At 40.7% G+C, this 287,562-nt stretch overlaps 15 protein-coding genes and 1 long non-coding RNA gene across 33 annotated transcripts; 7 read left to right on the forward strand and 9 right to left on the reverse strand.

The window, feature by feature from the left end:
* Positions 1-7,436: 7,436 nt before the first annotated feature.
* On the forward strand, positions 7,437-19,437 carry LOC130177429 (collagen alpha-2(VI) chain-like). The gene is made up of 28 exons (XM_056389172.1): positions 7,437-7,697; positions 8,876-9,055; positions 10,299-10,909; positions 11,021-11,041; positions 11,165-11,230; positions 11,336-11,389; positions 11,521-11,565; positions 11,660-11,686; positions 11,781-11,807; positions 11,923-11,967; positions 12,062-12,115; positions 12,411-12,473; positions 14,608-14,670; positions 14,765-14,818; positions 14,913-14,948; positions 15,032-15,094; positions 15,535-15,597; positions 15,898-15,960; positions 16,106-16,168; positions 16,255-16,305; positions 16,385-16,483; positions 17,015-17,077; positions 17,188-17,223; positions 17,311-17,356; positions 17,467-17,619; positions 17,952-18,401; positions 18,495-18,533; positions 18,615-19,437. The coding sequence occupies exons 2-28, from the start codon at positions 8,890-8,892 to the stop codon at positions 19,214-19,216; spliced, it is 3,123 nt and encodes a 1,040-aa protein (XP_056245147.1). The 5' UTR covers positions 7,437-7,697; positions 8,876-8,889; the 3' UTR covers positions 19,217-19,437.
* On the reverse strand, positions 19,245-28,405 carry xrcc5 (X-ray repair complementing defective repair in Chinese hamster cells 5). Its single transcript, XM_056389174.1, has 21 exons — positions 28,195-28,405; positions 27,799-27,912; positions 27,493-27,676; positions 26,385-26,433; positions 26,173-26,295; positions 25,621-25,800; positions 25,359-25,473; positions 24,941-25,079; positions 24,728-24,840; positions 24,571-24,633; positions 24,354-24,491; positions 24,165-24,255; positions 23,214-23,344; positions 22,818-23,014; positions 21,444-21,537; positions 21,258-21,327; positions 20,994-21,103; positions 20,633-20,729; positions 20,349-20,416; positions 20,162-20,236; positions 19,245-19,880 (listed from the first exon to the last, which is right to left on the reverse strand). The coding sequence occupies exons 1-21, from the start codon at positions 28,207-28,209 to the stop codon at positions 19,866-19,868; spliced, it is 2,181 nt and encodes a 726-aa protein (XP_056245149.1). The 5' UTR covers positions 28,210-28,405; the 3' UTR covers positions 19,245-19,865.
* A 2,269-nt stretch (positions 28,406-30,674) lies between these two features.
* On the reverse strand, positions 30,675-35,217 carry tmem169b (transmembrane protein 169b). Of its 2 annotated transcripts, none has more exons than XM_056389324.1 (3): positions 35,047-35,217; positions 34,030-34,416; positions 30,675-33,582 (listed from the first exon to the last, which is right to left on the reverse strand). In XM_056389324.1, exons 2-3 carry the CDS (start codon positions 34,295-34,297, stop codon positions 32,948-32,950), a joined length of 903 nt encoding a protein of 300 aa, XP_056245299.1. In that variant the 5' UTR covers positions 34,298-34,416; positions 35,047-35,217; the 3' UTR covers positions 30,675-32,947. The 2 variants fall into 2 exon arrangements, with proteins under 2 accessions (XP_056245299.1, XP_056245298.1); XM_056389323.1 differs by having other exon boundaries at positions 34,024-34,416; positions 35,047-35,212.
* A 717-nt stretch (positions 35,218-35,934) lies between these two features.
* On the forward strand, positions 35,935-39,864 carry LOC130177503 (protein SIX6OS1). 2 transcript variants are annotated; one of them, XM_056389321.1, is made up of 14 exons: positions 35,935-36,094; positions 36,302-36,358; positions 36,555-36,681; positions 36,808-36,897; positions 36,995-37,182; positions 37,260-37,299; positions 37,396-37,501; positions 37,657-37,789; positions 37,911-37,981; positions 38,527-38,726; positions 38,810-38,945; positions 39,018-39,071; positions 39,160-39,187; positions 39,264-39,864. In XM_056389321.1, exons 1-14 carry the CDS (start codon positions 36,043-36,045, stop codon positions 39,389-39,391), a joined length of 1,410 nt encoding a protein of 469 aa, XP_056245296.1. In that variant the 5' UTR covers positions 35,935-36,042; the 3' UTR covers positions 39,392-39,864. The 2 variants fall into 2 exon arrangements, with proteins under 2 accessions (XP_056245296.1, XP_056245297.1); XM_056389322.1 differs by having other exon boundaries at positions 35,938-36,094; positions 39,030-39,071.
* pfkla (phosphofructokinase, liver a) lies at positions 39,676-49,962 on the reverse strand. The gene is made up of 22 exons (XM_056389320.1): positions 49,706-49,962; positions 48,687-48,760; positions 48,501-48,578; positions 47,285-47,474; positions 46,900-47,065; positions 46,223-46,267; positions 46,033-46,141; positions 45,811-45,906; positions 45,230-45,322; positions 44,417-44,542; positions 44,253-44,317; positions 44,020-44,083; positions 43,738-43,884; positions 43,590-43,660; positions 42,768-42,855; positions 42,531-42,683; positions 41,842-42,006; positions 41,692-41,753; positions 40,993-41,104; positions 40,734-40,833; positions 40,528-40,633; positions 39,676-40,436 (listed from the first exon to the last, which is right to left on the reverse strand). Exons 1-22 carry the CDS (start codon positions 49,788-49,790, stop codon positions 40,289-40,291), a joined length of 2,343 nt encoding a protein of 780 aa, XP_056245295.1. The 5' UTR covers positions 49,791-49,962; the 3' UTR covers positions 39,676-40,288.
* Positions 49,963-51,537: 1,575 nt separating this feature from the next.
* On the reverse strand, positions 51,538-84,541 carry si:ch211-45c16.2 (mitogen-activated protein kinase kinase kinase 13). Of its 2 annotated transcripts, XM_056389738.1 has the most exons (15): positions 84,407-84,541; positions 73,035-73,113; positions 61,595-62,304; positions 60,149-60,332; positions 59,810-60,001; positions 58,850-59,008; positions 58,517-58,675; positions 58,288-58,396; positions 58,000-58,109; positions 57,564-57,680; positions 56,833-56,976; positions 55,798-56,572; positions 55,632-55,702; positions 55,128-55,419; positions 51,538-55,019 (listed from the first exon to the last, which is right to left on the reverse strand). In XM_056389738.1, exons 3-15 carry the CDS (start codon positions 62,235-62,237, stop codon positions 54,918-54,920), a joined length of 3,057 nt encoding a protein of 1,018 aa, XP_056245713.1. In that variant the 5' UTR covers positions 62,238-62,304; positions 73,035-73,113; positions 84,407-84,541; the 3' UTR covers positions 51,538-54,917. The 2 variants fall into 2 exon arrangements, with proteins under 2 accessions (XP_056245713.1, XP_056245714.1); XM_056389739.1 differs by lacking the exons at positions 73,035-73,113; positions 84,407-84,541 and adding an exon at positions 70,864-71,082.
* Positions 84,542-84,951: 410 nt separating this feature from the next.
* On the reverse strand, positions 84,952-104,240 carry trpm2 (transient receptor potential cation channel, subfamily M, member 2). 3 transcript variants are annotated; one of them, XM_056390211.1, is made up of 33 exons: positions 104,164-104,240; positions 103,397-103,500; positions 102,484-102,557; positions 102,066-102,234; positions 101,769-101,949; positions 100,549-100,715; positions 100,245-100,425; positions 100,064-100,125; positions 99,791-99,991; positions 98,831-98,933; positions 97,647-97,768; positions 96,625-96,996; positions 95,774-96,155; positions 95,428-95,573; positions 95,143-95,255; positions 94,298-94,396; positions 93,993-94,218; positions 93,503-93,621; positions 93,276-93,408; positions 92,558-92,729; positions 92,186-92,366; positions 91,849-92,030; positions 90,980-91,112; positions 89,319-89,406; positions 88,984-89,068; positions 88,720-88,865; positions 88,570-88,628; positions 88,303-88,332; positions 88,119-88,205; positions 87,942-88,020; positions 87,266-87,367; positions 86,537-86,653; positions 84,952-86,360 (listed from the first exon to the last, which is right to left on the reverse strand). In XM_056390211.1, exons 2-33 carry the CDS (start codon positions 103,496-103,498, stop codon positions 86,244-86,246), a joined length of 4,530 nt encoding a protein of 1,509 aa, XP_056246186.1. In that variant the 5' UTR covers positions 103,499-103,500; positions 104,164-104,240; the 3' UTR covers positions 84,952-86,243. The 3 variants fall into 3 exon arrangements, with proteins under 3 accessions (XP_056246186.1, XP_056246187.1, XP_056246188.1); XM_056390212.1 differs by lacking the exon at positions 104,164-104,240 and having other exon boundaries at positions 95,774-95,903; positions 96,018-96,155; positions 103,397-103,886; XM_056390213.1 differs by lacking the exon at positions 104,164-104,240 and having other exon boundaries at positions 94,143-94,218; positions 103,397-103,888.
* LOC130178100 (uncharacterized) lies at positions 85,227-87,835 on the forward strand. The gene is made up of 3 exons (XR_008829107.1): positions 85,227-85,366; positions 86,265-86,376; positions 87,308-87,835. It is a non-coding gene; the product is annotated as an uncharacterized LOC130178100 (long non-coding RNA).
* A 2,355-nt stretch (positions 104,241-106,595) lies between the features above and the next one.
* On the reverse strand, positions 106,596-151,738 carry LOC130177156 (hyccin 2-like). Of its 4 annotated transcripts, XM_056388630.1 has the most exons (14): positions 150,965-151,738; positions 135,202-135,286; positions 129,865-129,942; positions 127,197-127,298; positions 125,473-125,652; positions 123,393-123,473; positions 120,320-120,435; positions 118,979-119,074; positions 118,020-118,136; positions 115,498-115,585; positions 115,158-115,314; positions 114,866-114,886; positions 114,180-114,359; positions 106,596-111,220 (listed from the first exon to the last, which is right to left on the reverse strand). In XM_056388630.1, the coding sequence occupies exons 3-14, from the start codon at positions 129,913-129,915 to the stop codon at positions 110,553-110,555; spliced, it is 1,857 nt and encodes a 618-aa protein (XP_056244605.1). In that variant the 5' UTR covers positions 129,916-129,942; positions 135,202-135,286; positions 150,965-151,738; the 3' UTR covers positions 106,596-110,552. The 4 variants fall into 4 exon arrangements, with proteins under 4 accessions (XP_056244605.1, XP_056244606.1, XP_056244607.1 ...); XM_056388631.1 differs by lacking the exon at positions 114,866-114,886 and having other exon boundaries at positions 150,965-151,737; XM_056388632.1 differs by lacking the exon at positions 114,180-114,359 and having other exon boundaries at positions 150,965-151,735.
* A 191-nt stretch (positions 151,739-151,929) lies between these two features.
* On the forward strand, positions 151,930-157,843 carry LOC130177157 (CASP8 and FADD-like apoptosis regulator). The gene is made up of 10 exons (XM_056388634.1): positions 151,930-152,209; positions 152,388-152,686; positions 152,772-152,877; positions 153,053-153,188; positions 154,226-154,275; positions 154,364-154,436; positions 154,649-154,695; positions 154,784-154,862; positions 155,426-155,930; positions 156,047-157,843. Exons 2-10 carry the CDS (start codon positions 152,391-152,393, stop codon positions 156,174-156,176), a joined length of 1,422 nt encoding a protein of 473 aa, XP_056244609.1. The 5' UTR covers positions 151,930-152,209; positions 152,388-152,390; the 3' UTR covers positions 156,177-157,843.
* Positions 157,844-158,701: 858 nt separating this feature from the next.
* dip2a (disco-interacting protein 2 homolog A) lies at positions 158,702-240,429 on the forward strand. Of its 9 annotated transcripts, none has more exons than XM_056388620.1 (40): positions 158,726-159,355; positions 205,895-205,966; positions 210,863-210,976; positions 211,066-211,185; positions 214,995-215,264; positions 217,156-217,293; positions 218,408-218,449; positions 221,421-221,540; positions 222,753-222,950; positions 223,189-223,280; positions 223,684-223,794; positions 224,818-224,941; positions 225,027-225,136; positions 225,271-225,373; positions 226,020-226,084; positions 226,490-226,583; positions 227,244-227,363; positions 227,610-227,724; positions 228,275-228,414; positions 228,669-228,805; positions 228,913-228,993; positions 229,569-229,696; positions 229,846-229,960; positions 230,447-230,648; positions 230,799-230,908; positions 231,305-231,385; positions 231,631-231,748; positions 231,910-232,031; positions 232,259-232,370; positions 232,577-232,686; positions 233,072-233,202; positions 233,354-233,522; positions 233,655-233,825; positions 234,452-234,481; positions 235,869-235,930; positions 236,226-236,283; positions 236,406-236,480; positions 237,464-237,638; positions 237,908-238,031; positions 238,240-240,429. In XM_056388620.1, the coding sequence occupies exons 1-40, from the start codon at positions 159,232-159,234 to the stop codon at positions 238,490-238,492; spliced, it is 4,836 nt and encodes a 1,611-aa protein (XP_056244595.1). In that variant the 5' UTR covers positions 158,726-159,231; the 3' UTR covers positions 238,493-240,429. The 9 variants fall into 9 exon arrangements, with proteins under 9 accessions (XP_056244603.1, XP_056244595.1, XP_056244596.1 ...); XM_056388621.1 differs by having other exon boundaries at positions 230,799-230,899; XM_056388624.1 differs by lacking the exon at positions 218,408-218,449 and having other exon boundaries at positions 158,727-159,355.
* Positions 240,430-241,213: 784 nt separating this feature from the next.
* Positions 241,214-259,301, reverse strand: si:dkeyp-118h9.7 (sacsin). Its single transcript, XM_056388619.1, has 8 exons — positions 259,084-259,301; positions 257,790-257,835; positions 257,126-257,213; positions 256,767-256,878; positions 255,932-256,078; positions 254,387-255,818; positions 253,498-253,586; positions 241,214-253,372 (listed from the first exon to the last, which is right to left on the reverse strand). Exons 2-8 carry the CDS (start codon positions 257,816-257,818, stop codon positions 242,421-242,423), a joined length of 12,849 nt encoding a protein of 4,282 aa, XP_056244594.1. The 5' UTR covers positions 257,819-257,835; positions 259,084-259,301; the 3' UTR covers positions 241,214-242,420.
* A 260-nt stretch (positions 259,302-259,561) lies between these two features.
* Positions 259,562-261,669, forward strand: LOC130177159 (zinc finger protein 436). Its single transcript, XM_056388636.1, has 2 exons — positions 259,562-259,709; positions 260,100-261,669. Exon 2 carries the CDS (start codon positions 260,146-260,148, stop codon positions 261,196-261,198), a length of 1,053 nt encoding a protein of 350 aa, XP_056244611.1. The 5' UTR covers positions 259,562-259,709; positions 260,100-260,145; the 3' UTR covers positions 261,199-261,669.
* Positions 261,670-261,675: 6 nt separating this feature from the next.
* On the reverse strand, positions 261,676-266,820 carry prmt2 (protein arginine methyltransferase 2). Its single transcript, XM_056388635.1, has 9 exons — positions 266,612-266,820; positions 266,285-266,506; positions 264,649-264,810; positions 263,810-263,974; positions 263,523-263,698; positions 263,013-263,142; positions 262,789-262,925; positions 262,343-262,532; positions 261,676-262,154 (listed from the first exon to the last, which is right to left on the reverse strand). The coding sequence occupies exons 1-9, from the start codon at positions 266,696-266,698 to the stop codon at positions 262,122-262,124; spliced, it is 1,302 nt and encodes a 433-aa protein (XP_056244610.1). The 5' UTR covers positions 266,699-266,820; the 3' UTR covers positions 261,676-262,121.
* Positions 266,821-267,644: 824 nt separating this feature from the next.
* Positions 267,645-270,969, reverse strand: ercc1 (excision repair cross-complementation group 1). The gene is made up of 9 exons (XM_056389448.1): positions 270,809-270,969; positions 270,165-270,593; positions 269,852-269,955; positions 269,557-269,656; positions 268,895-268,971; positions 268,550-268,649; positions 268,287-268,358; positions 268,104-268,172; positions 267,645-268,014 (listed from the first exon to the last, which is right to left on the reverse strand). Exons 1-9 carry the CDS (start codon positions 270,866-270,868, stop codon positions 267,952-267,954), a joined length of 1,074 nt encoding a protein of 357 aa, XP_056245423.1. The 5' UTR covers positions 270,869-270,969; the 3' UTR covers positions 267,645-267,951.
* Positions 270,970-272,622: 1,653 nt separating this feature from the next.
* Positions 272,623-286,658, forward strand: sona (SON DNA and RNA binding protein a). Of its 2 annotated transcripts, none has more exons than XM_056389280.1 (10): positions 272,623-272,776; positions 275,078-275,174; positions 275,699-275,906; positions 277,109-277,185; positions 277,317-279,161; positions 279,527-279,926; positions 280,405-280,922; positions 281,114-281,601; positions 281,804-281,897; positions 284,067-286,658. In XM_056389280.1, the coding sequence occupies exons 2-9, from the start codon at positions 275,147-275,149 to the stop codon at positions 281,876-281,878; spliced, it is 3,639 nt and encodes a 1,212-aa protein (XP_056245255.1). In that variant the 5' UTR covers positions 272,623-272,776; positions 275,078-275,146; the 3' UTR covers positions 281,879-281,897; positions 284,067-286,658. The 2 variants fall into 2 exon arrangements, with proteins under 2 accessions (XP_056245255.1, XP_056245257.1); XM_056389282.1 differs by lacking the exon at positions 272,623-272,776 and adding an exon at positions 272,878-273,003.
* The last annotated feature ends 904 nt before the right edge of the window (positions 286,659-287,562 follow it).

Raw genomic sequence — 287,562 nt, forward strand, 5'->3', positions numbered from 1 at the left:
TGGGATTTTGTACATTTAAGTAAGAGCAGTAGTTGATCACAAAACTGTGAAAAAAATGCCCTATCTCTTAATATTAAGGTGATGTACTGCATGTTTTTCTCCACTGTTCAGATGTATGATACAGTGATAACTTCAAATGCATTCACCTAAGTTTTAGGGATTTGTGGTTCTTTTCACACAGTTCTTTTTTACTTGTTGCCCAAATATCACACTGGAATCACAGTTTACTTATGAAGAGAAACCCACTTCTGTGTGAAAACATGCTAATGTACAAAACTTTTGACTCAATAATCAGTTTAAAGTCACGTGTAAAGTGACAGACCAGGTTTGAAACCTACCGTATATCAAAATATAGAAAGAGATGGTAGGAAATGTGACTGTTGTATGTAAAGCAGCGGGGCAACAAGTAGGTTGTTTTCCTATGTACTGTCTTTGATGACCGTGGTTTTTTCTTGCAGCGTTTTCTTTCCAGACACCATTATGTGATTTTGTTGATTGTATGATGAGTTTTGAGCAATTATGAGAATGCATTTGCTCTTTTTGAAACACCTTTTCTCTAAATGAGGCCTTTTACAATGCATCTGAACAATGGAGAAAAACTGTCATTAGGACAGTCATCAGCCAGTTTCCTTAATTGCTTCTGCCAGTATCTCCCCGCATGAAAACACGCCTTTGCTCCAAAGCATTGGGGTGTCACTTGCAGTCCATTAGGCACATATTCATGTTCACATTTGGCTCACAAAGCCAATGATTTCCCCATCTCTTGGCTCTCAGATTCAGATATGCTCTTTGATATTTCTTCCCAGCTCTTGTTTCATGTCCATGAAAGATCAGTTTTATCCCAGGGGACACCAGATCTCTAAAGCATGTTATGGGAGGGAAGAAACAGTGGTAAAATCATTCCCATGGCCGGGTGGGGATGATAATGTATGTGTGTGTGTGTATGCGTGCATGCGTGTGTGTGTGTGTGTTTGTGTGTGTGTGTGTGTGTGTGTGTGGGGGGGGGGGGGGGGGGGTTATTGATGTTACCCATTTTTTCCATAAACTCAAGAAACAAATACTGTGATGCCGTGTTAGGACACTGTGCATTCTTCTACAGTTTCTTATTTGTTTGCAGTCTCCTAAAAAACATTTTGATGCTAATATTATCTTACTGCTAATATTACTACAAGCCAAAGCTGATCATGGTGTGAAACATTTTTCTGAAGCTCTGCCTCAGATGCCTTTGAGCCTTTTCCAACATGCATTACATTAAAACACATCATTAGCTTCAAAATATATCTGATATGACTGATTTGCATTAATATATGTGATGCCGGTGCGATGTCTTTTTCATTACTGTAGGTTTTTGCAGCGCAGCCTTTCTTATCAATATAATACCGTCAATTTCGTCGCAGTATTTAGGGGAGATAATGTATTCCAGATGTATTAATTCAGCTGTCAAAAAGCATACTCATGAAGTACAATTACCTGCTTTCTGATAAGCCTTTAGTATTCTTTCTAATTAATCATCACCTTAACTGGTGGATGCGCTGTTTTGCAACCCTGCTATTCCTCATCATAATCAAATGCCATGAGTACAGTATCTGCAGAGAATCAGGTAGCGCCGTGATTTTCTGCTGAATTATTTAAGCAGTGGAGTGCTGATATCAATGGGTAAGAGCTGCCGTATAGAACCAACTTGCAAAGAGCTGGGAGGTTGCAGAGAGTTCACCGTGAATCTGCTCTCCTCAATTCTCTTCACACCTTGTCTCTTTCATTATACAGGCACACACACACCTCACTTTGATACAACTCAACTCAAAAAATAAACACCAAACAGATAGGAATTTATTACCTGGATGTCCTCTTTCAGGATTGATGTGGGTCACGTGTCTCCAGTAGTTTAAATATTTATTTTCACTCTGTTGCACATGTTCATCTCACATGTATTTCATGCTTAGGAAACATTCTGGATGTTCTCAGTCACCTCCTGTATATGTTGCTGGTGTAGGGAGCATGAGGTCTAACACTACTTTTGATGCGGAGTTATGTTGTCAGAACAATACACCAACTCCTACAGGGTGGGTTTTGGTGCTGTTTTTATTCATTTTTCAAATTTCCAAGGTTTAATTTAGTCAGGTAGTCAAGTTAGATAACCTCAACACTATACTCCCTTCAGAAATAATTATATCTTTAGTATAAAGTGAGTCAACGTTTAAACCAAAGCAGCAACTGCTGTGCCAGATTTTGCAATTTTTAGCTTGAAGGAATCATGACAAAAACAAAGCCTTTCATAAAACTCATGAATATGATTTTCTATCCAATTTTAAAGCTTTTAATATTTCTAACATTTCTGCTAAAGCAAATAATTGAGGCACTTTGCAAAGCATGAATGTGTGAAATTCATATGAACCGGTGATTTCAGAAGGGTTGTCTTTCTCCTGCTTGGTGCTCAGTGTAATAAAACCATTGTACACATTGCTTTCATCTGCAGAAAATTGACCCAAAAAGGATTTTTGCAGACTATATAGAACGCTGAACCTTTGAAACTGAGTGAATTGCATATAGTTAATATGCTTTTCAAGCAGGTCATCTGAAGTCTGAATAACACGGGCAGAACACGCCGCATTCACTCCCTGCAAGTTCTGCGACCACTGAAAATGAAAAGGAGCATTTTGAAGAGCTGCTCTTTTTTTGTTGAAGTGACATGAAATGAGGTATTATAGGTAAAGGTATTATAGAGAAGCTAGCAGCATCAACGGTCTGTCACAATGCTGGGAGAAATTGCAGGAGAGGCAGCCTTAACACTGATGGTCAGATTCTTCTTCTAAGTGAATGCAAAGACGTACATCCATCCTTTCTCTCCTGTTCAAGGTCAGGGGCTGCTGAAGCCTGATGCTGCTTTCATTGGGTAAATCAACACAGAAAAAACTCACATATGAGCAATTTAGAGGTTCCAGTTTAACTGATCTGCATGTTTTTGGGCTGTGGGAGGAACCTTACACACACACACACACGCACACACAGGAAGACACATTAAACAGGAAAATCTAGAGCTGAGATTCACATCCAGGACCTTCTTGCTGTGAACTGACAGGACCAACTGAGCTACCACCATGCCTCCAAGTAGGGACTTTAATTAATAAAAGAAACTCAGATAATTAATTTATCTGGGAATTTTTTTTATGTTTAAATAGACATTTACAAGAGTGGAACCAGATGAAAAGATGAAAGGCTTTCTGTTCCTCGCTTATCAAAAATGACCATTAGTAACAGACATGAACCCCACTGACGTGTTTTGTACAGCTTGTGTTCTCCCCCTGGTGGCTCATTCATGTACTGCTCTGGGCTACACTGAGAACACTGTACTTTCAGTTTAAAAGTGTGAAACCAGGCTGCTCTCTGTATGCACTTTCAAAAGATGTTTTGAGGCAGTTACAACTGTACACCTACTTTCATGTCTTTCTCAAGGTTATTTTCATATGACATATGAGAGTATCACCGGTGGACAGGGGAATGACTGAACAGTTAAGATGACTGCCAGCTGTAATGGAATTAGTCTGTCAAACCATAAAGGTGGAAAGTAACTCATTCACGCAAGCACATTTCATTTAAGTATCATTTGAAGGCACACAAAAGAACAACTTCATACACACAGTATTTCAGAGGAGAAAATTGCACTTATTGCAACCATCCATAGTAATATAATATAATAATAGTTGTTTAGGGCAGTACCAGGATCAGGTCACAAATCAAAACCAACACACCCCTCAAAGGTATCTTTTTTTTTTTTTACCATTTGGATTTGGATATAGAGAAGTTCCACCTCCACCAGCTGCAACATGTCGCCTACATATCATAATAGATATGTTAACAATGTTAATATGTTAATAATAGAGTATGTTAACATATGTATGTTATGTCATGTATGTTATGGTTTGGTTTTGATTCATTTACAATATTGTAATGCATTGTAATAATCCAGAGACAGACAACTGTCAGGGATAGAACGATAAAGTCCTAGTCTAAAGTCTCCCTTTGTATTTAACAATGGACTGGATGTTATCAAATATACCGGTGATGATATCTGTTATCAGCATACATTTTCAAACACTCATCAGTTTCATAAATGACAGTTCATTTCACCTAATCTGGTAAACTTGTTCCTCACTTCATGATGCGCAGCTCCTCTACCTGTGAATGTTCATTTGGATGCAGCAGACGTTTAAAAAGATGTTGCCCAGGGGTAAGACTCTCAGATTGCCTGCCTCTCTCTTAATCGCTCAGTTGCTCACTCAGCATCTCTTCAGAAATGCACCCCCACCCCCCTTCACACACACACACACACACACACACACACACTTAGGTGCTCTATAAACAGCAGCAGCGCTCTGTGATAGGCCAAATGATGTATCACTGCATTTCTTTAATTGAGCCCCTGATGAGGGACATCCTGGGCCTGCTGCCTTTAAACGTTGATAAACAGTGAATAACAAACACTAATGCATTCCTGCTGATAGTCACACAGTACCATACTCTCAAACTAGTAACAAATGCCTCTAAATGTCCAGTCCCAAAATACTGTCACATCTCCCCCTGTTGAACATGACTACCGTGTTATGTTTGAATTGTTAATGACTGTGAGCAGTTCAAAACACTGCAGCTTTACAGTGTCTGGAGAATTTCATTGAGTAAAATCTGGCTCTGGTAAATCATTATATCCTCTCCAGATTTGATGGGATTCTAGCCATTAATCCTGCTTGCTGAAAAATGTCTGTTTTCACACCTTGTTTATGTTTGTCAGCATAGTTTTTTTGTTGTTGATTGTTTTGACAGTGGACAGTTTGCCCTGCACTTGAGGAAGAAAGGATAAGATTTTGGGGGTGATGAAGAGCTGGTGTTTCCAATAGCTGCATCCCAAAAGTAATGTGCACAATCAAAGGACTAGATAACCAACAGATGGTTTATGTGAGGGTCAGGTCTTTTCATCTATTCTTTACTATCCTTACATGCCCTTGTCTGCAGACTTGCAGTGACCCCTCTCCTGATTTCCATTGTATAGATCTGCAGGGTTTTTTTTGTTTTGTTTTTTTGCCTTAATTATATAAATCACTGAGAATAAACTTAAAATATGTTTTTGCTTTATGTAATTCCTCTACGGCATAGACAAGATGAGCATACAACATTTATGGTAGGTGGTGATTACACAAATTATTATTGTAAACCTCTTTAGCAAACTATTATGTAACTAAAGGGAATGGATAATTACAGTAAAAAACTGCAGTGCAGTGTGAAAACACATTCATCTTAATAGTGAGAGACCTTGATCAGTGTAGCTATACACTCCTCAGCCTGTAAGTGCCCCTCACAGTGTTTTCGCCAAAGCATATATCTGCACGTGCTTATAATGCTAAAGTTAAATGAAGCATAAATCCCAGTCATCAGGTCCACTGAGTGACCTCGCCCCAGCTACTGCAGAGAGGACACATCTCTGCCCTTGATTCATTAAAAAATGAATAAAACCATAGAGGCATGAAAAGACAGACAGGTCATCTGTAATAATCTACAGAGTCTGAGAGCAAAGAAGTCCTTCAAGAGACAATGAAAAATTGATTGGCTGTGAAATCTAAGATCGTGCTGCAGCATCCATAGTGCAATCAGATGCAGAGGGCCTGCATGTGCTTTTTTTCTGCAAATATGCAAAGTTAGTAAGAAAGAAAATGAAATTACATTGAGTTAAAATTGGGTGATCTTAACAAGTTAAACACAAAAATGTAAAGATTTAAGTGGTGTCTGAAAATGATAGAGCATTCCGCATCAGTTATAGGTTGAAAAGAGCTGGTCTTCTATCTTGAGCTATCCCATAGAGTTTTTGACCACTTTTAGTACTACACAGCAGTTGCTTTGAGACTGTGCCCCTTGGGAAGGCATGGGGAGGGGGGTATGGGCATGTCACGCTTCATCCCAAAAATAAAATTAATGGGATTTTCAGCATTTTACAATTATCGGTAACAACTGATAAAATAAATGAATTTAAAAATGCCACTTTGGCTCTGATGCAGCATCCTGTCTCTGGTCCGCTCTGTTGTCTGGAGCAATGTCCCGCCCACAGCGCCATCTGATTGGTTACAAGTCACGAGTAATAACCTATCAAAGCTGAAGGCTACTGTGTACAGATCAGGTAAATGTTAGCTCCATGTTGAAGGTAAGACGGCAGACATCACTGAAGTTATAATAAACACTACAATCCTCTACAATGAAGTTAAAACAACACCACACTCTGAAAAACAAGTTCATCTGTCCGTTCCAGACACACCGAGCAAAAGACAGAGAGAGAGAGAGAGAAGCTAGCGCTAACTGCTAAGCTAAGGTAACTAGCATCTGAATAGCATGTAAACAACTGCTGAATTGGTGAAAGTCGCGAAAAGGTGCACAGAGCTCTGCGTGGTGGAGCAGAACTAGTTTAAATGTACAGCAGACAGTTAGACACTGTGATGAAGAAAACAACAAAATTTACTGTTCAGAGATGAGCAATAAACTACCAGTAACAGATACTCCATGAGACTGGAGATGAAACACTACGCTGTCTGCAGCATAGTGTCTCATCTCCATTACTCCACCAAACACAGTGAATGAGAAGACTGCGAGCATGTAAACATGAATATAAACAATGTAGGTTTCAAACTTTTAAGGAAAAAACAACAACTTTGCAGTTGTTTAATGAGCAAGGAAATACCTTTAACACAATTGTTAGACCTCAAAGATGAATGTAAACAATTAATGTAAACTGACTCTTTGTTTACAAGAAAATCCACTGGCAGAATATTCAACTTTAGTAAAAGTACTGCATTCAACATCCTTGTCAGTAAAGTATAGAAGCAATAAGAGCAAAATGTACCTAAAGTATCAAAAGTACAAGTGCTCCAAATGAAAGGAAATGGTCCTGGTGTGTTTTGTTATATCTTATTCATGTGGATTAAATATTGATGCACTGATGTGTTGTAGCCTATCTTACAGTTTTAGTAGGTCAAAGTTGACCTATTTAATTCACTGTAAATCTTGACCTATGAAAAAAAGTACTCAAGATTCAATGTTTGTTTAATTTGACCTGTGGTCAATAAAATGGTTGCAGACTCATTTTCTGTCAATCAGCTAATGGACTAATCGAATAGTGGCTTCGAACTATAAACTTTGGAGAGTTACAGCAGCTAAATTCCAATATGACATCTCTCTTGCTGTATAGTCTTGAAACATAAACAGAGAGTGAGTGCGTGCAGCTTTCTCCATGTAAGGATATGGAACAGTGGAGTTGATGTGTTTGTAAAGCTGCTGTTTGGACAGACTCAGTGACATTTATTCTGTCAGATCGGGCAGATAAATAGATTTTTGTATTTATTTAAAGCCACTTTATTTTCCAGAATTGTTCTTCTTGGTTATGGAGACTGTGCTGTCGCTGTTCTAAGTATCCAGCTGCTTTTTCACGCTCATCTAAACATCAAGCGGTGAAACTCCCTGCACGCGGACGCGCTCGTGCGTCATTTGAGAATAAAAACGGACGGCCCCTCGCGCCGAGCTGACCCTGACTGAGCCTGCTGATACGGAAACTCTGTGATTGAGATGATTATCCGAAGTTTACAGACTGTGGAAATTGCCTGAATTTCCTGACAAGTCTCAAGTCTGAGCTTGGATTTTACCTCCTCAGTCCTTTCGTCGCGGTGAGTAGGCTGCGACTTCATTTGAACTTAAAAGTTAAGTTTGGTGTAGCCTCATGTCTTGCGCACCTACTGATCCGCAGCGTTTAATATCAGATCTTTAGTCGTCTGTTTGTCTTCTCTTGATTTTAAAGCTGTACTTTAGTATGAAGAGTGAAATTATTCAGAGCACATATTGTGTAATAAGGCCAGGCCAGTGGATGTTAATGTAGACTTCTAATGGATGTAGGCTTTACTCCCATGTAACTTATTAGCAGCAAAATGTACTTAAAACGTCCTCATCATCCAGAATGGCCATGTTTAGGGCGTTATATTATTATATATCATAGTACATTGGACCATAGTTATTGATGCACTGTCCATAACCAGTATTTTAAAATTGTGGCTGGTTGAGGTGCGGCTAAATCAGATTATTTTATATTCTGTGTAACAGTGCATCAATTTTTTAAGAGGAGCTAATACTTTGGATGTAAAACTGCAAGTAACCTGTTATCAGTTAAATAAATATAGTGGAGTAAAAGGTTCTATATTTCTCTGTGAAATGCAGTAGAGTAGAAGTATAAACTAACATAAAATGGAAATACTCAAGTAAAGTACTTCAGTCCACCACTGTTTTCTTTGTGTTTTGATGTTCTTGACAGGAAATGGTTTGGAAAGCCCCGCTGTGGATTGCGGTTTCACTAAACCATCAGTTCATCAGATCATTTTTATTTGTTGATGTTGGTTAAAGGGAATTTTATGCGTTTCCAGATCAAGTCTTCCTCACCTATACAGCACACACCACTGTCTTAACAGCTCAAACAAAACAACTCTATTCTTATGGGAGGTTATTTCCCTACACAAAATCTCATCCAGGTCCTAGTTAGTCTTACTTGTGTTTTGGGGTTCTTGAGATTAAATAGATTGGAAACCCACCGCCCTGGATCTCAGCTTCACTAAACAGGTGGGAAGCAACAACCAGAAATTTCATTTCAGCCACAATTCAAATATTTTTTCCACACAGTGTGGTTATTCACTGTCATTGTTTAAAACAACGATAAACATTCCTCAGCTCTGTCGAGCCGCCTTCTGTGAAGTCTCACTTGTCTGACAGCTATTTCCTGCATTTAAAGGGAGCTTTGGAGTTAAAAGTAAGCCTTCAACAACTGTCCTGTCCACTCTTCTCTGTATTTATTTTTTAGGGGTTGCAGGAAAAATGGAGATGATTTCAGGGTTCATTTTTCTGTGTATGCTCCAAGCTGCAATCCCTCAACGTCTGACCCCTCGTGGGCCAAGGCCAATACCTGGGCAAGGTGACATTGGACCACCAACTCCACCTCCAATCCTACCTGAGCCCACACCAGAACCTGGAAGTTGTGAGAGTGAGTTCTACTGACTACTTTTCAGCTCAATAAAACATGATTATAATGTGCAAATTTTTGGGGATTTGCCCCACAAGAATATAGGCTTTTGTGTATTCAGTAGTGGAAGAAGTAGTGGTTGGAGTATTCAGATATTACTCCATTAAAAGTCTTGTATGCAAGATATTAATTAAGTTAAAGTAAACAAGTATTGGCAACAATATTAAGTATCAAAAATAAAAGTACTCATTATATAGAATGGTCCCTGTTAGTGCTACACTATCATATCATTGGATTATTATTACTGATACATTGACATGGTCAGCACCTAGAGTTTATTTTGATTGATTTATATACATTTTAGTTGTTAAATCTACAAGAATACATCAAAATGTATCAGCTTATCATCTGAAAAGTAGCTATTAACAAAAGCTTTTGAAAAAAATATAAATATAGTAAAAAGTACAATATTTCCCTATTAAATGTAGGGAACTTTACTGACTCAAGTAAAGTAAAAGTACCTCAAAGCCATACTTAAGTACCAGTGGTGGAAAAACTGTTTAGATCCGCTGCTAAGTACACAAAGAATGCTACACAGTAAAAATACTCCATTAACAATAAAGGGCTGGCATTGAAAAGTATAATCAGGAAAGTGTACTTAAAGTATCAAATACTCAATGCAGGAAAATTTCCCCTGTGAGTGTGAATTATTATATATTATATCATTAGATCATTATAACTCATTAATGCATTAATGTTTAAGCAGTTTTTTTCTGTTGTGGTAGGTTGAGGTGGAGCTAATTTTTAACTACTTTATGTAGAGCTGTGACATCTTCACATTACTTGTTTTGTCCAACCATTAGTACAAAGCTCAAATTTATTAAAAGTAAAATTGAATTAAACATTATAATTTTTATGAAAATTATTAAATAAGCATTAGATCTTCATAACTGAAAAACTAGTATCATATTTGATAAGCTCTTCTTATGTTTTGTATGCAAAAATCTTATATTTATAAAGTAACTAAAGCTGAATGAAAAGTATAATGTTTCCCTATGAAATGTAGTGGAGTGGAAGTATATAGTGGCATGAAAAGATTATACTCAAGTAAAGTACAAGTACCTCAAATTTGTACTTAAGTACAGTTGTTGAGTAAATGTACTTAATTACGTTCCACCACTGCATATAATACATTGTAATATGTGTCAAAGGCAACAAACTGTGCAGTAAAGGTACTTAAACTTGAGTCACTCTTCTCCTGCAGCTGGGATAATCGATTGTCCCATCAAGCTGTTTTTCACCATCGACACCTCAGAGTCCATCGCCTTACAGGAGTCCCCGATAAGTGTCCTGGTGGACAACATCATAGAGTTCACCAAGATCTTTGTCCAGAGGCTGGCCGATGAGGAGTACAGAGGCCAGATCCAGATCAGCTGGTCTATAGGAGGCCTGTATTTCTCCCAGAAGCAGGTTGTCTTCAGCCAGTTTACGACCAAAGAGAACTTCATCAGGAATCTCGGTGGGATCGTATACCTGGGCAAAGGCACCTATATCGACTGTGCCCTGAAAAACATGACCCACCATCTGACCCAGCACTACACAGGGAAGAGGGCTGCCCTCTTCTCTGTCGTCATTACTGATGGCCATGTGACAGGAAACCCATGTGGAGGGATGAAGGTGATGGCAGAGAGGGCCCGGGAGAAAGGGATCCATATTTTCTCAGTGGCATCGTCCAGACGAGTCGATGAATTAGCGATGAGCGAGATAGCCAGCTCCCCCCAGGGAGTTTACCGTGACGACTACATAGCTGTGGATATTGTTGACGGGCGACCAAAAATAAAGACTGAATCCATCGATCGTATAATACAGGCCATGGTGAGCCGAAATGTTTTTCCCTTGTTGCCTTGAATGATTGTGTTTTGATTCAGCTTTCATTACAGTATCACTATCAGGCACTTTTCACTTACTGCTGTCTTTTCTTTGCAGAAATATCAAGCGTATTTACAGGTAAGAATGATTAGATGTATACTATTAACAAGACTAGTATTTAAAAAAGGGGGTTTTGGATACATTGCTGCTTTTACGTATTACCACATTTAATATTGTTTTATTTTCCTCCTTGCTCTTTAGTGTTACAAACCAAAATGCTTCGAGTCTCCTGGGATGCCTGGACCAAAAGGGTTTCCAGGTCAGAAAGTGAGTAAGGGAAAACAAAATCAATACAATATATGAATGATGTGTGTATATTTCTGCTTGTACCATATATTTTGTTAAAATGTCAATATTTCTTCTTATGTATAGGGTGCAAAAGGAAACACAGGTCAACCTGGGCCAAAAGGTTACAAAGGTAGACAGGTAGGAAGTAGTAGAGAGAACATATGTCTACAGGAATTTAATAAAAAGCAAGTCATTGTTAAACTTTAAAAAATCTATTTAAACAGACTGTATCATCATTTTAATGCTAAATATAATTTACTATATTTCAGGGTGATCCTGGCATTGAAGGTCCAATCGGACAACCTGGTCCAAAGGTTTGTTCAGGCTGATAATTATTTTTGCTCTGTAGTTATCTAAGGTCCCTTTTGTTTAATCTCAGTAACATGTCCTTCTGTGCCTTTTTTACAGGGAGAGGTTGGTTTCAAAGGTGACAAGGTGAGAGCTAAACTTTATATTCCTGCTCTTCTGTTCCATTTGTCAAATTGAGAGAAGTTTTATTTGGATTAATACATCTGCTTTACCTCATCAGGGTGAAATCGGAACAAGTGGAGCCAAGGTAAATAATGTTTTTAATGTTATGCTTCCATACACATTTTCTTTTTATATCCTACTACACCCAACACTGTCAACTGTAGTCAAGTTTCTGTCTTCACTGACGTCCAAATTCTCAGGGTGCGGAAGGACAACCTGGCAGGAATGGAACCGATGGCCAAAAGGTGAGTTTTCATACAACACAGCAAAATGTACAGTTGACCATGACTTGTATATGCTCAGTATATTAATATATGATTGTTTCTCTGAAATCGTCAGGGTAAAATTGGCCGAATTGGAGCTCCTGGTTGCAAAGGTGATCCAGGTGATAACGTGAGTTTACTATTTATACAAGTTTATTTTTCGCATGTTAATGTCAAGGTCCTAGTATTTACTTTCATGTAAAACAGCTGTAGAACAGCTGCTACACATGTTAAATGTGATATATTGTGATTAAGGTGAGAACGTGGTGGTAAGATTATTAATAGGCCCGGTTCTATTCTAATCATCTTATTTAATCGTACTGATTAAAAGATGCATGTGGTTAGTTAAATTTTCAATCCATCAGCCACAGAGCTGTTTACTAGTTTACTTAACTACTGAATCATTTTGTTCTTGTCTCTTAAAGGGACCAAATGGTTACATTGGAGAAGTTGGTGACACTGGACCACCTGGTGACAAAGGAGTAAAGGTCTGTATTAAATCAAAACTAGGATCTTTTCTCTCCCATTAAATGAAGCTATTGAAAAAACAACATTTGGCCAACTTGTATCAGCCATGCAAGGAATTGGTACACTGCTGATTGCTGTGTTTTGTGTTGTTTGTCAGTCCACCACTCTGTCCAAGTGAAAGCAAAATATTTACAGTAACTGGAATTGATTCCCATGAAATTCAGTGGAGACCGTGGTAGGGCTTTAGTTTTTCCAGTGCATCCAAACTATGAGTGGACAGCAACTAGAAAAGGTAATATATTTGGAGGGAAATTTAAGCTTGTTTTAACTGAAAAAATAGCATATCACAGAGCCTTGAACTTGACTCTCATCTGTTAGAGCAGCTGAGCAACATGCTATGCCAGGAAAACTGTTTTTCTGAGGACGGACAGCCTTGTTCGAGACCTCTGAAGTTCTGTCCATCTCTAGTGTTTTTAGCAATTCAAAAAATCTAGTGTTGTGCTCATTCATTTTTGTTTTCATGGTTGGAAAACAACTGACCTATCAAACCTTTTCAAGGCAAATGAGGCAATCATCTCCATGAGTGTGGCTATCAATGCATCTATTCAATGCATTTATTCACAGTCGACTTACAAAAGTAACAATCCGCACAAAAATGTTAATTGCTTATAGCAACCACTAATGTGGCGTCTGCATCAACCAAAAATGATATTGATGAAGCAGATGTGTTACTCAGTGAGGATTGGTTAGGGCAAAATAAAACTACTCCCAAACAGATATCACCTAACGCGAACACTACGTTAGACTGAATGATAAAGTAAAAATAAAATCACAATTCAGTCTCATTAACAAGCTAAATCAAACAAGGGACCTATTCATTGTGAGGCAACAGTGAAAATCATTGACCCAACATGCCTCCAATGCAGAGTGATCTGCAGAAGCACACACCTTCCTGAAGAGAAGTCGAGCTAGCCAACACCACACACCTGTGTGAGCTGGATAGTCAAGGGAAAGCACAAGGTTGTGAGGGAGACACGACAGTTCTCATTCAGACAGTAACTGCCCAAAATTACAGCTCACAGCTGTTAGATTTCAACATTTGTGTGTGGCAGCAGGTTGATGAACATGGATGTTAACACAGAGTTTAAAGACTTTTAAGTTAAAAAGGGGGAAAAGTGAAAGATTCTGTTTCAGTGGCAGTGAATGAGAGGTCTCTCCAAGTAACATATATCAATTACAAACAAATGAACAAAGTTTTCTATGTGGAACTAGTTAGTGAGATTAAGTGAGACTACCATGTTAACGTTAACATTAGTTCAACTGCTGAATTCATGTATTAATAAACAGGAAACCTCCTATTTCAAAATGTTAATGATTGCTAGCTAGGTTTTAAGTGTAACTTTTTATAGTTTTTAAATATAAACAGCATATAATGTACATACTTTTTATTCAACTACATTGTCAATTAGAGTTAATATTGGAGTTTATTAGGATTAATACTGTGAGCAAAATGGGCTTTTTGGCTATTTATGCACTTTGGTTGACCTTTCTGTAGTTCTTTTGACTGAGTTCCCATATCTCTGACTTGGAATTACAAACAGCAGGCTGAATGGTTTTGCACATGATTACAACCTGAATGGGGTTACATGAATGTGGCCAAAGCAGCGGAGGCTTTGAAATACAGCTTGGTCGAATCTTGACTCAAGACTGACAAGCTTAGGCTGAGATATTTTAAAGTGGCCATTGCATTGAGGATAAACCGTGGATGTATTATTGATGCAGTGCTCCACAATAGTACCCTCTTCATGTCAATCAAAGTTTTTCATCCAAGGATTTCAGGCTTTCAAATTCGTGGCCTACACCCACATGTGCATTGAAGCCTGGCTGACTGCCCAAACAGAATAACACAAAGTGTATATTTTGAGATGACGCATCCTGGCTTTTAAGTGTATATTCATCCTTATGGTTCAAATTCAGTTTCTAAAGAGATTATTTTGAAGAGAAACTTTTGATGTTTAATTGTTTTTGTCCACTAATGGCAAAGATACCAGAATAGCAAAGTTTTCTGTCCATCCACTGGGGCTGTAGACTTTAAGACATGTTAAATGTACATTAGCTAATGTCTTCAGTAATGTATTTTTATTTGTTGCTTAGGGTAATGATGGCCACCCTGGGAAGTCTGGGCGCACTGGTCCTCGGGGTGCACAAGGACCAAAGGTAACCTTCAAATTAAAATACCACTGAAATATCATTCAGAAATGAAGGTTTTTATTTAAAGGGAGAAAAACTGGCCTGAATTTTTAATCCATAGGGTGAAAAAGGAAACCCTGGAAATCCAGGGCCAGCGGGAAAAAAGGGTACTCCGGTACAGAGGACATTTATTTCTTCATATAATCACTTCTGTTCTACTGTAAGTTGTTACAAAGCTGACTCTGAAATAAAACTATTAACTCTCGCAGGGGTCTATAGGCTTACCAGGACCTAAAGGCGTAGAGGTATGTCAAAGACTCATTTTTCTACTTTTAATCAAACTTTTTTTGTGAGAATGTAGCAATGATTTTTAAATAAATGTTAACAGGGAAGTAGAGGAGACTCTGGTAAAAAGGGAGCACCAGGACTTGATGGGCCAAAAGGAGAGAAGGTAAGTTCAGTGCTATATATATATATATATATATATATATCACTCTCACTCTCAATTTCATCTAAAATAGGACTCAACTTACAGTAGTGTTTTGAAAAAAAAATTCTAAAGAGAACAAGAGGGAAAGAGAGCTAGTGATCTGAAAGCCAAGTAACAACTTACTCTGACAAATAAGTTTTGTTGACCTTACTTGAGATTTCAACATCATGACAAGTTACATGAGTTTCAAAACTCCCTGAAGTTTTATCCTTCCAGAGAAAGATCATAAACACATGCCTAGAATAATTAGCCTCTGTCCGTACAGAACACTTCCTAATCAGATTCTCAGGAAAATTCTCCTGAATTACCATTAATGTGTCTCAATGCCTGTTGTGTTTTGTATTCACTGGTTGATGATTAATGGTGTGGTGCAAATCCTGACACATTCATTTATTTTCGAGGGAGAACGTGGGCCACAAGGAGGCAGAGGTCGGACCGGGGAAGACGGATTCAAAGGCGCTAAGGTGAGGGAATTGTGCTGTGGGTGGATTTTGGCAGAGCGATGACTCAGCAGCTTCTGAAGAACTCAGCAAGTGTTCTGAGACCTCTGATATGGAAGTTAAGGCTTCATGTACTGGGTATCCTGCCAAAATAGCCTGAGTCTAAGTCTGTTATGATGAACAGTTTTCCAGGGAAATTGTTCTGCAGAAAATGTGTTCAGTGGCCTACTGTTCATTGCTAAATTCCCATCAGCATGAGTACTCTGTGTGGGCTGCAGTGAAGGTGATGTGCGGTAATGTTTTTTGTAACCCTTACTCTTCCAGGGAGACCAAGGACTACCAGGACCGAGGGGTCAGCCAGGAGAAGCAGGGGCAACAGGAGCAAATGTGTGTTGTTTATCATACATTATAGTGATCAACACCAACCGTTTCTGGTTGGAGTTTCTGCTTTAAGGGTATTCTTAACAAAATATGTGTAAAATAAACTGTAGACAGTGCATCTTTCATTGAAAGTGATCGTTTGTGGTTCCAGGGCACCAAGGGAAATCCAGGAGATTTGGGACCAAGGGGAGATTCTGGACCCCCTGGACCAAAGGTGGGGCAAAGAGTTCAACTTTTGTGATCATCAAATTCAGTAAAAAATTGCAGTGTTTGATGATCATTATTTTTTTTCCTCTAAAGGGAGACAAAGGAAGACAAGGATTCAGCTATCCTGGGCCTAGAGGACCCACTGTATGGTTCTATGTTTACCACATCAAACTTTTGCATGCCTTAAATGTTTTTATTTGACTCTAAAGTATTTCTGCCCCAGGGAGACAAAGGTGGTCCAGGCAGGAGAGGATTCGGGGGGGGCAGAGGTGACTGTGGTGCCAAAGGAGATCCTGGAGACAAAGGACCTCCAGGAAAACCTGTAAGATTGATCAATCAACCAAACAAGCAAGTAGATGAACAAAGCCAGGATAGAAATCCATTTAGCTCTGGTGCAACAGAACTACTCTGGACATGCAACCCTTAAAATATTTGCTGTGCATACTGCTCAGCCTCAAAGATTTTAAATGGCAGATTCACCCAAATTATGAAAAACATTATCACTTAACAGTAAAGGTATCTACCCATGCAGATAGGTTTCATTTTACTGCCCAGGTCTTAAGATACTGATTCTTTCTGAATTTTCTCCCACCCTCTAATACGATTGAGTGAAAGGAATTTGATGCTCACAGCACTGAATAAGTCCTTTTGAAAACTCAACAGCAATGTGTCTTTGCAAAAACAATGTCCCATGCAGTTGAACAATCCACAGACCTCACTGTGATCACTTTTCATTGGGACCTTTTCCCCAGTAGAAAGATGTTCCAGAAATCAATTCCAAAACAGAACTTCCAAAGAAACATAATACTATGCAGAAAAACAAGTCACTTGCAGTGAAAAATTTCTTTTTTAGGGGGAACCAGGTGAGCCAGGTGGGCCAGGAGAAAGAGGACCCAGAGGAAAACCTGGAACTGATGTAAGCAACTGAAGAATCACTTAAATAATGACTTGACCATGCATGCAAATTTTGAGATCCAATTGCATTGTTTTCTCTCTCTCTCCCTCTCTCTGCATGTGTGTGTGTAGGGTGGCCCAGGACCAGCGGGTGACCCTGGGCTTAGTGTGAGTAAACATTACAGTTTTGTTAATACTACATTATCTATATCTCTTTGGTTGTATTACATCTAACCCGCATACTTGTAACTGCAGGACTGTGATGTTATGACTTACATCAGGGAGACGTGTGGTTGTTGTGGTAAGCAGATATCCCCACCGTCATAAAGACATGCAGTGTGAGTGCGCTGAGTTAACGTTTTGTTGTCACTATCTTTCCATGCGATGAATAATGTTTGTCTTTTGTCTCAGACTGTGAGAAGCGTTGTGGACCTCTGGACATTGTATTTGTAATTGATAGCTCTGAGAGTGTTGGGCAAACAAACTTCACCCTGGAAAAGAACTTTGTTATCAACACCATCAACAGGCTGGGCAATATGGCCAGCGACCCTGCGTCACCAACCGGTACGGTCAAGCTAAAACACAGCACAGACATCACTGTAAATCCTTTTGCAGACAGAGTTTCAAGTGACAAGAGGTAGAGGTTGCCATAAAAGATTAACCATTTCCAAAGACTGAATCACTTAATCCACCACTGAATATACAGTTAGAGCCAATCATTTTTGGAAAGCCCCCAGCGCTCTTCACTAACTATACAATAGCAACAAAGTACAGATTGTCAGTGTTGCATATTTTTAGCCATCCAAAGTGTTAATAGTTAATATTTCAACTTCATGTTATAAACATTGTAAAACATACAAATTCTTTGTACTTCCATACATGTCTACGTCTTCTAGGCACGAGAGTCGGAGTTGTACAGTTCAGTCACACCTTTGAGGCAATTCATCTCAGTGACTCGAGCATAAACTCCATGTCTGCCTTTAAAACGGCAGTGAAGAACCTAAATTGGATTGCTGGGGGCACCTTCACACCATCAGCTCTCAAGTTTGCTTATGATAACGTCATCAGGAACAGCAAGAGGGCCCAAGCCAAAGTATCCGTGGTGGTGGTCACAGATGGCCGCTATGACCCGAACGACAACGAGACACTGCTTCCTTACCTTTGTGGTCGCAGCAATGTTGTGGTGACTGCCATTGGGGTAGGTGATATGTTTCAAAAGCAACACGATGATAATATCGTGGGGTCTATAGCATGTGGCAGGAGGGAACGTGTCAAAAAGATGAAGAATTTCGTTGACTTGGTGGCTGAGGACTTCATAGGATCAATAGAGACTGTGCTCTGCCCGGGTAAGCCTGTACCAATACACTCAACAGGATGACAAAACTGGTCCATCTTACCATTTGTCTGACCTAGAGTATGTCCATGTGATTCCCTTCCAGACCCAGTGATTGTGTGCCCTGATCTCCCCTGTATAAGTGGTAAGTGTTAGTCATGGCTAGAATCTATATTCAGTGTTTAAATGGAGTGCAGCTAAGTGAGTGATTTTTCTGTCCTTATAGAACCTGATGTAGCTCCATGTGTCGAGCGGCCGGTGGATTTGGTGTTTCTACTAGATGGCTCAGAGCGCCTTGGGACGGTGAACTTCCAGCAAGTCCGTGAATTTTTGAGGAAGGTGGCAGAAAGACTGGGACTGGCCCGGAGCAAGACTGATGGTATGCGTGCCCGCTTAGCACTCCTAGAGTTCGGCAAGGAGAACGAGAACCACTTAGCCTTCCCTCTCACACACGACCCTGCCATCATCGAAGACGGCATAGCACGCTTGCCTTATCTGGATTCTTCCTCTAGCGTGGGGCCTGCCATCTTTCACACCATCAACAACATCTTGGGTAGACAAAATGTTCGCAACACAAGACCCAATGCAGAGCTTTCATTTGTTTTCATCACAGACGGCATCACTGGCAACAGCAACCTGGACGAGGCAGTTAGTGCGATGCGTTCTGCACAGGTTGTCTCCACGGTGATAGCCACTGGAAGTGACGTTGACCAAGAAGTCCTAACAAAGCTGGCCATGGGTGACCAGAACGCAATCTTTAAAGGAAAATTTATGTCTGATCTAACCCGGTCCAGTTTATTTGACCGTTTCATCCAGTGGGTATGTTAAAGAGAGATCATGCTCATGTGGACATGCGTATCATGCTGGTGCTACTGCTCTTTATCTAGCATTTTAAACACAGGATTCTAGTATGCACTGTACAATTTTCAAATGTTACTGCAACTGTATTCATCAGTATTGTGTCATACAAATACATAGTACAACAAGTTGAGCATTCTTCTACCAACAAGCTTTACTGATCAAAGATAATAAACTTGCACTTTGTTGGACACTGAAATCCTGTCTTTTGTAAAGTCCCAAATGTTACTAGTGCACATAACTCCTGACATTAAAAGCAATCACTGTAGCCAACATTAATACTCATTACCATGGAATTATAACAGGACGTTCATAAAATTTACTTTGAGATTAGACATTTCAGACAAAACATATGTAAGCCGTCAACAGTTTTGGTAAATGCTAAACACAAGAGTCGTCTTCTTAAAACAGTACGGGTGTAAACAACAGTTAAGTAAACACTTCTCTGTGCAGTATTGCATGTAGTTACTCAATATCACCAGTTGCAAAGTATCAGGGGTCTCCAAGCTGGAGGCAGAACAATGGATGTCTGAATTGGTTTGGTTTGGTCGGGATGAATTATAGCATTCTTCTCATTTCTCTGCATGTTCACTGCAGACACTCCCATTGCCTCCCCTTCTTACATCATGTCCAGCTGCAGAGGAAGAGGAAAAAAAAGGAAGTAAGACTGGAGAGTTTATATTAGAAGTCTCAACCGCCCAGACTCATTATCAGACGCTCATTGAGTCATATCCTGCAGAAACAGAGGAAATAGTTTTGGTGATGTATCTCTTAACACAGATACAAAGATACTCATACCACAAAAAGCCCTGCAAATAAAATGATCAATTTATAAAAATATATTTGACTTTGGGGCACATCAATTAAATTTTCAAAACCTGAAAAGGGTCACAGAAAACTCACACCAACACTTACCAAGTCATCAACATCTCCTGTGTCTTCTGCTGGTGGAGCAGCCACCTCTTCCTTCTTCTCCTCGGCAATCAGAAACTGAGGAAAAAGTAGGCTTCAGTCAGTAATATGGACTGTCTCAAAATCACCTTAATTTAAAATATTCAGTGGCTCGTTTCTCAACAAAAATTGGAAATATCTTTTAAGTCACCTGATTAGCTTCGTTTTTGGACACGATGCTTCCTTCAACCTCGTCCTTGCTGATCAAAGTTATGGCATCTGTCGAACAGCAATAATTTACTCCACAAACACTGAACTCCTTTAGGAGACTTGTGATTCAGGCTGCGGGGCATTTTTAAGCATCCCTCAGCTCCCATTTTTGTGTTATTTACTACTATTACTATTTACTTTTGCACTAAAGAAACTATGCAAATGTCATCTCATTCCAAGGGAGGAATGATTTGAGAGAGCCCAAAGTAAAGAGTGTTATCATACCTTGAATAAGCAGGTCCCAGAAGACCTCCAGCCCTCTGTTTGGGATGCTCCTTTTCAGGGACTGGAGGTAGCTATTGTACAGATCAGCATTTCCCAGCTGAATTACGAAAGACATGAAACACTCAAAATCCATTTATAAGTCTCCTAAAAGCTCACATCTATATGCAGACATATAAGCGCACACTCTCACAAGAATTGGCCTCGGTTCAAGTCACAAGAAATGAAATAGACTCACTGTAATCTCCTCAAAATGACTCAATCTCCATGCAGTCTGATATTTTAATATAATTTCACACAAACTCTTATATGGAAACCCCCACATCATGCATTTCCCATTGGAAGACAGTGAGTGTTTATTTACCTTAACGGACTGCTCTCTAAAAGCCTGGATACAGGTGATGCTTTTCATGTAGTACTGTGTGTTCTTGTTGCTAAGCAACTGCTCTATCCTGTGAGTCAGTTGCTGACAGGCTGGGAAGGACATAGGGGTCACCACAACCAAACAAAGAGATAAACACAATTACAAGGGCTGAACATGAGTCAGAACAATTTATAAAAGAAGAACTAGAAAAATGTTTATCGGTCCAGCTTGCCAAGGAAAAAGGACAGAAAAAGTGGACCTCACCATCTCCAAATGGAATACTCTTCCTCTTGATCAGAGTGCGGAAGTCTCGGGCTGGATCCACGCTTCCCACCTGGTTAAGTGTTTAATATTAGTCACTATTAAAGTGAAAGGGAAATTTTAAAGAATGCCGTGTGACTTTATTTGAAATAGCTGATTTTTGGTGATAATCTCTCCCCTGATTCTCACCGAAGTAACAGAGCCTTCAGCAATGTCAGCCAGGTTATACTCCTCCTCCTCCTCTTCATCTCCTTTTACCTTCTTGGCATCCGGCTCCTCAGAGCTGTAAATCACAAAAGGGTCAGTTACAATACTGAAAATAGTTTTGTAAACTATTATTTTAGTAATCAGTAAAACTTCAGCCACACACCCCTTCAATGTTACAACAATGACAACCAGACACCTAGAGATGGGATCACACCAGCTGTGACACCCCTCAACATGTTGATGTTCCAAACCACGAGTGCTGAGTTATCATTAGAACATTATTACATGAGTTCTCATGGGTCAGACCACACCCATCTTCATTTTGATCTCAACTACACATCAGTAAGGTTTAGTGACTGCACCTTGTACGGCTGTTATGTTATGTTATCACATTGACAATATCTGTCCACAGACAGACAGACATAAAATCCTGCCAAAAACCGCCTCCGACTACGACTAGCTGTGGAGAAGCCGGCCCAGTGACGTGGGGCTCTCTCAGTTGTCTGACTAATGCTCGTTGGGTTTTTTGATAATAGAGATTTTCAGAGTGAAGTGGCAATTTTTGGTGCGTTTCAATGAAAAATCTAATACATTACAAAAATGCCTTAGTGAGATGAGATGAGAAAAGTAGCATTGGTTGCTGGGTAACAGTTGGTGACTGATGTTGGATGGAGTATTTAGGATTACCTAAAATAAGATAGGAGTTAAGGATTTTAACGTTAGTTAGGATTTGCCTCTGTAATACAAACTGGGAAAAATACTATCTTATACTCTTCCATTCTTAACTTAAGATAGGACATTTCTGTAATATGGCCACAGGACCACATTTGACATGATCTCTCACACACAGACAGACACACACACAGACACACAGACACACAGACACACACACACACACACACACACACACACACACAAACACACACACGAAAACTTGTATGCCTCCACCAACTAGTCAAGTTGCGGGAGATATGGTCATATGGTCATATAGATATTGAATAACGTCCAGTTTGTGTAAAACTTTATGATGTCACTGTGAAGTTTACCTTTGAACTTTTAGATATAAAGTGTTCTAACAGACATTTTATATCCAAACAGTTATGGCCAAACCATAATGGCTAACCTTGGCCATTGACCACCAAATTTTAATCAGGTCCCAGTCAAGGTTTGTGCCAATTTTGAGGAAATTCCCTGAAGGTGTTACCAAGATATCGCGCTCACAAGAATGTGACAGACGGACAGATGGACAAGCCAAAAACGCAATGCCTCTGTGCGGGCAATACCAGCCACGCTGTCACGACAAACAGCCTCGTCCATGACATTTAAAGACCCACCACCATACTCAATCAAACTTACTCTTTGCCAAAAATCTGAGCACTTGTCTTCAATTTCTTTTTCTTCTCCACTTCCGTTAGAGTAAACTTCCTTTTCATCTCCTCTAGTGGAGCTCGGCAACGTTCATTAATGACCTCAGGGCACTCTAGAGCAGCCTTCAGCCACGGCTCCATGGGGGGAAGGGGGGTACCGGGGTTTACTGCTCGATGATGCAGACACTGAAAGAAAGGTTGAGTAAAGAAGGCGAGACAGATGGTGACTGAGAGAGATGCAATTCTGGTTGGGTATCAACAGCCGCTAGCTGATGAAGCTCTATTCAGGCAGATGAAAGCTTTTTGCATCTGTCTCACTTTTGCCATCTGCCCCAACTCAGATTAGGAGTGTTGTATATCTGAAATACAAAATGTACTGCAGTACCTGGAAGTGTCTCTGGAAGGCAGGGTTTGGAATGTGGTGGACCTTGAACATGTCCTTTTGTTCTCCGTTCTCATCTTCCTCCACCAACATCATGGAGTCAATCAGAGAGTCCACAGCAGACAGCTGAGTGTCTGGGGAAATCACATGTTACTCAACACTACATTCAAGTCTATTCCCCCATCGATGCATACCACAAAAAAGCCCTGCAAATAAAATGATCAATTTATGATGAATTTATTATTAAACTACCCAACAGCATATAAAGTCAGTCAATCAGTGCAATTCCAATACATGTATAAATATACCACTCTGAATGAAGCCATTTTACATTTTAGTACTTTAAATTTTGATACTTAAAAGTACATGTTCCTGCCGATACTTCTGTACATTTATGTCAGGAAGACTTAGAATGCAGGGCTTTTATTTGTAATCGAATATTTTGGATATTGGTACTTTTACTTCAATAAAATATCACAATAACTTCTTCCACCAGTGGCAGTCAGTATCAGTCATGGAGGTCTGAATCTGTGCCATATGTATATGTAACAGCAGCTGCATGTAGGCATGCCGACGTGTGCCATCTACAGGCAGCAAAAGTGGAGGTGCAGTGCTAAAACTGCAGCAGCTTTTATTTTCTGCGCCTGTAGGAGGCAAAATGGACATGTTTACATCCGCAGGCCTAAGCAGGAGGATTAGTCCGACACAGAAAAGACTCCTGTGGCAAAGAATCTGCTGCATGTTAAACACGAATGTGCAAGCTTGTGCGTGAATTACGGGCCCCATTCCATGAGGTGCTTCAGATTTAGAAAGAACTTACATAACGTCAGCTGTGAGGATGAACCAGAGCTTGTGCCACACGAGTGAAATCTTTTAACCAAGTTCAATACTGTCAGTGCTTTTGAAGCAACAAGAGTTAATACTTTGAATAAACATGACATGCAGAAACCGTACCTGATGGAGTTAACTTTTTGTTGTTTTCAAGAGAAGGAAATGTGAACTGTCTGAGGTCTTCTGTGAAGGGCAGTTGGACGTACATTAGACACTATGGAGGGCGAGAGATGGGCCGTCACCTCTGTACTATTTCAAAAAGGTTGAGTGAATAAACTTGAAAACAGCATGTTTAGGACTCTATTATCTCACCTCATAGTCCTGCTTGATACAAGGGAAAGCTGCTCCGACTTGAGGGTTGCTGCGTCGGTCATACGCATAACGGACAATGGCCACCATTTTGAGCTCATCCAATGCCCGGATGACAGCGGACAGTGCTACTCCTGCATGCTGCTCAGACACAAGCATGTCAGTATCAATGTATGTATATGTAGACACAAGCAGTGTATCCGGTTCTCTCTATTCTCACCTCATCGTCCCTGGCAGCAAACAACTTGATGACCTGACTTCCCATGAACTGATGACGATGTACCTGTAAGCAGACAGTAAAAAGAAACGCAAAGTTGTTTTACTTGAATGCCTTTTAGATGTCACATTTAATCACACTGTCATAAAAACTACAATACCATGCTCTGTTTGGTAAAGCCCAGAACAGCAAAGCACTTCCCATCGTGCTTGTATTTCATCTGCTCTTGATCCACTTTGGAGAAGGGAACAATGTCACTTCCATAACGAAAACCTGGGAAGGGAGAAAAAGTGGACTTAAATTACAAATTAAGTCAGTGTGTGATTTCACTGGGTGCTGAGGGGTAAACTCTGATTTCAAACCACTTCTTCACCTTGAATGGTATCATCCTTTTGCACCTCTGTCTCGTTGTCATCATCCAGACAGTAGACAGTCTCTCTCTTCACGTCCTCTTTCATGGTGGTTTGAGCCTCAACTGTAATCCACATCTTCTTCAGCTTCTCCTCTGTCACCTGTTGGACATCACGAGTAGTATTTGTGGCAGACGAAAGCTTCTGGTTTCCTTAGCAATGCTATGTGACTATTATTGATGATCTATGCTCTGTGTAAATTTGTCTAGTTGTTTGTAGTGATGGAGCAGCTTAAAAGCTTAAAAACTACAGTGTTATGACTACACATGGATATGCAGTCCACAATTAAGACAGGACAGGATTCAGCGCTTGTTCACCAGCCAATGACAACTGACTTTTCAATAAAGCTGTTGTGGTAAGTGCACTTCACAGTCAACTTACAGCTTTATACCCAACAACACGTATGGACAGAGAGCTGCCAATCGTCAGCTGACAGGGCCAGGCCATGGGTCTCCTCTCAATCCGCTTGAACATGCACAGCTGCTCGATTGCATTCCTACAGCAGGAGCGAAGTGCAAGGAAAGCAAAGTTTATGGCGTTAACTACTTTTGAATGTAGAAAGAAATCCAAAGACAAACAAGAAAAAAAAGTTGAAGTTAGACACACAAACTAATTATCCGGTGTTTAATAAGAGCTCTCCAACCTGAATGTATAAATTTGATCCAGACCGTCCTCCTCATCCAGACTTAGCAACATGTGTTTCATCATGTCCAGGCCCTGCCTCTGTTCCCCGGACAGACCTTTGCCTGTCCCTGGGTGACTGTGGCCCCTTCCGTTCGCATCCCCTCCATCCTCCTCATCCTCCTCCACAGGGAACGGCAAACTGGTCATGTAAACATTCAAGAAGTTGCATAAAGAATCATAAAAGTGACCAAATGTCAGGAAACTAGCCAGATCAGTTTAACATCAAAAAAGCTTTGATAAGAACACATTTTATCCACAGTGACTTCTGACAAGTGCACAATAAGTGTTAAATGACTCAAGACAAAGGTGCCTGAGTTTGAAGATATGCAGAATAAAATAAAATAAAATGTACATTATTTTTTAAAGCAAAAAATGAATCAAATATTGTTAAAATGTCAGCTACCAGCAGAATAAACTATAGCTCTCAAATAGCCTGATTTTGTTGCTGTATCACATATAGCAATAAATATTAGTTTTTAAATTACACATTGTTAAAATGCTTGAACCTTACAAGAACTGCAAGGTGATGCCAGCACGTTTAAGGTTGTCAATAATAACATCCAGCTGGTCTGAACTGGCCTGGGTGCTGAGGTCAGTCAGGAGGGCAATGTTGAGACGATCATACTTCTTCCCACTGAAAAGAAATCCCAAACACAATCTCAGCCACACCAGTAATTTATTCAGCACAGTGAAGCTGATTATGAGATACAGACAACCTCTTACCTGGTTGCTGTCTGAAGGAGATCCATGCAGACAACAAGCGCATCCAGCCCTATTGAACAGTGGTTAGGGAGCTAACATTATATTACATATCATTCAGCTAGTAAATTTACAGGAATTAGATCACACATATTAAGATTCACTGTCAAAAATAGGCACAAATGCACTTAAAATTTGCTGTCCAGTCAAATGTTTATAGGTTGTCCACTTTAGCTTGGAGCTTTTGACTGATGGGACCAAAGAGCTATACTTAGGTCATGTAAAGCATTGACACTTGAGCAAGTTCTACTTGCTGAGTAAGGCCGTGGAATCGCTAGAAAAGTGGACTTTGCATTTAAATTATTTACCACCGATAAGAATAAATTTCCATTCTCATGTTGTTTTTGTTGGAAATATTCCACAGACATCAAAGCCCACACACATCCTTGATCTACCCACACTGGTATTTTCAATTACTGCGCCTATACAGACATCTACTCAGGCCTATTTGGATATGTACGGCTCATTTGGGCATATAAACGGAGATGAGCAATTAGTAAATTGTTAATCACACCTGTGCTTTTCCTGCTATGACAAGTTGCCTGCAGTGAAAAGGTTCAATGAGGGGCTTTCAGGAAGCCCTTTATTATTACAACGGGTTTGAAGAAAAAAGAAAAATCCCTGGAAGTTATGTAGCATAGCATGAAGTGAATGATATCTTTAAAAGCCTCTATCTTAGAACATGTAAATTAATATCACAATGTCAATATTTATTGTAATGTAATACATCTTCTGAAAAAACTAACCCAACTGAACTAACAACCCAACAGGTGTGTTTGTTTTGGCTGATTCAGAAAATTAAATATCTCACAAAATAAGATCACATTGGTGTAAAATCACAAAATCCCCCAAAAAATTCACAAACAATAAGCGACTCATGGTGAGTCTGGTTCAAGTCAGCTCCTAACACCAATCAATGCTACCTGAGAATGAAGATTGTTATTTGTATCTGCATATAACTAATTCTTCCACTGCGACATTCAGTTTGTTAGATTAAATTCAATTTCAAGCCTATATACCTTAAAAAACTGATTTTTTTTAAACATATTCAACATTTCAAGCAAAAGGATACAATCCACCTGCTGACTCTCTGGCTGGATCTGATTCTCAATTTCCTCCAGTAGGTCAAAATCAGGCATCATGATGTTGCGGTGGACGGTGATGTTCTGGTACTGGCCGTCCCGGGCCAGAGGGTTTTTGGTGGAATCGGTGCCAAAAAGAACTAAAGCCAGTTCATCCTTAGTCTCAGCAAAAACCTGTCAGAAGACAAAATACATGTCCAGTGTGCATAAAAGATGACAGACACTTCTCATGATAGTAGTTTTGATGTGTTCATTGTTATGAAAAATGGATAAAATGGATAAATGGATAAATGTACCTGACGCTGGATAAACTTCTGGATGACTTTTTTGGCGAGTTCAAAGGGAGGCTCTTCACCCGGGGCAGAGTTCGACATGGAGAACCCCACATCCATGCACAGCACCAGCGCTGACTACAGAGAGTAAACAACACAACACACACAAGTAGATGTTTTAATTTTTCATGTGTTATTTTAAGGCCAATTGTTCCCATGTTGTCACAGCTACTAGAGACTGAGTTTGTATTCATTCAACACGGGGCTAGTCATTCAGTTTCAACGTGTCTCAACATGTTCACTCGTCTGAAATTTGTGACAACTACTTATTCATCAAAAAAACGTTACTGAACACTAACGCTGTTTGTGGTGATTACTTAATCAATTTCATTTCTAAAAATTTAAAACAAGGTAACTTACTTTAGCCCCTGCCATCTTTCTTTTTCCCTCCTGTGTCACTCTGTTATGGCTCCGGAGAGAAACTGTTATCGGTTCAAAAGAGGTTCGGTAATAATTGTTCCGCAGTTGTCTCAACGAGCTTCGCACAGATCTATAGGGTCGGCTGCCCACCGTAGTTTAGGATATACCTGCTCACAAAAACCATGGATGTGTTAGTGGAGCCGTGGCCAGCTGTGATAATGATATTGTTATTCGTGGTCTTTTTGAGTTTATGAGGTGCCATAAGATATAGTTCAAACGCCCCCTAGCGTTTCACATACCACTGCACAGAGTGAAATTATACATGGTGCAAATCGACTAGCGGCTAATTTCTGGCCTGTTGCCAGGATTTCAGGAATATTGAGGTCAAATAAAAATACTCATAATTAAGTTAATGAATAAAAACATAATATCCATAGAATAAAACTGTTTAATAAATTGGATTTTCCATTTCTATTTATTTATTTTATAAGTTGTCTTTCCCCACATAAAGATAAGAAAATAAGGTCGGTACATACAACCCCAATTCCAAAGAAGTTGGGACATTGTGTAAAATGTAAATAAAAACAGAATACAGTGATTTGCAAATCCTTTTTGACCTACATTCAATTGAATACACTACAAAGACAAGATATTTAAAGTTCAAACTGAAAAACTTTTGTTTTTTTTTTGCAAATATTCACTCATTTTGAATTTGATGCCTGCAACACGTTCCAAAAAAGCTGGGACAGGGGCAACAAAAGATTGGGAAAGTTGAGGAATACTCAAAAATCACCTGTTTGGAACATTCCACAGGTGAACAGGTTAATTGGAAACAGGTGAGTGTCATGATTGGGTATAAAATGAGCAAAGGCTCAGTCATTCACAAGCAAGGATAGGCCGAGGTTCACCACTTTGTGAACAACTGCGTGAGCAAATAGTCCAACAGTTTAATAACAACGTTTCTCAACGTACAATTGCAAGGAGGTTAGGGATTTCATTATCTACAATCCATAATATCGTCAAAAGATTCAGAGAATCTGGACAAATCTCTGCGTGTAAGCGGCAAGGCCGAAAACCAACATTGAATGCCCGTGACCTTCGATCCCTCAGGCGGTACTGCATTAAAAACCGACATCATTTTGTAAAGGATATTACCACCTGGGCTCAGGAACACTTTGGAAAACCATTGTCAGTTAACACAGTTCGACGCTACATCTACAAGTGCAAGTTAAAACTTGCAAAGCGAAAGCCGTATATCAACAACACCCTGAAACGGCGCTGGCTTCTCTGGGCCTGAGCTCATCTGAGATGGACTGACGCAAAGTGGAAAAGTGTGCTGTGGTCTGACGAGTCCACATTTCAAATTGTTTTTGGAAACCATGGACGTCGTGTTCTCCGGGCTAAAGACGAAAAGGACCATCCAGATTGTTATCAGCGCAAAGTTCAAAAGCCAGCATCTGTGATGGTATGGGGTTGTGTTAGTGCCCTTGGCATGGGTAACTTGCAGGCACCATTAATGCAGAAAGGTACATACAGGTTTTGGAGCAACATGTGCTGCCATCCAAGCGACGTCTTTTTCAGGGACATCCCTGCTTATTTCAGCAAGACAATGCCAAGCCACATTCTGCACATACAACAGCGTGGCTTCGTAGTAAAAGAGTGCGGGTACTAGACTGGCCTGTCTGCAGTCCAGACCTGTCTCCCATTGAAAATGTGTGGTGCATTATGAAGCGCAAAATACGGGAGCAGAGACCCCGGACTGTTGAGCAACTGAAGTCGTACATCAAGCAAGAATGGGAGGGAATTCCAGTCAATTCGATGCCCCTGTCCCAGCTTTTTTGGAACGTGTTGCAGGCATCAAATTCAAAATAAGTGAATATTTGCAAAAAAAAAATAGTTTTTCAGTTTGAACTTTAAATATCTTGTCTTTATAGTGTATTCAATTTTACACAATGTCCCAACTTCTTTGGAATTGGGGTTGTAAACATTCTCCATACAAGGAATACAATTCTTGAGGGGAAATACTAAAACCTAAAATTTCCAGAAAAATTACAGAGGTCATGGACCACACCTCACCCTCTTCAGTTGTATTGTAGTCATGGTCTGGTCTCATTTGTGCAGATTTTACACATAGACTAAGTTGTGTGTTTTAACCTTGAATTGTTTTAACATTAGTGTGACAAAATCTGAGGGTAAAACGGGACAGTACAGGTTGGTAAGTATGTATTGGCCCTAACATTTTTAGTACACTACTGAGCTTGCACTGGGACATACTACAGATTTTCTTCAGTAGGCATATTCAGATCTCCAAGTACACATAACTATGGAGCATACAATGCAGGGATATATGCTGACTTTTCCCGTTAATTGTGAGTGTATGTAACCACCGGAAACAGTGACCTGCTGTGCATTGTTCTATGACATGAAACAAAATGTTTTTTTTCCACAATATAAATTTAAAAATTAGCACATAGTTGCAATGTAAATATACAACACTTTATTTAATTTGTCTTTAGTTTGCATACTGTGGATTCACAACATGTAATGTGGAATACAGATTCAACTCATGTCTTTACCTGTGAGAAAGTAAAATGAAGTTACTTTACCCAATCAGGTCTAATCATAAACATTAGAATCAATAAATAACCCCGATCTGCTATGTATTTCAATCAGTTAATGACTGCTGTTTGCAATACATTTATTTCAAAGTGTACTCTACTTAAATATTTAAAATAAATTAAAGCAACATTCAAAATATGACTGTATGGAAATGTAACAGGAATTCTCCAGTACAAAATTACGGAGAACTTCACTCGTGCATGGACCAAAATTGATAAGACAAGATCACAGACTTGTTTTTATGGTGGTGTCTAAAACATACAAAAAAACATGGCAAAACAAACATAAACTGACCAAAGAAATGTCTGTTTCGTCAGCTTGTCCTGACTATGGCTTCTAATCATGGCTAAACTAACTTCCTAGCGGCCCTGTGGAAACATGAGTTGTTGTCCTACCTCCTTTCTTCCCACACTCTTTGCACATTGTTTATGCACTCTGTCAACTCCAAGTACCCATCAAGTACAGAGCACACAACCCACTACAAATGGAATCTTAATTATAATGAGCCAAGAGGTCCAGAAACCAACAAGCACTCACTCACTAGGACACTTCCTGCCCCCATGTTTGATGTGTTTCAGTTTGTTTGGGAAAATTTGATGAAACACAAATCCATAAAGGAATATGCACCGTGTAAGTATAATATGATATTTTATAGGATCACATTCTAGATTTTTTCTTGTTGTCAACAAATCCTATGAAAAGTCAAAAATTAACAATGGAGTGATTGGTTCCTTCATTGCCATGACCCCACACACACACACACACACACACACACACACACACACACACACACACACACACACACACACACACACACACACACACACACACACACACACACACACACACTGCAGATTATTTTGAGGACTATATTCACAGTTCTGCTGCTAAAAAAGAAAACCTCACAAGAGGTCCAAACAAGTATTAATCCGCAACTGAACAAATATACAATTTACTCCTGTTTGAGTAACATTTGCTAAAAATGACAGCAATGTGCCCCTTTTAAAAATAACATTACATATAACTACGTGTCAGCAACCCATTTAGAAGATTTTACATCTTAAGTGGAAACCAATGGACTTGAGGTTGAATGCAACAATAAAGAAGAGGGAAATCATGATTTTATGAAAAACAGACAAACACATTGTTGGTTTCAGTCTTTTCATGGATTTGCTGAACAAAAATTAGAGTGACACCAGCCTTGCCCTTTAAAAACTAGAATCTGAGTCCTTTACCAAGACATTGCCCATCTTCAGATGCTAGTGTTGTGCTCAGTGGTGCATATTCCGAATCAAATTAGTAATTAGTCAAATTTCCAAAGTAACTGACACACATTAAACCTGGATTTGTTGCCCCTGAGGCAGTTGCCCAGTTTTCCTAGTTATTCCATGTTTGCTTCAACTATAACTTGATTGATTATGATAACTTCATATACAAGACGGTGTTGCCTTTGAAATGCATGCTGTTTTTGATGTCAGTGCACAGCACCATGACCACATACATTTAATTACAGATATTTACAGATGAAGTGAAACTTGATTGAACTTACAGGACTAATGTTTGTATCAGTGTCCACAGCCACTTAATGAAAACTGTAGGAATCAAGGTCTATATGTATAAAAAGGTCTTTGAGTCGCAGTGCTGTTCCGTAATTATTGGAGGCCATTTAGTGATCTGAGGGGAGCTGTGATGACCACAACCTGTAAGTAAAAAATGACCCAAAATAACCACTTCCCTGCTCAGAGTTCAATGTTTTACAACTTTGTAAAAACGGTTCCTCCCCTTAAGCCAGTTCAGGCAGCGTTTCATATGCTGTAATTTACAGAAGAGCGTAGTGGAGTTGCTTAAAAATACTTTCCTGTTATTTTGACAAGAAATTCCTATCAAAAGTTCCTTAGAATTTATTTCTTCCAGAGCTTTCAGCAAAATCTCAAGGCCTTCATCAGCAGATGAAGTTTGCTCAATAAGTCAAGTAAGTGGACCTTGAGATAGAGTTTTCATCACACTATACACAAGGTCAGAAATGAACCTTTAAGCTGAATTTTCTGTGAGGAATCTCAATGAAATGATTAAAAACACTTGCAACTTTGACCCCATTATCAATGTGTGCCTTGGAACTCAGCATCACCCTGTTTCACACCGATGATGTCTGTGCAAGTTCACTGGGGGCCTTGCTCTGCAGAGTTCCAGAAACAGTGTCAGAGTCCAGAAGCTCCACTATGCTATAGGGAGAACAATCCTCCAGCCCCAGCTTCCCACAGGCCCAGCCACAGAAGCCTTTCTCCAGGTCTCGCACCGCCTGCCACCACTCGCTGAAAGCCCAGGACACCTGCACCACAGCAGAGTACAGAGCCAGAGACAGCGCCATGGGCATGATGAGCATGGGGTAGAAGATGATGAGGAAGGGGCATATTGTAATCTTGTGCCAGAACGTCCGCTCTTCATTGTACACCAGGAAGACATTGTACCAGGTGAGAGTGCCATAGTAGAAGGAGGTGATGAAAGAGAGGAGGAAAATCACAGGCGCGCAGGAGATGCTCCACAGGACAACATGGGGTCCCTGGCACACACCTAAGCTGCAGGTGCGTTTAGAACCTTCCCGTCCCTCGCACTCGGCATCAAGACGTTCCTTTGACTTGGCCAGATCCCTGAGTTCCTTCTCTGTCAAAGTGACATGTATGTCCACCACCTGACCCTTCTTCTTGCCACGGGTGATGGTGCCTGTCAGGGTCACATAACGGCTGTCTGGAGGAAGGCTCCATCCTCCACCTGTTAAGAGATAACATGATATAAGAATTTACCCATGTGACACATAACAAAGACAAGCTTCCCTTCATTTGTGCATCCTATTTATTGGGAGCTAAACCACAGTAGGACCATAGAGACTATGTGATATTGAGCCTGCAGCACTCCAAAAAGTCTATTTGGCGTACCTTAGTGTAGACATGTGGCTAAGTGAGATTAATTTGTGTGTTATTTTTATTCAAAAGTATTTTATGTCATACCGTCCCATCATTGGCATGGCCCAATTTAAGTCCAAAACATCACATTAATCCTTAGTTTTGCTCACATAAACTTGATTTGCATGGTAAAAATTGCTTGTCATATGTCGAACACATGACTGAGCTGTTAAACTAAGACACCCTTTCCTTCAGGAATAATAGCTGTAATCTGGCCTTGTGATTTTAACAGATATGCCACCCCACTCACCTTCACCTGTGGGCGTGCAGAGGAATTTAGCTCCCTCCTCAGTGTTCCTCTCCGCTCCCTCCTCACTGCCTTGGTCCTCTCCAGGCGCCCTCTCCATTTCAGAGCGGTAGATAATAATGGACTCTGGACGCATGTCTTTCTTCTTCCTCCTCTTCCTCCTTATGGAGGGCCCCACTTCTCCATCGTCCACATGATTCCCTGATGTGTCCGATCGTAAGGAAATCATCTGGGGGCTGCCCTCTCCTTCTGTCTGAGGCTCCTCTACCTGTGCCATGCTCTCACCTGATGCAGTAAACCCTTTGACTCTTAGACGTTTTGATGGGTTATATATGGACACTAGTGAAGTCTGGAGCAGCACAAACTATGTCCACCCATTGTGTTCAAGTTTTCAATCTAATAAAGATGAATGCACAGTGATAAGAGCACACACACAAACAAAGAGAGAGAGAGAGAGAGAGAGAGAGAGAGAGAGAGAGAGAGAGAGAGAGAGAGGATGCCATTAAAAGCAGGTCTGTTTTTTACAGTCACAATAATCCTGTATGTACAGTGGTGCTGGCCTAGATTCTGCACAGTCGCCTAGTCTGTGATGATGACCAATAACATCTACCAAATGTCATAATTATTGATGTAATGGCATTTAAGTACCTGAAAAGACCAAATCACAAAGCATGATATATTTGCTCATAACAGGAGGGGGGAGGGTGTCTCTCTTTTGCATGACAGCGCACCGATACTCTCAGTAGAAACGCTCCGACCTCAGTCCGTGCACATCATCCCATCTCCCTCTTTACAGAAATGACAGAATGACTACACCATTCATAAACGGATTGTGGAGCATTTACCCAAAGAATGTATTATATGATAAGATCAGAGACGAGGGGGTAAAATCGACAAAGCAACCCATTCTTCGCACAGCTGATCCCCTCCCATTTAAATCCCACCCATGTCCGCTCTTTGTTTGCAGACGCCAGCCGGCGAACAACATGTACTGAAACTAGAGCTGAAAATAAAATGAAATCTTACCTTCAACAGACTGGACGAGCCGCGGATAGATAAACGATGCCGTGTGAGGACAGATCACTGAATTAGTATGACACATTGCAGCAGCCCATGCATCACAGCGCTGCTTTTGCTGATACAGATGCGCTACGCAAAATGATTTCCAGAATAGCACTAAACCCGCCCCTCTAACCTCTGTCACACCAGTGCTATGACCAATCCCCACCATCCTTGATCCCACTGCTGTCATGTGAACATGGAAATATGATGGGGGGTGAAAACCCACCATGTCTACTAATGGCACGTTATCATTCCTAGAGAATGGCGACCTATCTAAGCAACACATTTTAACTTAAAAAGAAATCACATAATCATAGACGAAGTTTACATTTTTCTAAATTGAATAGGCTAAAGCATGAGCATCTATTGCCTCAGTTGAATAAATCTTTATAGCCATGATTTTTAATTTAAATGAATTATGTTAAACATTGCACTATTTATATGGGCTAATAGCACCATATGATTTCTATACACTTAATTAAAAAATAAAATACATAAGCATTGTATACAAAAATCATTGTAAGCAAGGTTATAAATGTTCAAGTATAAGTGTTCACTAGCTTTCATGTAAGACAAAATAAACAATAAATTGTTAATCATTCAGTTGTTTGTACAGACAGGGTTGTGTTTGACCATCAATTATTTTGAACAGCTGACAGACGTTTGCCAAATTTAATATACAAGTTAAGACAGTAATACTACTAGCTGATGTCAGAATTACCAAACTGTGGACAGTGCAACTAAATTACATTTAAAAGATCATGGTAACTTACATCTCTTAATTAAAATAACTTACAAATGAATACCGTGTCCTTCCACGCATAACTGAGAAGACTAAAATTCATTAAGTCCTTCTCTGTTGAACGGGCGTTGAACTGTTGCTACCAACGTCTGGACGGTTGACAGCAACAGTAGCTTATTTTACAGTTGAGAGAGGAGTCAGCTAACGTTGGTGTAAAAATGAACGACGAATATGCACTTAATAATATCGACAGCCTCCTCTTTAAGTTAGGTATGTTGTGTTTTTGAGCTTATTTTAGGCTAATAGTTGTATTTTTCTTGAAATTCCATGTTTGTAATGATTTACCGTTTGCTAACTTGGCTGCTTGGCTAAGTGATGTCAGTAGCAAGCTAGCTACTGACAACCTAAGTCAATTCAAGTGAGCAACTCCATAAGATAGCACTTTTAAGATATAGGTAACTGTTTTGTTTTTTATAGCTCTTCAAACTCGGGAACTTTCCCAAAAGAAGAATGATATCAGCCAACGAATTAAAGGTATGCCAAAATAAAAATTAGCCATTTGTATGAAAGACTGGCTTTAATATTGAAACAATATACTAGCCTAAAGGGAGACATTGAACAAGTTAGCTATATGATGGAGACCTTTTCTTTTCTTTTTTTTATTAATGTAATGTAATTAATGGTGTCATGTAAAATCGTGTCCCATAAGTGTTTATATGTTTGTCAACAGTTTATAGTGCTGACATTGCTGAGAAGAGGTCTTGCACTGAAACACTCCACAGAAATATCAAGAAACTTGAGGAAGAAATCAGGGTGAAGCAGAGCACTGTGGCACATAGTAAAGCAAATGCAAAAAGGTATGATGACTAGGCCAAGCCATCATTTACCAAGGTGACACATAATCTAATTGTACACATTAACATAAATAGTGCTGTATAGTATGGATATTCATATATTGCTACTTGTCATCCATGTAACTTCAGCATGAAGGCCACTAACAGCCTGCTCCTTCAGTATGAACAAACACTGAAAGCTGAACTTGAGAGCAGAAAAGCCAACTACAACCATGACATGTGGGTCCGCTTACCTATTGTGTGTAACTATGTTTAATACATATTTTGTGTGTTATAATAAACAAAATTCAATTGTTCTTAATATTAACCCAACAAGGGGAGTCTACGAAGAGAGGATCGCAAGCTACAAAAAGATATTCCAGTCTCATAAAGAATATTATTGCCAAAATCCTCTGGCTCAAAAGCTCATCAGGCTGCAGGCTGAAAAAGAGGAGATTGAGTGCAGGATCAAGGCCTGTGATGGTCAAATTATAATGAAACAGACGGAGCTGGACCATCTCATTGGTAATAAAATTTTTATGCATAACAAGTTGTGATTAAATATTTACAGCTCTTTATGCAGTTGATTTCTGTCTGACTAGGTCCAGCAGTCAATTCTTCTACCAAGAAACTACCAGATAGGTATCTTTCTGTAAATCTTATAGATAACAAAGAATAATGACACATATCCTCTGGCAAAACATAGTTTTTCTCTGATTGATTCTGATTTCTTTCTAGTGTTTCCGGGCCCATCAATGAATCAGAGAAACAATTCGATCCACAGACAGAGGAGGACAGTGATTCTGCTGTCGACATCTCCTCTCTTCATCTCAACCAAGCAAAGGTACTTGGCTGTCCAAATTCTAGATATATAAAATTCAGTTCTATACCAATTGTAAACACCGTTTATGCAAAATGAAAACTAAGTCGAAGCTGTTCGTTCTTAAAGAGCATCATATTATAAGTAGCCAAACAATTAAATGTGAACAAATGTTGCAGAATGGTCAAAAAGTATCTGTAGAGGCAAATGCTAGAGATATTGATGAGGAACAAAAAGTTCAGGAGGCTACCGCCTGTGGTCCTGACCCCGAAGAAGCAAGCAATGAGTTGTGGTCATATGAACAGTTGGATGGTAAGTGGAGAAAAGTCTCATATGCATTTCAGTGAATGCCAACACCTTTACACACAATGTTCCTTATGTTTTGGTGCTTATGTTACATAAAACCTAATCAGTGAAATATTTATTTCTTCAGAGCAAAGTTGGCCAGATGGGATGCATGCAAATGAGCAGGAAAAGGAAACAGAACTACAGGACCAAGCCATGGTAATGCTCATCTACTGTACAAGATAACCTAAAAATGGCTTTTTACTGCTGGTATCTTGCCAGAGTATATCTTTCAGATACTCTCCACTACTGAACCATACAGTATCCACCCTGAAAAAATGGAGATGAAAGTACTTTTATTTAGGGACACTCCACTTATACAAGTTCATAAGATCACTTTACTTATCAAAATGAGTACAACCCAGCTTGTATTTTGTATTGTCTTATGTGGCTCTGGAGGGAGATTTCTATAGTCTATGAAAGTAACCTTGATGACATCTTCAGAGTTACTTTGGCTCAAGTGTCAATGTTATCAGTTTTCATTGACATCTATTTTCCTTCAAATTATGACTCCCACTGTATCCCTGGAATCCTGAGTAACCAATTACATTGTGTATTATGTATTTTTTTCATTCAATTATGTAACTAAAATGTGTTTTATCAGATTGTATCAAATACTGGCATTATATATACATACTGCAAATGCCATTTTATAGGTTTCTGTCTTCCTGTAGGAAACGCTTTTTCACTCATTTTCTGCATAGGAACAACAACCAACTGTGTCACAGGTGGAGGATGCAGTGGAGGACAAGGTGGAGGAAGAAGTAGGTACAAATGAAGATCAAACACCAGGTGAAGAGGACAATGAAGGACTCACTGCTTTTCTTCAGTCATCTCAAGAAACTAATCAGCCCTCCCCAGCAAAAATGACAGCTGCACCTTCAACTCCATCATTCCCATTTAAGTAAGGTTTTGTCTAAGTTGTCCAACACGTTATATCCCTGCAAAGACAGCTACTGAGAGCTATGTTTCATGTGTTCACTTCAGCTTCAGCCCTACCAGCTCCCCACATCAAAGGACCTCTGATACCAAATCTCCAGCTTTCCTGTTCTCTCTGAACTCTGATCCTAGCACCCCAGGCTTTTCTGGATTTGGATTTGACGAGGGCACATCACGGGATGAAGTGAGTGGCTAGCAAAAAGAATAAACGATTTGACAGAAATCAATGTTTCTTAGTTTTTTGAATTACCTCCAGGTTTCTTTGCAGGACACATCTTTTGCTTTCACCAGCCCTTTTTTCAGCCAGAAGGTACTGCCTTTTTTACTGGAAACTCTCCTTTTTTCATACAGTACTTGAACTAGAACAAAAATACAAAACTCTGTTCTACTCTTTTCAGAAAACCACAGAATCAAAGTCTTCCCACTGTAAGTACCAAATCAAATCTATATTTGTGATGTGTGTTACTTGCTTTGAACTACATTTGTGTAAATGAATTTGCAGGTGCTGAGTTTCTGTTTGACCAATCAGAGCAAAGTGAAGAATTTCAGTTTGCCTTCACCACCAAAAGCCCTCAGGCAACTAACAAAGATAAGACCATGGGAGAATTTCCATTTTCATTCAACTTTTGAGAGTTATAAGAAAACATCCAGTTCAGACGAGTTCCTAGCTTATTAACTTCAGTAATGTTCTCATTTAGTGGGCAATGAAAAATTCTCAGGGTAAAAGTTCATTATTTAACACCATTATAAAATTTATAAGACTTAATCAGTTAAGTGAAATTTGCCAGATGTGTGATGTGAATACCATTTTTAATTTTTATTCTGTTCAGTGGTTGCTATTTATTTATCTGTTTAACCTAACTTGGTTTATTTAAAAAGCTATTCACATTACAATGAACATATTTTTCACAGTGTCTTAGTTGGATAACATTTTATTTAAGACAGAGATATGGCATCAGTATCAAAAATAATACACAAGTCCATATTTCTTTACAGTGTAATAAACTGCTTATTCTGTGATTTGCTGTTCAGTTTGCATCAATGAATGACAGGCAGTGATTCAGTTCTACATGGTGTATAAATAAAATGAAATTAATACCTCACTGGTCCCATGAGTCATTTAGTATTTTGTCTGTGAAGTTGGGATTTCTTTTGTATGTGATTTTAATAGCAAACCACAACACATACAATTTGCTTTATATAATACATTTAGTCGTAAATTAATAAAATTTTAGCTTCGTGGCACACCTGGCTGTGATTTGACAATACAAAGACTTGCTTGGAACAAGGGATAGCAAAATGTTCTGTATTTTAAAGCCTCATTCAATAAATGAATACTTGCAGTACACTTTTACATTATTTACAATACTGTAGCTACTATGACACTGACAACGGATTGAAATCAATGCTGGCTTTCTAAAGCTGATTGAAAATGATTCTTAAAATCTGAAGTCTGTTAAGAAACAAAGGATGGACAGATCAGGGTTTTAAAAAAAGTGCAGAGAGTATTCTGTAGTTTCAGAGAGTCTAGAACCCAGAATCGATGCTGATGGAGCGTCGAGTCACGTGTTCAATCTCTCCTGGGACATATTCACAGAAGCTGGTTTGATACTTGGCCAACATTTTTAGCATCGGCCGCAGATCAGACCACCACTGGACCTTGGGCATCCGGTGCCTGAAAATCAGTGGCATACAGTAGTTAATTTATTAGTAAGACTAATTAATACTGAACATTTGTTATTTCACAAAACGCTGAATTTGCTTACTCAAAATCAGTCACAGCCTTCAGTTCAGTGACGGGGTTGAATGAGATGACCTTTCTGTTGAGGCCAAGCACACATGCTGTATCCGGTGAGTTGGCAAACACACGGCCTGGTGGGGAAAATGGTGAAACCATTAGATCACTCAGGTTTGACTCTGGGTTTCTGAGCAATTAATTTATATAAGCTATGACTTTATACAGTAACTCTACCTTGTCTGAAGTTTTCTGTCAATCTCTCGGAAATCCACTGGATAGCCCTCACACCCAACTTTGTGCCAAAATTTCTATCAAAGGGAGAAGGTGCCCCTCCCTAAAGCACAAATACATAAACTGAGAATTAATATGTTGCAAGACTCTTGTCACTTCACAGTATATGGGTGTCACATATATTGTCAGCGTGACTGATATCATTTGTAATGCGCTAAACTGTTTTTCCAGACTGGATGAATCTCATACGGAGGCTTCACACCTGCTGAAGGTGTCCCAACACATTGACTCTGCAGTCAAAGATGCCCTTCCCCTCTGATGAATACAGCCTATGGATGAAATCCGTAGTGTAGTTTTCATGGCATTTTTCATTCCTGTTATGACAGAGAATAGGATCAGCAAAGGAAAAACTACATCCGACAATGTTTCATATACAGTGTGATTTTTTTAAATTTTTATTCCTAATGTCGTTCCATCACTTTGGTCCAGACTGAAATATCCCAACATTTTCATGTATTGCCATGAAAGGATCAGACTCAGGCTTAGACTAAACATAAACTAGCCAAAATGTTGAGTTTGTCCAAAAACTTTGATTTATGACCTGTATGACCTGTATACTTTGTTAAGCAAATGTTAACATGTTAACACGCTAAGATAAGGCGATGACTCTGATAAACATTACCCAATAAGCATCAGCATGTTAGCATGGTCACTGCAAACATATTAACATGCTGATGTTAGCATTTAACTTAAAACAATTTATCTTGAGTACAGCCTAACAGAGCTTGTCTCTTGTTTTAAAAAAAAAAAGTACATACACACTAACACCATTTAGTATGCCTACAATAGATAACTTGAAGGCTGCAAAAAATAAAAGATGGAACATATACAATAAAAGATTTACAGACACTTTTTTCATTAGCTTCATGAGAATCTGTACAGCTGAATTACTGTTGTGTACCTCAGTACTAGACCCCGCTGGATGTCCTTCTTCATCTTTTCAGCCAAATGCTCCACATTGGTCTGTCAAAAAGCCAGATCATTAAAAAGACAGAACGCTGTGAACATTTGTAGATAAAAGAAACAACACAGGTTTTTCTGTTGGTCTTACCTTTAAGTCATGGATGTTGAAGGGGTCTTCAAAGATGTAGGCTGCGTCAGCCCCCACAGCTATACCAGTGGAGGTTGCCAAATAGCCACAGAATCCACCCATTGTCTCCACCACAAACACTCTTCTCTTGGTCCCAGTGGCAGACTGCTTGATCTTGTCACAACCCTGATGAGGAAATTGAAACGGCAGTGTGAAAAAGAGATAATTGATGGCAGGGTCAAAGTATTAGTGTGGAAATCAAGGAAGAGTTAACTACCCATCCCCTATACTGTATGTCAGTTTTGGAGCTCACTGTGCAACTTCTAGAAAAAGCAAAAGACAGACCAAAAAGGAGCAGCTTGAAAAGAAATAAGCTGCTCCTCTAGGGAAAGACTTTTTTTTTTTGGAGAAAGCACTGCTGGTGTCTTATTTATGAGCTTTTACCTGATGTGGTGCTTAATATAGATTTACAGGAGTTAACCAGAGGACTGCCTGTCTCAACCTCCTTCCTCACAAAGTTTAAAATTAAAAACAAAATCTCTTAATACTCGCTGTCTTCTCAGTTTTTATTATGTATGAGGAGTTCAAAGTCTAGCTAAGTAACACAGCAGCTTTTTGATGTGATGTTTTCTGGCGTGGTTCAGTCCCCATTCATCTTAATCCTGAAACATCAAAGTCACACAGTTAATGTGCCATCTGCTCAGCGTTACCTCCATGGCAGCATTGACAGCAGTGTCTGCTCCCAGGCTGAAGTCAGTTCCAGGGACGTTGTTGCTGATGGTGGCAGGGATTAAACACATGGGGATGCATAACTGATCGTAGTGATCCCGGGCTTCAAACAGCTGCAGCACACCTCGGTACCCCTTTGGACATCATCAAGAGGTAGATTCAAAACCACTCTGATGTTAACACTGACACTATGAAGTTATACAGGACCAATACGCTACCTCAAACCCTCCAATTACAAGCAGAGCCGAAATGTTGAACTTGGAAATGGTTTGCGCAATCTTCTCCATGTGTTGGTTTGGAAGAGTCCTGAAGATGCACATTAAACAGACATTAAAAATCACGTAAAGGGGCACTCCAGCAATTTTACATGCCCATGGCAATTTGCTAGTCAGAGAGAGTATTACACAACCTATGAAAACTTTTGTATAATTTCTCCAGTAGCTCTGGAGGACACTTTGACAAGCCTGAGAAAATAAGTCACTCTGGTCACCTATATTTGGCTTGGTGAGAAAATATGTTTACTACAGAATCTGCGATACAAACTGGAGTCGTTGAATTGAAAGACGTGATTGGTAGGGTCTAACATGACATGATATTGAGTTGCCTTATAGAAAGTGTGGGATCCAGTGATTTTGGAGAATGACAGTACAGAAAGTACAAGGGAATAGAAGTCAGGATATTTCAGGCTCTGCTAGGTCTAGGCAATGTGGACGAAATCTCCTATTATAGTATAAGTTATTAGGTATATTAAAAAGGTAATTATGTTAAAATATCAACATATATTGTGAGTACATTTAAATAGCATATGGATGGTTTTTAGCTAACCTAGAAAATTAAATACCTGACAAATGAAGTTACTCCAGAGATATGACAAGGATCCTTACCACAGTAAAAACAGTATTGTTGGTATATGTCATCATATTGCCTCACTGTATGCTCTAACTTTTTTCATCTATATGGAGATACATTACTAAAAAGTTGGAGTTCTGTTAAAATAGTTTTATAGAATTTTATAGAAATCAAAGGGTCCTGCTGCTCACCGTTTTGTCCCCAGCAGTGAGCCCCCTTGACCCGTCCATCCCGCCACAGTGTGCCACTCCATCTCAAAAAGCTGCCGACAGACAACCGTCAGTACAGAAAAATTTCCTCTTCAAGGTGGTTAGAAAAAATAGAGACAGAATGACTTACCGCTCCATTGGCGAGTCCTTGAAATCCATCATTGACAGCGTAGACCTTGTGTCCGTGAGCAAGTGCTACTCTCACAGCTGACCTCACCGCTGCGTTCATCCCCGCAGCTGGAGCTCCCACATTCAGAATAGCCAAAGAGAAATTGCTCTGTGGGAACATGAGTCAGATGTTATTGACAGGCACATTTGAGTTGAAGTTTTGTGATTCCTCTTCATGTGTTACAGCTAGGATCATACAGTTTGTGTGTGTGTACATGTGTGTTTATGTTAGTGAGAGACTTACCTCAGTCTGGGAAGCCTTCTGGAAGGCAAGGAGCTTGTAGATGTTCCAGTTGTTTTCGAAACTCCTAGGAGAACATCTACGGTTTTAGCTTGTTTTTTTATTTGCATGGAAAAAAATCAATCGCTTGTATGATGACATGAATCCGAATGGACTTAGTTGAAATACATCATGGCAGTTTTGCATAATTTTTATATGAACGGTATAACTACTCAATATAAATGAATATATCTCACCCTCCACGCAGTTGAACGGCCTCAGCAAACTTCTTCTCATTCATGGCCTTCTGCACCAACTTAGTCTGCACACAGTGGTAAAAGTTTAAAAATACAGCAAACTTCCCACTGTTTGTGTTTTATGTCCATGAAAATGAATAATAGAAGAGAGGAGAGAGACTCACCATCTCTACACACTCCATTAGAGGAAGGCGAACTGGATGGTTACCTGACAGGCCGATGACACAGGCTGGGGTGCCAGGAGAGGCCTCCAACAGGGCAATCACCGCCTCCACACCCAACTTACTGCTCTGAAAACAAAGAGTGCACATACAGTACATGTCCATTTAAATGTATGAATGTTGGAGATTATCACCTCCTACTCATTAGTAACGTTTGTGCTGCTTATGTGGATAATATGTCTAAATAAAATGCAGATTTAGACATGTTTATGTTTACTCGCACATGAAACTGGGAAGTGTAATCATACAGTATATATATATAAGTATAAATAAATGTGGTTGTCCCCACATGACTTGGATTTGTGACAATTTTGATTTCTAACTGAACACTACAAAGTCAGGTTTATCCCAGATAAACATCCATCGACTTTGTAATGTTATATATCATGACATCTCATTGTGTATTACAGCACCAAATACACAGGCCACTTACAAAAAGCAAAAGGAGAAATTGCACAAAAACTGCTGTGCATTTTTTGTAGTGAGATTTATGTTGCAATGATTACCAACGGTTAAGCTTGCACACTGACTTAGACCAGTGGTTAAACCGTTGACCAGATCTTTGTTTGTGGTGTCTAATAAGAGATCAATTAGAGATTAATGGACAACTGGCAGCCAGTCAGAAAGACATATTTTCCTTGGCCTTTAGGCAGCTCAGCTCTGCAGTTTATAAGCAATTAAACACTAAAACTACAGCTGAAAAGAATAACTACCTCAACAATTTGTTCAAAATATAAAATATGTTGTTCAACTCACCAGTATTCTGTCAAACGCAGAGGGAGTTCCTCCTCGCTGAACATGGCCGAGTACTGTTACTCTGGTGTCATAACCCAGCCGCTTCACCACCAGCTTCAAAAACGACATAAAAGCATTTCAGTGTTGATTTGTCATTCACTAGACGAAACACAACTGAGAGAAAATTCTTTAACAAACATTTGGCAGGAAACTCTTCTAAAACATTTTTAAAAATCATAGTTTCAGTATTTTCGTCCAACAAACAACATCCTGTCCTTAATATGTCCCTTGTAGGGATTAGACAAATAATTGACAAAGCGATATATGATATATATACTGGTTTTATATATATATATATATATATATATATATATATATATATATATATATACTGGTTATCAGTACACTCGCATAAATATCACAATACAGTCTAGGCTGATATGGAGTAGAGGTGTAGCCTTCATTTGAATACTGAACTGATTTCTTTTAGTTTAACCTTTGCCTATTTAAAATCTGAATAATAATTCAACATAAAATTACCTCTTGGTTGGTGAGCAACTGTTACATACAGTATAGTACTGTCCTTAAATTATTAAACTTACATCTTTTATGTAAGTTGAGGAGATAGGCTTGCCATTTCTGTCAATGGCTCCTTCTGCGACGATTATAATGTTGAGTCTTGACCCTGTTATGCGGCTCTGGAGGTAAACAGACAAACACATGCATTAGCCACTAAGTCATTAAGCACAATCCAGCTTTTAAGCCCTGTATTTTATCTCTATTCCTGAAATGCTTGTGGATCTAACTTACATTGTGCTACTTACCCCCTCTAGACGGGCACACATACGATCCTCCCAGCCCTCATGAGGAGGATCCTCTGGAATGAAGAGCCAGTCCGCCCCAGATGCCAGTGCTGACACCAAGGCCAGGTAACTGGAGCAACAACACAATACTTTATGTTTTATTCGGTGGCAGCGCATAAATGATAGCAAAAAAGGTCAAAGTGTTACTCACCCACAGTGTCGCCCCATGACTTCCAAAACAAAAGTGCGCTGGTGGCTGTAGGAGGTGCACAGCAGTTTTACTACAACAGGCTAATAAACTTTTTCAGCAGCTATGTGAGCAGACAAATTGCAGCATTGTAGCAGCATACCACGATGCAAGGGAGCAAGTCTGGACAAGCTTATAGAAATCATGCCTAAGAGACCTGAATTGGGGAATCTGCTATAACAAAACTTGGCTTACATGATTGTATCCCGCCCGACAATAAATCATTACATTATGCAGGTATGAGCCTGACATAGAGCTGCAAATAACATAAACATAAAATAACATTTTCATCATCAGTTTATCTGCAGATTAGTTTTCACAGTTAAACAATAAATCATTTTTTGATAAAACTGTGTAATATGCCCAAGATCATTTCTATGGGCCCAAGGTGACATCTTCAAGAATCTGTTAAGAAAGAGTGTTTAGCATCTTTCCAAAAAAGCCCATTAATTTTCTGTTGATACATATCTATTCACATTTTCCCCATTAAAGCACCGCTGTGTTCTTGTTATATCTTCATCCCCTGTAACTCATTTAATAAGAATTACTGACCAAATAACTTTGTGACCTAAGGATAATCACTTTGATGAAACACCAGCTGCTTCATTGCTGTCACTGTTCAACATCACACAGTGTCTGACCTCTGCGCAGTGGTCATGATGGCATCAATTATCTCCATGATGCGGTGCAGTGCAGAGTCTGCTCCGATGGTCATGTCAGTGCCGCAGAAGTCATTGTCTATGGAGCCAACAAGCCCCACGATGTTCAAGTGATCATGCTGCTTGGCCAGGGTGTCTGTGATCCGTCCTGAAGTAGCACACGCACACACACACACACACACACACACACACACACACACACACACACACACACACACACACACACACACACACACACACAGACATGAATGAAAGAGGATTCCATACTCTTGAAAATGAAATGATGCCTCAAAGGACTATTTCACCATAGAATCCAATTGTATTAAACCCATGTTTCCTCATCGACAGTTTCTTGAGAGCACTTTACCTTTCTGTACGAGCTCCGCCAGCAAATCGCTCCACTCATTGCGGAAGATGTTGGCTCCGGTGAGGCTGCCGTCACCACCACACACACACAGGTTGGTGATGCCTTTCTTCACCAGGTTGAAGGCGGCGGCAAGTCTGCCCTCACGAGTTGGGAAGGTTTTGCATCGGGCACTGCCAATCACAGTCCCACCCTGAAGCAGAGACATCATGTATCAAATCAAATCAAATCAAATCAAGTTTATTTATAAAGCATATTCAAAACAACCAGAGTTTTGTACAATAAAATACAACGGAAAAACACATGACATAGTAACAGCTAAAATGTGATGTCTTAACTATCTGAGACATACAGGGAACAGTTTGAAATAAACAAGTCACAAAGCAGTTCAGTGAAGGCAGACAGGGCATTGTAATCTGTCATTGACAAATTTGTTCACGCTCTGGCTCCCAAAGGGATTTTTCATGGCCAATGGAGATACTTTTGCAATGCCGTCTGATGCCAAACATTAACTGCAGTCACACTCAGCAAGACTGATACAGTAATCTGAATCAATCTGGATACAGGATGTTATGTTTGGACAGGACCAGTCGCAGTAAGATGATGTGATATAAACACAAGACATTAACACACCAATTGCATTGGCTTTAGAAAGCATGTGCCCTCCAACACACATCCAAAACAAGTCATACTATTGGGCAATGCAAAGAGGACAATGGGAGTCCTACTAACTATCATTTGAATAGTGCTGCTTGCTGCATCTTCAGCTGATAAGGCTCAAAGCACATGCAGCAAAACCCCTTACCAGGTTATTACCAGTATAAGACAGGCAGGGAGACAACAGATGAGAGGAGATGGATGAAATAATGAAATTCCTATTAAAACCGTAGAAAGAAGAATAAAGAGAGAGATTTAGGCAGAAACAATATAAACATAACAACAACATGAAGTCACAATACAATTAAGGCACAATAGGACTTGTATTCCAGAGGAGGTTTTGACATGTGACAGTAGGAAACGCATAGGTGTAAATAATAAAATGAATGGCGGGTCTGCTGATGTGCTTAGAGCACAGTTTGTTACTGACACACCTGAATATAACAGAGCCATCACTGCGTGTGCTTTTCCTACTATGACAAGTCGAAACTATGAGAAAGGCCTACCATAGCTACTTTCACCACTGCTGTCAACAGTGACTGAAGATAATATTTTAACCTACCAGTTGGATGATGTTGGTCACACTGTGCCAGTGTGCCAGTTTGATGTTTTCTCCCCCATCCACCAGGCCCTGGTATCCCTGAAAAGTAAAATGTATGTAGGACTGATCCCAGTCAAGCAAGAGCAAAGACCTAACTCAGTGTATGTATTCAATAGGGACACAAACAGGATGAAACAGCTTGTTTACCTCATGAATAAGATAGACCTTGGCCCCAACATAAATGCCCATTCGGGTCACAGCTCGGACAGCGGCATTCATTCCTGGGATGACAGTTGCACAAAAATATTAAGATTCATCTCTGCCTCTTAAGTCATTGCACACAAGCGGTTGCACCATGGCCCTGGATGAAGAAATCAAACACTGTGGTGGATATGACCTCATTATCAGTTATTGGGCAAAGGTGCCATCCGCTCTGCAGAGCCTGTAACCACAGCCCCAGACAGGTATTGCTTGAACAATTCCTGACACGTACGCCACACTGTATGAATTACCAGTGCAAAAAGTACTTATATCTTACTGTACTTAATGAAAAGTAGCCATACTGTCTGAAATACTCAGTCTAAAAATACTCTGTTACAAGCAAAAGTCATGCATTTAAAATTTAACCTAAGTAAGAGCATTAGCATTAATATATAGCAGACTGGTTATTTCAGAATAAAGGAATATAATACTGGATTATAATTATTGGTGCATTAATGTGGGCATCAGTGTATTGTTGCAGTACTTTAAGGTGGGGTTAAGTGTAATTATTCTATACACTGTGGCAGTCTGATCTTAACCCACAATGATACATCATCATTTATTTGTCGATATATTTTGCATTATTAATTTGAATAGTAAGCCAAGCAAGCAAAGTTATTAAAAGCAGAAAGTAGCAGAAAATGGAAATACTCAAGTAATAGCTGAAATTGTTATACTTGAGTAAATGTACTTAGTTACTTTCTACCTTTGTGAGCTACATACTGTACAGTCTGGGTATATATGTATGCAAGCCCATACGTGACCTTTGACCCCGTAGTCATCTGAAGGTTAAACAGACACTGCTGAGATAGTTTGATCATTTTGTATCCACTCAGCTCTCAGTAAATAAAGTACCACGGTTTCTTATGTTAACATGCGTGGCAGACAACAACATTTCGTATCTACACATGTATTTAAAGACTACAAACTGCATTATTATTCCAACTTGAAGTTTTTCAGGTCACCTTGTGCATCTCCACCGCTGGTCAGCACTGCAATGGCCCGACCAGCTCCCGTCATCTTCAGCTTCTCCAAGTCCATCGAGGACATTTTGACGTCTTCAACCGAAAACAACCAAACTGTGTGAAAAGTGAGAAAATGTCCGTTAAAAAGCAAAAAAAGTGGTTGGTTTGTGGGGTATGGGGTTAATTCAGATGTTGCTTCCTCGTTGACGGCGAGTGAACGCTCCCAGTGACATTTCCTCACCGTTTGACTCCGCCCTGTCCAAAGGGAAGCTCCTCGAGTACACTTGGCGCTTGTTTTATAACCCCGAACCGTCCGGCGACATATTTTCCTCTCTATCAGTTAGTCTTTTCTTATTACCCCCGCCCACTCGCTGAACCCTAAGGTGTGTAACAGGAGGTCCACAGCACGTACAACACGAGCTGATTTCAACCAGATTTCATCAGGGAGGCTATAACGGCGCCAGTTGTTTCCAGGAAAAGGCCCCAAATACATACATATATCCCAGCAGTGGTGGAGAGTAAATAAGTATATTCATGTACTGTGCTTGAAGTACAATTTTGAGTTATTTGTTCTGTATTCAAGTGTTACATCTACTTACCATCAAGAGGCAAATATTGTCTTTATCTTCAGTTACTGCTTCAAATTATTAATCCAAAATATGATCAACATGATGCGCTGTTACCACGGAATGGGTAGCTATACACTGGAGTGAGTAGTTAAAATTAGCCACACCAACTGCAACATTAAAATTATCCTCACACGTTAATGTATAATCCAGTGATAAAATAAACATTATTTTGAAATGATCAATTTATTTTGTTTATTCATTAATGTGTTAATTATTATAACTTAATTATTATATAATTATCTGTTGTTTATTTGTGTTCTCATTTACTGTTACTATTATTATTTTTATTATTATTAACACTGCTGTTTTATTTTTATTATTTTATTTTTATGAATGTAAAATTCTAACTCTTATGTCAAAATGTCCTTTAGGATTTTCTTATTTAACAACATGTAAGGCTCAATAAAACAAGGTTCATAATTCTAAAACCAGTCTGCATAATGAGTGCTTTAACTTTTGGTAGTTTATATACATTTTGTTGGTAACACTTCTGTCGTTAGAGTAAAATTTTGAATGCATGATTTTACTTGTAATACAGTAAATCTACCTTGTATAGAAGATCTAAATACGTCTTCACCACTGTGCTTCAGCTATAGAAACTTAGAGCAAAAGCTAAGGATGTCAAAATAAATGTATTAAATTTAAGTTTAATATTTCTATTTAAATATTGACATGCTATTGTCTCAGGGACTTATTTCTTTATTTGTTTTACATTTGTCTTAAGATTTATAATTAGGCCAGTGATGTGACTATAGTTGAGCTTATTTTAAGATAAGATAAAACTTTATTCATCCCGAAGGATAGTTTTGTACCAAAGATTCTCAGTAAACAGGGTAGCCTGAAATAAACACATAAACTGGTAATATTGGTAAGGAAAATGGAACTTGAAATTTAAATTATTCAAAGAAATGTAACTTGTAATTTCATATCATATTCTGATATTGTTTAAAGAGAATATCTTTAAACATTACTGTTGTTGAAATGAGGGATTTAGAGCTTCTCCACCAAATTCTTCACATTAAGACGAGAAAGATGTAGGGTGTGACTGGACAATTCAATGAATAAATATTACTTTTTGTGTCCAAACCCAACTGTGAATCTATGAATTAATTGATTAATCTATGAGTAAATATAAATTATGTGCAAGGATGACATTAAACCAGCAATAATCTTAGCCACAGACGACAGAGACCAGTGTTTTGGGTACAGTACATCAGCATTTATTCCATGCAGTTGTTTGCTCTGATTTTATTCTCCCAGATACCCATTGCACTGTACACTGGATAATACAGGAAACTGACGGGATTGGTTGATCATAATGCCATTCAACAGGAAAGGGAGTTGGAAATGAGTAACAAAGAAACAGACGTTTGATACATGGGATGAGGCGACATGATGTCCACAGTTAGAGACAATTTCACTGAAATTCAGATGTAAGTAACTGGAATTTTGATTAAAAATGAGAGGAAGGAACCACTGCAGAAATTGGCATCACAAATGCCTCCAGGCTTTAAGTCTTATTTACCCTGTTGTGACAGTCACTTGACTGGCTTTTGGTTGGAAACAGAAGAGATTCCTTATAACCTAGGTCGAGATTTAAAAAAGAAAAGAAAGAAAAGAGATTTATGAACACCTGATGTTGCTAATTACTGATGTAAAGTCTGCAAAATCAATACTTCATCTGTAATGATGATTAAACGATGAATGGTCCATTTCAGAGTCAATGATATGACAATGCTTTTGTTCTCACATACAAATACTGTCCTCTTTCCATACCAATGCATTGTGCTTCCTTTCAATAATACTTTTCAGGAGAAATCATAGGTCACAACATTTCTAAAGCTGCCTGAAATAAAAAAACAAACAGAAAAAAAAAACACTGCTCCTCACCAGTCATTCATAATAAATTAATTCAATAATCATGTAGGCCAGCTACAAAGAAAAAAAAGAATCAAAATTAAATTAAACCTTTACAACAATCATACTTCACAGGATATATGCCAGAAAGACAATGTTATTGACAGCTTGATCAGATTACCCAGTCATTACAATACACTAGGTTATTTCATACGAACGTAAACAGAGTGAAGAAAGTTGAAGGAGACTCAAGGAAAGGCAGCAGCTGTTTTCAGAACTAAGTGTAAGCCTTTCCAAAGCTTTCAAGCAAAAAGGTAATTTATCCATCAGTACAGTTTTAGATTCACCTTGTGCTACTCGGTTTGTATGACCCACGCCCTCCTGCAGTGTTCAATACTGATGTGATACAGATTAAAGAATTTCCTGCTCATTTTCAACCAGTCGGCTGGTCGTCAGTGACAGAGGCTCGAGGCCCTGTCAGAGCTGTGCGCTACGTTAAAGAGAGAGGACAGAAACAGGTCACGTTACATTTACAGATGTTTATATACAGGAGTAACTAACACTGAGATGAGGTTGTTGAAAACCAAGAGCGGCTTAATTGCTCTGTGGCCTTGTCTCTGGCTTATATTCCTTATGTAGAACCTCAGCCGTCTGCATACACTAGAGCTGACATCTTGACATCATTAACGTTAAATTCAACCCTGGCTGGCTATTTTTCAACCGTAAAATCATTGGGATGAATGACAAACACTCAAACAGGGATTAAAAATAAAGCTCCCACAGATGCAGTATCCCTTTTCAAAGTCAACCAGACAAAAAAAGTAATATTGCTGGCATTTTGGGATTTGGATGGTGATGGGAAACTTGGGATAAATTACCTCGGGTATAAAAAAAAAAAGAAAAAGGAATTGAGCCATGACATTTACATAACACAAGGCAAAGTAAGTTAAGTGTAAGTGTCACCACCTAGTGGCTTTTGATACATCACTCCTCTCAATCACCAACATAAAACCTGAGCACCGAGCCCTGGAAAAGGCGATTTCACAAAAATGGGACAATTTAAAAATATAGCATCTATAATAAGGTGTTTGACACTTGCTGCTCTCCTCTAGCCACCAGTCACTCTGTTGTGTCTAGCCAGCTAGACGCCCCGCATCCTGAGCAAGCAACTTCTTTCTCACCTGAGTGCCACCCTATGTTATTGCTGTTTTACTCACTACAGCACGGAAAACAAATTTTGGACATTACGTATCAGACAGTATAAATTACCCTGCTAGAAAGTTCGTACATGGGAGACACTGCACCTAGTGATTTCAAGAAATGGGATACTGCACCTGGATTGCGACTAAAACACTCTACATATCTATATAATATTAATGTCCAGCAATGAAGGGTTGAACATCAAGGCTATCCGTAAGACCTTTTTTAATATTCCTGCATGGTCCATAATATGTGCCGCTCAAAGAACATTCCTACATACAATAATTGGTCCAGTCCAGTTTCTCACAGTCCTCGAACAATCCTGAGATGAGACTTGAAACTGTAATGTCTAATGGAGGGGAAAGGGCTTTGTGTTCACACACATGCGCACACACCCGCGCGCACACACGCGCACACACACACACGCACACACACACACACACACATTGATAACTCCCTCCGTAACTCTGGTCATGACATCTGATTGATGATGACGACGACTTAGGCGTGTCTTTGAGAGAAGGATGAGCAGGGTCAGAGAGGAAGAGTCTCTTTTTTTTTTCGTCAGCTGTCAGGTGAGTCTTCATCTCTGTTGCTCTGCTTGCTTGTCCACTTCATGCAGTCTTCTGGCAGCTTTTGCATTTTTGCGAGCTGCACAGACATGCTCGGACAGTTCGTCAGGGGGAGGGGCTTCCGGATGACTACACACGTACGGTGGATTTAGGGAAAGGAGGAAAGTCCGGTTGCGAGGCAGGTTGTTTCATGCTGGTGTTCACACTGTTTCCATGAGCTCCCTGTTCCCTGCTGGGGACGGGATGGAAGTGGAGGAGGCGGGGTACTGGGGCTACTGCGCTGTAAACTCATGATAAAGCAAGTTGATCAAACTGTAGTAAGAGAGAGTGCCTGTTGGCTGGGGTTTTGGATCTATAACAGTAAGATGTTGAGAGCCACTGCAGCCAGATCAAAAGGCTTGTAGTGACACGTGTCTGCATCAGTCACCTGAGAGACCAACACCCCAGTGATGTAACTTTGCCCAGCTGTCAGCCTCAGATAGATCAGCACTTCAACAAGTAATCCTTCTCATCATCATCATCATCATCATCATCATCATCATCATCATCATTATCAGCATCTTCATCCAGTCTCAGTCTCTCCTCAACACACAGTTAGCCCATGCTCAGTTTCAAAATGTCAGTTTTTTTTTCTCTGTTTAGATCAGAGAACAAACAGGTCCTGAATTTTCCTCCAAAACTCAGACAAAAATAAATTATGAATGTTACACTATCTACTGTACATTAAATTCATCATTCAAAAAGGGAATCCCTGCCATGGGTTGCCTGGATGCTGTGCTAGAGATGAAGGGGAGTGGGTCTCATGTAGGGGAGGGTAGGGGGAGGCTCTGGGAGAGATTGCATGGGGCTTTGCTATAGGGAACTATCTTTACAATGTCATCCTCTTATTGCTGTATTTTCTGCAGGGCAGAGTGGGACACAATGGCCTCCAGGCAAAAACAGATCAGAGCCCTTTCACCACGAGGAAGGGGCCCCGACCTTGTTGTTTCTAATGGTGGCATCGGAGCACTCTGCTTCTGACGAATCACAGTCTGAGTCTCCAAACTGTAGCGGATTCTGAGAGAAAAAATTTGACAGAAAAGACAACGAAACATTATCACACATTGGCTTTTAAAAGTTTGCTTTTATTTTTTTGATCAATCCCCACACATCCACGTTACTGACCTCATAGCTGTGTTCATCGGAGCACAGTTTTCCCAAGGAGATTTGGGTCTTGACCCTGCGGACAGCGCACTCCTTGTCAGAGAGGCCGTCTGACTGGGTGGAGATGTCGATGGGGATGTCTGGTGTGTGCGACAGCAGCTCGTCCAGGTGCTCCTCCTGACTGGCGCTCAGCCTCTCCAGAGGTCCGCTGTGGGAGTGGTCGCTGGTGTTTCCCTCCTCTCCGTCGGACACCGACAGGTTCTCTGAGCTGAATGTGGAGTAGGACTGGAAGCTGCTCATGCAGCGATGAGGTCTGTGAGGGAGCAGGGGAAGACAGTTTTGAGTCTGGTTCATACCTTGCTCAGTGTATTTGGAACTTGTCGATATTACAAACTAACAAAGTTATTATTTTTGTTATGATGGTGTAAATGGTCTGTAATTTTCTATTGTTGCACCACACGATGTAAGAGTGTTACAACACAGAGGAGGTTAAGGTTGCAAACTAAATAACCAACTGTATTTTACCTCTGTCTCCGTGGAAACTCCACTTCACTATCCACCTCTCCCTCTTCCTCTTCAGATGACTCATCTCCACCCTGTCAGAGAAGCAATTAACCATCATTTTTCATAGTTTCCTTGAAATAAACGCACGTCACAGATTCCCTGATGTAAGGCTTCAAGCTCTGCTTACCTTCCTGAGTGGTCTGAGAGTGTGGGGCAGTGCAGTGGGCAGGGTGTGTGTGTGTTGGGATGCCTCCTGTTCCTTTGAATCAGCCTTCTTTGTGGCCTCCCCATCCGAAGCTTGATCTTTGCTGGGTGCCCCTAAAGAAGACTGAGTCCCTTCTTGGGTGCTTAGCAGCGAGTAGTGGGGTAGCTCTGGGTGGCTGGATGCAGGCAGGGTCTCCTGACAGTGTAGGCAGCCAGGGAAGGGGTGCGCCTGGCAGCAGGGGCACAAAGTACCAGCTGCAGCACCTGGGACAGGATTGGAGCTGGTGGATGAAGTCCGCTGTCGCGTGTCCGCATCCACAGCAGTGGAAATGAGGTCGGGGCTGGAACCGGAAACATGGCGCTGCAGGTGGTCCGTCTGAGGGCTACGGAGGGCAGCGGCAGGGCCGAAGTAGCGCAGGTTGTTGGCACAGTTGACAACGGCCTCCTCACGGCCCTTCAAGGGGAGGAGGGGCCCCTCATTTGGTAGGTGGTGGTGGTGGTGGTGGTGGTGGTGGTGGAGAAGATGGTGGAGCGGCTGCTCCTGGAGAGACTGGGTTTCTTCCGTCGCCCCAACAACAGGCTTCAGCACACCAGGGAACTCGCTGTGGCTTCCTTTGCTGTTGGCGCGGCGGTGACGAGGCTTGCTTCGGTAGCGGGCTTTACCAGGGGGAGTAGAGACCTTCGGGCTGGCAGACAGTGGTGAGGGGGAGGGGAGAGGGTCAACACTAGGGATGCCATCAGAACGAAGCAAGTCAGGCCTGGAAAAAACCCATTCAGCAGCATTAACATAATGTAAGTGAATCTTATTACCCACAACATATATTCTAACGACACTTCTTATGTCCGTCCTTGTAGTTTTACCAGAACATATAAAAATTTATCTTACTTTACTGAGAACTGACACTTATTTATATATAAATGTTTGAACCTGCAAATGCTAATGTGAGTACAGCAGCTGAAACTGAGAATTATTGTCTTTTCTTTTACAGTTAATGGTTCAATTAGCTAAGGTTCTTGCCTTTTCGTGGGGGGCATCCCAGGTTTGTGGGAAATGCTTCCTTTCTTCTTGATGAGCTTCTCTACAGCGTTGGACCTGACGATGGGTCGGACCAGGTGTCGCTTGTAGGTCCCGGGGTATTTCTTCTCCACTGCCTGCTCTCTCCTGCAGGGATGGCAGAGTTAAGTTGGAGCTGTATGACTGTGAACTGCATCAACATTCACTTCTACACAGAGTTGTACTTTCATTACTATAAACTCTACAAGGCAGAAAATTAAGGTGTACAAATCTACTGTATATAAATTCCTGTAAAAACCAGTGCAGATTATCTCATTCTTTATCCATTGATCACACTTAACTTTACTTTACTTAACTCACAAGAGAACATACACAGCAGTTTATCAGAAGAGGAAGGAAATCCTAATGGCTGAAAACAACAGTTCAAGAAGTTGGAAACAAGTCAAGGCAATCAAGAAACTCCCTGAGACTTTTATTTTTTTGTGTCATTCTCAAAAAACAAAAACTGAGGCTGAAAATTATCATTTTAGTTCTGTTGTTCTGACCAACTGAAAATACTTTCAGATGTCTTGCCAGGTCACTGTAGTCATTTCAAATATTTGTAACAGGAAATGCCTTTGAGGAGGAGGAAATGGTGGCATACTGACAACCAGTAAGGCCCAGTTATGAGGAAAAGAGCAGGACAGTGGTGCAGCTAACTGATTACTACTATGATATAACGTTTATTTGCATACTTCATTAGTTCCTTCTCCCGGACCTCCAGCTGCAGCATGATGGCACTGAGCTCCATGTAGAGATTGTTGGCTCTCTCCAGTTTCCTCTCATAGTGCTCGCGAATGTCCAGTGCATGCCTGCGGGAGTACAGGAAATGCAGCGAAATATTCACTCCCAACAATTTCAAAACTACATCAGTCACACTAAGAAGCAAATCCCTGCAAAATTAATTCAATTTCCATTAAAATACACAACTACTAAAGACTGTCTGGTCTACCATGCAAAGTATTTCAGATGCATTTTAAGGGAATGGTACATCTGTACAGACTAGCCAAATGGAGGCGATAGAGCATTTGTTTACTTGTTACCAACAGGCAGAAAGAATTCATGCTATCGACTGGTGATATGTTTATTATACGCCTTGTTTATCCCTGAATGCGGCCATTTCATACACACCTGAGTTCATCCCTCCTGCGCCGGATCAGCTCCTCGTCCAACCTGTGGATGCAGGTGCCTTCACTTTTGATCTTCTCAAAATGTTTCTTCACTTCCTCCCTCCATTCTGCCTGTAATATAAATTTGAACCAGTCAAAATGCTGTCAATCCACTCAGCTATCACTGCTATGGCAGAAATAATAATGTTATCTTGAGCTAATAAATATATGGGCTTGTATAGTGCTCTTCCTGTGACCAACACAAAGTGAAGGTCATTTTTTTTTTGTGTTTTCCAGCTGTAGTGCAGACCTGGGACTTGAAGTAAGTCTCCTGAGGAGCTCCAAGGACGTCGGCAGATGCAATGTCGAGGTGTAGGAGAATCTGACGAAACGAAGGCCTATTCCTGGGCTTGCCTTGCCTGGAAAGAAAATGTGGAGAAGAGATGTGATTAAATGAGAATGTGTACTTTTTAGCAGTTCTGTGTGACGCATCATTTAAGTGTAAACACAGCCCTCAACTATTGTTATTCCATACTCACCATGTTTGTTTCATGAGGATTTTGAAGCCATCTGGGCATGTGGAGGGCACAGGAAGGTGAAGACTGTTGCTGCCAACACCCCAAATAATGGCTGAGGAGTCTACATCTTTGTAGGGAATCTCTCCAGTCAGCAGTTCCCACAACACAACTCCAAATGACCTGCAGTACACAAGAGAGACAGGTCTCACTACAGCAACATCGACAGATGACTCTTAAAAATACTGACAAATAACAATGTGTGCATTGCTTGCATATATGTCTCTGTGTCTTTATACCTTACTATATTTCTTAAAATAAAATTTAATTCTAAACTTGTGGCATTTCAGTACTTACCAGATGTCTACCTTCTCAGACACAGGCTCATTTCTTATCACTTCTGGGGCCATCCAGGCCACCGTACCGGCAAATGACATCTTTGTACTTTTGTCACTGAGCTCTTTGGACGTTCCAAAGTCAGAGATTTTCACAGTGTCGTTGTGGGTGACCAAAACACTAAAACACACACACAGACAGCACAAACACTTGTTAGCAAACTGACTAAAGAAAGATGTTTGATTAATCCAGATCAGATGACCTGGATCAAACCATTCAGACTGAAGTTTTTTTTCCTGTGAAATTTCACTAGCTTTTAAAGATGTGTGAGTTTCTTTTCACAACATTTAAAACCATCTTCCATCCTAAAAGACCTCACAGTTACAGAAGCACATTTCTGCATCTGAATCACCTCATTTAGCCAAATGAGACTGACCTTTCCAGCACATTCAGCCTGCTATCATTCTGCTGACTAATACAGTGTTTGGCACTGCTGCAGCATGATGATATTGATTAGACAAACAGGGCTACAGTGTGCAGAGGACGAGACAGGAAGAGCAGGATGAGGCACAGCTCTGTGTCTTAGTCTTACATTGAGGCGACTAGCTTTTATTTATTCCAAGAATGGCATTTGAGCTAATGTCAGAGTATTTGGAGCTAAAAGGCTGAATTGCTGTTGTTGCTTTGGGCTAAGAAATCTTAAACAAGACAGCTGAGCTGTTTTCCTGAGCATTACAGATCAGTTTTGAGAACATGACCGCAGCACCCCTGGGCTGCTGCATAAGAGTAAAAAAACAAGAAACATACTGCACTAGATCAGGAACAAACAACAACTTTTCTGCTTCACATATAGAAGCATCTTCATCTGATTTAACCGCATTCCTATTGCAGTTCCTATACTCAATACAGTTGTCACAGGAGTGAGAATTAGAAACTCAGTTATATTCCCGTCTGACAATACCAGCAAAACAAGAGACTCACTTGGGAGACTTCAGATCTCTGTGGATGATCTTGTGAAGGTGTAGGTAGTTCATGCCACTGGCGATGCCTGTGGCCCAGTCCACCAGCAGCCTGGGGGTCACTTTCCTCCCCGCCCTTAGCACCTCGTACAGCTGACCCTGTGCACAGTACTCCATGATGATGCAGTAGCACGGTGCCTGAGTGCACACGCCCCTAGGTTGCAAAAAAAAACAGGAAACACATCTATAGTCCATCGGACAAACCCAGTGTCTGTCCACCATGCACACTAGGACTCAATCAGAGCTGAAAACAACAGAACAGCATCAGTTAACAAACACAGTCAAGTGGCTGTAGACTTACTTAAAGCTGATGATGTTGGGATGCTTGAGTTTTCTCAGGTGTTTAATGTCAGTCTCCTTCTGCTCGCGCACTTTCTTGATGGCCACCTCCTCAGAGCGGAACTTTCCCAAGAAGACAGCCCCCTGCGCACCGCTGCCCAGCCACTGCAGCTCCGAAATCTCCTCAAATGGAACCTCCCACATGTCTGGACACAGATAAATTACATTTTGTCAGTATGACAGCTGCATAAAGTCACATTCTGAAGTGCATATTATCGTCTTTGATTATATAAGATTTTTAGCATTGTGTTTGTCTGTCTATACTCTCTGCTGCCACACTTGCTCTATATAGGAATCGCTCAAATTTTTGGGGAATAAGCTTATTCATTTTCTTGCTGAGTGTAAGATGTTCACCTTCATATCACTCTCAGGTCTGTATGATGATAATAATAATAATAATAATAATAATAATAATGATAATCTTTATTGTCCACAAATGTGGTAATTTGCCTTTGGATTCACAGGCTGGTTAGCAACAAATAATTGAGACTCACAAACAATAAATATATGAAGCTCATTATATGAAACTACAGCCAGGAGCCGTTTAGCTTAGTTTATCCAAAAGACTGGAAAAAAGGGGAAACAGAGTGAAGATAAAAAAATCCACCAACCAACTCCCTTTTTAAAGCTTTTAACAGGTTAGACCTTATTTTTAGTATGAAGTACAAAGTATAAAAAAAACAAGTTGTGACTCTCCCTGAGGTGAACATGAAAATGTGAACATATGAAACTATTCCTTCAAGAAATGACTCATGACTCAAACCATTATATGTTGAAACTTTCAAAATAAATGTCAATCAGTTTAAGTCTCCTATCCCCTCTCTCATTGTAATATAGTAACTCAGGAGTACAGTCCGTCTCAGAGGTACAGATACAGTATGTGGCACACCCAGAAAAGCACAAACATAGTAAGCACTAGTTATTGTATTACTTAGTCATACTGAGCAAAAATAAGCCTAAAGCCCAGTGCAAAGTGCTATAAACGTCTTAGATAGTGAGTCATACACTGTTCCATCCTCGTTATGTGGTTTTGGAAACAGCGTAGAGGAGAAGCTATGCTGCTACATCTGAACTACAGCTGACCAACCACAAGGCCCAGCCTAGTTCTGTCTGACCACGGCTCCTATCCTGTGTGTCCAGCCTGTTCAGGCAGTCCTGCAGCAAGGTGAGTCTACCTTTACCATGACTGCAGTTGAAACCGACAGCTGTACAGCTTCACCGCAACAGCGATATAGTGAAGCTAGGAGTGGCTATTGAATTACAGTTTCAGACTACATGAGGAGAAACAGGAGGGAAGCTGAAGTTTGTTTCTCAGAAGTCTTAAATAGACAGGGACATCTGGATTAAACACAGAGCATTTTGTTTACTTTACTGATGCCATGCAGAAAGACAAAACCCAAGAGCTAACCTTGCTGTTGTAGCTTGTATTCAGTTGAGTATGTTTTCCCTATGATGTTCCAAACAGGCCGAAGACAGCCAAAGAGCCCCTCTAAGAAGCCCCCTGACCCAGGCCCTGCTCTCTGGAAGTGCAGCTTGATGTCGTCAGGGTGATGTGTGTGGCTCTGTCTCCCCTCTCCACTATGGTCCATGGGACAGTCCCCTTCTCCCATCTGCTCCTCCATCCCACTGCCACACCCGCCGTGCTCACAGGATGCCGGGGACCCAGCTTCTTCATGGTCCTGCTCCTGCAGCTGGAGCACACTGTTGTCGAAGTGCCCGCCCTCACTCCGCGTTGAGTCCACGCTCAAGGCCGTGTTTGGGGGGCTTATACCCCCTAGCACTGAGTCCTCGTCCTGTCCAGGCGTCTGCAGCGTCTGGATGGGAACAGGCAAGTGTGTAGGTGGGGCCAGGTCTGTGATGATCTGAGGAGGTAAATTAGAGGGAGGGGCCTGAGGAGGCTGGGGTTGGGAGTTGGGTGAGTTTGATTTCTTCATGGCGTCCCCAACCACGGTGAGTTTGAGCTCCTCTTTCAGCTTGCCCACCAGCAGACTAGGGCAGGAAGTCCATGATAGCACCTCGGGGGAGCTACCCATGGTGTCGTGCATGTGCATGGGCTGCCCAGTGATGATGAGTGGGGCGCGTCCTAACACACGGGTTTGTCTGAATGCTGAAAATCACCTGCAAGGGAAGGATAAAGAATGAAAAAGAGAGAGAGGTTAATTGAATTGTAAAGTACACAGAATTTGGAGTAAAAAGCTAAGCTGATTCCATTTGGATGATTGTAGACACCACTGACACAACATAAACATGATTATAACTGTCATTATGGGACCCTGTTACTTCCACAAAGAGAAATGCAATCCTCTCACTTTCCTCTCATTGATCCGGGATTGAGAGAGCTTACGTTAATGATTATTATTTCAACTATGGAACGCAAACAATGCCAAGTGAAGTAGGGACAGACTCTGCAAAATAGACACAACTAATGCATTTCTGGCAAACTTCTGGGAAACAGTTGGACTGAACAGATCACACTATGATACGATGATCTCTGAGAAGCAGTAACAGTATAGCGGGGATTAAAGGCCTTGTTGTGTATTAGGACTAGGGAGAGCAAAACATCTGGCACACACAGCCTATCCTCACTGCTTAACCAGCAAGTCTGAACATGGCCGCCACAAACCTTTAAACAGCTGCACAGGAAACTCAACAGACGCTCAACCACCAGGAGACAATCTATACCATCTTAATCTGTCTGTGAGTGTTACACAAGACACCGTTGAAACAGGGTCAAGGACGGGATATGTTTCTGAAAGGGATGAGTCCAAACATAGAGGTCATGGAAAAACATGTTGGTGATATGGGTAAAAACCTCTTTCCCGCTATATGTAACACTGTGATATCAATATTGTGATATTAATATATATTGTGATACAGTCAATTTTCTGGAAAATCAATTGAGAAACTGTTTATGGGAAGAGGTGTCTAGGTTTTATCATATAAAATAAGACCACGGCCAAATACTTCTAAAGATATTAAAGGATAGCTTCAGTGGTATGGCAAAATCTCCAACAAATTTAATTAAGTTACATATCGTCACATTATGCAAAGTAGCTGTCATCACTGTCGACTGAAATCTGAGGCAAAAAACACTGATTTCTCAAACTTGGCAAATGAGCTCAGAGCAAATATACATGCACAGATGTAGAAAATCTAACAGCTTAAAAGATAAACCTGTGTGACAAAACACTCTCAACTCATGGTCCTACCTACCAGCTTTTTCTTAGCTTCAATCACTTCTCACCATCTACATCAGTGAACGGAACAGGATCAGGTGTCATCATGTGACCTCAGTGCGTAAGTGTAGTCATGTGATAACAGGGGGTCCAACTACACATGCTGTTGAAGACCATACAATGCGGCTGACAGCTCACAAAAATCTAGTAAATGGACCTTGAGCTGAGATCATGAATTTGCATTGCCATGCATACCGATCCAAAGGTCGGATAGCACTGTCAGTAATGTAGTGACAAGTCTCACTTCGCGTGTAATAACAGTTAAAAATCATCATCACTTTGTAGTGTATGAACAGCAGCTACAAAGAAACATGTGGAAGCTAACAACTGAATAACACAACGCAAAAATGTATCAATGTTTAAAGGTATAAGGTTGGTTTTATTCTGTATCTTCCTTTCAAATCTAACTAAAAGACCAAACAACGCGTTTGTCATAGATGTATTTGTATTCACTGTAGATTTTACCCAACATTATTCAAACAGGAGTAAATGGTGCATGTTCTGGACTATTTTAATACACATTTGGTGCTATAGTGAGTATTTACAGCAGCAGGATGGTGAATGTGGGAATAAGTCAAAATAAACTACAGAAGCCCTGCTTCTCATATTAAAAAACATGTTGATCTCCATTTGTTTTGCTACTCACATGGTTGCATTATCCTTCGGTGCCCCAGAGAATACGTTTTTTGTTCGTCTTTTTTAAGCGAAAATGCCAAACAATTCTGGATTCTCAAATATTAATATTTGACTGTCAGATGTATTGATAATGAAAATAATGGATAAACACTTCCTTACCCAAGTCTTTCTGTGTGTTAATTACTTGGCACAGAAAAAGATGGAAGCTACTTAATAAAAAACTTTACAGCAAATAAGCATGATGTAAACAAACAGTTAAGGCCTTTAAGGCCTCAGGGTCACAGGGTCCCTCATCAAGACTGGGGCCACAAGATGGAGGACGGAAGACCTGTTATAGTTGATACACCAGTGGTACAAAGATCTGACAAATTTGTCATTAATCAATTTATTATAATAGACCCAAAAAATATGGAGTAAATCTGGCTTTGGGGCCCCTTGGGATCTGGGTGTCCTGGGCATTCCTGGATAATCTTGCCTTGGCAACTGATCGCTTCTCCATTTGTACCTTATGATGCAAAACCCTGCACTTCACAATGGAGAATGCCAACCAAAAACACTCTTCTTCATATCAAAGATGTAATTAAGAAAACTGCTGAAATGTGCAACCCCTATCCTGTCAATCTATCAAACTCTAATAATAGTTTACAGGTGCGTATGTGTAGTATTTTGCATGATTATAAATTTTGCATCAGATCTTTCTGACAGCATAAGTTTGTTTGTAGAAGAATAAAACAATGAAGCAAATGATCAGAGGCCTCAGTATAGCACACTGTGTTTTCAGACAAACAGATGGCCATTTATCCACAGTCTGATGGTGCTCCTTTACCAATGGCAAAAAGCAGCACAAAGTGCTGCGTAAATGACACTAGAGTTTTTTTTCCCGATTTAAACCGATGAGGACACGGCCTCAGAATTCCAATCAAGTTTGAAGGGGCAGTAGAAAATAAAGAGTGCTGGACACAGTGAGAGGGAGATAGTGAGAGGCTGTAGAGTGTGTACAGTTGGGAACAGGAGATCAAAGTCCAGGAGGGTGGAGACAAAGAGGCGGAGCAGTGAGTTGGCTCTGTGTTACGTGGAAGTTTCCTGACAAGGCTAGGACAGTTATGAAGTCCAATCGAAACGCACTTCATTTACATTGCCCACTGCGGGCAGCGCCGGCTCTTCCACTTGGTCCAGGTCACAGTACCATCAAGCCCTGATCCCTCTGATGCAGATAACTTTGCTGTTTAAATTCCACAAAGCTGTGACACACCTGGATTTCAGACCCCAACATGTGTTTTTAACCATGCATTTGTTCATTCCACATTTTGTTTTATTTTGATACTTATAAAACAGTGAAGTACAGAAAAGATAGGGTAAAAGAGAGGTAGATTAAAGGTTTCTGGCAGGACTCGAACTAGAGCCCTCGTCTGCTGGCCCACACGAATGCTGCCTTCATGTTTGTTGAATGTGTGTACTGTATCTGTGTGTATCTACTGGGGGTAACCTGAGTGCTGTGAGAGTGTGGTGGCTGCCAGGAGCTCATCTATAATGCAGGCCTGTCTCTAAGCAGGTTGCTGAGAGTGCAGGGGAAGGAGAGAATGCTCTCTCAGGTATCCAATAAATCCGTCCCTTCCACAGCAGAGACAATCGAGCTGCACGAGCAGAGGCCCGGACTGTAATTCCACCCCACGGACGATTCTCAGGGCTGGGCTTCTGACGTGGGTCGCAGTGGGTGGATGTGGTCGGCTGGATGGAAACACGCACATTAAGACACAAGCCTGCACGCACTGTAACTTCTATAAACTAACGAAAACGGCATAATTATCTTGTCTGAATAATGACCGCAGAGCACAACATGACAGAAAAGAAAGTGCCTTTCTACCTTTTATACTGTTCCCCCATTTGTCCTCTCTCTCTGCCCAGTCTCTTCCATCTTTCAGGTGGAATCTGGACTGAGTGTATGCATCTACATCTGACACCAAGAATAGGAAACAGACCTCTCGCCCTCCCCCATTAATCTCTAATGGAAGATCTCTATGAGCATAGAATCCCATGAATAATGTCTGCACCTAATCAAGAAGGACCCAAGGTTTCATTTACACAGTCATTTATTTACAGGACTTTCCGAAAGTGACCATGACTGGGCAAAAGGGCACGTTGACTGTCCATCTGATGGTAAAAAACACTGTGGGACATGTTTTCTTAAAGTAGAATCTCTTCAGAGGAGGACACAATGCAGATATTTAGCAGAATGGATAAAATGAAGAAAGAGGGAGGGAGAGAGAGCTAGAGATGGAGAGAGAGAAATTATCAGGGGCTGATCCTTTAATCCCTCTACAGGGCTCTAGAGACAAGCTTGTACAAACACAGACCCTATTCAGCCTTCCCCCCTCCATATATCCTCTACACACTTCCTTTCATTTCTTGCCTCTCTAAAGGCGATCTAATGTCAATGGCCAGTAGCACAATGCATTATAGAAAGTACATTTCTAGTATATGAACACAATTACATGTTTCAGGGCAGGATTGGCAGAGGAAGACCACACTGGAATTGTTACTGTACCAGTCTGCATATATGTGTGTGTGTGTGTGTGTGTGTGTGTGTGTGTACATGGCAGCTGGTGGTGCAGGGGGATCAGGTTCAGAGAACACATGTGTTCACACGCGCACGCACACGCACACGCACACACACACATACATACACATACATGCCTGGGGCGTGTCTGGCAGGATCCAATAATCCCACTACTCCCAGCAATCCACTGGGGAAGGCAGTTTTTTTTTGGCACTCAAATGCCAGTATGGTTGTTTAGCTTGTGTTTCAATATACCGTAGGCAGCTGGACCTTCCACGACATATTAATGTAGCAAGAGACCGACCTTTAACATCTACAGACATGCACGTTGAATTCACACTCACAAACACAGCATCACCAGTGGCATCTGTGCCTCCATCACTCTGCTCCTCATTAAGGGAAGCCCCGCTGGGCCTCATAGGGGGAACCTCCTTCTAGGTGACAGCTGCGCCACCAACAAAGAACCAATTTAGCCCCTATCCCACCTCATCATTCACACGTTACCATGTCAACACAGCATCCATCCTGACCTTCTGCTACCAGTCACACTCGCTCTCATACAACACTCTGGTTTTTGAGAAGCCAAAAGCCTGGAGGTCACCGTTGTAACCACTAAGGCTTTCACACAGGGAAAGAAGAATAGCATTGTGTTTTAAGTAACAGCAACACAGTGGTCTTCACTATTTATTTATTTATTTTTTACAACAAAGTACATGTTATAGCTCTTTACCTACATATGAGATGGGCACAAATCTCTGTTTCATGAGCGACCAGATGCTCAACACCGGTCCGGCACTTTCATATCCTCAGACAGCTAAAGGCATGCAGAGACACATGACTGCAGCACAGTGAGTGTAGGTCAAACCTTTTCACAATTACTGTCTAAATCCAGTATACTAGTCTACTACATCGTTTTTATCTTGCAGAGCTCATGGCTGGGTGAGAGGATAAATACCTGTTCCAGACAGTTTCCATCCCTCCTGACCTCTTTTCTCAAAACAAACGGAGCAAAGAGTGAACGATGAGAGCGGCACTCATCTCCACTGAGCACCCCAAAGAAGCAATAAAGGAAGTTTAGAGTATAAAATCCAAATAGCCTGGATGAACACAAGAGCCTCTTATCATCAGTAGCTCAGGAGTCTCTATGGTCTGAACTAAACATGTGACTGTCTGTTATTCTGGGTCACAGCTGAACAGTTGCACTCTGATATCTGTACTTGTTTCCCTAGTCAATGCAGACTATGGACTTTCATGGCTGGTGTTCACTGTGTGCATAAACACTGTTATGAAACAGAAATCTGGAAACACGCTGCTCATATATTTCTTTCTTAACATTGAAGCAGACAAAATTATGATGTATTTAGCAATGTGAACATCAGATACAGAGACCTCGGAAATATGACTCCAGCTGAGCCACCCAGTCCTGATTTGATTGTCGGGATGTGGGCCGATGTCTAAATCAGCTTTCCCTTGCAACCATGGCCGCGAGTCCTGCCAGAGGGGATTGGACAGGCTGCCGTAGGTGGGTGAAAGTAATAATCTGCTGGTACGGGCACAGCGGTGAAAGGGAAAATAAACAAATTCTAGCACAGCGTTCAGGCATCTGCCATCACATGGCTGACATTTTGTTATAATCCTTCTTCCTTCATATTCTGACTCCCTTTGGTGACTCACCTGGGCTGACTTAAATACCTGGTGGTGGCTGGAGGGGAAAGCAGGCCACAGAACAATAATCTCCTGCCCTCCTAACTGCCTGCTCGGGGTTTGACCGGTGTTGCTGGGCAAATAGGTACAAGGTCAAAGCTGCTGCTGAAGCCAAGGGGAAAGTGCCAGGTGGGATCATGTGGAATATGAAAGGTTTGTTGTGAAGGTTGGATTTCACAGGGGGGGGGGGCATTCAGCGAGATGAATGAAACTACCACAGAGAGCTGACTGATGGGAGGATGAAAGAGTATGTAAAAAAAAAAAAAGTCAAGCCTTGGTTTCTTCTTCTTCTTCTTATAAAGTCCAAAACAGCAATTTCTGGGTGTATGGTTTCCTAAATTGTTAGTGAATTAATCAAACCAAAATTCATACACATTCAAATTCATATTCAGGGTTAACATGGCTGACAATCATTAGCACTCCGACCACACACGCATAACTTGTGCCTCAAATAGCCTCAGCCGGTGCCAGCCAGAATTGGAGAAAATAAATAACTGAAGAAAAGAGTGTGCGCCATCGACACGTCACACACTCTCCCTCCAGCTTCAGTCTCCCAGCCTCTCAGTGAGGCTGCAGCCAGCACTGCAACCAGGACACACAGCCTCCTAAAATCTGCAACGATCAGGCAACCTCTCCTCTGAAAAGCCCAAAAAGCTTTAATATTGGCCTTTTCAGTCAAGCAGACTCTTTGTTCCTGGTGATGCTTAACGATAAAGCTTTACAGAGCACTATTTATGAATACTAACCAGATCCATCCGGATAGATGATGAATGCAAACAGACAGAAAGGGACGGTGGGGCCAAGGAGACAGTGGAGGGAAAGAATGGCTCAGAGTAAAGTAGAGGAATAAAAGCAGATAAGGGAGACAGAAACGGGGATATGGAGGAAAATTTGTAGCAGAGAAAAATGAATGAGAGAAAGAAAAAAAAAGGAGAAAGAAGCTGCTATTCTGCTGCTGCTGTGGCTGCTTGCGGCACGATACTGTACCAACCACGCTCCAATGGGAAAGACTCCCAGAGCGACAACAAAGGACACAAGAGGAGCCGGCTCCATGTGAACTGGGCCTGTCTGCCCTGCACGGCCAGGAGACAGCAGTACACACACACACACACACACACACACACACACACACACACACACACACACACACACACACACACACACACACACACACACACACACACACACACACACACACACACACACACACACACACACACACTCAACACTGCACACAAGAGCAGCTGCTGCCACAACAATCCCCCTTGTGCTCTTTTAATAGGGACGGCCTGCTTGGTCTGCCAACAACAAGGACTGAGGAGAGAGACAGACACACAAGAAGTGACACAACAGACAAACACACATATTGCAGGAGACTGGCTGTGACTGACACCATTTTAATGGCTGCAATATGAAATCTACAGAGCAAAGAACATGTGCATTAGCATGTGAGAGGAAGTGGGTGTTGTACTACACACTATTTCTTCAGCCTGAAGACAGACTCTTGCACAGCAGAAAGCCAGGAAATCAATACACATTAGTGCTTCTATTAGCTCCTGGGTTCATACTATCCCTGCTCGCTCTTAGAATAACCGCAACATGCATCTCATGTACATCTAAATATCAAACATTGTACCCCAAGCAGCTGAAGTTAGACACTCTAGAGGAAACCCAAATGACAAACTCTTCTTGGACATGAATATGCAGCCATTATTTTAAACAGTCTGTGGAAAAAGGATGGATGGATGGATGGATGGATGGATGGAGCTCTCTCCGCCTCCCCCCTCCTCCTCTCCTCTAAAGCCCGGCTGCCGGCTACTCATCCTGTGCAGTTACATAAACATGCTTAGTAGCAGAGGACAGAGGTGGGCACATACAGAGCTTTGCTGCTGCCAAGCCGAGTAAATAGAGAGATGGATGAGGACGTAAAGTGGGGGAGAAAAGTCAAAGATGGTGAGGCAAGCAGAGGGAATATGGAAAATGAGAGAGGCAGAGTTAAGGAAGAGAAAATGAGAGACTGTGAATGGAACGTGATTTGTGTATGTGCACATACAGAGCTGCCTGTGGCTGTGCGCAGTACATGTGTGCCCCAGAAAGTCTGTCATCTCTGACCACCAGCTTTGTAACGTGTTTAGGTTGTGCGTGTTTCATTTTTTTTTGTTAAATGAAGAAGTGGAGTGTCCGTTCTGCTGGACTATAGCTTTTCCTACATCTCAACCTGTCCTTCAGGGGGCACAGAGAAGTGCTGCATCAAAAGGCAGCAGCAGCATCACCGCTGAACCAAAAATAGCTCCTGCACGCACAGACGCACGACTGCACAACACACTCCTGCAGCACTGCTACTGAGCAAATACTGACACCTGATCCACATGCAAACAGCACATACATAAAGACACATACACCTTGCACACATATACACATATGTAATAAAAGAAAACACCTGAGAGAAACCGTACACACAGACAGGAGAAGGAGAAATACCGCCACATCACACCACTTCCACTCAAATATACGGCAAAGACACAGCATCAGCAGATTACTCACAGCAGACAGAGCTCAGATTCATGGTCCTCTCTCAGCTCTGAGGCAGGGATGGAAAAAAAAAAAAAGCCGGGGGAGAAAGACTGAACTGATGTTCAGAATCCAAGAAAAAAACAGCACCAGGGAGAGAAGGAGACAGATGCTGGAGACTGACAGACATTCCTCTAACTCCCGCAGCACCTGTGATGTGAGTGGGTGGGCGCCAGCGTCACTGGGTCGCTGAAAACCTGCTCACGTCACACTTTTCATGAATGGAGCTGTCTGACGCAGAGAGGACACGGCTCAAAGAGCAGAGGAGGGGAGGGAAGGGGGTGGGGGGGTGGAGCTTTCTGCACAGACTCAGAGAGGAGGAGCAAAGAGAGATGAAGAGGAAGGAGGGGTGCGGAGGGGGGGTATTTCAAAGCAAAACCAGCTGGGAACAGCAGGTTAGGCTGCGGTGGCGTCTCTGTAAGTAGGACAGACTGTTTCTGCAGAAGAGAAAATCCCTTTGTTCCAAATCAGTGATCAGTTCACTCCATGCCAATTGTATCAGCATCCCACATATAACTGCACACTGTACCCTGTATCCTTGCAGGGGCTATTCATTCGTCACAAATGTGCATGTTGACTTTAATATTATTATAATACACCATCAGCCTCGGCTTTCTTTACAACACTGTACCAAACATATAAAGAACATCTTGTTTTATAGTCTTGTGTAACAGCAACACTAAATGCATCCTTAGTAGCCCGATGAATATATGATGGTAAAGAATCACAGTTACCACAATAAGGCACTGTTACTGTTTATAAGTTGTAACTAATGGCTTTATTAATGCTTAATAAATTATTTACGCATATAGATAACCTATATTATCATCCTCCTCTGAGATGATGTTTGTGACAACCAAAAAATGGTTCTTATTAATTAATGACTTATCTATCTATTAACCAAATTAAATTAAGTCATTATTTGCAACACATAAATCCTTTACATATGGTGGTCCCAAAATGAATAGCTTTATGCAAGGTCAGATCTTGCTGATTAAATTAGTGACTGTTGTTTTCACTCTGCTCCCAAAATGATGCATGCTGTCTAGAAAAACACTGTAGCTTGTTTTGCATCAATTCAAAAACCCCAACTCCTCCTCTGTTTTTCTTTCTCTAAATTATTTAAAATCTTGAGATAGCTGAGGTCTTAGCCAGCTCCTCATACACACACAGTACATGGCCACACTACACACACATACAGTCACACACGCAGTTCAGACCTGCTCCTGTAGTTAAATACAATATGGACATGTCAGTGTAGTCATCAAATTATTATGATTAACCTACATTTTCACCACAGGGTGTAAATCCTTTGCACAGCAGTTCTTTCTCCTGGCAAGTTAATAAGTTTTGTTCTACAGACTGACAGACTCCAGTGTTTCTGCTGAGCATGAATGCCACATTTGAGCATATGTGTTCTCCATTTTTATACGTGACTTTGTCAACTAATATCAGCTCAATTTGGCCAATTTGCCAATTCCCAGACTTGAGAGGAATAAAAAAAATCAAGCTTCAGGGCTGAAGAGCTGTTACAATCAGAGAAAAATCGAAAGGTCAGAGCAAGAATATCAGAGGGACAGTTCTTTCTACTCCCCAAAAGGTCATTTAAATGTGCTTTACAAGTATCTATAGAAGTATATACATACTAGAATACAAGTATTTTAGTTTAAAACATTCAAAAATGACTAAAATTATCAACAGAAAAGTGAAGAAATAACAGTTTTCATCTATGCATTTTGTTGCAGATATCTACTGAAGTTAGGATGCTAACCAGCTAGCCCGAGCCTGTCCTGTCTTGTAATACAACTTTGTACCTCAAGAGGTAACAGTGAGTTACTGTATCGTCCAGTCTACACTCATTTCAACATTAGATATCCAACATTACCGCTGCCCAGACGGCAAGAAACCGCATTCGGTGGCAGAGAAAAGAAGTGATAGAAGAAGAAGCAAAACATCAACATTGACTTTGCTTTCCACTACTGGAGACAGCTCTAGGCAAGTAAAGTAATGAAGCTTGATGCTGTACTTGCAACGTTTCTGCAAGACTGTTAAGTTAACGGTTGTCAATGCTAACACTGGCTATGTAGCGATAGCAAATACTTTTGTGCGTTTTGTTTTTTGTGTGTTTGTGTGCATGTACTGACCTGTCAGGTGGTTTCTGAGCATCTCAGAGGTCTGCTGAGTCTGATGTGGGCTCAGGTTTGGCTTTGTCTTGCTTTTCACCTGCATATACACACACACACACACACACACACACACAGAGAGCAGGGAAAGGAGTTCATATGAGTGAGAACATTGTACAGATTGAAGACGAATGAAGATGATGCATTGTAACCATAATAAACGACTGCGAGCTCTGGCAAAGATATTTCCATTATATTGACATTAAGAAACTCACTGAACGATAAAAAGACAATCAAGGGACCTGTTAGGAAATGGGGTGCATCACAGACAGAGGGAGGTCAGGGTGATGTATCTGTCAGTCTGTAGTGTGCAGTATATGTGTGTGTGTGTGTGTGTGTGTTTGTGTGTGTGTTTGTGTGTGTGTGTGTGTGTGGTAATGGCAGAGATTGAGACGGACTGCGACCAGAGGGGGTATCAAAAGAAACTGATTGGGAGGGAGGGCCTGCGGGTGAGTGGAAAGGCTTGGGGAACAGATGCTCCACCCAGTCCTCTCGTTTCAGGCCCAAACCTCTGGGGAAGATGATTGGTGGGGGGCAGGAGAGTGGTAGGAATGTAATGATGCATGGAGAGTGAGGGGGTTGGGATATTGGAGGAGCTTTGTCCAATCTCCATTCAGAAGCTGCACCCCGGCGAGGGACACTGCAAGAGGAGCAGGTCTGGTATCCCGGGGCGCGGCTGAGATGGAGGTGTCCAAACACTGCCTATAAATGGCGTGAAATGACAGTCAAATGAGTCACGGTGCAGATGGCCTGGGACGCTGGCTCTAATGGGACTGACAGTAAGGAATGGTGAGTGCGCTGGCTGATTGTTGGATCTGTTAAAACTACACTTTTGTGATGCAAAGTCCCAAATTAACACAGTGTCAAGCATTCTCCTGGCCCTGAAGAGAACAAGAGTGGGTGTAAACCAAAGCTGTTATTCGTGCCATGTTCCTGATGACACACTCCTGTAAACAAACACACTGCAAACACAGAAACACAGAGAGGGAATTCCCAAAAATAGAACTCTGGTTAAATATTGATAAAAAGAGAGAGAGACATCAGATATCCATAGGAGCAGGGGAACTCAAATTTCTGACTTGTTTGCTTAGCAAGAACATCAAGCTCTGCTCTATGGCCCAAATTCCAGAGGTCAGCAGATCACAAGTCTGTGTGCTCATGTGAAGACAAGCAAAGCCACATTGTATTATGAAAACAGACCAGCAACACCAACAAAAACTCTTAAATAGAAAAGAGAAACTACAGCAAACTCAGTAGTGGTGGTACATATTATGAAGAGGCTTTTAAACAGTCAGTTTTCAGCTTAATAAGATGTCGCCAGCAATTCATATAATGAATTCATATAATTAAATGCATTAATATTATAAGCTTATATCAAACAGATTTTCAAGTAGAAAAAAAAAAACACTTATGATCTTGTGAGCTAGATCAAACATGACATTTTCATTTAAAATATGATGTCATTTCTTTCCATTGTATTACGTCCATCCTCCAATTTTGATGAGTATTTAATTCATTTAACTTAAGTTAAAAATTAAACATTAACAGTTAAAAGTTTCAAAAACTTTGGAGAGTGACAAGCAGAGCAGCTGAAATCTGAGCATATTAGTTTCTACTTTGATCACAGTTTCCTCAGGTAGAAACTACCTTGCAGTACAGCCTGTGTGCTGATAATTGATGTTCATACTGGAGTCTCTGCTTGATATTAAAACAGGGGAAAAAAGGACCATTTTCTTTGGTTCCCAGCATGAATAACAAAATAAAAACAAAGCTCATTACCAAAATCACCAATTAGTTATTTTATGATCATGAGAAAACAAATCACTAACACTCGGAGCCTCTCAAGCCCTCCCAAAACACCTCTGCTGAGACGACCATCTGTCTTATTTACTTTTTTCTGGAATTACACAGACAGGCCACCTGCCCGATTGCCTGAGGTGATGCTGTGCTGTATCTCGATTTCCTCAAACTGTGTGAATTTGCAGAGTCAATGCTACAGAGATGTTGAAAGTGATGACCAGTCAGCAGCCACTCGCAGTAAGAAATAATACGTCTTCCTCAAGATTTATGTGTAACAAAGTGCATCAGTCATCCAGCGTAGGAAGAAGATTTTTCTGTCTCATAAATCAGAATCATTAGGCGAGGTTGTGTGGTAGCTTTGATAGTCCACATGTCAGGGGAGGACAACAATTACTTCCAAATGCACCAAAACTGATGTCCATGCAAGGACTAATAATCGTTTACATACTCATTTAATCAGACGATTATTTCCTTGTATTTCAAAGATTAATGATTAGTCTACGAAACAGTCCAATCAAAGAAGCTAAAACCTGAGTGTTTGGTGCTCTGCTTGAATAATGATCATCAATTAATCCTTTCAGTTATTTTTCAAGCAAAAATGCCAAACATTCTGTGTTTCCAGCTTTTCACTTGAGAGGCTTTGCAGCTTTTCTTTGTCATGTATCATCATCAATTGAATTGTTTTTGTTTTTTGGACATTTGGTCGGACAAAAAAAAAGACAAACTGACGACATCCCTTAGAGCTCTGGGAAATTGGGATGTGATTTATTAGCTATTGTTTGGTATTTCATAGACTAAATGATAAATCAATTAATCAAAAGAAATAATGTGCTGATAATATGACCGTGAAAATGATCATTAGTTGGTGCCCTAGATTCAACAGTAATCCACACATTATCCTTGAAGTCAGTGTCATGTCCGTGAGTATTCATATAATATTTCTACTTACGGAGATTTAAGTTGATCCAAAGGTTTCAAAACCTGCACTACTTTTCAATGAAAGAGCTTCAAAGTTTTTAATTCAAACAATTATTTTTTACATTTACCTTTTCCAAGACCCTCAATGGATTGGAAGTACATTAGCTATTAACATTATTAACATATATTATAATAAACTCTTTCTCTTCCCCTCCTTCTTAGTTTTCAGAGGGTTCAGATGACTTATGTAGTCAAATAAATTCCAGAACGCTTCTTTAAATGTTTCACAACCAAAAGATATAACAAGAGTCTGACCTCAGTACCTCAATTAGTTTTACTCCAGCAGTGGTCAAATCCTCCTGTTCTGTCTCCATCACCATCACGCAGACCACATGTACAGCCAGTCAGTGCTCCACGTGCCCTGGCCTCACCTCCAAGCGCACCAGAGCCGTAAACCACACTGGCTCGGCTCCGTTATACACACTCATTAATATTTCACCAGCAGCGGAACAGCAGCACTGACAGCTCCTGTGTCCCTCGCATTAATAAGAGAAAAAGCACCATCGCACACATAAGCTTACAGTGGTTTACCTTTCCAATCTGCCATCGCATGCAGCAGCCACGCAGAGACACGCCGGCCCACACACTCAGCTAAGATTACTGACAAATAAATAAGACTTCCATGGAGGCCCGCTCAGTCCTCCAGTGTGTTGACGTGTTCAGGTATGTTGCTATCACACAACATCCTATGAAGTGACGATGCAGTAACCAAAGAAGCAATCAAATCTTGCAACGTCAACCTCTTACCATACAAGTCATTCAAGATGTCATGTAAATATCATGTAAGTAAATCATTTTCTGTCAAACTCCGTGTCAAACATAAAAACGAAAATTTGCTGAAACTTTTTCCAATACAATTTTTTCCTTCCGGATACCTAAATTTGTGTATCGGCCGATACCGCGGTCGATACCACTGTGTTAAAAGAATTATTAGCAGCTGAATACCACTAACCCTGTATGGACTTGAAATGATTGCTGTCATTGTTGTATGGCAAGGCTCAGGTTAAACCCTTTGTAAAACATGAAGAAATATATGAATGCCATGGAATCTTTCTTTTATTATCTAATTTGACTGTCAATCACAAAAGAAATAAATCTAGGAATAAATAAAAATTCCTACACTAGGTGTCCCAACACTAGTGCCACCCTCCAAATTAAAGCCTGTACACTTTGCCTTTTTACTGATGGGACTTTGCAGTGTACATCTTAGATTGTATACTTGTTAAACAGTTGATTTCTTTTTGTAAACTTGATGTTAGCAGTTAGTGCTATTAATTTATCTCTTTTTGAGTTGCCTACAAGATGTGTCCTTTACTTGCAAAACTTACTTACAATTTTATTTTTATTTCACAAAAATACTTGTAATTAGGTGGCGTGAAAGTTTGTTGTTGGCTGGGTTTCAACACTCAGCACATGCATTTTTGGTACCAACTGCAATCGTATAAATGACACAGCTGAGTGTCAGCTGGCCTGCATTTAGATAAAACGGAGTAATTGGAAGGAGGAAGTCAGATGAGTCGGGGAAACACATAAAGTAATGAGAAAAGACTGGTCCTGAGTATGTTTACTTCATGCACAAGGACAAACCTCTTTGGCTAAGATGGATGACAGAAACAGGCTGGCCCCGGCTGATTGGTTGGTTTTACAAAGGCAGGCATGGATGAGTAAGTCCGGCACACAACAACCACTGATTCTGAGAGACAGATAATGCTTGTGAGATTACCATGCTGAGCCCACCAACAACCCACAGCCTGACCAATCCGCGCTGAGAGGAAATTACATAACAATGACTGTTCAACACTCCTGGAGGATTCTGCCCACACCACAACAACAGTCCATCTATCCTGATTCCCTCTTTATCTGAGTTCAGAGTCGACGGCAGGAGCAAACAGATGATCAGCAGCAGACAGAGAGCCAGGCGGTGCTGTCCTCCCTCCTAACTGTATGCACCTGGTAATCCCGAGCGTGATTTATGGGATTGCGTGCAGAGCTATAATGCAGAACACAGCAGCCAGTCTTAGATAACATAAAACGTTATGAAGGCTCCTCCAACCTTCTTGCTTCTAATTATTTCACTAAAGAGAATTACAGAAGCGAGAGGAAATGAACACATGCTGGGATGTCATGTTCACATACACTTCACCTCCTCCTTCTACATACTAAAGAAGGATATAACAAAGAGTGTGGGGCTGCAGTGGGTGGCAGGCAGTGGTGGTCTGCCTAGGATTACAGCTGTGTAGCTGGGGGTGTATGGTGCTGATGCTGCCTGCTGCTCGCTGGGGTGAGAGGTCAGACGAATTGGTGAGGTCACAGCTGTACAAAGACAAGATGAGACGGCAGGGCAGAGCGCACACTGTACGTAAAATAAACAGCTGCATGATCCTCTGAGAAATTAAGAGTATGACATAGTCATAATAATCATTGTTTAGCACACATATCACTTCTTCTGAGCAGTTTTCAGTCATAGTAGATTATCACTCTGTCTTTGTCCAGTGGTTGGGAATATGAAATGAATAATTCCTTATTTCTACTGCTGGATACAGCTACAAATTTAAACCAAATGTCTCACAGAATCCACACCTGCCATCATCAGTCATATGGTCTAAAAACAACATATTACCACATCACACAAAAACTTTGAAAAAGAAACAAAATGGCAGAAAAATGTTCTTTCTCACAAAGATGGTCTGTGGTAGAGCTAGCCCGATTAAACGGCTGGGCCAATATTGCCTTTTTCGTCGATTTATTGGGATCAGCTATATCAGTATTTTGCATTCTGTATACTGCAATTGAATTTAAAAAAATCTGTATAAGTCAGGCTACCCGCTCTATATAGTTTACCTCTTATTTATGCGCACTGCTGCTCCAGTTTAACATTTGCTTTGGTCACGTGGTTCATGCTGCACACTCATATGTTGTGACCGACTTAAGGAAATTATCCATATTGCAACAAGCTTTATTAATGGATACACAAAAATATATACCATTATACCACGATCTACGATTCACTGTGCATCACTGTCAATCATTTAATATAGATGCTCACATCGGAGGTGGGAGATAATGCGAACACACTCAAACAACCGTAGCCACACAGACACACAAACTCAGTCTGTATGACTTGTGCATGTGCTCTGGTTCTTGCTCCTCCACTCGTGTGTGTTAATATGCTCCCCATGAGGCGCTGCAGGCTGTGGTAATTATAGAAGCTCGGCTAGCAGACACTTTGCACGAGAGAAGTACATTAAAAGACATGTGCAATTGCATACAATGCATGCATACACACACACAAACCAAACCACACACACTACCAAAACATATTATATAGATATTTGTATTCAAAATAAGCATCCACTTAAACTGCATTTTGATCAAACTGTCTCGTATAAAGGGATTCGTGGTGTGCGGCCGCATTTAAAACCTAAATAGTGCAGATAAATTTATCATTTGTCTAAATATGAGTGTGGATTTAAAATAACCAGCAGATGCAGACTGCTCTGCCAATCCACCCACTGTTGCTTCAGGAAGCAAAGCCTCAGGAAGTAAAGCATAATATTAGCAGCAAAGCCCAGGCACACTTAGGGTTCAACAATGCTGGCTTAATCTAACCCCCTCACAGTCACAACTGTAATACCCCTTCCCAAATATAAAGAGATGTGGGGCTTAACCCACTTCTCAACAGAATCCCAATCCTCAAACTGGCTGACCATCAGAGCGTCTGCGAGTGTCCAGTAAACCCTTTGGCATACGACAACTCTATCTGCAGGAGAGCCAAAAGAACACAGGAGCCCGGAAGATGGAAGACGCTCACTTTCTTAATCAAGCTGAGTTGTCATTATTGGCATTTAGTGGTCTGATATAGACGTGAGGCGTGCCAGGAGGGCTCTCGGTGTGACAAGCTGGCCCTGCATGCTGCGCACAGTAAGCTAAGGATGAGATGGAGGCAGGGCCTGTGGAGCTCAGACAGTGTCATTACAAAAATGTCAGTCAGAAGGAAGGAAAGGAGGAGAAGGCCCCAGGGAGGAAAGGGGAGGAGAGGAAGGGGGAGGGAGAGAGAGAGGACACAGACAGAGAGGGAGAGGGGAAGAGAGGGACGGGGGCAACACTTTCATGTTCACATCGCTCATTTACCACAACGTTTGTTGTTTGGCTTTTTCCACTCAACCGTCGTTCAGTGACTGCGCCGTACACAGCGTAAACATTCAGCACACACACCTCCATGATGTCTATTTCTAGACATTAGCATTTAGGCATTTATTAATGTCAACTATGCACACCCAAAAACACAAATATATTTGAGTTTTTTTCCCACTGAAGCTGAGAGATTAATTCATCTTCTTTTGGAGGATTTTATACTTTTGTTAGATAACATCAGTAGAGATGTGACAGTGAATGAGGGGAGATATAGGAGTTAGTTATTTAACCAGTAGACCATCAGGGCAACCCAAGATTCGACTCTTTGACCCAGACACTTTGATACACACATTGAACAAAATCAAATGTGGCATTAAATGAATAAAATGTACAATGTCAATACAAAGTTTCTAAAAAATAAGAAGAATTGTATTTTGTTTTCATGTACAAATGCATCGATTAACTGAGTTTACACAACTAAAGAAATACAAAACTATGAGTCAAAGGCCCTGCGCACGCACACACACACACACACACACACACACACACACACACACACACACACACACACACACACACACACACACACACACACACACACACACACACACACACACACAGGAGTGTACAGTTATTCTGGCTGATTAGTGTTGTCTCAATAATAAATAAATAAATGGAGTAACTGGTGTAGACGAGAGATCACTCACTCAAACATCTAACCTTTCAAATCAGACAACAGTGTTCTTTGGTTTTTCATATTACAGCTGATGGCTGTGGTGGATCTTCATCAGAAGCAGCATACCAAACATGATGCATACAAATTTTACATGTTTCATTTTATGAAACACAGCAACAAGCTTATTCAATAAGTCAGATAGGACATGACACTGACTAAAGCCACAGCTCTATAAATGTGACCTTAAACAAACAAGCCGAGTCTCCAGGGCTGGGATTAGAGAGATCAGACCAGCTGCAAGGCTACACTGCTGCTGCTACTGCTGCTGCTGCTGCTACACATGTCAATTACATAAATACAGCTTCCTGCCTCTACGCCAGCATCAGGACCATCACCCCTTCCTGTGCTTGTGCTGACGCTCTGCTCGACGCGTGACTCGATAGCTCAGATGTGCAGGGACTCTTCGACACCTGGACAAACATCATTTTGCGACTTGCTGTGCAACAGTATCACCAGAGTGACCCACTTTTTTTTAAGAAGATGGGATTTGTGGGTTGAAATACTTAAAGGATAATACTTCTGTTACTCTATAGTTTTCTTTTTGTCAATAAATCCTAAAGGTCAAAAAGGCCAGAACCAACAATGTGTCCATCTTTCAATGCTTTCTGAAATCCAGACAATGTCTGTGGCACTCAACCCCACACCCATTCATTTCTGCTGAAGACATAAATCATTCTGTCAAAACTGTATTATTTTCTTTAAACTGACATGGGAAAAAAGTCCCTAAAAATGCTCCAAAGCTGATATTATAAACATCATGACAATTGGGCAAACTTCAACTGCCGATGAAAGTCAAGTGATATGATTGAAAGCTCCAGAATAACCACTAAGTGGACTTTGTGGTGAGATTGTTTTGTCTACTACTGTTTCCAGGCTCAAATATGATCTTTCAGTCTCAACAATAACAGATTTCTTATTTTTACAAAAAGTTGGGGACTATTTTCATCTGTGGAAGAATACACATTTGGTGCTCTAGTGAATGTTTACAGCACCAGGATTGTGTATTTGGGACTGAGCTAAAATAAACAGTGTCCATATTTGTGGTAATGGAGGAACATGTCACTGAGTGCAACAGTGTGGCTCAATGGTGTAGTAACAGTAGAGCTCCATAGAGGGATATGCTATATTATATACTGCTACAGTTATAAACAGTGAACAGTCAATAACCCAAAGATAAGCTCAATAAATAACTGAATAAAATGTAAAATAATATAATTGATTATCAAAATTAATTTTCTGTCCATCGACCAATCGATTAATTGTTTCAGCTCCTCTTACAATATTGCCAATCTTATTGTTTAAGCAGCAGTCATATTATATTAGCTGCTGAAGGAATGCGGTAGGGCAGGAAATTCCAGTACTTCAACTCTCTCTGTAATGTATCTGGAAATGAAACGGATGTTGTTGTTTCTGCCTAAATGAAGAGTCATGGCTTCACTAATGCATCTCGTTGAAAAGAAAAACAATCTGCTCATACTTTGCTGGCAGCAGTGCTTGGGTTCGATGCCAATGCACTCCGTGTGTTAAAAGGTGGTGCATAGAAATTATGTTGAAGAGCCGCGAGAAGCTAAAATGGCCCACATGTGTAGGTGCTCACGTTTGCTGTAGACCTGGTGTTAGGTGTCTTTGTGCCATAGTTAAGAACACCTGAGAGGTGTAGCCTTCAACTCAATGTCAGTAGGGGACTGCATTTGGCTGATTGGTGCTGAGTGTGACCTGTAAGTGCACCACAGACAAGCAGGAGTTTACAAGAGAGTCAAAGCCATTAGTGACACATGTGGACACTTAACTGGAAATGTCCCACTCAGCATAATGAGGGTGGAACACAATGCTGCTGCCGTGACAGCACACAGCATCCACCAATCACACATGTAACGCTCTCCAACACTGGCTGACTGTCAAAGTATGTGGGACAGGAATGAAAAGCAGCCCAACCATAAAACTGTTGTGACATCAAGTCTTCATGAAAGACAGATGAATGATCGTCTCTGATTTGTGTCAGATGGCCACTGCTGCACTGCTCACAGAGAGCGTGCAGGGTGAAATGTTACCAGTCCCACATCTGACACAGGACACTGAGGCCGATCACCGCTGCACATCACCTCTAAACCTGAACACACAATGATACAACATAAGTTTTTTTTATTGTTAGGCACACCTAGCTAAAACAAATCCAGTTTAATTCAGCAGTCCTGCAATAACTTCTGTGTTCATGACCGTGTTATTGTTAAATTTTTGTCGAAACTGTTTTAAAGCAGTGCTGATTCAGGTTTACGGTGATTCTGGAGGCTGCAGTTTGTGACAGAAGTGTGGATTATACCGTTTTTCTACCTGATTTCAACTCGACTCTAATCAGTTTTGGTATCAGATACTTCTTTTTCCACTGCATGGTACCCCGTCAATGGTGTGCCATTACTATAGCAACAATGCACAAAGCTATCGTGACGTCATCTTTAACACGACAGGATACTGAAGGTATGCGAAACAGAGGAACACCTGCACTTCCTCAACTGACCACAGCATGGTTTCATGGGTTGTACATACTACACGTATAGTACAATAACTAACAGAAGTGTAGCTGGCTACAGTGAATGTTTGGTATTTTTGCTTTAACAATGACTAAAACAATTATTCATCATAAGTTGTCTGTCCACTGACTTATCATTGCAGCTCTAGATTTCATAAAGCCACACTTGAGATGTATTTGAGACTGCGAGACAATGATTTTCTCCCACTTTTAGTGTGTAAATATGTTGAATTGTGTTGCATTATACTGAGAGGAGTGTTAAGCATTCATTTTACCCTTACTGTGATAAATGGGGTGGAGAAAACATTCGGGACACCGTCTAGTGGAATCTAATACAACAAAACTACAAACCACAGCCTAAATCATTACCACAATGTTGAATCAACCCCTCTCTCCAATAAGACTGAAAATGATCACCTTCATTAACATAGGATTTATTGCAGGACTATTTTATTAGGGTGCATTAGTTTAACAAACTGAGTGTATACACCACACAACGTCCTCTATTAAAAGAAGTAACCTACTGAACACACCACAGAATATTAAATCAGAGCCAGTCTGCTCCAGCGAGGATCTCTTTTTTTTTTTTTAACAGCCACGTAGTCAAAAATACTAAACAAAAAGTACATTCTGAGTATCTAACGCAAAAACAAACATTTCTTCACCACCCACTATAATTTAGCCTCCCCTCCTGCAACAGCAGAGCAGTCTATAATTTTCTCCTGCTTCTGGTTAAACAGACAAGACAACAGTCTTTTCTCTGGATCTTAACAGTCCAGTGTACAACAAGATTGTCCACTTGGTTACATAATAACACACAACCTTTTAATACTTGAATGCGCGAGGCCCACTTGGTACCTGCTGACTGAGACTAGTGGTGCAGGCTCGTTGAGATAACACTGGGTGGTAACAGGTGTAGATTAGCTGCACTGAATTCATTCATAAACAGCGTAAACAGTTGGTATAACAGTGTAACATCGTCGTGCTAATGCCCACGGAGCGCGGCTCACTGACAGCTGCCTCAGTCAGCACATTTAGCTTCATATCCCACCACCAAAAACACATCGCTTCTCGCCAAACTGTGGAATTGTGAAGGTCTTAATTTAATCCCACACGCTACGTCTTTCGACAAATGTCGCATACAGTGGAAAGTTTTACCGTTCAGCTCAGTTCAGTCCGTCAGAGATGTCCGGCTGCTCCCTCTCCCTCTCTCGGTACATCTATTTGTATATCTGTCCAGTATAATGGTTTAGTCTTGTGAGCGTTACACGTCACTTCCGGACACTCTGGTCCGTTCACCTGTAAACACCAGCGTCCTCAGAGCTCGTCTATGGAGAAGATGAATTCAAGAGCTCCTGAAAAAGCGCATGTATTATACACCTATAACAATCCACAGCACTACACAAATGAAGAAGGTATTTACAGCACAAAAAAAATAAAATGAAGTATGAATGGGTGGTGTGACAGCTCCAGGGAGAACTCAACTAACAACCAGACAAATAAAAAATCAACATATGCGATAAGTCAGTTCTTTATTTGACAGCTGTGTGGCGCTGTTTGTGGTATCGTGGAATAAGAGCAGAGTGGGAGCTCTTACTTTATCTCCTCTCTGAAGCTGTGGTTAAAAATAGCCCCAGTATCATTTCAATGGCGCTGCACTGCCGGGATTTACCGGACAAATAATAATAATAACGACAGAGACGTCAGAGGAACATAGGTATTTTATTATTAAATAAGAGTGCGCACAGAGTACACTGAGTTTAATCTTTTTTTTTTAAAATTGAACGTCTTCATTCAAACGAATATTGGGACTTTGCAGTCAGTTCACCGATTATACATGAATATCACCGTTTTTCTGATAGATGAGTGATCGATTTATCTGAAGGAGCAAAAACAGGGTGTGAAACCGATACTGCACTATGTGGCCACTTCTGCCTGAACCAATGAGCGCTCTTAGAGGCTGCTCCGAAACTGAAGGCGACCTGGCTGCATGCTTGGCAGGTGGAGAGGACCCCTGTCGAAAATTAGAGCAAATAGCAGATATCTATGAATGAGTTCACTGCACTGAGAGAAATCCCAGAAGTGTCCAGGTTGTGTTTAACCTCTCTTCAGAACAAGGTGAGAGGACAGTGGCAATACTCAACTCAATTTGTAGTAAGCAGCATTTTAATAATTGTAAAGGCACAGAGTGCTTGATTTTGGAAAGTTTATGATTATGACATAAACTGCAACATACATCAATACCTTGACATGGAGGGAAAAAAGTGAAAGTCCAGCATTCACAGTTTTATTCAAGTAAAAGTGTAAATGTATTAGCAGCAAAATATATCAAAAATAAAAGTACTCACTATGGTGTATGGTTCAGATTGGATTATTATCAATGATACATCTGCTTGTAAGTAGCATTTTAATATTGCAGATGCTCCAGATGTAACTACTTTATATTGTGTTGGGCATTTTCATCTGTAACAATGCATCATTTTATATAAGATAATGGTTTGCATTTGTAAGTTTTGTGATCAATAAACATAGTGAGTACATAATGGCACATTCCACTAAGTATATTGATAATGATGTTGTGTTGTGTACTGTCAGATAAATATAGTGTAGTAAAAAGTACAATATTCCCTCTGAAATATAGAAGTAGATGTGGAGGTTGCAAAAAGGGGGGAAACACAAGTACAACTACTTGAAAATTGTACTGTAGTACAATTTGAAGTATTCATTCTCATTGTACACATGTGAATTCTTAGACGTGTATTAAGTGAACAACACAGTGTGTCAGTTTACTGGCAAATGTTGCAAAATCGTCCAGTTCAGTGTACTGTACATTATGGCTTTACAGCATCTTGTCTTCAGTCATTTTGTCAAGTCAAGTGCTTTCAGTGCAACAGAATTGATATATGTCAGCTTTAAAGAAAAAAAGGCCACATTTAACAGGCAGAAATAAACCTGTGTATGAAGAGACAGATTTGCAGCTACAGCAGAGTGTAAATCAGAACTTCCTGTTGTGCAGCTCAGCAACCTGCCGCAGAGAGTCTCTTTGGTTTGAGCCAAGTCTTGTTTTGCTGCTCACCTCCTGCCACTGAAGAGAGTCGTGGCTGCTCACCATCTAAGAAGAAGCAGGGGTAAGTGATTATATATTTATTATAGGGAGAATTGTGACCTGAATTTTGTCCATTAACATCACCGAAAAGCAGAGGAACCAAATCAGTCATGGTCTTTGTGTACTTGTAAAATAATGGATGCTCTACATATTTTAAAACCATAAAACAATAATGTTCTCACCATATTATTGACATCTACCATCACCTGGTCTGTTCTGCTCAGGTGAATATTAAGCACAGTGGTTTGCACCCAGGCATTATCTGTGTTCCTGCAGTCATCCACATAACCCTCAAACACCTGAAACACAGCAACAAGTTCATCAATGTCAGCATCGACAAGCATTTTTACAATTATTATTCATCTTATTCATCTCATTCGTTGACACTAATCAGTAAAACAATTTCTGATCCCATATACACTGTTGCTCATAAAGTTGGAATAAAATATTTTTTGCCTCTTTCCATGATGATTGTGACCATGTGATTTATTCTTGACAGATAAAGTGTTTATCTTCTCAAAACTTTAGTAGTCAATCTCTTCCAAAGTGATTACTGATGCATTTAAATAGGAATAAACAGAGGATTGTGTCTGAAAACAAAATTATTCCAGCTTTATGGGCAACAGTGTAGATATTTAGGACCACAAGGCCTCTCGTCATCAGATAAAGGGCTCCTAGTTGTGCCCTGCTTGTCTTGTTGTCGAGCTTTTGCTGTCATAGTTCCTAGATTATGGAACAGTTGTCCTCTTGGGGTCAGATCAGCAAACTGATTAATCTTTACTGTAAATCTCATCTCAAGACCTAATTAATGTCAAAATGTATTTAATTAATGTTTCCTTGACCAGATTTGTTCTTATTCCTTAAGAATTCCGGCTAGTTTTTGATTTGACCAAAGTGTTGAAAAGACCCACCTTTGTTCCCTCTGATACTTTTGCATTTATCTTTTCATACAGCGTCTTTCCCATGGTTCTCTTAAGCGTCACTGGCAGCTGATCAGCAGATTGGACCGGTCCCTGAGGGTTGAATTTGGAATCTTTTTATTGAACTTTTCCAACATATGTATTTGCTCGTTACGACACAACACAAATCACAACAATCAATGTCACAGCTCAGCAAAATACACCAAGCCCAATGTGCAATAAGACGTGCCTACACACAGACGAACAAAACAATGCAACAGAAAAGAAAAGAAAAAAAACCCGGCCAAACATGTGAAATCACACTGGGGTTTGTCAGGTTTTTTCTTGCTGAGAGGTAGTGGTGTGCAAAGCAAACCAAATTACACGAGACCTGCTCTGTCTCAGCCCATACTGGTCAATTATTGTGTTAAAATTGTGATACCCAATAAACCACCATGTGAATAAAAGGTTTGGCAACGCCAATCCCCTGTCTGCCTTCTGTCTCTCCACATATGATTTCTTAATCCTTGAGATGGATTTGTTCCAGATAAAAGATGAGATGCTATTCCCCAGATTCTGTGATAAAACGGGTACTGTTTGAAAGAAAATCATAAACTGTGACAATCTTGAGTTTACTCTAGCAGCTAGAGAAATAAGGAGTGATGACCATCGATTTAGCTGGACTCACCCCTGGTAAAGCCAAGGTTCCTTGGCTCTCGTCCCAAACTGCCAGGTACTCCAAAACAGATCTCTCGCTGTCACGCCAGCTAAAAATCAATTTTCAAAATCTCAGATCATGCCATGTGACACAGTGGTAGTGAAACAACCTCTTTCAAATGCACTACAAGGACATAAGGTGACCTACCGTGTAACAACAAGGTCTATATTCAGATTTGGACCCAGTTGGTTGAGTGCACCTTGTCCCCTTAGGCCAGTCCGCCCTCCTGGGTTTCTGATGACAGGGAAGACAGATATCAGACATCAAGACATGCTTGGCAGGTTTCTGTAAGTACCATTTGATGGCTTGTGTATGTTATCTTGTCTCATACCTGTATTTATCCAAGTCCTCTGGTTCTGATCTGTGTTGAGAAAGAAGATATGAAAGTTAAGGGATAAGGAGGCTGCCTTGTAATTAGAGAGTGGACCCAGGGTTAGGTCAGAAAACTGTAATTACTGTAGCTTTTCAGTTTAGTTAAAACATTTTTTTTTTTTTTTCTTGATAAAAACACTACTTATGAATCAATCATCTTGGCTGCAAATATCAAGCTGTACAGGAACAAAACATGATGTATGTTCTTCTCATAGTCAGTGCATACCTATCCACATGGTCCCCACTGTCTTCATAATAATCCGGCATGTATGAGCTGAAGCTGACCTGAAAAAAGAGGACATGAGAACAAACGAATAAATTCAAACCATCTTTTCAGGCAGCTGGTGATTTTGTGGTGGAAATATAAGTGAAATACCTCCCACGGCACTTTCTCCTCAGGCACAGGGAAGCGTGTGATCTTGCTGTTCGGATAGTGAAACTGACGAGCATTCGCGTGGAAACCAACCTCGTTCTCTGACATATTTCTCAGAGTCTCAGGGGTCTCATCTGTTGTAGTTGATGCTGCAGGGAAGAATTAAAGTGAGTGCAAACAAAAGAAAATTTGACACATAATATATTTGCAAAATAAAAACAATATGTAAATGAACAGTAATGGTGAATGAGGAAGTTGGTTCCTGACATATTGATTGCGCTTCTTTTGTGGCAAGACCCTGAGATTTCAGATGATCCATAATCCACTGCAGGGCTCTGGTTGACTGGATGACCTGATGAAATAAAATAAAAGTGGGTCAAATACTTTTGATGACTGCTTATACAACACTGAAGATTAAGATTATTGATTATTCACACGGGGCATCTGGGACTAAAATTCAACAAACACACATGGATGCATCAAGAAGTGTGCCATCATCACTTCTCTGCATCGTGCCTTACTCTTAACTTACTCCTTAACTCCTAACTTATGTTACAGACACAGATGCAACATTAGTGATCCCAAAATAATCAGGTTACCACCTGCTCCTCTAGTCGACCCATTCTTTTCAACATGCCATCAAAGCTTGACTCCTCTTCCCTGTCCAGCCGTTCGGTTATGGTGGTGACCCTCAGGAAACAAACAAGCACAGTATGCCGTTCGTTTGGATATCACTCAGACTGTTTGATGTTATATGCTCATTATATTTAGTCACAGTAGAATTTGAACCTTATCAAACCATAAAAACATAAGACTATGTTTCTGCATTAAAAGATTGGTTTAGATAAGAACATTGATACCACTCACGTGTCTGTCCATTAAATAAGAAGCTATAGCCAGCAGCTGCATATCTTATTTTAGCTCATTTTTAGCTTAGCTTAGTTTATCTTAGCTTCTTTATCTTCTTTATCTTCTTTATCTTAAATTAGTTAAGCTGAAGTGTGGCAACAGGCAACTTAGCTCAGTGCAAAGGTAACAAAATAATCCCTGTTTTAATCTTTATGTGAAGATAATCTCGTTCACTAGCCTATTTAAGTCTTGGCAGGAAGGTGAATAAGGGTATTTCCCAAAAGGATGATCAATGCCTTTAAACCTGCTTTAATTGATTTTTGTAACCATTTGAGGGCAGTGGAACAAGAACATGACATTCACATATTAGCACCTTTTAATTGTAGCATGTTCCTCCTGTAGAGGAATTTCAGGACCACAGTCATAGGACCCTATTTTTTCATGACACTGCCACCTATTGTCGCTTGATAGAAAGTAGTATTTGGGTGGTGTCATTGCCTGCTCTCTACTGGAAACCTAACCCTGACCCTGACCCTGGCCAATTCCTAGAAATGCAGTCCTTGGACAGAGGTTGTGAAACCGCAGACTCCTCTACTGCAGGAACATAATATTGCCTTTTAAGTGGACGTAGTGAACCTGTTAGCTAATAGTTGGCTATTTACACATCCTGCAGTAACAGACCAACATTATCTTTTTTTTGGCATTATTTCCAAATTTAGCCCGACATCCTCTCTCCTTTCGGCTCTCTTTTGGTCTCCACTCGCTCCTGAGGGCAATATCTGGCTTTGTAGCTGCTAAATGCTTCACTGTGTTCAACAGCTGGGCACTAACTTTTTCTGTCTGCTGTTTGGTGCTGGGCATGTAGCACACATTGGATATATGGGGCAGTTTTTTTGCCGAAAACATCTACCTGCTGGAATCAGGCTAACAAGAATCATGAAAGTGACCGAAACAGTAAATCTGCAGGACTGAGCTGACCTGCAGAGAAGAGTGGTAATTCACTGTAGGTTTGTCTCTTGGAATGACATCTTTTTACATTCACATAGCCATTTGATCCATTATTAATACAAAATATTGATTAGATTAGTTTAAAGTTTAAAGTTTGAAGTTTATTTCCAACCAAGCTCCATAGAGCTGTGGTGTCAGGCTCCCCCAAGAAGGGTTGCAAGATACAACCAAGGGGTCACAAGACAATTAATGGGAAAAATCCCAGGAAAAATACTGGATAATTTTTATCTCTGCCAGTCTCAAAAAGGCCAAATGACACAGTTTGAGAAGGTAAAAATCACACTTTGTTTGCACTGCTCAGAACTCAAAGACATATTAAAAGTGTGATAAGGGGTCTCACATACGCAGCAGTTCCCTAGAGGATTGTTTTGCAGCCACACATTACTACATTCCTGTGGGATTTTACTTTTGGGCTGTGTCAAGGATGCGTCGCTCCGTGCTCTGGCTCTGCTCCCGCTGTGTGGACAGCAGGTATCTGTCTTTCATCAAGGCCTCCCAGGACAACAGCTCCTCATCCTCTGTCGGCGGAAGCTTATTTTCTGAAAAAAGTGTCACATGCTTAGTATACCTTACCTAAAACTGTACATATACACATGCACATACACATACACACACACAAACTCCCATTTCCGACACACTAGGATTTAGTTAAACCAGGAAGGGGATATTTCAACATGTTTAACACCCTGAAGAAAACTGTATGTGAACACCAAAAATTTGAACATCAGGCATAAAAAGTTCATCAATGAGGTGTCACTGGATGGCTGGAGAATTATCAACAGGAACATTAACATCCAACGTATGAACTTTTGAAGATCAGTAAAGGAACAAATTCAGGAAACTATAATTATGAATTCGACCTAAAAAACCACAAGGTCCAACTTGTTGATTCTGCAGATGGAGTTGCTCTGTCGTGATGGAGATGCTTTAGCTGTTGTCAAGTGAAGCATGTATTCCGCTCATGTGATAACAGGCAGTTGTACATGGAGGGAGATTGTAAAACCCACTACAAAAACATTAATATAAAAGCTCTCAAATGAAAAAAGGCTGTTTTTTCCAAAGCAGATGTGGAAATACAACATCTTTTCTTCATGGACTTGAGTATAATGGCAATAATTTAGCTCACGAATGCACCATTGTTGTTGAAAAATTAATAATGACAGTGTATGAAAGTTTTTGACAGGGTGACGAAGCTTAGAAGAGAGAGGAAATCCGCAGCATCTCATCATGAGGTCCAGTTTCAGAAAAGGAAGAAATAAATAATTCAATACGTACTGAACTCCCTGTATATACTGGGAGGATTGCGCAGCACCAGTTTGCTGATGAAGAGGTAAAGATGGCTGAAGATGATAAAAGGTGGAGGAGCAGCTGGGCGGCTGTGGTACTCCTTAATAAGCTCATATCTTTGAAACTTCCATATTCTGTCCGTGTTGTCCTGCACTTCCTGGAACGTAAAGCTGTGGAAGAAAGCAAATGCACGCAGAGGATGTAAAGTAGTGAAAATAACCAGACATTATCATCTCAGCTTGCTGTAACATTATGTTGCACTAAAAAGCTCAGGCTCAAGAAATGATGACTGACTAAAGACACAGTGATGCCGAGGAGAACTCACTTGAAGATTGCTATGAGCAGGTTGAGCAACAGTATGTTGGCAAAGAGCAAGTAAACACAAAGCATAATGATGGTGAGCCACTCAGGGAAGGCTGGTGTTTGGTTTTCATTAAGCACGGGACACTTGGGCTTCAGAGGGTCGGTGCCATTCATGCTGCAGGAGTCTATGTTAAATGCCGTATCTGCAGAGGGCGAAAAGATCTTAGTGATGATATCTGAAATAAACAAATATCTTAAATATCAAGTTAAGAATGTATCCCTGACATACTGAAACTAAAACATTATATCTGTAAAACTTGATTAACATACACAGAAATAATTAGAACTACATGTTTCAACTGCAAAGAAAACAACTTTCTGTATCTCCACTCACAATCAATATTAGTGGGAAAATTCCCAAATATGATGAGGTATGGCTCGTAAACTGCCCCACGGACAATCCAGTCCAGCCGATTGTCATTGTGGATCAGAATGCCTTGTTTGGCCACGCCGTACGCCACCACCCAGATACTCAGTAGGAACATGAAGAAGAACATATCCATCATCTGGAGAACAAACAAATATCAAGTCACAAGCTAGAAACTCCGAAGAAAGGGACACATCTGATTATTGTGACTGGTGACATGTAAAGCATGTACAGTAGTGACTTTATTGTCTGGTGGGTGACTTTTACTGAGCTACAATTTTAAATGTAAAACTTCAGAAAGTTGTTTTCGTCAGCCTCCATGTCACCAAAAACAACAGCTCTTTAACAGATTATCTACTTTGCAATGACAAGTTTCAATTTTTAAAATGTCGCACTGCTGCTCCAGGTATAACCTCTGAATATACAGTAGAATAATATATTCTTTTGAAAATCATGAATGGATTGATTGAAAGTTATTTGAATGCATGATTGAAATCCAGTGTGGTAACAGACAGTCCAGCTGCAACACAAAGAGCACATTTCATCTGCAGACGCCAGATGGAGGCGCAGTGAGCCAGAGGCCTCTTTTTGTATTAGATAAAAGGTGTTTTGGAGCTTAGCATTTTGTGTTCTGCAGTCGCTCCCACATGTCAGCATTCATTATATTTGAATATAACCCTCTCACCATCCTCCTGACTATGATGATTTTGGGTCCCAGAGTTCGACTGATAGTGAAGATGGCCATGAGACGGAGGCAGAAGACCACGAAATCGATGCAGAGGAGGACTTTACCCGCATAGAACAACTTAGATGTCAGCCTGAAATAGAAAAGCTTAGTGATTCACACATAGCCCAGGAGGTGGATAGCACTTCCATGGCCTGAAGTGTTTGTCTGGGACAATGGAAACTTACCTAAATGCAAGGCCAATAATAAACAGGAGGATGGACAGAACATCTAAAATATTCCACAGATCATTGATATACATCCTGGCTTTCTTATGAAACCCAAAGCCATCAGGATCATGAAACAGCTGAGATGAGAGAGAAGACAAATTATTACTTGGATGAGTGGGATTTTAGTAATGTAGTGATATAAATATTTCTTAGAAAAAGGAAAACTCTGTATGCAGCAATAATGAGAGAACGTAGAGAAGGGAGGTGCGATGACATGGTTTACTCTGAAATTCCCCAATATAATCAGGCAGTTTAATTATATCCCGGGCTCTGTGTGAGTGTGCCTGAGGTAAGCCCAGAGTCTTCCCTTAGTCTAAAGTTAACCAGGTGAACTTAAAAAGCATCTTGTATTCACCTGACTACATCATAACCTTGAGCACCTGGTATTTCTCTTTGTAGCATGTTGATTATATATATATATATATATATATATATATATATATCTCACCTGTCTGACCTCCTCACACACCAGAGAGATCAGCCAGATGTAGAGCAGCAGCTCCCCTGCAGAGGGCGTAGCCTGGAAGTCGATCATCAGCACCACAGCAAACAGGAAGAGGAAAGCGAAGTAAGACACAATATTCCAGTAAAACTTCACCTGCGGAGAGCTGTGCAGGCAGACTAGTTTGGACCAGTTGCCCAGAGGCTTCAGGCGCCGCAGCCTGGCGGGGTCACTGTGGACAGAAAGGTCCCGTGTTGGCTGGGGTTAGACTGAACTTGATGTTTAAATCAGTGTATTATATGTCTACTTACAGGCTGTGAGAATTTGTTCGAAGTGTACTTCCTGTCACAGACTCAACTGTCTTGATCTCCTCGCTCCTCTCCGTTTCTCTCTGGATGACTTCATCACGTCTGGGGAGAATAATAACAACACTGTTGACCATCACTATAGAAATATGTTCATCACTCAGAGAACACTAAACATCAAATTTGTACTTGACCTTAAATTAGAGATAACATTCAAATGAAATCTGATTTCATAAATGCATCATGAATCAGTTATGATTAGCAAACACGGTGGTAAACATAGCTGCTGACATTATGTGTCTTTTTTTTTCCAAATGTAAACCCAACTGGATAAATATGAAGAATAGCTTTATCAGAGAATTACTTTTTTTAAATACTCAGGCTTCTAACACAGAGTTTTCATCTGTGTGCTTTAGCTTTGGACACAAGTGGTGTCCAGATGCTGACTTGTTGAGAATATGCAATTGTGAGTGTCAAATTCTGTCTGTGTTTGGTTTATTGTAAAGACTTGTTCTCTTCGCAGTAATTTAATAGTGTTTTGTCTCTTTAGAAAGAAAAATATTTGGCCTTTATTGAACTTTGTATGTGGTCTCAATTATCTTTAGAAAGTGTGTGTTTGCCTGACCTCTTTTAAAGCTGGCTCGTCCTACATATGATTAAGCTCTTATGCTGTTCTAATAATTCATATATTTCTGACGTGACACCTCTCTTATTTTATCCATCCCTCTATACAGCATCTTGCACAATGAGAACTACTCTGTTTCTAAACAAGATTACTAAAAACAGTGACATTTTCAAGTCAGAAAGACAGAAAGTAGATTTTTTATTTTGTTGCAGCCAATAAGACTGACCTGAAAACCAGGAAGCCAGTGTAGATAAGAGGGAAAAAAACCATGCAGACCATCACCCTCCACACAGGGTTGTCCACTGAAAGCTCACCACACCAGATCTGAGTCAGAAGAGCCTGGAAAAGACATGTTAGCAGACTGGGTCACACTGTATCTGCAGCAGTTAATGTTGCTCAGATTTAATACCAAAAACTCATATACTGTATGTGTATCAACATGAAATGTATAAAGACTTATTTACCAAGTTTAATTCACTGATCAGTGGCACAAAATAACAATTTTATCTACCTGAACACCAGACTGAGCTACAAAGCTTTTATCATCAGCCTCCAGTGCCAGCCTCAGGCACGTCGTCCTTCCCCAAAACGGTGACGCACGAACCAGCAGCTTCCGAGCCCTCTCTTCATCACTGTTGTGGCACTGGCTGAACACACCTAGGACACACGCACACACACACACACACACACACGCACGCACGCACGCACGCACGCACGCACGTGCACGCGCACGCACGCACACACACAAGCACACACACACACACACACACACACACACAATGAAGATAAATGATATGCTTGTAAAATGACTGTACTTAACATAAGTAAAGCCACACATTATGTCTGTGGTTTTATACCAATGGCGTGGTTCTCATAGTGATTGGCGAGCTCTTTCATGTCCTCCGCCTCGTCTGCATCACTTCCTTCTGCTGCCATTTTCTTCAGGATCTTACTGGCAGCGAGAGCAGCAGACATGCAGTCTCTACACTGTACAGACACAGACACAGACCCAGATACAGACACAGACATACACAGACACAGACAGATACAGATACAGAAAGAAATGTCTATTTTCAAATTTTGTCCGTATAAGTTCATCACCTGCTCCCAGGCGATTTCAGCCAGCTCCCTGTTATTCTGGACGACAGCCCAAAGGAAAAGGTCTCTGCCTGGGTCCCTCTGTGCTTCAGCACTGTTGTCCCTGAGTGGAGCTTGGGGGTCCGTCTGACTTTTAGACAGCTAGAGGAGAAGTGAAGGAATGTGTTGCATTAATTGTATGGTTTATGGCTGTAGCCACGATGTCAGAAATACTGATGGCATCCATCCAAATGAACCCAAGGCATGGCCCAGCCAATTTGATATTTGATATATTTCATTATTTTTTTTAGCCAACTGTTCAGTTATTCATCCTGTGAAGTTTATTTCTCATTGTGAAGGTCTAAAGATGTTCTCCACAATGACGAATGAAATTCTGTTGGGAATATTTATTTATTTATTTTGACCAAAAAGGTACTGGAATCAGTCCAATTTCTTAAATGCCATGAACCTGATTTGATGAGTGTCTACAGGATGTACAGTATGAAGGATTCTTTAGTTTTGGTTGTCAAACTCTATTCATTCAATCACAGTGTTTTCTGATGTGTCCCCCTGCAGACCTGCAGGCAGGTTTTTAAGCAAAGCCCAACAGATGATGGATGAACATACTTACTGATGAAGATGCATCCTCCATAGTCATGTTGAGGTGGTATGTCATGGTGGAGGAAGGGTAGAGGGGATGGGTGAAGCTGCCCAGCAGGTGGCGCACCTCATCGCATACATGAGTCATGGAGATCATTTCACCTTGCCCTGAATGAGCTCTAAGCCTGATGCCAAACGTTTGCCTCCTGCTGCGAGAGCTGTGGACCCGCTTGGCTAGCTTGTTGAGAAAGAAGCCGCTGGGAAGCTGTTTGTAGAGCTCACACAGAGTTTCCTCTTCATGCAGGAAATCCCTCAGACTCACGCCGTTCTCTAGCAGCAGACTTACAAACTGAGGCCTGTTGCCAACCAGGGCTGAGAACATGGCCCAGTGGAGGTCACTGGACTAGAGCATGATGACAAAGCAGGAGAACAAGACAGTCAGGATCCCAGCTATCACTGTTTTTTTTTTTTAAATGTGAGAAAAGTGTGAAGTGTTTGCTAACTCATTTACTTTATGTCAGGTTCATCAACACAGCAGTGTGCGGAGAAAAAATACTTTACCTTACCTTAATCTACACTATTCTATGATACAGTTGTTCTTTGCCCCTTGAATCATAAAACCTTTATGATATGAGGTATTACCAAAGTGTTGCCAAAATTTTAATGTAGAAATTTTCACAACTAAAATGTTTTGCTAATTTCTCGAGGATTACAATGAACAACAGTTTGATACGAAAATAAAAAATCTTTCATTGTTTTGCTAAATATTGTTTTGTTAAACCTCCGTTTGGCATGAAAGTTACATTTTCCTTTTGACTCCGTACCCACTTTATCTCACAGCTAGTTAAAATCAAACAGACCATTTATTGTATCTGCTGTAAACCTTGTCAGCTGACTGCTGCTGCTTCCAGTCCATTACACCTTTTATTTATCTTATCTTAATAGTGATGAGCAGGATTGCAGCACAGGGTCAAGTTCAGACGATGGTCATATCTGGGACGGATCAAAGCTAGTGTTGTTGTTCTTATTATGCTGTATAACCTGCCGACCCACCTTCCACTGGCTCTCCTCAGTGAAAATCTCAGTCTCAGCTATATCCACTCGGTTCCAGGCTATAGCCAGCTCCAGCTGCCTCTTCCAGCTCTCGATCCCCAGTGACTCGCTGGTCCTTGAAGCTGAGTTGAGAATATAATATGATATTAATAGAATAGAATATGATATTAATATCATTTTAGCTGTAGAGTGACAAAGTTTATTTATACTGACTGATTGACTGCTTTAGAGCTAAAGCCTCTGTTACAAGACAGTCTCTCTACAAGAGATAATCCATTTTCATCAATCAAGGCATTTTTTTAGTCCATATTGATGCAATTGGCAGCTATTTTCATTGTGCATTGATCTTATTAAGATTATTTTTCATCAACTGACAAATATTTTACTCCTAAAATGTCATAATATGTAAAAAAAACCCAAAGATATTAAATTTAAAGCAATTTAAATGGAGAAAAGCCTCACATTCCTCATATATGCGAAGCTGGAACCAGATAATATAGTCGTTTTAGTTTTAAAATTGACTAAAACATTTTTCAACTTTAAAATTTCTGATTTATTTTGTCTCAATTGACAAATTGATTAATTGACTAATGGGCTACACTATAAAATGCTATCTGAACAGCTACACAGCAAGGTCACGCATCAGTAGCAAAGCATTACTTGAACTACAAAGATTCTACAATGAACTTTGTGGCTACAGAAGAAAGTGGGTGTCCTACAGCAGGATCACTGCCTTGAAATCCATTTTAATTACTCCAGTGGAGCTCAGTGATGGAAACAATTGGCATAGCAGTTTCGCTAGAATGATGATTCATCACGATCAAAATGTTAAGTGAATGTCTAAGCTGTTGGGCTCCCTCTTTGTCTTAGTGCACTTTGGCTCAGTCTTGTTCTACAACAATGTGCATTAAGCTTGGTTTACATCCATAAACCTTTTTCAAAACGAGGCAGAATATGTTTTAATAAGAACCACTGGATATTTCTAAGAATGAATTGAATGAACTGTATTGGTTTTCCATCTCTGCACATTTGTCCAGTCATTTAGTTTTCTGAGAAGCAACATAATACTATACTAAGAGCTGGCTTCGCACAAAGTGCTTCTGTCTTCATGCCTAATGCTGTGTTGTGCACTCACAGTCAGTCCAGTCAGGTACTAGATATCTTTGTGAAAACCATACGTCTACCTTTGAGTAGTGCTTGAAGAATAGCCACATCCACGTCCCCATGAACATCCTCGCTTATTCTGAATACTGTCAGCAAGTGCGGCATCCTAATGATGTCCTGAATCTGTAATAGAAGAGAAACAGGATGTGGGCAAGTACCAGGTGAACAGGAACAGTAATAACTTTATTTATATAGCACTTTTTAATTTAAAAAAATGTCTTAAGATGGGTCTTGAAAGTTGACTTTTAAGTTACTCCTGCAAAGAGTAACAAAGTCACTGTATTTAATAACCAGGACAGGAAACCAATCTGAAAATCAAGTCTGAAATGAATTATCAGCCTGTGAAGGAAGACTAAGATAGGGGTGATATGATTATGCGTCCTTGAATTTATTAAGATTCTTGCTATTGCAAGGAAGTGCAACTGAGAAAGTATCTTACACTTGGAAGAATAGACTGATTCTATTGGAAGAATAGACTGATTCACTATTGGAAGAAGAGACTGATTCACTTTCTGGAGGTGAGTTAGATGAGAAGATTGACTTCACTCTGATGTATGTACATTAAATATGAAGCTAAATCCAGCAGCTGGTTAGCTTAGTTTAGCAGAAAGACTGGATATAGGGTAAGAGCCTCTGACTAGCCTCTGGCTGTAGCTTCATATTTTTAGCTGAATTCCATTAGCATAAAAATGAAAGTTTATATATTTGCCCATGGTTTCTCCAAGAAGAAGCACACAAACAAAAAACATCAGAGGCACACCACATCCACCGTATCAAATGCAACACTAAGGTCCAATAGTTTCCACATCAGACGCAACCAGGAGGTACGTTTTGTGCTATGTTGAGATCTTACTCTAGCTTGAAATTTCTCAAAAATGTTATTGAATTAATGAATGATATTAACTGAGATGATACTATGTTTTCAATGACTATGGAAATAAACAATAGTTTGGAAATTGGTCATCAATCTGTTCACATACCATCTTGGTCCATTTTATGATCTTGAGGTCAGCAAAGGTTTCATACTCTTGACCAAAGAACTTCTTCATCAACTGGTGGATGAGGACAATAGTGACCCTGGTCACTGGCAATCCTGCGACCTGGGCAATCACATCTGCTATTCTCCCAGAGCCCTCCAAGACCACACACGGTGTACCATTCAGCATGGCATTATATATAGTCTGGGAAGAGACACACAAGAGTCAGACAAGACAGACAAAGACAGAGAAAGAGGCTTAAAACTGATAACTCACATTCAGAGTGCCTGGACCTCCGTCCAAAACCACACACACCACAGGGATGGTCACACCGCTCTCTGGAGGTTGGACAATATAAAAATCAATATTAAAAGCAAAACAGATAAAAGAAACAGATTTGAGATGTTATCTATCATGTCTTGTTGCATCCGTACACACTTCATCAGCTATTTTTAACCTTTGTTTCCAAGAAGCTTCCTGGAGATGCATTTCTCCAGACGGCTACGCAGTTCAATCTCCACGCCATATCGTCCGTGGGTTCCATCATCCACCAGCAGGAAGTGGGTGTGGTTATTATCAAGGCAGGATAGCCGGCTCTGGCCCTTGATGTCCATCGGATAATGGGCTGGGAAACAACCCTGCGGAGAAGGAGGTGGTGGAATAGGAGTGAGAGGAAATCATAATTACACTCTATGCTACCCAGATGATGACTCTTGCCACAAGTAAGAGACAAGCCACATGTGTAAATGTTTTTACCTTACCTCTGAATTCACCAAAGTATCCCTGTTGTGAATTACTCCCCATGTTGCCACTCCGATAGCTACAATCTGACCCTGCATGGAGCTGCTGCTTAGGGCGTAGTCCCTCACAGCCTGCCCTACATGCTTCATCACACCTGTGTGAGTACCACCGGTGATGATCCATGCACCTGTGTGCAACACAGCATGGAAACAAAGTCAATCATACATACACTATATGACCAAAGATCTCATTCCAAAACTATGGACGTTAAAGGAATAGTTTGACATACGCATATTTGCTTTCTTGCTGAGAGTTAGAGGAGAAGATCAATACCACTCTCATGAATCAGAATCAATCTGAAGTTTACAACTGATACATTATGAGTTCATGGGGGGGATACGTGTCGGACCATTTCTAGGCGGGGTGCAGTGACTTCCTGAGTTTTCGGTCATTGTGCTCAACTAATCATCTCTTGGCTGTGGCCATATATTTAACCTTCTGTCTCTTGTTATATGAGAAAAGCCTTCCTTGCTCTTGTGGGAGTTCACCCCAGAGGAGTTGGATGGGGTTGACCAAGACCACACCAAGATGGACCTTGTTGTATGCATGAGAATACTGTCATGTTGAACCAGGAACTTCCTCTTTAAGATGTAATTTGATTTGATTGGAACTAAGGGGCCTTACCAACACGAAAAAAAAAAAAACCTCAGACCACAGCATGCTAATCTTTATACTGTTTTAACAGTTAGTATCTAAATAATTTAATAATAATTTCTACTGAATAATGTACCAACAGGAAATGGTTTGGGTCGTGTGCAGACAAATCAAACAATGACTTAAGGAAGCTATTATTTGTCCTAGCTGTGAGAGCTTGATGGCCGGCTTCTTTGAGTACATATGTGAGCACACTACATACTTCAAATCCAGTTTGATTATATATGTAGTATAAAACACAGTCAATAAGATCAGCAAGCAGTAAAAACAGGCCAGACAGAAGTAATGAACCTTTGAGGCATCAGTAGAAAGTGTATTTAACTACATACCACAAAACCTTTGACTGCATGAATCTGAATGTAGGTGGAGCACACAGAGAGGAGGCTGGAGTTGGCATACACCCACACACCATAACTACACATGTATTCATAAAACACATCCTTTCATAGACTGTCTGGCTAATCATTTGTACACCTTTACATCTCACACACACGTTTCTTTCTCTTGCTCTCTCTGGCTGGCTGACCTGTTGTCTGGGCCACTTTGATGAGACCTCTGTGGAACATGTTCTTCAGACCAGCCTTCAGATAGAAGTTCTTGGCTCCTCCGGTCACTGAGATCAGCAGGTTGGGACTGGAAAGTTTCCACTGTTCAGTCAGTAAATGGTACAGGACTTCAGGGCTGGTGTCTGTGGACACTCGCACATACTGAGGATGGACACGTGTAGAAACAGAGACGCAAAAGGCAAGATAAAGACATATAGGGACACATTTCAATACATTAATTTTATGTTATTATGGTAGAGAAGAAAGGATTGTTTCACCTTTCCTGTCTTCTGTCCCAAACCACCAAAGTTGATGTCTCCAAAAGCATCAGTAGGCACTTCGCGAACATGTCTGTGTCTGTCCCATGTCTCCCCTGTGAAGTCCTCTGGCTTGATGGCTTCATCCACATGATCAGTTTTTGAGTAACCACAGTTACATACATCCTCTCTAGTGGGGAAACAGTGGATAATACTTGTAGTGCTTCCTTAGACAGACAGTTTTAGTAAAGTAGCAACTGCTGGAAACAGCTAATACATTCAATCATCATGTAACTGTCCTCACAGCAAGGCCAAGGTCTCCTCTTGCATCCACACAACAGTATCTCTGTGTTATTGTGCAGCAGCAGCAACTACAAGGTCACTTCAGAGACTTTCATCATCAAACCAACACAGTACAGAACAGAGCAGCTCGGCCTACCTGACATGTTTTTCAAAGAAGCAACATTCCCTCTTGCAGATGTTCTCCCTGATCCAGGAGCCGAATGCACAGCGCTGGTAAGAAGGGGAGAGAGAAAGATGTTTAGAGGGTCTCGCGGCGCTGATAGCCAGAGTGTGAATCAGCTGGGGCTCCAACTCAGCTTCTCCCATCCTGGAGGCAACATGGAAGGATTATGCTGCACAGATCTGCCCTAGGCTGAGAGCTGACAGCCTGTAAAGAGAGAGAGAGGGAGACTCTGCAGTCGGTGCTGTGGGTGCTGGCTTGCACTCAGCACTGCATCAGTGATGTCAGAACAGAACTACAGCAGTGGGAAACCTGACTAAACCTCCTTCTTATGGGACAGGCAGTAGCCAGACACAGTTCTAGATCAATAGATTACTGCAGCACTGACAGTGGATTAATTACAAGCGACAGCAGCATAATGAAATCTAACATTTTTTACATTTAACAATTGAAAAAAAAAATGGATACATAGCACAGTAGTTTGCAGTTAATAAATGACTCATCACATAAAATCAAAACAATTTACTGGACTTGTGAGTAATGGATATAGTTCAAGTTTTCCCAGCTGTAATAGAGGTAAATACAACAAGTAGGCTAGGTTCACTCACATACTGTTCCTCAGTGTAGTTTTGAGGTACTTTAATTGAGTATCTTGATTTTATGCTACTTTATGCCTCTACTCCACCATATCTCAGGGGGAAATACTGTACTTATTACTCCACTACATTTATTTCATAACTGTAGTTTGCTTCTTTGCTGATTAATACTTTACATTCAAAACATAAGACCAATTTATAAAATATGATACAATTTTCTTTTCAATACTTACACTGGTAATTGTTTAATAATAATCACTATTTGATAATAAATGTACCAATAAAACACTCACCTTTGTATAACAAGAAACCACTTTATTTAGTCTCCGTTTGTTCCGCTGCAGCTGCTTGACTGTTTCCTGCGGGTGAACCTTATTCTCAGATTTAGGTAGCATTTCTGATGAAGTAAAAAATAGAGTTTATTACCATTTGCAAGCCTCTGCTCTGTGCAAGTACTCTGTGTACTTTATGTCTAGTGAAGGAAGGGGCAGAGTGTGTATCTTGTCAGTGATGGACTATAAAATCTGCAAAGCCGGTACTTAAGCATTCTGACATATGCCTTTAACTTGCCGACACGTGAGCTGCTGTGCAGTATCTCTACTTCCTCCACTGAAGCCCCTGGAATAGAAAGAAACTCACAACTCCAACAAATGGATTTTCAAATAAGGACCTAAAGCTACAAGTCCACACTGACCCACTGATTCAGTCTTCATGTCATGCAGTGGCAACAAATCCTTTACGATCACTCAGCTGGATAAAGAGGCTGTAGTTGCCTTGTTGCACTGGCTCCACCCTCTCTAAACTATATTAACCACAGTGAAACTCTCTGCCAGAAAAAAACAATCTGCTGTCCAGCCAGGCTTCACATTACCACCAAACATATTTAGATATACATTTTCAAATGTGCACTTAACATGCAAGAAGGTGACTTATCACTTTACTTCCAGTGTTTTCTGATTCAGAGTCCAGATGTAGGCTCACTCATTTTGAAAAACATTAGCTTAAAAAAAAATCAACATTTAAGATATGCTTTGTCATAGACAACATTAACCCTTTTTACCGTCTTTAGATCCTCCTTTCACTCAACAGCAACATGAAGTTTCTGGTGTCTGGCTTGAACAACACACACTTGCAGGTGTGTGGAAGTGCAGTGTTTCATGTCGTTTTCCAGGCGTTATAACACCTGTTGCCAGGTGACACCTCCAGAGTATTCAGCTACAGGGATCTAGTTACTGAATTGAGCACTGGTTGGTTTTTCAGGTGTTGATATGTATTTAAATTGGTAGTCATAAGAACTGTCAGAATCTCTTTGTTGAACTCATTCTGCATGTGACAGTTGAGGTATGTACTGATTATCCTTTCTATTGAATTAACAGCAGCGATGACTGTCCAGGAAATCTTTTATGCTACTTATTAAAGTTACTAAGTCTAACAACTGTTTGTTGTCAGTAGTCTATCAGTATAATCAATAAGATCATTTGATGTTGAAGAGAGAGTATTTACAGACTGGCATGTCGTCATCTCGTCCTCAGGGCACAGAAGGTGCGGGAACAGTTGACTGGTACTGGACTAGCATTTTGTAAATACTCAACCATGTTGGTCGCAACCTGTTAATCAAACATGAGTCACTTAGAGTTGCAATATAACACATGACGTTTAAGTTATCAAGCTTATTATGTGGAAATATCAAAAATAAAAGTAGGATCACTCATCATTTAACATGGTTAAACAAAATATTATTAATATGTCCACATTTTAGAAGTTTAGTATCTAATGCTAGCCTTATAATGTCTGATTTACTTTAATAACACCACAGTGCTTAGCTTGATGCTAGCCTTCTTTTCTAAAAGTTAGCAGCTAATGCTACTGACATGCTTTCATATCTTACCATTAAACTGCTGAAGACAAACACTGGAAGCTAATATTACTGACACTGTTTAACAAAGCTTAAAGCCAGCCTTGTAATATCCAAAGGCTAGTAGCTATGATAGCCATGTAACATTCAGGTTAGGAAAAGCTAAAGGTTCCTTTGTAATTTTAATGTCCCAAAGTAAGTAGCTAATGCATTGTTTAGCCAGATTTCAATCTGAATCTTTAGCACTGTAAACAGTATGCTTGTGGTTAGCATTGTGTCTTGTTACAGAACCATCTCTATTGTTGATTAAATATAGTTCTACCATGCATTACTGGTTTACCCCCATGACCTTGATCCTCAATACTCCCCATGGACCCCAGCAGTTAATAAAAGGGGTGGCAGCCAAACACTTCGGTTTTTTTTAGCTCTTGCTTATGTCATCAATGATGTCACGGCCTATACGGGCCATGGCTGTGAGGTGGTCAAACGTTTAATATAGTGAGTAAGTGAGTAAGTATTTGTTGTGGTGCAATTATTATATATTACTTTTTCTTTGTATTGTTGATGTTTACAGATAAAACTTTTTGTTGATAAATCTTTTTAAATGAGAGAGATTTTCTCCAGATATTTTGAATTTTAAAATGGAATAACCATTTCCAATAGTCTGATCCTTCACAGAATCTGTGCAGATTTTTTAGGATCCCTCAAGGTTTTGGCTCATTTAAACCATCTTAGTCTTTGTGGAGTGGAATATGTAAAGTTCAAGATCAAAGTACCAAAGTAGTGTCCCCCAATTCAGAGATATCTTCAAAACTGAATACTGGCCTTTGGTAAATCTGTAGTTACTTAAGCGCAAAACAATTCTGTAAGTCTGCTCTTTAATGTTTGACTCTATAAAGTTAACTCTCTGCTGTAAACGTTGTAGTTAACAGGGTCAGAGCTATGGGTTGGAGTCTGGAGCGCCACATGCTGTGGGGTCAGAGACATAGGAGGAAAGCTTAAGGCAAAGTTCAGCTTTCAATTAATATATGGCAAAAGATAAATTAACTGACACAATGGAAAGGAAATTCAAATCTCCGCTTCTGTAATCATGGGAATTTATTCAGATAAATCAGAAACTAACTTTTAGTAGACATGTATTGAATATGAATTGTATATTGTACAATTGAACATGACTACTGTATGTCATGTTAAGATGTAACCTGTTGTTCTGAATTACCACCACCAGATGTCAGCACACCACCACTGATCACAGCTAGGTACACGCTTGGAACCAGCTGTATTGGTATTTCTGCAATTAAGTATTTCAGTATTTTTTTTTTGCTCAGATTCTACATCTTATTGCAATAAAGATATGATTTAGACTTTTTGGTTTTGACTCAAACAAACTTAAAACAGCCCAAAACTCAAATATATTAAGCTTATTATCATAGAATAGACAATAATCTTCATATTTGACCAGATGGAAAAGAGAAAGAAAAGAAAGAAATCTAAGGCTAGAAAAAAAAAAACATGTAGTAACTACTGGTATATATATTATGTAGAGTGAGGTCATTTGTAAGTTGAGAACAGTACGGTGCTGATCAGATCGTATCATATTGAACCACTTCCACACACAAAGCAGACAGACACTCAGATCCCTTACGGCACGATATTTATTCAACAATATACAGATTAATTTCTCTCTACATATCAGTCTGATCTTCAGTTTTTTATATTTATCTTGGTCTCACCTTTGTACATTTGGTATTTACAAGATTTAAAATAAGTCTTTCTCTCCATTTATACAACATCAATAGTACAGTGTTATCACATCTTACAGCAGCTTCCCTAGAAGCATCTATATTAGATCCATCACTGATAATCTTGTTTACATTTCATACACCAGCTGAAGTCTTTGAGCCACAGAGCAGCAAACTGACAGAAGGGCTCAACATGCACCAAAAGTCCAGTTGTGGCTTTCTCTCTGTGAGGGCAGTCGGATGACAAATGGATGGTCGTCTTATTTCACTCATATGAGAGAGGTCCCTCGCTCTGTAGCACCACAACAGGGTGTATAAACAGAATTGTTGAATTGGGATACTGTTGAGGACTTGCACCTTAAAAATCAGCTTAAATGCATCTGCCCCATCCCACCCAACAAGGATCAATGAAAGCCCGTATACCAAAAACAAAATAAAGGAAAAATAAAAGGGGAAAAATGTTGCATAGAATCAATTCTGACCTCAAGAACAGAAATTTTGGTGCTGCCATTTTTAAAATCCGGCATTTTGATAAACTCCTGAGACCTTCCAGACCCCCGTAACTTTTTTTTTCTTTTTTGGTTTTGAAAGGAAAAAAATAAATAGCTGTACCCTTAGACTAACAAAAATAGCATTGTGTTGGATGTGACATCACATAGAAGTACTACTTTAAAGAGACTAAAACCCTGCATTGAGTGTATACACATTTGCACATCTATATATATCATTTCAATAACTATCTTGAGGAGAGAGGTGGATGGATTAAAGTGCATTATACTGTATGAAAACAAAGCCCACAGTTATCACATGCAGGACGGGAAATGAACTTTGTCCATCGGCAGCAAAGGCTGACCAAGTACAAAATGAGACATTTCACCACCACCATATTCACCACCTAAAAGATTTTTTTGAAATGTAAGTGGACCTTGTGAGAATTTCTGATCTTATAATTCTGCCAAAATGAATGGAAGATTAAATAATCAGCCACAGCCAATGTGTTATTGACATTTGCTGCTTGGCGTTCATTTCCCGCCCTGAACACATGCAAATAACACCAGACACTGAGGGATTACGCTAAATCAACATACAGTACCAACATGGCTGCTGGTAATCTCGGTCAGGGGCACTCATATTAATGACATGAACACGTCACCAGTTTTAAAACAGCAAAAGGTGCCACTCAACTCACAGCAAAATACAGCAAAATGGGAACACGGCTCATTGAGAGCCACACAGCACAAGGATGACAGCAGACAGACCAGGTGAGAGTGTGAACTGTAGCTACACTCCTCTTCTTCTTCTTCTTCTTCTTCTTCTTCTTCTCCTTCCTCCTCCTCCACAGTCCAGTCCAGCAAGAGGAGGGAGAGGAGGAGGAGCGTTGTGAGGCCAAAGAGCCAGCGATCAAGGCTTTTTGGCCTGAAATGTTTAAGGCTAAAGCACACACAGGACTCACTCGGGACCAGGAGCAGCAGCTGTGGCGGTTTCTAGCACAGCAGGAGCATGAGTGTGTGAGATTTTCACTGCAGACTGAACTGACTTTTATATACATTAATCATTCAATCCTCATTTTCAACAAGCACATAAGCAAGACGTGGTAAATGCAATACAACAGCTGACATCTACAGTACACAGACGCATAATATACTGCTTTTACATGTGAACAGCAAAGCTTAGTAATGATTGTGAGAGCACAGTGTGTCGCACACACCTGTGATGAGTGAAAAGAAATATCATGGCAAAAAAGGTGAAGCTGCATCTAAGGGCACGTTGAGCCACACGTCCAAACATCCCTTTTATTGTGCCAAAATAAGACAAGTAAACAGAAAAAGAGAGGCATTTTAACTTAAGACATCCAAGCAAAAAAAATTAATTTCCTTAAGGAGAGGATGTGTATTGGCACATCTGGCAAAGACGAGACTTGGGTTTGGCCCGTTGGCTGTTTCACGCATCTGAAACAGCAGTGCTTTGCAGGGGCACTAAACATGCGGACAAGCACGCCATGAGTCAGTCTGGGCAGGGAGCACTACAGAAGGCTAGCTAGCACTCTGCGCAGATGCAGGCATTTAACAACAGAGAAGATCCAACTCCATGCACATGAGGATAAAAAAAATTGCACTTCCAAAATCATTACATAAAAAGAAAAAAAGAAAAAAAGAAAAAAAAAAGAGTTAAGCAGGACATTTCTCGGGAACTAAAATAATCAGGTTAATCCCAGTGTGGTTGTTTGATATATGACAGAAAATACGAAAACCTGAAGACAGTCGTGTTCTTGTTTTGCAGCTAGATTTTGTGCATGATGTGATTGAACTGAAATGCAAGGCCCAGATATTCAGTCACAACTCCTCACAGGAACACACAAAGATTTTACAGTGTCATTACAGTTGCAGTGTGAAACCATATTGGTCCCCACTATATAATCCCCCAACTGGTAGAGCGCTCCAGTTTCAAACCTAACGGGGTCTTTAAATCCTGAATCGGATTGGGAGACAGGTGTCTGAGTGGCAGGTGAACACACAATGAGGTAGAACAAAATGTTTCATGAGCATCCAATCAGAGCACAAAACACATGGTCATGGTGATGCGCAGTGACTAGTACAAGCCTCCAGAGGGCAGTAATTCACCGGCTCAAAAATGACACCACACACAAGCCTCAACACAGACGAACACCAACAAGTGCTTTCAGGTGGAAGGACCCATTAAATGGTTTAAACCAGATTAACAATCCAGTATAAAATACAGTCATTGCCTTTAGCTTCACACACAAACCTACAATGTTTAGATCCAGTTCTTCCACAAGATTCAGCTTCAGATTTTAAATCAAGTCACAAGACGAATTTGTTTCCTCTTGTAGTTCCAGTTAAAAGCCTGGGGCAAGACAAACCCTTACCACATTCCAGTTTGGTTTTTACAACAATCTTAAAAGTTTGATTTTATAGATCAAATCAGATAGTTATTATCATAATTACAGAATAAAATGAGGGTCATGGGCTGAAAACTAGAGAATCACTTGGGTCTGACTGATTTCTACAAAATCATTGTCAAACAAAGTGAAGAAAAAAACAAAACAAATGCTACCTTCTTTGGATTGTAATTTAAAAAAACATTTAAAGATTCTTTTTTTTTCATAAAACCATTTTTGCCTAATTAAAAACAGCAATTAACAAGGAAGGTAATCAGCAAGAACGATTGCACGTGAGCCCCGGAATGAAAGGGAAGGAATGAAGAGAAAGAACAATAATCCCCACTCTTCTCTGCATGAGCGACGGTAAGTGTTATTGCTGATTCATGTTGACTGATTCAGTCAGGAACTCAAAAAATCTGAAATGTCGTATATCCCCTACAGCTAGAGTGGCATCCTTACGACTTTTCTCTCGATGTTTCCTCCTTTTGTGGAGAGTTTCTGTGTGGAACACTCAGCTTAGTCAGACGGGAGGATGCAGTGACATGCTGGACTCTTTTACTCTCGACTGTAGATACAGCAGCGGGCAGTCATGACTTACTACTTTTCTCTTGTTGCATTCTCAGTAACTGCATGATTGTAAGTTGAATGGATGATGAAAGGGAGGAGACACAACTCTTGAGATCTGAAAATGTGTTCCTGCACAGACACACACACACACACACACACACACACACACACATGCACGCACACCCACACACACCAACACAGATAGGTAGACAGAAGTTGTCAGAGTAGGGCTGAGAAGAGTCGCAGAGAAAATCTGCATGAGGGTGTGTGTTATGAGTAAGTATTTTGTGTGTGTGTGTTTGTTTGTTTGACTGTGTGTGTGTTTGTTTGAGTGCGTGTGTGTGTGTGTGTGTGTGTGTGTCTACCGTGCCCTGCACTGCATGTTAGACCTGTGATATGATCTGCATGTTGAAGCTGGGGGAGCGGGACTGCTTGGTGAGAGGTGCTCCAGGAGACAGGAGGTCCTGGGCGTCCTCTGGCCTGATGAGGTGCTCCTCCTGCAGGCTAATGGTTGAGTGGCGGTGGGAGCCGCCAGCTGGAAGCCCCCCTTCCTTGTCGGAGCCACCCAACACCTCCTCTCGCTCGTCCTCGCCTCCGTTCAGGTTGAAATTCATGCAGTCAAAGGACTTGCTGGAGGAGGTGCTGCCAGTCCGCACCAGCGTGGGCCCCACAGGGAAGCTCAGGTGCTTCTTTATGGGGCTCAGCTGGATGGCATCTAAGGTGATGCTGGCTGGAGGCGACTGCTGCCTCTGGTGATGCCTCCTCACGGCAGCCTGGTGATCTGCAGATAATTCTGCCTGCTTTTCCGCTGCCCTCTCTCGCTCCCTCTCCTTCTCCCGCTCTCTCTCTCTCTCCCTGTCCCGAGACAGCCGGGCAGTGATGGCTTTCTTGATGCTGCTGCTGCTGCTGTTCAGGCTCCCGCCCCTTGGCCCCATGCTGCCGCCCGCCTTGGTGCCGCTGGGCTGGCTGCTGTTGGATGCCCCGGAGGAGAAACCCTCGTCTGGGTCATTGACGTTGAAGGAATCCTCCCCGCCGCTCATACCATCAGCATCTGGACATGAACATGCATGAACGTACAGAAAAAGAAAGCATGATAGAGAAAGAGAGAAGTGAGTGAGGCAGACAATTATCAATGTTATGCTGACAATTTTGAGTATAATCTGACTGTGATGAAAATGTATTGCTAAATCCTGTGGAGAATATTCAATTTTTTTTCTTCTAACGTAGCCAGCTGCTATTAATTGTAAAGTATGAACAGAATCATGACATCATTTCACTGTAATCCAGAGAAAAGGCAAAACCCATTGCTGCTGTTACTTGTTAACAACTGGCCTGCAACTAACTCTAACTGATCTAAGCATAAGAATAATAACATTTAGAGTGTTTATACATAATGCAGAAGAGGTCTCCGGCTACATTGGTAGCCAGCACTAACACTGACACTCAACAGAGCATGCTGCTTCATTAGCTCACTCATTATTCACCAGACAGGGGAACAATTCAATACAGTGCACAATGACCTTGAGCTCTGATGATCTCGTGTAATTCAGATTGACTAAAATCTGACTAGCTGTTTGTTTAGGAAAAGTGTGAGTTCAATACCCTGCCTGATAAGAGAGATGCCATATTCCATATATATATATATTAAACACTAACAATTAATATCTGGTGATAATTAAGTAGAAGTCCTACAGTCACAACAATGACATGAAGAACTCTAAACAATTTATGACTTCATTTTTTGTTTGAAAGCTGGAAGGGAAAAAGATGATAAATTGAGTTAGGAAAAAAAAAAAGCATGTTATCGACACAGTATGCAGGGTCAAGCCTGTTAAAAGAAGAGACCGAGAATCGTCTCTCTCCGTCATGCATCGCTGGGACAAGCAGAACTGGACAACAGGGAACCACAGGCAGCACCAGAAAACAAATGGAGAAATCGAGAAGAAAAGGTCTGGACTGACATGCACATAACATGAGGAGAAGACGCATGCTCTCCTGCCCCATCCCTCGTTTCGCCTGCAGCACTGGCCCAGCGGTCACATGGTTGGCCGGCTGAGACGAGCCTGCCAATCCGTGTGGACCACTGAGGAGAACACCGTACACCTCATCAGATCAATAGCACTCCAGTTAGAGCTGACAGCCTGCAGGGCTAAATGGGCCCGTCTGCGAGCCATCACAAGCCAACCCAATCCTAAACGAAGAGCGAAAAGCTCTGAAGTCTAAATGTTACAGATACAGGTGCACCTAAAGGACCGAAGCAGTGTTTTTGAATGTTTTAGTCTTCTGACTACAGCTTGCTTACATAATGCATTTTATATGCTTGCTGTTGGTATCCAGTCATTTCAGTGTTCCACAAAAATCAGCCTGCAGACGTTAATCCACTACTGTAAATATCTATTTGCCTTAATTTTGTAATCTGTTGTGTTGCTGTGTAAGAATGTGGCTGTCAAGCAAGGACCATTTTAAAAACTCTTCATTAATGGTGCCTTCAAGGACACCCAGACAGGACCAAATTTTGAAAATCACTTCATACATTAGTTAATATTTCCAGGAAATAAAAAGCTGAAGACATATATATATATATATATATATATGTGTGTGTATAGACCGTGTGAAAATATTATTGTGGAGGAGGGTGTTGTAAACGTCTCTCTGATGTACGGGAGAGGATTCCCTGAAAACTCGAGACACGCTGCCTTATTAAAGCCTTTATCATTTTGGCACCATTATCAAAAATGAGACCAGAACATATTGATCATACACTGGTATGTAACAAGATTAAAGATGCAGCCCCAAACTAAAGGCCATGTTTTACGTGATTTCTGTCAAAACAAAATGTCCAGTAACTGTACACAGACACTGAGAAATCACTCTTCTCTAAAACAATCACTTTTCTCTCTGAACTGGGTGGCAGATTCTATCACCTCAGCTGCACCAAGTTTAGTGTAAGATCATGGAAAGAGGACGGGATGGCACTAAGGCAAACACGGACCGTAAAGCCAGGGAAGGAGCCGATCTTCAGTCATTTGAAAGGATCTGAATGATGTTTCAAGACCACGCATGGAAATGGACACACATTCAACAAGACAAAATGGGCCATATGACAGGTCCTGGCAGTGGAATAGCGTTTGCTCTGCCAAGTATTGGGTTTTGACAACATTCAGTCATTTCATTTGGCCTTGTCATTTGAAATGTTAGTGTTCCAGGGTTTCGCGTTCTAGCAGAAATCATCGAAGCTTGCTGTAACGTGCGCATGCATGATGAAAGGCTCTTTCCCACTCACTGAGCTGAGGAAAAAGAAATGTAATAAGGGAGAACACAAAATTAGCATACAATAAAGCTGCTGGACTGATAAACTAAATGGAGGGCCTCTTCCTGCAGAATGGTGGCAGCAGATGGGTGTTGCTGGCCTGAGTGACCAAAACCTTATGGTGCTGTCAAACACCGTAAGGGGCAGTACGAGAACAAGATGTCGGGTACTCTGTGCCAGTTTTGAAAAACGGATGTATTTTTCCTGTTAACGCTACGGAAAAAATAAATCCATCAAACCAATTATCAGAGACGGAGGGTTGAGAAAACCCATAGTAAAAGGTCAAGCTGCAGGCTGGGCACTGAACATGCTCAGTGAGTGACAAGGGCAGCAGTCAAAAGAACGCTGGAGTAGGCATGATGAGGATAAAGAGGATATGGCATGATGACAGGCCCATGCAAAATGGCCACTAGCCACACTTCCTTCAAACCCAGAATAGGCGACTCTTCCACTCTTCGGTGAGATGAAAAATAGCAGTGGTCTGGTAGTAGAGGGGCTGTTGGCTGAGGGTCTCATAGACTGGATGAGTTAGTATACTCTGGGGAAGTGAAGAGGAGGCCAAACTGGGAAACAGCAGAGTTAACCCCCGTCAAATTGAGGAGGGGTAGGAGGAGGAGGAGGAGGGTTGGGAGGATACAGATCGAAAGGACACCTCCTCCTGAGACCCTCTCTGCTCTGGGTGTCTGCCCCTGTCCCCTACCCTCAAGTGTGATGGGGGGAATGATGCTGCTGCTGCTGCTGCTGTGGTGGCTGTGAGCCCGCCCTCCTCTTTCCTCTTTGGCTGCAGCGTCCCAGGGATTGTTGTGGTGGTGGTGCTGGGCGAGGCTAGGAGGATTGACGGTGAGGCTCAACTCTGCATCGGTTGAGTAGTCAAAACAATCTGGGAGTCAACAACAAAGACGGGTGGTTCTTTAGTGGCAGCAAGCCTCGACCGTTTCGGGTCTCATCATGGGCACAGCAGGCCTAACAGTGGTCTGTAAATTCATGCGCAGATAAGAAAATATAGAAAAAAAAAAGATTGCCATGATATCTTAAAAAATGAACTGCCCCATTAATCGTCCATCTACTGGGTAAAAATGGAGTCCGTAAAATCTACCGGCACCATTTTGTTGTGAGTTTCTCTTAAAACAAAAACCTTCACTTTAACTGGTGATACAAAGCACAGCACACTTAATAGACAAAACAAGCAAAACAAAAAGAAAAAAAGAGCAATAAGGAGCAGTGAGAGGCACAAGCACTGCAACACAGAGACTATATGACCACAATTACATACAATTACTGACATGAAACACCATTTGGATGATGCTAATGGTGTGACTATGTTACACAGGAAACAGTTTTCCTTCTCATTGCTAGGTACAAAATCCAGAAAAGTCATTTTCTCACCAAATAGATCCCTCTTGTGGCCTTTCACAGATAAAAAAAACAAAACAAACAAAAAGTAACAACTCGTAAGGTTAACTGAACACTGGTCTCTTTTTCCTTGTACAACTTTCTTGTCCAACCTACCCTGGGTCCCTTAATTAACAATGAGGATGACAAAAAAATAGTATTATAATGAATGTAGTGTGCTGTCACATCTACTGAGATCTTTCCTGCACTGAGGCCTGGTTCACTTCGCTGTGTGTTGCAGCCAAGATGGCAGATTTTGCTGGTGCTCCCGTAGCTTCAGTCTTACCCTCTCTTTTCCAGCGGTGGCGCCGTATGGAGGCGGTGGTGATGGCTGAGATGGAGATGCGGCTAATGGTGGGCGTCACCTCCACTTGGAGCACCTTGCGCCCCCTCGGTTCATCGGGGGCACTTTCTGGCAGCGAGTTCTTCATGGCGTTCCCAAGCTGGAGGTGACACATACACAGACGCAGAGCAATATGCTGTTAAATGACTAAAGCAGGAAGGTATTACAATATTTACGGCAGGTCAAAACCATTATTTTTCGTAAGTATTTTAATTTAACTCAGGCTTCATAGTTACTATGCTGTGTGTAATCAACTCCATGCACACAGTGCTGTTGGTCTTACCAGGAGAGGCTGGGAGTAAAGCTCAAGCTGAGCTCTGTACAGAATGTCCTCCAGAGCTTCCCGCCCCATCTCCCACTCTCCATTGTATCTATGTATCAAAACACAAATGCAAACACAGGCCTTTAACAACGCCATGTTGTGAGCTCATGTAGAGAATACAGTAGTGTCTGACATGATGCCTTGATGTCTGAGTCACATCCCCCTGAACTATTATCAGTTATTTAATAATGCCTGGGACTACAATGAGGAAGGGTTTGGAGAAGTTGGGCACATATCCAGTCAGAGTGATTATACTTCTCTGTCACAGTGTTGTCGGTCAAACCTTTTTTCATGAAACTAGAAGTGAAGTTTTAAACTGAATTCCTTGGGAATCCTGTGTGGTGAAAATCATAGTTTTAAAATGCATCAGGAAAAAAAAGCTTGATGTCACACCCTGCATGTGTGCAGGCCATGTAATCAATCATGTACTGAAGCACCAAATTTTTTGTTTGTTTTCACAATTAGTGAAGTGAATTAGGATTTTGGCAATAATTGTACTATAAAGCTTTCTAATTTGTGAAAAGCCAGTGCATTCAAGTAATATGCAAGAGGAAATAAAATAAGACTAATTATCATGACTAATAAAAATCGAAAAAAAAGAAGACTTTTAATCACTCGGCTCTTTGCTAAAGTGCGTGAGTCGTCCTTAGCTTTGCATAAAATAATGACGCTACATCCCCCCCATTCAGTCAAGAGGGATGAGAGGAACAGCAACAATAAATAAACAAATTACATGAAAAAAAAAAAAAAAGGCCCGCACGGCTGAACTCTCTTTGATCCAGTCCTGCACATGCAACAATCACACAGCCAAGGACAAATGCCTGGGGTTCCTTTTAGGCTCAAGATGAAAAGAAAGGGATGAATGGGCAGGTAAAAACAGACTCTCTGATGTTGTGAAGACTGAAAAGAGAAAAAAAACATATTCAGAAAAAAAAACATTGGGCATGTGTCTCTGTGTCTCTCAGTATTCGTCTCTCCCTCTCTCTCTTCATTTGGCACTACAGCGCTGTAGCATTAGCGAACATATTAACCTAAATCTCAGAGTGTCCTCCGCAAGTGCCAAGGTCCCTCTGCATGTGTGGAGCTGTGGATTCATGTTTATCTGCCCTTCACGTGTGCCTGCTTGGGCCAAGGGTGAATATGAGAGCTCCAGCTGGCACTGAGCTGACCTATGGTAGGGATTACTAAAAAGGCTATTATTCTCTCACTCTCTCTCTCACACACACACACACACACACACACACACACACACACACACACACACACACACACACACACACACAAACACACACACACAAACACACACACAGAGTCTGTTTTTTTTTCCAGCGGCACTGACTGCTCCAATCCCCTGATTGCTGCTGCGTACCCTCACAGGGGTGATGAGGCAGAATGCATACTCAATCTCTCCCGCTCTCCTTGCTTCACCATCCTGAACAGTAGTGATTCCAGTCACTACCGTATCAGGGGATCCGTCTCTGAGGACGAGCTGTCATCGAGGAGCCCTAATCAGCTTTGCAACGACTGTCCTCATAGGGGATGAAATCACCTGCTCCCACAATGCACTGCCGATGTAATCGGTGTGTACAGTGGGGAGCTTCTGTCCTTGGTAGAGAGCTAGCATATGCTGTTAGGAGATTTCCTGCAGCAGATCACAGCAAACCAGAGTTGAGACGGCCCTCATTAGAGATGTACCGCAGAGGCAAACAACAGATATGAGAAACATTGTGTTAGCTAGCTTATAAAGGAACAGATAAAAAGGTTTATTATGTCCTTTAAGGAGAGGAACAAGTGTGAGATCATTTTCCTCCTAATTACCCGATATGATTTGCACAATGTCAGTGTCCTTAACAATGAGTGTTTTCAAGAGTAGTGATGTGAAATGGCATGGATGAAAGTCACTTAAAGCGTCTATAATCAATATTGTTTTATAACAACATATAAAATGACAATTTGAAAACAATGTGACAATGTGAAAGGAGTTTTTTGTAGTGATGAGAGAATTATCACCTGAACCTGCAGCTCCAGTCTGCTTTAAAGAGCTCTGTAGCAAATTTCGGCTCTGTCTGGCTCATAACTTTACTTTCAGTTTCAGTTCACACTCGCCTCTCTTTATAGTGTTGTTTTCAGCCCCAGCAGGCAGCTGTTTTCACCAAAAGAGCTCTAAAAACTCTGTACACTACCTGCTTAGCACCGAGCTCAGCAGGTAAAATTAGCAACTTGCTGGAGAACATATTTGAGTATTGAGCTTCTTTAAAGAGACCAACTCCTCAGGAGTTGGTAAGAGCTAAAAACAAAGCTGTGAGAGTGAATATTGGCTTTTCACCAGGTGTCCAGAAACACAAAACCAAAATAATGATAATGTTGCACTGTAAATGCTGGATGTGTAAATAAGCAATTGTTTGCTAAACAGTCGATTTAAAAGGTGATGATATGTCAATGTTGTGTTCACAACTTCTTATTTCAGCTTTACGGATACATACATGGCGTGATAAACTGCAGTCAGCATCTGCACCATGAACTCGGGGTCTAGCAGCACACGGTTGCATGGTTCCCTCCAAAGCTTCTGCTGCTGCCGGGGGAAGCCACATACACACAACCTGAGGAGGGAGAACACACACGGGCAATAAGTGAGGTGAGTAAACTCATCCTGACTCAGTGACAAAGGGATGTGGTTTAGGAGGAATAAGATTACAAAAGTTTAGAGATAGTTTGTTGTTTAAATTGTAAGTGCCCTCTAACCGCTGCAGGAAGTAGCAGAGATCGGACGAACAACTAACAGGAAGATCAGTTGCTAACTGAGTGAACTAAACAAAGGAAACACATCAAACAGTGAGCAAGGGAAGTCAAATTTTAACTACTTTACACAAGGTCGGGCAAGGTCAGGCGACGGGGTGTTCAGGGTCTACACTGTGAGGATGAACTCCAAGAGAGAGCATTGTTCTCGTGCTCTGAAATCTTCACAGTCACAGTTTGCCCTCTGTCTAGACTGAGCTTGCCTCAGGCGTTGTCTGTCTGCTCGCTCGCAGTAGGGAAGTCTTCATATCCTGAGCCGTCCGCATGCTGCAGCGAAATCACTGGGCGGCCAATCCCGTACAGAGCCTCATATTGTGAATTCCACATTGATTCTTTCTTCTAACCCCAGGGTTTCCAAGATAAACAGACTCAGACAGGTATCCCGCAGTGATGCTTTCATTTGGCCAATCAAACACAACTGAGATCTAATGAAATTGCTCTTATCAAATCCTCCTGAAAAGAGGACAGTCAGTATCAAGGTTGGCGTATCCTCGTTTCAGGACAGCGAGTAATGAAAGTAGATGAGGGGAGAGGGAGGTCACTAATTGGGTACTGAAAGGACAAAACTGTGGGCAAAAAAAAAAAAAAAGAGAAAAAAATTAAATAAAATAAAAATAGACACATATGCTTTACAGGTTTTTCTTACCGTGAGCTCATTCTGCAGACTGACTGATAGGAAGAAAGGGGCATGTAGACCACGGCAGAGTTGTAGCACAGCATGAGGAAACACAGCACTTCAAACCTGCAACCACAAAACTGAGTCAGAAACGAGCACAGCAATACACTCTTAATTAGGGTCTAATCAAAGTTTTAATCTGATCTCAGTTCAACATCAGCTTGTCTGTTTTTGTTCACAAAATATTCTAACCACACTTTCTTTTTGACAGCTTCACTGAAGACAATTATGTAGAGTTGATCAAGCAATTAATCGACTCTATGAACTGTTAAACAGTCCGATAAGCACACTGCTTACATAGGCAGCTTTGTTCATTGTGAGTTACTTTACTGTATGTACATGCATAACCTAATATACTGCAGTAATCATCTTTACACTCTCAACACAGACCATGTCAGTGCTGTAGGATCAGCTCAATGCAGAGGATCAACCAGGAGGAGGGACCTCGAGTGTAAGGACCATATTGACTCGGTGCGCAGAGGGAGGTAAATGGCCTGGCTGCATATTATCAGTTGGAGAGAGCCGGCACCTCTCAGGAGCTCTGCGCTTTCTTCTCATGCCCAGCCACACAAATGGATTTCCAGATAAACTATGAGGCCTGGCTCTGCTGAAATCCATTCAGTATATTTATGATGCTCTATGTTCTTCGTAGCCAAGGGGCCTCGCTGCTCCGGACAACACACAGGATGACCAGCGTTATCTGTGCTGCCCTTACATTATCAGCTCTGGTAGTTTAGATGTGTATCTGTCTCTGCACGTGTCACTACAAACAAACAAATGTATAAAGTGCCACTCTGCTCATTTTAGTGAAACAGAAAAATATTTTCTGGCAGGATTCCAGCATGCTTCATTACTATGCTGAGATTATCATTCATCCACAGCAGCAGAGAAAATGTGAGAGCCAAAAAAGCTTTCAGGCCTGCTGAGTCTGGCCAGTGGGGGCTGAATGAAAGTCGAGGATTGTGCTTTGATCATCTTAAAAGGTATTCTTCATCTTATGGAGAAGGATTAGATGGAAGGTGAAATAAACTGTTTTGTCGTAAAAACATAAGAAAAAAAATTGGATTGAATTAAAAGTTGGATTCAGTCGCATTGATGCTGATGTTTGGTGTTTACTGAAGCTGAATGGTCAACAGTGCCTCCACTTCAGTGTCCAAAAACCAAGCAAGGTCTCACCCTCGGGTAATTCATTCAGTACGCTACACTTAGCAAATGTCTCTAAACTTCTGCGATTTAATCTCTGTTGTGACGTTTGTGCTTTGTCTCTAATTACTCCCTCTCTGTTGGCAGCTGGTTGAGTCGGAGCCGTACCTGTTCTGAGCTGTGAAGGTCTCTCTCTGAGGGTGGAGGCCGCTGTACACCACTCTGATCAGGTCATGTTGACACAGAGCCCCCTCCGTCAGTGCTATGGACCCCAGACTAGAAGGCTAAACACACACACACACACGCAAAAGAAAAATAAAGTCAATTAAACATTTGCTCACCACCTTGGCTTTTACAACGTGTCAGTAAATTGGCAGTGAGGATGGTGCGATATTAGCAAACGAGATGATGTGCCCTTCAAAATGTTAATTGAGAAACTGGGGGCCTCTGCTGTGATCGGATGGGGAACTGATGTGTGTTTATTTTTATTACAGTGGCATGAGGTCATGGCTGGACCTCTGCCAAACTCTCACCTTTGAAAGGATCACTGTACCTGGCAGCACTTGACTTCTTTCTGTAAGGCTCGTTTATCTGTTTCCAAACTTGGGAACAGACCTATTTTTAGTTGATAAACTGCTGACTGTACAACTCCTACACTAAAATCTATGTGTTGCAGTTTTTCCTGTGTCTTCTACAAATTCCTTCATGCAACATTAAGCTCAGAAATTTATGCACTAGTCCCTTTAAACTACTTAATCCATGTTTCTATCTGAGTCCCTCCACTTTCTTAAAAAGCTTCTGCACACCTATACTGACAGCTCAGGGTTTAATGCATTGTTTTATGATACAAAGATCACTCCAATAACATTATAAAAGGTAATACACTTTTATGAACTAAAACATTCATCTTTGGGCAAAAAGTCAAGGTGTTATTTATGGAACCCTTAAACGGAAATTTAAGGGGTTAAACGGAAATTTAGACTACTCAACTAGTCTGAACATATTCCGACACAACCGACATACAATTTTACTTTCATTTTCTAGATCAAAATACTGTAGAAGTGTTCTGTTTTACGAGATGTTATCTGTCCCACTTTCCACTTTGCTTGTTTACAACATCTGCACATTAGCAGAATGTCTTAGATGCAACAGTTAACTGGCGTTGGACATTAATAACACGTTATTAGTTCAACCGACTAATATTTCTGGTGCTGACTAGCAAGGGTAGCAACGTTCAATCATTTGACTAATAATACGTAACTCTAGTGTTATTTTAGGCCGTCATCTGTGACCTAAACTGATCATAAGAAGCATCGTGATTTGGCTTACCACTTCTGCTAAACAGTTTTCTGGGAGAAACCCATAGATTGCCTAACCACTGTCCTAAATTATGAAAAAAAATCTATTTGTCAGTCACCTGACCTTCGTTACAGTAACATATACTGTATACCTGTATATATTTTAAGTTTCAGTCGCTCCCTGCCTTCATTCCCATGACCTCTGTACAGCCTCCAACTACCTCTCATGAGACTCATCTTTATCTGGTAAATTATTTTGCTATTTTGCTTTTTAATTTAAAACTTGATATGGCAATCAGCAAATATCTTTCCTTCCTGAGTAAAATAGAAAGAGGAAGAGGCACAGGTAATGACTGAGCGGAATCTAAATTTATATCCAAGTGAGAATATGTCACAAGGCCACTTCATTCTGATAGTGTGCAGAGCAAAAATCTCCCCTAAATTGAATTTATATTCTGTCCTAAGTATCTCGGGCGACTCTGAGCAGAGAAGGAGGGGAGGATGGATTAATTTAAAAAGAGACTGGAGTGTTTTCTAATGCTGGAGGCCGGGGGATAAGGTCATGTGACGTGCAGAGCTGTACTACAGGCTAGGAAGCTTGTTGTGATTCACGCACACACACACACGCACACGCGCACACACGCACACGCGCACACACACACACACACACACATATACTTCCTCCTCCTGCCTCTATGCTTTCTTCATTCTCTCAGCATGGAGGGAAGAGCCTCTCAAGCTTGTAATTACAGCGATAAATCGCCTACAGCACACACTGAAGTCTCATCAACACACACACGCACGCACGCACGCACGCACGCACACAGGCGTAGTGTATGAAAATATACGGCACACTCTTTGCTCTGCTTTAGGTAGCAGGATAAAAAGATGGCTAAAAAAATGGGAAACAATCTTCCTGTTAAGCACCTTACTAATGAATTCCAGCTCCACACAACAGTCAATACTCTGTCCTGTTTTAGCAGTCATGTCAAAGTTGCCAAAGTTAAGTGTTATCTCCTTTTAGAATTAAAAAAACAACACAGACGTAAAAGTTACAGTATGTTCAAAAATCCAAACATTAAAGAATTTATTCTCAGGTGAATCTTCCCTACTTGACGAAACTTTTTTTAAAGTGTCCCTGGCAGACAGAGATTTAGTGTGTTAATATGCTCAAAACTACAATTACCGCCTCACTGTGGTATTGGCTCCATTGACCCGTCAAGTTGCAGTTTACATCAATGTCTGTCCAGACTCATATGATAGATCTAGTGAAGAGTCTGAAGGAATCTAATATAAACTACTGCGTATTTTATCATTATTAAAGTATGAATTCTTAAATCATGGCAAAAGACATGTTTTGTGAGGTTACAGTGATCGTGACCACCACCATCTAATCCGTTCATCCCTGAGTCCAAGTAAACATTCGTGCCGAATTTGAAGGAATTTCCTGAAGGTGTTACTGAGATATTACGTTCACAAGAATGAGACTGACGTCCATCTGTACAGACAGACGACCAGAAAACATTATGTCTCTGGCCACAGCTGTTGCCAGCGCGTAGGCAGAACAAAATGGCAACAGTCATGGTTATACAAACAAAAAGAGACTGAAGTAACCATAGGAAAAGCCACCCCCAGCTCGAGTGTTGGAAGCATACCGACACCTTAACACACACAGATGGATAAGCCCTGGAGGTGAGGTTAATGAAAATGGACCTCCCAAAGTGTTAGACACTGAGGTGTCATCTTCCAAAAAGACACTAAAATGAGTCTCTGAATCTCTCCCATAGTCAGAGGAAAGGAGGCACAGAAGGAGACGAGGAGACAGAAGCGGCAAAAGAGATTTAAAAAAAAAAAAAAAAGCAGGAAGAGTAAATAGAGGAGTACACCGAGAAGAGAGGCGCGGTGAACACAACACTGATTGCTGGGATAGCCAGGTGTCCTACCTCGTGATATATCGATGGCTTGGACAGAGATGGGATTGTGAAGGACAGAAGCTTGCTGTTGCCGTCTTTGTCCACGATCTCCTGCAAAAACCAAAGAGAGGGAGGAAGAGACAGAAAAACTGTCAATTAAAACAGCTGGGTACAAAACGCTCATTCAGGCTGAGAGTTGGTAAGAAAGATTTCTACCTTAACCCAGTTTAGCTCTTCTCTGTGAACTAGGTGAAAATATTTAGCAGCATACGGTTAACAACGGCTGTACACTCCCCCCGTCCCTCTCACTGCTGTTATTGACACTGACACATTGAAAGTCGCTGCCAACAACCTCACCACTCAATTTCAATTTCACACTGTGATACGTAAAACAAAGATGAAAATGATGCCATTTCTAAAAGTAATGCCTGATTATCTCCACTAGTCGAAATGATTATCAAGTGCGTACACAGAGATAATACAGCGGAGCATTTTTCATTTGGCACAAAGTCCTTGTCGTTCCTACTCTTTGCTGTGTAAACCAATTATGTGCTGCTGAGGAAGATTCAAGTGTTGTGTAAAAGTCATCAAAGCAATTGTTTCTACTACATGTGAGGATGGCAGGCACTGTTAACTGATTGAGGGACACAGAAATATTTGTGTTTTCTCTCTCTGCAACATTTTGGGGTTTTTATCTCTATAATTTATGGCAGACGTGGGAGGGTGGGGGAGCTTTTGTTATATCATCAAATATGGATAAATTTACTTTAACTGAAATAGTTTTGTTTTGTTTTGTTTTACACAGGCTGCTCGCAGTGGTCAGATTTTTATTTTCTGGCAGAGCAGAGCCAATGAAAGTAAATGAATGCAATTAAAAAAATAATAAATCTGTTTATCCATCCCCCCCCCCCCCCCCCCCCAAGCATCCATAATCTGGGTGTTGAAATGTGGTACCAAAAAGGCTTTTATCCCTTTTATCTCACATTTTCCCTGACATTCAGCGTACTGTTGGTTCAAGCCTCGTCCTGCCCTTCAGTGGCTAACTGTATATCTCTGAATATCTGATGGGACTGTTGAGAGCAAAGCTGTTTATCAGAGTTCAGTTGGCAGTGGCCATAGGCAGGAGAGGGCTATGAGCATGTACTGTATATATGTGTGTGTGGAGTAGTATAGATACAGAGGAATGAATTATGCATGGATATACCTTTAGCCGTGCCAGCTGACATGGAGCTCTTTCTATTGATATCTCTAGCTCTTAGCCCATTTCCCCAAGGGTGTTTCCTGGTGATGTAATCTATCCCGGGTCTATCCATTAACTGGGCTTTTCCCTGCAGATCGACTTTCTTGTCAACAGACAAGCGGCCTCACTAATGCTCCACCTGTGTTAGGTCTAAAGATAACCAATGATTTGCATATCAACACTCTGGTCTTTTTCAAATTAACAAAACTTTAAAGCTACAAGAGCCACTCGCTGCCAACTTCATGGTTGTAAAAACAAATGTCATCAGATATGTTTCTAAGAAAAGCACTATGTTCTAACTTAAAACATAATTCTTTCTATATTTATCCATACTGACCAGTAACAAATTACATCATGTAAACTATTATGCAATTCTTAAGCTATGACACCAATGCACCTGATGAATAGGAGAACGAGTTGGGACAGTTTGGACAAAACAAGGCCCTCTTTGTCAACTGATAGCAGTAAAACAGCCACAGCCCAGTTAGTCAATAGTCAGATCATTAGTTTAAAGAGTTAAGTTCAGCTGCAGGAATTTGGACACTGTGGCCGTCTCTGCTGCTCATTTAGGACCATTATGATAGTAGAAGCTGAATGATGCTCCTAATCTTTGTTTCTCTTGTAGGAGGGGGGGGTCAACACTAATTTCCTTATTGTTTACTGATGCAGTCACTTTGCTGTTGCTATTTTGCCTCCCTCTTAGTAACCGCATGGATACTTTCAAATAAGGACGTGAACTGGCAAACTAAAATACACTTCATTGCTGGCATATTTAGAATTCACAAGGCAAAACCTCTAAAAGGTCATGCCATTGCCTCTCTCACCACCATCACCACCACCATCACCACACCCACAAGGGCTGACACCCACCAGGTTATAGATGCCCAACAGGAGGGCCTCAATGCAGCCATTGCTCTGGCGATCCCTGCTGGCTGTGACACGCAGATATACCCACACCAGCTCAGGCAGGAACTGCAGGGTGAAACGTCGCAGGCGGTCTTCGGAGCTCCGGTACAGCTCGAATAGCTGGTGGCAAACAGGCTCCAGCAGCTAGAGCAGGAAATATGTAAATACAAATGAGCACAGGTCAGACATATCAATAGAATATGCACTATGGTTATTAGGCTGTTCTAATAACTGGATATGAAAATTCAAAGGTACATTTCTGTATATTCAGTGAAAAAATGGTCTGAGTCATCTATATCATCATGCATTGTCATATTGTCAAACCTAAATTTGACTTACATAACAACAAAATGTATTTCAGATTCATCAAATGAACAGGAGGACGAGAAGATATGATCCTGTTTTCTCTCATATGCAAAACTCTCAGTCTCAGCAGCAAGCGTTCCATCACGAGGACATTAAGACAGCACCTCTGCTTCACAGCTCTTATTTCAAAACATGAATGGATCTCATCCCGACTATAACAGGGAGATACGGACAGTTGGAAGGAAAGTTTTGCTGCCGCTCACTAGTGGGAGCAGGAGCAGAGGGGATAAATCACTACAATGAAAGTCTGGTCAGATGTAGTCTCAGGGGAGCCAGCTGAGCCAATGTGTTTATACTGTCCAGGGGTCAGTGAAGTGAGCGCCCACACAGCACTACTCTTGTGTGTGTGTTGTACTGTGGCCGGCCCTGAAATAAGTGGCAACTCATCAATGAATTTGGCGAGGCATTTGGCCCTCCGTGTCATGAGTAAAAAAACAAAAAACAAACACTTTAACACACAGCAGTCAAGTATGACTTACAATCCCCCCTCTCCCTCTCTATCACACAAACACACAAACACACACACACACACACACACACACACACACACACACACACACACACACAAGCCCTCTCCTGGATCACTTGTCCAGTCATTAATGGGATTGTGCAGCCAGATTGACAACGCTAATGGAATTTAGATCCCTGGTTGCTTGACACCCAAATTCAACCATGAAAGAGCGACGGAAAGAGGGGGGAAGAGAATTGGAGGCACCAACTGTATCATTAGAGTGAAATTAAAGTCCCGTCTCACTGAGTGCCTCAGGCCTTTGCTCGAAAAATTGTGTCATTAGGTCCTTTAAAGAGAAAATACCGGTCTAGCCCTGCTGGTATTGTGGTGCTTGTGTGTTGCAGTATGCCTAATAATAACCTGAGTTTGTGACTAAGTACAGTACAGTATCTGTGTTTGAATCTATGCACGAAGCTTTACCAGTGTGGGCAGCAGATGTTCCAGTTTGTCAGAGTGGTGTGTGTGTGTGTGTGTGTGTGTGTGTGTGTGTGTGTGTGTGTGTGTGTGTGTGTGTGTGTGTGTGTGCATGTGTGTACGTGCGTGTGTGTAAAGGGAACACTGTGTGCCATCTCACAGGTAATTTGGCTAGCTCTGGCACTGCGCCCGTCCGTCATACTCTCCCAGAGCAATGTGTGCTTGTTTTTGTGTGCACATGTACCTTGCAGACACAGCTGTGTGTCAGTTTCTTGCTCACTGCCAACTGAGACTACATCGTGTGAGTCACAAGCAACACGTTTTTCTTTGAGCTAAAAACAGCCATACTCGGGGCTCTAAGAAAGTGTATGCGCCCTGTGTGTGCCCTGTGTATCACCTCATTGTTGGGGTCCTGAATGACTCTGTAGAGTGCCGGCACCAGGGACTTCTTTAGATGAAGGCTGCCGGCGTAGCTGGGGATGTGGGTTTCTGGTAAGGACTGGAGCAAAGAGACAGAAAGGTTTACTGAGATATATGACACATAAGGTCTATGCAACATTTTAGAGCCTGGTTAGATCCCTAGGTGTGTACAAACTGCGCTGAGATCTGTGCTAACATTATGTAATTCCATAGCTCCTGTCAAGGGTTGTAACTAAAGAGTGTAACTGAAAAGACCTGTCAACCATCATTCAGACGCAAATTCCTCATGGAGGAGACAGATACTCATTTCTCCACCAGCATCCACCCAAACACAGCATCTTGTTGTCTACTGTTGGTCTATAGGAAACCACACGCTTTGCTATTACTATCGCTCTGTCCACGTCCTTGTAAGACCCACATGTAAATAGAACAAGTGCACACCCAAAGGTGTTTTTCACAGCAGACATTGTGACTTGCTATAGCTGCAACATGACAGGTGTTTCTAATAACAGTAAGAATGGCTCTGTTCTATTCAAAGAGTCCCAGTAATTCATGACAGTAAGCAAGCATGAACAAAACCAGGATCCTGGAGCTGAAGCAAGAAAATGGAATTCAGACATTTTTATTATTTATACCTGTGCTTTTCCCACTGTGACATGCCAAACATTATTAGGGCATTAAAAAGCCCTGTCCTGTAAAGCAGAGTCAAAAGCATTCTGCGGAAATGTGGAGAAATGACTCAGTCAATATGACCTGGTCAGTGAAAGTGGACACCAAAGGATCACAAAATAACTTTTTGAAGGCATTGAGCATCACAGAGTGATGATGTCTGACCGGTTCTTTAAATGGTCAAGATTGCGTGTTTGTCTGCAGATGACAGAGGACTAAGATACACCCTCAGCACAGCCTCAGTGTGGTCATTTTGAGGACAGAACACAATGTCCCTGGTCTGCACAACTCACACCATGAGTCATACCAATCTATTTCCCTCACTATTCATCATACTCCCTCCTTTCTTTCTTTCACATTTTTTGCGCTATCCTCTGCCACCCCTCCCAACACACCACATGCTTATTTCACCTCTTTGACTTGTCTTCCCTTTGCACTCCCTTCATCACACACACATCATTTTAAATACATCATGTAAACGTGACCAATTCAGGACTGAGACTCTGGGCTGAAGTCAGCTTTCATTAGTCTGACCTGTATGCTGTCATGTTTACCCCTGATATCCACTGGAGGCAGCGGCAGTAGGTTCCAGTGTCTTCTCTTCAAGCAGCAATATTTCCAATATTTCTCAGAGCTGCTGTATACACTTTTGCACCTGACTTACGATTGGTAAGGTGACAGATACCTTGTAGCTGTACCTCACTTGTTTAGCTCAATACCTGAATGGAAACAATACTCCTGTCCTGCTTCACATTCTTTGAAGGAAAAGTGATATAAACAAGAAAATCTAGTTATGTGCCTAAAGACTAAGTCAAAACCAAATGAAATACATCATTAAATGTTACATTTCTGTTAAATTTTATGTTTCAGACATGCAAGCTACTCAGTCAAAAATAGACCCGGTGCGTGAAGATAGCGCAGCGGAGAAAAGATCTGGTCATGCATCCAGCGGACATTAGAGGTGAGGTCAGACAGAGTGCTGTACTTCCACGTGTTTGGATAAACTTTGTCTGGCCTGCCTGCACTTTAGAATGAATGAAATATGGTGAAGACCACAGTGGAGAAAACATTAAACAAGATTGTGTTCTTGAATTACACCTGGAAGTTACCTTGCCAGAATTAGGAACAGACAATCTACTGGTATTACTGTATATATTCTTTTTCTTAAGAGGAACTGAAAGTATTTGAAATATCAATGTCTATCCCGATGAATTTAAGAGGAAAACTCAGCACAACTAATAAATCATTGTCCTATAACTTGATTGTGCATTTCACATTGTTATACAGAGCTCAGGCAACTCACATAAGCCTCTGAGTTATGAAGTAGTTAATATCAGCATGCTGCCACCAATGGCAGTTACCTGAAAGTACAGATGGTCTTAAATCTGTGACCAGGAAACCAGTTGTTATCATTTCAACATGTTTGAGTTTCAGTTTTTGAGTAACTGAAACTGACTAAACATGACCGTTTTTGTCAGTTTCATCCATGATTAGCACTTAGGAGAAAGTTAGACAGCAGTAAGAGCATGATTTACACAGTGTATAGAATCTTAGGGATTACTGAAATGTGCTTGTCTCACAACAAGTCTCCATTAAAGTGTGATGTAGAGTTTGATAAGGATGATTGTAAAATGTGTTTCACAGATTAAATCAAAGTGTGTCTGCTTGTGAGATGGATGACCGAAAAATGCTTTAGGTACAGTTCATGTGAAGCCTGAGCTTGAAAAGGACAAAGTACAAACAGCTTACACTGATGAAAGCGGAGTTGACCCTGAGACTTAACTGTCCTCAAATGATTTTACATGGTTTTTAAATTTACAAAGGACTGAAATATAAAAGAGGTGACATGCACACACTTGCACACTCCACACTCTTTTTCATCACAGTTGTTAAACCCCCAGTGTGTGGTATCTGTGGCCTCCAAAGAAGACCTCCACTGAAATGCGTCACGATGTAGAACAGAGGGGAGACTTTACCTTGAATTCTGAGAGCCATTCTTCGACAACGCCGCGCTCTGAACCCAGCATCTTCCTCAGAGACCCCCCCTCGGCTGCCTGGTGAACACAGAGAGATGGAGAGCCGGAGGGAGAGGGGAGATGGGAGATATAGTAAAAAAAAAGGAGAGCAGAGATTGTGAAAGAGGAGGAGACATTGGAGGCTATTCACAGTGAGCACTTCAACATGTCCTTGCAATGACATGATGAAGAACTATACAAGTGTTTTTCCATGTTTGAGCCTATTTACGTCACAGCACATATACTTCACTTAACATTATATCAAACCATTTTCCAAAAAATGCCCAAGTTGTTTGTTTTTTGTTATTTCAGAATGCGTTTTCTCAACTAAAAATGCAACCCTTTTCCTCTGCAGTTCATTATGCTGTGCAAATAACATGCAGGGACTTGAAAATTGCTTGGCATTCACAGTGAACGGTAAGTTTACTTTTTAAATTTATGCAGGTTAAAGCCCAATCTGGGTTCCTATGCAGAGACGGATGAGATGGCACTAGACAACATCCACGTTTCATGCCACGTGTCAACATTTTTGGCAGTTGACCCTCAGTCTTATTTGATACAACTGCCCACAAGCGCATGAATTTGCCACCCAAGAAAATTATTCAGATTGTCCTGCGATAATAATGGCATTGCAAAGGTGCAAAAATCTACAGACAACAGATAAAAGTAATTAAATGTTAACTGTGCAGGACTGCCAATTTTAATTCTCAGCATTTTAAAGTAAATGGAAACCATGGTCCCGTAATGCCTCTGAGTGTGGCGGCTATGATGCTGGCCACACTATTGCATAACAGCTCACTTCAGTGACCCTACCTGTCACCGTGGATGTGAACAGCCAAAGACAGTCACATGGGTTTTCACTTGACAATTCAAAAACTCTATTTTTGTTCCTCGCCACTTGTGAATTCCAATGAAATCTTCTGAAAACAGACACAAACCCCCACAAGGCAACTAAACACCAATCTTATGAACCTGGCAAAAATGCAAAAAAACTAACAATAAAAGTGCTCATTAAATTAAAATTACATAAAATATAAGAGCTCTTATGTTTATGTGCTTTACAATGCCAGGAAGCTCAGACTCATTTTTCTGAATGTTAATGTACAGTTTTGATATTCATAATAAATCAAGAGAGATGACACAAAAAATAGCAAATTTAAACAAATATATTCTGATCTCGGGCTGTAAGCACACTGAAAAATTAACTTCAGCAAACTGCCAAAAATAACAAGTCATTTCTCCTCATCCCATGGAAAATATATTGTCATTAATTATCCCGTAGAAGGTTTGCTATGAATGAGACATGTGTCTCAGCATGTGTGTGAGTACGTGTTTGTGTGTGTGTGTGTGTGTGTGTGTGGGTGTGGTTTGATGGAGCAGGAGCAGTCACAGGCTAGGCTTGGGTGATATCCCGAATTATATCTTGATACAGTCCAGTCCAATATATATGTATGAATTATATTTATGTTTCAGGTAGCAGCGATGCTGCCACTAAAGAGCAGTTCAAAGTTTTATTTTTCACATGCCAAGGTACAACGTACAGTAAGCAAAGCAGTGAAGTGAGGGTCGAACTCTGCAGCAGGGCAGACTGTGCGTAACTTTTCATTTTATGAAAAATACTGCAATATTCAATATCATTGAATATCAGCCCAAGCCTTTTACACGCTCCAGTGACAGTTTGGATACAGACTGTAGGTTGCCAAAATGAGAGAAACAAATGATTCTTATGGAATGGCAGATGTACGCTTCAGCTCACTATAGCAGACCATCCTCTCACTATCTGACACCAACACCCTTCACCAAAGATTTGACATGACTGAGCTACCGTCACAAACCTTTAGGAGAGCCAAAAGCAGAGGTTAAAAGCAAGAACCAGGTCTATGCAGGCCGCAGGGCTGAGTAAAATCTGTAATCATCCACTCTGACTCAATGAAAAACACTGACTTTATAATGTCTTTCATGAAAAATGAGAAAAAATATTGAATTGCAAGGCAAGCAACCCTGGGCTACAATTTACAACCTGTAAACTGCTATTGATGTCTTTAACAGCAACTTCACAGAACTGGCCTATATTGTAAATTCCTTCAGATGAACAGAATCCCTGACTCAACAACAGGTGTTGAATGAGTCATGGTCACTATGGAGTCTCTCCCTGACAGCAAGAGCCAACAATTAACACAACATCCATCCTCACCATGTGCCATACGTTATCTAAGACAATGCTTGAAGTTTGTGCCATTATCAATGACCCTGTGACTCAGAGGACATTGTACAATTGTAAAAACTCTTTGAAAGTGTGTCAGACATGAGTTTGGTTTCTTACTTCAGTCACCTGTGATCAAATACAACAGTGCATGAGCCTTTCGCCTTGGGAAAAAAAAAAAAGCTGTGGCCCATAAGCTTGTTGTGGTTTTGACTTGATGAGATTATGGATTAGGACTAACTCAATAAATTCAAAGTGGGAAGATCCCACTTAACATTCCTGGCTACAGCCTTTGCTGGCTGACTGTATGGTATTCTCCTACAGCTAGCATTCTTATCCACACACTTTAACACATTTCTCTTTTCATCAAATATGGTAGATGTGATGTTCAATTGTCATAATTAAGGGACTATCATATCACATACAGTATACAGTCCATACAAACGATATCTAGAGACTCCACTAAAGTGGTTTGGAATGAGCCGTCTCATCACTGTTTGCCCTCACACTGTGATTATAAGCAGCCACGACATTTATGTCACAACCTAAGATCTGATCAATTCCATTTCTCTTCCTACCTTTTGTTCCTCCCTTTGGCACTAAAATGCGCTCCCACAGCATGCGACATGTGACAGAATAGTGTCGTAAATAAACTCATTGCAGCGGTATCTGGGTCAGCGTCCTTGGTTAACTTTCTGACACGTGCAAGTTAACAGAACTAAACTCAGACCACGGAGATTATGCAGACAGCCACTTAGAGAGTGAAGAAGTAGAGTCACATGAAACTGAGGATTCAACAGTAAAATGCTGTATGTGTGCAAAATTGGGAACATGCACACACACACACACACACACACACACACACACACACACACACACACACACACACACACTTTGTCAGATTTAGCACCCACTGCTTATAAGATGTTCACACACTGTTCCTTTTTGTAAGCCCCAAACAGTGTCAAACTGGGTGCATGTGCACAATCCTAATGCTCTCTGCCACAGTAAACCATAATGTCTACACACCCCTATTTAATCTTATTTGGTGCACCCAAATCATTGCAGGACTGGAAATTAGCACAAGCTCAAAGCGGTTCCAGATTTACACATCTGTTTTGTAATGTTTCTCGCAGTTAACAGAAAATACCACACTGAAATGAAAAACAATAACTGGTAGTAAATGAAGAAAAAGTCATGATGAAAACAGTTTTCAAGGCCTGAACAGAAATTTCACATGTACTTAAGGGATAAAAGCTCCATTTAAAAAAATGCCATTCGATTTTTTCGATATTAACCCTTTTATTTTATCCTTATTTTATTTAAAAACCAACTGCTCATATCTCAACTTCTGGGGTGTGACTTGTTCAAGACAGGCAAAACTAGTCACTTGACTTCTGTTTTATCATTTAAAAGTGAAACGTTGAAGTACTACCAGTGTTTAGAGGTTACCATGATACACAAATCCCAAATAAAACCATGCATGACTCCCTGAATGGTGCAGATAAGCCTGAAAGTGTTATAAAACAGGCTTAGAGGAGCAAGATATCAGATTTGCTGTTGGGTAGGAGGAGAGACAGTGATCATGTTCACTGCTCAGAGCAGATGACGATCTGAACAAGTGGAATCTTTTGTGAGCGCAAACTCTTTCAATCTGCGTGAATTGAAAAGCTCCATTTAGTAAGCTTGTTCAGCTCTTCATGAAAGGCAGACTCATTCATTTCCTCTGGCTTGTCAAACTGTCAAAAACTCACTGAAGTAAAATTCACCATTGGCAGGACAGGCTTACCGGTTGCCATGGGAACTGTAGTCAAGTGACTTTCAGGCAATATTGCAGGAAACATAGTCACAATCTCCTCTTCCTGAGTGAGCACACTGATTAATGGCCAGCAGTGTTTTCACAGATCATTAGGATGTCACAGAGAAGTTGACCTCTGACCGTTTGGATAGAAAATGTCATCTCTTCATCATTTTGTCCTTTTAGACATTTGTGTTATATTGTGTCATAATTAGCGTATGAATTCTTGAGTTATGGCCAACAATGTGTTTTGTGAGGTTACGGTGACCTTTTACCACCAAAATCTAATCAGCTCATCCTTGAGTCAGAGTGAATGTTTGTTGTCAAGACTACACTGATATATCGCATTTTTCCTGACAATAACATTTTTCATAACTGATAATGACAAACAATCAATCTATATATTCTAAAAAATTATAAATAATAATAATAATAATAATAATAATAATAATAATGCACATGGAAGACTTAAGAGAACTTGGTCCACATCTTAAATGAGCCAAATGTTTTGACAAACATGCAAGTAAAACAATCAGCTTTCTTCACCATTCTCTTTCAGTGACATTAGAGGCAGTGGCCGACAATGTGGGGAGAAGTCCATGTCTTACTAAACTTTCCACTGTCCACCTTTGTGATGCTAATCTGGGCTGAACTGAAAAAAGGCATTAATGTAAGTTTCCTGCTGTTCAGTGTTGGTAAAAAAGTTAAAATAGAGAAAACAAAAAAGAAATGGATAACAGAATCCAAGTACTATAAATTCTCATATAAAATCTAGTATTCAAATAATGGCCAATGCTCAAATAGCTACAAATAAAGGCCAGTTGCCAAGAAATGCTGGGGAAAAAAACCTACCTGTAAAAGGAAAGCTGTAAGCTGTAAGACTTTTAATGTGAAATTGGAGGAACTGTTGAGTGCCATTTAAAGTGACTTAGCATCATTTGGCAAAAAAGGAAAAGTGCATCGCTAAACATGACTGTTGCTGTACAGATGAAATGAGGTCTGTAGAAATTAACACTACAGAGACTTTATCAAGACAAAATGGTTTGCATTAACTGTGGAAATTAGAAAATAAAGGTCTTTTTCTAATATAAGCCTGTCCCAGTCTCTGAGACTGAGGTAAACTATTTGAGACTTTACAGCAGTCAGAAAATACGTTTATAACAATGGAAATTGATTTTTATAGGCAGAAACCAAGAAATAGAAAATAAGAGCTTTGCAAATCAGCTGTTCATGAGTACCAATAAAATACAAAACATGAGGCAGTTTGAGAGGATCATTGTTAACCCATTGTATTTACCTCAGTATCCCAGAACTCAGATCTCCACTGGGAGAGGCAAATGGTTCTCCGCACTGTCACACATCTGTCACTCACTGACGGTCACCTGCAACAACAGGGGGAAAAATGATCCATGAATATGATCATCATAGAAAGGACTGTCCTAAGAAAAAAAAAAATTAACTGCATTTATATAGCTTAAACATCAGTACTCTTCCAGCATGGCAGTCAGACAAACAAGTATGAACACTAGAGACAAAACTCACTACAGTCTTGGGGTGTGGCTTATTTCAAACAAGAAATTTAAACTATAATATATAATAAAGATAAATAGGATTATATAAGAAAGATAAATAAAATTACATAACATAATATTGTCATATGTCATATCATTAGTTAGCAGCAAAAAATATTTCGCCTAATGTGTATTTCTTTCCTGAGTGAATCAAAACGATCGATTGCTTTTAAAGAAATTACAAATAAACTTCAAGGCTGCAACAAACTATCATTTTTATTATTGACTAATCTGCCAATTATTTTTTTAATGAATTGTTTGGTCTTTAAAACATTAGAAATGGCTAAAAAAAAAAAAATGCCCATCACATTGTCCTAGAGTGCAAGGAGGCATTATCAAATGTCTTCTTTTGTGCAAAAACACAACCATTCAAAACCCCAAAATAGTTATATATTTATATTTACCATGATGTGAACCAAGAAAAACAGCAAATTCTCACATTTTAAAATATTTGGGCTACTTGTAAGTTTTCTCTTTCGCCGAGCGTGGTTACTTGCCAGGAGCAAGGTGTTTGTCGCTTGACAAGAGCTTCGGCCATCATGCTACTTCTTCAGGGCAGATTGAAGGCTACAGTGAGTGGCTATTGGGAAGTGACAAGACAGGCGGGGGCTAGCTTGTTAGCTAACTTCAGTAGAAGAAAAGATGTGATAGAGACAAGAGTTGACACATTGGTGTTGCTTTCCACCGCTGGAGACAGCTCTTGGTGAAGAGTTTCTTCTAGACAGGTAGGTAAACAGCTGTTAATGCTAACGATGGCTATGTGGCAATAGCAAAACTCACAAATAGGTGCTTTAAATGATTAATCAATATTCAAAATAGTTGCATCTTAATTTTCTTTTGTTTGGCTACTTGATTAATCGACTAATTGTTGCAGCTCTAGAGATAGATGGCTTAGAGGTTTATTTGTAATTCCGTTCAAAGTGTTTCAAAGAATGGTTCTGAATCAATCTTACTTTGTTGAGAGAGGAAATTCTACAGGCCAGCAAACGACATACATGACAAATAATCTGTCAAGACAATGAACAAAGGAGCTGACCACATAGAGACTCAGTAACCAACAGATGGTTGCTATAACAGCATGACCCTCCACTAAAGATGCACAGTTTTAACATTAAAAAACATGATGTAGAGACGCCTTACTAACAGGCATTCAACAGGCAAACAAATAAGATGCAGTTTTTGTTTCATAATGGAAACTGTGCATTTCTTTTTTCTTTTTTTTAACAAACACTTTGTTTTAAAGGTTATTTTGAGTCATGGCACAAGGAGTACATTTTCAAGTTCCCTCTTGTTGCATAGCAACAGTCAGCTGGCCAACTTGTTGTCCTCGGCTGCTAAAAATGCATCTTGAAGATCCACACCCATAGTATTTACTGTATTTGGCAGAATGAATGAAGGCCTCAATGACACACAAGAAGATGCTGTAGAGAGTTCGCTCTGCACTGCTGCGTGTCCCTGAGAAGCAGACAGTGCCATATCGCTGAGCACTGCATTTGATGTTCAGTGTTTGCAACACAGCCTTGTGTTTACCTGAAGGACCCTTACATTAGTAATTCATCACAAAGTGTCGAGGAAACTACCATGCAGAGGTCCCATCTGTCTAAGACTATGCGTTTACCCTCGCTATCTATTGAAAGCTGCAAAGACGCTATTTATTTTCATTTGCCAGATAAAGCCTACTCGTTGTGTGACTCATAAAAAGCAAGGGGAACAGTGGCCCTAGGTTGAGTGAAGACAGCAAAGGGAGGGACTATGAATAAATAATATAACACAAACAAAATCTGCAACATGAATATGTCGGATGACAGAGTGATGTCACATAAAAATAAGGTTTGAAAGGGAAATATCTTTAATTCTTTAGAGCAAGATACCACCACAATAGTCCCCTTTATATGTGATCAACCTCATGACTGTATGTCATTCACTCTATATGGTAGAAATTACAGTATGTCTCAAACTAAGGGTGGGCCCATGATATATATATTGGGGCAATATAAACGTGGATATTTCTTCCATGCAGTTCATTACGGTAGCTGCCCCTTTAATATCTCCGAGTATATTAGGCCAATGTGGGCAATGTTGCAACTCAATGAGCTGGACTGCCTCATGGCAATACTGGATTTTGATACAATTTTTGCATCAGTGTAATGAAGTCCTGTTGGGTTAGCTTAAAACTGACAATCCATGCGGTTCTTGTAATATTAACAATTCTTCACAATTCCTCAAGTGATTTCTCAGAAAATCTATTATACTGTGATATGGATAGAGGATTAACTCCGTAATGCCAACACGAGCATGGGAAATTTTACAGGGGTGATTTTCAACTGAATGAAATGTTTCGTACAGCACTGTGGTCTGTGTCATGAATCTTAACTTTCAAATCTTGAAACAGCATGGCAAGTAGATCATAAGTATGTAAAGAAAATATACACTGTGTTTTTTCTTCATTTAGCTTATAAACCTTTTTCACCAATTTCTTAATTTCAGTTTTTAAAAATGTATTTTTATTTTTCCTTATTATCATTTTTTTTTTTTTTTTACAATAAATGTATTAGATATCTTTAATAAGTCTGTCCCATTGTCTATGACTGACTCCTGCTTTACCAGGCAAGTAAAATAATTATTTGAACTGCAGGGGACTGGTCTTGTTGCACATGTCGGACAGCATTTTGTAGGTGCTTCAATTTATATGGTATGAGATAAACTGACTGCAATGTAACAAAAGTAGATGCATCTTCTTCAAGTCAGTAATTCCAAAAGGGCTTTTGCCTTATGCCTAATCTATAGGGTAGAGTTTCCCCATTAGATCCAACACAAAAGCCACAGTATTCGACGTATAACTACTGTAAGACAGAGACACAATAAACATCTAACTATGGCTGGTAAACAGGAATAAAAATGAAATAAGAGAAATGAAAAGCCATTCTGGTAACAACAATGTATAATTAGCTGGAACTGTATTGAGGAACTATAGTGTAATTCCTCCCCACTCTTCACTCATCTCATTCCGGTATTTGCGTGTGTAATAACAACAGTGCTCTCTGGCCAGCCGTCACTGTTGGCTAAATATGTCATACACCTAATGAGGCCTGGCGAATGACAATAACCAAACTTTCCTTCAAGGGCCGCTCTTCCTCTATGCAGGACCTCCTCATTGTGCCGTGGCGGACCTCACAAGGGAATAGGAGAGTGCCAACCCATCCTGTTTACGGCACTTCAAACCCCAAATAACAATGACATTGCTAGACACGCTGCTAAACGGCGCACAAAGTTGAAACAAAGCCGACAAGTATATTTTGTGCATTGAGTTTCAACACAATATGTTCCTTTGAATTTGAAATCAGGCAATGGTGAAGCTTCCCCGAAAACAACAGATTGTTACAATTATTAAAGCTAGTACTAATCCTTTATCATCACAATTTTACCTTAGAACTACATTCAGAATCACAGTGTCTCTATAACACTTGCAGCAACACATAAACACAACCAGACCTTCATGAATGTAAATTTTAACTCCAGAACTGCCCATTAAGACCGGAGTGGCTAGGGTTGACACCCGTCACGTATAACACGGGATTGTCACGTATTTGAAAATAAAATGCTGCGTCCTGTATTGAATGTATTTTTGTTCATGTTATGTCCTCAAAATGCTGTGAATAATGTAACATCAAGTAATAATTTTGTATAATCTTCCCGGGACTTTAGGTTGCGGTGGAAACGCAAACAACAATTGGGGCACAGGAACCTTTTAGCTCATTAAGAAAGTACCTGGAACTTAAAGTCCCAGGTACTTTTTGGTTAACATTTTTCTGTGCAAGAAAAGTACACGATTGTCTTATTATTTGTCCAATCTACTCCCTGGACTGAGCAAAAGAAAGGGAAACAAGACTGCGGACATGTTTGCGGTTCTGCAAGGCCTAACTTGGATACAGCAGTGCATTGAGCTAAATGTTAATGGCAGCATGCTAACATACTCATAACGACATGTTGATAAACTGTTCAGTGTCTTAGTTTAGTATGTTGTCATGCTAGCATTTGCTAATTAGCACTAAATTCAGCTGAAGCTGGTAGGAATGTCATTACTTGGAGAGTAGCCAAAGTACTTATGACAATTTAAAAAAAAAACGTTTTGATGATGAAAGTTATTACAATTGAGTCAATCATTGGGTACAACCGAGGCAGAGGGAAAGTCAGGGGATTACAAAAGCTATTAGGATTTGATACCTGTTTCAAAATACAGGTATTAAATTTAATTCAAATCCATTCAATAGATATTAAAATATTTCACTAAAATATGTCAACCTCATAATGGCGCAAGAGGAAAAGTAAACAGACTGACATTGCCATTCCTTGATTCATGCCTCTTGCATGGCACAAAAAAAAAACCTGGCTTGTCAAATACTCACATGAAGGTGGTTAATACCGACAGTTGTAAACTACCCAGGCAATTTTCTTGTATTTTAATCTGTGTTCAATTTGATTTGAAAATTTTAACGAATGGTTCAAGGAAAAATGGTTAATCATCAGGTTATACTTATTTTCCTTTCTCAGTCTCTACACAACATGCATTTCTTTGATGATGATGATGATGATGATGTTATGGTGCTGAAATAGTGGAACCTTTCACATACCCACTGATTAATACATGGCTGAGAAAAGGACCAGTGAGCTGCACAGTCATGCAAATACTGAGTGCTACATGTTGTTCTTGCACTTATGAGGGAGGGGAATAAACTGCTCATTCTCCACACTGACTGACTGTTACCTGCCAGGAAGCTCGGCAGTCTCATGACTCATTAAGTACTGTATTTGTTAGCTAAGTTGGTCAGTGAGAATTTCCCTTCATACAATCAGTCAAGTCAGAGCTAAAATCCAAAACAACAACATAAGCTTAACATGCCAAATGTTGGGGCAAGACCACTATGTGTGTGTGTGTCTGTGTCTGTGTGTCTGTGTGTGGCTGTGCCATGACTCCACTCTCACCCATGGACAGTCTTATCCGCTCCTTTCCTCTACCAGCAGCTGCCAGGACATACAGGGCCAACAACAGCTGCAGCAAGCTAATCGACATGCTGTGCAACTCTTTAAACAAGCGCCACAAGCATGCTAATCAAGTCAGTTCTATGACAGTCACTTCTATGCTTATCCCACACTGCTGCTCTGTGTAATGTATGTGTGTTTACCTTACTGTCAGTGTAAATGAACCTCATAAAGTGGGGCTTGGTTGTAGATTACATCAGGCAGCAAGCTACAGTACAGCTGATGATAATGACGTTAAAAGGTGACAGGTGACACACAAATCAAGAAATTTAGGCCTACAATCTATCCCCCTTAGTTGCTGGAGTCTTGTTTCAACTGAGTTCTGAAGGGAGGGATCCCTCAAGCACCTCACAATACTCATCATTTGGTACAGACAGATGAGTCATGCGAGTATCCGTGACTAAGTGACTCATTAAACCAGTGTAAACAACCACAAGGTTACAGCCCTGCAAAGTACAGAGACCCACTCTTTACCACTGCTGCACTCAGAACCAGAGCAGGGGAGAGGTGACAGACCTGAAGATTTAAATCTTTAATCTGTTCCTGTTATGAGCTACAGTAGAAACCTCCCTTACTTGTGTTAGCTGAGATAAAACCAATCGACATTCAACTTGTATTACTTCTTTTTTGGGACGCTATTTCACATTCTCCCTGCCAGTGTTGGCAGTTTTGTTGTTTTGCTTTGTGAATGACTCACTGTTGGGTAACAGCAGTCATGAACTGCCTTAAACAACATGGAAATATGCGACACAATCAACAACACTTATCATTTGAATGCCATCTTTCAAAAGGGTTATTCCAGTGAGATATTGCTGTAGTTGCTACATGATGGAAAGGAAACAAACCGTCATTTTTTACCCCTCTAAAAGGGTACTGGAAATTTAACCGACCACGTGTCATAATGTATGTTATAACGTATGCAAATGCTGCAGTAGCATTATTTACACCTGTGATGACTAAGTAATACTAAGCAAGGCAATACATTTCAGCATACTGTGTAAAGAAATGTTCTAAACACTTCAGCAAAAGACTGTTATTGTGTGCTGCAGACCTCTAAACATGAAGTAGCAGCTGTGATCAAAACTAATATGAACACACAACTATTTGTGAGTAAAATGATCAGTTTGGCAAACTGTCGTGCCATAAGATTAGTGAGAGGATTTGGCAGCGGAGGAGTGAGGAGAGTCAAAACAAAACTGATTTCATTCCCTGTTGCTCCAGCAAAACATGGGGCAGACTTGCCTCTGCTGCCTTACAAAGGCAGACAGTAGTGAGTAGTATGGACAGTGAAGGTTTTAAGTTTGAAGGCTACTCAGCTTTTATCTCACGTTTATTCTTCCACATGTAAACCCAACAGGGTAACGCCTCAAAATATAATGGAAGTCAAAGAAAAGGCATATGTGAACTACGGTGATGAAATCCAAAGTAAATTGTCTTTGTAATAGTGACAAACGCCAAAGTTGGCAGATCACTTTGTTGCCTTGCATCAAGGAATGAAAGAAAAAAAAATTACCAAAAAAGCAGAGTGCACATGTAGTGTATGTGTGTTTGTGTCTGTCTCAACTTCTCCTCTCTGCCCTAAATGAGCAGTGCCAGGTTTCAACAGTCCAGCACTGGGGATTTTTCAAGGTCAGCTTAGCTCAGTCAGCCATGAATTATTGAGCTTGAGCAAGTTCTGTCCCTGTTCTGTTTGCGCCACATCTGACGCTGTCCTTCTGCCTTCAAGTTTGGTCGCTGTGACCATGACAAAATGAATATCCAACAACGATGGCCTGACAATTTAGTTGGTCCCGCTGGGAAATTTTCCTTGCTTTTAACTTCTTCAACAGGAAGGTCAGAGCACAGGGTCAAATGCAGACCAGGAGGAATTCAGTGTTGTGCTCAAAGGCACGCAACACACACAATTATTGTGCTATTTAAATACACTGTACTTTCTAAATAGGTGCTATTTCAGATAAGACTATATGATTAAACAAAGATGAGTCTACAGGGGTTTAGATGTCAGGTTTACAATAATCTGGGACAGTTTCAATACCACTGTGAGTTTTGTTTCAGTCTGCTGTCCAAATGCAACAAACAAAAAATATTTTGTTTCCCAGCTGCCCAAGTATTCCTGTAAGACATTTGACAAAATCATGAAGGAGTTTCACTCATCCTCCTGGTGTATGTGTGTTTGCAAGTGGTCACTCTTCATGGAACACACACACACACACACACACTTTATCCAGACACTTTCCCTATGTAGGGGATTAACTCTAATACCTGACCACAGTGAACCAGTCTACTGTAATCTCCATCCCCGTGCCTCTCAATCGTAACAAGAACCAGCCACTCACCCAGTGGAGTAGGCTGCCTGCACAAGAATAGATTGGGGCTTATTACTAGCAGATACAACACTGGAAAAATATCACTTTTCAATGTTTCTCTATACAGAACGATGACTATATACAGGTATATAGATGGACGTCAGATAGAGACGTCAACTGATACCAAGGACTTTGATGAATAAAGGTCACAAACAGGCAGTCAACAGTGAGTGAGGTCAAAATGTTCCTGTGTGAATCAATAGTGGCCATAGGACACACTCACAAAAAATACTCTACGGGCACACACAACACATACTACAGGTGATAAAACAGAAAGAAAGAAAGAAAGAAAGAAGGAAGGAAGGAAAGAAAGAAAGAGAGAAAGAAAGAAAGAAGGAAGGAAGGAAAGAAAGAACGAGAGAAAGAAAGAAAGAAAGAAAGAAAGAAAGGAAGAAACAAACAAACAAACAAAAAAGAAAGAAACAAAGAAAGACAGTCCACCAAATGGAAGAGAGAAAGAGACAGTGAAATATTGGCTACTCTATCTCCCTCATCCTCTCCTCATCTCTCATAGGCCAGGCAAGGGGAACTGAGGCGTACACGCATCCTGGGCTAAAATTAGCTCTGCTGCAGCTGCAGGACCAGACGTGTTGGGATGGGCCCGTGTTGCAACTAAGCACACACACACACCCACACACACACACACACACACACACACACACACACACACACACACACACACACACACACACACACACACACACACATAGGGTTCCACAAATTAGACTGAGTGAGCAACAACACACAACAGCTCAGGTGAATGCCAACAACATCCTGCCCCCTTCCTCTCTGCTCCTCAAACTGAGGCATACAAATGCTTTCAATGCAAATGTTGTGTGTATACAAATCCACATACAGGATGAACACGCACACAAATGCATATGTCTGTATTGAGGTCCTCCAGAAAGCCCTACACTAACCTCATCTAGACATATTAGCATTGGGATCGAGGAGGAACAACTAGTCTTATAAATGCTAATGGAATTTCAAACATTTGGTTTGCGATCTTATCCTCAAGACTAACAGTGAATTCTTGTGAATGATGCCCTGTAATTTTCAGACAAGTATCATATTAAGTAGGCACTTGTAGACCACAAGTGTTAGGCTGTGGAGTCTTAACAAGTCTGGGCTTTCCTTACAAAAGTCTTTTCCAATTTAGTAAGTCAAGTGCTGTCATTCATTCTTAAACACATAAAATATGTCAATAATGCATCTTTTTAAAGTGAAGTAATTCTGCAGAGAGTGCAAAAATTATTTTGGACACACAACCATTGTGATAGTGGAAGAAAATACAGACTTAGTGGATTATTGTGTGCACCGGTAGTGCAATTCAATACAACTGTACAGCAATAAATCCCATCCCCATAAAGGCTGTAACGTAACATGAAGTCTTGATTCAACAGTTTAGCTATTTTCTAAGCCGCGGTTAAAGTATTTCTAATATACTAGTGTAAACATACATTATCAACATATAATAATGTTCAAAGAACATCATAGAGGTTAATCAACACTTCTCAGAGTGTACAAAAACTGCTAATGTAGTACAAGTGTACTGCATTGCATCAAACTGAACATTTGCACCCAATAAGCAGTGTCAAACAAGAGCCATGAGGAGGTGGGGATTGTTTTTATGAAAACCTTGGCAGTCAGAAGTTCACTGACAGTTCAAACTACAGACACATGACCACTAATTCCACTGTATTTAGTGCAGCTGCTGACAATGTGTGCATGATGTGTGTGCGTGTGTTAACTTTACTCTAGAGAAATGGAGGAAAATGCTGTACTGCCATATAAGCCGATCAGCAGTCTTCTAACAATGGGCCATCTTGGGCTTTCGTGACATGCCAAGACCACTGGACTGCCCACGGGCCTGAGACCACAGGATCAGCAAAGGGGAAAAAACAGAGGAGGGGGGTACATTACTACATCTCACCACCTCAGTTGCTGAGGGGCCTGCAAAACCGCTGAATACCAAAGAAAGTGAAGCCAGAGAGCCTGGCCTCTCAACTTCCTCCCACCCAGAGACACATAATAATTATTAAATCAAATGTTTTCCTACAATAGAGAAAACAACAATAATGTGGGCTATACTGTAGCTCCATCCATTACACTGCCGCAGACCCAAAGACATTACACTAGCTTGACAATGACAGAGTTCTGATAGCAATGGTAGCCAAGTTAATAAGCATTAGCCATGGAGCATTAGCCAGACTTCCCCTTGCCAATGAACTACTCAGTCACGCCAAGTATTTTTAGACTTCGAGATCTGAAAAAATTAATTATGCAATGCAAACTGTTCCTTTTAGGCTTTCAACTCGCTTTTAACTGTCTATATTTGATCGGCTAGGTTGCATACTTAAAAAGAAAAATCCCCCTTCCTCTTGTTCCCAGACAGTGTGCAGAAAACTGGCAGCATTAGCAACTAAAATAAATGTAAAGGAACACGTTTGTTCACAGGTGCCTCACTCTCCAGTGAACATCTCTCACAGCTTGCTTCAGCAAAAGCCTCCACTTTCCTTCCCCTTCTTTTCCACCATATCACAACAACAAATAACTGGCAATAATTCAAAGGCTCCTGGAATCAACCAGCCTTTGGCATCTGTTCAACTTCAGACAGGAGCTGAGTCGTGATCAGCAAGCTGAGCAGGAGAGCAGAGAGCTGACCGACAGGAAGGTAAAGCCCAGCACAGAACAGAGGCTGTGAAAGGATGATGACCTATTACCTAGGTTTAAACACACTGACCATTCAGCCATCTTAATGACACAGAGCTTGTGTTTCCCCTCCAAACACCCATACACTCTCACACCCGGTACCACAGAGCTAAAGTTCGGTGCCTTGGAGTCTCATGTAAACTGTGTTGAGGTCAACAGCAGGATGTGTTGTTTCCTTCTGTTCAAGTGTTGCAGTTGTAGAAAGTCAAATGAGCCAACCTGGTCAAACTGCTCAACACAGCTGTAACTTTTTGTGGGGAACAGTCTTGAATAACAGAAATAACAGGAGGATGACCATCACCTCTTACTAGAAATTACTGTTTAAAAAGCGTCACTGTGTGAACGCCAGCTTATTTCTTCCACAAAGTCTCAACTTAGTTCTGTCCCATTGTGCAAATCGTGAGTGATGTTCAACTATCCCAGCGAGTTTGACCCCTGGGCCACTTGTACAGAGCAGAGGGGTTGGTCATTTATTAAGCAAAAATGTCAAACATTCGCAGGCACCAGCTTTGCCGCCTTTCTATCGCTGTAAATTGAATACTTTAGGGGTTTGTACATTTGGTCACAGATTAGGCAGGACAATAAATAGAATCAATTAAATCAATTTGAATTATAGTTTTGTGTAAAATGTCTACACTGTGAAAATTGAGTTATTAAAAGATGCACAGAAAGGTTACTTTCAGTCAAAAGGTATTGGTGGTGATAGCTGGCAACATTAGATCTCTTGAGTCATGACAGTACTGTAAATTGTCACGTGAATAGCTCCGAGACTGCTGTGATTCTAGGTTGCTCTCTCATAGCCAATTGAACAGTCATATCGTGAACAAAAAAGGCACTGATCTCCTCCTAGCTCCTGATTTTGGTTTATTGACAAAAGGTTACCTGGTTGTGAGAGGTGAAGCCTTTGGACTCGATTGAAAAGTGTGCACATTGTACTTTGTTCAGTCTGTCCCTGCCTGATGGGTAACTAATGCTAGCGAACTGTCTGCAGATGTCACACTAATGTCTTGTCAAGAAACAAAAACCGCAGTAGATGAATTGGTGGGTGAAGTTTTCTGCTTAATCTCTGCTGACAGTGATTATTACTCTGCTATACCTAGATGAAGCATCTACTGATCGTCCATTGGTGTGTGAAATAACAAGTATTTTTAAATATCCATAATTATGAGAGTGCATCATATGTTCACCTCTGTAGATTGATCAAATTAGTTAATTACTTTCAACAAATAAAAATTATGGACTAAAGTGTGTATATATAGCTGTTTTTCTTTTTCTTTTCTTTTCTATTTATTATCAATAAGGTGTTGGACAGTGCAGAATAGTGGATTAAAGGTTAAACACTTGATCTTCCAGCATCAGTATTGTATTAATAATGGAGGCGTTGCTAACGTAGCACTTTCTGAAAAAAACTGAAGGAGGTGAAAGTCTGTGGCATGCTGAAATCAACTGTACAGCAGAAAGAACAATGAAAAAGCCTTTCACCACTTCCATGGGAACAAGCCATATCGCCGTAGGGATAATACAGTTAATCTAACCTAATCAAAACATTCACACACGTCCAGCAAACCTACCCTGTGATGATGACATCAGAGTTTAGCGGCAAAGGCCACTTTCCAAATATAATCTGAGATTGTTTTAAAAGCTTAAACTGCATGCACATGTAATCCTCATGTCACCTGCCAACTACTGTCAAACCACAACAACAAAACCAAAGTGTAGTGAATTTGATAAATAACTGGTTCAGTATGTTCTCTTCTGATAGTTTATTGATACACTGGTTACAAGCATTGTTAATATTGAATCATTGTAAATTCTGCCTTATGCCAATGTAAAGATGTGTTACATTTGAATAATACAATATGGCACTCATGTAAATGTTGCTGTATGTGTTTTAAAGGCTAAAGCTATGCAGTTTGTTACACGCTCATATATCGTCGAAAAATTCTGTAAAACGGAAATATAATAGTGTTTGAATGTAGTACAACTAGCTGCTGCTAAACAGGTTTCCTATAACTTCAGTAACACAGCTAGAACTGCATCAATTTGTCATTTAATCAATTAGTCAATTGAGAGAAAATATATGTATTTTGAACTACTTTTTTCATCATCTTTCAGGCAAAAAACACCAAACATTTGCTGGTTCCAACTTCTCAAACTACAGGATGTGGTGCTTTTCATTTCCATATATAATGTGAACTGATTATATTTTTTTTGGACATTTGGTCGTACCTAAACAAAAAATCTGAATACATAACACTGTGTGAAATTCTTTTGCTATTTTCTATTATAGACTAATCAATTAAATTAGAAAATAATCTACAGATAAAACAATGATGAACATATCATCAGTTGCTGCCCAAAACAAGACTATTGTTATGAAACATCAGTCATCCTCCTGCCTCAAATTGCAGTTTGCAGAATTGCCTGTATGGTAATACCATCATTAGCTTGGGCAATATACCCTGCCAATCCCAGACCTTTTTGCAATCAGTTTTGAAACCATTGATACATTTACAAACAAGAGAGTACATGCATCATGCTGCTCCACCTCCGTGGAGCCCCCAGAGGAGCAGTATGAACTCTTGTTTGGCTGACAGAGAGACAAGGAACTCAGCGTGTGTGTAGGGGGTGGGAGCTTAGGGAGGGGACATACTGTACATCATGGAGACAGCAAACGCACAGCCAGACCTCATACCTGGCAGTGCAGTGAGTCAGCAGCACTACAGCTCTCTCTACATGCCAACCACATATCCAGCTGATTCTCAAGACTGTCTGCACGCAACACAACTAGAATGACTCCATTGGTGACTTTTAAACACATCAATTTGGTTACTGAATGATAACGAACAAAGAAAAATAACATAATCAGTTTCAGAGATGCTGCATGTCCAAACTGCCCAGGGCAGAATTATGAGGTTTCTCATTCAATGCACCTCTAGGGACAAAACAAATCAGATTTTTTTATATTGGAAGAAGAGGTAGGGCAGGGGGCTGGCTGCTTGTGTGATCCTCTGGCTCTGTGGGATCAAGTACAGTGGAAAATAGTCCCCACTGCTAATCCATGGCAGGCTAATTACAGCTTTGATCCCCTAGGCGTGTGCATCACCATAGGTGGGAGGGAGGCTACACACTCTGGGGCTCAATACAGTTACGGTTAGATTTGTTTTGGTGTAGAGCTGTCTTAATAAGCTCACAGCTGCTGCAGATGTTTGACCAATAAATGACAATGTTGTACATTATTAGTCAGCTCAAATACTGGCACAAAGTTTACAAGAGTTGACTTCTGCTTCAAGTGAAACCCTTTTGAAACATTTAGATAAGCTAAAGAGTTTTTTTTTTTTTTTGTACAGCACATATCCCCTTAACTACAGTATACTGCTCAATAAGTGATTTCAGCAACTCACAAAAAGATCCAATACGTGTTAGTGCCTTCTGCTCATCGAATAACTTGGGCTGGATAAAATACAATTTGTTACACTGAGCAATAGAAACTCAACTCCTGAAGTCAGAGACACAGATTAAGTGGGTAAATGGAGTTTCTGTCTAAAATAGACCACAGCTCTGATGATAGCTTAGTCCCAAAACACAGAGTGGCAGAGATAGAGCAAGGGAGGAGGAGAGAGGAGGAATGACGATTGAGGATGAGCAGCAGATGGCATGGAATTATCTGGATCTTCAGCTCTACATCTTTGCCTGTGACGCCATTATTTGAGGGGTGGTTTACTTATCATGATCAGCACCAGTCCAAGCAGCATTCATTTAATTTACTGATGTCCGTGTTATAAACAGCAGCATGTCAACATAGAAAGATCAACTAGAAAGCAACTTGGCAGTAGCAAAGTGGCTTGGCAGACCAGGGAGGAATGAATGAGATGTTGATGTTGTAAGGATGTGTTGTTTGCTGGTCATTTGAGCGCTGGTCTAGAGTAGAGCTACAACAATTAATCCATTAATTGATTAGTCAATCGACAGAAAATGAATCCTCAACTATTTTGATAATAAATCGTTTTTAAAAGCAAAACAGCTCAAATACGAATATGAATATGAACATATTCAAGGATTTTTGACTTTGGGCTTTAGGGAAATTTGACTGTGAGAAATTTTACGCTATTTTCTGACATTTCATAAACCAAACAATTAAGCAAATAATAGAGAATAGATTAACTCACTGTTCTGTCCAAGCACAGAGGAAGATGTTGCCTTCAGCCAAATGGTGCTGGTATAGGCACTATGCTTGAAAGCAGCTGACCACTCAGATGAAATGTTTCTGGGTGAAAAGCTTAAGCAACACCGGGCTCCTGGCTTGATGCATCTTAACTGACCATGTGTTCTTGTTTTCTGAGGCAACTGAGAGGTAAAGTAAGATGAATTAACAAGTTATTTGTTCATACCTAATATAACTTGGACATGACATATGAGCATACCTAATATGAATATCTATACATATGTGGTGGGTATTTAAATAACCATGTTACAGCTGCAAACTTACAGACATAATAGTATGATGACAGCTAGAAAAAAGTCACTGACTGGCCACCCAGGCTATAGCTGACAATATAGCAAAGGCTGTTCAAACACATCAACTCATCTACTGTACATAACAGACATTTACTCTACAGCAAGTCTTCACAAAACTAATATTACCTAACAGAATTAGGATCAACCCTTAAACGTTACTTCGTACTAAATTAATATTTGCTATTGCCTCAAAAAGTTATATATCAAGCCTACAAGAGGTGCAAAATTTAAACTTCCGCTCTTAATTTTCAAAATAAAACTATTTTGAACAAACATGCTGCAGGGTTTGTGGAGTTCAACTATCAAGGATCTCAGTGAAAATACTGGGTATGTTTTCAGGTGTGGCGGCTAAGATTGAGTGACACGAGAACAGCTGTTCTACCTTAAACACGGAAACAAGCAAACGTGTTATCTGGATGTTTCTACGCAGCTCTGTTAGCCAGTTAGTTATCCGCTAGCTCACGTCTATAACAGAAGTGCCACGAAAGCTGAACCTGGACGTCAACGTTAGCTACCTTAGCTCGGCTTGCATGCCGTTAGCGTGTCTGCTGTAGTCAGCAGCTGGTGGACATCCTCATCCTCCTAATTTTTCACCAGTCGTGACTAGGCCGAAACGACTGACTGGTGGCTGCCTGGCTTTCACCAAAGCCTAAGCAGCATCTGTGTGGCCCCCTGCTTAAGACAATTGTGTCGGCACTGGCCAGCCCGCTAACGCTGAAGCCTCCTGGCTGCGGGTTTACATCCACATCAACACAACAGCGCTGATGATGTTCCAACTCACCAGCAGCCCTTGACTACGACTACCTGGAAAATCCTGAATGTTTTGCCAGCCACCAGGTAACGAAATACTCACCCGGACTGAAGCTGGTGATGGCAATGTCACCCGGTGACTGTGTCGGGGGAAGCAGGGGTGGTGTTTTTCTGGAGCGGTCACCCAGTTCGAGTATCTTTCCTCCAAATGCTCCCTCTCTTAGCGAGCACCTCCGTATGATCTCCCCACACTGCAATGGTGCTGCTGAACCACAGCGCAACACGATTGGCCGGGCTGAGCGGAACTCAGTGCGTTTTGGCAAACAGTGAAGATACCTTCATGACTGTCGGAAAACTCAGCATCATAGTGTGAGCTCACTTGTACATTTATCTACAGTTACCCATACTGGTACAAATCCAATTTCACTGTGTAACCTATGTGTAACATGTTGGCTCAAAGCAGTAGAATATCCTACAGCAAAGCAGATTAATCACAAAATATGAACAAAAGTATGTAAGTAAAATTATATGAAAAATAAATGCAGTCTTTTTATGCTGTGTTAGTGGTGAAAAGATATAGAACAAAAATATTTAACATTAGTTTATTATACTACAATATGTGTGTAATGAATCTTATATTTCTCCCTCCCATGCATCCACTAAACATATTCAAATATGTTCACGTTAACAATTCCAAATCTATTTTATATACTATGCCTAATGATTTTCATTATCAATTAATCTCCTGCTTATTTTCTTGATTAATCGTTTACTCAATAGCCAACAGTCAGAAACCCAATAGGATTCAAATTACTGTATAACAAAGAAAAGCTGACAAGTTTTTTCCTATTTGGTAACAATGTAGTCATAAATGTTGTTCGAATACACCATCAAATCTGCAGTTATGTAAGTAAATCATTAATAAAGGGTATGAATCCATCAAATCTGTGGTTTTAAGTGTTTATAAGTTGTACCAATGAATTTTCATCCAGATCACGTACTGCCACAAATATTGTGCCTCTTCGTCATCAAAGCGCTGCCGCCCTTTGCCTTTCACTTTCACTTTAGCTGACAGCCTGTTGTGCTGTTTTATTAAACTTCGAGGAGTTTAGGGTATTACCCTGCACATATCCCACAACGAAGAGTCCTGCTTAGAGCGTGCATGATTCACTGTCGCGTCTTAGTGTGCATGAAAGAGGTAGCCTACTTTTCTTTTCTTTTTTCTTTTCTTTTTGTTTGAAAAAAAAAGCGCTACTTCCTTGGGGGATTTTTTTTAGTGATGCGTCATCTCTGTTAAAGTGAAGTTCTGCTTTGACTTGTGTTTTCCTATCTGTTCACACGCTGTAAGGTAAGGTTCCTACAATTCTACTGATTAGGCTATACTTACTGTTATATTCTTTGTTATATATTTATGACACTTTGGTGTACGGTCCTTACTGGCAAATTGCTTGCCTTGTTAATGATTAAATGATCGGTCTTCATTGCCGTAGAATAGCAGCTTCACTGTCACTTTTCTTCTTCCAAAGTCCATGGCTCCTACAGACCAACAGGAGCTTCAGGCGATCAATCAGATAGCAGAGGCTCTAAGCAGCAGTGAACGCAGGAGACTCCTCTACCTGTGTGAATGTCCGCAAACGGAAAACAGTATAGTTTGTGTGAAAGAGATGCTGAAATTCAAAGTGATGGGCCATGACAGAGGTCGCGCATTTCTGGCAGAGCTCTTGTTACAGCTGAGACGTTTTGATATCCTGAGGAAGGTGATTGGAGTCAGCAAACATGAGGTGGAGCGGAATGTTCAATACCAGCAGAATCTGCCAAGATTCAGGTAAGATATTATATCATAATTATCTTAACAATCCCAAGTTCACACACTGTGGTCCTGTAAGTAATCATGGTTTCTTTTACTGCAGAGTATTGATGGCTCATGTAAGTGAGGATATGGCCTGTGAAGATCTGGACACTGTGAAATTCTTGTTAGGTAGAACATTACCACGCGAAAAGATGGAAAATGCAAAGGTGAAGAAAATGAATGAAGTCTGGTTTTGTTTTCACTCACTAAGTTCCTGTGTGGGAGGGAGGGGGGTTTTGGTTTCATTGCTTAATACAAAATGTTCAAAATATTTTTCAAAAAAGATTTTATTTTATTTTTGCATATCAAAACAACAATTTCCCCCTCTCACTTCTGTGACAGAGTTTCCTGGATGTGATCATTGAACTTGAGAAGATGGATTTAGTTTCACCCGAAAGAGTGGACTATGTAGAGGAATGTTTAATAAACGCTGGCAGGATTGACCTTGCCAAAAAAGTGGCTACTTACAAGATGTCAGGTGAGACTGTATTTTACCTATACTTTGTAATACTGACTGGTTAAAATTTAAAGAATGAGAAAACACACTTTTACAAAATGTGAAAAGTAAGCTCTCAAATGATGTTTTAGCTGTGAGGTTTGTAGTATCTAATGATTCTACAGTTGCATGTCAAGTGTGAAGTTTTTACACAGTTTTTCAGACAGGAAAATGCTGAAAACGGGAACTGAAAATTAATGAATGAAATTCTTTTGTTTCACACTACTGAAATGGTCCATGACGTGTGAGGACACCACATATATAAATGCCTCTGGCAGTTTCGAGTTCCTAAGAAACATTCAGTATATAGTTCCTAAACCAAAGAAAACAATTTAAACATTACACAGAAACAGAATAGAAACCCCAAATAAAAGTTACCTAGACAACACATTTTCTCAGTGACCATCCATTTTCAAGATGAACAAATGCATTTAAATTTCGGTTTTATTTAACTTGCTTAAAATTGCATAACACATAACAACACCTATCTTGTTCATGAATACCAACATGTCCAAGAACCACATATTCATATCCCACATGAGGGATTTCTTGCACAGTCTGCTATTGTTACAACCTGTCTGCTTATACAAAAAGCCCAATGTACTTCACAAGGTTGCTAGCCAATGTTTCCCGTCACAGCTGTTTGCTTGGAGCAATTGGTTTAATCCCAAAAAATGCCCCTTGGTGTTATTTTGAACCTGTTCATATTCTGTACCTTCTATACCCCAGCAGTATAGACCAGTGACGGGGAGACACACCCTTGATATAGTTTAGTGTATGTTGAGAAACCAACATCTATATATTTGGTTAGAATACAAAAAATACAGTAGTGGTATTTAGATTACAATGCCACTTAGCACAGGAAACATAGGATTAAATAATGACCAAGTAACCTCACATGTACAATGTAAGAACTTTATTTATTTTAACAAATAAGATTAGAAAAGTAATGGCAAAGTGCTTTAAATCATCCTCATTACTTGTATTTACTAATTTCTGTCCGTGTATACCTTTTACAGTTGCAACTCCTGAACAGCATTTGTCCCAACAGCAAAGGTGCAGAGCTCCTGTGAGTATGACACTGTAGAAAAATTAACATTTATTATCATTTTCCTCTCTCATAAAACTAATACCTCTGAAAAACCTCTTCTCTTCAGTGTCCACCCCCTCCTACTCCTAGTAGTTCCCATTCTTTTCCGCAAACAAGACGAGGACAGTCCCTCCATACGGGTAAGATAAGCTTCATGTTAGCAAATTGTAGCAACTTCAAAAATATGTACTCCCCAGAGACAGTTAGTCAAAATACCCCTCAAACCAATGGAACAGATATTATTTCACATGGGACTTACCTGAGCTACCCAGCCACAACAGTTGGAAAGCCCCAGGCCACTCATTGTATTTAATTTTGATATTCATATGACTGCATTACTCTTTGTCACCAGTGACAGAAAACAGACCAGTGCCTGTACATGTACAGCAGAGCTGTCAGGTAAGGTTTGCACTCATTATTGGAGCTTGTGTTTGATTAAAAAAAAGTGCATTTATTAAACTGTTTTGTTTGCTCCTTTGCATTTCAGAGTCAGCTTAACTGGTACAAATTTAACAGCAATCCCAGAGGAGTTTGTGTTATCATAGACTGCGTGGGTAATGATGGAGGTGAGATACAAAACACTTTGTACCTACAGTCTAGTAGTGCAGGAAGTATTCAGATCCTTTACTTAAGTAAAAGTACCAACACCACAATATAAAAAAATTCCATTAAAAGTAAAGTTTGTGAAGCGCTCATATCTGAAATGTGGCCAGGGGCCCAATTAGACAATGGTTTTTTGTAAGTGGTAACATGCCAAAAATGTTGGAAACCACTTGTTCAGTCTTTAATGATGCATTGTATTTTCTAAGCTTGTCATATGTGTTTCTATGTCAGTTCTTAATCTGGAGAATAACCAGTAACTAGAGCTTTAAATAGCTGTAGTTGGGTAAAAGGTCTAATATTTCCCTCTGAAATGCAGCGTAGAAGTACAAAGTCGCAGAAAATAAGTCAAAATTGTAAATGTATTTAGTTACATGTACCACTGAAAAATAATGTTTGGTTTCAATTAGATCTGAAACATTAATAAATTAACAGACTAGTCAATCAACAGAAAATTAATCTGCAACTACTTTGATAGCTGATTAATTGTTTTAGTAAAATCTGGTTTCATCTTTCCTTACCCCCTCAGGCATGTTGGAACAAACATTTAAGGCTCTTCACTTCAATGTGGTCATCTACAAGTGGCTGAGTGTGGATGACACTCTTTCAGCTCTCAGAGGGATATTCAAACAGAGAGAGAACCTGAAAGGTGATGGCTTTGTCTGTTGCATCATTAGCCGTGGTACGGCAAACCATCTCCTGGGTACAGACACGTACAGCGCACGTCTACATCTGGACAGTGTCAGAGGCCTTTTCACTGCTGATACATGTCCCATGATGGCTGGCAAGCCCAAACTGTTCTTCATCCAGAGGTACAGTGTTCCTGAGTTCCAGCCCTGTGCCAGGATGCAGCATCGGGATGAGGATCTGGAGACAGATGGGTGTGATGGGCTGTCCAGATATGATTACATCCCTACAGATGCAGACGTGTTCTGGAGTCACTGCTGGACGGATGAACGTCAGCTGGAGCAAGGACATCACCGCTCTGTTTACCTGAAGGTTCTGACAGATGCCTTACTCAAAGGCCAAAAGAGGTACAGGCAAACACTCAACAGCAAATTCAGCTATTGTGTAGCATCAGACACTTTCCATATAAGCTATAAACTATATAGACGCTATACTAACTGTTGTCTTGTTTGTGTTCTGACAGGAAAACTAAGCTTGTTGATATTCATACCGAGGTGAATGGGGCTATCTTTGAACATAACAGGAGGAATCCTGGAGCAAACTACCACATTGATCTGAAACACACTCTAAGGAAAGATCTTTGCTTACAGTAGAGGATTTAATACAGTCACATTCACTGAAGACACAATCATGTCCAACATAATGCCTAAGAAGAACCTTTTTTACTGTGCAGACAGAGACACCTACTGGTTGTATTTATTCAAAACAATTATTTTTACAAATAATACAGAAAAAGTTATTTCATTGGTTGCTGTATGGTGTATTTATTTATTATTTGGAAATGACCACCCCATATTTTCTGTACATGTATTTATGAATAATGTCATAAGGGACAAATGTTCTCACAGGACAAAATAATGATAATAACAAGAAACCCACCTCCCAATGCCCCTGCCCCCAGACATCAGCAAACATAAACAACAGATATAACACACCCAATCATTGCATTGAAATAGACATTTCTATTTATACTGCATTGAAATAGAAATTTAAATGCAATAGAAATAGAAATTGATTCTTTGTTTTCTTTTTTTTTTACTTTTTAGAGTAAAATGATGCACAGTACATACGAGGTATATCTACAGTATATCCTACACAACATCCTGACATTTAATAACAGCAATATGTTACTTTATTTTTTGGGGCATTAATGTGAATAGCTCTTCATTGCCTTTTATTGTGCAGCTAAACCAGATGTATGAAGTAAACACTAAATCCGTCCATCTGTCCGTATCTATCTATCTATCTATCTATCTATCTATCTATCTATCTATCTATCTATCTATCTATCTATCTATCTATCTATCTATCTATCTCTGTCTTTGTGGTTATATTTCATTAATGTATTTATTTTTTTAAATCATTTTAATTTGATAGGCCTTTATGCATTTTCAAGGTTTTGTCTTTTTTTGTAAAGACCACTATATAAATAAAATATTCCATATTATGAACATCTTCTAGTTACTAATATATTGTTAACTTCATAGGCAGCAGACAACAATATAAATTTAAATAATTTAACAATACATGAATTGCTATTTGTAGCAAAGTAATTCCAAAGCATTTAAATGCATGCATTTATTATTTTCAAAATGTTTTTACAGTCAGACTTGTCACTCCTTGGAACAACAGATTGTATATCTTGTATTTGACCAAGGTTGTTCTCTTTCCTTTTAAAACTTTCTTTGCCATACCAATATTTATATTTGCTATATTACAATAAAGCTAAAGATAAACGATGTAGGTCAGATGATGTCCAGTGTCAGCATCATTGTGTTTCGGAGGCAGGACCACATCTGACAACAGGGTGCTGACCCATCCCATTCTTAATTCATGTAGGGTTTGCTTTTGGTAACTTTCCTGCACCCCATCTTCACTTTCTCTTCTGTTTGTCTTGACAAGTCCATGTTAGTTTCACTTGAGTTATCAACCAAGACCCCAGCCTTGTCATACAACCATTTTTGTTTTCAATTTCAAAAATTTGAAGACCTATCATATGAATTGAACATTTATACAGCAGCTTGTTGCACTTACATATAATTGCAGTAATTTATTTAATGTCAAGCAATTTCCCACTGTCTCTTTAAGATATCTTTTATGTAAATGATTTGGTAATGTCTATTTTGAATTGTTTTCAAAGTAAAATTGTATGTAAAGCACTTTGAGAACGCCTCTGTGTTAATTATGCTGTTATCTTGCCTTGCCTTACACTGACCTTTATACACTCATATACAATGATTAAACTTCAACCAACCCTTCAGCTGATCCTGTTTTTCAGTTTATGCACTGGCACTAATATCTGTCACAACTCAATTTATCCCATACACTCACTTAATCTGACATTTCAGCTCATTGTAGCAATTTCGTTGTAACTGATACTTCAGCTTTCCTCAGTGCTTACGCTTAAATTGACATTTCAATGTCATCCAGTGCTCGCACTTAGATTGACTCTTCAGTAAGACTGAAACAAATAAATAAATTGATTGCCAAAAAAAATATTGCAACTTTTTGATAGTCAATTAATACTAAAAGGGAAGATAATGGAAAAATATCAAACATATCTAGTTCCAACCTCTCAAATATGAGGATTTTCTGCATTTCTTTGTCATATTACTGTAATCTGAATATCATTGGGACTAGACTGTTGGTACAACCCTGCACTTTAACTTCATTCAGTGCTTACATTGAACTGAAACTTTCAACTCCTCAGCACTTGCCTTTCAACTGCTACTTCAACCTCTTTCAGTATTTATCACTATTTCAAATGTTTCAACTTAAACATTTCATTAATTTCTTTAAAAAAATGCCATCTCTGTGTGAATTTAGGATCTTTAAAGTGAGCTTTGGATACTGTCTATCTAACCACATTGTGCTTTTAAGTGTCATGAGCCAGCTGATCATGTAATCATATCGTCACAATGCAGTTCTCCTTTGATATATTTTGAGATCACAGTGACTAACAGTGAACCACGAATCAGTTATTATTTTTTGTATTAATAAATAACACCCATAAAATAGCAAGATGCAAAAAATAAATAAATAAATAAATCATAACATTTTCAATAGTACAGTTGTATCTCCCAGGTCACTGCATGTGCTTCAATACCGCGCAGCAGCACTGTGACCGTGACGGTAGGAGGCAGGCAAGTTGTTTGTGGAGCAGCAGGAGGCAGCGTGCACCGCTCAGGCACGCACAAACACACGAGGAAGCCCCGTGAACGCGCTCGGTCGGGGCTGCTGTTGCTATGATGCAATAGCGACTGCGCCGTGGGAAGCGAGCGAGGAGTTGAATGAGTTCTCCCCACAGTTGAAGAGAAGCAGCCGCAGACAGTGAGGACGCCGACAGTGCCGAGGGACAGACAGCAGGCACGGAGACACAGGCAGGGCCCTGTCCTAGCACACTACATGGAAACACACAGTCAGGTGTGTCTGCTAGCCTCGCAGCTAGCCGTGTCATGACGGTTGGAGAGATTTCTCACACATCTGTACGACGTTGCAGCGAGACGGGAGAAGCACCAACACCCCATTTTCTCTCCTCAGCCGAAACCAAGTGAAGAGGGGTTGTTATCATTTTTTTTACCTTTCTGGTGGCATTGTCCTCCTCACCGGTGACTCAGTGGACCTATTCGTGCTTCGTACTGGACCATCATGGCAGAGAGAACCTCAACCGGGTTGCTAACGATGATGTTGGAGCCCACGCCGGCTGTCGCTATGACCCTGCCGGCGGAGGTCCGGGAGAAGCTGGCGGAGCTGGAGCTGGAGCTTTCTGAAGGTAAGTTGACATCAACAACGGGTACACAAACTATCACAACGAGAGGCCATATGTTTCTTCTATATCGGGTGCTTTATTTATAAGACTGTATCCGAACCACCGCCCTTTATCTTGGCATGTTTGAAGACATGGCAGCATCATCGAAGCACCTCTGCTACTACCAGAGAGTAGCCTTAAGCTGAACTTCTGCTGTAGTTTTGTCCTCATGTTTCTAAACTACTGCAGCACAGGGACTTACTAAACGCAACTAAACTAGACTGTTTAATGGGTTGTATTGTATTGTTCCGCGTCTAATGAAGACAAGCTGTTCTCATTGGCCTGAAGTTTAAGATACCACACGTCCAGACTCCAAATACCACACTTGATCAGATGGCTATCTGCCCTAACGCTAACAGCTGAGCTGACACACCCATACTACTGTTATGTGGCTGTTTTTTCCACATAACCAGAGGGTCAGTCTTTTTTAAGTTGATGAAAAAGGAAAGTAAAAGAGTAATACATTTTTTCCACATAAAATGGAATTTTTGTCATAAGACTGTCAATACAAGTGGCCATTCTTATCGTGTCTTGCTGTGTGAAACTTTTCAGTTAATAGAGATTGTTGTTACTGGTGGCCAGTCCAGAAGTCACCAGTTATGATTAGAGGCTGTTACATGGATATCTTACTAAGCCATGAAATTAGAAGATCATTAGAAAAGTTGAAAAATGTCTCCACATTGCTTAACAAAGACAACATAATTTTTTTTTAAGTTAACCAATACCATTAGGTTTGCCTTGTCCATACACAATTTGGCTGATGTCACTAATCTGTACGCTTGTATATGTCCTGGTAGTTATGTATGTACAGCTATGTGTACATGTGTCTAAGTTCATGTACACCTTGCTTGTATCCTCTGTTTGACCTTCCACTTGTACTTTGATGACTTTGTTTAATACAAAAAAGAGTAAAGAAGGGCTTTTGGGCATGGATATCTTACACCTGCAGGTCTATAAAACTACTAAAATTTAAAAATTCAAACAGGCATTAGGCTATAAGTTAAGTCACTATTATCTTAAATCAGGCTTCTTTAGGCTGTAAATTCAACATCAAATATTTACATCTGATTTTATGTATTTTCCCTTTTTTAGGACTTTCTCAGACTCATTCAGGTATTTTGATGGCTTATAAAACTAGTCTACCTAAAGTGCATAGTATTTAAATTGATACTTGCGATACTTATTTATGTAAGAGAGGGTCCATTCTAAATAAAATAATTGCCTAACTATTATACTTACCTGCTGACAGAACACAAAAGATATAATAACATGTACCTGTGCAAAGTCCTGTACAACGAGAAAACAGTTTTTATTGATATTATTTATTGTGCTACCTTATCACTTTCCTTGACAATCGTTCTGAAGGACAAATGTCAGTGTCACTAATATTGTAAGGTAACATTTATAAAGTCCCATTTAAAAATCAGCCATTAAATTGCCCCTGCTTGTGCTACCTGTCAACTCAAACCTGCATGATTTGTTCATATTTGGTGCTCAAAGGACCTTTGCATTGACCTGCAGTCAGTTCGCACAACACAGAGTAGATAAAGATTGGTTTATTTTCCTGTTGAGTAGAAATAATTAAATGCACAGTTTCTGTGCACTGTAAATAATGGAGATGGTACTTTTTTTTCAAAAGAGCTTTTCTTTTGTTTTTTGTTAGTTCAATGAAGCTCCTTTATTTGAGCTGTTCTCACGTGGTAAAATTATACAAATCCTAATTAATGACCCACATTAGGTCTGATTAGATTTGGGATTTGACCCCCGGGTGTGACCCTATTTCTTGCCAACTCTGGAGAAAATGTCAACCACACAAGCCAATAAATGTAGTCCTAGAATTTGAAATAATAGGAAACCATCTGACGCACAGTTAAATTCTGCATTGAGTCTTTTCTCTTTCCATGTTAGCTGTCTGCAGTAGCACCTTACCAAGGCTAGGAATAGACCAAAGGTGCACGCTTTGATAAGCACATTAACTGCCACTGAGGCCCCTAATGGGATAGACATGTTTTCAGGAGCAGCTACCAAATCAATCTATATCTGTCCAGTTTCCTCTTCCTGCTCTCCACATGTCACATCCTGCCATGTTGGAGCTCTGATAGCTGTATCTCCCTGACTCTTTTGCCTTCTGCCTTTCTGGCTTTTCTTCCACTGACATACTATTTTGCCTGTTTCCTATGTCTCTCTCCAGGCCTTCCCACCTCCATATTTCCTCTATTTTTTTTCTGATCAAAGAACAGTGTCATTCAGTTTTGGGTAAAAAGAAATCAAAATTCTTTCTCACTTTCAAATCTTATTCCTGTATGCACCTGTGAACTCTTCACCTCATGCTGATGCCCTTTGGTTGCTTCCCCATTGCATCCTGTCTCAGGATAGAATAGACAGCTCGTTTTATTGGAAGGAGTTGAGAGGCTGGGAATCCTGCAGGTTTTGTACCCTTCTCAATGAGCTCTTCTCACAGGGATTTAACATCAGGCACGTCTGTGACACTTTGGTTTTTAGTGTGCGTGAGTGTGCCAATACGTGTGTGTGAGTATGCTGGAATGCTTTATTATTCATGTAGCTGAATAGATGTGCCATGTATGTTTTCTTAAGCAGTTTAGCCACAGCAGCCATTGGAATAACATGAGTTTGAGACAGTCGAGCAGCTCAGCTAGATAATGTACCAGCATCAGCAGCTTAGGCCTGCTGATGTGTGAAATAAACGATCTGCGCACTCTTATTGTGGTCATAATAAATAGTGTTTCCTCAAGAGATGCATTTATTTTCAGTTTTTCTTGCTGTGGTTTTATTTGCTTGTCCTAAAATGTTTTATTCACTTAATATACTTCACTCTACTGTCCTCAGATGACTTTTTGAGGTAATAAGACCTTGCAACCCAACAAACCAGTCATTTTTCATAACTTGTACATGTAGGCCAAGCTATTCTTCTCATGTCACATTGATTGTGCAATTGTTCTTTTTGTCTACAGCTTGGCTGTTCCGTTATTCACTGGGTCTATGGAGTTTAATCATTTGAAACCACTTTACTGTGTAGACTTTGGGCCTGTTTCATGAGGCAGGGTTACTAAATAATCTGGATACCTTCACTGTGTAAAACCTGGAATAGCATTAAATATGGTAAATGGACTTAATGTAAGTAAAAGAGCTGTTCAGCGTTTTAAACCCCCCCTAAAACCGTCCTAAAATCTTTTTTTTAGTTCTATTTTTGCCTTTATTTTTGATAGTACAGTGACAGAGAGAGGGGATGACATGCAGCAAAGGGACGTGGGTTGCATTCGAGCCCATGGCAGCTGTGGTTTAGGACTAAGTCTGCGTGGTACGCGCTCTACCAGGTGAGCCGCCGAGGCGCCGCCAAACCCTCCTTAAATCTTTAATATTACCCCATAACATTAAATATTCATAGTTAAATAAGCAAAATCAAAATTTAAAACACATCTTTAGGCATTATTTATTAAAGGAACGGTTTGTCATCATTGCAAATATGCTTACTCGCTTTCTTCTGTTTACACTTCAGTTTTGTATGGATTAAGCAAGGGAAATCTAACATGGTATTTTATGAGTTTTAAAGGTGCTGGCAGTCCAATTTTGTTTCCTTTGGATAGAACCAGGCTAGCTGTTTCCCCCTGTTTCCAGTCTTTGTGCTAAACTAAGCTAAGCTAAACAAACTGCTGGCTCCAGCAACAGATTTACCACACAGACACGAAAATTGTATCAATCTTCTCATCAGAGTCTTAGCAAATAGTTATTCCCCAAAATGTCAAACAGGTTTGTTAAAATTCAAATATTGGTGAATCCTGATTGGTCTATGGATATATGTGAAATCAACCTTTTTCAGCTGAGCACCACCCACCTCAAACCAGGGAGAAGAGCTCAGAAACAAAAATACAAACACATAAAAATCTGTCATGTAAAATAATCTCCAACTTTTGCAGAAAATAGTGAGTTCAAGTAGGACCCATTTCTCATTGTAAAATTGTTGAGAATATATGTTTTTTGGGCCTTTTAATCAGTACAATTGGCCTGCTAGCTTGGTAACTCTGCCTTGAGAGATGTACTGCTGTGGCTTTTTTCCAACAATGCCTGTAGACTGAAATTTCCTTCTACCAAATTCTACATTTCGTAATTACTGGAAAGGACCTGTGTTATTTCTCAGCTGACCTGGATGCATATGAGTGGTCAGAAGATGGGGCGTAAAGGAGGGCAAGAAGACGGATGATCCCCATTATCTCCTGCAAGGAGGACAGAGGGAGAGACGTGTCTGCTGAGTAATTCATAGGCTCACTCTATCATTCCCTGGTTTTATTCCCTCCTCTGTTTGCTCTCTAAACCCTCTGATTACAAAGTCATTTTTAGTCCCGTGCTGGTGTTTGCTGGGAAACTGCCAAACCCCTGGTTGGTCAATGCGCTTGTTTTGCCTGCTCCCATTCAGCAAACATTTATAGAGGAGCAAGGCAGATTTTTGGTAGTTTAAGTGATGTCTGGTTTGTTTCTGGTTATTTGGATTCATTGAGAAAATGATTGTAGCAGATTTCAGGTGTTTGAAAGAGGAGTCAGCAGCAAAAATGTGGCTGCTATGTTTTTCAGATGTTTTCAAATGCATAATGACAGTGTTCTGTATGCTAATGCAGAATGTCCATTCACTTTAATAAGACTGTTTTCATTTGTTCTATGTCTTATCTGTGTCCTAGTATCTGCTACAGCAGTGACCCAATTTCCCCATGGAAATCATTAAAGTTTCACCTACCTAAGTGATTAGATAAGGTGAAACTTTACTCACTGTAGACCTGTAGGTAAAGAGGCCACCAGGCAGCCTGCTGGCAAGTGGTAACTGTAATAATGAGATGGCGATGATTAAGCTTACACATGCTTGTCAACCTCTGGCACTAATTCGATGGTGTAATGATCAGCGGTGTGTATCTTATTGCTGTTAATGGTTGTAACCCCACTGTAACCAAATGTTTTTAAACTAGGGCTGCACAATTAAAAGTTGTAGAATCATTATTTCAATGCTGGCTCTATACAATCTCATTATTACCTGATGATTCTGCAGCATTTGCATTCACAGGGGATCTGTTGCATCAAAACAAGCACTCCTAATTTCTCTATAAACTGTAACAGCAAGACTATCTCAAATCTCATGTGAGTGTGAGAGAGTTTAAACATGGATTGACAGAAAAAAAGAACAAAATGAGTCCTTTTCAGTTTCAAAGATGATGATAACATTCAAAAGCTCATATGTTGTAACACTGAGACATCCATACCACAAGCCTTATACTGTACATCACCATACCCAGGTCAAACTCAACTCACAAGGTGATTTCATAAAAACATTTTCTGTATGATTGTAGAAGAAAACCAAAATTTCACTTCTGAGTGAGATAATCGCCACTTATTTTATCTACTATTGCAGCCATACTTAAAAGCAGTAGTTTAGATTTTTTCGACATACAGTGAACAAATGGGAATTTCTTATTAGTTTGCTGTAGATTCAGGGATATTATATTGCTGTTGATTGTTTTTGCCAGCTGTCTGAGGGTTCTGTGACTATGGGGCTTGTAACCTCAGCTAAAATCCATGCATTGTAGAAACAACTTGTGAGTAACTCATAACGCAATATGTTGAAAAAAAATAAAAGTAAATTCCTTTTTCTTGCAAGGTTGACTTTTCATCCAACAGTGGCACCACTCAATAATGTGTTTTATAGATCTATTATACAAGTAAACCTGAATCCTGGTGATAGGCCTGCATACTAGGTGGGGTTAGTGGATAGTTTTGGTGGCCAGCGCTTTCATAAAACTTCTTTTTGGAAAGTGTGAGTGTACAGGAAACCCCGGTCCTGGTCCTCCTGATTCATTCTTCTCTGTGGTCACTTACTCCCACCACAAACTCATGGAGAAAGAACTTCCAGTGGGTTCACCCTGTGAGTTCAGCCTATTGTTGAGCAAAACCAAACATTTGATGAATGTAGAATAACATTCTGCATTAAGAGCTTTGAGAAGATGTAGGATTTAGGGCGATTACTTGGGGGACTTTGTACATGGCTGCTAGTTAGCTCTGTAATAGGATCCAAAGGAGAAGAATGTTGAGCCTTGGAGCAAGCTAGCTGGCCCCTGTAGCTGCTGTAAAGTCCAGTTCGGAGATAAAGAGACAGATATGTTGTGCCCCTGCCATAGTGGAGAATAGAAAGTGGAGGGTCATAAATATTTCAAGGGTGTGCCTCAGAGCAGAGGAGAGCCTCAGATTCTTGTGCTGCTCTCATATCCTACTGCCTGTATATGTGAGTCTGTGCACATGTAAGTGTGTGCATGATTGGCTGTCAGTCCATTTACTTTTTGGTTGTGTCTCTGGTTGCTTTGTTGAGGTGCTCCTTTCCATTTGTAAAGTACAAACCACAGGGCTGTTTCATTTGGGTGATACAAATATCCAGAGTGCCTGTTTTTGTCCTGGCGATTCACTTTGTTCCTCTGTCCTGGATATTTGTTTTCTTTACAGTACTCTTCAACATCCTGTCCCTGTTTTTATAGGAGCCATGCATTTTTAATGAATTGCAGTGTGGGAATGTAATATCTAAAAATATGTCTTTTCTTCCTTTGTTTATCCAAGTGTGAATTAGTCTGCAGAGTAACATTTCCAGGAGCATGGTACTTTTGTTTTCCCTTTCTGTATTCGAATGCATCTATTGTTTTAACTAATTAACTAGTCTAGTGTAATCTTTGAAATTGAAAAAACATAGGTACAATCTTGTAAACAAACATCAATGTTACAGTTGCATCTCATTTTAAAAGCGATTGGATTATTTGTTACCATGTTTTTATTTGACAACTGACTTGATTGCTTTATCAGCCTATATATATATTTTTATATTTATTTTGCTCTATTAATATTTTTATATTATGAAAACAGTACCAACATTTTTTTCAAGAATGATTGTTTAGAATTTCCATGGCTACTTTTTTAGACCGCTGTGGAAGTATTGTCAGAAAGTACAAGGTTCAGTATGATAATCAAGTTTCCTCTAAAACCTGAGATACAGTTTTTTGCTCCTCTCTGCGTGAATACCACACATATGTCAGCAAGACATTTCACTCTCTTTCAGTTGATTCAACCAAGTGACAGTGACTTAACAGCAGCACTATGTCAGCAGTGTTTTATCACATTGCTGTGATTATTGCTTGGGTTACAATTAATGGCCACAGTCGATGACAGACATCAGTATTTTCCAATATACTGCATAAGAAAGAAGAAAAGTTTAAATTGCCAGTAAATTAATGTCTTACTCTTTTTAACAGTGATGCCTGCTTAACATCTACTACATTTCATTACTCTGGTCAGATGTGGGGACAGCTAGGTATAAAATGAATTTATTGTGAAAACATGCAGCAAAAGGTAAATCAATCAATGTGCAAGGCCATAATTTCTGAGGACACCAACCACTGAATAATTCAACTGGTCTATTAATGTCTATTAAAAACAAATGAACAACTTTTTTTCAAGTCTACCAGTGACTTGACCCACTGCTAAGACAACGGTTGAAAGATGGTGCCAGCTTCCAGCCAGGCCACCATCCTGTTCATCCTGACACTGAGCTCCGTGGTTGGCAAGAGGGTGTGTTTGGTAACACTCAACAAGGAAAATGTTTATGGTGTGCAGACCAATTCACACAACTTTGTAGTTTCTTTATTTTCATGGGTGCTGTGACTTCTGTGCTAGTGGTTACACCATATGTGTCCTTGTTGCAAGAGAGATGTCCTGTGCAGGAGAGCAGGGCAGTGCAGTGGGCACTGGTGCCAGGGAGATCTGCTGACCAAACAAGCCACATGCCCCTGTTCAAGGACACATTGCAGAGTTCAGACTGCTCTGTGCACCACATTCTTGTGCCGAGCAAGGCTTTTGTTCTGCCTCCATCAGCTTTCTAGCGTAAATTCTCTTCTGCCCATTCACCTATCTGTTTGTGTACCTTTGTTCACTCACCCTGTCTGTGCCCATCTGGCAGAGTCAGACGCTGAGCATGAGAGTTGGATGGCACTGTGGACCCCCCCCCCCTTTTTTTTTGCCAACACCACAGCTCAATCTGGACTCTCTCTGGTCCAGTCACAGGAACAGTGGAAAATCACACGCAGAGGCCTGTTTAGATAACAGATTTCACGCTAAATGCTGTGAATTACAATTTCAATAAAGAATTGGATCTATAAACATGTTTTCTATTTTCAGTGTTTCCTGCATTAGTACAGCAAACAACATTTGTACTGCAGTGTTTTTAAGGTACAGAGTGAATTGCTCATAGACGATGGGAGGGGTTGCAGGGCTGAGGTCACTGAGCTGTGCAGAGATCCTTTTGTACAAAGTTTTTCAGAGGCTAAGGTAAAAATTCATCAGTGGTCCTTACATTTCTTTCTTGCTATTTATTTCCCTGCTGTATTTGATCTTCATTCTTCTTGACTTCTTCATTTATAACTGAAACATACACACTCTCAGACAGCAGAGCTATACTAACAGCTTACTCATATGCCCCCTCACATATTATTCTCTGTAGCATTAATAAGATAAATTTGATACACCATCACAAGTACTGCATCTCTATATTTTCACTTATCATCTCCTGAACACTTGATTAACATATAAGCAAAAGAGTGTTATATCAGATCTAGTGTTATTATTGCCTATAGTCTTAGTCTGGTATATTCACATAATCATAAAAAGTAGAAATTCAGAAGTATTATAACAGCATCTTGAACCATCAAGCTGCTCTATGTGTTTTTACTGCCTGTGCTGTTTTGGCTCCCTGTTCACAAGTCAACCCTTAGTTGTTAAAAGCTGTCAGGTTGATGATAAAGGCTGCAAATGTGAAAACACATCAAGAGGCATCACAGAAGCTCCTGATTGTTTATCGAGTCATCTGCTGGATCTTGTCAGAGGGTGTAGATTATAGTGCTGTTTGGAATCCCAGTGAAGCAGCTAATGACAAGTGTTGGCAGTGTTTAATTAAAATGTGTGATAATAATTCATTCCAGAGAGGTGGTGTAATGATGTACCGGTCAGTGCCATCAACACCTACTAGCTTCTCTTGACCCTCTCAAGCCGGGAGCTTGCAGAGGTCAGCTACACAGCATGACAGGACTGTGTAGTCCACTAAACTTAGCTCGAAAAGCAGCTGGCCAACAAACAGCCCTCAGTGAAAGTATGGAGGAAGCAATAGAAATGGTAACTTAATATAACAATTCTGATTTACTTAGAATAGATAGAGCAGGCTAGAAAATGTATAGATTTGATTTGCTTTGTTGCCAAGAGTGATGCCCAATTACTCTGCTATGACTAGAGTGTAACGTAACTAAAAAAAAGTTCAGACTTTTTTTTTTAAACTTACACATTAGAAAAAAGCAACAATGAGACCAAAGAGATGTGTGACCATAAACAAGTTTTGAATTTTTTTGTTCATTCAATCAATGTCTAGGTCTACTCAGCTGTGATGTGCAGATCAAAGACAAACATGGTGCTTTGTAGCAGAACAGGCTGTATTGTGAGCCTTCCTGGTGGAAAACAAACAGACAGAAAATGTCTGGAATGTGCCGTGACCTATCAACTTAACCGTGAGGAGAGGGGTTTCTAAATCCCCCCCACTGCTGGAGGGCACAACTACACACAACAAACACGCAGATAGCATAGCAGGTTGTCCCAGCCTTTTAAAAGAACAAGGCCAAGTTTCTCCCCTCGCCTTTACCTCATTCCCTTAGGTGTCCCAGTAGAATATGGGAGGGAAGGAACAGAGCAGAACTGAGAGTTTTTTTTATTTTTATTGTGGGGCCAAAGCCAGGCTTTTTTTTAAATATAAAACTTAACTTGGCAGACTCAGATCACATACCAGAAAATGTGCTTTCAGCCTGTGTGCTCTGAGCAAGCAGACAGTTTTAGGTGAGCTCTGCTGCTGTCGCTCTCCAGAGACTTTTCCCAGTGTGTTATTCAGCAGGTATCTGTATAGCCAGAAAGAAAGGAGCGACACGAAGCAGGGGCAAGTTAGGACTGCATTTAAAGCTCCTGAGGCATAACTGACAAATTGTGGAGACACTTTCAGCATTTAACAATTACGAACTAATGTCTGTAAAAGAAAAGTTGTAATAAATCATCTCAATAAACATCTATGCTGTTTGTTAATGAGATTGTTTTTATGCTGAGTCAGTGCTTGACGCTGCACTTAAGAGCTAGTACATAGACACTTGAAGCACCTTGGGTTTAAAAAAAACTTCCAATAAGGCTGAGTCACCATCATACAAGTAGGAGATGAAGGTACAACTGAAGTGACTATTAATTAATATCAAAGCATGAGCTTGTGGATAATGTCACTAAATCAGTTAAAGGATCGGTTTGGTTTTTTACAACTTTGGTCTTATTTTTGCAATTTGGACTGTCTCTTGGTAAAAATGACTTTGCACTCACCAATTTAATTTCAGAGATGTGAAAACGCAGTGAAATCACTAAAATGAAATCAGCTGGTGCAAGAAACAAAGCAGTCAGATTATAATACAGTTTTAAACAAACCCTGGCTTGGCCCAGTTCATTAGGAAGGGAACGTGAAGGCAAACCGTAAAATGATTACCCAAACCATCCAAATACCGTCATTGCAACTGAATGAATATAGTAATATAAAAAGTATAATAGAATAATAGTAATTGTAGATTTCTTTTCCAGTTCACAACAGGAGAAATCCTTCCTACTGCTCCTTCAACAAACACAACTGTCTGCCATTAACACATACACACATTTAAGAGAGTCTAAGAAAGGGAGAGTTGTAACTGAGCTGCCTGTCTGAGTGTATGTTAGATAAATTGTGATTTGAGAATCACTGAATATCAGCTTCCTTTGTTAAACTCACAAAGCTCCTCAGCCATGAAATAGGAATACAGTAATAGATCGAGACCAACGACCCTCCTCTCTTGACCATTTTGTTTCCCTTCTGAAGATTGGGATACAGTGGTTGATGAGACAGTTTCTTGATCAAAGCACAATAACAGGTTTATACTGAGCAAATGAATGTTATTTCACCTGGCCTACTTCTTTCACTTATATTCTTTGTATTCTTCTGGAGCAATGAAAAGATAACTAAAACCATGTCTACTTTTCTGTAAATTTGCCATGCTTGCAATGGCTTTTTATAGTAAGATAGGAGTTACTATCTAAGGAGATTGCATCCAATCTCCATTCTTGAGTAATGATGTATGAATGTGGTTTCTTATACTATGTGAGTTCAAAGTCTAAAGTAATCACTGTGATGTTTTCTCTGGCACTACCACCAACACAGATGTTTTTACTGATAAGGAGTTCAGAGAGTGAGGGAGAGTGTGTGCTGTTGAGGTCTGTTTAGAAGGACTGTAGCTGAAGAACTTTTCTGGACCAAGCTTCTTACCTTTTAAATTGCGTTTAACTGAACCTGCAAGTAGCCCAGAGAAGAGAGCACCCAGTTTATATGCTTAAAAATGGCCCCCCGAAAAGCACCACATAACCCTGATAATCTGCACTTACCGTTTTTCTACATGTCACCCTTTTTGCACGATGTTACTTGTGGAATCCCAGGCACTTGTGGAGGAACAATGACACAGATACAACTTTAAGATGACCTGTAATCTAATATAACATATACACAGACACACAGACACACACACACACACACACACACACACACACACACACACAACACACACACACACACACCACACACACACACACACAGACACACACACGCGCGCGCGCACGATCACATGCACATGCTCTCTGTGCTCCTACTCACAGCATTCATGGATAACATTGGTATATTGGTCTGTATGTGTGAGAGTTTGTTTCTTTATTTGTCTGTGCATTTGAATCTGAATATCCAGACAGGTGAGCACAACCACCAATATAACTTTTAGTGTAGATTCACCACTATCTTGCTTTTTCCCATCACTAGAATAACACAAGTTGAACAGTGTACATGTTGCTATGTTTGTATTACAAGGATATATTCCCACATTTTCCAGTCACCAAGTCTTTGTTTTACAGTCACTTGAGGGCTTGTTTTTTTAAACTGCTGTATCTCTCCGCCATAATCAACAAAGCTGCAGAGGGATATTTTAATTCATGATTCAACATAGTCAATAATTGCAGTGAAACCAAATATACTCCACCCTGTCTGTCATTAGAAGAGAAAAACAGTCTGAAATGCCAACAAGTGGCAGATAGCTGCTGGCAGGCTCCCATAATGTGTCATGCCCCTGATGACACACTCACACTTGAGTGCAGACTTTCTCCTGAGGCTTACTACTGCAGCCTCCAATTCTTAGCTTAATTGGCAATTGGTGTGTGTGTGTGTGTGTGTGTGTGTGTGTGTGTGTGTGTGTGTGTGTGTGTGTGTGTGTGTGTGTGTGTGTGTGTGTGTGTGTGTGTGTGTGTGTGTGTGTGTGTGTGTGTGTGTGTGTGTGTGTATGTGAGTGAGTGAGCCATATGACCTAAAAATCAGAAAGCTAACCCATGACAGAGTTGCTGCTTCCTTGTCCCTTCCTTGTTATCTAATTTGATAAGTCAAACTGAATTTAATTTTACTGTTGTCGTGGTCAGGCCAGGCCTATATTTAGCTATCAGGACATTAAATCGCAGTACTCTGATGACCAGGTTACTTAATGCAGAGAGAGGGGAGTAGTGAGAGGAAATGATTTCCTGCTCAACTGCCATGTTCAGTGGAGATCAATAGAACTAAAAAGGAAAGGAATTTTACTACAAAGGCTTGCTTTCAATGCAGAGAACACAACACCTATATTACAACAAAATCCTGCAATTCATGCTGGTTCTCAACGTGTGCACATCCTTTTGACTATTTAATATTGTGCATTCTGAAACATACCCTTTTTCTGTTTTTGCTTTCAGTAAATATCTGAATGAATATCATGTTGACCAGACTAAGCAGTTGAAAATATACTGAATAATGGAAATGTCAGTAAGCGGAAAATAGTCTTTTTTTGTTGTTGTTTTTTTTTGTTAAATGACATGCCTTTCACTTGAACTCCAGACTTGCAGTTTGGTCTGGTTTTCTGAGGTTAAAGCCATTCCTTCCAAGTCAGATCTATAAAGAGTTTTATTTACATGTCTGTGTGTCCAAAGGGTCAACTGAAATAGAAGAAAAGAGGGAGGAGGAAGAAAGGAGGACTGGGAGGCCTGGATTTAAATTTTCCCTAACACAGAAACAGCTGGAGTATGTCAGACCTTGGGGAAATCAGAATTTGTCAATTATTCACATTGCTTGCTTTTAACTTGCTGGTATCAGTTTTATATGCTCTGTATGATTTGTATTCTTTGCCACGTAGATGCAGGGAATGCTAGCAACAATCACAGGAACCTATTTCAAGACTTTCTTTTTTTTAGGAGGACTTGCTCCTGATTATAGTTATCCCAATGCAGTAAATATTTAAGTGTTGAGCTTTAACAATGTTGAAACAAAATCTAAGAATTAAAGCTTCATATTCACAAACATTGTATCCTTAAATGGTGCATTCACCTTGTCTGGATCATGAAATGTTTATATTAGCCTTGGAAGCTTTTTTGAAAAGCAGTTTGCAGCCACTGTGTTTTTTTGCATATTGATCTAGCCTTGCAGAGTAGTAGAAATACATTTTTTCTGGGTCATCACAGCAACAGAAGAGCTGACACACCACATTTGCTCAGTTTGACGATTGGAAATATTATGTTTTATTAAAAGTACTTTCTATGTAATGGCTTTTTGTAGCAGTGCATGCTACACTAAAAATGAAAGCTGTATTTTGGGGAGTTATGCTAATACAAATCATTAATGATAATTGCAGTATCTGAATTTATTGCATCCATTGTCCCTCTTGAAGTTGAGTTGTGAAGATTGAACTGCCGACAGGCCTCAGCAGAGTCGTCCTCAAGGCCTTGACCTCTGACCGATTGTTACTGATGCCGCATCAGGATGAGCGCTGTATCCCCTGCAAGTCACAGAAGACAAATGATAGGCTAATGTAGAGCTTCAGCAGGGCTGCCATCAATCTGCACTTTCTCTTTAGGGCAAAAGGAATTGGCTGCTGGTTGGAGACCAAGTGCTACTGCCTCTATTCGCCTGTAGATGATCATCTGGGACCCCTGACTCTGCTTTGTATTTTTTGCCGTCAGCAGGCTTTACGTGTGTGTGTGTGTGTGTGTGTGTGTGTGTGTGTGTGTGGTGTGTGTGTGTGTGTGTGTGTGTGTGTGTGTGTGTGTGTGCGTGTGTGCGCATAAATACACACACAGATACTCATTCCCCCCTTCCCTTGTGTCACAGCCTGCTTGTTGAGTTAGTCTGTGGCTTTGGCCTCTGGCTTACATGTGTGTGAGGATAAGTGCAAAAACAGACCCTGTCTGTCTCTCTCTGGAACTGACCATTTATTCTTGTAGACAACTGAATGCCTTGCTCAGTGAAAAATGCTATTACAAGACTTAGCCAGGACAAGAGTTTGTTTTTGTCTTGGAATCAGCTCCACTTGTTTTTGAAGTGTCAGCTCCCAAGTGAAACCCCACCCTTAGCAATCCAAGACTGGTTCCATAAATAAGGGATATTTTGTCTGGTTTAATGGACTGGTATTTATTAATTGGATTTTTGTTGATGTTTATTTTAAAACAATATGTTACAGAAGTTCATGCATTCTTGCTGCGAGTTCACGACAAACCTTTGGCTAGATGCTCAGCAGTAATTCCTGAAGTTTGAATTTAACCTATTAAGTTCACTACTCGTATTTTGTTTACTGTATGAGAATAGCTCACACAGTGTCACAGGGTGTCCATGCTAATATACTGTTACTTAACTGACTTTGACATAATTTCTGGCACACATTAAGTAACTTATACAGAATAAGCTTCATCCATCTTTTGCTCCAAGCAGGTTGAAACTAATGCTAAGAATTATTTGCAAATATTTGACTCAGGTCTGATTATATGCAACTCAAAATAATGAAATCCCAAGGGACCTGCTTGAAACTCTTTAATTTCCCTAGTGAGGCAGAGGCTTCACCACATTAGCTAAGAGAGACCGATTAGCCTGCAGTGTTGTTGGCAGACAGTATCAGCTGGCTAGTGTTACTGAGCAAAAGCCCTGTGAACAATATCACCACAGCTGACTCTCTCTGTCTTATCTTCCACATGTCCTGGACGAAAAGTGAGCAGCCCAGACGCTGCCTGGTCCGAGGGCTGCCTGACTTTTGAATTGTGGGCTTATGTGGAATGTGGTTCTGGAAAAACGCCTGGGGGGGAGGGAGTTGAGAAATTTTTAGAACAACCATATTATTCAGTTGTTTTCCCCATGTATGGGGAATCAGTGGGAGCTGGCAGATTACCCCAGGAAGTTGGTGAAATGAACCCCAGGAAGTTGGTGAAATGAACCCCAAGCTGTTGTCTGTTTGACAGACATGAGCAAACAAGCCCCTGTGGTTGCAGTTCTTCTGTTTGTTTATCTGTTTGCATGGTACAACACACATCATCTATCATAGATCTGTGTGATTGTTTACCTGCAAAATGTAAATGCTGAGTTATTTCTCTGAAGATACACCCCAAGGCTTTGAAGTAGCATGTTTGTCAGAATAAGGGTTTACATAAAGTTTAGCTTCAGGACATGTTTGATTTCTCTGAGGCACATTACTGCGTGTTATTGCAGCACAGATGTTCTAGTGCTGTCTGCTGTCAATCCCCTTCTCTCTCTGTGTCTCTCACACTCGCACTTAAAAGAGCATGAGGCTTACCTCACATCACCTTAGGCTGGAATATGCTGTATCTTTTCTGGGTTTTGTTTCTTTTTGTCAGCCTGTCAAATTCCTCACTCAGACGCTCACTCAGGGGGTTGACCACTGACAATAATGCTTGAGGTTTCAGTAGGGAGGATATTGATTGAGGAGCCTGAGGATAGAGGAGCAAAGCATGAAACCGAATGAGGGAGATTCTGGAATAAGGGAGTAATGGCAGGCAGGAAGATAACAGGAGCTGCTGAATGACAGAGTGATAAAGTAAAAAAAAAAATAGAACAGAGGATGAGAGTGTGAAGGTTGGAATAATAAGAGAACATCTCTCCAGCTTGATAAGAAAAAAACATGCTGCATGAGGTTTACAACAAATATACAGAGAGAAAAAGACATTTTTTTCCAGTCAGTAATTTTTCCATGCCATGTATAACAAAGTAGCCCTCCCTTTTGTATGTTTGATTGTTTTAGACCATTAGGTGCAATGTAGCTAATCAATTAACAGGATTGCTGTATGGCATTTAAGATTTAATTGTTGCATCAATGTGATGAAGTACCATGACATTTTATTAAAACAATACCAGAACATCTGTATAAAATCCATATATCAAAAGTCTACTAAAACAACCCACTTACTCTCAATGGGTAGCAAAAGGGCTTTTCATTGAATTACCAGTCATTACTGACTAAGCAAATGTTGCAACTGAAAAACGATAACGTCCTTATTTAGTTTTTGTCTGCCAACAGAAAAACCATGAAGCCAAACAACAACCTACGGTTGAATCACTCACTGTGTGTCTTTTCAGCAAATGAATTTGAATATGATTCATAGGTTCTCATGCCCTAAAATCAGCTGAAAAAGGGCCATTTTAATCGTTATCTAAAATCAGGGAAAAAAGATTTGTGAGAAAAAGGGTTGAATTCATTGTGTAAATGCCTTTGAAGGTCATCAATTACTGTACGCTATGTATCAACATACAGTAGACAGAGGGTTGTATGTTTGACAGACCAGGCCCTCCGGCTATGTCAGCTATGGGATAGGCCTGTTAATGTCTCACTTTCTCACTCACAGTATGTTCCAATGAATGAAGATGAGAAAGATAGTCTCAAAGCAATCCTGAGTAGCTAAAAACCATCTCACTATAAAATGATCAGACTGTAAAAGATCTCTCAGCTGGATGGTTAAAATACCTCAGCCAGCAAGTGTTTGTGATAGTATTTTGCACATGGTCATAGATGAGAAGATCCAATACATGTTAAACTTATACTCTGCCCTTATAGCTTGAACGCAGTCAGTTAGATAGAGTGTTAAACTCTGACAGGATTTCCTAGAGCATTTTACTTCCCTGTCTTGCCTGAAATAAATTGCATCTACACTGATGTCAGGAGAAATTGTTACATTTTAGGAAACATATAAATAACCAACATTATATTAGGCCCGTTAAACTGCAGGGAAAGAGTGTGAAGTTTTACATCACACAGAAAAAACTACATATGTAATAAGTGAATGGATTGTTTTAAATTGTCATTTAGTAACTACATCAATAACATGCGATGGGCCAGGATGTATCTGATTCAGCTCTGCACGTGAGTGATTCATCATTCACATCATACTTGCTTCAGTAATTAATCAGAGCAGCACATCGCAATTTCAGGAAAAAATAGAAGTCTTCTGAACTTCTTCAAACTGGGAAAAGCAGAAACAAGGAGCTCATTTAGCAATAACTAGGTAAAAAAAAACATAGCTGCACTACAGGTAAGACGCCAGGCTGAATTTAGTTTGACCATCAGCAGTTGGAAACATGTTTTACCCAGAGTCTGCATTGAGTTGAGGTCAGTTTTAAAGTTTATATTGATCGGCTGGATTTGTCTCATCAATGGTTGTGTTCGACAGGGGGTTTAGGGTAGCGCTTACTAGCTCTGGTAACCGCTTTCCTGGGAGAAACCCTGTCTGAATTGCTTGTAGGCTTGACTTTTGGTGTAAATGGCTGTCTGGTTGTATGTGTTAACTGTGTGAGAAAATGGTTGATAGTGGGTTCAGGGTCTAACTTTGGGCTTTTGGCTTTTTGGCTTTTGGCTCAATGCATGCTGGGATGGAGTCCTGCTCCCCATGACTCTGTACTGGTTTACTGGATGGATGGATGGATGGATGGATGGATGGGTGGGTGGATGGATGGATGGGTGGGTGGATGAAGTGTGGTGCGGTATATTAACACAAGATCTGACAAGAACACAGTATCATAGAAAAGTGTAGCTGTCACCAAGTACACCCTAGTTAAAGTAACATCTAATAGGTCCCATTGCACAGCACTTTTAGTCCCACATCAGTTGTTGACCACTAAATATAACAAGCCTCCAGGTCACAGGGGACCACTGAACTCTCCACTTTCACTGTTATTCTCTTGCCATTCGGGCAATTTGTGTTCTTCCTGTCTGTAGATAAGGTCCTCAGAAATGGCTTTATCCCAGCGCTGGGATGTGTGACTGAGCAGTCAAGCATCTCTATCCTGAAACAAGTATTTTCATTGTAAGAAGCTGTTCTTCTTCCCTCGCTTACCTCAACCATGCTGCTAGTGAGCTATTTGAACTGTGTGTGTGTGTGTGTTGTGTGTGTGTGTTTGTGTGTGTGTTTGTGTGTGTGTGTGTGTGTTTGTGTGTGTGTGTGTGTGTGTGTGTGTGTGTGTGTGTGTGTGTGTAAAAATATATAGACAGGTGATGAGTGGATAAACATAACCAATTCAGGCGCACTCCATGGTACAATTTAGCAATTAACATCCAATCATGCTCTGTGGGAGGTATAAAAATGCAGAGCAGGCCCAGTCGATTCTCATTTTGTATCAAGACCGCAAGAGGGAAAGAACTATAAGTGACTTTGAAAGAGGGTTCATTGTTGGAGCATGGATGACAGGAGCTTCAAGATACTCAAATAGTGTTTCAACAGGAACAGCGACTAAAGCGACATCTGCATTTAGATCTATGGCAGGGGTGTGAGCTCACTCACTGACTGCAGCTGAAGTCATGACATGACCAGTGCCGTAAAGGCTCGAAAAGCTGTACCAGTTAAAATAGAAATGTCCTGTCAAAATTTGATAATTCTCCATTCTTTATAGGTTATAGGTCCGCGTTCGCACAGGATATTATAGTAGGGTTGCAGTGCATAAACCCCTCACTACAAAGATGAATGCGCATTTGAAAGTTCAGTGGTGCAAAACTGGAGTCTACAGAGATGTGGAAAAAAGTGAAATGGTCAGATGAGTCATGCTTCCTCATATACTTCACCTATGGGAGATTTTGTTGGACAGTGCTCTCCACCACCATCATCAAAATACCAAATGAGGGAACATCTTTTGGAAGAATGGTGATTCATCCCTCCAGTAGAGTTCAGAGACTTGTAGAATCAATGCCACTGAAGCTGTTCTGGCAGCACGTGGTGTTCCAACACTACTAAGACACTTTATGTTGTTTTTTCCCTTTAATTTGTCACCCTTTCACATGTGTGCTCAGGCAAATGTGACACATTTCACGTTTGTCTGCTTAGGTAAATGTGAAAGTGGATGATCCGTGTCCTGTGATTTCAGATTGGAATGTGTGTTGCGTTTGCGTCTGCAAGCAAAGCACAGTCATGGGTCAGCATGTGCCTCAGTCAGTCACACACTTCCTCCATCTCTCGCTCTCTCTCTCTCCAGGAACTGGGCAGCTTGCCTGCAGAGGGGAGTGGTGAGGTTAACGCCATCCTCCAAAGAATCATTACACTCCTATCCTCATTGTCCTTCAATATGTAGAAAGACCCTTCTGATTAGCTAATGAGTCAGTGTGTGGATTTCTCTTTTATAGTAATTGTATTGCTTACTCCTTATTATTGAAAAGTGAAGGAAAAGTTAAAGCAATATGTTTTCCACTGGCTGACTGAAAGATTTTTATTTTTTTTGCCGCTGACACTAGATCTCTCTGGATCCCGCAAGCCTACCTCTGGGGAAGTTAAAATGTAAGGCTACGTCATGTATTAGTCATTTTTCAAAGACAGCTGAGGCGTAAAGCAACATTCATAAGCTCTGCATGAAGTTAAAATGTGATCAGAGCTACAAGCAGCCAGAACGATACTTCTTCACAGTGGCTAATCAAAAGGCCTGTGGCATGGTGAGACGCTCAGTCATATGTACCACAGAAGATGTACCATGCATTTTTGTAGAAGTTCACTGATGTAATTCAGACTATCAAGCTATTCACTCATAGATGAATGGCTTAGGCTTAGGCTTGGCTTTGTGGATTTTGTTGCGTGACCTTTCATAAAAATAAAATTTGGTTTCATGGTATTGCAAGTGGTTCACAGTCATGTGTTGTAGGAGTACTCATCTGCACAAGACATTGGTTGTCATATACTGTTTAGTCAACCAGAGCAACAGTCCTGAGGCCCAAACAAAACACACAAGTTTCATTTCCAAATGAAATTCCACCACCTAAAATGCTTGTTGTCTTTGGGTATGTGGGTAAAAAACAATATTAAACCCTTTGAACTCTGAAATTCCACTCTCCTTTGAGGTATTGTGGTAAAATCAACCCAGGCTTTGCTGCAACCTAGTTTTTCTTAGGACATATTCGGCTTTTGCCTGTTGGGATAGTTTTAACTGCAGAAAAGTCTTTTTGGATGAGGGGTTTTGCTGTGAGGTAACCAGTGTAAACAGTGTTATCAGGCAGACTGCAGGAGGAAGTGTCCGTCATCAGCTGAGCGATCAAACCTCAGCTCTCCGTCATGCTGGTATTTCCGACTGCTGGATGCTGGACCCTGTTTCCTTTTGTAAAATCCGGATATTAAAGAGGTCACGCGCTGATGAGCATGTGTATTTGTACACACACATTTAAATAATCTCATTGCTTCTAGTGCACGAGTGTTCTACCACAGGGTGCTTTTTCCTTTTTATTATTGTTTTATTTTTATTTTATTTTCAGTTTTAAATCGATTAGATCTCGAAATTCTATTGTGTGTAGTTAAAAGGCATTTTGATGGTGCGTTCTCATTTTTCTGTAAATGTGCATCAAATCAAACTCAAACTAATTCTGTGAATCATTAAACTCCCAGGCACTTCTAAGCCACTTGTTACTTAACATTTGACCTTTTGAGTCAGCTGGCCAGGGTGGATTCAGATGTTCACTTTGCAGCCTACTCTGTCCACATGCTAAGGTCATACCTGACACATGCAGAGCTGCGGGGCTTTTTAGCCTCAGTCAGGGGCCATCAGCTTCAAAAGAGACTGTGGTCTGAGGTGGACCTTTTATGTACCGCATGCACAATTATACCTCCAAGCTGGGGGCTGCATTAGTCCGAGTCTTTTCATTGCTGGAAAGGTAAAGACCATCATAGTAACAAATGAGCCGTGGCAGCTTTGCAGTGCCACCAAAGTACCCAAAGGTCAGTGAGGTCACACCTGGCAGGCAGCCTGGCTTCATGACATCAGTTGTGTAGAGTATCGGTCTGTGCATGCGGCTGAAACAGGGAGAAGCTGCTCAGGATTAATGTTATTGAATTCTGGTGGGAAGGATTACTGGAACAGTAGTTTCATTAGGATCAAGATCCAAAAATTGTATTGCTGTATCCTCCACTTGGGAGAGCAAGGGAGAACTACAGTGGTTGGATAATGGCCAGCCTACCCCAAACAAAAGACAGCTTCCATTTTCTCACTTCTAGCTTGAGGAGGTAGAGATGGAGGTTGGTTTTCTGAAAGATAAGACACGAAAACTCCCTTCAGGACACCATGAACACAGACCCTCATTTTCTAGAGCTCATTTGAGAAAGAAGGAAAGAATAGACATAAAGACAGATGGAGAGAAGAAGAAATACAAGAAGGCAGGAAGAGAGAAAGAAAGTACACAGTGGGAAACTGGGAAAAATACAAGAAATAAAGCCTGTTGTTCCTTTTCTATTGTTTGAAGTTACACTCCAGCCTGCTTTTACCCTGATGTCATCTAACATATCTCTGACCTCAACCGGCATCATGCTTAGCAGCATAGCATCAAATAGTATGGCAACCAGATGACTGTTTGCAAAACTATCCAGTGATGTAGTGCCTTTTTTGTGTGTGGAACCTTTCTCACCATACATGGTCACAGTAAATTATTTATGGCCTACAGATAATGAAGGATAGAAGGAACAGAAAATCTTTGTGTGTGTAGTTTGTACCAGACTCACTGAGGTCAGAATATATTATTCAACTTTTCATCCTGGGGGAAATAGAATTTACAAGGACAGCTTAAAACAGCTGCGCACCTCATGTGCAAATGTGGGCAATGTTATGCACTTACGCTGGTTAACAACTTTCCACTTAATAGCACTACTTTCCACGATAGGACCTTAAAAAACACAGGAGTTGACAGCACAAGCACATGGATCAAACAAAAGTGTTTGATCTAATCAAACAAAGAATTTAGTGGGTTGAAACTGGCCCTGTCAGACAAACCTCAGTGCACATTTGAGAGACCATTTCACCACCAGGTACATTTAATAGATATTCTGGAGCTTTCACATGATCCTCAGACTCAGTTTACCCACTTGTGTTGGAATTGCATGTTTAAAATTAAGTTTTTTAATGTCTTGTCGTCTATGTTGGCTTAAAATAGGTCATGATATGGAAACGGAAACAAACTCCATCTACTGAGGAAGATCAAGTGATCAAAAGCTCCAGAACTGCGACAAAAGACCTTTTGGACCTTTGTTCTCAGATTTGACTAAATGGCTGCATGTGCAGTTTTTGCTCCACTCAGGTTTCTGATCATGCAGGTGCTTTTACTGTGAAATCCTGATGTCTGTTGGTGAAGACAGACAGAACAGCGCTGTGCCTGTCTGTGTGTTGTGTTGTAAACAAGAGTGTTGTCAGTGGCCGTTACTTTGCTTTGTGTTTGTGTCTGGTATTCACGTGCAGGCAAGTGTCTTTTCTGCCTGTCTTTCGTCTTTGTGTCTGTGTGTTTTGAATGGGGGAGGGCTGGCAGTTAGTGAGTGTTGTCTGAGCTGATAGTGGTAGACTGGCCATGACTTGTGTCCCATGTTTCCTGTTGGAGGCCTACACACACATTTGTGCACACACTTACTCCTTTGCTGTGTCTCCTGTCAGTGTGTGTTTATCAAGTGTAGCTGTGCTTTTATTCTTTATGTCATTCTCTTTTCTCTCAACTCCCACATCTATCTCCCAACCCTGTATTTTCCTTTTTCAAAGTTCATTTTTTTTGTGTGCACACTTATTTCTCCTGTCTCTTCCTTCCGCCCTCTTATACACCCCTCAGTCTTCCTGCCTCCTGTCCGCCTTGTTCTCTGTCCAGGCCTATTCAAGTCAAACTTCCCATTGTACTCCATGAGAAGCACTACAGTATTTCTGTACCTACAGCAGACTGACTGTACCACTGCATCACCAGCCCATTGGTCCTTATAAGGAAATTATCCACAGAGCTTTGGCTAACTCAGAGAGATGTTTAGCTGATGATTTACTGTAATGCCTCCTCCTCTGTCTTATCTCTGGGGTTTCATTTGGCTAGCACATAGCACGCCTTCATGACCTGAGTCAGCATCTGTGTTTATAATTCTCTTGTGTTGTGCTATCTGGGTACAAGCTCACTATTATGTACTTATCACATAATGGGGATTTTTGTGAAAAACTGGGAAATGTAGTTCCTCTTTTTTTTTGAATAACAAACTAAAATAACACGTGGACAGACAACCTGGACAGTCAGGGAAAGACAGATGAAATAATCAAGTCTGTCAGTGAAGCTGCTAGACCGTGTCCTGAGTCAGAGAGCACATGTTTACATTACTAATCCTTCCCGCACAATGCATCTGTGTTATCCATGTCATCATTAGACCTGGATAGTGTGCTGGAGAGGAGATAAAACCAGCCGAGTGGCAACAACTCAGGTTTTAATAGGGATATATGCGAGGTAAGCCGCTCACTATTTAGGTTATGTCTGCATATCATGAGAATCTGGGTGGATTAGGAATTAGAATTTAACTATTCTATGTCAAATTTGTCTTTATAGTGCGAGTATGTGCACTCATGTCTGTGTTATGGTATTTATTGAGCACATGTGGTGTGAGAACAGGAGAATGTGTATGCATGTGCCTATATTGTATGGATCTGTTGCTAAGCATGTGGAGCAGGGCATGTTTGCATGTACTGTATGCATTTTATTTATTTTTTTGCCTACCAGCACAACATTGTTTAAATGATGAAAAAATGATGGAGGGATGTCTGTTGGAGGCCTTGTAGCAGAGCGAGCACTGTGAGCGCTGATTCCACAGCAGCTGATGACTGCAAACTAACTTAGCTGGTTTCACTCTCTGCAAGAAGGGGAGATGTGAGGACCCCAGGACAAACACACAGCCGGGTTCATTGGTTCATAAAAAGAAACGTTGACCCACATTAATATCTGGAGTCAATAGATGGCAGTTAGATGGACGTTGTAAAAAATGTCTACATTTGGATCAGTTCAGTACTTGTCTGGGAAGGGAATCCAAACGTGAAACAAAGGATTAGGACCTTGTCAGAAGCTGGAGCTTCAGTCTGTCCACGGGACGGGAGACGTGCCTGCAGGCAGGGAAACACAAAGCAGGATGAGTCGGGGCTAGCTGGTTAGCAATGACTGAATTTTCTAATTAAGATATTTACATATAGCAACTCATAAATAAATGATAGCACTGTGTCATTGGTTTTGACACAATTTGTAAACAGAAGACAGCATTGTGGGTGAAGAAAAGCGGTGAGCAGTCAAACAGAAAGAAACGTCAAAGTGGTGGAAAGATACGAATTACTCCTTCCAGTCAGGACTTTCATGGTAAAATCAGAGCGGAAAGAGATTTGTGCAGAGACTGTCGAGTTGGACCTTTAGCCTTGAGTTAAAGTGAAAGATTTTGAATCCAGGCAACCATATGCACAACTAATGTCATTATGTGATCACAGCAGTCCCAACTAAATCTATGGGAATACTCACGATTCAGATGGTGGATCATGATTCTACACAAAAGATTGTCATATGATCTTTCGGCCTCAGTTTGCTGTATGATATTTGTGTCTGTTGTGTCCCTCATTTCCTCTTCTGAAAGCATTAGCTACCATCTTCATACATTGAAATGTGACCTCTGTATCACGTTTCTCTCTTTTATGATGAGTAGTTCAAACAAAAGCTTTGTTAAAGTTATATTTATATATTTATATGGCATGTGTGTTGTGGAGTGTATAAATTCTGGGTCTCTTGTACGGATCTGTATAATTACTGTTGCTTGTATGTCTGTGCACTCTGTGTGTGGTCCTGCTGTCTCTGAGCCATGAGTGTCAGTGTTCCTCCGTAGTGCTCACCTCACATTCTGCCTCTTTGTCTCCCTGTTAAATTAAAGTGTCGCCTGCTAAACAGCACAGGCAGGTGGACTTACCTGTGTCTACATGTTTATTAACTGGTTTGTTTGCATTTTCCATTGTGTGCTTAGTATGCAAGCTTCGTCATATGGGAATACATTAGTGAAGGCATTCTCTGCGGTGTGTGTGCACGTGTGAGACATAGCCAATGTGACAGGTGGCAGCTGGGAAATTTGGAGATTTCCTCTTTTTAGCAACGCTGAATTAACTCCCACTCCTTGCACTGCCCATTCACACAAGCTATAGATTTCATCTTGTCAAGTTTAATCTTACATTTAGAATAGCTGCTGCAGTTGAAAATAGTGGAAATGTTAATGATGATTCCAGATGTGTAAGAAATTATCAAGTAAACAAACAGGACTTTAATTTTAGGTTTTTTGGAAAGCCCTAGTTTAAGGACATTTTGTGAGCTTTAAATCTCTAGCAGTGCTGAATCTAATAATTTTTTCAGGTAATTGAATTATTATTAAAAACTATGACTATTTGATCAACACTAATTGCTAAGAAGTCAGAAAAGAAGGTGAACTAAACAGGCAGAAGTAGTCTGTAACAACAGAGCAACTAAAAACTTTGTCGAGATACAGAATATCCGTTCGGTTTCTCAGCATTTAGACGCCTAGGTCACGTGACTAGAAGAGGAAGAGGCAGAGACAGACAATGAAAGAGACAAGGAAAAGAGGTAATGGAGGGTTAAAAATAAGCTTACAGGGAGAAGAAGGGAGGGAAGGCAATGGAGTTGTTTGTTTTCCACATCAGTCCTGTCTGAGGTGATTGCCCCGTGGGAAAAGACTCCCATATCATCAAAGGAGCAGACAGATACTGTACAACCACCACTCTGTCTCTGTCTTGTTATATCTCCACCTCTCCTATCTCCCTGATTTTGTTTTTTTTTTGTATTTGTGTTTTTTGCCCACTTTTTTCTAAACTAATTCTGATTGTTGTCTGTCATTGTGTTGTGCGTCGCCACAGGAGTTATCAATTCAGCTGCTCTTTTGATCTGTTTCAGTTACAGATCAATTTCATCTCTTTGTAGAGAAACTGTTCATCTTTGCTTTATCTCTATCTGCGCGCACACACACACACACACACACACACACACACACACACACACACACACACATGCTCTCTCCCTTTCTTCTCTTGTGTTGACCTCGAGTCAATCAGGGTCACTTGACCTCCCATCACCCCCTCGGATTAGTTGCCATTATTATCACACTCCATTAAACTTACATGAACGGTTGAGTTGGCCAGGACGTCAGGACCCCAGCTGTGTCTTCTGTTGTCTAATCTACAGATCCTCATCATCCTCTCTGTGCCTCAGGTCACAATACAGGCACATACACCAATTTGAACACACACACACACGCACACGCACACACATACACACACACGTACATGCGCGCGCACACACACAGGCACACATATATAGAAAGACAAACACTCACAGGGTCATCTCGCTTCCAGCTCAGTGTTTGTTCTTGAAAGCAATACACACGTAGACACAATCTAGGCCTACATGTGTGCAATACTACACGAATGCACAGCATTACCACTGAAGTAGACACAATGGGGATATGTGTGCTTGAAGTGACTGTACAGTATTGAGCTAAGTTCTGTGAGTGGATGGTTCATCTTGTGTGTTTGGCTGATTTAAACTATCTGCACTGTCGGAGGACATGACCTGGCTGGATGTGTGTCACACCATCAGGTTTTAGGGTGGGAAAGGAGTAATGGGTTGTGGTCGGCAGTTATTGTGACTCCACATGCGGGTAGTTCATTGGGCTGAGGTAGATATCACTGAAATGTGCCATAGGTTTAAATGTAGAGCTTGATTTCTTTGACAATAGAGAAGATGTCCAAAAATAACCATAACTAATTTTCAAGCCCTGACACAAAAAAAGGGGCACTAAATGCTTGTGCTTGAGGAAACAGACAGAAATGTATAGGAAATTGACAGAGAAGCACCATCTGGTCTAAAACTTCCATGGAACTTTTTGCTCTCCCTTCGCACCCTCCATTATTTTTATCACTTCTCAAAGATGTGACAGATCTTCAATCTCACAGTGACATCTGACAGCACAACATAACACCACAGGTTTCCTCTCACTGCCTCTTACTTCTTCCTTTCTTTTTTATTTCTTTTTATTTCTTTCCTCAGAGAATTGACCATGCAGACAAACACACACTCTTGCCCCGCTCTGCCAGCCTTGTGAAACAAGGGTCTGATTGGATGATGCTGGGCTGTCGTTACTTTGCTCTTCTTAAATCAATCTTTCCGACAGCTGCTCTCGCGCCGACATTGCTGCTCCTTCCCCCCGCCGCTCCTTTTGCCTCACCATCCTCTTCTCTCTCTCTCTCCATTTCTTTTTTCTCTGACCTGTCTGTCCAGTGGAACTAGTTTCTCTGGCTTTTTGCTAGCAGCATGTTGACCTTTTCTCTCTCTTTCTCTCTTTCTCTCTTTCTCTCTTTCTCTCTCTCTCTCTCTCTCTTTAGAGATTATGTCATAAAAATTTAAAACAAATTTGAATGTGACTCATCAATGCAAAACCAAAACTGCAACAGACGTTCAGTTGAGCGCAAAACATATCTCTAAGAATTGAGATGAAAGTGGGTCATTGTGGTGAAGAACAGGCTGTATAAGAATACAACAAATAGCACAACTGGAATGAATGTAACAGTAGAACATGAATAACATTATACAGCAAATAAATCATGTTGTCAACTCAAGACCATCTTGCAATAGACTCACTTCAGACACGGCCCTAGCCAACATATTGACATTCTAACCCATGAGTACTCAGAAGACATGTGTCAACTACACACCTGCAAAGTTTCTTGACTGTATCTTGCATGATTGAGACACTACCATGGTGACAATATCTGTCCACGGACAGACAGACAGACTAACAGACACCCGCCAAAGTACTCAAAACCACCACCGTGACAGTTCCCACTACACTAGGTGTGTCCCAGGACCACATTTTGCCACGATGACACACACACACACACACACACAGTGAAAGCGATACCAGGCCCTACAGCGGGGCCGGTAATAAAGGTATGATATGTTTGCCTTGCAGCCTGTTGGTTTGAACCAGTTCTCACTTTGCTGATTGCTGACAGATTTATAGATAGACAAATTTACAATCCAGCCCCAAAGTGCAATGTACAGAGTGTAAAATTACACTGAAATTGAACACATTCTTTGAAAACCACACTGTAGATTCCAGACTTTGAACTGAGTTGAGTGGTTTCCATTTAAAACATCATTTACATGTGATTTTGCAAAGAAAACCTCTAACTGATGAGGTGCATATGTGACAGACTGTTGAGTGATACCTGGCATATTAACAGGATCTACTGGCAACCCCGTTTATCCTCCGTGAAAAAAGCAGCAGGTTTCTTCTACATGCTTAGCTTCATAGTGTGTTGTTACTGTGTTGTAACAACACAATGAAAGATTTGGGGCCATATACTTAGCTTTTAATCTTTTTGATGGAGCGTTGTGATAAATTCCCTTTCTTCTCGGCTATCAGCCGTGCAGGGTAGATTAAGAGGATGGATGGGATACTTTGAGCCAAAAAGAGCTCCACATTTCCAGAGGCTATTGTGTAGGCGTGCATCAATAAAGAGTGGTAAATAGAGTTGGCTGACGTGACATATGTTGTAGCTGAGAGCCTGCCATTGATGATTTATCCTGCTCCCTCATGAGTCATGAAACTGATCAATTAATCAGCAAGGATCAGGTGTCTAATCAGATGAGATTTAATGTTTTGCATTTGGTTGTCTGCATTTGCGCCTGTGTTAATTGTCTGTATATTAAGCATCTGATATGGTCCCATCTGTGCATCCACCAAGTCAAACCTCCTGTTTGTTGGCCACACGCTCTGTTTCTGTGAGAAGTACAACCCTACACTCTTTCCAAGTCTAAAGGTCTCCACCAGGAGCTCCTTCCTGGTTACTTGCAAACACAGCGTGTGTTTGTGTGTTTGTGTGTGTTTGTGTGTGTGTGTGTGTGTGTGTGTGTGTGTGTGTGTGTGTGTGTGTGTGTGTGTGTGTGTGTGTGTGTGTGTGTGTGTGTCCAGTATCTACACACATCCCACTCTTCACTGTGCTGAACACAGACAGGAAGGAGAAAAGGAACAAAGAGCCCACTTCCTGTACGTACAGCCAATATTCTACACAATGGAACGGGAAGTGCCTGGCAACTATAAGGGAGGCCATGGAGTGTGAAGGAAAGATAAAGTGGTCTCTCCATCCTATAAACTGCTCTTTCTTTCCCCTCCTCCTTGCACGGCTTTGATTTTCCATCCCCCTATCTGTCAGGGCTTGACCTGCAATTCTTTATTTTCTAGATAAACCACTATTTCTCCTATAGTCTAGTTTCTTGTGTTTCTAAGAGAGAGGGGCTAGTTTTCTTTCCTTTTTGGGAGCAATTAGTTCGTGTTGGAGTTCAGTGATGCAGAGTGGAGTAAATTTACAGTGTGCAAAGGAAAACTGTGTTTGTTTGGTCTGGGATCCCTTAATTTGCTCCTATTCTGTCAGTGAAAGTTGAACAATCAATCTTTTTCAGCACATTCACTCCCCGTGTTAGACGACCCCGGAGAGCCCTGCTGCTGTCACCATGGTGACCTTTGCTTGGGACAGACAATGTTGGACACTAGGAGATTCAGGACTATTGCTGCAGATGCTGGAAGCCTTGGTTTAAATCACCAGTGCTGGCCAGGCTGAATCAGACTAAGAGCCTCACATACTGCCAAAGTCTTTACTGAAAAAAAAAGAGCAAAGAGAAAGCAGCCTTAATGCAGACAGTCAAGCAACTGAATGGCTGTAAAGACATCAAAGAAAGTGTTTTTAGGGTTTTTCTGCCCCTGCATCCCTGTTTCGTGTCATTTGATAGATAAAACATGCAGAACAGAGACAAACTAAAAGAGGGAGACTGAGAGAGATCCACTCTAGCTCTTATCCAGCCCATCATGATACATCACCTTTCCCTTTCCTTCAACCATCCACTCTTTACGATTGCAGGCTCCAACCCTCCCCTGGTGATACTCTAGAGAGGCAGATCTTTGCTTGGCTCATAACTTCAAAGTACATGCCCCCTCTTCTTTTTCCTGCCTACCTTTTCAATCCCCCTCTTCCTTTATTTGTATTCTCTCTCTTTTCTTTACACTGTTCAATCAATATCTTTTCCCCTTTCTGCTGTTTTTTTCTCTCTTTGTCTTCCTCTATCTCTCAGCACCTCTTCCCTTTCCTGCTCCCTCCCTCCTTTTTTTTTTCTCACCCTCATCTCTCATCGAGTGAATCCCACCAGTTCAGAGACATCAAAGGCATGTCTCCCCCTCTTGTAGCAGTCATTTACCCAGGCAGGCGGGCCGGCAGGTTTCATGCCAAGGCCAGGTACCCTCAGGGGAGAGTAGCAGCATGGAAACACACTACACCTTATCTGGCAAAGAGAGTGTGGAAAAAAGTAAAGGCTGATATAAGGGGTTATGTCATACTTGGTGGAATGAATAGGCAAATGGTGGTGAAATACAAGCCATTGTTTGGCTGCACCCTGAGAGCAACGAGAAAGAAATAGGGGATGAAGAAAAGCTCTGCCTGAGAACTAACAACCATAATCTAGAATGACTGACCTTACTTTTTTCTTTTTCTTAGTTTCCATCTTCGCAACTATTTTTAGAGGAGCTTCCTATTTTCCAGGAAACGGCATAAAGCCTGTTGTCAAAGCACAAAATGTAGTATGGCATCTATTTTAATAGCCGCCGAATTTTGTACCACATAATATCTCCCTTCAGTCGGGATTGTATAGCAGGCTTAACCATGGCTCTTTACAATGACATGCCTCTATTATCAAATTTCCTCTTCTGCTACTCTCTCCTCTCATACTTCACGAGTGTAAGCAAGGGACAGTTTTGAAGTTTAAATAGCATCCTTTTACAAATGTACTCTTTTGAATTTCTTTCCTTTTGAAGAAGAGCTTAAAATAGTGAGCAGCCTATAACATAGTTTAACTGTCCTACCTATATTTTCTAGGTAGTTTCATACTGTTTCATTGAAGTTAATACCACTGTCCAGTTTTCTGTAGTGGTTTGGGTTGTTGATGACTCACCAGTGACGGGGCCCCTGCTCCTGTCAGGTCAGGGCTGCGCACTGCACTCTGCTTTACAAAGACAATACAGTCTACAGAGTTAATGCTACATGGCCAAAACACAATCACACATAAAGCAAACACATATATGCAGAGCAATTCTTACACATGCACATTAACAGAGGTTGGCCTACACTCACACCCCCGCTCATGCTTTTGTCCCTGATCAGTCAGTGATGACCTTCAGAGGGTGGAAGGTAAGTGTCCACTGTGCGGCACAGATTAGGTCAGCCTGAAGGGAGCTGTGCAGTTGCATTAACACTGTTAATGCCTTTTAGGAGAGGTCACAGGCTAGCATCGTTCTCACGTAGGTACAGTAAAGAGTGGACATCTGCCACTCACCCATGGGCCCCGTCCCCCTACATCCCTCTCCCAACCTCTCATACCTCCTCATGTCTCTCTCACCCCTCCTCCTCTCTGCACTGGCCCACATCTGCATTCTCAGCACTCTAGCTGCGCATAAAGGGACACGGCTCATTTCTAGGGAAGTGCTTTACTGCCTTTGAGATCAGTAGCTGCTCCTGTGTTCAAAGGTGTATGGTATTAATGTTACAAGCAACGCTGGGTGCATACTGTCATTATTAAAACACACATGTATAGCATATAGACTATATTTAAACGGTGATCTAAATGAACATCGTACAGTTGCAATAGCAGTCACAGAATACTGGCATATTTACAGTACTGTGACATTTACTACCTCTGTTTATTAGTTCTTTTTAATAGTCTGGTAGTTAGTTGCCAGGATATTAAAACAAAACAACAAAATATAGAACAAATTAAATAAATCTTTGTGAAAAGTTTGTGTTGCAGATGCAAATCTGGGATTTACTTTTTTTTTGCATTTTTATCGATTTTATTTTTATTTTTTTTAAATGAACTAATTCAGTAACAAATAACAGAACCAAATTCTAAATGTTAACGTTTTCTATTATTACAGTAACAAATGTAGAGGCTTGTGCAGCTTTAACAGAGGTATTTTCTCTCTATCTGCAGCAGATTACTCATAGATTAATAGATTATATCTCTTAGAATAATAGAGATTATCATTTCAGCACTCATAGTGCTGCCCTGCTGTAAATACAATGGTGTAAATGTTAATCCCATATGGAAAGATAATGGCTACTGCTTGCCATGACGGGTCAAGGGTCTGTTATTTTGTGTAAGTGTAGCTCTTTGCTTGTGTTGCTGAAGTAAAGTGATTGCTTTTTTATAGCTTGGCCTTTGCTGAAGAGAGCTGATTACACAGAGCTCAGCCTCATTAAGAGCACACTCATTAGAGAACATGCACAACTACTGTGATAGATGAGCACAGGCTAAGTGCTGCCACTTCTCATGCATATACACACACATTGTAAAGCCACGCTGTGAACATTCTGGAAGAACAACCACAGGTTGAGGAGGAGAGAGGAGAAGGAGAGAAGAAGAGGAGGACAAGCAGACCACTCTGGATGAAATGAAGGATAAGAGGAGACGGTTAGAGTAGCATGGTGTGGGAGCCTTCAGGCTACACATCTCTCTAGCACCCTCTTTTGGGCAGATTATACAAAAGCCCAGCACTATTAAACTGACTGTGCACTCTGGTGGGAATTGGTGAGATGCTATCGTGTAACACGATAAGCCTGTTTGACAGGAGCATTATTCCCACTGTTATTGAGTTGTGTGGAGTATCAGATTATCAAAGTAAAACTAATGTGTCATGTTGATGTGGGGTCTGACTGTAGCTGAAGGGGCAGAGGACGCCTTATTCTGTCAATATGTAAAACATGAATATATTTAAAAGTGTGTGCTTTTGCATGTGTCTGTTTGTGTGCCTGTCTGATGTGTGTGTGTGTGTGTGTGTGTGTGGGGTAGCAGTTGCTCTGCCACTGACTAATGGATTCATTAGAACAGGAGCTCTGCACATGTACTACAGCTGGACTCTCTCCTCATGCTACCTCTTCTCTCATTATTGTAGTTGTTGTACTTGTAGATGTGTGTGTGTGTTTGAGTTAAAGTGTTTGTGCTATTAGTGGATTTATTGCAGCAGGAAAACCAGTGTAGTAATGTGTGTGTGTGTGTGTGTGTGTGTGTGTGTGTGTGTGTGTGTGTGTGTGTGTGTGTGTGTGGTGAGGGGGTGGATCTCAGATGAGACTGACTTTAATGAGCTCTCTCTTTCTCACACACACACACACACACACACACACACACACACACACACACACACACACACACTTTCCGTCTTTTCTAAGTTGGCCCAGCTAACATTATAAAAAATTATCAAGCCATATCTGCTCAAGGATGTACGTATGTTCAAATTGTTACAAAAAACTACATGAGCCAAAAATACCTGTAAATCTTCTGTTGTTGTTAAACCCAACTCTGCTGGCTGTCAGTGCATGTGCAGCATTTTTTCTTCTTCTCCACTCCTCTCGTAATAAATATCTTGTCTGAGGGCAACCAGATGTTCCAGCCAGCTATGGACTTGTTAACAGGGGCTGGGGCAGTGTTGAGCTGTGGTGTTAAAATTTAAAAGGCTTAAGTCTGGCCTTGAGAGCGCTATCACTGCTCCACTGAATTGATTGAGTGCAGCCAGAAGAGCACAGCTCAGGTGGTTGTGTGGCGGAGAAAGTGAAAGTGCCACATTACTTAAATAATTCATATTTATACATATATATATATATATATATATATCATATATTTGTAATAAAATATAATAATAATTATTACATTGCATTTAATTAATTATGGATGATTAATTATAGATGAGTTATTGCATGCATACATGAACTAAAAGTGTGTAAGTATGTGCATATTCCTATACTACTAGACACAGAGGATCATATGCTGCATAGTGAGCATGGTTTTTAAGGTGGTCGCAACGGCGTCGGAATGATAGAGGACAAAAAATGAAACGTAAGTGGGGCCAGAGAAGAAGGACAAGGGCAGTATGGAGGAAGGGAAAACAGTGAGGGGTGTAAGAAGAGGAGTGAGAGAGAAAAAAACCCAATGATATGTTAAGGTATTTTTACACTGCAGATGTAAAATCTACTACCATGACATCATGGTAGTTAGCAACAATGTGTAAAATAAAAAATGTTTGCAGCGTGGATGATATGGTTTGATTTACATGTGACACAAGTTTCCATGCAGTTTGAGAGCCCCATGGTTATTTATCTTTTGTTACAACTGTATGATCTCAGTGAAATACTGATCTCTCCGTAGAAACTGTGTTTTTTATTGAAAAACCTCGGAAATTTGCAGGCAAATAGCTGCAACTCTGCAAGCTTGAATGTAAAAACAAACATATGCAAGTGTGTAATGTGAATAGTAGATGATGCCTGCAGAGCAGGAAGGAGGACCGTCCGCATCATGTTTGTGTTTGTGACAATATATTTTTGGATGTTGGAACGGAGGATTTATGATGAAGAGAGGACGGGAAATGGAAAGAGAGGAACAGATGGTGTTTGAGAGGAGGTGAGGTGGTCATCCTGTCCAACGCCTGGTGAGATTGGCCTGTTGTTCTGTTTGTGCATATTGGAAAGGGAGAGAATGGTAGTGGACCAGTGACCGACTGCAAAATTGTGTTTGGGCGTATTTGTTCTACATTGTGTGTCCACCTGCTTGGTCTGTTGACCTGCTCTGATGCTGTATTGATTTTCCCTCACCTGGATAGCCAGTCTCAGCTCTCTGGGAAGAGCTGTGTATATGTGGAAACAAACAATTTCATATCAGCAGTGATGACGAGAATTAATGGGTGTATGGCATGTTTTTGTGTTGAAAAATGTAAACATAGACACACACAAGCTTTCACACTGATGCTGGGCTCCCCTCCAAAACCCGGTCATGAATCACAAGCGAAGAACAAAAGACTGTCGTACGGCTTGTTAGACTCGGAGCAGCGCTAGTTAGCCTGGGCCCCTGACATATAGATATGGATTCACAAACACACTCACACAAACGCACAGTTGGGGGGCAATGGCCTGCGTCTTTAATACAACCAAGTGTATCTGTGTGTGCACCTTTTAATTGGATTGCCACGGTGGCCTTGCATAGATCTTCAGCTGTTTTGTGTGTCCATGCAAAAACAGCCAGCTCTCTCCCACCCCGCTATCCCTCACCATGGCAAAGGTGTTTATGTGTGTGTATATGCTAGGAGCTTAATGGCTAAGCCCATGTCAGGCCGGTGAAAACATGGTCATTCATATGGTAATAACCAAGCAAAGAAGAGGACAATAAATCTCTCCACATCCTCAGAGACCGTACAGAGAAGGGGGCAGAATCCACAGAGCTGGGAGCTTCAGATGGGACACGATCCCACTCGTCTCAAACACCAGGGATGCAGGGTTTCTCCACGAAGGTAGACGCTGGAAGAGATGTGAGTTGCTTCTGCCAAGTAGGTGGAGCCATAGTCAGTAGCATTTGTTCTTCATGGGGCAGTAGTTAGTTATATTTATGAGTATATTTATAAGTTATGTTTGAAATTGTTGTAACTGTGTCTGGATGGTTCTTTGGAGGGCAAAAAAAACTAATGATCTGGCAGGTTTTTGGCTCGTATTTGTTTTATCCAAATCACAGTTTATTTTATAATAAACACAATATTGCAAACAAGGGTAATTTTCACCTTTATATTAATCAGAGCATTTGCTTGAAAGAGCATAAGTTTCTTGCTCGGGTTATTAAACAGGTCCCCTGAGGAATGTAAAACAGTTTGGCTGCATGCAGCATTGTGTGGCTGAGCACGTTGAATAGCATCTGGACAATGGCAGTAGATTTCCCATCAGAGCAGACCATTCTGTGTTTTGGACTTTTTTCAATTGAGACGAGTTAGATTGCTGAGTTTGAGAATAGAGCTGTGATGCACTGAATAGAGGGCATTATTGATACTGGCTTTGACTTTGATTGAATTGATTTCTTCTGTCTAAAAAACTGCTCATAATGAGGAAGATAATAGCCAAGTAGATGGTGTTATTTCAGTCACCTAATCATCCCATTGTGGTAACACTTGGGGTCGATCCATGTGTGAAGGGCACTTCCAGCCGGACATTTCAGTCACAGGAGGAAGTTTTTCCATGAGGACAAGTTGGATGAAGCTCCAGTTTTAGACTGACCTATTCATTTGCAACTACTTAGGTCATACTTTTGTGCTGATCACTGCAGTTCTGCTCACTCTGTAACAACACCACTGACTAGGATATGTTGCTCTAACAACAACAGTCGCACGCATTGGTTTTCTGCATTTTAAGAGAGATGTTGAAGCTGTCACCACGAGCAGAGCTAATTTATAGGAATGCCATCAAGTAACTGAACCGGCAGGTTGTACAGTAAGGTTGGCACTCCTGAGCTAAACACGTCAAGTACAGTAGGTAGTCCTTCAAATGTGGCTGGAGGCAGAGTGGGGCTTGTTGGCTGTGAACAGATTCTTGTCTTTACTCTGAGGCTCCCACACTGGTCACGCCTGTCACACAGATGTCTCGCTCCACAAATCACACACATAGAGACACACATAATGGCAACATGAAAGCATTTAGACAATGAGAGAATCCAGTCTGACAATATAATTAATTTTTACAACACAGTTCTCGTATTTCTCGATTTTGCTCCAGCAGATCTAAATAGTAAAATAAATGTCAATGTGCTAAAAGACATTACTAAACTACACTCACTAAGCAGAGGCTATTTATCTGATGCGGTCAACAGGATTACGAATTAGGCCTGTTCTTTCCCATACTTGGGTTCTTTGTTGTCATTGCTCAGGATGGTTTCATTGAACCATATGTATAGCTGCACCGTGTGGTGTTGGATAGGACAGCTTCTGCTGCTGTCCATTTAGGTGAGATGCATGTTTACACATCAGGAAACTCTGGCTGAGAGCCAGAATAGCAGCACATCGCTCACTAACCGTGCTGCTGAGTCCAGCCTGTGCATCATGTGTCTGAATGAACTGCGATGAATATGTTTGGACTGGAGCCAGGACAGTCCCTCTCTCTTGCTCCCCCTCTTACTCTTATACAAATGCACACGTTTGTAATCAGATACTTGTGAGGACGCTCATTGACACAATCCATTCCCTGGCCCATTTTCCTAACCTTAACCATCATAATTAACATAACTAACCCCAAACCCTACACTTAACCTAAACCGCAACCCATCTGATATCCAGGTCCTCACCTTCAAACAGCCCTGTGATAACTTGACGACAGCCCAGAATGTCCCCACGTTTCAAAAATGTCTTCTAGGTCTAAACCTCAAACTAGACCTCACAAAGATAGCCATACATGATTATGCAAACAGTACACACAGGTGGCAGGGCCCCATACTTTCACATTTCACACAAACAGTGACGACAGTGTGTGAGGTTTGTATGTGTGGTGTGCATAATATAAGCACTCTGCATTAGCATTAGTATTTGCACTTGGGTTGATCTGCATCAGTGTCTTTGTGAGAACTAGTGCAACTATCACATGCCTGTGTGTGTGTGTGTATTCCTTTGATGTGTGTGTGTGTGTGTGTGTGTGTGTGTGTGTGTGTACAGTGTCGGTGTTTATTTGTGACTGTTAATTAAGGCCCCCCTCTTGTCTGCTCCCCAAATCAGTGCACAGCTGCAGGGCCCCCTGTGTAAGGCAACGCTGCATCTAATGTCTTATTATTCACACTGTCTGTCTGCTCACCAGCCATACAGAGCCTGGGGGATGGAGGGGGATTTTGGGCTCTGTGTGCATGTGTGTGCGTGCGTGCATGCACATATGATGAGGGGGTTCTGTATTAGCAAAGTGGTAATAGAGGGTTCATTCCGTCCCCTAATTCTTGGGCACTGCTTAATTAAAAGCGATACGACAGTGAGATTGGAGCCACTGATGGATTGAGACTGAGAGACGCCCAGGCACTTCAGGATCAGGGATATCTGTGTGTGTGTGTGTGTGTGTGTGTGTGTGTGTGTGTGTGTGTGTGTGTGTGTGTGCGTGCGCGCGCCTGTGTGTTAGCATGTGTCTGTGTGTCTAGTGAAAGGAAGAGGAAGTCATTACCTTTTAATCATATCCTCCTTTATTCCTTCTCCCTTTTTCCTCCTCTCTCTTTTCTCTCCTCATCCCCCCCTTCTGTCTCTAAATTCTCCCTAAAGCCTCCTCCAGTCTGCCCCGACCCCCTCCGTTTCACCAGCTGGCTCTCACTGTCAAGCTCCTTGTCATCTTCAATCAACCCCTCTTTTCTGCAACACTTACCGTCCCTGACTGTCGTTAACCTACACTGTGCATTCATGTCATTCAGTGTGACTCAAGCTGTATCATTCTTTAGTCACATATTTGTTATAGCCTTGGGGTTACTCAACATCTCCTGGCATTATTGAAAAGTACTATACTGCTTTCTTCAGCTTGGAGCTACATTCAGTATGTGAATTAAAATGATTTGGCCTGGAATCAAACCACAGTGGAAAGAGATCCAGGACTACTGTCATGACATCTATTCCTTCACAACCTGCTTTCTTAACACTGTGTTTAAGAAAAAGGTTGCTACTTTAATAACTGTGTGAACATATACTTTGACAGACTAGAAAAATAGAAAACCTTAATGGCAATATGATGCAGTTCAAAAGAACTATAGTATCCACCCTCATAAGCTGAACACCTTTGTAACACTTAGATTTCAGTTTTTGTGTCATTTACCTAAATTGGAGGTGCCAAAAAAATAAAATACACCACCATACTGCAGCCGCTAACAATAGACGAGGCATACGATTTATAGCACATTTCATACACAGTTGAGGTTCAAAATGCTTTATAAATGGCATTATGAATTAAATAAGACAGGAATATTTAAAAAATATATAAAATAAAATTGAGAATTAAAACTAGAAGATCAATAAAAGGCAAATTGACAAAACTATTCATAATTTTGTCTATAAAAAAAGAAAAACATCAATTGCACACATTTGAGAAGCTGAAACCAAACCTACCCTGAAGCAAATTTTTTGTCACTCGACTAATCAGTTAATTGACTCAATTTATTTCAAAAAGGTTAGTACTTAAAGCAGGACTTTCTATTGGATCATGTTACATTGTAAAGGGCTTTCTTTTTTCATTTATTTATCTGGTGTTTAACATATGAATAGCCTCTAATCATGTGAGCTTAAACCAACATGTAGAAGGTGTCTGACCCACCAGTCCAAGGTCACATGTAGTTCATGTGAGTCTGTAGAAACGAAGAAGATCATCTATTGTGTGTGGGCGTGTTGCAGGAGTGTTTGTGCAGGTCCATTAATGTGTGTGTTAGCAAGGAATAATTGAGCCTAATTATATGCAGCTATTCATTGAAACTTTCAGCCATAGGGTGAATAGGTCTCTTTCAAAAAGAAATACGAACGCACGCGCGTGCACACACACACACACACACACACACACACACACACACACACACACACACACACACCATCACACACACACACACACACACTTGGGACTTCTGTAGCACTCCATCTCCAACCAGTCTAAACACAGGGCAGTGTTTTCCTCCACATCAAAGGCTCCTCATCACCTGTTCATGGCTTCTGTTTCATTCCAGTATAATAAAATAATTTTTCATAATTTCACATCAGCAAATTCGAGATGGAAATTACAGTAGAATTACAACCATTAAAGGTCAGAGCCAGGGTACAGGTATATTAACCAGTTTGATCTGGCTGTCCAGGTGGTTTTGTGATTATCTACCATCCAGCAGTGTTATAAGAAAGGCTTTTCTTTCTCAGCTGAGGACTGTAATGTTATAGCAAGCATTACCTCTAATGGTTTGGTTTCCTGCATCAGTGTAGAAGCTTCTTTGTGGCAGTGAAACAAAGTTTACATGTTCAGTAACTTGACCTGTATAAACGTGTCATAACAGGCTAATGAAGCCTCCTCTATAGTTCTTGTACAGTGTGTGTGCATGTGTGTGGTGTGTTAGATTGGTATGTAGGAAGGTGGGGGGCAGGGGTCCGCTTTGACACCCTAATCCCGCAGCCTAGCTCGGCTTTGTGTTAGAGACCTTAGAGGAGAGGAAGGGAGGGATGGAAAGAGTGAGAGAGAACGAATGGGAGAGGGAGGGGGTGTCGGGGGCAGTCGATTGAAGAGAAGGGGGGAGTTAGGAGCGCTGTGTGTTTGAGAGAGGACGAGAGGGAGGGGAATGATGGGAAGATAGAATGAGGGAGATGGGGTTCGTTCATTCTCTTGCTCTCACTGTGAAAGGAAACAAAGGATGCTGAAGAGCCTGACTTATGACAGCAGGACATCTCAGAGTTTGCCTGTTAGCCTGTTAGCTGGTTAGCCTCTGCTGACCTGACTGCCTGTATTCTGCCGCTGGCCTCTTCTTCTGCTGTCCCTCCCTCCATCCATCTGTGCATCCCTCTCTCTCTGTCTGTGCTGAAGACGTCTCACCGCTGCTCTGCTTGCTCCTCTAGCTTCTGCATGTGAGTGATTCTGCCTGTGTCTGTGTGTGTTAAAACAATTTAATAGGAACAATACTTCTTTTTGCAGCTGGGTTAGTGTTTTTTGTCATGTAGACAGACTAATAAGCTAGACATGTGATTAAATCTGTGGTGTGGATCTGCTCTTTCTCCATCTAGCCCTCTCTTTGCCCCTTACTCATGTCTCTGCTCCTTTTCATTTTCTGCATCTGTCAGACGCAAGTGAGGGGAAGCTGTGTGAAGCAGAGGCATATGCCCATTTCCTCTGTATTAGACCTTAAGAATGAGAGGGGTAATGCTCGGAGCCCACAGTACACACCTGGAATAGTTCACTTCTTCTTTAGATAAACTCACCACTGCAAATATGCACTGGAAGAATTACAAGAATTCAGTGCCTGTTTAGAGCAAAGTTTAATCCAAATGTGTAAAACCAAGATTTGTATGCTGCAGAGCTAATGCTAAATGACAACCGGCCACATCTGCTTTTGTTGGAATAAATTACACAAGTCTAGAGAGCAAATGCTGCCCTGCCTAAATATTTAGCTGTGGTTTTTTGTGGCTGAAGGGCAGACGGCTTGGTTGCTGGCTTGGCAGCAGTGTTGGCACATTGTGGGTCAGCCTGGCACAGGAACTGACATTAAGGGTGGGTGGGGCCACCTCTCTGGCTGTCTGTCACTTAGGAAGAGAGGTTGGCAGTGTGGCACAGACTTGAGAGATTTTATTTCAGGATAAAGAAGAATTTGGGACTAATAATGAGTGCTGGACAATATGGACAAAATTAGTATTGCAATGATCATCAGCAGTACTTCAATGTGCCGTTATGTTGTGAAATTTCTCTTTAGAATCACATCTCAGAGTTTGTGAGAGATTTTGGTGAAACGTCAGTCAGTAATTTTTGTGCTGAAATGATTACCTGATCAACAGAAAATAATCAGCAATCATTTTGACATTCAATTAATTGTTTGTCATTTTCAAAAATGCCCCAGATTTTGTTCTATCTATCTAGATTTGCTGGTTTTCTTTGTCTTCCATGATAATAAGTTGAATATCTTTGAGTTTAGGACTGTTGGTTAAACAAAGCAAGCTATTTTAATTTACAACTATGGTCTTTAGGGGATTATGAATGGCATTGTTACTATTTATTTCTGACATTTTACAGACCATTTTTTAGAAATTCAGTCAGATTAATTGATAATGAAAATATTTAATTAGTTGCATCCCTTGTGTCCTCATGTAGAAATGACTTGTAACATGATATCTCAATATGAGAATTTGAAAATATAAAATCATATAAAGGGACCATACACTAAATTACCAAAAGCCCTAATATTGATTATTGTAAATGACTCATAGATACATAGACAGACTGCCCTCATAGCTCCACATACATATTCACACACACTGATCTTGGTGTGGATCTGTTTTTTTTGTTTTTTGTTTTTTTTTAATAGGCAGCCAAGAGGAGAGGAAAACACACATAGATGCAGTGCTGGAACCATTGTCAAGCCCTTGCTGCTGCTCTTTCTGCTATTTGTGTGTGTGTGTGTGTGTGTGTGTGTCTGTGTGTGTGTGTGTGTGTGTGTGTGTCTCTCTGTGTGTTTGTGTGAGTGAAAATGATACCAAGGTAGTTAGTTGAGAGCAAGAGTTGAAATCCCTGTCTGGCTTTCTGCATCTAAAAGAAGAGAGAGAATATGTGTGACCAGATGTATGAATCTTGTCCCGTTACTTATTAATTTTACTTGTCTTTATTAATGTAATCCTCAACCCCACAAAGTAAAACCAAACTCATCGTGTTCATTCATGGCTTCATTACCTATCCTTATAGTGTTTGTGCAGGCTTGTAGAGGAATGTGCTGTGTTTAAGTATTTCCCTACTGATGGAACAGCTCCGTCTGGGCAGATGCAAGGTAATTCTCTAATGGGGCCTCATTGGAGGAACAACTCCAGTCAATAGCCATCAGTCAGTTATACTCAATAAGACAAATCAGGGGACAGCGGGCTCTCTTGCTGTCACAGTTCAGAATGTTACAAGATTGACCATCGTATTTTCAAAACTGGGTTCAGGACTGTGAAAGTAATGTTTACGTTAACATCAATGGATGATGTGCCAGAACAAAAATATGCCTCTGCTCTGTGGTGAATCACATTTAACCACTTTTACACTTTTACCCCAAAGAATATGGACATTAGACATTTTATTTCTTTCCTCTCAGGATGAAGTGGTGCAGGTAATTAAAAAGAGAGAGTGTTTGGAGGTCAAAAGATGACAGGAATGCTTAGTATGTGTGGATAGTCATCCCTCAAGGGTTAGGATAAAGGTGAAGAGGTTAGCCTGGTGGGATGGCGGAAACAAAGGAGCTGGGTTTTGATGAAGGTGGATGCTGGCTCAGGCAAGAAAAAACAGTCTACCAGCTGAGCCCCTGATGCTCTCTAACCATCATGACATGAGAAATGCTTCCTCTCTCTCTCCCACCCCTCCCTCCTGTGCTTTCTTTCGTCTCGCTCTTTGACACATTCATTCTCAGTTTTTATTTACTCTAGCCCATATACCCTCTCCTCCCAGGTGCTTGTTTGGTGATGTACCCTTTTCTTTACAGCTCAATTACATGGCAAAGCCTCTAGTCAGCGTAGAAGGTTGAAGGGAGTCAAATGAAGTGTATCCCATTCTGCTGTAAATATACTGTAAGCTACAGTCCATCCCTTGTGACTGTAATTTGGTATAGGTGCTAAGCTTCTCTCCAATCATCCTTCCATCTCTCTCCCACCCTGCATCCCCCTATCCTGTCCCCCCTCTGTTATTCCCCAGGTGGCAGGCCACATATTGACCTTTGAATCCTCCCATTTTCTCTTATGGATGCACTCAAAGCTCAGACACAGAGGGGAAATGGAGTGTTTGTCCAGGAATATCTAAAAAGGCAGACACACACACACACTTGCACACAAAGATATATGCGCAAGCATATGCAAACACACCCATACATACACACTTACACAGGAAATATTGTGATCCTTTGGTGCCGTAGACCTTTTTGTTTTGCTGTTTAAGATTCAGGGTGAGAGTTATTGTTTACCAGTGAATGCTTGAGTCCATTTCTCCATATTTAATGACTAAGCTGTTTGTTCTCAGATCAAAAGATTAGCTTCACTGAGACATAACTTGATGGATCAGTGTGTGTGTGTGTGTGAGGGGCAGGTCGGCCACCAAGGCTGCTAGTCAGAATTTGGAGCTGTCGCAGAGAATAGCCCTCCATTGTGTTGTTGTCAGGCTGATTGGCTGCTGCGGTGCACGCACTCAGACACGTTGGCATGCATACAGATATATACTGATGTACACATACACACACACACACAAACAGAGACACTTATCACCAGAAAGAGTCAGTGTCAGGTCAGCCGGCTCGGCCTGTGGACAGCGCTGTATTGTTGCTTGCCTCCAGCTCTCCTGGACATTTAACAGTGCAGGCATTCAGCTGTTACTGGTGACTCAGGACCAGCAGGCCGCACAGCAACCAGTGTGACCACCAACACCTGCCTTCACACTAACATACTGTTGTGTTGAAGAGGCTTGAAGAACAGAGAACTAGCAAAAATAATTGTGAATATTTTGGAATAATTTTAGTAATATTATATTATCATAACACGAGGGGCTATAACATGTTCTCAATGAAGGTAAACAGGGTGTTGAATACAAAACTATGTGTGCACAGTATTTCATGAATCAATATAAGTTAAACACTTCACTAAGGAGCATGTAAAACAAAGTATTCCCCAAGGTAGGATGAAGAAATGGAATCGCATGGGGAGGAATTTAATCAGGTTCTGTTCAGACAGCCCTATTGAACTCTTGCTTTTTCACTTGACCTCCACCCTAATGACCCCCACTGAGAGCCTGCATAGATTAATATAAAGGACACAGCGTGATCCCTATTCATTGGACTCAAGTGTCAAAATCACATGGAAAATCGAACCACTCAGATCTTGCGCTTACTTCTGTGAACATTTCTAGCTTCCTGCCAAAACAATGTATATGTCACTTCAAGTGACACTCTCATGCTCAGAACAGCCCAGTGGTTTGATTGGCATATTTTCCACAAGGCCCCTCATCTTCCACAGCTTTGTTGCTCCTGAACGGGATAGTACTTGTTAAAGAGTTCATGTTCAGGAGCATAGTTGTTTACATACTCATGGTTGGTGCTGTCAGTCAGCCCTGTGTGAGTGAATCGATACGCTTGTTGTTGACAAATGAACGAGCCTCCACCCCGTCAGCCTCAGCGTGCCCCACAGCACTGTCTGATATGCAGTGACATCTTACAATCCCTAAATCATCAAGAAGCAGCCAAAATACTCCAAACTCAGTGACCTACTTCTGTGTTTTTTTGAACATGTCCCATGTGGACATGTGGATGTGTTTCAGTGTGGTTGGCATTTTGTTGACAGTTTCATTTAGTGAAGAGCTCACTTGTAATAAGGTTTTATATCACACTGCAAAGGCACTGTATTTTGTTGGTTACTTTCTTCTTGGAAAAAGGCGTTTAAGGCCATTGCATGCTCCGTGTGGTTGGTCAAGCATTCCACTCTGTGACAGCTGAAAATAAACTGCAATGTACTGTATTTCTGCGTTCTTCAAAATGATAAACTGCAGCTAGCAGGGTCAGATGGGAGTGGGAATGAACGCCAAAAATGCATTGCCAAAATGTGATGTACATAATTAAATGACTTTGCTATGATTTTGATGATAATGACATATATTTTTAATGTGTCAGACTCATAAATATGCACAGTCTGCACAACATTGTAAACCAGATGACATTTTACCATTTCGATCTTGTCATATTGTTTCAATAAAGATATAACAATGCGACTTAATCCTCTTAGATCACCAATAATTCAGGCACCTATCACAGAGGCAATGCTGGGGTCATGTTCTTTTTGTTTTGTTTAACATAGTGTTTTGTTAGTTTAGGGAACTTGAGCTTATCCTTTTAGTCACCATTTTAACTGATGTGGTTATCCTTGCTAAGTCTGCTCTACATCCTGCCAAGTCCAGTGACAATTGGCAGAGTTAAGCCATTGCTGAATTTAGAGTACCATAATATTACTTAGCCTTATACCTTCAGCCCCTCTCTCTCTGTCCCTATCTCTCTATCTCCTTTTGCCTTCATTTTTCTTTCTTCATTTGTTGTAGTTAAATTTGAAGCTTGGAAAAGCTTGTACATTGATATTCCTTTCAAATAGGGCTGTTAAAATAACATGTGGCCAGCTCTTATTTAACACACTGTGTTTTAATTATGTCTGGGGAGACAACTGAGGCGGATTCAGTTCATGCTGACAACAGCAGTATTTTTACTTCTGGTAAAAAATACTGAGAGGGAAAAATGTTCCAGGCGCACCAGACAAACGATCTTTTAAATGTCCCTTGCCCTAGCTGATGTTATCATTCAAGTATTTGATGGAAATTCTCCACAATATCACATCTATCAAGTGTGATTTTTATGCTAGTGTGGATGAACCATTGCAATGTCACTTCCTGTGTGTTCCTTTTGAGAGAGATATCCATTTGGTAAGTGCTGGTCATCTGCTGCCCTAGCCCTCCTCTGGTGCCCTGCGGTGCCAGTGTAACCAGGCTGCCAGTGTGATCCTGAGGCAGTTGTGCGTGCACACACACACACACACACACACACACACACAAACACACACTCTACCAGGGCACGGCTGAGCTAATGACTCATCTCTCTGCCTCCCCCCCCCTTCTCTCTCTCTGTCTGTCTGTTCCTCTGTATTTCTCTGTCTCTGTCTGTACAGGGGACATCACTCAGAAGGGCTATGAGAAGAAAAGAGGCAAGCTGTTGGCACCGTACATCCCACAGATACAAGGTAAGGCACACAGGCCTGCAGGAAATTTAACGTCCAGGTTTTATCTTTGCTCTGTTAGCATCGCACTAAGCATAGTGTCCTTGCAAGAGCAAACAGAATAAGAAAAAGTATTAAAAAATGTTAGCAATGATCATTATAGGAGTAGCTTTATTTGCATATGGCACTTTTGCTTATATAATAAAAAAAACCTTAATACAGCTTGCAGAGACAAGTAATAGAAAGAAAAAATCATAAAAAAGCAGAGGGAAGAGAAATGGATAAAAAAAATCACTAAACAAACAAAAAGTAGAAGAACAAATTCAGAGCTGCTTGCAGAAGCAGCTCTGAATTAGTTCTTCTACAGCATATTTGAATGGAGTATTGAGTGATGTCAAATTACTAGATTGAACGTGAAATGGTCATAAAGTTGTCAAGAAGGACACTGCATTGGATTGTGACACATCTGTCTTTTTACTCACCTGGATAAAGATGTTCCTGCTGGGTGTGTCCTTGATTCTTCGGGTCAGGACTATGATCCTGTCATCCTTGGATTTGTTACTAATGCCATAGCCCTGCTTCAGCCATATATCATTCTGATTGTAATGAAAAGGAAAATAGGTGCTAACCAAGAGAAGAAGAGAAGAGAAGGAAGGCATCATGGTCTCTGCTGTAATGATAACTGGTCTAGATTTGGATCACAAGCTCCACAGATCCCTATCTGATTATGTTTTTGCCACTCTCATAATACTGAGGCTGATTTCTTGATACAAAGTGATTATGCTAATTATTTTGAGGAATATGTTGTTTTTTAATTCCCTGTTTGTGTGCATTTGTGCTTGCCATCCTGTGTTAGGATGTGGGTGTTTGATAGAATAAGTATAAACTTTGAAGAATAGGGAGATATGAAGCTTCCTAGCTTTATGTTACTACTTATTATCTGTCTATGGCGGTTGACTGTGTAGGGAACTACATTTATTTCTATATCAGTTCAATGTATTGTTATCCACAGTCGTACAGTTTGTCGGTCTTAGCCAACTCAAGCAGACTATAGGGTCGAGGTGCTTTGTGATGAATCCCAAAGAGAAGTTTCTGTCTGTTTTCTCCATGCTTCTCTGTCCTTTACCCTGGGTCCATGGCAATCTTTGGTTTGGCCTGCTCTCAGAACATCAAGCCTCAGTGGAAACTAGAGTCTGGTGTGGGCCGCTCACTCAAGGCTTTCCACTGGAGTTAGCAGGCCTGTTATTTAGCTTGGGCGGATCATCTTCTTCTTTCTCTGTCTTTCTCTTGCTCCCTCTCTCACTTGTTATCATGGATTTATGTGTTTTCTTTCTGTCATTCATCGTTCGATCCATTCAATCTGGATCCTAACACATAAGGAAGGGAAGTGACAGATATAGCGCAGAAATGGACAGGCTTGGCAGTGGGTGAGATTCTTCATATACAACACATGCTTCCTGTAGGATGAATGGATGTTGGTGTTTAATGACACATCCATCCAGCATGATGAATCAGTGGGTTGGTATTTAACAGCTTCACAGTTGAAATAGGAGTCCAATAGACTTTAGGCTTCTGAGCGCCATACAGAATTTCATAAGCTGTTTTACTGCCTTATATTTCACTGTTGTCATAGAACTGTATATGTGCCAAGTGCAGTAAAGTAGATGTACAAAGCCAGATTGTTAACATCTATGAGAGAGTAGATTCATCTCCTTTGTTTATAGTGTGAGCTTTAAGAATAAATAATTACATGAGGTGTTGACCATACTAGGAAGTCAAACATTTAGGAAAAGTTTGTATATGAATGCATCAAACTAAGCTTTATGGAGTAATTTTTACACCTCATTGGTGAAAATACAGGTATTTGATGTGCCCAATTTTTCTTAAAGGTCCCAAATTTTTAACTTTTATGGTGTTTTATTTGAAGTTTTGATATCAATAAGAAGATATATTTGTGGTTTTAAGAACCCAAAAACCATCTCAATGTAGTTTTGCATCCCCTCCCTCAGGCTTCTCTCTGGAACTCGAGTAACAACAGTGTCAGCTTGAATAAATGATCTATGGTCGAATAAAGATAAAGCAGATTTCAGTTAAACCAAATCCTGAAATGTTGGATGGTGGGTCTGGGTGGGCTGGGCATTTTGATACTTTCACAGTATTAATATAGCACCTAGACCTATAATCAAAGACATGGAAATCTCACTTTATACAGCATAGAACGTTTATGTGATTAAGTGATTTTATCTAAAGTTATGGTTCTTTAACTACTTTTTTTTTTTTTTGACTAGGAATGCATTCCCAGCTTTTTCAAAATGTATTCATCATTTTTATCAGACACATATGTTATTTCTATCAAAGCAAGATTATGAATGTGTGTGATTCAAATATACAACTGTGAACTTGATATAAGTCATTAGCCAAACGTATTTGCTCTCTAAGAGTGAGACACAACAGGACACGTGTTGTCAGCTGCCACACCGGTAAGTGTTGGCATCAGACAGGTGCTAAAAATTCATCAGGGTTCACTATGAGCCAATGACAGCATCTGCTGTGATGGAGCATGCCTCTGATTGGCTCAGTGAGATGTGTCTCTGAAGTGTGTTCTGCCCAGCAACCGGGTCTTGTGTCCTGGCTTGTTTTATAGACCTGTTTCCTCTGGGAGCTGGGAAGAGGCCGTTGTGTGACTGGGCTGTCAGAGAGACCAGCATATATTAATGTGTCTATCCATGCTCAGGGTGTGCGTGTGTATGTGTGTCAGAATCTATGTGTTATGTGTCCTTAATATGTCCTCAGGCCATATTGACTATATTGTGTAATAACTCATGTTATGAAATAGATTTAGTTGAAGTGTGTGTGAATGTTGCTCAGCATGGCAGCGTGTTGTGTGTTGCTGCTGTCTGAGAGTTGCTGACAGTGTGGAGCTGACTGATCCCCTCTAAGCTGCCGCTGAAAAGCCGGTTGGGCTGATGGCTGGCTGGCTGGCCGGGTGTCTGACTGGCCATCCAGCGAGGTGTTGGATCTAACTGGCTGAATGTGACCTTGGTAGAACTCTGTCCTCAAAAGGCTGTTTTCTAATGGTTATACCAGCAAGGGCAGTCATCCTGTGTGCTTCACTTTTTTAGTTGCACTGTTAATTTTGGTTCCCATGTTTTAATATTAAGACCTACTCTTAAGCCACAATGCGACTGTTAGTTTTAGTTACGTTTTACTTTCACACATTACGACTGTGGAGCTGATCGTGAATATGATTGTTCCAGTCTGGGTCAATTGGTGTTGACAGTCTGTAGATAAAATCATATGGTGTGTGATCTTTAAAGAATGAAATCTCATGTCTTCAGATCCAGTCACTGCCAGTCATTTTTTATAAAGATTTGTTTAAACATGTATGTTTGTGTGTGGTTTGTCCAGTCTTTGTAGGTTTCAGCTAGTCTTCAGGTTTGTAACAGGCTTTAGCCCCTGTTCATATTAGGCCACTTACTTTATATAAAGTACTCATCTTTGTTTGTTTTTTCTTGAGGAATGATGTTTCCAACAATATCTGTAGCCTGATTTTGTGGTTCCAGTGAACACATGTGGCTGTTTCTTCAGATGGAAAGTCAGTGAGTGGTAATGTCTTTCTCACTGACTTTTACTGGTTGGTCAGGGAAAGCCTGAAGTTATGATTTAGGGGCTGTTAGTACTCATACTAACAACCCTAAATGAAAAAAAATTATACTTATCACACAAATCCTTTAACTTTTTTTGACAACATGAATACTGCAACAGTGTGGGTAATTTATGTTGATTTGTTGACACATATGAGTTGAAATAGCTTTGTTTGTTTAGCTGTGTTCTCTGTAACACCCTGTGATGTTTCATGTTATTGTTTTAGTTATGATCCTACATTGTCACCCACACAGAGTCTTTAGTATCTTACTCATGCAAATATGTAATGTATTTACCGTAGTTGTATGTGCTATGCTGCAGATAGTTCAGATGCTGTTGCTTTGACAGCTTCCTGTTCCATTGTGTCTGATGATTGTGTCCTACAAGTCTGCCGAAAATAACTGCTAAATGCCCGTTTATATTTCTTTGTTGAATCAATGCCGAATGTAGGGCGTAGGTGGGTATGGTATGTCTTCTGTTGGATTGTTTATAGGACATTACTAATGTATTAGATCTTTAATGGCGTACAGTAAAATTAGATTCATCTAATTTGATCACATTTTACATCCGCTTGGATGGGAGCTCATCAGAATTCTTCTTTGTGTTTTTTCCTTTGCATTTATCCTTCCCACATACTTCAAATACATTGCCATGAAAGCATGATGGGAAGAAGCAAGGCCAGTAGCAGAAGACTGCTAATAGAGCTCATACCATGACCTTCCTTCAAGCGGTAGTCTTGGGTTTCCTCTCTGATGCTAACCACTAGTTCCTTAATGAAGCTCAAATGAGAATTGCATAAGCAAAAGGATGAATCACTGCCTGCATCATGCAGAGCACAGTGAGGTTGACGAGTTTGAGAGTTTGATAATTTTAGAACACTCACACAGTTAGAAGATGTTGTCTTTTTGACATTCATGGTGCTTAATCACCTCCTTTCTGTAACGTCTGTGTAATTTGCATTTGCTTCCCTTGGAAAGCTTGGAGGCAGCTGGAAGACTGCGAGACGAGCTGGATTAATTAAAGTGAATACTTTCCCAAGTCCAAGCTACTGTATTAGAAGAAAGCAGCCTAAGTAGGGATTACCATTAAGCTTGTGGATACTTGATCTGGTCGAGCAATATTTAACAGCGTTGCTCTATGTCCATGATGTATACTGCATGTGCTCATATTTCTGATATCAATATTTCTGCCTTTGAGCAGAAGAGGAAGATACAATTTTTCTTTCTGTCCTCTTATAAACTGTCCTTTACCTGCTTTGGTCTTGTTTCTCTGCAGGTGTAGATCCATCTCTGCAAATTGACAACAGGATCCAAGCCCAAGCTGTTCTCCCAGGTTCCAAACACAACAAGTCCCGGGTTGCCAACACCCGGGATGAACGCTTCAGATCTGGTAATCATGTGTATATACTGGCAAAAAGTTTTAAATGCCTGGTGCTCTTTTTTACGTTGTAACTAAACTGTGTTGATGTTTTCTCCTAGATTTGCACACAGAAGCCGTCCAAGCAGCTTTGGCAAAGTACAAAGAGAGGAAGATGCCCATGCCCTCTAAGAGACGATCCGTGCTAGTTCAATCATCTGTTGAGGCATGCACCCCGCCAGGTGAGAGCTCTGTTCCTGAAGGCCCACTGTCTGCCGAGGGCAGAGAATATCCTGTGCACACACATCCTAGGTTTACGTTCACACTGATTTACATGTGCTCCCATGAGCATTAGAGTGCAGGATGATGACACTCTGTTGTGTCCAGTGAATGAAGATGATGTTGCCAAGCATTTGTTACTGGAAAGAGATGTGCAGTTTGATGAATGTGTCCATTGTTTGTCACTATAAAGGACTCAGTTCTGACTGTTGTGTTCCCAGGCAGACCTTCCCACATGAGTTGCATAATCAGATTTTTAACATAGTCTCAAAATGTCAACCTTTCACTCGCTTTTATAACAATTTGTAATTTGTGGGTCGGTTCATTTGAATTTGTGTCATCTTACTACATTCTCTAGCTTCTTTTTGCGAGATGTCCAAGGCTCAAAAAAACCCTTTTGTGTTGTCAGTTTGAACCAAACGTTTCCCAAACAAAGTATTTAATTTTTCAATCAGTCAGGAAGATATCTGTGTAAGATCGCTTGATAGAAAACTTCCCAGTCTCTCAAACACCGCAGTGGCTTTATCTTCGGTGTATAAGAGGTAATTGTTGGGTGGCCTTGGAGCCTCATGCCTTGGGTAAAGAGAGGACACAGCGGTGGAGCGAGTAACCGGATTAAGAGCTCAGACACTGAGGTTTGAACAGGAGAAGGAGGGGGCCTTTTCATGGTTGTTTTGAGTCACTCTGAGCGATCTACTGTAATCTATTTGGATAAGGTACACCGGTTTGGCTTCACAGACCCACAAAATCATATACTGAACATACAAGATGATCTGGGACTCTGACAGTTTTTCAATGCTAATGCAGATACAAGTGTTGGGGTGCACACAGTGGCAACAGTTATGTTAGTAATTTAAACATGATGTCTGAGATTGTAAATGGCAGGCTAACCTTAAAGGCACTCTGTGTGAGTTTTTAGCCACTAATAGTGCTGTAGAGTGATATTTTGATGAGCAGGTTCCAGTATTGCTGTTATCTATGTCTAACACACATGCATCGATGAACTTATCTCTTCCTCCATTTACATCTCTTATCATTTTCAGTGACTCGCTTATGTCCAGTCACACTACATGTCTGATTTGGAAGAACCAGTAGGAAAGGGAGCAAAATCTGATTTGTATGCTTGCAGACCTGTCATTCAGTACAGTGTGACATGATTGGATGGTAGATGCCTTAATCAGACAACAGAAATGTAGGCAATATATAGACCAATGAAAAGACAAACACGATTTACACAAAACATTGTAACTAATACACAGAAAACATACAATACAAACAATACTAATCAGTGATTTACATTAAAGTTCCTCTCCACTTTGATCCAGACTAAAATATCTTAACAAAATGTTGGATTGATTTTATTCACATCTGGTATACATATTTATCTCCCCCTTAAGATGAATCGTAATAACTTTGGTGATCCCCTGAATTTTCCTCTAGTTTCCTCAGTACATTGGTTTCTGAACAAAAAACCTGCAAAACTAAAAACATTCCTATCAGCTTGAGCTATACTTTGTAACTAAGATTGTGAACATAGTAAACATTATACCTGCTAAATATCAGCATGTTGATGTCATTATAAACATGTTAGCATACTGATGTTAGCATTTTGCTCAGAGCACCACCATCCCTTAAGTACAGCCTCTTAGTCTTGTTTTCAGTACTAGTAAACAATTTAGTACACAATCAGTAAAAGTGTTTTACGATCTCTAGTACATAGATGAAAGATAAGTTGAACCTGGATGCTCCAATATGTAGGATGCCATTTGTACGTAGTCAGAATAGTCTTTGTCACTCTCAGGAACCAACCATTATGTTGTTACAGTGTTAGATTGCTGGGCTGAAGATTAATTAATATACCTGTCTTTGCTTGCTTGAACATAATATTTCATTGATGCACAAGAATAACTTAGATCTCAGCATTTCTGCCTCTGTCTCTACTTAGGTTTTCTCTCTTCTATATCCCACTCTACCTCAAATCCTCCATCACTTGGTGCCTTTCTCTAACTCACTCTTCATTATCTATTCTTTTTTTCTCTGTGTAACTGTGACTAATAACCTCTTTCTCTCTCTTAGTTTCTCTCCCATTCTTCCACCTTTTCATTTCTACTTTGCATTTGTTCTCTGACCCTTTCTTTCCTTCTCCGTCTGTGTTACTGTGTCAAGGTTACTGAGAGAGATTGGAGAGGCAGAGGAATAACAAACAGAATCATAAATACGAGATAACCCCCATGAGTCCGCTGGATGTTGAGACATTAAATTCTAGCTTGTTATAATCCAACCTCCTGTAGCCTTCCTCTGACAGCCTCTGCAAGGCCATGAGGAAGCTTGAGGAAAGTAACAGGGACTTTAACAGTCTCTCAATTGGTGGACTTTACTTGTAACTACCTACTGTGAATAATTAGTAGGTAGATTAATCACAGAAAGGCTCATTGGTTTAGAGAGCATCCATCGGGCATGTGCTGATCTCACACACAAGCTTTAATCTCTGTTTCTAATTGTCTCTCTCATCCCCTCAGTGGACTTGGGGTAGGTTTTCCATATGACTTTAGTGCAATATTTTGAGGTGTGTGAATGAGTTTTGTATGTTTTTCAGGGCCTGCAGAGCAAGCACTGCTGTTTTCCTTTGTTAATGGTAAATAATGGGGGAAGTATGACCTTTCTTGGTGATGTTGAAAACAGCTGTTGTTTATAACTTGAGTATTTCATGTTCTCAAGTGGGTGATGTCTAAGCTCTTTTAGCCCTTTCATTGCACTCAGTTCTCTGCAGAATGCAAATCTCAGACTGGCCTGCTCTGGTGCGACTTCAATGATCCTGTCGAAAGAACAGACATCTCTGGGAGTTTGGCAGATGAAGTGGAATGTGTTCCTTTTGAAAGATCCTTACCTTACTTTGAAGTTGTTCTTGTTTGGGCTATTTTTGCTGAGACCAACTGCTCATAGTTGCCTCAAGGGAAGAACAGTAAAATCATCAGTGACTGGGGTTCTGTCCAAGTCATAATAACTTAAGCATACACTACTGTTATCAAAGTTTACTTGTACACCAACATTGGAGATTTCAGTTTCTGTTTGTATTGTATGTGGGAAGTTCCATAGGTATGTTTTTTGAGGGGTATTTATTTGGTAAAATGTAAATGCTCCAACAGACCAAAAAGAAAACAATTTTTTTCTAGAACATCTGTAGGTCTGTAGTTCAACATAGCCAAGACTTGTAAGTTCTTATAGCTGCATAAACCCAAGAACCTACAGTAGGCGTACAACCGGGTATAATTTCTACCATAAATAAAACATTTTCTTGAAAAGCTGACTTTGTTAGTTTTATCCTCCAACCTCATGTTTTCCCATAGCATCTAATTTGTTTGCACTTCCCCTGTCCTCTACAAATATGAATCACTCTGTCCTGTTTGTTGCAAAAATCTATTATACTATGTAGTACACATATCGTTGCAGTGTGCCTGTGTGTTAGTGTGGCAGTTTTTACAGGCAGTCAAGTATCAAAGACATCCTCTACCAGTGAAGCCATAAGACATTTAGAAACAAACATCCCTCAGCTTACTAACTTCCATCTCCATTGAAATCATCTGGCCATCCCACTGAATTATATATACTATGTCCTGTATGTGTAAGTAGAGTAGTTTGTCATCAGCATATCATCTGAATCCTGAGAGTTCCATTGCCACATTTTGCCATCTTGTTTTTTTTTTTCCTGGAGACAGCCCCGTGTTCTTGTCCACTGTTGTGACGCTGCCCTGTCTTGACCTGTCAAACACAGACACCTCCTCAGCGTCAGAAGACGAGGGCTCGCTGCGCCGGCAGGGACGTCTGGCCACCTCCACGCCCTACCAGGGCCACGGCCACCCAGCCGTTGAGCACTGGTTTAACCGTGTCATCCAGGGTTCGTCCACCTCATCCTCCGCGTCATCCACCTCATCCCATCCGGGAGGGAGATCCGTCACCACCACCAACACCACTGCCCACGCAGCCCTCAACGCCAACGCAGCAGCTACCGCACTGGCCGACCTTATGGCACACACCCAGCTAGGTCAGTGACTCACAAAGTTTCACACTCCATCACATATCGGCTGGCCCATCAGTATGTTCTTTTCCCTTTTTTAATTAATGCAGCGCTCTCGTCCTGTTAGCAGAGGTAAATACATTTTTCTCAACATCTTTTTTGGAAAACTGTAAAAATATATCTAGTGTGGTTGTGAGCTGAAATAGGAAGGTATTTTAGAACTAGAATGAGATAATAATGATAATATTCTCACTATTCAAGTGTGCTGGTGGAAGTTTTCACTGGGATAACCTTCACAGTAAAATTACATTCTAATACAGTCCCTAAACAAGCCTGCAAAACCCCCTGCTTAGCTGTATGATTTTAAATTCTTCCATCTCTGTATATACATGAATCAGAGTCAGATTTTTATACTTTTCCATTGTCTCAAATTTGCTGATTTCAGCACCTGAACCTGTACTTTGTCGCTCAGGCTGTTTTTGGATAACTATAGCTTAATCGCAGACAGACAGAGGTGTCCTACACATCTGCTACAGGCAACACCTTATCTCCCACCAGATACACAAAAGCACTTGATGAGACAAGAAAAAGGGAACAAGCAACAGAGTTTTAATTCACGACTTTCTAATTAGTCGTCTCCATCTGCCTTCTCACTGTCATTCAGTCATGTGAAAGGGCTCACAGCCACTTCCCCCTCAAAGCTACTCGTTCCTCGTTGCCATTCGAGTGTCACAAGCTAGTTAATGAGATTCAGTAGATTTATCTCCATCCGTCTCTAAGCAGCAGCAAAGTGAGATGGTGTGTGTGTGTGTGTGTTCATGTGTGTCTGTATGTGTTGCTGGCAGAACGATATCCTATTAGGATGGAGCTGTATGATTTCTGTCCAGCTCGTCTTCCCTCAAGGTTGCTGTCATAAAGTAGCAGCAGTGACTGCCTTTGCATGGAGCTGTAAATAAATCTCCCATATCACCCTCTTCCTTGCCCCCTCAAACTCTTGATTCTGGCTGCCATGACGGTTGGCCATTATACATGGGAAACATTCGAGGGTTTTATGGATAGTAAAGCCGGATATAGTTAATACAGTGCATGTATTATACATGTACAGAACCTTAGTTTCTCAGGGTGCAGTTGTTTTTGGTTCCAAAATCGAATGCAATCCACTGCAACAGCTCATGAATTCTACCTTTACAAGGATAATAATGTTTTTGATTGACACTGTCTGAGGTGTTAATTTCACTATGTTTATTATTGAGGTTGTATTTGGCATTGATGTTGAACTGGATTACATAATATTTAGAAATGTTTCTAATATTTTTCTGACCCCACACATCCATATTTAAAACATTATTCAAAATGGTGCTGTCCAGTACTACACCACCACTAACTATGACTTGAATAATAAACAAATAGTTGAATTAATACCTCTCTGACAGTCTCAACAAAAACTAATCATTATGATCTTTGTAAATGTAATATTTGTGTTGTACTTAGTTGCTTTCAGTTGTATAGGTGCACTTGATAAAGTGGCCAGGGAGTGTATGGATTGTGAGGTGTCCTTTTTGAGCACACAAAGGGAGTGCAAATGGAAGCGATCACAAAGTCCTCAGACTTGCCTGTTAAGCATAATACACAGACATCTTGCTCCCTGTGAATACAGTACTTGCTGAGGGGAATGTATCTGTTGAATAGAAACATTCATTCATTATCCTGGCACGTAGTTAAAATGGAGGTAAAATGTGGACACATTCTTCCGCAGTGAAAGACTTTTCACTTATAGATGACAAAAAAGCTCCTAGCCTCTCAATCAAATTCCTTAGCTGTCAGATCAGTTTATTTGCTTACTTTTTTATATAGTTGCAACAGCCCAAAGTAGGCCTGGCGTTTGACCTTTTAACCCCCAACACCCGACTCATCACAGATAACCACTCAGCACCCCCCGATGTGACAGGGCTGTCGGAGCGCTCCTCGCTTCATGCGGAGCGGCCCCAGGTGGCCTCGGTGCGAGGCGTTTCCCGTGGCTACAACCACCACACCAGCGTCATGGAGACTGCAGATGGTGAGTTTCCTACTTACGCACCCACTCAGAAAATAAAGTCACCTCCCTTTCACTTTCTCCCCTGCTGTCTGTCCCTCTGTCTTAGTCAGACTGGCACAAGCTGCTGACTGACCCTCTTGTGTTGCCATGGTAACAGTGCACCTCTACAACCCCCCTAAAAATCCACTATGTTTCTTCCTTAATGTTTTATCCCCTAAACAAATAAGAACTCATAGATAATAATAATGATTTAGACAGGAAAATCGTTTTACATGAGTCCTAAAATGGAAAGGTAAAAGTCTTTGAGACGTGTGTCGTAAACCAAACTATCAGGAGTCTTGTGTGCAGTTTATGTCATGTTGTTAGTGAATCAGTACTTAAAATTAATATCATTCATCATTCATACAGCATCTAGTCTAGTGTTCACTCAGCGCTGCCAACACTTCCCAGATGGGCCATCACAGATATTGACAGTGGATACTGTTAGCGGACAGATGAGTAACCCGTGAAATCATTTTCAATCAGTTTAACTAGTACTTATCAGTAGATGTGTATGATGCATTCAGATAGATCTCACAGTAACTGCACCAAGTTTATTGTCCACAGAGAGTTGCCATAGATGACAATCAGGTCGACCATTCCATAAAAAGCAGCGCTGTATTTCTGTCACTTGTCCATCTTCAGTCATTCAGCATCAGAGCTGAGCAGAGCTACTTTGAATCAGTGCCCAATGTCCACTGCTGTAGCAGAGCTATCACCTTCCTGCCGTCTATCCTCTGTCATTATGAATATGTGTGCGTTGTCTGGGCTTTCACTGCTAATAAATGGTGAACCAGTCACCTGGCTGTGGACGGAAAAGGAACGGAAGTTGTTAAATCTATGGATTTTTATTTTTTCTCCTATTTTGCTTTGTGATATTCAAGATGACCCACACCTCCTAAGCCTGTTTTCCCACATGGGTTGAAGAAAATGACAAAAATAATCCTATCTTTGTTGTTGTGGTACAACAACTGTCTGAGTCTTTCATAAGCCCACTCTCACCTACGTCTGGCTGCTGGTAGATTTCTCACACATTCACATATACACAAAGTTTGTAGGACTGTTTCATTGACATCCTGATGTGTCTCTCCTCCAGGCTGTGAGTGGAGAGGTGAAGGATCCCTCAGTTTAATGGATGGTATTTATAACTGTTCCTCCAACTTTATGGCAGTCCGCTACATGTGCACTCTGCTGCGTGTGCATTTATGTTTGTGTGTGTTTGTGTTTCTGCCTTCGCCTATACCTATACCAAACCATGTGTGTTCCTCAAAAGTATATGCAAAGCTACAGTGAATTCAGTCATAACATTCCTGTGTGTGTGTGTGTGTGTGTGTGTGTGTGTGTGTGTGTGTGTGTGTGTGCATGCATAGCTGAGTGTGTTGCAAATGCTTAAGCATTTATAGCATCTTCAAGCTATGTCTAACCTAAATGCTCTTCACATTGATCGCATTGAAGCAGATAGTGTGAAACAGCGGCAGGTGTAACTTCTCATTTGCAGATGTGAATAATAAGCATGTTGACATACTTGTTTTCTCTCTTGCACTGGGACACTAGGACTTTTTTCTGTGACACCAGACTGTTACCCTGTAGACACACAGTGGGTTCTTTGATGGCAGCAGTCTAGCACTGCTGCCGATTTAATATTGACTCATAGTTGGTTGTAGAAAACAGGCTACACATTGACTTTGGTTCTATCTGTAGTTGAATACTGACGCTGTGTGTTATTTCGTGATGGCGCGTGCACCCTGCGCTGCCTGGTGATATTCTATATTATTCCTATTGCTAACAAATCCCATGAACAGACCAAAACTAACAAATAATTAATCTTACTAACTCGTTTTGACTTTGTATCAAAAGCCTGAGACAGGTGTCCTGTTTTCAAACAATCAACGATATGCATGCAGCATTGAGGTAAAACACGCTTCCACAGTGTCATAACAGCTTATATATAGACATTTTCACTAGTTAAACTATTTACACCACACACCTGCTTAATGTTTTTCTTTGGAAAATTATAAGCATAATGTGGCACATCAGTCTGCTCCACTATCAACTGTCACCGACTTCCAAACTGAAACTCTAAACTCATGTTAAACACAGAGGCTTAGCAATATTCACTAAACAGGTAAACAAACAACACACAGTAACAGTTTGAGCTGTCTCACCTTAAAACTGACGTTTATTCCTGTAGTTTCAATGTCGGAGTATCCACAGCCTGCATTAAATCTGGAGCTCTGACCAGATGGCTGGAGCTAACAGCTAATCCTGCACTCTAACATCCTAACAGGCAGATTTCCTCTCATTACTTTTGTGAATAATGCAGTTTTAGGCACCATAACAACTTTTCATGTTGATCTCCTCATACGCTCTCATTTTCTGACATCACTCAGAAAGCTTTCAGTCACACCATTGTTGTCTAAAAACTATACTAAAGAAGAAATAAAGAGCCATGCAGTTGGACTGGGTGACATGTTCCTTCATTATAATGAACATGGGCACTGTAGTTTATCTTGAGTCAATCCCACATACAACTCCTACTGCTGTAAATACTTTGTAGCATACTGAATCTGTATTAATCCAGGGGTGTTCAGTGTTTACTCCAATTTCAGTAATGTTTGTCAGTGCTCAGATGTTTCGGACCATTTTTTAAGAATTATGTGTGGTTGGAAAGTCAGAAAAACACCTTATTGTATTTCATGGGATTTGTTGAAATTAAACAAAATGTAGAATAACAACAGTTTTATCTTTTCTTCCCATGTTTGATATGCTTTTAGTTTGTTGCTTTATACAGTTCTTATTACTATATATGCATGTACAGTAGTATTATGGTGAAGACCGGGTGTGGCATTTTATGCACAAATTAAACTAGACCCAGTGTTTGCTACAGTGATTCAGTGCTGTGGGTGGATAAATTATGAAATCATGAAAACATTAATTATAGTCATCATCAGATGCAGACCCTGGTTGGCTGTGATATTAATGATCAAGGCCCTTGAGTGGGTGGGGTTCAGGGCCCTCAGATGTTGTTCTATGTGTCTGGGGCTTTCTAATTGGCCCATCAGGTGCTGCGCTGACCCTCACAAGTCTACTCCCAGTACATCTGTCCCTACATGAGGAGGCAGAGTCTGTCTGAGCCAGGCTTATTATAGTAAGATAGATCAGGCAAGCTTCATGCAGCTGTGGCCTTCGTCTCCTGTGGCTGTCTGGAATGTCTGACACAGACCACCCCCCTCCCAAACTAAGTATGAAATCAGATGGAGGAAATGATGTCCGATGATGATTATAGTCTGCACGTGTCCAAAATGTGAAGGAAATCTAACTGCACACCTCCCCCTTCTCTCATTTCAAGTCTGTTGTTTCTCTCGTTCTCTCTCCTTTCCTGTCGCTCAAGTTATTATGTCTTCACAAAGGTCCATGTCTCTGCAGTAATGCTTTTTGAGTATGCTCTGGTTCGGCTTTCTTATGCACAGCAATGTAAAAAGCTTATTAAAGATCCGTTTTAACATACACATCTAACATACACATATAGATATATTTTAACTTGACTGAGCTGTAGGTGATTTTATCCTCCCAGAAGTATGATTTTGCAAAGTGTATGTAAAACAGACCCCTTTTGAGACACCTCATGAATCACTTAGTGCAGAAAGGACATCTTTGTTGCTAGGCAGCAGGCGAGGCTGCTCCTCGTTTTCTTATTTATTTTGCCTGTGAGGTGTTTCAGTGATTCTAGAGTGTAACCTGACTGAAAGACTATAACCTTTGACCTCCAGGTGACTGTTCAGGACCTCGTGGTCCACTGTTTTGTTGTCTTGCCACAGTGTGAGTGACAGCTGGTTGTCCTCTGTGTCCCATTAGAACACCATACTGACCTTTTCTCTTTTCTTTTCTTATCTGTCCTTCCCTCATCCATTTCCTGTCCTTACCTCATCATTGTCTCAATCTGTCTGTCCACATGTCTTTCTCTACTGTATCCCCTCCCACCTGTTCCATACATCATTTCCACCCTGATATTCTTCCTTTCCATGTCTGTATGTCTCTCCATACCTTTGTCTTGCCATTTTTATTTCCCCCCTACCGTTTTCTTCATTCCCTCCAATCTCATTGTGTAGGTGTTCCAGTCAACAGCCGCGTCTCCTCCAAAATCCAGCAGCTGCTCAACACTCTGAAGAGACCGAAGCGACCGCCACTGCGAGAGTTCTTTGTGGACGACTTTGAGGAGCTTTTGGATGGTAAGCTGGCCTGGAAATAATTACATTACTTTTATAAAATCAATAAATCATGGGAAAAAAGCGTTCCTCTTCATGGTATGTGACAAGCATCCTGATCAGAGCCTTCAGCAGTTAAATGCTGGATTTTACACAAACCCTTCTGCTGATGACAAGTACATCGGCTGACCTTGTTTTTGGCATCACTGGATTTTTGCAGTTTCACTATTGGTTATTGATGAAATTCTTGTTACAGCAGAGACAAAAATGTCACATTGACCTCACCACGCCTCTCAAATCAACAGTTGAGCTACATTTTTAGATCAGTGGTTATCATTTTGTCTCTTGTCGGAGCTGAGACCACCAGGTGTGGAAAGGAGTGGTTAGGGAATTCTAGGTACAGAAACACACACACACACACACACACACACACCACACACACACACACACACACACACACACACACTACACACACACACACAAACACTGGACCAGCCTTGTCTAACCATTTCCTCTATTCCAACCAGCCCATCATGGGTTTTGGGTGGTTCTCTGCCAGGCTGAATAAACACTGAAAATGAAAAAGCAGCAGGAATAGTAACACATCAGCAGGTGATTGTAAGGCTTCCCTGACTCTGGCACTGAGGCTGTGGCATGGCAGGCCTCGGTGGTCTGCTTGGTGTGAGGAGAAAAACACACACAAAGCTGAAATGGAACCTGACCGAACACTATCTGTTCCTGATAGAGGTGCTTTATTTGGCAGGGATCCATCTTGCCAGCTCAGTTAAACAATTCTGAATCCCACTTATCAGAAAGTTCAGGTGAGTGTGAAGCGAGAATAGCGACAGTGAGATGAAAGTCAAATCAAAGAGCAAGTAGGGTGCTAGAAGGAAGAGAGAAACCTGTGCCTTTTTAAAAAGCTGTAGCTCCAAGTTTCTCAGGAATTGCTGAGACACAGCTCACCTTTAAACTCTGTTTTTCCTCTTCCATCACTCCCATCTCATTGCCTTTCAGTCCCACACTTCCTTTATTACCCTGTCTTCCTTTAAAAGGGCGGTATAATGCAAAAATGTACCATTTCTATGTAAATCTCTCAACCAAAATCAGACACACAGACTCTTTCTCAAAGAGCTTGCATGGCACTTCTACACAAGGAGTTTATCCTGCTTTGTTGCACATATTGTCTACTGAATTCACCCTCAGACTGAAGTTCCATTCTCTTCCTCATATATTTAGTCCAGCAGCCAGATCCTAACCAGCCAAAGCCAGAAGGCCAGCAGATGAGTCCCCTGGAAGGAGAGCCTCTCGGGGTGGTCACCAACTGGCCTCCCTCCTTGCCAGCAGCCTTACAGCGGTGGGGGACGACTCAGCCCAAGAGTCCCTGTCTGACGGCACTTGACAATGCTGGCAAGCCAGTCTACACACTCACTTATGGTAGGTATCAACTTGTGGATGATTGGTCCAGAATTAACAGTGGAAAAACAAAAATCACCTTTTGTCATCTAATCTTGGTGGTTTTCAATGTACGGATCAACAAGGAAGTGTCTGTCTCTGCATATCCCATTTTGTTATCTCCTGTCAGACTAAGCTGTTATGTGTTTGAATGTTAATTCGACTGTCTGGAGTTGTTAAATCCAAGGAAATATTTTACAGTGTGTGTTCACCTCTGTAGGTAAACTGTGGACCCGCAGTCAGAAACTGGCCTATACTCTTCTTAACAAGCTGAGCACCAGGAATGAGCCTTTGCTTATGCCTGGAGACAGAGTAAGTCATGAGTTGTGGTGGTCAGTTGCATGTTATATTCTCTGTTGTTTAGGTGTGTGGCTGATGCTCCTAACACAATATTCACCAAGTGCAACAGTAAAATTATCTCACGGTTAAAGATGCAATATCTTGAACTTTTTTTTTTTTTTAATCATAAATCATAATTTATCATTTAGAGTGCTGCTTTTCAGAGCTCCATTTTCAATAAGTTGGCATGTTTGTTTTTTTCTTGGTCTTTACGAACACAATATCATCATATCATTACTTGTGAGGGGAAGCAATTTTTTTTTTTTTTTTGGCTACAAAGTTGCTACACACTGTGCTCTTTGCTTTCTTTATCTTTACATAAATCAGAAACTGTATAACATATCATTTGACATGTTGTGTTTCTGATACCCCGTAGGTTGCACTTGTTTTCCCCAACAACGATCCAGTGATGTTCATGGTGGCCTTCTACGGCTGTCTCCTGGCAGAGCTGGTACCTGTGCCTATCGAAGTACCGCTGACCAGAAAGGTAAAGGCAGAAACAAAATACTGTCTCCTGGGACTTTCACATTATATTGCTGATCAATACAACCAGTGAAGAGCAGTAGTGACCCCTGCTGGACAATTGACCCCTCAATGATTGAAGTGTAGACATGACATGCCCAGTTTGATGGTTATGTTGTCCCAGTGTGGATATTTGTGATTTATTCTTACATTCCTGAATATCTGTTTGTCCCAAACAACATCTAGTTTTTGGTTATCTGTTGCGCGACTATAATTGTGCCAGCATTATCTTTTAAATGTTCTAATTGCAGAGTGTTATAATGCATTGTGGCTCCTTGCACATCCTTACAAATTCAGGCTCATTGGTTACACAGGCTGAATATTAATACCTGTTCTTGATTGCCCTTTATAAGCATGCTGTTGGCAGACACTGTGCTGTAATTAATGAGATTTGAGTAAGGTGAAATGATGTGTAATTCCAGTCAAAATATTAGATCACAGGCCAACTGTTCTCAGGAGTCAGAAAGGCATTCACTAGCTCTGCCAAATCACATTTCTTTCTTTCTTTCTTTCTTTCTTTCTTTTTCTTTTTCTTTTTCTTTTTCTGTACTCCCGTTCTACGTCTCTGTCTCTCTGCCACATCCTCCCACCCAGCATCTCCCACAATTCTTTGCCTTTCTGCACAGTACGGTTTGCTCAGCATGAGTCTAGCTGTAAGCTAATTTGCACAGCCAATCAAATATGAGTGAGCGCGCGTCAGATCTTGGGTTTCATTCCTGCTACGATCGGGCTTTGATGCTCAGCAGTAGAGTTTTTAATAATTGGCCATCACTCTTTTTTTCTCACCTGCTGGTGCTTTGATGTAAGATGCAGCCATCGTCCTTCTTTCTCTCCCTGTTACAATTCCCACATTCTCTCAGAGCATCTCTTCTTAAAGCTTTCTTGTTCTAAATTGTATTGTTCTTAATAGTTGATCATTGTGTGACAGATACTATTTTCCGAAGTTTGCCAGTATGAACCTCAGTTTTTATTCTCTTTGGTCCCCCAGGATGCAGGAAGTCAACAGATTGGCTTTCTGTTGGGCAGCTGTGGTGTCACGTTGGCACTGACCACTGATGCTTGTCAGAAAGGCCTGCCCAAAGCACAAACTGGGGAGGTAGCCACTTTCAAAGGTACAGCCTGTTTTATTTTCATTTTGAGGCTCTGTCTGTATAGTTTCAGTTGGTTTGAACTGGTTTCATGTCTATGTCTCTGCAGGCTGGCCGCGGTTGCTGTGGTTTGTGACAGATGGAAAACATGTTGTGAAGCCTCCGAAAGATTGGCATCCTCCAATACGTGAAGCCAGTAATGACATAGCCTACATAGAAGTAAGTGTGGTTTCATTGATCTTACCAGTAAAAAAAAGATAGATTAATTCTTAGGTAGTCTTCTTTTTCATATAATTCATATCTAATTTTTTGGAATGAATCTGTTTAAATGTTTTTCTGTTTCTTACATCTAGTATAAAACCAGCAAGGAAGGAAGCACCATGGGGATCACAGTGTCCCATTCAGCCATGTTGGCTCACTGTCACGCCCTCACACAGGCCTGCTGCTACACTGAAGGTGAAGAGGACACTCTGTATTTACTTTTCACCTGCCTTGTGTCTTCTCCATCATTTATTCATTCCTCTGACATGGAGAAAACCATCCAGTTAGTGATGTTAACATATGCTAAAGAGAGAAAGAGAGACCAGCTTTAGTAGGATTATGCAATTTCTTTTTTTATTCATACTTCAGATTAGATAACACAGAGCACATTCATTGAAGACACTTATTTTTAATCTCTGATATTATAGAATTCCCCTCTGCGTTGTTCACAGATCCTATCAGAGTATAATTACAGTTTAGTTTGATAAACACAGCTGCCTAGTGTGCTATGTGTGTTTGCGTCAGACCTGGGTCAGGTCTGCATAAAAAGAAAGAGAACGTAAGGCACCTCCTCTCCTCCAGTGTCACAGTTTTGCTCTAAATAACTTCTAACTGCACCAGTAGCCCCTTGAGATACCCCAGGTCTGCTTCTGAAACTTAGTTTAGTGCTTCTCTCAAGCCAGTGCTGCTACAGTCAGGGTTTATTAAGAAAATTGGAATAGGATGAAGTATGATTGTGCAAGTGAAGAAAAGGAATGTTGATTAAATGTCTTAAACGCTTTTTGCCCCCCCCCCCCCCCCCCCCCCCTAACCTTGGCAAAATCCTCTTTTTGATTTGCAGCTGAAACCATAACCAATGTCCTGGATTTCAAGAGGGAAGCAGGATTATGGCATGGTGTTCTCACTGTAAGTGGTCTTAAACTCCCTGGTAAAGCTAATAGGATGGTTATATAATTGGAAATAGAGGAGATCTGAGTCATCTGACCGACTTTTTCCCTATGAGGGCTATTTCAATATGTAAATTCATTCAAACTAATGAAGTCCTGATGGACATCTTGTCTGATAACTCAAGAGTTTGAGACCTGTGAATAAAAATTTGGTTTCTTCCAATACATAGTCAACCCAACTTTTATTAACCCGTTCCGAACATGCCATGGAATTTACATAGAGTTCATACATAACCTGTAGTAGAAGCACCAACATGCTTATTTTATACTCAGATAAGTTTGTTTGCAGTGACATTGTGTGGGTGTAATGCACTTCGATATATTTTTGGTGCTTATCTGATGTTTTTTTCTGTTTTCATGGCAGAGTGTCATGAACAGGATGCACGTGATCAGCATCCCATACTCACTGATGAAAGTCAACCCCCTCTCCTGGATACAGAAGGTTCACACATACAAAGGTAAGAGTCAGTTCCCCTCGGCATTTGTCACTTTTCACTGTAACTCTGCTCGCAGCATCTCAGCCCTTTGAAGAGGGATGTAGCACAGGGAAACCAACTGAGCTTTATATAAATTTTAGGGTTATCTCGTTTGTTATTGTTATTCATTATGGGAAATCACAACACTTGTTGTAGTGCATTATATCACACTTAAAAAGTAGCACACATACATTTTTACAAGAAAGTTCCTTGAGAAAAATACAATGGTAGCTTGCTGGATGGCGATGGCTTATCCAACATTTTCTTCTTGTTGTAAGTGTCTGTAAACGTGTACAAGTTATATTCCAGAGAGAGTCTGTTTCTCATAACAGTTTTGATTTTCATTGTACATTTGAGAGGGTGCATGGATTAAAGCAATAGTTTTTTTTGAATCATTGATTTCTAGTTCAGTTGTATTAACCCAGTGGAGGTCGAGGACAAGAGGCCTGCAGCGCTGAATAAGATTCAACTCCTTTCTGGTCTGAGCTCTGCTGAGTCACCTGTTGGTAACCGAGTCAGACCATGGCGCTATTTGCCATCAGATTGCGTGATCTGTGATTGGCAGTCAAGCTGGGTGACAGAGGTGTTGATTGGATGATTCCATTGTCAGCCTGTCTCCTTGTCTTCGTGTCCTCCGTACAGCGCGGGTAGCAGTGGTGAAATCGAGGGACATGCACTGGTCTCTGCTGGCTCAGAGAGACCAGAGAGACATCAGCCTGAGCTCACTGCGCATGCTGATTGTAGCCGACGGAGCCAACCCATGTGAGTGCACCTGCAGATTCTCATTTAATTAAATAACCTTATTAAACACCCTGAAGCCACAAGATTTATTTTGTTTGCATTTATATATCTATCTGACTGTATATACGTGTGTGTGTGTGTGTGTGTGTGTGTTTGTGTTTGTGTGTGTGTGTGTGTGTGTGTGTGTGTGTGTGTGTGTGTGTGTGTGTGTGTGTGTGTGTGTGTGTGTGTGTGTGTGTGTGTGTGTGTGTGTGTGTGCTACCACAGGGTCGATATCTTCCTGCGATGCCTTCCTCAATGTGTTCCAGGCACGTGGGCTGCGACCTGAGGTGATCTGTCCATGTGCCAGCTCTTCGGAGGCCATGACTGTCGCCATCCGCAGGTGAGCTGCTGTTACTGCATCTTATGAGAACAAAGCAACCTGCCACTGCTTTGCATTGCTGCGCTGTTATATCACACTGCGTTTGCAACATCAGCTGGATCCTGCAGGGAGAGGAGGGGGATTTGTGCTTCTTTATCACAGAGATGAACTGTAGGATTTTACAGCTCTCTGCTGATCACAGGCCTCAGTTATGGAGGAACAATTAGGATGACAGACAGACGGACTAAAAACACATGCTGTAAATACAGAAGCTGGCTCTATTTTTTAAAGTTAGAAACACCTTTTGTTTTAAGATATATATATGAGTATAGAATTGTTGTAATGGAGAGTCTACATCTCACAAATTCGCATGCTCATCAATTCTATCAGAATCATATCTGTCTCCTTTTCATGTGTTAGAGATATAGTTTATGAACCAAGCTAACCATATAAACTGTGAGTCACAAATTGGTAATGTTTGTTTACTATGAAAGGCAGAAGAAATGAAGAGGACAGTGAAGTGAAGTGACAGTGTTGGTTTCTGTGTGTAAAATCTGTGTGTGTCCTGCAGACCTCCAGAAATGGGTGTTCCTCCCCCAGGGAAGGCGGTGCTGTCTATGGGTGGGCTGAGCCACAGTGTGATCCGTGTTGACACAGAGGAGAAACTATCTGTCCTTACAGTGCAGGATGTGGGACAGGTCATGCCTGGAGGTACAGTGCACTGTGCTACTTATTAACAGTTTGCTGCCATTAATGAGTAAAACGCTTATGATAAAGATACTGTAGAGAAGATGGATGATCTGATCAGACTGCAGGATCTGGCTGTGATTATGGCATCATAGTGTTCATGGCTGCACATTAGGAACTTAAGGGTCTCTTGAGTAGGAATAAGAAAACTGATTTATGTTAAATGATATTTCATTGTTCTGACGTCGGATCCTCCTGTCATGATTGTGTGTCTCCAGCTGTGGTTTGTGTGGTGCGGGTGGAGGGGACACCTTATCTCTGTCAGACAGATGAGGTCGGAGAGATCTGCATGAGCTCAGGTAGCACTGGTGTAGCTTACTATGGCCTCCCGGGCATGACCAAGAACATCTTTGAGGTGAGTGTTTTATTTCTGGAACTGTTCAAATGTGTCAAAGTAAGCAGTAAGCTGATCTCTCCAAATACTTGTCTTTTCTGTACTTCATCCATGCACGTCTCTTGCAGACCATCCCAGTAACATCATCTGGGGTTCCCATCAGTGACAGACCCTTCAGCAGGACTTCACTGCTGGGCTTTGTGGGACCAGTAAGTTCCACCTCATTAACATGCAATCTTTTAACCTTCCTTTACTTAGATGTCTGTCTTATAGCTCTGTCTTAAACACAAAACTCAAATCTACCAAACGTCCCAGGGGTGATGTGTTGTACTTCTGGCAGCACAAGCTTATGAATATAAATTACATGTCTGCTTAACAGAACAGGCAGATATTTGACATAAATCACAGACCTCTCTGAAAACAGTTGTCAATGGTTTCTTTGATAGTATATACTGTAGTTGCAATGAAAGCAATGTTTATTAAGAAACTACATTTAGTTGATAGTTTACACAAACAGCTGTCTTATTTTTACACTTTGAAATCAGTGAAGGAGAGACTGATATTTTATATGGCGACCTGAGATCAGATTTGTCAAGAGCGAATTCATACAAGACCACAATGAGTGGAGAAAAAATTGGGGAATGGCTTGGCCGGGCTAATTATCATTCAATTATCTGTCGACAAATTAAGTTTATTTCCCTGTAAGAACATGACAGCTCAAAGATATAAAGAGGTTGATGATACTTTTGACTTTTGATGATACATTTACTCTGTTTCCCACCAGGACAGCCTTGTGTTTGTTGTGGGGAAGATGGATGGGCTGATGGTGGTCAGTGGACGGAGGCACAATGCCGATGACGTAGTTGCCACAGCATTGGCAGTCGAACCCATGAAGTTTGTGTACAGGGGGAGGTAAAAGAGGAATTTTAAAACTATACACTTCTCTTCATATCACTGCCGTCTCACTCTCTACTGACAATGTAAAGCACATCAGTGACTGAGCAGCTTCATTGAATGAGTACAGTCTTGCTCTAACAGTGTTGTTTTACATTGTGTTCCAGGATAGCAGTGTTTTCTGTGTCAGTGCTGCATGACGAGAGGATTGTTGTTGTGGCAGAGCAGAGGCCGGATGCTTCTGAGGAAGACAGCTTCCAATGGATGAGCCGTGTCCTTCAGGTGCTCTGTTTTTCACATGTTATCACCTTATAACACTGTATTTAGAGGACTATACCTGTGGTTTGGATGTTTTCTCAGTTTTTCAGTGCAAATCAGATATATTTACTAAGAAGGTAGTATTACTAAGAAGGATGGAGGGTGAAATCAGCCAAGGCTTACTGCATGCTTTGAAAAACTGCCATTAGAAGAGTGACATGTTTATGGTTTGTCTTTACAATGTCCAACTCAAAGCTGAAAAAAGTCAATATTTTTGTCTTGGTTTGGTTTATTTTATAATCTACATATGCATATAAAAGTCATAGATATTAAAACAAGAATAATTGCAAGTGAAAACATCCCCTAGGGTGCTTACTAAAACTAAAACTCGACTGCACAAAGCTCACATTATTCGTTTTTAGATCGAGTAAAATTAAGATAACTTCTGATTTACTTGACAGCTTTGCTGATTTTCCCCTTTTTATGTGTGTATTACCTGTCTGTTTCCAGGCCATAGACAGCATCCACCAGGTTGGGGTTTACTGCCTGGCTCTGGTTCCTGCCAACACGCTTCCAAAGGCTCCTCTCGGTGGCATCCATATATCTGAGACCAAACAGCGCTTCCTGGAGGGTGCCTTGCACCCCTGCAATGTCCTCATGTGCCCTCACACTTGTGTCACCAACCTGCCCAAGCCAAGACAAAAACAGCCAGGTAGACCACCAGCAGTGCTCAGGTTTAGAAACAAATGTAGCATGAAGACTTCATTTACTTAATTTCTTAATTTTTTTATTGCTGTGTTTACTTTTATGTTTATGAAAGTACATGTACGATGATATTGATGATCTGGTTTGTGCTGCACAGAGGTCGGTCCTGCTTCTATGATAGTAGGCAACCTGGTAGCAGGCAAGAGGATAGCACAAGCCTGTGGGAGAGACGTGGCACAACTGGAGGACAATGACCAGGCACGTAAGGTAGATGGTCATCCTCATTTCACCCACTCATCACCTCAACACATTCACTGCAGACACAGGTAAGGATCTGAAATCTGAAATACACACAGCTGATGGAGAGGACATGGGTTTGACTTCCTGCTGTGACAAAAATCTGCCTGAATGAACACAGGTTTTGTGTAAATCAGATTCCTCTTCTATCATGCATTAAACCCATTACTGTTTTCAGCTTCACATATACTGTGACCCATCAGATCTATCTTTCATTTACAAAAAACACACCATGTGCCATTATACTCCATCAGGTTACACACAGTTTCTTTAATGAGTCATCATTGTCTCGATGTGTCTTGACTTTGCTGTGTGAGAATTTGATTCCTCTGTAATTAAACCCGTGTTTCTGTCTCTCTCTTATAGTTCCTTTACATACAGGACGTGCTACAATGGAGAGCTCAGGCTACTCCAGACCATCCTCTGTTCATTGTTCTCAATGCTAAGGTACTACTTTTGTCCACCATCTCTTTACCATGAATTGAATTAAGAAGGGTGATACAGATAAAAATTTACTACCTCACTAAATGAAATATTGTCATGCAATGTCAACTATTTTAAACCATCTGAAGTTTGATGAATCTTACAGATGATAAAGAACACCCTTCTTTAAACTTATAACCTTTATATCTGTTCAACATAGATAGCCGTGTAGATAAATGTAACTTGTGTTCTTATCTTTTGCTCTTCAGGGCACGGTGGCTAGTACAGCTTCCTGTCTGCAGCTGCACAAGCGGGCAGAGCGGGTGGCCGCAGCTTTGATGGGACGCCTAAACACTGGAGACCATGTAGCACTCGTCTACCCGCCAGGTAAGACCTGCTGCTGCTACTGTGCTAATTGTCCTTTCAGTTCTGTCCCTTAGAGCACAGAATTACAGGTGTTTCTACACTAACCCTTCCTGCAGTTGTAAGTTTGTCTGTTAATCATAATCACACACAACTCCCTGTTATATACAAACATTTATGTGCAGGAATTGACCTGATTGCCACCTTCTACGGCTGCCTGTACGCTGGCTGTGTGCCAGTCACTGTCAGACCCCCACACCCCCAGAACCTGGCCACCACCCTGCCAACTGTCAAGATGATTGTTGAGGTAACACGCTGAGCTGCGTCGAGAAGCTCATTTAATTCTTCTCACCACAGTCATTACCATCATTAAACCTGGTGTATATACACAATAAAATATAACAAGCTCGATGAAATACACAGTCAGCTCTGCTCTCTGAAAGTTGCTTTTCTTTTCAACATTAATTGTGTGAACAATTAAAGTAATATGAAATACTGTATATGTAGTAATACTGTAATATCTGTGTGTTAAAGGTCAGTAAGTCGGTGTGTATCCTGACCACCCAAGCAATAATGAAGCTGCTGAAATCCAAAGAAGCTGCTGCTGCTGTGGACATTAAGAGCTGGCCCATGGTGCTAGACACAGGTGAATTGTGTACACACACACACACACACACACACACACACAACACACACACACACACACACACACACACACACAAACACACTAAGGTCTTCAGTTTATGTTCTTCTTTCATCTCCAAAGAGCTGATTTTTAAGTATAGAAAGATGATCTTTGATTTACATGTCTGCATTTAAAACTCTCCTCCTCTCCCTTTATTCGTTTTCCAGATGACCTCCCCAGGAAGAAGAGTCCCCAGATGTACAAGCCCCCAACCCCAGAGATGTTAGCTTACCTGGACTTCAGTGTGTCTACAACAGGCATCCTAGCGGGGGTCAAAGTATGTTGAAGGAGATGTGTCACCTGAGTACTCAACAGGGTGCAGCCCTCATGTCAGGATGTTACCAGCCTTTCTTTACTCCTCATAGCACAACTTCAATATATATTATTATTTTACCTCCTGTTCTCAGGAGATAGAGAACACGAATAAACAATGATGGCTACTATCATTACAAGCAAAATACAAGACAAAGTGTGTGTATTGGCTAATCCTCATCACATTTACACACAGTTGGAGGTTATTCAAAGAGGGGTTTGTTCATGTCCACGTGTGAAAGAGTGGATCAATGAAACCATGAAAGGTGTTGTTTTAAAGTTGAAATTTAATCTTTGACCCAGTTCTGATACATAAAACATGCGTATGTGTGTCATATCATCTCTTCTAGATGTCTCACGCTGCCACCAGTGCCTTGTGTCGCTCCATCAAACTCCAGTGTGAACTCTACCCTTCCCGGCAGATCGCCATCTGTCTGGACCCTTACTGCGGCCTCGGCTTTGCTCTCTGGTGCCTGTGCAGGTAAACCAAAAGGCTCTGAACAATGAATGATGGCAAAACCAAAAATAGTATCGTACGAGTTAAAGAGCCCGTGTTAGTGGCTGGTACAACCTTTTCTTTGTCTGTGTGTTCCCACTCAGCCTCTCTGACGGCATATCTCTCTCTGTTTTAGTGTCTACTCAGGCCACCAGTCCATCCTGGTTCCCCCTCTGGAGCTGGAGAGTAATGCGTCTCTCTGGCTTGCTGCCGTCAGTCAGTACAAAGTGCGAGTCACCTTCTGCTCGTATTCAGTCATGGAGATGTGCACCAAGGGCCTGGGTTCACAGACAGAAGCACTGCGGGTCAGTTTGTCACTTCAGTTGTTGAATGGTATCATGTAACTGAGAACTGAGAAAGAATGTTATGTTATTACAATAATTTGTTTCTCAATTTATTCAGTTTGTATTTTTCCTTTTTTTTTTTTCAATCTCCAGTTGCGAAATGTGAACCTGTCTTGTGTGCGTACGTGCATGGTGGTAGCAGAGGAGAGGCCCCGCATAGCACTTACTCAGTCCTTCTCAAAGATCTTCAAAGACTTGGGGCTTTCTCCACGCGCTGTCAGCACCACCTTTGGCTGCAGGGTGAATGTAGCGATCTGTTTGCAGGTAAGTGGCTGTGGGAGGAGGAGGGTTGGGTGGGTTGAGGTCCAGAGTCCATGATGATCAATGTTTTAGGGGTAAAACATACTGGCTAGAAAATCTATGCAACGATTCAGATGAACATCCAAGAAATTTGTGAAGAACACAGGATTGCGCAGCGATGTGCACATGTGCACACGAATCAGAACTTAGTTTACCTGGCAACAATGAGCCAGTAAAAAACTTGAAAATTTTATTCTATCAACTGATTTGAAAAAAGGGAAAAAACACAGGAATGTAACTTTTACCGACTAATTTGATGTTAAAGAAAATAATTACGGGTTTAAAATTTTATGTTTCATTTTACATTATATTTTGATTATTTAACTAACAGTATAATCTGATGTGATTATAACCTTTTTAGACTTTTGTGGAGTTTTTGAGGCTCCGTAGACTTAAGATTTTTGAACGATGCACAGAGCTGTTCCGAAGTTTGACTGCTCATCCATTTTTCTGTCCTCTTTTTATTTGTTTCTCCAATCCCTGGTGATTTTTTTTTAATGTGTGAGTGTTTGTTGTGTGTGCATGTGTGTCCATGTATATAAATATATATATATATATCTTTATTTATCTGTCCTGCCCTGTCCCGTCAGCCCAACAGGTTAGGGAAACTGGCTGAGCAGGTACTGTTGGATAAGAGTGGCCGTTTGCTCATTGGGCTGCTGCTGGGTCTGTGTGTGTGTGTCTTTGTGTGAGTCTGTGTTTCCATGTGTGTGTTTGTTGTTTATCTTGCATGACGTTTGAATATGCTTAACCTTAATTCAGTGATTTTATTTTTCTTGGATTTATTTTTCTCTGACAAGCTTCGGCTTCATGCTATTACAGTACATTATACCATGAGCTAGCAGCATGAACGGTGCTGTGATGCAATTATTTGGGAAGATTTCCAAATTTCTTTTTGACAATTCCAGTATTTTAACTTTTATTTCCAACAATTTGCCAAACCTTATTTTTGGGTTAGTTATATATGAATGATTATTTATGTATTTTGTATTGAATGTTGATTCATGTTTGCCCTCTCTTCTACACCAATATTGTTTTAGGGACAGAAGTTATTTAATCTTTTGATTAGTTTTCCCCTTTCAAATTGTTCATTCGTCACAGTGGAATCACACTCCTCATTAACAAATACAACACACAGATTTGTCAACGTGTTGATAGTAATGATTGATACACTTGTATTTAGTCTAATCAGGCAGCTGGCTTTGGTTTTATGGCAAAGACTAATCTCTGGATTGAGTCTTGTTGATGTTTTCCAAAAAATGCTCTGTTGCTGAAACCTCTGCTTGGCTTGACCCCCACCCATCCCCCTCAGCTCATTAAACTGAAATCAGCCCGCTCTGTGTTTGGCTTTGACCTCACAGACGACCACACAGCAACTCATTGCTAGCTTGTGCTCTGGCTATACACTGGCAAACGAGTGATGGAAAATATAATGTGTTGTGACTAGGCTCACAGCGGTAATGATGACAAATCCCAAAGCAGAAGGAATCAGTGTCTGACAACCAGAATCACAACTTGAAATGGTTCAATTAGAATTAGGCCGCATGGCAGAGTCCTGGACATTTCATCAAATCAAATGATGCTCAGTTTGAAATTTTCTGACATTTTAGTGTCTTTTTTGTTACAATTAGTTTGTTTATAATTTATTGTAGGCTCCTAATAACTGGCTCTGTAGCTTTTCCCACCTTTCTTACACTTGTATGAAAACAAACTGGCAGCATTACAGCAGGTGAATTTTATTCTGCAGGTACGGTACAACAGTGTTTCTGGCTACATGGTTGAGTTTTGCCAAAGCCCTAACTATTGTAGCCTGGCTGGTTGGCTTCTGGCTGCCCCCCCCCCACCACCCCCCCCACCCCCCCCACCCCCACCCCCCCCACCCCCTTTGTCAATAGTTGTATCATAAGCAGCTTCCACCTCTCCTCCACCCAGGCAACATGGAGCATTTATTAATGTCAGGGCAGTAGACGTTACATAATTGACTCATGTCATGTTTGTTTTCTCCAGGGTACAGCTGGACCAGACCCCACCACTGTTTACGTGGACATGAGAGCTCTACGACATGATAGGTGGGGGGCACCACTGCAGCACTATCACCACAAGTGTTGTTTTTGTGCAGACAGTCTAACACATTGTCTATTTGTATTACTAGTACTTAATTTTCTAGCATATGAAATAATTGTTGCCATTATTGTCTTTTTCATTTTGATCTGTTTCCCTTTTAATTTCCTTATTTAGAAGTTTACTGGAATACATCTTTTGAACTGAGCAGTATTGTCAACACTTTTTGAAACAAATGTTGAGGAATATAATGAAAATGGAGATAACAAAAAATTTTTGTCCCTTTATTTGCATCTTCTTCAGGGTTCGCCTGGTTGAGAGAGGGTCACCACACAGCTTGCCACTGATGGAGTCTGGAAAGGTACAGCATCATGTAAACCTTCACCAAAATACTGTTAACAACTTTGACGTCATGGTGCAAAGAGGTTTCCCGTCTCTTGTCTCTCTGCTGTTAACTTGACACATGGCTGTCTGTTGTTGTAGATCCTTCCAGGAGTGAAAGTGATCATTGCAAACACAGAGACTAAAGGACCCCTGGGAGACTCCCATCTAGGAGAGGTAAATCATGACGTAATATGATGAGCTCCTCCACAGTATACGTGTTTCACTGCCACCTGCTCCACCTGCTTGTGATCCACAGTCAGTGTTCACATGAACTTAAGCCATCAGGCTACTGCCAGATTTCCTGATCTCTTCAATTTAATTTAATTGAGAAACCTAATTTCCTTAACTGGGGTAGAAGATTAGAGCAACCTGGTTTCCCCAGCTAGATTTCTCCTAGAGTAAGCCAGTTTATTCTCTATGTATAGACAAAACCAGGATTCTGGTCAGTTTTTACATCCACATTTTTTTTTTTACACATTTTATACAGATGCGCGTCAAAGACGGGATAAAAGAAAAGCCTTTTATCCGTAATAATGCAACCTTTTTTCTGTCTAGATTTGAAATGTGCACAAAATTTCCTTTTAAAAGTGTAGATAAGTCAGTTCTTGATGCAGAATATGTAGTTAGCTGTGCTCTGACTCTAGAGCCAGTCCTCACACTGTGCTTCCAGACCTCCAACAAACACACACACACACACACACACACACACACACAGAAATCAGAAAACTGCGTATCACTACTACAGTGGACTCATATCTGATTAAATGCCTATTTCAGTACATATACAACACACACATATATATAAAACACAAACAACAGCTGAGATCAGCTTTATTTGTAAATGTAATGAAGACCATTCATTGTATTTATTCTCTTTACTTTATACTGTTTATACACTCACTGGCCACTTAACTAGGTCACCTGCACAATCTAATGCAATCCAATCCAATAAATCTGCCACATAGTCTACTTTTTATGATGCCTATAATATTCAGTTTTATTTGATACTGTGTTGAAATTTTAGTTTTAGCATTTGAGATTATAGTTAATAGTATAGTCTAGTAGATCTGAAGCTTTGACCAGGAGAGTGGTGGATGTGTATGATCGTCTGTGTAACAAGGACTTGACAACTTGTCATTGTTGTGTGTGTGTAATAGATCTGGGTGAGCAGTCCTCACAATGCCACAGGCTACTACACAGTTTATGGGGAGGAGGCGCTGCACGCTGACCACTTCAACACCAAGCTCAGCTTCGGCGACACCCAGACTGTCTGGGCAAGGACGGGCTACCTGGGCTTCCTGCGGCGCACTGAACTGACTGACGCCAGTGGGGGTGAGAATCATCAGTGCTTACTCTGACTTACAGTCACCGCTTTGCTTTTGGTGTATGATGGACTCACTTTTTTTCACCACAGAAAATTAAAGATATTTGTAAAACCTTCTTTTCTCTCTTACATCAATTCAAAACTTGATTTCTTTAATTTATTAGATTTAAATTGACAAATCTGTGACTGTGTGTGTGTGTGTGTGTGTGTGTGTGTGTGTGTGTGTGTGTGTGTGTGTGTGTGTGTGTGTGTGTGTGTGTGTGTGTCATTGTCTCAGAGCGCCATGACGCCCTCTATGTGGTGGGCTCCCTTGATGAGACTCTGGAGCTGAGGGGAATGAGGTATCACCCAATTGACATTGAGACCTCTGTTATCCGCTCTCATAAGAGCATAGCTGAATGGTGAGAAATTTACATCAATTATAGATAACTACTTTATTACTGTGAATTATTATTATTATTCATCATGTTGTTTATCCATTTAATATTTGAAATATAGTTGAGCAACATGAATTCTGACTCCTGACATCTTCTACATGTCATTTCCTGCCCTATGTCCCCTTCCTGTTTTCCTTCCCTTCATGCATCCACCACCTGCTCCTCCCTCCAGTGCGGTGTTCACTTGGACCAACCTCCTCGTGGTGGTTGTGGAGCTGGAGGGATCGGAGCAGGAGGCCCTGGATCTGGTTGCCCTGGTCACCAACGTAGTCCTGGAGGAGCACTACCTCATCGTAGGGGTGGTGGTGGTGGTCGACCCTGGCGTCATCCCCATCAACTCCCGAGGGGAGAAGCAACGCATGCACCTCAGAGATGGATTCCTTGCCGACCAGCTGGACCCCATATATGTGGCTTACAACATGTGAGGACCCTGCTGCAGGAGGGGTACCCCTCCTTGTGGCTCATCACATTTCAGGAGACGGCAGGACAATAAATATGGAGCTTGGAACGGTCTTGGGCCCCGTGTCAGTATGGCTTGTGTTGAAAGAGAGCGAGCTGCCCTCTTCTGTCAGCTCAGAGGGGAAACACAGTATGAAAGAAATGTGGATACGGAACTTTACAGCAAGATGGAAAGAAATTCCAAGAGATATAAAACTGACACAAACCTCATGTTTGTTTCTCCCTGTGATTTTTGCCTCAACAAATAACATTTTAAAGGGCATTTTGTTTTTGTCAAAGTGAGTTTTGTATGTATGAGAGAACTTTTGACTCCTTAAACCCAGGACACCCGATAGCAGTACAGCAGGTGGTTAAGGTTTAATACTACACTGTGCCATTAACATAATTTACTTTGTCAGTTTCCAAAATATTGAATGTTAGCTCTGTTTGCCATACACTTGTGCCATAGAACAGGACTGACCCCAGTACCCAAAACCCTGTTTCAAACAAGCTGTAACATGTTTCACGTTCACAGAGCCTCCTGTGCCATTACAGGTCATGTGCTTTCATAGAAAAATCCTACCCCACAAGCGTCATCATTACATCTGTGGAGGGCAGCTCTCCAGATTACGGTTGAACCCTGAAGTGAACCAGCTCAGTTCACATCATGTTATTGCATGAACAAAGAAGCACACAGCAGTGGTGTTGGAGAAAGGGGCAGTTAGTGTTATTTGTTGCTCATTCCAGCGGTAGTGCTTTAGTTTGTAGTGTCAGTAACCAAACGCTTAGAAATAATGTTGTGGTTTGACTAAATCTTGTTCTTTTCTCAATCTTAAATGTGTAATGTAGTTATTGTTTTATCTGAACAAAATGCAATATGAGTGATGTGAAAGATGTTGCTTTGAATGACTGCACACAGCAAGTACCAGTCATTCAAAGTCATGATGTAGTGAGGAACGTAATCGTTGCTTACTATTAGCAGCGTGCCAAATGATATGAATTAAGCCTTAAGTGTTTTTCAGACGCCTCTTCCTGTCCCAGCTACTGTTTAACTTAATTTTGTGAAGTTTATGAGCTGTTGGATAGGAAAAGAATATGCAGAAGGAGGATATGTATGGTAAATCCTGCTCTTATTGCACCCAAAGTTTCATCTTTTTGGCTAAGATGAACATACTTGATCCTAACATCAGCCATTACAAAGACACACTTACTCCATAAGTATTTTTAATAATGTCTGTCCCTATCGTCGATTGTGTTGAATGCGTGTTTTATAGCGAAAGACTGGAAGAAACTGTAGTTGGTATGGGTTTGATGCAGAATGTCATAGCCTCATTTCATAAGGATACATAAGGTTGAATGAGAGTTGAAGAAAGTTGTGAGCTGCATGTAATGAATGAAGTGTTGTGACATCATAACATCGCATCTCATTACTTTTAATTTGAAAAGATCACTTCACTGTATGTTGCTTCTTTTTTCTATGTGCACATCCCTTCAGAAACAGGCTCCAGCCTGCTGTAAGTATGTACAGGTTTTGTGTAAATTATTAATAGATGGAGGAGTCGACAGGAAGCATAATACTATGACCGAATCTGATATGTGCGTATGTGAACTTCTCCTTCACAAAAAAAAAGAAATTAAAATGGATTCTCATGTGTGGACATTGAGAAGAGACATGAAAAGCCTTGGAAACATTTTTATAGAGAGAAAGAACAGTGGGAACTGACCACTACCAGGATGAGACAAAGCACACTTTGAGCACAAGGAGAAGACAGTTATGCTCTGGTGACTGCTGAGATGTCACATCCTCCTGAGCAAACTTTTGTTGTTAACATATGGAAAGATACATTTGTCTGATATATGGTTAGTTGTCATTATTTTCATAACATGATTTCTTAATGAATAAAAAAGTGCTTTTAACTTGAAATGTTTGTCTTCAGTGGAAACAGCATCCAGGTGTCCTGTCCAACAACAATATTTTAACTTAATTACAAATTCTTTCTCAAGTACCTAAAGTATTTTTTTTCTGTATGCTACAATCTTAGGTGCCATGAACAAATCAGTTCAGTCTCAGTTCAAACTTCTTGTAAAACCATGCACACCTACAGTACACACGTGTGTTCACTATTTGAATGTTGGCAGAGTTGAATTTGAATTACATTGTGTTAGCGGACTCCATTTACATTTACTTATCTTATAATAAAGGTCACTGAAAATTCTTGACTCTGATTGGCCAGCAGGTGACAGTATAACCAGTGTGACGACGTGGTCTGACTGTGTGGTTGTCCTGACTTGGTGAGTATTAAATAGTTGTAAAAATTGGAACAAGTGTTGATAATTGAACAGCTACTGTAGTTTGTATTACTTTTGTATCTTTATGGTGTATCTTGGTTGTGGGATGCCTCCCTGGAATTCCTGAGTGGGAATTCCCCCTTAGGGTAAGCAGGAGCACCTAGTGCCCCTTCACCAGGGCACTAGGTGTCCCTCCTTCTTTTTGTTTTCTTTTACTGATGTCATATGAGGCTGAAGCCTAATCTTTTATTATCAGCAGTGCTTATATTGCTGAAATATCCCTGAAACAGTTGGGTTGCAACCCGGTGTAAAAAGAAAAAGGACAGAGGAAGTAATAATTCCAAACTCACTGGTTACATTAATACAGTGTCTACCCCTGGCCAAATTTTACGATGGTATTTAAAAACATGAAACTGGAATTGCTGTTTCATCCTTTATTGAACATTATTTTCATGTCTTTTATTTCAAAAGGTAACAGGTAATACAACTTTAACGAAAGAGAATTAAGAATGACAAAGTCTTTTACATTTGCATTTTCATAAACAAAATGTTTACAATATTGGAAGAAAAAAAAAACTGAAAGTTGCCCTTTCATTTATAGTCATACAGTGACAAAATTGCAACAAAAAAAAGTCTTTGATATTTGTATTTTCATACAAAAAATGTACACTGATTAAATTGATTTGAACTGAGTAGTCATAAATGTTTATAATATAGAAAAAAAAGAAGAAGTAAATATATTTGCACATCCATACACATAACAGTATTGGTCCTCAGGGAGTAGTTGTGCTAATAGAACATACATTTGTACTATTATCACATGGGTCCTCATGAGTAGTCATAAATTTTAAAATTGTTAAAAAAATTTTTAAAAAAATCTATATTCACATTTTCATAACAAAGTCATACAGTGAATATATTGATCCTCAGAGAGTACTCATAAATGTTTAAAATATTAGAAAATTACTTAGTAGTCAAAATTGCTAAAAAAAGAAAGAAAAAGTATTCGATATTTGTATTTTTATAGCACAGTTGCACACTGATTATATTGATCCTAACTGAGTAGTCATAAATGTTTATAATACTGAAAAAAGAAAGGAAAAAAAAAATACATACATATAATAATATTGGTCCTCAGTGATAAATGCTAATAGAACATAACATGAATATGTATTAAAAAAATAAATGTTAAAATTAAAAAAAAAAAAAAATCATTGATATTCACATTTTCGTAACAAAGTCGTAGAGTAAATATATTGATTCTCAGAGCGCAACTATAAATCATAACAAACCATAACAAAGTTGTACAGTGATTATATTCAGTGATCCTCAGTGAGTAGTTATAAATGTTTACAATGATGCACAAAATGCTTTGATATTTAACTTTTCATAACAATTCATACGTGATAACACTGATCCTCAGTAATGAGTCAAATATAAAACAAACTTGCACAAGTTTCATTTCAAAATTTTTGTAACAGTCATATGATTTGCCTTTAAATGATGCAATTGTTTTGTTTATAGTAATGTTTTAATTTTGTCTCGTTTTTTTTTTTTTTTTTTTTTAAACATAAGCAAACCTTAAATTGACTTTTCCAGCATGACATGTCTGCTTGTCTTGAATCCCTAATTCACATATGCCTCTACTGTAGTGAGAAGCTCAGCTGCTTTGTTCAGTGCTTGCATTTCGTTCTCTGATCTGAACTGTCCGTTTGGGATGTGGGGATATGGGTGGCAGTTGGGATACTGAGTCTTTTTGGGATCCACTCCCAGCATCTTCAGAGTTTGCACAATTTGAGGCAGAACGCTCAGTTGAGGGTTGAAGTGGGAAACTTTCAGAGCAAGGGCTGAAATGGAGCTGCTGCTGGGAGGTTGACCGTGTCTTTTATACTCTGCAGCTGTGAGAGACTTTTCCACTGCTTGATGGACTTTAAACAGACACCATTCTGTGCTCCCCCCACCAGTGTCTTTGTAAGCTGCATCGAGATCACAGCGGGCCTGTCTGCACCAGCGCTGGGCCTCCTCTTTGTTCGGCCTTGGAACATTTCCATTATGGGTCCAAAAGTTGTAGGAATGGAAACCTCTAGAGAATCTCTCTCGACCATCTCTGTGACTCCTGGCCTCCTGATTCCACTGCTGGTAGAAGTCTTGGAAGTTTGAGTTTCCCCTTGGACAGGACGAGCCTCCAGTTTTACCTTTGCCTTTGCCTTTCCTGAGCTCATCAATTCTATTCTGCAAGTATTTAAATGCCTCAGTTGCAAGAGACTGGCAGTCAGGATTTTTATCAGGATGCCATCTAAGGTACAGTCGCTTGATGGCTTTTTGCCTCTCCTCCACAGGAAGAGGCCAGATCTCTGCCAAACATTTGTCAATTTCGATTTTAGCTTCGTCAACAGAGGTTGGTGAGGATCTCGTAGATGAGGAACTCGTAGTTGACGATTGGGAAGAATGTGGCACAGCACCTGCTAGTGGCTCCAACTCCATGCAAGAAGCTTCAGCAGATGTGAAAGTTGTCCCTTGAGGTTTTGGCTTCTTTTCTCGTTTAAACTGATATAGATCAAGACAACTGACTTCAATTGGCTCATCTTCTCCAATATCTACTTTGTATCTCCATGAATACTGTCCAGAGTACCCAGGCAGTTCTTCAACAATAACTGCGTAAATGTACTTGTTGTTAGTGCTGTAGGCAACGTATTCCCCCTCTTCAAAGTTATTGAGGACATTCATGTCTAAGGAATCATGCCATTCCTCTGGTACTTCTGTCCCAGGTGCTGGTGGTTTGAAGAGACTTTCAGTTTCAGCACTGTCATGGATCCCATTGTTAGCTAGAATTTTCTGAACCTCTTCCAGACTGTCGCACATGATAAGTTGTCCAAGGACTGGGAGGTGAATTGATGCAATTATGTTACCTAAAAGATTATTAATCTCCTTTGTCAATGTCATAGTGACCTGTAGCATCACCTTCACGGCCACGTCATCATTGTGTTTTAGGTAAAATATGCAACCTTGTTGATCTCGTTTGACAAAAACATCAGTTTGAGTGGCAGTTTTGTGTAGTGGCTGCTTATCCAGCCAAAGCTTTGTTTCCAGGTTTTTGCAGCAGACAATTTGAATTCTGCCAAAAATCTTCTCGCACATGTCAGAAGCATCTTTTTGTGTTATTTCTCCCTTAGACTGCCCTCTAATGAGACAAATTAGTCCATGTTTGAATGGTACTGAGGACAGATGTTTACCAAACCATCCACTAAATCCACAGTCAGTCTCAAGCTCACAAAGCTGAATTTGTAGTTCCACTACTTTCTCCTCAGTGAAGTGAGACAGCATTTTAGGCTGCAATTTCAGAGGCAGCAATTTGACCAATCGATGATGCTCATAGATGTCACTACCTAAATGACATTCACTTAGTCTTTCAAGCAACAGGAACTTATTCTTCAGCGCTTCTTCTAATCTTTTGGTTTCAAACACTGTGTCATTGCAGAACAGCGTGCATGACGGGTATAATTTACCATCTACTGCAGGAAGATGCAAAGTCTTTACATCATCAAGAAGGGACTGCTTTCCTTGAGCTTTGATTAACCGAAACAACTGCTGAACAGTGCGTTTCACGGTTTTCATTTGGTTTGGGTTTAGTTGTGGTTTATCACAAGAATCAATATAAACTGCTGAGAGAACATTACAATACTGCACCGCAGTAGGCCTCTCCATTACACCAACTTTCTTGAAGAACGGTTTGAAAATGACATCATCCTCAGGAATTTGGTACAAATATGGTCTGAACTCATGGTCATAGGGCACTGAAAGGCACGTGTCATCAGTCCTCACAAGTTCTTTGTCCTTTTCAACCAACACAATAGGAAGACCAGCCAGTGGCTGTCCTTCAAATGCATTTTTTTGCAGGTAGGCATAGGAACATCGGAACACATTTGCACGGGTTTCGATCAATTTGGCAGTTTTACAGGACGACTGACAGATGTTCCTCATGTTGCTGGTTACATGCTTAGTAGGTGGTTGTTCATAAGCACCTGCGACTTTCATCATTTGCAGGAGCTTTTGTGACAGATAAACTGGTACATGTATAATTGGCATTGAAGACCAGATCAAATCTTGATGTTCAGGATTGATTTCCATCAAAGAGCCACTGATTTTAACAGCAGTTCTCTCAGCGGCGAACGGTTGGTGATAGTTGCACAGTTCTTCTCGAATTGGCACAGGAAAAATGAACTTGATTTCAGCAATGCTCTTCAGCAATGTTTGGTCAGAACTCGCTTCATTCAAGGCTTTACTTAAAAGTAATGTTGATTTCTCTTTCAGCTCTTGAAGATGCCCGTTTCCCTTTGCTTCTGATTCTAACTTGCATGCAAAATCTATCATTTCATCTTTTGACACAACATGTTTCATTCCAAGTTCTTTGAGCAGCTCTTTTGGTTGTTTTGTTAATGATAGATTTCCTGCATCACACTCAGCCCAAAATCTCTTAGGCACAAATCTCTCTTCAGACAACATTTTCTTGTACAGCGGAACACTCTCATCAAAGTAGTATGATGCCATCTCCAACCTGTCTTGTGAACTGCGAATAAATTTCACTGTCTTCATTGAGGAGATGATTTGGTCCCTATACTGACAGTAACTGCCATGATATTGCAGTGACAGTAAGAGCTTGAAGCACTGAAGCATTTGCCTTTCTGTGAGACTGTGTACAACAGGCAGAATGAACTTCATGAAATACTCCAAATCAGACAGAATTTTTATGTTCAGTGTTTGAGACAGACTGCAGTTCTCTGGGGTGTTTTTGAGAAAAGTGCTGTTGCAGTTGGACAGGGTGAACAAATCTGGAAATATCCTTGAACATGTGCTGTCGAGGACGAATACCTCTTTTGGCCCATCAATCCTCACTCTTTCACCATGTATTGTTTCAAATAATGGTAAGGACTTCAGCTTTCTCTGATAGTCTTGCTTGACTTTGGCCTTGGATACTCCAGACTGCAGGAAGGTCTGAAGCTCATTCATCTCATCAGGGGAAAGCCGGGAAAATTCTGAGCGGTTAATGTTATAAACCTGGTCCAACACAGAGCGTTTATCATTTATATCCAATAGTTCACAGTTCAGTAGTGAAATTATCTGTCGATCTACATGTATCTCAGAGAAGAATACATTGTCAAGCTTCATAAAACCAAGTTTGAAGAGGGTGCCTGATATGTCCCTTTCTGAAGCGAACTGAATCACGCTTGGCATGTCTTTCATTCTTTGCAGGAACTGCTTGTTCTTTAACCTTGGACACACAACAGGTAAAATGCAGCAGTCACTGAAGAGCTGCTTCACATCACTTAGTGTCAGACCTTGTTTATCATCACTAGATGTTGCAGGTTTAATTTGACTTTTTAAGAATCTCCAAAGTAAATTCAACCACTTCAACATTGTCTCATTTGGTACATGAAGGCCAGTGTGTCGATCAACTTCACAGCTCTGAAGAAGAGTCTGAATTAACGCCTTCAGATATGTTGCTGCACAGGGAACTGTCAGATTTTTGACGAGGTTAAAAGGTTGTAGAACACATATGTATTCTCTGTTGGTCTGATAATCTGCAAATTGGTCATTGTAGCCCAGGAACAGACCCTCATATCCTGATATCCACTTGGGAGATGAGGAGTTAAACACTCTCAAAACTTTATCTCTTGTGAGAAGAAGTGGAAGCCCATTGAGTGCAGTGGAATTGTCCTCGGTGACCTTTTTCATGAGGAAATCTTTTAAGCAGAAACTCAAGAGCTTTGAACATCTTTTTTCATCTCTGATCAGAGTGGCAGTTATGGGCAGAGGTAATTCCTCATCTGTTTGGGTTGGGTCATTGAGAGGTTTTTCTCTCAGGAAAGTCTGCACAGTTGAAGGATTCACACATTTTGCTTCAACACCAGCTGATTTGAAACCTCTCCAAATTTTTACCATTTTAATGGAAAAAGGAACCAATTTCATCCCAAGATCTTCCAAAATGGGATTAATCTCATCATATTCTGACTGTGTCAGGTAGGTTGCCTTTGTTGATTCTGTTTCTCTGATGTCACACCAGTCGAAGGAGTACTCTGTAACCTTAAAACCAGCAGTTATACGTGTTGAGCTCTTCATCACTGGAATCACGTTAAGGCCTCTTTCTTTGATTGATCTGTATACCTCATGTATCATTTCATGCCAACCCTGATCAACATCTTCGGACACATTTGGCCAAAAATGCAAGTACGAGTTGCTGAGGTATGCCTCAATACATGACAGAGAGACTTTTGTTTTTGCCATGTTACACCTGATGTAATGAAGGAGATCTGCATACAGCGGAGCGATGACATTCTGTTTTAATGATTCATTCCACACAGTTTTAGGACTTTGCCCATCTTCTTTCCAAAGGCTTCTCCTGGAAGAATCTACCTCGAAGTTTGCATTGATATGCACTGGCAGTCCTGTTTTCCCTGGCAATGGAAGTGAACAAAAGGCTTCTCCATTAAACTCCATACAGCTCCTTGAGCTCACACGTGCTGCTATTGCTGCTTGGGGAAGTTTGTCTGATAGTGTTTTTTCTCTTCTATCGCTGTTTTTGAATGAGCCAAACTGTTCTGCAATGATCCACTTACTTTGTCTTTTATCTGAGGTTGAAATCACGGTCCCATAAATGGCGTTGTGTGGTATTATTGGTTTGTTGGACTGTAATGCATTTTGTTGAAGTTTTACAAAGGCATCTTTTTGTTCTCTGCTTGTCTGTGGTAGACTTTTCTCAACCGCAAAGATGGTTTTGAGTTCTCCTGAATGGTCGTTGATTTCATGAACTTTTATTTTGCATATATTTTTCAGAAACAGAATCAGTCCTTCAGGATCTTCAGAGAGGGCAGAGCACAGTTGTTTCATGTCATGGTCAGTGACTGCCTGTTGTGATATTTTAGAGCTGTTTGCCATGGTACCCATCCTGAGAGGTAATCTGAACATGGTGCCATCTTTAAGAGAAAATTTGTCTGGAAGAAAGGATTTGTAGACATCCATGTACATGTTCTTGAAAGTGTCTGCTAGTTTGTAGCCAATGCCAGTAAGTGGTTTGTCTGAATGACTTTCAATAAATTTTTGATTGGGATCAGATATGCACAGTAATTCATCTCCAGTGAGGATTGAAGGGCAATCAGTTACATGGTAAACAGAGTTGAATCCAACTCCGTATTTTCCAGTCTTCCCTGGAGTGTTGTGCTTTCCACCTTCTCCCAGTTGCTGAATGCCAACCAGGTCAGCATTAGAAAACACTTTGTTGTTGAACACACACAGTGCTGGACCCTGAAGATGGTTCCATCTCTTCCCAAATGTTTTTGTTGTGCCATGCTGACGTTTGTCCCAAACAAAATGAATTTCTGTTGCCTCTGCATCATCAGCATTTTGGATCAGCTCTTTAAGGATATCCTTCTTTGATGGATAGGCTGAAATGATGTTTTTAATTCGGACCGTTAGTTGCTCCTGCTGTTTAAACTGAAATGAAGATGGTGAAATGTTCTCAGCAATGTGGTTTTGCAGAGTATGGTGCCTGGTTGTTGTGATTCCAAAGTGGCGAGCCATAACACGTGCAATATTCTCATGGCATAATGTGACACCTGAAGCCACTGGCATCCATGGGCTGTCATTGTAAAACAGCTCACTTGCAGGTTGTAAAACGCCGTGTTCATTGGGTATCAGACAGTCACCTGCTGTTTTCTCTTTCGCCTCGAATATCCCTTTGTTTAAAATCATGAGGCACATTGACAGATCACTCTTTGGCAGGGACTTGTTTCCATGTCGACGGTGCAAGTCCTGCAGCACAGTTAGAAACTGACTGATTGTAAAATTCTTTTCAACACCTACACTTTCCCAGAGCTTCTTGAAACTTGCAAAGGCAGGTGGCAGTACATGGAGATAGGGTTTTGCTTCAAATTGCCCATTTTCAGCCACACAGTCAACATTTATAAATGTACTGCCAACAAGGATGAAAGGGAATGAATTTGCCCTTTGTGAAATGAAAGTGGAATTCCCAGAATATGTAAGCCACTGATCCAAAAACCTATAGCATTCAGGTGCTATTTTGTAAAGCATGACTCTGTCAATGGACTGAGATTGTTTACATGCTTCTTGCAGCTGCTGAAGCACTGTCTCAGGGCTTGGACTGTCCTGAACTCCCAATATTTGTAGGACTGGATCATTGTTGTGTATTTTCAGATTCAGATCCAGCACAGGTTGTGTCATGTTAACGAGTAGGGAGCATGTGTCACTGAAAACATCAGTGGGCCTTCTAAGTGTTACATTTCTTTCCTTTTTTGTATCACCAGGTGAAAATGCTGGGAGAAATTCAGTCATCCTCAGTGTTTCCCAGTGAAGAGAGTCTTCATCATGCATGTGAGCTTTCATAAGTTCAAGAAGGCATTTCAACCGCCCATATGCTTTCTTTCTGTCAGTGCTCCAGGTTTTGGTGATTGTGCCTGCTTTCTCTGTAATGTCTTCCAATGGCAGATGATCGCTTTCCATTCCAAGTTCCCGCAAGCGCTGAATCCTTTTGGTGGAGCAAAAGTCATTTTTGGTACCACCGAGCAAGCGTCCCTCTTCTGGTTCAAAAAGACAGGCCACTTTCCCTGATGGATTCACAAGTTTCTTGATACACTGGAGCTGTCCACCAGTTGTGGGGATACATGGGTAGTGGACCAGTAGATTGTCAATTTCTTTGATTTGAAGGTCAATTGCATGCAACACCAGAGCATCTCTACTCATAGGGTCCATGGTACCAAGGTTGTTAAACACTACTTCTTGGTAAAACTTCACCCAGTTCCATGTTCTGTTCTGTAAAACCTTTTCTAGGCCTGCCTGTCTGAAGCCATTTCTCAGCCACTGTGGAAGAGGAACAACATAGTTGGGTGGTTTTACATATTTCTTGCACACCTGCACTGCAAGGGCACCACTGTCTTTATCCTTTTCAATGCTCTCATGCAGAAATATGGCATTGTTCATTGAGCACCAATGTTCTCCATCACTAAAGAGCTCTGGGCCAATGGGATCCTGAGCAATGGCGGAGTAAAATGCATCCACCAAAGACTTGAAGGTTTCACTCACTTTCTCTCTGTCAGGCCAAAAGGTGTGATAACAGTAAGTTTCCATTTGCTTGTTTTCAGACATTTTCTTTAGTGCCAAGAGTGTGGTAACATATGCTGTCACTACAGGATCCTGAAGAAGAGCTTTGTTCCAGTCATGTTTCACTCCACTCTCCCACAGGCCTTTTCGGTTGCTCGTCACAGCAAATGTTCCATTTACATTGACTGGAAGACCTGTGTGAATGGAAAGAGGAAGGAAACAAAATGCCTGTCCAACAAGATCTGTTTGTAATGGGGCCAGTTTCCCAGTTTCTGGATCATTTTGCAAAGGCACAGCAATCCCCCCAATGGGCAAAGAGAACTTGGCTTGCTTGTTTTCTTGAAGGGCCATTTTCAATGACTTATGTGTTCCAAAGCAATTGTACAGGAGCCAGGACTGGACTTCAGTTACACCAGACTGCTGACTGGTGATTTGGACAATACTGACTGTGCAGCAGTCAATTACCTCTTTGCATTTTACATCAAGTTTCATCAGTAAATTCTCAGCTTGATGCTGCTTTGACACAGTGGTTTCATCTGGAATCCTCATTGTACTTTCAGTGGTTTTGGAGACGGTGAAGACGGTTTCTTTTTCGTCATCTCTTGGTGGCATGGTTACATTGTTTGGGATACTTTGTAGAGATAACGCATTGACGTTCTTTAGAAAAAGCAGGTGAGTTTGCGAATTGTTAGTAAGGTGCTGTTGAAAAGTGATGATATTGTGTTTGTGATACACCTTTGTGCTTATTTCTGACTTGGCAGCCTCTTTTTCAGTTCGGAAAGGTAGTTTGATCAGAGTACCCAGATACGGTTCAGGAGGACTTTGTCTGGTGAAATTACAATCAAAAATGCGTTCATATGGTCCAAACTGACCAGGGAACCAATTGAAAAGTCGCTGCTGAGAGAGATCAAGCTTGATTCCAGGATTTGTTTTGTGTTTGATGTGCTTTTTAAGGTGAGTTACATTTGGATCAAGGATGAGAAGACTGTTGCCACTAAGGATGGAGGGAACATCTGTCACATGATACACAGTATTGAATCCAAGTCCAAACTTTCCAATTTTTTCCACCTTGTTTTCTTTCGAGGCAGCGCCAACTCTGACAATATTTTCCCAGTCCTCAGCTGTGAACTGCTCATCATTAAATGCCCAAAGACAAGGTCCTTGACAAAGGGCCATGTCAGGGTCAATAAGACTTTCAGGGGCATCTGTGTGTACTCTGAAATCCATCAAGAATTTGCAGGTCTTTGCCCCAGCATCTTCTGCATTTTGAATGAGCTCTTTGAAGATGTCACTTTCTTCATCATATTCTTTAAGAATGTTTTTAATCCTCGTTGTTATTGGCTCAGATTGTCCAAACTGTTCTATTCCAACTAACTCTGGACCGAGGATGTAGGTACTGAGAAATCGAATGTCCAACCATTTGGCTGTTGCTTTTGGGATTTCCTCATGTATGACATAAATTTCCTCCTGGCTATACATAAGCTCTTTCAATCCATTTTTGCTTAGGTCACAGAAGACTGCTTTTGACCGTGGTTTCAGCGTGTATTGCTCACCCTCTATAATGACTGGCACCGGGATGTCATTCTGAACTTTAACAGTCTTTTTCTCTTTCCACAGCCAGTTAAGAATTTCTACTGACACTTTTACCTCAGATGAACTTGCAAGTGGCTGCTGCCTTCCTTCAATAGTTTTTTGGATAGAATGAAGAATGTCGACAATTTCTTCATCTGAAAGCAATGTTCTCACACCAAAATCCCTGAGCAACTTACTGAATGACCGAAATTCATTTGGCACCTTCCCAATGTAAGAGCTCAGGTCTAGATTATGTGGATAGTCAAGAACCAGATCCTTTGGTGAAACAAATTGGTTGTGGCACCACAGCCAGCGTGTTTCCCTATTTATCATTGCTGTAAATTCAGAGATGTGGTCTTGCATGTGTTTGTAAATGCTATACAGCTCCCCTTTGAAATGCACATCTGTGTCAGGATCAGCCATTTCCTGCACTTTTGATGTCAAGACTGACAAATTCTCTATCACTTTTTCGGGTGGGGGTCGGCGTTTGAGACCAAGTGTGTTGCTATCTCTGTCACTGAGCTTTCCCACCAGCGGCATCACATGTCCAACAATGTCCTTGAACACAGAATGTCTTATTTCATCTGGGCAGAAGAAACAACTTTCCTGAGATTTGTCATCGCATTGTTTTTTGTCATTACCAGGTTTATCACATGGGACCCATTTTAGCATTTTAAGGCGCTGAAGCTGCTCGTGAGAAAACTTTGACAATAGATTATTAGTATCCAACATTTTCAAGAGCACCTGAGCTCTTTTGAGAGCCTCAGTTTTCGAGTCGACATGCATTTTGTCAATCAGTGTGGCAGCATGCAACAAATGAAAAGGTGACACATCTCCTTCTTTATTTAGCAATCCAAGTTCTGTTAGGCTCTCAAGCATCTGCGATGTGCGAGTGTATAGACATGGGGGGAAGAAGTCTGACTGAAAAATGACTGTAAAAGCTTGAATTCTTGGATCAAAAAAGCTTGAGGCCTTTTTCAGCTCTCCATTCACTTCAATGAAGCTCAAGTCCTTACATCTGCGTTTCAAGGTCTGATTCTGAGGGAAAAGGATATTACCATGCTGTAAAATCCAGGTCATAATATTCTCAGTGTCTTCTTTGCTGCAAGACCGCTTCTCAATACAGTCAATGAGGAGATTGGCTGCTTCAGCCGTGTGCAAGAGATTGACTTTGAGTAGCTGTAACAGTCTACGATCGACTTCAGTAGCACACTTCACAACTGAATCAGGCATAGGGAACTCCGTTGGTACTGTTAGACCAGAAATTAGAAGCACAGCCTGTTTTGATTGAGCAGCAGCACACGATCCTTTCATGGTTTGAAACAGAGGTAATTGTGAGAGTAAATCTTTCTCACACTTTGAGAGAGAATCCAGGTGAGAGAGATAATCTTTTACTTCTTCTCGTACTGTGTGAGAGGCCATCTTGAGCTTTCCGATGACATGCTGGGAATCTAAATTCACAAAGACTTTCATGACACTCCTTGGAGACGGGCACAGCACATAAGAACCTAGGTCTACATGCTGGAGCCACTCATTTCCTCTCACCACTGTGCCACCAGCGTTGGTCACCAACTGAGCTATTTGATCTGGTAAACTATTCTGCTTGCTTTTCTGGAAAATGAGGGTTGTGTTCTGTTGTAGTTGTGCTAGTGTAACAGCCTGACTGACAGACAGGGGACTGACTGGTATTAATGGTATTCCAGTGAAACGACTTAACTCTTTGAAGTGGGTGTTGAGAAATTTCCAGAATTCTTGGAGCCAGTCTAAAGGTGGATGCTGACTGCTGCTGATGTCCCAGGTAACAAGCCCTTTGGTTTGCTTCCAATCCTGTGGCAAATACTTCCTTGTATATTCAGCCACCTTGTCTACATCAATGTTGATCACCTTGAATAACTCTGAAACAAAGATTTTTGAAAAATGTATGTATAAATATATGTACAGTACATGTAGTGGGAAAACATGCAAATGACAAATGCAAATAACTTTCAGGTCACTGTCTTCTATAAAATGACATTCCTACTTTTTCTGGCCAGTTCTTTCAGGTGGGCAATGCAGGCTTCACTGAGATCATCTGGGATGAAGAGGTGTTTGCAGCATGGCAGCAAGGCTCTGCACAGAGAATACGTTTGTTTATTGATTAATATATACTATATACCATCTATATTCTACATTAATCAGGATTTAATATAGACTGGTGAGAGTAAGTTCAAAATAGGACATTACTGGAGATTAAAAAACAAATCATATCGTTAACATTTCTGAATAAATCAAAGGTTCGATCACAGATTTTGAAACTGGATGTGGGCCCAGAAATAATTAGACCTGAAGGGTGTTCTTCTCTGCAAAAAAAAATTCTGTTAAACCCAATGCATGCTACCTGACCACCAGTTAATGGCAGACAGAAAAATTAGCAACAATCTGGTGAATACAGTGGAGCACAGGTTAGGGGTGTCCAAAATAGAGCTAGAGGGAGAGTGACCATTAAATCACCAGGTGGACATAAACACAACTCCAAATGAATGCTACCACTGTTTGCTAACTTGCTCCTCCAAGTGGCCAAAAAACAAATAAACAATGAATTTGTGTTGATAGTTGAGTTCAAAACTGACCAAATACTAATTGTTCACTTCATAAACGAATACAAAAAACTGCCTCAGTCAAACAAGTCAGCATTATCCATCCAATCATCATCTACTTTTAAAGCTGAGGTTGGGCTGTACAGCCTATAACTGACTTTGAACTTTGGCACACACCACATTGTTTGGTTCACATTTTGATCACCCATCAATAGTGATTGTAGTAATAGTGATTGTTTTACGTGTGTACAAAAGAGAACAACAGGAACAAGAACAGATGACAAATCTGATTTTTTTCAACTAAAATAATAAAGCCAAAAATTAAAGCCCCACCTTGGAAATGCATTGCTGTCAATTAAAGCAGTGTCCTCCTCTCTGTCTGTGAAGGATCTGAAGGAGCCATCATTGAGTGGAAGCAGCTGAAGACCCTTGAGTTCTCCGTATTTTCCATCACTCAAAATGTACTCTAAAAGACAGAGTCTATCATCTTTAGAGATGTTTTGCACAGAGATCCTGCGGAGAATTTCCCTTAGGAAAGTCGGAGTCACACGTTTTAGGGTGCTGAGGTGTGGATAGGCTTCATTTATGGCTCTTGCAATGCTATCTGGCAGCGTGACAAGATTTTCTCCACAGGAAACCAAAGTCCTTTTAATGGCGGCCAGTATGTCAGGGCTTGTCGGACCGTTACAGGGGAACACAGCTTCTGATGGAGTGATAAACTTTCTTTCATCTTTGGCAAGAGACAGGACAGCCATGTTCTGTCTGAATAAGTGACGAAGAACTTCCAGAGCAACGGCATGCCATTTGTCTTTGTGCTGTACCTGAGCAAGATCTGGCCACAGATTGTACACGGAAGCGACAGAGAGAATAGACTGCTGGGCAAGACTGATGGCATCTTGAATGATCTTGAGATACGCCTGTGGGAGCACCTCCTTCATCAGCAGCTCGTTCCACACAGCATGTTCATCATGTTTCTGGTCTTCCTCTTGCCACTTGATGTGTCGTCTGTTGTCTGTGAGACCAAAGCATGCGTTGACATAAACTGGGAGTCCTGTCTTGTTGGATTCATTGTTTGGGAGGGGGAGAAAGCAGCTCAATCTACTCTCACTACAGTCTCTCTTCTCGCTACAAGGGAATGCCAAGTCAACTTGAGGGAAAAAGCTCAACTTTTCTGCGAGTGAATCAAGATTTTCTACATTGCCTTCTTTCATGGTGCATGTTGACACAAGCCACTTTGTTTCTTTGTGGGTGTCTGAGTCGAGGGAAATTACTTTGAACCTTGTCAGACCCTCAATGATTGACATGTCTTCTGACCCCAAAATGACATCTGTGGGGAATGAGGATTTCACCTCAACTCTGGGGTTCACAGTGCCATGTACATCAATATGTATCAATGACACAGAGGTCACATTTTTGAGGAACAGGAGGCTTAAGTCTGCATCTGCAATGAAGCTATCAAACAGCTCAACCACTTTAGCAGAGTCATATAGATTATCTGAAATTTCCGACGGCTCATTGCGCAAAGGGAATCTGAAAATTGTCCCGTCAAATTTCTGATCGTCCATGACAACTTTTGACCACTCTTGTCCGCTTACAAGCGAAACTATATCTCGGAACGGTTGGAATTGATCACGCATGGTCATCAGAGCTTTTTGGTCTTCTGCTTCAGCCAAAGACCACAGAAAACCTGGATTTCTTGCTCCAAATATGTTTTCTTGGGGGTCCAACAAGCCAAGGTGACCTGCACTGAATATGGTCGGCACATCTGTGAATAAAGTGAAAAAGATTTTTGCCGTTAATTTATTACATATGTTCTCTAAAGACTAATTCTTTAACAGCCTATTAAGCGTATGTGTGGTTAATTGTACATAGTTTCACCTGTTGTGTGGTAAACAGAGTTGAAGCCGATTCCAAACCTCCCGACTCTGTTTGGGTCATTGCGCTTGACACTCCTCCCAGCCTCCTGAATTCCTTTCCAGTCTTCATCAGTGAATGTAGCATTGTTGTAGGCATAGAGAGCGGGACCTTTGCAAAAGAAAAAAAAGTTCCAAAAATCATGCTTAAGACATTAGATTAATGCATCCAGGTGTTGTTTCATTATATCCCGCCGGTCTCTCTCTTAACTGCTTATTTTGAAGTCCATCCCAGCATAAACTGAGTGAGGTAAAAATGCTCAGGAGGCTGAAGTTGTAAACATAACGAGCAGAAAGAAAGCAATTCCCGCCAGAGGGTCTCAATATTATAAACTGACTAAAATGGGTGCACTTAAACTTATATTAATATTGGGGTCTAATATTTTAACCATGGTCTACTGTAAATGAAACTTTAGCTTGATAATGCCATCTTATCAAGTGACCATAGAGAACAAAGCTTGTGTTGGGTTGCCATGACTGACTTGACTGTAATAGTCAAGATAACAAATGAGAAATAACATTATGTATACATCCTTTTTCACCAATCACCCTTGATTATGGGTGGAACCCAACATCAAAACAAGCAGAAAATACAAACTCCAAAAAGTAGGGACCAGGGCTGACACTTGAGAACCATACTAGGGAGAACTGGACCATTTTTCTGGAAAACTGACAAGCTGTGTCATCGCGCTACCCCCTATTCGCTCTGTTTATCTTTTTTTTTTATTATTATTTTTAAATGTGTATATATATACAGTATTTCAGTTGAATAATACACTGTGACTGAGCACCCTACACACCTTGGTATTTTCCCAGTTCCTCAGTCCAAAGGCTGTTGGTCCCATAACTTCTCTCATCATGGATGAAAACCACTTTTGTGGCTCGAGCATCATCTGCATTTTGAATCAGCTCCTGTTGACAAATAAAAACCATGAACAGAGCTTAGCAGACCAAAGCTAACACTCAAGGATTCCTATATTCCTCTGTCTCTTATACTAGCAGCCATGCTGGTCACACCAAAATAAATAAACTTCCAAAATCCAAGTATGTATAAGCAAGATCTAAAGAATAATGCATTTAGTGGGTTATATGTATCAATTAGAAAATATGAAATGTCATATATTATAACCAGTATTTGACAAATGAGCACTGTACCAACCTTCAGAATTTGTCCACCATCTGGATATCGACGAAGAATATCTTTCAGGTAGTCAATGAAGGGTGGTGCCGACTGCCCGAAGGACGTTCTAAACAAAGCAGCAGGATTAAATAGTTAAAATTTTAAATTCACACAGGGTGACTCCTCCTGAAGCACTTAGGGTTTGATGAACTTTTCTGGCTTCCTGAAGTGCTTTACCTAAAAACAGATGATGCCTCATATTTCTTTTTTGGCCAGAGAGGAATGAGTCTTCTCCTTAGTCTACTTAGTTATACTAATGATTTAATTTTAAAGAGGCAATGCTATGCCAGTTTCCATTGTGAATTCTGATGATTTAAGACTGCTGTGGTGCTCAGTAAGCATGTATAGGCATGTTTATAAAGTAAGATTTAACATTTACAGCAAGAGTCTGCTCTTGGTAAAGTGATTTACATTAGCTCCATCTGCAACAGCAACCAGCAAGGTTTTTCAAAACTACACATATCTAGGTAATAGATAGCCTAGGCCTATAGTCCTGTGGCTGAGGACAACAGGATTTCGATCGTTTCTGAAGAACACCAGTGTTTGTAACTCAAGCATGTTCTTTCATTGCCCTAAAAATGAAAAATAAGAATATGATCTGCCTCTTCCTGTAATGAGTCAGTACATTGCAGGTGAAACTCACCGAGCATTTTTCTTTGTCTTCAGGCTCATCCTTTCTGGGTTGGATGCTGTGAGAGAATCAGAGCGTTGTGAAGAAATGCGCTACCACATCAAACTCAAACATTGGCCATCATTGTGATGTAACACAAAGCTGAAAGTCCTGAGTACTTCAAACAGAACACTTTGTTTATATAAACCACCTCAGTACCATTGAATATTTGTTTTTAAGGCGTTGTTTGTCCACAGTCATAGATTTGAAACAGGTTTATGGTAATACAAATCCTCACCACTCATAAAAATCAAAAAGACACTTTCATAGTTTCATGCACTCTTTCACATCATTACCACAGTCTTTGGTAGTAAATTATTAAGTAAAGTGTGTAAGTAAACCTGTGCCTGCCTGTCCTTTGAATGCTTGGTCCCTAACAGCTTTACAAACCTAAAAAAAAACATATATTATCTGCTTCATTGTCATTAACTTTTAGCAGGAAGTTGAAGATTACAAAGCAAGTTTTCTGCTGCTTCCTGGAACACAAAACCCTGAAACAGGTCTTCCTGGTTTCATATCCAGATCATTTTGATGAGTCATAAGAAACTAGTATTGTACAAGAAACTGGAAACAGTCGTTTGCTTTGGCCTGTGGACTGTTCAAAACTAGCATTAGCTGTGTTTAGGCCTCTCCAGACTGAAAGGCTTAAATCTGTTCAAGTGTCAGCTAAAATGTTGTAGAGTTTTAAGTTGTATGAATCACCTGGTTAATGAAAGCACTTTTTTTTAATCCACAATATACCAGCCTGGCATGCAAGCAGATGCATGGGTCAAATAGTCAACATTAATTTACTGTAGCCTATCTTTATTTAGGCTTCACTAAGATGACCAGCTACTCTGAAACGGGTGTGGTGTGTCGTTACTATAGCAGTAGAATTGAGTGAGCATACTGTATAAAAAAAAATCTCTAAAGCCTCCCTGGGCGGAGATGAGTAATGTTTAACACCATAGACAATATAAATGCAGGAATAAACAAGCAATAGAATAAATGAATTAATTAATAAATACAGAGATGAAGAAGAAAGTATAAGAATAAATAATTAATTATATAAGTATTAATGCAAAAATAAGTTTCTGGAAATGAAATCAAGGAATTTGACTTTTTTTTTTCATTAAATGTCATGCATTAATTTCCACGTCTCTGCCGCATTAATATATGTTCTTATATCTTCTTTTCCACAATATGTCCATAATATTATGCAAACACCCCCATAATGGCCTAAGTAGTGTAAACTTGGTTCATTTTGCATTAGTAAAAAACACAGTACCTCAGTCATGTTAGTCCAAACATCAGTCACATCAGTTCTGCTGTTGTCAAGTTCAAGGAAATAAATGCTAAATCAGTTCTGCTGTATTTAAAGGCTGGCGATGTCCAACCCCTACACGGCACGTCGTTTCTATTCACATTGCTTTTTTTCTTGTCTTTCATTTACCCCTAAAACGAGCTGCTATTTCGTGCGAAACGAAACTCAAGTTGGTAACAAACATGCATTTATTCCGATCATTTCCTCTTCATACCCCGATGAAACGAAACTATTCGAAATTGACAGGAAGTCCATGTCCCTGGAGGAGTTATCAGCACTACAACAAGTTTAACCACGAAAATGTGCAACATAACAATACTCTGTCAGGGATAATTCAGCTTAGTGTGAATGTTGTGTGTTTGTCTTCAGTTTTCTGCCTCTACGTGGAAACATGTGTTGACAGTTATTCCGCCGCTCGCTAGATGATGCTGCAGCCTCTTTGTATCACAACACCGGGCAGCCGCTCGCAGGAAAGCGCAGGACATGAATCCCTCCCGTTGTCCTCTGGTTCTGTTATTGTGACGTTGAAACTATTCTTGTGTGATAGTTGTTTCGATACAGCCCGCACTTTCTTGATAAGAATGAGCACGGTATGTACGTGATTTATTTATCTGCTGTTAATCGCGTCATTGAATAACCTCATTGTTTAGGGCGGAGCAAGGCCTACAATACAGCTGAGTGGCTGCTGTGCAAAGGTTGTGTGTATCTGGATTTTCAGATTTGCATGTCGACTAAGGTTCGTCTGTTTGGTCAGTTCAGCAACCAACGCGATCAGATGAGTGTTGATACAGTACTGCTGTGCACTGGATACTGCACGGTGTCATAAACGAGATATTCCGCGACTTAGCCTTTATTGTGACAGTAATAAAGCTGATAGGCTAATAGGCAGAGGTGGACATGGATATGCTTTGTACTGTGCATGGCTACCTTCAGCTACATCACTGTTAAGTATAACAAACATTATGTTTTATCACTTTCAGATGTCTCTGTGATGTGTCAAAGAATGAAAACCCCTGCTCTGCCACTATGGTTGTAGATAGCACCATGCTGGATAAAGCCAGTGATAAAGGCCAGCAGACTGGGCACTGCTCAGACTGTGGGTGCAGTTTCAGCCTACCACAGCCTGACCCTGACCCTGATCAAGCCAGCGACTCTTCCCCTCCTAAACAGCAGCGTGTGCTCAAAGAAGACACTCCCTCCAAATGTCCCTCCTGCCAGGCGGGCAGCAGCCTCCCTAATGGTCGACGGCCACACCGGCGTATACGCCTGGACCCTCACAGCTGCAGCCTGTGCAATAAAACCTTCATCTCCTCTGCCCACCTGACCCTTCACCTCACCTCTCACAACAAGGAGAGGAAGTTCAGATGCAGCACTTGTGGAAAGTACTTTCATCAGTCCGCCCACCTGATGGCACACAAGATAATCCACAGCGGGGACAGGCCATTTAAATGCCCCGAGTGTGGTAAGACGTTCGGCCGTGCCTCTCATCTGAAGACCCACCGCCGGCTCCACACAGGCGAGAAGCCCTTCAAGTGCACCTACTGTAACAAGTCGTTCACCCAGAAAGCTGGGCTCCTGGCACACGTTCGTCTACACACAGGGGAGCAGCCATACAAGTGTGAGCAGTGTGGGGAGGGTTTTCGCTCTTTGCCACTCCTGCTCTCTCACAAAGCTGCAGAATCCTCTGGACAGGCCAAACCGGTGTCTGCTCCAGCACTAAACCAGCCCCAGACAACACAAGGTAGCCCAGAGGATCTGAAGTGTGGTGTCTGTTGCCGCACCTTTGTTCGATCATCGTACATCAGGCTGCACATACGCCTCAAGAAAGGACAGCGACCTTATCACTGCAAAGTGTGCAACAAGACCTTTGTCAAGCTGGACACGTTTGTTAACCACTGTGATAAACACTTGAGGCAGAAAAAGGATAAAAGCAAGGAGGTTAAAGTAAAAGTTGTTAAACCTCCCCTGTTTGTTCCACTCTCCAGGCCTCCTTCTCCTGAATCCATAGCTGCTCAGCCTTTATCCTCAGAGGTCAACACGCGCTCCAGATCAAAAGCAAAGAGTAAAACAGAGCAATGACCAAGAAGGGTGCATCCACTGACATAAAAATGGTCTTTAATTAAGAAATGTGTTATGACAGTTCTGCCACTGCACATAATAACAAATGCAGGACAGTAGTGGCATGTCCCCCAAACATAGCAATGTGAGTTTACTAATTGTACAGTTATTTTATTTGGAATAATTAATTTTATTGTGGACAATTCATTATTGTAAATTATTGTTTTTAATGTATACTTAGCTATAATTAGCTCTTAAGGCTAATTGATATTTGTAACAGTGATATTTCAGTGACATACGATGCTCACTCTAATCTTAATATAGAAAAGAATATGATATCTCTAACCATTGTACTTCATGGTTAAACTGTTGTTTTCTTAAATCCATAAGTCTATTGGCATGTATAGCACTTGTACAAATTACAGACAATGCAAACTAAATGTCTATTGTGGAACAATATGCACATAGAATAAAAATAAACACTAAAACATAGTGTGGTGGACTTAAACATTTCTTTTGTTGCACCTGAGAGCACAAATATCTGTTTAAACATGTTTTGTTTCAGTTGTTAAACATTGTCGTCACAACACTGTCGTCTATAAAACCTATTTTCCCCACTGAGCCCAATAAGTGTTTAAGTTGAAGTTAAAGTAGTGCTCCACAGTTCATATTAAGCATGTCAATTCTTTCCTGCTAACCTGCTCGTACTACATTAATCATGGTTTGTTGAATCACCTGGGCCTGCAGTTAACCGGCGTACCACAGTACGAGTACATATCCTCCCAGATGAGGGATCGTCACGTTCATTGTAATATGAATGACACACTCCATTACAGGTCAGCAGCAGCTCACAGCTGATCCCTCACTGATGCTAAACTTGACAGAGGTTGCATTAGAGTGGTTTTCTGTGGATCTCCACCGCTGATGGACACAGTGAGGGTCTGTCACCTCCACATGGGGAAACTCTTTGTCCCGACCTACGGACACAGACAGAAAAAAACACGAGTGAACAACTCCAAGGATACAAAAGATAAAATTAGGACTCTTGGGAAGCTAGTGTACATAACTGAGTCACATTGCATAGAAAAAATGAAACAACAGTGCTATGACAATTAATAAAACATTCTCCCATCACTTTATGGATTATAGTCAATGCATCACTCACAGATTTGATGTTTGCCTGGCAGTTGTCTGATTCCTCTGTGGTGCTGTTAATGTTCCAGTGCAGCGTAACGGTCATGTGGCGTCTCCAGACAGGGTTCCTGCGCAGGACAATGGTTCCACTGATCGAGTCTCCTGCATACACGCTGACCGGCCTGTCGAGCATGAACAGAGTTTGCTTCCAGTGTGTCGGCCTGAAGAGAAAAGAATTTACTTAATATTAATATAGAATAGTAGATAATATAGTATCTGCAGCCTATAACACTCAGAGAAGTAGACAGTGGTGATAAAATCCAAAGTATTGTATGTTTACCACTCACTAATTTTGATTATATGAATTATGTGTATTGGCTGTTAAAATTGTAGTAAGGTTGTTAGTGAAGAAACCATCCTTCATCATGTTCCAACTGCACAACAGAGTGAATTAGTGTTGTGTTTTATGTTTTGTACTCAGAGTTAGGTCCGGTGTTCAGCTCCACTGTTGCACCTCCTGTCTCCAGGCTCTCGAAATGAACAGTGAACCAGGCAGTGAATCCGTGGAAAACACCAGACTTCTCCACACAGAAATGAAATTGACCCTTTATTTCCTGAGAAATGAAATCGCATCCTCTAAGTTATAAAAATCTAATGTGTAAGGGCTGGAGCAGTTTTTAATAATGGCTCACACACAGTACCTCCAGGTCTTTGACTTGCAGAGTGTACATGTCCAGGTAGATGACATCACAGGGAGCGCTGAGGCAGTCACTGGGCTCAATGAGGTGGCTGAACTTGGGTTTGGTGAAGAACTCCTGCTGTGCCAAAGGCCTGCAGAGATGAAATGTTATTCAGCACCAAGGGGAAAATTGGTTTCTGCTGCAGACAATATCTAATATGACTCAGCTGGGAAAAGGACTAATAGTATTTTAGCTCGCATTAGATAACAAAGCAATAGATTTTAAGTGAGTTTATACCAAAGTAAATTTGAACATGTGTACTGTAGTCTGTACTGGATTAGGAGTATTAGTGAGGAGCATATATTATGAATCTACATGAAGAGCTGATTTGAATCAATGATTATCAATAGATTATCTTGCCAATTTAGAAAAGCATAGTCACAATTTTTATGTTTCAGTTCTTAGTTGTACAAAAAAATATGAGTGAAACAGGAAAATGTTTACTGAAATCAGCTGACTAGTGGCTCTTACTGAAGAGGGGTGAAGTCCAGGCCATAGGGTCTCTCCCAGAAGGCCATTTTCTCTGCGTAATAGGTGTCAGCCTGACATGGCACCAGGGCGAGGGCTGCAGAAGAGGGCCACATTACACCACCTTCCCTCAGCCAGCGGTCCCGGGCCAGTAGGACTGACTCCACCATGAACTCAAACTAGACCCGAGGGAAGGGACAAAGAAACACAGTGCAGTATATTCAAAGAGCAATGATGGGATACAGTAATGATGTTATTGGATGTAAAAGTATCAGCAGTGTCGTGATTACCAGCAGGCAGTTACCCATCCACTCAGACACCAGGACGTCCACTTGCTCAGGTAGCTCGATCTCCTCAGCTCTCCCCTGGAGCACCGTAACCACCTCCTCATATTCGTTCTGCTTCACCAGCTGTCTGGTGTAATCCGCCATGGAGCTCGCCTCCACGGCATACACCTACAATACCACAGGTTCACTTACACACCTTATACACCATGATGTCTTGTAGCAACACTCCTTGTCCAGCAGATGGAAGTATAGGTTCACTACTGTTCAATATGCATTATACCTATGAGTAAACTGAATAATTTGGTATATTATGCAGAGATTCTGTTTCACTGATTTACCATGTTTCTCTGGATCTCCTGTCTATTATATCTAAACATTTTAGAACACTAGCCGTTATTTTTAAACATAGATTGGTTGACTTATGCACATTTTCATGATATGTGGGTGGTAATTTATACTTGTATGGACAGATTACTGAATGGGCCAACTGGGCAGGACTCCAGGACCCCAAGGGGTCAAGTGGCCAGAGGCTGTGTTTGAAGTGACTATTAACATTTCTTGTTGTGAAATTAATCAAAGAACTACAAAGGGAGTACACAGACAGAAGCTTACAGTAAAACACACCTTATCACCTGTGACCATGTGTACACTTGTGGTAGATGCACAGGTAGAAAGTTCTAGTTGATTTTTTATGTTTGGAAAAAGTTAACCTTAGTCTACAGCTGACTGCCCCTACTACTCACCTGCCACCTGTGTGTGTGTGTGTGTGTGTGTGTGTGTGTGTGTGTGTGTGTGTGTGTGTGTGTGAGTAACATCCCAAGCAGTCATACTGTTGACATTACCACTGAGGGTTGTGCCAGCTGAGCGCAGAACAGACTGATGATGCCAGTCCCACAGCCGAGGTCCATCACCACCTTATTCCTCAGGGAAGCACTGTTGCTGCGAATGACCTGCCGGTACGCCTCAGTGCGACTCTTGTCTGACAACATCTCCAAGTGAAGCCTCTGCATCATTACACAAAATGAAATAAAACAAACAAAAAGTGATATTATTTGTTGAGGTGACTAAACAACAGTTTACCATTTCAACATGCAACAAGTCAATAGACATATTTTCGTCATATTATTTGCATGTTCTTTTTTGTAGGGATCCAAAGTCTTAAATATTAATAAAGATGATATTTTGAAATGAAGATAATTACAAATATAAACAGACAAAATATATCAACATTACATTTTTAAATAATACAAAAATGGTTTTAAACTCAACTGTGATTTGGGGTCTGCTCATTCAGACCAAACCAACGACCAGTCATATAACTATGTCTGTGCACGCTTCCTCTCGACTGACAGACAAACACTGTATGATGAAAAGTTGCATTATGAAATAAGAATGGTTATTGGGGAAAAAGGTGCTGTGAAATCAAAACAGACAGAAATATAAACCTATGTAAAGAATCACATAATTAAATGAAGAAAAAATATTTTCATGGTTATAATATTCACTATTTTCCCTGATTTTACTCATATACCCAACTGGTTGAGTCAGATGGCTGAACCCTCAGTCTAGTTCTGCTCAAGGTTTCTGCCTCTTAAAAGGAAGTTTTTAGTGTCAACTGTCGCCAAGTGCTTGCTCATGGTATAATTCCTATAGGAATTGTTGGATCTCTGTAATCAATATTATAAAGAGACTGGTCTAGACCTGCCCTATTTACAAAGTGCCTTGAGATAACTTCTGTTGTGATTTGGTGCTAATTAAACAAAAATTGACTTGACCTGATATTGTTATTAATGTAATGTTTCATGGTTTTTCAGTCTTCATAATTTCGGACCAATAACTCATGAATTGTTCATACTTTACAATAACTGACAAATATTTTTCATAGCATACTTTAAGTTTTTTGTTTATTTCCTACCTTCCTAGCAGGCATTGTTAGGATGACACATGAAAACTTTGTTGAGAGACAATTCATCACAGCTTTATTTTTTGCCCCAAGAACATAGTTGTTGCCAATATAACAACTAAAAGGGATCCAAATAAACAATCAGCAATTTACTTACTGTAATAATACGGTTCTGTTTCAATGTGTCTTTCTGAGAGGTACATTCAATGAAAGGCTGACATGAAAAGGTTTCAAACATGTACATGTGCCTTGTTAATGTAATGCATTTCTGCAGCTCTCTGAAATCTCTGAAGTTGTCCTTAAACAAACCACCAAAGAACAGTGCCTTTTAGCAGCTTCATTAGATTTCAAGAGATAATATTTGACAAAAAGAAAAGATGATGTTTGATTGTGAAGGCTTACCTGACTCTAGTGAGATTCAGGTCTCTGCATGTTGATTTTTATAACTACCACTGTGAAATGCATGCAAATCAGTCTAGACTCGTATGGTATGCTTACAATTGTCACTATGCGGAACTTGTTGATAATTACAATGAGACATGCACGGGATATGATGGGCATTTAAAGTTTCTGACCAGTGTCCCATAACTGCCAAAGTATTCTTCATCCTGCCATGGATCCTCCAGGGAGGTTTCGTCGTCTTCCACCTCCACCTCCACCTCCTCCTCCTCCCCAGCAGCACCCGTGCGCAAGTAGCTGGCAGGGACATAACCTCCGACCCCCCGCAGCTCTGCCCACCACCAGTCTGATGAAGGCTTGGCGTGCACAAGCAGTTTGTCCCCGCTGCTGAAACTAAGCTGCGGGACAAAAGCGACACATTTAGTGCTAATGCCCCGACTTGAACCTTTCTGGTGTTGAGAGTGCAGTTACTATGCTGCCAGAGGTCTGTGTGGGTCTCTCACCTGGTCGCTGCCACCTCCAGTGAAATCGGACCGAGCAAAGCACTCTTCAGGCGATGCATCGTCCTCATCCTCTTTCTCTGTCTGCATGTCTGGTGGTGGTTTGTTTTCCTTTAAGAAACAATTCAAACCTTTTCACGAGATAAAACACTGTAGGTTAAAGTATGAAATGAGCGGTGAAAACATCACACTTCAGCTGGCGTGGATACACACTTCCTGTTTTGACGTCAGAATAAGTTACTGTGCCTTCATTGCCGTCGGATATAACAAACGTGGCTGGGTAGTTTCTCTACGCGGTGGAGATGAGGCCAGTAATTAATGGCAATTATGCTATATGTTGTATGGTTAATATTTTCTGTTCATTGTGTTTCTTTTATGTGACATCCCACTTAAGTTTGATACTAGTCAATCATTTTGTAATTTGGGAAATCGTGCACGTTATGAAGTTGGCTCTTCACCATAGTAATTTCGTCGTGTTAATTGGTAATTACAGGCTATTTCTGATTTTCTCATCAAAGTATTCAAAGTAAAGTTGTTTCAAGTTGACTTCCGAATTTGGAAACAGGAATTTCGGAGGAGCACCTAAACGCAACACCTGGCTCTGGACTAGAGGAATCGCTTTTAATTAAAACTTTTTGGTTCCACTTTTATTAATCATATAAGAATAAATTTAAGGTAATACGTATTACTCTTTTTTGAGTAACCTTACTGCTGCTCTATATACTCAAATGGGTTTGTCAGTTGTTGTTCAAATACAATTATATACTTGAGTTAATATACAGTTGACCAGAAATCAAGATGTTATATTCATCATTTATGTTTCAGCCCAAGGTAAGATATCCAGCCCCTCCCATCCTCTCTCTCGCTCATCAAAATACTCAGTTTCAATGTTAAAGTTTCATGCATTTAAATAATATATCTTTTTTTAAAATATCCCTTGTTTTTGTACATGAACAAGATATTTTAGCATTCCGGTTGTTTTGTGTTGAGCAAATTAAATAAATCAAGCAAGATTGAAGGAACATTGGACAGTATATAAATAGTACAAAATATTTATTTTATAACAATGTAATGTAACAATAAACAAATGATATCACTCCATAACTCAAAAAAAAAATCTCATCAGTGTACAGCTCAAATACTTGAAAAGTCCACATCTTAAATCCTTAAAACAATACCAGCTGATTCTCAGTCTGAGAGCTGTCACATGTTGCACATTTCTTTCTTTGACTCAGTATAGAAAGAATGTTTGTAGTATAGTCCTTGTGTGTGTCTGTTCAACGTGATGACCAACTTTGCCAAGTTCTTTTCAGAGGCATGTCACACATCATTGGTCAGATGTTTCAGTTGTCTTCTGTTTTCGACTTGAGGAAGGGCTTGTGCAGAACATCGTAGAGTCGTCTCGCCTGTGTGCACAAATTGTCAACATAGTAATTCAACAAATGTTTCATCTACGCTCTGTATATTCATAACCTGCATAGGTATTTTTACATACTTTTTGTGGTCCAAGGCCTGGACAGAGAACCAGGTCCTCCTTAGATGCACTGATGATTCCCTCTATAGACTGTAAAATAAAAAAATAAATAAAAAGTAATCATCTCGATATATTGACCACATCATTCCCTCTGACAATATGAGAACATCACTAAATGTAACTAAGTAAAATGAAACTACTCACCGAGAAAGTGGACAGCAAGGTAATGGCATCAGTCTTGTTTATAGACTTTACTGTGGTTAGACAGTCTGTAACCTTAAAAAAAAAGACACATCAAAATCCAATCAGCACAGCATTGTTCCAAGACTGAAACACACTGCAAGACTTTGGCAGATTATTTTCCTCTTACTGCATCATCTTAAATTGGTCACACTGAAATGTCTTGCATAATTTTCCAAATTGGAGAAATTATCATATTAAAAATAGAAAAGGATGAATCTACCAACCTTTGACAGATAGTTTTTTTCAACTTGTTCCTTCAGTAGGTCTGCGGGTTTCTTTTCATATGACTTATAAGTTTCTAGGTAACGCCCTGCTTCCTCTGGACTGTGAAATCAACATAACAAAAACATTAGGAATTTTTTTTTTTTTAATAGCTTATTTGCCAAGCACAACATGACATTATTCCACCTGTTGATCCTGGCCAGAATAAACCAACATATTTCAAGAATGATTGCTGCAGTATGAAAGAAGTTTACATATTTGCAACAGTTAAAATAGTACACTATCTCTATTATGTCCGTCCTGTAACAAACTGTTGAGTCTCCTTGGCAATCTGCTGCTGGTCTTACCTCCAAGCCAAGATGAGTGTGCAGTCAGCCATGATGCAGATGCGAGCCAGCTCCTTCAATGCATGATGAGGATCTTTCTGTTAGGAAAACCAATGTCAGTGAGAAAAACTACATTAATTCTTAAAGCTTTAAAAATGGAACATGGAGCTGTAGATTTGCTGCAGATAGACATATCCTGAAAAACTGCTTTTGAATCAAATCTTTTCTATACAGTATGTATACAAAATATTTGTCAATTCTTTCATTTTAATGCTTTTGTGTTTTGTAGAGGCGGTTCCATTTACTAAAAAATAACATTGCTGAATGTTCAACTTATTGTTGTGGAAAACATCACTGCCCATCAGACAAAGCACTATAGTAGAGGAATAACATATTCAATTATAATTTTTATAATTTGAGCTTTTTAATTTATCACTGTTATAACTGGAAAAATATCAGAATTAACAGATTTGATATCCAGCAACCAATGAATTAAAACATGTCTTGATCTGCCCTAATAGTGAAAAAGGCTAAGTTTCATGAATACCAACAACCAGAATAAGGAATTAAAATAAGGAATTAGAATATTACTGTTTGTAAAACATAGCACTTTTATTAATATTGACTGAATTAATATAACTTGTCAATGTCAAGGTTAGTGTTGCAAGACACTTTTTACTTACCACATCTACCTGAACAAGTAACACTCGCAGAGTGAAAGTCTGTCCAAGCTGCTTCAAACGGTCGTGGATATAATTTGGGTTGAGGTTGTGATACCTCAGACTTGGAGCCAGGCCCAAAATCCAACATTAAAGCAAAACAAAACATACAAGAGAAAAACAAATGAAAAATGTTGCTTAAGCATGTTTGCAAATCAAATAGTAATACAAACTGTGAACTCCTCTGTGTTCACATGCAAACACCGCTTCTTGAGCTCACACACATTTACACACTATTTTAAAAGGCACAAAAACCCACCTGAGAAAGAGAGCACACGTTGTCTGTCCCAACACATAGTCTGGTACAACATCTCCAAATTCCCAGGGGACACTCCTCACAAACTTCAGAATGGGATTTCCCCTCTGAATAAGTAAAAACAAACGTGATGTGATACCTACCACTGTGCAAACCAAATAACAAACCTGAAAACACTTTCGTTTATTTCCAGATACAACATAAGTGCCTGACCCTCCATGGGAAGTAACTAAACGCCTAAATTACCTTGTAATATGTCCCTGACTTGAAATAAGCAGGTATGTAGAATAAACATACATTCTGGGGCATACAGTACCTGTCGAGGACTGACAACAATGCTGCTCCCTGACCCCACCGATTTAGGACCCAGGCACGGTCTTGCATCTGACCTTTGACAGTTAGCCTCTTCTTGGTCTGTGCCAGCCACCTGTTGCTCCTCATTCTTCTGAGCCCCTTCAGATCCACCTTCATTCCCCTTAGCGCAGTCCTGAACTGTTGCACATCTTCCGGTGGCAGACGATACTGAACCACATTCGGTTTGTTTCAGACTGGTAGCTCCATCACCTTCAGTCCTGGGGAGTTTGAGGGCAGCCTCTCTCTTAGGAGCAGCAGCCACATTGCTTTTACTCTGGACGACGTATTCTGCATAAGACAGGAGCTGGTCCACTGACCCTGCTGCTGAGGATGCAGATGAGGCTGAGGTGGTTTGTCCCGCTTTGGATGAAGACAGAAACTGCGGCTTTGGCTGGAATACAATTACACCAACAGCTTGTCTGAGAATCGATAATAATTAATGAAATCATGTAGAACAGCTACTCACGTTTACGTTGTTGGTAAGTTGGTAAGCTATTTCGTAAGCAAAATTTTGAAAATTGTAGTTTCCCGCTAGGAAGATGGTGTTAGTTAGCTAGCTAATTCCTAGCCGTAAGAAGTTAGCGTTAAATTCTGCAAAATACCGACCGGTGTTCTTTCTTTGGTGAAAGCAGAATCGTCCAGGTCAATGTTAAACCTCTTCTTCATGTCACTAAACTACTAAAGACGTTTCAACTAAAAACATTTCACTGACTAGTAACACTTCTCGCTATCGTCTGGCCCTGAGAGCAGCTCACAGACAGAGCAACAGTAACACTTCCGGCGCTTATCCTTCAGAGTAAAAGCACCTTCTCCACGAATGTGAACTGAATAGAAAACTTAAAGATTGCCTCCAGGCATGTCTACAGTCTATGGAATCATCCAGAAATAAGATTCAGATTAGATTTTTTTTCATTTGCATAGGTACAGGACAGCACAGGTACATTGGAAAAATTGAAAAATATTCACTATATACATATACTGAGTTTATAATAGAGAAATAATAAAAAACTATTGCACAAAAGAAATACACACTATAGATAAATATTGAGTTTTATAAGGACAATAGTAAAATTATGGTGTGTGTGTGTGTGTGTGTGTGTGTGTGTGTGTGTGTGTGTGTGTGTGTGTGTGTGTGTGTGTGTGTGTGTCTGTGTGTGTCTGTGTGTGTGTGTTTTGGAGACCATGGTTTGAATGAGGTGGGGGGGATGTGGTATTTCCTTCCAGGCAGAATGTCCTTTACAGTCAGATGTAGAAGCTCTTCACACCTGAACTGAGCATAAGCTGTCGGTCACTGAAGATGCAGTGCACTTCACTCCCGCAGTGTTATGTGTTGTGTGTCAATGGAGGGGGGTCAGAGTTGATGATCCTCTCTCTGATCTTAATGACTGATGACTTGATGAATGATTGGTTTTATATGACAGAAAAAATGCATAATCCATGCAACCTTCCAAACTTCAGAGTAAATTTCTCCCCCAAAAATCTTAATAAGTTTTTACAAGAAATAATGCTGAAAAACCATTATATGGTCTGTGTCTCAGTTAAAAGACCTACTAATGTATTTGAAGTTCAAAACAGATATTAAAGCAAATATATTAACAATACAGAATATTGTTTAGATGTGCACAATTTCTGTAACATGGGACTTTAATACCAATATAATGTGTAACTTTTAAACTCTTCAACTGTGATCACTCAAAGAAAAGAACAAAAAAAAAGAAAAAAGAATGCCACTTGGTTCAGAATTAGTAATACAGACAGCTTATGTTGAAAGTTTGTAAACTGTGTCGGTGATTGGTACTATTAGATGTGATTCTATCCACTGCAGTTAAAATGAAAAGTAAAACCAGAGAAGGTAAAAGAGAGAACAGAAATAGGCTTTCACTTTTGCATACATCACTTTGTTGTTATACAGTATGTGTGGCTATTAGGCAGCAGCTTTCAAACAGCTGGGCCAATTAATATTTTTCAGATATTCTTTTCTCCCACTTATTCATACAAATGAATATGCTGTCAAATAGTTCAAGGTCAGGTTTATGTTTATATTTCAACTATAAAAATGTAGCTGAATGTGAAAATGTTTTTTCTCTCAGAGAAAAATCGATATAAATGTGTGCATCAAAAAGCTGAGTGCAACAAAAGCTCTGAGTCTGAATTCAAATTAAGTGAACAAAGCACAGTAAAAAAGACAAGATACATATACATTCATTGTACATGCTTATATGTACAGGTACGATGAGCTTTTTTGACATCGTACAATGCATGAAAAAATAAATAGGATAATGTTCACCAAGACAACAACAAGAATTAAAGCGGATCAGCCATTGCTCATAAAACACAATCCTGAAGTTTGCCTCGGTTTGCTACCATGTAGTGGAGTTTCCTAGGAGACCGTGACGCCGCCATTCAAACTGCGCAGCATGGCATGTTGGGATACCTTTTCCCATCATGGCGGACCAGTTAGTTGGCTAACGTTGACGGTTAGCATATTCAGCGGTTGTTTAGTCCCGCACATTCTAGGTCGGCAGCCATCTGGTATTTTCTGTACAGGATCTGCAGTCATCGAACACAACCTGGGTAATTATATGCTAAAGAAAAGACAGCCTTGATGAGCGAACGAACCTGCTTTGGTGAAAGAAGTAGCAACTAAGTGTGTTAGCGAACTAGCTAGTTAAATAGCAATGAGCGTGCTAACCTAGCTTAGCGGTAGTGTCCTAGCTGAACGTGTTGGCAGTGAAACGCTGCTGAGGCCGCGGTCTGCAGGCAGCATGTTTGGCTCTTACAGCTTATACTTTGTCTAATCGGTAAGCGTGCAGAACAATTTGCCTTTAATAGAGCAGCTTTATAAAAACCACTGAGTGGGTGTTTTATTGACTTAACATGTCGTTAGCTAGCTAATGTCCGCTGCGGTGATCTGTGAATGGATGTTAACGCTAGCTGTGGCAGTGCAGGCCCGACAATGTTTGGCGTTATCTAACGTCTTTATGAACTGTCTCTTGTTGCTTAAAACTTTTTCTCAGTTCGCCTCTGTTATCCATATAGCTTCTGGTCAACATGTAAACAATTGCGTTTTCGTGTATTTTATCACTGTAACATGATGTATCGGGAACAGAAGGGCTAATTGCACTAACGTTACATGAAATCTAAAATAACATGCTGGCAGCCATACCATTGATGGTTAGCTTTAGCATTAACTGAAGCAACAATGTTTATTAGATGTGTTGGTAAACGCCGCATAACGTTGAATGTTGGTGTATTACAATTTTAGTATTGTTGTTTACCGATAAGTTATTATTGCGTAAAGGGGGGTAATGGTTTCAGCACATGAAGGCTAAGGGTGATTAAAGTGTGTTAGACTGTGGCTTCATTGCCAATGTTTGAATACAGCAGGACTTCTCACGTTATGTGTGTATGGTGGCATGGCTAATGTTGATCGTGTTTAAGCTTTAAGGTTGTAGGATGACTACTTTCTTCAGCAAAGCGCATGGTTTGGTCAAAAAAAGTCTTAAAGATAAATCAAACCAGATCTTTATTTATGTAAAGTAGCTCGTGCCAACGGTAAAACAAATGTTGTTACACTAAGTTGTCTTTGAGAGAGTCGAATAAAATCTGATGGAGTTTTGAGTATATACTTTATATATAACTTTGTTTGCATTAGCAATCCTACCTCACTGTTGTTATTGCTGGGAATGCAACCTTTGTTGGGTTACAAGGGGGTCTGTTTGTTCTAGATGGTTATTGGCTTATACTACCAGTGCTCCTATATTTAGGTGCTGGTATACCATGTTTGAGTCTGTTACACCTCTGACTAGATAAGTATTTTGTCCTTAGCAGCTTTAGATGCTTGCAGGCTCTTCTATCCCTGATATCTTATTTATTAGCAGTCATCATACATATACACTTCTTGTTTACTTATTTTAATCTTTCTAAATTGTGCACTGCAAACTAAATGTAAAGTGTGTTTACATATTGTAAAATCAAAAGTAAAGAGTAATCACTCACTCACCCTGTTATCCTCTCAGTAATCTTGTCAGCTAAAGCATTCTGTAGGTTTATCTAAGCACTGGGGTTATTGTGTATTCAGAGATGTGCTAGTTTGGTTTGCCAACCAAACAGCCAGGTTGTTCTTAACCAGAAAAAATAAGTTCTTGTGGTGAGACGACAACAAGTTTTTAAATATCACATTGGCTGGAAGGTGTTCTTCTGATATCAGTATTGATCACACAACCTTTTGTTTAAATGGAGAGTGGATGAGACTTGGTTTGCCAGAGACACAAATTGGATCAGGAGGACTACACTGATGGTCCAGCCTTTTAATTGTATTATGTTTTTTATTTTTTTGCACCTCATTACTGCAAAAATTGGAAATCCTGATCCTTTGGATCTTCTTCTTAGGAAATTCTATACTGTACTGTTGGTTTTAATCATCATTTAATCACAGAGGGGTCTTCTGCAGCAGCAGTCTGTTACAACTGACTTGGAATAATTCCTGCCCTCGTGGAGGTTTTAATGTTTTTGTTTTTAAACTGTTTTAGAGAGGTGTTTATTCAGCTTCATAGTCATTTTGGAGGTTGTAGTTTGTGGCACTGTTGGTTATACTGAGAGGTGTTTCTAATTTTGTCCCCCACATGTATATAAATTACGACAGACGCATGGATGCCCAGGTGTTTTGCTCCAGACCAAACGGATATCAGTTTTATCAAGTTCTTTAGTACCCTTCCTTACATGTCATTGTGTGAAATGTTACTACTTCTTGATGTAACCAAGATGGTGTTACTTACATTTTGTTCTAGCATGGCTATGAAATATGTACTACTTCATTTGTTGGTGCTGCAGTCTTTGTTGCTTGAGTTACAGTTACTCTGTTTCCTGTCTTAGTTTTGATTGAGGGAGCAGCACACGAGTGACATTAAGAGACCACTTTCCGAAATCAGGGGCACCGGCACAATGGAATGTGCAGTGGACATCCCGTCAGGTGAGTGATGGATAGTACACAAAGAAATCTGCGTCATTGAAATTTTTGTCCAGTTAGATTTTGATTTAGTTTGTTTTAATGTAGATTCCCCACAAATTTGAGGTTTAACTTTTTTAGTTTATGCCACTGTATCATAAAAGTCCATTATTGTCCAGTCACTATTTAAAACACATGAAAGTTACATTTGAATGACTTGGCCAGACTTTTTCCCCCCAAACAACTCTCCAGCTGCATTTTTGATCTCCAAGAAACTCTGTGTTGGACAGATGTCAGTGTGCATGCTCTTGGATGAGTTTACGTCTTTTGAGCCTTAGTCACCGGAATATAACAGCTTGTGGTATGGCTTGTTATGGAATCACCTTACCCTCTGTGTACCTTAAACTGTGTGTGATAATCAACACAAGCCTTTAAATTTAAATACAGTAAAAGTGCAGCACTAATCAGATAATTTAAGAAATACCTTGCTCTAGGTTATGCATTTGCCAAATACTTGTGTAATCTGAAATACTGGGTGCCCTGTGCAGGTGAGGATGAGGCACCAGAGAAAGATGACTTGAATACCAAGGAAGTGAATGAGCCACCCCATAAGAAAAACAAGAAGCACAGAAAACACAAGAGCAAGAAGAAAAAGAGGAGGAGGAAGGGGGAAAAGGAGAGCAGTTCAGAATCTGGCGCAGAGTCCGATGTAGAACCACCACCCCCACCGAGACCTGTCCGAACCACCAGAGCCAGGTATGGAAAGCTCTAAAAATTGAAATACCTTACTATTGTCTGAGACTTGATAGGTGTATTCAGTCGGAAGCTGCGTTTCCACTGAAGGAAACCCAGGTACCAGGAACCTTTTGAGGAACTATGCCCGTTTCAACCGCAGTAACCAGGGTTTAAATTTAGTTCGGGGGTAATTGATAGACCCCCAAAAAAGTCCCTGGTTGGGGGGTAGTACTTTCCAAAGGTTCAGGAACTTTGGCGGGTGTGGTCTGCAGTGATGAACATTTCTGACTGGTCGAGTACTCGCTGCATTTTATTTCACCCACCGTGTTTAAAAGCCTGCAGCACCAAGTGAGCACCAGGTGAGCTCAACATTATTTACCACACTGCGAGACAGGCCCGAGAGAAGGTAAAAAAAAAAAAAATCAAACGGGACCACAAAAAATAAAGGACCACAACAACTGGGGTAGCCAGGGTTGCCACCCCGTATTGTACGGGATCATCTCGTATAATACATGATGGTCCTGTATTTGATATACTGGACTGGAGGTGTAGTGCATTTACCTCCATTGCTTTTCCATATGTCGTCGGCCTGATTTGCATAATCTTCCCTGGACTTTAGGCGAGGTGGAAACGCAGACGGGCCACAGGAACTTTTTAGTTCTTGAAGAAAAGTCCCTGGATAAAAGTTACTTTTTGGTTTAAACGTGGCTAAAATTAAGCATCCTCTTCCCATTTTATGAGATTCAATTTATCTAAGAAAGTGAGATAAAGTAAACACATTTTAGCATCAATGGTTTCTAGTCTATTCTTAGTCAGAATTTCATATTTGAGCTGTGCTCATGAGTTTTGAACATAAACCCCCATAACATGATGCATTTCTGTGTTTTTTCAACAATAGCAGTGAATACATTTCTGGGAAATCTTGATGTATTTACATACAGAAAATGTTAACAAATTGGAGTAGAAATGTGGGGTGAAACAGGCACCAAGCTACATGTTGACAGAGATATAATTGTCTCTAATATGGTTTTAAAAAAGTTTTATCCCATATTATCTGGGGAGTTTTTCTTAAGAAAAGTTCAGCTGAGTGGAGTTTTATGCCTACCTAAACAAGATTCTGCACCTTACCAAAATTGAAAAGGTGGCAACTTGTTTTGTTTTGGAAACTTCAGTTTTACAGAAATAAGGACATTTTGTAAATAAATGCTTCCTTGTGTTCATAGTGCCAGACTGGCAGCAGCTGCTGGAGGTGGAGACCATGCTGGGCTGAAAGAGGAAGGTAAAAGGGATGTAATTACAGGTACGGGATCCTCACACACAAACATAATTCATTTTCCTCAGAAAGTAAGGGGTTAATTACCCTGTTATTTGTTTGATTTTTTTTTTTTTTAAGTTTTTTTTTTTTTTTTTAATCATTATTTCTCCTCTCAGATCGTGTGGACACAGAGGGAGATTCAAAATCCAAAAAACACAAAAGACATGCAGCCAAGAAGAAGAAAAAGAAGAGGAAGAAAGATGAAAAGCAGGAAAAGCAGGAAAAGAAATCCCCATCTCGATCCCCATCAGAAAGCAGCTCAGCTTCAGGTTCTGAGTCTGAAGGTGAAGGAGGTAAAGGAGCTGGTGATGGCAAATACTCGCCAGCTGGAGCATCTGACTTGCAAGAACCAGTACCTAAACAGGGTTCAAAAAGCAAACGAGGGGAGGAGAAGGGGGTTCCCATCCTCATGCAGAAACCTGCATTGCTTGGAGTGAAGAAAGAGGAGATTTCAAATATGGATGTGTCCTCTATGGAAGGGAAGGGCAATAACACCAATGGATCAGAGAAGGGTATGAGGTCACCCTCTGCAGGCCTGGATGAGATGACACAGACAACGACAGTTAGGGTTAAGACAGAGGGTGGTCATGGAGATGGTGCATTCAGCCATGCCCACGAACTGCCTGACATCATCCCTAAACAGGAAGGTGCTACCCCAAGAGATGACCCAGGCCTGAAAGATCAGGCCAATTCAGTTCAGAGGGCAAAGATCAAGGAACATGATACATCCAGGTCCAGGTCTCCTTCCCCTTCCAGGGGCCTAGACATTAAAAGGTCTGGTTCAAGTCATAGTCAGTCTCCAACACCTAGTCCCAGTAGGGAGCAGTCTGGTGGTCAAACAGCAATGAAAGAACGGTCAAGAACCCATTCCAGGTCAACCTCAAAGGGAAAACGCTCTGCAACGCCTCTAAAGAGTCGACAGCTGTCCCGCTCTCAGTCTCCTAAACCTAGGAAGAAGTTGCTATCCCTGTCGCCCAAATCTCCCAAGAGAGGTAGGTGTCAGTCCCGGTCCACCTCTCGCTCCCTCACCCCCAAGAAGAAGGTGACAAGGTCTCCAAAGAAGTCCAAATCTCCTAAACGGCGGAGAAATTCCTTGTCTATTTCCCCAAAGCGACGCCGGAGTTCCCTCTCTCCTAAAAGAAAGGTGTCACGATCCCCTAAACGTGGTGGTCGCAGATCCCCCTCTCTGTCGCGGTCTCCAAGGAGAAGTCGAAGGTCAGAGTCACGTTCCCGTGGAGGCACAAGACGCTCCAGGACCCGCTCACCCAGACGAGGTGGTGCAGTTGGCAGGCGTTCGCGGTCACGCTCCGTCACTAGAACCCGTCGCTCCAGCTCTAGATCCAGACGTCCCGTTCGTCGCTCCAGGTCGCGGACACCAGCAAGACGCGCAGGAGGCAGACGTTCCAGGAGTCGATCCTTGTCTCGACGTAGGAGGTCACCACCCCCCAGATCCCGCCGTTCACGCTCCCGGTCGATCCGCAGGAGCAGGCGGACTCGATCACGTTCCATTGTCGTCCTAAAGCGCACCCGTCGCTCCAGATCCAGGAGTCCTCGCAAACGGACCAAATCTAGAACCCCTCCCTCCCGACGACGGTCTAAATCCAGGTCGCCGGTCAGAAGGCGTTCTCGGACCCCTGCCAGGAGAAGTCGTTCTCCACCAAGGTTTGGTAAACGCTCCAAATCCCGCTCGTTGTCACGAAGGCACCGGTCAAAGTCACACTCGCCACTACCTGGGAAAAAGAGGTCCAAATCTCCCAAGAAGAGTGGAAGAAGGTCAAAATCCAAATCTGACTCTGTGGACTTGAACAGATCAAAGTCCAGGTCTGAGTCAAGTGATGGGCAGTCTGGCAGCTGCTCCCCAGCCAGATCCACATCTTCCTCTCCTGTTAAAGCGAAGATGTTTCCTTCTCCTAAGGCGGAGCACACAGCTGGAGAAAGTGGAGGACTTTCAGCTACAACAGGTCAGACTTTTCAATCCTACGTTTTCCGGCAAACTAACATAACTCAAATTGATTTTCTTCCTATAATTGCTGTATCTGCTCAGTTACCAAGAGCTTCTGTCTATCGTAGAAAAAAAGTGAATCCTATCTCGCATATCGCCCCCACTCATAATTAGATTCCAGTGACAAATTACAATCAAGTCACTCTTGTCCCCTAATTCCTCCAAGCTGATCAGAATTGCTGGTTAACATCATGCTCCTTGTTTGTTTTTATTTTCCAAGTGGAGAATATTTATGAGTGAATAATGTGGATAAATTCAAGTGTTTTGTTCTCTTAAAATGTCCTAACATGTCTTATGCCATGTCATTTAACATGCATCATTCAGGTGGTTGGAAACCCGTGCCCTCAGCAGCTGCCTCCAGTCCCCAAGTTGGGAGCTCCTCAGATAAATTGCAGGAACAGCTTGCAACCAACCATGACAAGGAGCAGATGGAGCATACCAGTACATCCAATGAACGAGATGTTTCCAGGTCCAGGTCTGGTTCCAAAGAGCCTAACCCAGATGGATCAGATTGTTCAGAAGGCTCAGATGAAGAAGAGGATTCTTCATCTCCAGTTAAAATGGCATCTACACGCCAGAGAAGCTCCTCCATTTCAGCATCTCCAGTGCAGAAGAAGCAGTTATCCAAGTCACGGTCACCTACGGATCGCAGGAAACTTTCACGCTCAACTTCATCGCGTCGACGATCAACATCCAAGTCTACATCCAGAAAGAAGCAATCCAGGTTTGTGGTGTGTTAGTGTGTGTATTCACCCCTTGTACATCCTGAGTGAGGGTTTCTATTGGTCCTTAACCTCCTAGGACCTGGCGTCCACATATGTGGACCTCACATTTTGGGTTCTCTACACCACAATACTAACTTTTTCTCAACAAGGGCCTGGTGACCACATATGAGGATATTATACTGCCACTCAGTAATCGAAATTTAAAACTAATGTCCTCATATGTGGACATCATTTTTCTCAGGTCCCAATCAGCCTATATAGCAAAGAATAGAGCTCGGGTCTTAGGAGGTTAAAGAGCGTTAAATTAAATTATTTAAAGGTATTGGATGTTATGAACTGGAATCATGCTGCATTAGTAAATGTAACTAACAAGTAAGACACATAGCCTTCTGCTTGTTCTGTAACTGCTATCCCACCGCATTAAGTTGCAGTATTCTGTGCAAATATTAATCAGTCATATCATTCACCCTTCCTCAGGTCCAAGTCTCCAGTGAGGAAAAGAGAATCTGTCTCTCCATCAGAAAGGAAGAAGCGACGGTCTAAATCTCCTGCCCGGAGGCGGCGGTCACGCTCACGTTCCACCACACGGCGTAAACGGTCATCCTCCAAGTCTCGAACCAGAATCCGCCGGTCCAAGTCTCGCACTCCAACCCGCAAGAGGCGAACCCGTTCACCTAACACCAGAGGGAGGAGGAGGTCCAAGTCCACAGAGAGGAGCAAGCGATCCAAGAGCCGCTCCACAGGCCGGAGGAAAAGGTCTAGGTCAGGAGACAGAAGCAGGCGATCTAGGTCTCGTTCCTCCGATCGTAGACGCAGGTCTAGATCGAGGGGTCGAGGGAGGCGCCCAGTGTTTCGCAGTCGTTCGTTCGATAGACGGGATAGGTGGAAGAGGGAACCTAGCCACTCCCCAGTTCTCATTCTGCGCAAACAGCGCCGCTCAGGGTCGCGGACAAGACGCAGCACCAGCAAGACTCCTCCACGGCTCACTGAACTGGGTAAAACAATTAGATAGTTACCAATGACAATGAAAGACAGTTAATGCTTACATTTATGATTCTATATCAACATTCATGTCATAATTTAACGTGATTTTGTTTTATGATTTGTTGTAGAGTGCTCTTATGCTTAATGTTGCCTTATTTTCCTCTCCATCCACCCTCTCTATGCCCTATTGCCCTGTGTTCAGATAAGGACCAGCTGCTGGAGATAGCTAAGGCTAATGCTGCTGCCATGTGTGCGAAGGCGGGGGTTCCCATTCCTGAGAGTCTTCGGCCAAAAGCCATCCTCCAGCTCCCTCTACCCACTCCATCTCCTGCCCCCCTCTCCTTACCTCTACCTTTACCTCTCCCAATGGGCATGGGGATGCCCAACATGCCGAATATGCCCAACATGGGTCCAATGGGGATACCCAATATTCCCGGAATGCCCAGCATGTCAAACATCACCATGAGTGCCGCTATGGCAAGTATGACAGCGGCTACTATGACAGCTGCCTTGACCAACATGGGTGCCCTTGCGGCCATGCCTCCCCTTGCCCCACTTCCCACCATCACTAACAAGCCTCCCCCCTGCCTCGCCCCCCCAACACCAACCCTTAACCTGGACCACATCGAGGAAGCAAAGAGGAAGGTCACTCAGCAGGCTAACATACACACCATCAAAGAGCTTACTGAGGTAAATGGGTGGGGGGTGAATTGGTCTGTGTTAAAGCATGTTATTGATCGACAATAATTATAAAGTTAATGTAAATGTTTGAACGAAACATTGTTGAATGTAAGAATGTTGAAGAGTGAGTAATGTGGTTTTGTGTTTGTGGCTGTATATGTGCATACAGTACCTGTACTAAGTAACGGATGTGTTTTTCTCTGTTTTGTAGAAGTGTAAGATGATTGCAAATAGCAAGGAGGAGATGGCCATTGCTAAACCCCATGTCTCAGATGATGAAAGCTAAAAACCGCCAATCCCTCACGGTAAAATTTCCAATCTTTATTCTTCCATTTCATCGTGATTCTTTATCAGTGTTTTTTAATTTCACGTTTATTCCATTGTGGGGGCGTTGGATTAAAAAGCACTTGGCATGCTGTGGTTCTCTTTTCCAAACTTGATATTTACGAATATGAGTCTTTTTCAGCAACTGAATTATACTTGTGTATTTACACTTTTAAGCTTATTAAATTAATGTCAACCTTCTCCAATTGATAATTGTCCAGTAGAAAAATATTCATCCGCTATCTCAATTTGAAATGAACTCATTTATTTTAACGCACTGTATCAGTTAAATGCTTATTGGTCCACTTTTGTCTTTCAGCAAGAACTTTCAGGGAGTTCTAGTGAATCCTGAGCAATTTACAAAAGGACAATAAACAAATTCATAAACAGTTCAACAATTTAGATATTACCTTATGCATTCTGCACAATTTCATGACATCATAAGACTAAATTAAACGATTAATTGAATCAACTGATCAATCAATGAATTAAAAGAATGAACATAATATATTCCTTCAGCCCTACAAAAAACCTTTCCTGCCTTAGTGTCACGTTTACAAATTAACTGTTAGTGTCCCTAGAATTTTTTTAATCTGCACCAGTTGAATATTTTTCCATCTAATATTTGGCTGATTTGAGAAAAGTTTCTGGCAAAATCAAGGAAAGTCTTGGCAAGACTTGGCAACTAAATACCCTCATCCTGCACACAGACTGTGATCTGCAGTCAATTCCACAAGAAGTGGAAGGGACTGTGCATTACTTCCAAACCTGACAAATTTACCACATCTTGTCATGAATTATTACTTTTTAACTGCCTGTAACAATCAGTGATGACTGCACTGTTTCATCTGCCCTCATGATTCTCGTCCTCGAGAGCCCCTGGAGAAATTTGACGTGCTTGGATGCAAAAGAAACAATATTCATCTGTTTTCACAACCACGAAACATCAGGTTCTGCTGCCTGACACATATTTGCAGTTGGGAGAAAACAGATCCTCTTTGGAGGAATTTTCTTTTCTTCTACTGTAGTTTTAGCAGTGCATTTCCTGGTGCGCTGTGCTGATTACAATATAGCGCTGTTACAAATGAGAGAAATCCACTGAGTGAAACGCTTGTTCGAAAGAAGAGTTTATCTAGAGCTGGAGGCAGCACGAAATTAGATGGAGGAAGCTCTCTCGTAATTCTCTATGCAGGACAAAACCCTGCTTACAATGTGACAGACTAATGGTGTGAAAATATTCATTCAAAAAAGTCAACATTATATTTTGATTGAGACTGAATGGCGATGCCTACTAATGTGGTGAGCACACAGCCACATTATGAGCTGTCACTATGTTCACCAAACAAGCTAACATTAGCCTTTGTGAACATTATATGTGGAGCATTGCTACGACAGATGTCAGCTGTCGCAATTCGCAAGAAACAATGGCGATTTTTAAGGATATGAACATTTTGACGACATGTTGTTGATATAAAGTTAACAACTGAAACTCACTCACCCTGAATTCTACGTACAGATCTGGATACCTGTCTTTGAGGTGCTTAGATAAGTTTGAGATGTTTCCTCATTTCATTTGAAATGCACCGTGCCAACGTCAACATTCTGGTTTTTGGTTGTGTATAACTCCCTGCTGATCTTGGCCCACTAGTTATTTTATTTGACACCTGACAATAAGCTTTGTACTACAATTATTTAATACTACTTTAATACTGCACTGTAGCATCCATTATTGCAAAGTGCAGTTGTTAGCTTTATAATAATTCCACTCATCAACCATATCTCAAGTTTAAACATTCCCACCATCATGTGTTAACTGAGACACATGTTTTTTGTGCCAGTTTTTGCCAAGATACTGGATAATTTGAGCAGTGCACCAAACTCCCTAAACAGTAGTTCTCTTTCTCTGTGCTATTCAGACAGATTAACTCTTGCTTCATGTTTGCTAACAAAGAAAATGCTATCAGCCTTTCCTCCCACTAAACTGTTCCTCTCAATATTATGTAGACCAGCAGTAGTTATGAAGTTATGAATGAAGCCTAATGATGTCATCTTTACACATTTATTGATGATTGTGTCATTAATTAATACAAGCTTATTAGACAAACTGTTCACACTTTGACCATGTCTCCTCTCTCTTTCTCTGCACACAGCCACACATCGAAGGACTGAAGGAAAATGTAAAAAATGCTTCACAGGAGGGACCTACCTTTCCACAGTTCCCTCTGGCAGCCAGATATCCTGACTGAGTCTCGTAAACCACCCAGAAGAAGAGCACCCTAATTATCACAGTTATGATATAGGAGCACCGGCACCAGCCACTGCCCCCCTCAGCTCCCCAGTTTGTTTCTGTGTGTGTGAGAGAATGGCAGACTGTCACCTGTGATACCACTGAGAAAACTGGACATGCTGACGTGTGCACAGTTGTATGACTGTAAAGTGAATCTGTGTGTGTGTATATAGTGACTTTGACCACCCATCCCTCAGCGTTGCTGCTCATTCAAGCAGTCACTGTTGTAAAGACTGAAGAGGAAACAAACACAACTAACTAGTGGCGCAAGTGTTTTTGTAAAAGATTAGTTTCTCTAAATTTGTTTTACTTTTATGCTTTCTTAAAGGATTGTGTTGAGTGGAGATTGCTTCCTTGTTCTGCTGTATTCCCTTGGTTACCTCTAGTCCCTGTTTTTATAAACAAATAATGCAGACAAAGTTTTGGTAGATCCTCACGTGATTTGTTTTCATAAGCCTAGGTCTCCAGGGCAAGAGAGTGTCAACATGTTGTGAATCCTGGAACAGGATGCCAGATCTGATTATTTTGAAGGAAGGGAATAAATGAATACATTGGCTGATAAAAGAATAAAGTTTGAAATTTGACTACCACAAAAATGATCATCTCTATTCACAAAACAACTAATTCAGTTAGTACTGCCCTGGGTGTGAATTTCCTTACCTATATTTTAAATGACATCAAGCTAATCTTTGACTCTAACCTCCTCTTTCATTTGGGCTTTGTTGGGATTTAACCAGGAAACATGTTTGCTGTAGATTTGAATCAACATTTAATCTGCCACAGTCTTAACACAAACATCCTAACACGCATTGTTCTGTGTTTTGCAGAAGACCTAAAGATATAATTTAAAGGACTCGTGTGTAGGATTTAGTGGACTCTAGCAGGGAGATTGCAGATTGCAACCAACTGAATACCCCTCCTCTCTCCCCTCCCTTTCCAGGCGAGTAGGAGAACCTACGGTGGCTTTCAGGTAACACAAAAATGTGAAAGGCCCACTTTGGAGTCAGTGTTTAAATTATCTGCTCTGGGCTACTGTAGAAACATGGCGATGCAACATGGCAAGCTTTGTAGAAGAGGACCCGATCCCTATTATCCCTATTACCTACTAAGCACCATAAAAAGACATCAATTCTTAATTTCAGGTGCTTATACACCAATGAAAACATTAATGTTATATTTTTGCCAATAGATCCCCTAAATCCTATATACTGGTTCTTAAAGATACATAGAAAACATATCATATATTTTTATTTTCTGGGAATTGCCATCATGCAATTTTAAAATTAGAAGAAACAATTGCAAGGTCTGTGTTTCTATCATTTTTCATCTGGGTTTGATTTTCGGAGCGTCATTTTAAAGCAATGCTGGTTTGTTGGATGTCTTGGATGTCCTAGTTGTTGGGACCTTGCCCACAGCACAGTACCTGCCATAATACTTGAGACTAGTGGTAAAAAATCCATCCATCCAACATTCCTGATAAGGAATGGGAGGGATGAAAATGCAAATTCTCTTAATACTGTAAAAGGAAGTAATTCTTGTTTCACTGTGTGATAGAATACATGATTAAAAACAGTTTTTGAATACACTTTAGAGAGACTTTGGTCTTTCTGTTAGGCTGTTTACATTATTAATACATAAATTCCATTTTTGTCATTTTTTAGAGGTACACAAGAAGATGATAATTCATGTTATTACACTGAGGGTGACAAATTACGAGAAGTGGTAATGGGGTTGAAGACAGACAGTTGAGTGTGTCCCAGGCTGTGACACTGTTAGATGTTTTTGTGTGTTAGACAATCAGGTTCTTTGTCTCAATTTGATTTTTTTGAACAAGGAGTTATAACCACATAAAATTTAATCATCTTGCAGCATTGTATTCAGGTGGCAAATAGAGAATTGTTATAGAGAACTGAACACGTAGTAATGTGCAAACCTAATGAAAGACCCAACAAGCCCCTTTTCATTTAATCCATTCATATAATTAATATCTTTTTTACATGTAGATACTGTTACCCTGGCCTGTATTTGGTTCTTTGTGTGAGTAAACAGGGTCCATGTTTCACTGTAAGCATTTGTCCCATTGGATAACTGAAGAACAAAGACGATCTTGGTGCTTTCGGGGAAACTGGCAGGGATGAGGTTTTTCTGGTTTTTAGTGAATCTTGCACTCATAATTCTCATTTATTTTCAAAATCTGGATCCATCCTCCTATGTCATTTTTCTATACCCAGGGCTGTTTAACTTTTGAAGATAATCTGTGACAATTTTGTCAGACTGTAACTATACTGACTCTGTACCAAAAGTGACTGGTGAATTGATTCCCTGGGGTAATCTTTAACTGTTTTAATGACAAAAAAAAGCATTTTAGGATTCATTTTTTTGGTCATTTGAATATGACACCGCTTGCTTTGTACATAAATGTGTTGATGATTATTAAAAACCTCAGTGATCTGTATTTATTCTTGTCTTTGTGTGCTATGTTCACTTAAGTCAGGTTCATAATGTGTCACTTCACATTTAAACACTGAATGCCTTCTAGAAATGGAAAGGGGAATACAGTTGAGTTTAGGCTGGTCGACGATTGTGATGAAGATGATTGGATTCATTTTTACAAACAGTTGTAGAGGACTGTGTATTTACTCATGAACTTATGACAAACAAGCATTAGTTTTTAAAAGCACTTTTATAGGCAGTTCTTTCTGTTCATCATTTACTTGATCAAATTGATTTAAAGCTGTGTGATGTAGATGCTTTACATTGGGCTGAAAAGGTTATAGTGAGATTAGATTTATTGAAATTTATCAAGGTACCATATAATATATGCAGTCAATATAAAGCATTATATATTTTAAATATCTAGTGAAAGATACATTAAAACACTACTCTTCAAACTAGTTCTCTGATTTTATATTGAAACAAAGTACATGAAGTAGATTACATTGTTTAGTAATCAATTGAGCTTTTTATATACTGAGACATAATTATCTTAAATGAATTCAATTTTTCAAACCATGAGTTAGAAATGAATACGTTGCTTGATGCTCAATCAACTGTCCTCTGGTTCCACCTAGTGGACTTTGTGATGAAACAGTTTGTAAATTTGCAGATGGGAAAACATCAAGACAGACTGAAACTTGTTTCACAGAGGATGAATAGGCTGCAGCTTGTTTTAAAAACCATGGTGGAGTGTCATTTCAGAAATGTCACTGGAGTTGGATAAACTGTATTTTAAAAGTGAATTTCATCAGAATTTAATGTCAGAGTAGTAGTGAGTATATTGCTTTAAAACATATGTTAGATGTCAAGCTTTGTATACTTATATTTTAAAGCCTTTTTTGGGCGGAGGTCCTAGATGTCTT

Source organism: Seriola aureovittata, chromosome 11 (genome assembly GCF_021018895.1).
Source record: "Seriola aureovittata isolate HTS-2021-v1 ecotype China chromosome 11, ASM2101889v1, whole genome shotgun sequence".
In the NCBI taxonomy this organism is placed as follows: Eukaryota; Metazoa; Chordata; class Actinopteri; order Carangiformes; family Carangidae; genus Seriola; species Seriola aureovittata.

Coding starts and splice junctions, on each gene's coding strand:
- prmt2 (XM_056388635.1), bottom strand. CDS start 266,698: ATGCAGACAGAGAAAGAGGATGAGGACGATGCATCGCCTGAAGAGTGC. Junction 262,926..263,012: donor TGCAAGTCAAAGACCTGGAG/GTACTGTGTGTG, acceptor TTCATTTCTCAG/GAAATAAAGGGTCAATTTCA. Junction 262,155..262,342: donor GCCAGGCAAACATCAAATCT/GTGAGTGATGCA, acceptor CTGTGTCCGTAG/GTCGGGACAAAGAGTTTCCC.
- LOC130177156 (XM_056388630.1), bottom strand. CDS start 129,915: ATGCTGGGTTCAGAGCGCGGCGTTGTCGAAGAATGGCTCTCAGAATTC. Junction 127,299..129,864: donor AATGGCTCTCAGAATTCAAG/GTAAAGTCTCCC, acceptor TCTTTGCTCCAG/TCCTTACCAGAAACCCACAT. Junction 115,315..115,497: donor TTTACTCCCAGCCTCTCCTG/GTAAGACCAACA, acceptor TGTCACCTCCAG/CTTGGGAACGCCATGAAGAA.
- dip2a (XM_056388620.1), top strand. CDS start 159,232: ATGGCAGAGAGAACCTCAACCGGGTTGCTAACGATGATGTTGGAGCCC. Junction 231,749..231,909: donor AGCACTCGTCTACCCGCCAG/GTAAGACCTGCT, acceptor ATTTATGTGCAG/GAATTGACCTGATTGCCACC. Junction 233,826..234,451: donor ATGTAGCGATCTGTTTGCAG/GTAAGTGGCTGT, acceptor CTGTCCCGTCAG/CCCAACAGGTTAGGGAAACT.
- xrcc5 (XM_056389174.1), bottom strand. Junction 24,634..24,727: donor GCTTTACCAAACAGAGCATG/GTATTGTAGTTT, acceptor GTCTGCTTACAG/GTACATCGTCATCAGTTCAT. Junction 23,015..23,213: donor CCTTCCAGAGACACTTCCAG/GTACTGCAGTAC, acceptor CCTTTCTTTCAG/TGTCTGCATCATCGAGCAGT.
- pfkla (XM_056389320.1), bottom strand. CDS start 49,790: ATGTCCTCGATGGACTTGGAGAAGCTGAAGATGACGGGAGCTGGTCGG. Junction 44,318..44,416: donor TAATGGAGTGTGTAGAGATG/GTGAGTCTCTCT, acceptor CACTGTGTGCAG/ACTAAGTTGGTGCAGAAGGC. Junction 40,834..40,992: donor TGTTGGGACACCTTCAGCAG/GTGTGAAGCCTC, acceptor TTTGTGCTTTAG/GGAGGGGCACCTTCTCCCTT.
- LOC130177159 (XM_056388636.1), top strand. CDS start 260,146: ATGGTTGTAGATAGCACCATGCTGGATAAAGCCAGTGATAAAGGCCAG.
- si:ch211-45c16.2 (XM_056389738.1), bottom strand. CDS start 62,237: ATGCACATGCACGACACCATGGGTAGCTCCCCCGAGGTGCTATCATGG. Junction 60,333..61,594: donor ATACAAGCTACAACAGCAAG/GTTAGCTCTTGG, acceptor ATCTGTGTCCAG/ACATGTGGGAGGTTCCATTT. Junction 55,020..55,127: donor CCGATGAACACAGCTATGAG/GTCAGTAACGTG, acceptor TTTTTCTCTCAG/AATCCGCTACAGTTTGGAGA.
- LOC130177157 (XM_056388634.1), top strand. CDS start 152,391: ATGGCTCCTACAGACCAACAGGAGCTTCAGGCGATCAATCAGATAGCA. Junction 154,437..154,648: donor AGGACAGTCCCTCCATACGG/GTAAGATAAGCT, acceptor CTTTGTCACCAG/TGACAGAAAACAGACCAGTG. Junction 154,863..155,425: donor CTGCGTGGGTAATGATGGAG/GTGAGATACAAA, acceptor TTACCCCCTCAG/GCATGTTGGAACAAACATTT.
- trpm2 (XM_056390211.1), bottom strand. CDS start 103,498: ATGCTACCTAAATCTGAGAATAAGGTTCACCCGCAGGAAACAGTCAAG. Junction 97,769..98,830: donor TCTTCAAGCACTACTCAAAG/GTAGACGTATGG, acceptor TTCTCAACTCAG/CTTCAAGGACCAGCGAGTCA. Junction 92,730..93,275: donor TCATCATAGTCAGGAGGATG/GTGAGAGGGTTA, acceptor TTTGTTCTCCAG/ATGATGGATATGTTCTTCTT.
- sona (XM_056389280.1), top strand. CDS start 275,147: ATGGAATGTGCAGTGGACATCCCGTCAG. Junction 275,907..277,108: donor GTCCGAACCACCAGAGCCAG/GTATGGAAAGCT, acceptor TTGTGTTCATAG/TGCCAGACTGGCAGCAGCTG. Junction 281,602..281,803: donor CCATCAAAGAGCTTACTGAG/GTAAATGGGTGG, acceptor TCTGTTTTGTAG/AAGTGTAAGATGATTGCAAA.
- LOC130177503 (XM_056389321.1), top strand. CDS start 36,043: ATGAACGACGAATATGCACTTAATAATATCGACAGCCTCCTCTTTAAG. Junction 36,682..36,807: donor AGTAAAGCAAATGCAAAAAG/GTATGATGACTA, acceptor ATGTAACTTCAG/CATGAAGGCCACTAACAGCC. Junction 36,898..36,994: donor GCCAACTACAACCATGACAT/GTGGGTCCGCTT, acceptor TAACCCAACAAG/GGGAGTCTACGAAGAGAGGA.
- ercc1 (XM_056389448.1), bottom strand. CDS start 270,868: ATGAAGAAGAGGTTTAACATTGACCTGGACGATTCTGCTTTCACCAAA. Junction 269,657..269,851: donor ACGTGTGCTCTCTTTCTCAG/GTGGGTTTTTGT, acceptor CCTGGCTCCAAG/TCTGAGGTATCACAACCTCA. Junction 268,173..268,286: donor CCTTGCTGTCCACTTTCTCG/GTGAGTAGTTTC, acceptor TTTATTTTACAG/TCTATAGAGGGAATCATCAG.
- LOC130177429 (XM_056389172.1), top strand. CDS start 8,890: ATGGAGATGATTTCAGGGTTCATTTTTCTGTGTATGCTCCAAGCTGCA. Junction 11,042..11,164: donor AATATCAAGCGTATTTACAG/GTAAGAATGATT, acceptor CTTGCTCTTTAG/TGTTACAAACCAAAATGCTT. Junction 17,078..17,187: donor GAGGAAAACCTGGAACTGAT/GTAAGCAACTGA, acceptor GTGTGTGTGTAG/GGTGGCCCAGGACCAGCGGG.
- si:dkeyp-118h9.7 (XM_056388619.1), bottom strand. CDS start 257,818: ATGAGCCTGAAGACAAAGAAAAATGCTCG. Junction 257,214..257,789: donor AAGACAAAGAAAAATGCTCG/GTGAGTTTCACC, acceptor TGCTTTGTTTAG/AACGTCCTTCGGGCAGTCGG. Junction 256,079..256,766: donor GGAACTGGGAAAATACCAAG/GTGTGTAGGGTG, acceptor TCTTTTGCAAAG/GTCCCGCTCTCTATGCCTAC.
- tmem169b (XM_056389323.1), bottom strand. CDS start 34,297: ATGGCACAGGTAGAGGAGCCTCAGACAGAAGGAGAGGGCAGCCCCCAG. Junction 33,583..34,023: donor CTGCACGCCCACAGGTGAAG/GTGAGTGGGGTG, acceptor ATCTCTTAACAG/GTGGAGGATGGAGCCTTCCT.